This window comes from Lissotriton vulgaris, chromosome 3_1, assembly GCF_964263255.1.
Source record: "Lissotriton vulgaris chromosome 3_1, aLisVul1.2, whole genome shotgun sequence".
NCBI classification, from domain to species: Eukaryota; Metazoa; Chordata; class Amphibia; order Caudata; family Salamandridae; genus Lissotriton; species Lissotriton vulgaris.
The window spans coordinates 1,377,826,469-1,378,114,826 of record NC_141689.1 but is presented as its reverse complement, the minus strand read 5'-3'; the positions used below and the strand labels follow the sequence as shown (position 1 = coordinate 1,378,114,826).

Here is a 288,358-nt window from a genome sequence, read left to right as displayed (position 1 = left end):
GGAACAGGGCAAACCAAACTACAAAAGCCAATTCTTACACTGGGAAGGAAACAAGCTACCGGGGACCGGTTTCTGGCATTTCAGCCGTCTTCGGCCCGGCTTGCTTGAATCCTGATGGTGCAATGAGCAAGGGACTCACATCTGAGTATACCCTTCCACGCTTAGGGTGGACAAAAATATTTACAAAAAGGGGTGGTGAGGGACAGAGTCTCTGAATTAAACAGAATACTCTCACCCAGTCAAGAGATCAGGGCTGGATCCAACACCGTTTTTTAGCTCACTGCACCATCCCAGTTTCAGAACCTGGCTGTATGCAAATTAGTCTGTTCCTATCCCAGTTCATGATGGGAACAGGGCAAACCAAACTACAAAAGCCAATTCTTACACTGGGAAGGAAACAAGCTACCGGGGACCGGTTTCTGGCATTTCAGCCGTCTTCGGCCCGGCTTGCTTGAATCCTGATGGTGCAATGAGCAAGGGACTCACATCTGAGTATACCCTTCCACGCTTAGGGTGGACAAAAATATTTACAAAAAGGGGTGGTGAGGGACAGAGTCTCTGAATTAAACAGAATACTCTCACCCAGTCAAGAGATCAGGGCTGGATCCAACACCGTTTTTTAGCTCACTGCACCATCCCAGTTTCAGAACCTGGCTGTATGCAAATTAGTCTGTTCCTGTCCCAGTGCATGATGGGAACAGGGCAAACCAAACTACAAAAGCCAATTCTTACACTGGGAAGGAAACAAGCTACCGGGGACCGGTTTCTGGCATTTCAGCCGTCTTCGGCCCGGCTTGCTTGAATCCTGATGGTGCAATGAGCAAGGGACTCACATCTGAGTATACCCTTCCACGCTTAGGGTGGACAAAAATATTTACAAAAAGCGGTGGTGAGGGACAGAGTCTCTGAATTAAACAGAATACTCTCACCCAGTCAAGAGATCAGGACTGGATCCAACACCGTTTTTTAGCTCACTGCACCATCCCAGTTTCAGAACCTGGCTGTATGCAAATTAGTCTGTTCCTGTCCCAGTGCATGATGGGAACAGGGCAAACCAAACTACAAAAGCCAATTCTTACACTGGGAAGGAAACAAGCTACCGGGGACCGGTTTCTGGCATTTCAGCCGTCTTCGGCCCGGCTTGCTTGAATCCTGATGGTGCAATGAGCAAGGGACTCACATCTGAGTATACCCTTCCACGCTTAGGGTGGACAAAAATATTTACAAAAAGGGGTGGTGAGGGACAGAGTCTCTGAATTAAACAGAATACTCTCACCCAGTCAAGAGATCAGGGCTGGATCCAACACCGTTTTTTAGCTCACTGCACCATCCCAGTTTCAGAACCTGGCTGTATGCAAATTAGTCTGTTCCTGTCCCAGTGCATGATGGGAACAGGGCAAACCAACCTACAAAAACCAATTCTTACACTGGGAAGGAAACAAGCTACCGTTTTTGGCCACTATAGGTGTGGCAGGGTATACTCAGACATGAGTCCCTTTCTCACTGCTCCATCAGGATTCAAGCAAGCCGGGCCGAAGAAGGCTGAAATGCCAGAAACCGGTCCCCGGTAGCTTGTCTCCTTTCTGGTGAAGAATTGGCTTGGTAGTTTAGTCTGCCCTGTTCCCATGATGCACTGGGCCAGGGACAGACTGATTTGCATATAGCCAGGTTCTGAGCTGGGATGGGGCAGTGAGATAAATAACGGTGATGGATCAAGCCCTGATCTTTGGACTGGGTAAGAGTGGTCTGTTTAACTCAGACACTCTGTTCATCATCACCCCCTTTTCTAAATCGTTTTTGGCCACTATAGGTGTGGCAGGGTATACTCAGACATGAGTCCCTTTCTCACTGCTCCATCAGGATTCAAGCAAGCCGGGCCGAAGAAGGCTGAAATGCCAGAAACCGGTCCCCGGTAGCTTGTCTCCTTTCTGGTGAAGAATTGGCTTGGTAGTTTAGTCTGCCCTGTTCCCATGATGCACTGGGCCAGGGACAGACTGATTTGCATATAGCCAGGTTCTGAGCTGGGATGGGGCAGTGAGATAAATAACGGTGATGGATCAATCCCTGATCTTTGGACTGGGTAAGAGTGGTCTGTTTAACTCAGACACTCTGTTCATCATCACCCCCTTTTCTAAATCGTTTTTGGCCACTATAGGTGTGGCAGGGTATACTACGACATGAGTCCCTTTCTCACTGCTCCATCAGGATTCAAGCAAGCCGGGCCGAAGAAGGCTGAAATGCCAGAAACCGGTCCCCGGTAGCTTGTCTCCTTTCTGGTGAAGAATTGGCTTGGTAGTTTAGTCTGCCCTGTTCCCATGATGCACTGGGCCAGGGACAGACTGATTTGCATATAGCCAGGTTCTGAGCTGGGATGGGGGCAGTGAGAAAAATAACGGTGATGGATCAAGCCCTGATCTTTGGACTGGGTAAGAGTGGTCTGTTTAACTCAGACACTCTGTTCATCATCACCCCCTTTTCTAAATCGTTTTTGGCCACTATAGGTGTGGCAGGGTATACTCAGACATGAGTCCCTTTCTCACTGCTCCATCAGGATTCAAGCAAGCCGGGCCGAAGAAGGCTGAAATGCCAGAAACCGGTCCCCGGTAGCTTGTCTCCTTTCTGGTGAAGAATTGGCTTGGTAGTTTAGTCTGCCCTGTTTCCATGATGCACTGGGCCAGGGACAGACTGATTTGCATATAGCCAGGTTCTGAGCTGGGATGGGGCAGTGAGATAAATAACGGTGATGGATCAAGCCCTGATCTTTGGACTGGGTAAGAGTGGTCTGTTTAACTCAGACACTCTGTTCATCATCACCCCCTTTTCTAAATCGTTTTTGGCCACTATAGGTGTGGCAGGGTATACTCAGACATGAGTCCCTTTCTCACTGCTCCATCAGGATTCAAGCAAGCCGGGCCGAAGAAGGCTGAAATGCCAGAAACCGGTCCCCGGTAGCTTGTCTCCTTTCTGGTGAAGAATTGGCTTGGTAGTTTAGTCTGCCCTGTTCCCATGATGCACTGGGCCAGGGACAGACTGATTTGCATATAGCCAGGTTCTGAGCTGGGATGGGGCAGTGAGATAAATAACGGTGATGGATCAAGCCCTGATCTTTGGACTGGGTAAGAGTGGTCTGTTTAACTCAGACACTCCGTTCATCATCACCCCCTTTTCTAAATCGTATTTTGTCAGCAAGCACCTAGTAGGTGTTCATGAAGCCCTCACCCACCAACCTAGTTGGTGGCATGCTTCATCATCGGGCCCACACAGTGACACCTAGCGTGTCCCGGGTGTGCTACAACGCCTGATTACAGCGGAGCAGGTATGTTACTGAGAGTGCAGTGTGGTGAGTGAAGAAGTGAAAATTAAAACGGCCTAGGGTGATCCCAGTACCCGAGGGTAAATTACATATTAATGACTGGGTCTCCGTGGGCGGTTAAAAACAAGGCAGTGGGACGTTATGGTGGTGAAGTTAAGACCACCTACGTCCAGTGTAGGTCGAAATGTTTCAGCCAGTGCCTCAATTATGCTGGCTTTCCTCAGGACCATAGGATAGTGAGTGCAATGATTAAAAGATATTCTTAAGTGAGTGTGAACAACTAAGTGTCGCACTCGCTAAGGTGCTCCTAGTGTATGAGGGGATTCCCTCATCAAGCATACGCTGGCGATTTGCCTGGTATGCCCCCTGGAGTGATTCGGAAAGGGGATTGACTGAGATTGTCAGTCAAAGCCTGCGGGGTACCTGTTGTGCCCTCGTCAGCCTCCGGAGGTAGGGGACCTGAATTTCCACCTTGACAACAACAACGCCAACTCCGCCACCCTGACCAACAACCTCGCCAACCTCGGCCTCAGACAACTCGTCACTGCACCCCCGCACGCCGCTGGCCACATACTGGACCCCATCTTCTCCACAGGCACCCACGTCACCTTCGACCACACCACCGAACTCCACTGGACCGACCACCGCTGCATCCATTTCACCTTCAACAAACCAACCACGCACCACCGCACCCAACAGCTGCCTTGCCACTGCTGGAGCAAAGTCACTGAAGACCAGCTCATCACCACCCTCGCCCAAACCCACCCACTGACCCCACCAACCCAGACGCCGCAGCCCGCAACCTCAGACAGTGGATCGACGAGTGCGCCAACACCCTCGCCCCACTCAAGAAACCCTCCAACAACAACGCCAGCAAGAGAGCCACCTTGTTCACAGATGAGCTGCAGACCTCCAAATGCGCCTGCCAGAAACAGGAGAAGATATGGCTCCACGAACGCACTCCGGACAACCACGCAGCCCACAAGGACGCCACTCGCGGACATCACCACTTCATCAGAATAGCCAAGAGATCCTCCTTCAAAGACCGCCTTGATAACAACGCACACAACAGCAAAGAGCTCTTCAGCATCGTAGAGGAACTCTCCAACCCCAGCGCCAACGACATACCGCCCTCACAAGAACTGTGCAACTCACTAGCCATCTTCTTCCACCGCAAGATCGCTGACATCCATGACTGCTTCAACAACATGACCGCCCGACTATTCCAGACCCCACCTCCCCTGTGAACACCACCAGCGCCAACCGCCTGACCTCCTGGTCCAACGTCAACGACGACAGTGGCGTAGGAGCGACCTTTGACCCTGCTCGCAGGCAGGTCGCTCCCCACACCACCTCACAACCGCCAGCTGCCTCGTTTCCTCCTGCTGCCTCGTTTCCTCCTGCTGCCTGCCACCGTCTCCCTGCTACCAGCCGCCATATCTCGCACCTTCCTTCCCGCTGCTGTGTCCCTGCGGCCCCGTCCCCTTGATCCCCATTGTCCACCCGCTCCCGCCTCCCAGTTGCTCCTCCCTCCTTTCCACCTCTTAAGGGGGCTGCGCAGGTCATGAACTCCATCCACTCAGGATCTCCGTCAGACCCGTGCCCACACCACGTATTCAACAAAGCAGACGCTGCCATCGCACCCCAACTACGGAAGGTCATCAACAGCTCCTTCGAAACAGCAACATTCCTGGAAAGCTGGAAACACGCAGAAATCAATGCCCTCCTCAAGAAGCCCAAGGCGGACCCCAAGGACCTCAAGAACTTCCGGTTCATCTCCCTGCTCCCGTTCCCGGCGAAGGTCATCTAAAAAATCGTCAACATGCAACTGGCCCGCCACCTGGAAGACAACATCTTGGACCCGTCCCAGTCCGTGTTTAGACAAAACCACAGCACAGAGACAGCCCTCATCGCCGCCACAGACTAAATCAGGCGCCAACTAGACAACGGCGAAACATCAGCCCTCATCCTCCTGGACCTGTCCGCTGCCTTAGACGCGGTCTGCCATCGCACCCTAACGACACGCCTCCTAGAAGCCGGAATCCAAGAGAAGGCCATTGACTGGACCAAATACTTCCTGTCCGGCAGAACCCAGAGGGTCCGCCTCCCGCCCTTCCGATCCGAGGTCACCGACATCATCTGCGGCGTCCCCCAGGGCTCAGCCCGACGCTGTTCAACGTCTACATGGACCCCCAAGTGGCCCGGCAACACGACCCCAACATCATCTCCTACGCCGACGACACCCAGCTCATCCTCTCCCTCACCAAGGACCCGCACACCGCCAAAACCAACCTCCATGAGGGAATGAAGGCTGTCGCCGACTGGATGAAGAACAGTCATCTGAAGCTGAACTCAGACAAGACGGAGGTACTCATCCTCGGACCCACCCCCTCTGCCTGGGACGACTCCTGGTGGCCGACCACACTGGGAACAGCACCGACACCCACCAACCATACACGCAACCTAAGATTCATCCTAGACTCCTCCCTCTCCAGGTCCAAACAGGTCAACGCAGTCTCCTCCTCCTGCTACAATACCCTCCACATGCTCCGCAGGATCTACAAGTGGATCCCGACTGAAACAAGAAGAACGGTGACACAGGCCCTCGTCAGCAGCAGACTGGACTACGGCAATGTACTCTACGCAGGAATCCCAGCCAAACACCTACAACGACTACAACGCATCCAAAACGCCTCCGCCCGACTGATCGTCAACGTCCCCCGCCGCAGCCACATCACCCCCCACCTTTAGATACCTACACTGGCTCCCCGTCGACAAGAGGATCACCTTTAAGCTCCTCACCCACGCACACATAGCTCTCCACAATGCCGGACCAGCCTACCTGAACAGCAGACTCTGCTTCTACACACCCACCCGCCAGCTCCGCTCCGCCAGCCCCGCCCTCGCCCCTGTCCCCTGCATCCAACGAACAACCTCCGGCGGCAGATCCTTCTCCTACCTCGCCGCCAAGACCTGGAACACCCTCCCTACCCACCTACGGCAGACCCAAGACCTACTCGCCTTCAGAAGACTCCTCAAGACCTGGCTCGAGCAGTAGCGGCACCCCCTCCCCTCAGCGCCTTGAGCCTCTCACGAGTAAGTAGCGTGCTTTACAAGTACCCTGATTGGTTGATTGATAGAGTGATGTACCTGTCACCTTTGCTCTATTTAATATTAGGACCATGGTCATGAGGTCAGCTATAGTGCCTTGACCCTGTATAAAACCGGCTTGATTTGGTGAGAGTCTCCTGTTTTTTTTTTTTTTTTGAGTTTTCAAAAACCGTTACTGAAAATGTAGCTCAGCAAAATTACTAGATTGCACTGTGTCAAACCAGCATGCACAATTATACAATAACGTATAGCAAAGGTTACCTTGCACATGTACCACCAAAAATCAATACAAAGAAAAAAAAGCGTGGCAACACTAAAACAATAAAGGGAAACCACAGAGAGGCACCATGAGTGGAGAGGGGAGGCTTAAGGAACTCTGGGGAATAGGAGCAGGGAGGAGGCAATTTGGGCTTTGGGAATTGTGACTCAAAAGGTAGGGCACGAGCGGACCCCATATGTCAATAGGGTGGCATTAGGTCCCAGAATTTGGACAGAAGAGTCTAGCAACGTGATGCGTCCCCCAGACAGAGGGCTACCTTAGGTGCAGGCCTGTGACCCCAACACATGGACGTGTTGGCTGTGTTCATGAAATCTACTGTGAAAACCTTTATGAAGTAATAAAGAAGAAGAGTGAAATACACGGATTTCAGATTTACTTTTTGGACTTTTGAATTACATTAGAGTGCTTGGTGGTAATGTGCATTGTTTTGTAGCCTGTTGGCTATATATAAGGGTCTTGGTAACAGACTCTTGCCCGCTTTGAGCACCATCCAGACTTTTGCAAAAAAGACTGCTTCACACGCTGTGCGCTCCTGTATAACCGTTACCATTGTTTTCTTGAAGGTTTTATAGGGGGCAGTGACATGTGAGTATAGTCTAGCATAGAGACGGAGTTGCCCCCAACTCTTGTCCAGGCAGGGACAATGTCGCCTGGCATCCGACCATTCAGGACCAGGATGCCAGTTAATTCACCGGTCTTTATTAGATCTCCTATTTTATCCTTCCGGTTATTGGGTGGCATTGTTTGCACAGGAAGGATTCCAACTGCATCAGTGTGTTCCTCACTTGGCTGATGGAACAAGTCAAGATTGAGGTCTCCTGTGACTAGCCAGTGCGACTTGTGATACGTATCTGTTAGTTGGAATAGGTATGCTGCTTGCTGTCGCTGGTTTTTTCTTTGGGTTAATGTATAGATTAACAAGAGTGATGGCTTCTTCAGTGTTGTTAGCTCAGCCATCCATTTTCAGTGTCAGCATACCTGGGTCATCCATGTGCAGCTCTGCAGCCTTGACTGATAGATTAGTCCTGATGTATATTGCCAGGCCACCTTTCTTTCTTCCAAATGTACTACTTCTTTTGGCCAGTTTTGTATATTCGTCATAGCCAATTAGGGGAATACTATCTTGAGCTCAGGTTTCATGGAACATTAATATGTTGAATGATCCCAGGTATTGTACAACGCTGGGTCAGCAATTTCTGCCTGCAAGCCGCTCACGATCCAGGAGCAGATTGTCAGACCGCCCTGGTCACTTGCAGGTGGCCACCCCGCCATTCAGACATTACTATTTCCAGCTCGTGAAAGGGCTGTAGGTAACCAACTCCAGTTGTTTTGGTGCTCATCGTTTGTTACCGTTCGCTGCATGCTGGGTTCATCTTTTTAGGTTACCTTGATTATGACCTTTGTATAATCGAGCCACCTTTATGGTGAGAACCCTACGTTTACTCCTCTTAAAACTGATGATGTGGTCACTGTGTACTCGTCTGGGAGTCACCCTGCTGATAGCAGGTTGGGGTATATGTTCCCCTGATATTCTATTACTTCAATCCCCCAGGCTTTTAAATACTTTCTCTTCTCAAGGACCTGAGCTGGAAAGTCCAACGTAGTATAGGTAGCCAAGGTTGGATCTGTGTGCTGTCACCCTCTTGCTAAAAACACAGTTGATGGACAGAATGTAGAACAATGTCATACATTCACCCCAGTACAAGGATCTGGGCCTAAATCCATCGTTTTTTTGCACTCCACACCACCCTGGGTTAGACACTGGCTATATGCAAATCAGCTCTGACCCTGTGCCCCATGGGAACAGTCCAGTCCGAACTACCAAGCCATGTCTTTCCCAGACCGGAATCAAGCATCCAAGGACCGGTTTCTGGCTATCAGCCTTCATTCAGCCTGGATAGCTTGACTCCAGTGGTGTGGAGAGCCTGGGACTCACGTCTGAGTATACCCAGCACACCTGGGGTGAAAATTGCAAAAAACACAGTTGATGGACAGAATGTAGAACAATGTCATACATTCACCCCAGTACAAGGATCTGGGCCTAAATCCATCGTTTTTTTGCACTCCACACCACCCTGGGTTAGACACTGGCTGGAGTCTAACTGGCTGGAGTCAAGCTATCCAGGCTGAATGAAGGCTGATAGCCAGAAACCGGTCCTTGGATGCTTGATTCCGGTCTGGGAAAGACATGGCTTGGTAGTTCGGACTGGACTGTTCCCATGGGGCACAGGGTCAGAGCTGATTTGCATATAGCCAGTGTCTAACCCAGGGTGGTGTGGAGTGCAAAAAAACGATGGATTTAGGCCCAGATCCTTGTACTGGGGTGAATGTATGACATTGTTCTACATTCTGTCCATCAACTGTGTTTTTTGCAATTTTCACCCCGAGTGTGCTGGGTATACTCAGACGTGAGTCCCAGGCTCTCCACACCACTGGAGTCAAGCTATCCAGGCTGAATGAAGGCTGATAGCCAGAAACCGGTCCTTGGATGCTTGATTCCGGTCTGGGAAAGACATGGCTTGGTAGTTCGGACTGGACTGTTCCCATGGGGCACAGGGTCAGAGGTGATTTGCATATGGCCAGTGTCTAACCCAGGGTGGTTTGGAGTGCAAAAAAACGATGGATTTAGGCCCAGATCCTTGTACTGGGGTGAATGTATGACCTTGTTCTACATTCTGTCCATCAACTGTGTTTTTTGCAATTTTCACCCCGAGTGTGCTGAATATACTCAGACGTGAGTCCCAGGCTCTCCACACCACTGGAGTCAAGCTATCCAGGCTGAATGAAGGCTGATAGCCAGAAACCGGTCCTTGGATGCTTGATTCCGGTCTGGGAAAGACATGGCTTGGTAGTTAAGACTGGACTGTTCCCATGGGGCACAGGGTCAGAGCTGATTTGCATATAGCCAGTGTCTAACCCAGGGTGGTGCGGAGTGCAAAAAAACGATGGATTTAGGCCCAGATCCTTGTACTGGGGTGAATGTATGACATTGTTCTACATTCTGTCAATCAACTGTGTTTTTAGCAATTTTCACCCCGAGTGTGCTGGGTATACTCAGACGTGAGTCCCAGGCTCTCCACACCACTGGAGTCAAGCTATCCAGGCTGAATGAAGGCTGATAGCCAGAAACCGGTCCTTGGATGCTTGATTCCGGTCTGGGAAAGACATGGCTTGGTAGTTCGGACTGGACTGTTCCCATGGGGCACAGGGTCAGAGCTGATTTGCATATAGCCAGTGTCTAACCCAGGGTGGTGTGGAGTGCAAAAAAACGATGGATTTAGGCCCAGATCCTTGTACTGGGGTGAATGTATGACATTGTTCTACATTCTGTCCATCAACTGTGTTTTTTGCAATTGTCACCCTCTTGCTGGCAAAAACTTGATCGCTAAAATTTCCTCTGACTTGACATGATCTAGGCCTGGTAGGGCCTTTATCAGCTTTAAGACACTTGAACGATTTAAAACATCCTACTGACCTCTGATGGAGCAGATTCCATCTGGAGTCAGGCATTGTGTTTATTTTTGTGCTTCAGACAGACTGCATTTAAAATTGGTACACACATTTTGGTGCAAGTTAAAAACATGGCACATGAAAATATGAAAATGAGGCCTAGTCAGTCTGAAATGCTTGTGCTGAATTAACATGTGTTTTTGCAGTGTAGAGAAAAGTGGCCTTTTTAGTTGTGAAGAATAACCATACAATGTGTTCTCTTTTCCCAGCCTTTTTCCTTATAATGAACACCCATGTCCCTGTCTTAAAGGAATTTGGCTTGTTGCATATTTGAAAAAAAAATATATATACTTCAGTTTATGACACTTCTTTTATAATGTGTGTGAATTAATAATGCACCAAACACTACACATGGGGCTTAACGCTTTTTTGCATGAAAAGCTGTCTAAAACATTAATAAAGCTTGTATGTATTAACTGAGTGCGCTTTTTAAATTTACACTAAAGCATAAAAATACTATGTTGTACATTGCACATTTTTGCATTTTGTACATAACCAATAATAAAAGCTGCTTTAAACAAATAGCTTGGCTAGGTAAAAATAATACAAGGATATTAGTATGGAGTTGGGAAAAATAATGGCTGATTTACATGAAATTAATACTCTCTTTTGTGTTTGTTTTATTTTTTGGGCCTAAGAAAACATGGCTGCCTGTGAATCCAGCAAGGCTATGACTTGAATTAAAATAAGAGAGCATGCACAGATTGTGCCAGCTTTCCTCTTGACAAGGAGTCAAGGTCCCTGTGAACTGTACATTCTTGTGATTGTGCCAATGTACCAATGTTAGTTAAAGTAAAGGAAGGAAGGAAATTAGAATGAAACATTTTTCCTAGCAAATGTTGCAAAACATATAAAATGTATTAATCATTTTCGCTTCTTTTGTTAAAACTGGTATGCTCTAGAATTTGTCAGGATAGTGAGAGATCATGCCATCGTTAGCTAACCAATCAAGTACAAGCGTTTCAGAATATGAAACATTTTTGTGTAGTCTGCCAAGAATTATAGTATAAATAATGCCCTCTTTGGAGGTGTAGTTGGCTTTTAGCTCACTTTTGGCTTTTGGGCTCTTTTGACTTAGGCTCTGCTTCATTCATATGGGTTAGGTACGCGAAGCGTCGCGGGAGATAGCTGAGGGTGGAGATTGCTTCCGAGGAGAAGGGAGGTTTCCTTGCACCTCATACTTTTGGCACGACCGGGGACATTCCTTTAAGGTCTTGTGAAGGGCGGGCTGTTTGCTCTTTTAGACACAGAGATGCAGAGAGTGCAGCTGATGAGGATAGAATTTGATGCTAAACGTTAAGTTTATTCTTTGACTAATTAATTAGGTTTGAAAAGATGTATTTGTCTTATGCATTTATTTCTCTTAATGGGAGATTTTTGCAAGCTATTGAATTATTGATTAGCTTTGCAAGACTATATTTCTTAGAAACTCTAAGAGTTTTGACTGATATTTTGTGCCACATTTTCTTTCCTACATGTAATGCATATATTCCGACTGTAATATGTTCTGTATTAATGCTAATTTTCCTGTTTTCCAAATTCTGTAACCTGATTGATATTTTACTAATGAATAAAGGGTCAGAGAAAAACTTAACTTTTGACTAGAAAATAAAACCCTTTAAAATACTCAACAACTCTCTTCATTGGCTTAAATAGTAACTGCATTTTTGACTGTTCATGTTTATTTAAAGTATCCTGAAGGTAATACATGGTGTCAAGGGCCCAACACCTTTTCAGCTGTAAACCGAGGTAGCATGAGGGTTTTGCATTGAGAAATTACCAGATGAAATTACCGCTGCATCAGTTTCTGGTAATCAGAGGATGGTCATTATTGATTAGTTTGGTGATTAAGGATTATTGATTTCACCATTAACTATTCAACTAATGGATCATTGACCTTAAGAGGGAAGTAAAATAATTGCCCAGGTTAGATAAATGTCCAAGTCCTGATTCCTGACTCCAATGCTCAGAACCTGAAGACTGGCAAAGCAGTACAGGAAGGTGATGCAAGAATGTGATTGCTGGAGTGGTGTGAGTATCAATAGGGTTGTGAAATGTTGTTAATGTGCTAGGATGTATTTTTTGAAGTGTTGAAAATATTAAGAGTTTTTGACTGTTGGTGAAATTTTGCTCATTTTGAATTGATGGTGTTATTGATGATATTGGTAATTTCATAGGACAGAATTTTTTTATTATTTATTTCATGTTTTAACTCTTCATGTTAAGTAAGTTAGTGTCTTGTTCCATGTTGTCTGGACACGCAGGCATGCACACCTGTGGAATCCCGGGAAGGAATAGCGGGTGGTAAATGGACGCCACACTGCTCTGAGGTTACTCGTCTGTTGGAATAACACTGACAAGCTAGGTAGGGCTGGCAGTATTAAATTAGGGACTATTTTCTGTGTAAAAGTGTGAGTGAGTGATAGCAAAGAGTTTTCTGGTGAAACTTTGGTGTGATATCACTGAGAAAGGGTAACACTGAAGGAGTAGCAGGTTCTTCTGAGCTTAATTGACAACAAAAGAGTTCGCTGGTGAAACTTTCGTGTTACATCACCTAGGAAGGGTAACACTGAAGGTTCTTCTGAGCTTGAGTGAAAGGTAAGCGGAAGGGATTACCTGTAGTGTTTGAAGAGTAAACGGAAGTTCTTACTTTGTGAAGAGTGAGCGGAATGTGTTACTCGCAGTGAAAGAAATCTATCCTTTATTTAGTACAACAGACAGAGTAGTAAATGTTTTTATGTTGTTACTAACAGAATTATTGATTAAGAAAAACTCAGAAAATATTGCAGTAAGATTTTGAGGAGGGTCAGTGGTAGGAGTAAAACTGACTGAAATTGAGACTGACAGTTTTGGAGAAAAGAAATTGCATTGAACTATTGCAAAAATGAAAATGTTTGAAGGTTTAAAGAAACTGTTGGGAGGTAAAGTGAAAAATTAGTTTTTTATTGTTGATTCTCCTGAAGGAACACCCTTGCATTTTATGTCAACCAATGTGGGACAAAATTCATGTATGTGGGTTCACCAATGGGGCAAGATTACTGAAACAGAGGGTGCTTTGAGGTCTCCAAAAGGTGGTACTTTTGAATTGCAAATTATTGACAAATTAAGGGAAGTGTTGTGTGAAATAAAGACACCATCTAAAGCTGCACAATTTGAGGCCTTAAGCATGTGTGGAAAAGCAGCAAGAGACAAAGCAAGTGAGGATAAAAAGGTAAAGCGCCAAATGCAGGAGAAGGGAATTAGTGATGATAAAGAGCTTCAAATAAATAATGATTCAGGGGGTGAAATAATGGATGCATTGTTAACTGAGTGTCCACCACTTTATGTGGTTCCCATGAAAAATACTGAAAATAGTGTACCAGTAAGTACTACAGGGGCTACTGCTTCTGTTGAACAGAGAGAAAAACAGATTGAGAGAACTGTGCAGACATTTTATATTGACCCACTACCTGTTGATGCAGCACTGACAGTGATACCTCCAGGTGTTACTGCTTCAAATGTGACTGATTCAGTCCAATAATTACAAACTGCAGATGCACAGATAATGCCTAGAAACATTGACTGTCCCAATTAATATGGTCCCTACTGAAAAGGTTCAAAGAGCTGCAGAGGGAGTGATTATTATTTACAAAAAGGGGGGTGGTGATGAACAGAGTGTCTGAGTTAAACAGACCACTCTTACCCAGTCCAAAGATCAGGGCTTGATCCATCACCGTTATTTATCTCACTGCCCCATCCCAGCTCAGAACCTGGCTATATGCAAATCAGTCTGTCCCTGGCCCAGTGCATCATGGGAACAGGGCAGACTAAACTACCAAGCCAATTCTTCACCAGAAAGGAGACAAGCTACCGGGGACCGGTTTCTGGCATTTCAGCCTTCTTCGGCCCGGCTTGCTTGAATCCTGATGGAGCAGTGAGAAAGGGACTCATGTCTGAGTATACCCTGCCACACCTATAGTGGCCAAAAACGATTTACAAAAAGGGGGTGGTGATGAACAGAGTGTCTGAGTTAAACAGACCACTCTTACCCAGTCCAAAGATCAGGGCTTGATCCATCACCGTTATTTATCTCACTGCCCCATCCCAGCTCAGAACCTGGCTATATGCAAATCAGTCTGTCCCTGGCCCAGTGCATCATGGGAACAGGGCAGACTAAACTACCAAGCCAATTCTTCACCAGAAAGGAGACAAGCTACCGGGGACCGGTTTCTGGCATTTCAGCCTTCTTCGGCCCGGCTTGCTTGAATCCTGATGGAGCAGTGAGAAAGGGACTCATGTCTGAGTATACCCTGCCACACCTATAGTGGCCAAAAACGATTTACAAAAAGGGGGGTGGTGATGAACAGAGTGTCTGAGTTAAACAGACCACTCTTACCCAGTCCAAAGATCAGGGCTTGATCCATCACCGTTATTTATCTCACTGCCCCATCCCAGCTCAGAACCTGGCTATATGCAAATCAGTCTATCCCTGGCCCAGTGCATCATGGGAACAGGGCAGACTAAACTACCAAGCCAATTCTTCACCAGAAAGGAGACAAGCTACCGGGGACCGGTTTCTGGCATTTCAGCCTTCTTCGGCCCGGCTTGCTTGAATCCTGATGGAGCAGTGAGAAAGGGACTCATGTCTGAGTATACCCTGCCACACCTATAGGAGTGATTATGGCAGGGTTTATTTCAGAAACTCCGAAAACACAGATTGAACAGAAATTACCCCAAGCACTGAAAGGTGAGGGAAAATGGCATTTACAACATCTGCAGCCCAGGATAAAATAAATATATTTGAAAATGGGATTTTTCAAACCTGCTTAGAGGAAGCAGCAGTGATTAAAAAGATATAGAACATGGGGAAACATATTAACACAGACCATGAAAAAGAGAGACAGCTTGGTGTTTTAAATTCAGCATGCGAACATGAAGAACTTAACAGTCCCTGCCTGTTTAAATAATGAAAATGTGAACCAGTGTCAGGAAAAATAATTAATTACCCTGAGTAAGGAAACAGCTGCATGTGTATTAACTACACATAATGGACTGACCGATTTGGCTCAAAAATATTAAACTGATGTTTCAGAAAGTTTTCCATTTCAGAAAGGTTTTAAGGTACATATGGATGATAAAGCAATGAGAAAATGTGTTCTTCAGGACTACAATGGCACATTGCAGAAATAATAAAATATAGTTTTTAATGCAATGGGTTTGAGAAATTAGGAGACAAGTGGGCAAGTAAAAATGAGAAGAAAAAGAAACCACCAGACCTAGCAAGGAAACTGAATAAGGAAAAGAAGCCACCAGATCTAGGTGAGAAAAATAATAAGCAGAATGAGGGAGAAGCTTTTGCTTACTCGTTTGAGAGAAAAGGTGGGAGAAATGTATGTGGATATGCCACAGAATAAAAGTGAACTTGCAGCATTTCCGAACATAATCCCACAATTGAGAGACAAACGTATGCTGTGGTACCCACAAGTTAATGGATTTGATGACATTTTAGAAGAGTTGTGCATTAATTTGGAAATGTTCTTTTACATTACCATGCAGAATAAATTGTGGTTTGAATCTAAAGTTGTTGTTCAAAGGACAGGTGAGAAGACAGTGAAAGGGGTTTGCATGAATGCACCATCATTTTCTGTTGTGATGGAGAAAAACATAGCAGTGATTACTTTCCTGAAGGGCAATGTGCCAGCAAAGGATGTTGATTGGGTACAGATTAAAAGAACACAGGATGGAAGTAAAGGTGTTTTAGTATGTGCAAATTCAGGTATGGATGGTGTACTGCTGGAAAATGTGTCCTTTTGCCATCTTTAAAACAGATTTGAGCATTGGAAGAAGAAATATCAATTTAAACAGGATGCACAAAAACATAGAGAAATGCAGATGCAAAATATGCCAGTTAAGCAAATGCAAATGTCAGTTCAGAAACAGGAACCAATGGCATGAATCTTTCAAGCACAGATGGTCCCACAAAATATGTAAAATGCTCAAACTAATTTAAATAAGTTGTCCAGAGCAAATGTGAATTATTTCCAGACACAAAACCAGAACCCAGTCCAACAGGTTGCTGTGTTTGCAAATGAGAGTTTTAACCCTCACAATTCTGAATTTATCAAGTCCATTGTGAAGGCAGTGGAATACCCAGATTTAGTTACAGGAGCTTTAAACAAAGAAATTACAAACCCAGTTTTAGAAGAATTTGCACCAAAATTAGGCCCATTTGAGGCAAATTGCCAAGTTGTTGTTTGTGATTCAGGCATAGCAGGAAAACAATTGTTTTGCAAATTAAACAGCACAGATTACTGTACACCAGATAATGTTAATTTTCAGATTCCTGATGAGGATGTACATTTTAAAATGGCCCAACAAGAGACAGCTGTAGCATTATTTTCAGAAAAGACAGTTGAAAAATTACCTTCTGCTTTGGAAAAAATAATAAACACAGAAATAAGAGAGTTCACAGAGAAGGATGCCAGATTAATAAAATGTGCAGAACATTTCTTATTAAAATTAGAACCAGGTGACATGTATTCAGGAACACCATCACTTGCAGGAATTTTACCAATAAAAGGATTTTTGATGGAATTGATTGGAAGTTTATGTAACTTTCTGATCACAGGTTCACAGAAAATAAATGAAAAGAAGAGAATAGTGCAGGAGATTAAAAGCATATTTTTTTCATGTTGTCCTGTGGTACCTAATCCAGCCAATATCTTTTTTCACATTCCATGTGCTGAAGAATGGCTTACTTTTATTGATTTTTGCAAAGTTCATGTCACAGTGCCATTGGATGAGAATAGTCAGGAGTACTGTCAAAAAGAAGATGAATACCTGGGACACACAATTAGAAAGGGAGATAGAAAGGTGTCACCAGAGAGATTAGAAATAATTCACAAGAAGAATACACCTCAAATTCAGAAATAAGTCAAGAAATGTTTGGGAATGGTTGGCTGCTGTAGAGAGTGGTTACTAAACCTTTCCCTAGTGGCTAAGCCTTTACTGAAGTTGACACATAAGGATGTGTCTGATCCGCTTCCATTGGACAACAATTGCACAAAAGCATTCCTAGAGTTGCCCCAGCACTATGAATGAAAATGTATTTGAAAGACAATACTCCAATTTGCAGTGAAAGGGAGGGCTGCGCTCTCTCATTGCCAATTTAAAAAGATGAATGTGTTCTAAGGTCTGTGATGTATTGCCCCATGACCTTTGACCCTAACTTCACAGAAATGTCAGCAAATGAATTGGTTTGTGATAAAACTGAATACGAGTGTCTATATGTCATGAAAATATGCATAAAGCCAAAATCAGACTTTAAGGATGAACGTCGGAGTCAGCCCAACAGTGTCCATTTTGTAGATCACCCATATTTGAAAGGTAACATTGACGCATTAAAAGTAGCACATGCTGTGCTCCTTATGCATTATGTTGTCAAAGCTTTATGGCTTTATGTAATTACCTCAGCCCAAAATTCGAAATAGATTGCTCTACCATAACATGCAGTATATCTGCTCAATTGGGAGTCACTGTTGTAATGGGAGAGACAAATGCTAATTCAGTTGCACAAAATTGTGTTCTGTTAGCATATACATTCAATGGAATCTTCACGGTTGAATTAAAAGAGGCTCAAAAAAAGGTTTCAGAAGTAGAACAACAGGATTGTATCAGAAGTGTTTTTGAGAAAAATGACAACTGCAAAGGGGCAAATATGTTCTTGCAAAAACTGATGCCCAGGTATAGATTGCCAGTTTCTTTGAAATCAGATCATAATTAGGTCTCAAAGATAATGAGTGCAGAGCAGATTGGGCAAGGAATGGATTGTAGCTATCTGCCTGAAGTGTCAAGCATAATAAAGTAACACAATGGCAGCACTGAGTTACCTTTTGCAAAAGACTGTTTTTCAGCATCACCAAAGTGGCTTGAAAATGCATATGCAAATGCACTTGTGAAAAACACTGATGAGAACGCTAGCCATTGCTGTGTAGGTCTGGTTGATGTACAGTGTGCAATTTCTCACAAGATTGCAGCTGCTACACAAGATCTGCCTGATGGATGGTGCAACGACTTTGATCTGAAAGATGCTGTGGTGAATCATCTGAATCTGATCAAAGTGAAAATAAGAGTGAAAGGCCTAGGGTGAAAAAGTGCAAAGGATTGATGGTGCTCTGTCAGAGTTTCTCACCACCTAAGTAGTCTAATTTGCATGGAAAAAGGTACAGAATGCCACACTGTATGAGCCATACTGATGGCAAGCTGATGACAAAGAGCAAAGAAATGCTGAAACTGTCCTGTTGAATTCTCCTTTTATTATTTTAGTTACTTATTTTAAAGAAGAATAACTGTTCCAAGAAGCTACTTACAGAACTCTGCACTAAAACATTTGAGCTAGGCTATATATGATCTGATTACAGACTAAATTTGTGTTTGCCTTAAAAATAGAAGTAACATTGTTATATGCTCTGCTTTTGCAATAAAAATGTCACATGTGAAATTAAATAAGTGTGATGATGTATAAATCATTTCATTATGATTTGATATCAGAAGGGTGGATTGATGGAGCAGAACCATCTGGAGTCAGGCATTGTTTTTATTTTTGTGCTTCAGACAGACTGCATTAAAAATTGGCACACACATTTTGGTGCAAGTTAAAAACATGTCTGAAATGCGTGTGCTGAATTAACGTGTTTTTGCAGTGTAGAGAAAAGTGGCCTTTTTAGTTGTGAAGAATAACCATACAATGTGTTCTCTTTTCCCAGCCTTTTTCCTTATAATGTACACCCCTGTCCCTGTCTTAAAGGACTTTGGCTTGTTGCATATTTGAAAAAAATATATATATACTTCAGTTTATAGCACATCTTTTATAATGTGTGTGAATTAATAATGCACCAAACACTACACATGGGGCTTAACGCTTTTTTGCATGAAAAGCTGTCTAAAACATTAAAGCATGTATGTATTAACTGTGTGCGCTTTTAAAATTTACACTAAAGCATAAAAATGCTATGTTGTACATTGCAAATTTTTGCATGTTATAGATAACCAATAATAAAAGCTGCTTTAAACTAATAGCTTGGCTAGGTAAACATAATACCAAGGGTATTAGTATGGAGTTGGGAAACATAATGGCTGATTTACATGAAATGAATACTCTCTTTTGTGTTTGTTTTATTTTTTGGGCCTAAGAAAACATGGCTGCCTGTGAATCCAGCAAGGCTGTGACTTGCATTAAAAGAAGAGAGCATGCGCAGATTGTGCCAGCTTTCCTCATGACAAGGAGTCAAGGCCATTGTGAACTGTACATTCTTGTGATTGTGCCAATGTACCAATGTTAGTTAAAGAATCCTCCCAGCCTGCGCTGTGGAAGGAAGGAAGGAAATTAGAATTAAACATTTTTCCTAGCAAATGCTGCAAAACATATCAAATGTATTAACCATTTAAGCTTCTTTTGTTAAAACTGGTATGCTCTAGAATTTAGAATGAGTCAGGATAGTGAGAGATCATGCCGTCATTGGCTAACCAATCAAGTACAAGCTTTTCAGAATATGAAACATTTTTGTGTAGTCTGCCAAGAATTAGAATATAAATAATGACCTCTTTGGAGGTGTGGTTGGCTTTTAGCTCACTTTTGGCTTTCAGGCTCATTTGGCTTTTGGGCTCTTTTGACTTAGGCTCTGCTTCATTCATATGGGTTAGGTACGAGAAACGTCGCAGGGGATAGCTGAGGGTGGAGATTGCTTCCGAGGAGAAGGGAGGTTCCCTTGCTCATGTTTTTTAGAGAGTCCTTGCACGTCATATTTTTGGCACGGCAGGCCACATTCCTTTAAGCTCTTGTGAAGGGCAGGCTGTTTGCTCTTTTAGACACAGAAATGCAGAGAGTGCAGCTGATTAGGATAGAATTAGATGCTAAACTTTAAGTTTATGCTTTGACTAATTAGGTCTGAAAAGATTTATTTGTCTTATGCATGTATTTCTCTTAATGGGAGATTTTTGCAAACTATTTAATTATTGATTAGCTTTGCAAGACTATTTTTCTTAGAAACCCTTTAAGAGTTTTGACTGATATTTTGCGCCACATTTTCTTTCCTACATGTAATGCTTATATGCAGACTGTAATATGTTCTATTTTAATGCTAAGTTTCCTGTTTTCCAAATTCTGTAACCTGATTGATATTTTACTAATGAATAAAAGTTCAGAGAAAAACTTAACTTTTGACTAGAAAATAAAACCCTTTAAAATACTCAACAACTCTCTTCATTGGCTTAAATAGTAATTGCATTTTTGACTGTTCATGTTTATTTAAAGTCTCCTGAAGGTAATACATGGTGTCAAGGGCCCAACACCTTTTCAGCAGTAAATAGAGGTAGCATGAGGGTTTTGCATTGAGAAATTACCACATGAAAATACCGCTGCATCACCTCTCAACTTAAACTCAGGGATCCATAGTAGCCTCTGCACAGAATTGCTTTGGCGTCCGGTGAGTTTGCTGGATTCAAAATGATTAATTTGTGTTGTTTGGTTCTGGTCGCTGGTTGTGTCTTTTCCCCGCAATGAATGGACTTCCTGTAGGCCCTAGCCTTCTATAGACTGAGTTTGAGTTGCTTCTTCCTTGAGTTGTTTGGCTTGTCGCTACTTCGGCCCCATTATATGATCTTGTCAGGGTCCACCTTCTATTTCTACTATTACCCCGTCTGAAGGGCTGCATATTGCCGGATGCACACTGTTAGTAGTGGAGATTGACCTCACATATTTGCGGAAGTTGCAGTTTTGTCGAATGCATTTTCACATACTGGGCCCGGCTTGGTCCTTGCTGCATGTGACTCAAAAACGACCTTTTACGAGTGATCTGAATCTTCATGTTGTAATGTTAACCCCTTCACTGCGGCGGCTATTCCGCTGCAGTGCTAAGGGGGCGGGGCAGCCGCGCGGCGGCCGCATGCTGGTGACGGAACCGCTCCGTCACCAGCGTCGGTTGCGCTGTGCTTATGACTGAGCGGTTCCATCATGGCCCGCCCCGCTCAATGGAACGCTCAGCGCAGGCGCGGAATTCGCGCCACGCAGGAGCGCTGAGCGGGCCATGACGGAACCGCTCCGTCATCAGCACAGCGCACCCGCAGCTGATGATGGAGCGGTTCCGTCATCAGCATCCAAAGGGTTAATAAGGTGGAAAAATTTACAGCTTGGCCAGAACAGGTTTGATTCATTCCCTTCTTTGCACGGTTCCTATCCCTTTTAGTGAGTTGGGGGTAGTACATGAAATGTATCCTGTGTCACATTTCTATCTTCATTTTTTTGGTGCCTAGCTGAGGTTTCTTTATTTTTCTCCCTTACTTCTATACGCTCTTGTTTCGCCATCCTTTGAGGGAGTTCTTCCTGTACACCCCCCTCCCCCCGGACCCATCCCAGTGACATTTGATTCCCTATCTAATGTCATGGAAAGAGGTGTCATGGAAAGAGGTATCCTGGGCCAGGCCTCTGTTGCAAGACTATTTTTAACTTTTCCCAGAATTCCTTCCATGATTACCGGTAGTTGCACTAATCTTTCTACCACCTCCTTACATGAACAGGCAGTAAAATTATTAAGGTGGCTTGTTTGAACCCTCGTAATCAATGAGTTTAGTTTCTCAAGTTTCTTGTCATTCCCTGACCCAAAGATTGCCATAGTATTAAGCAGATTATCCATTTTGTTAGAGTGATGTCTCAGAGCCAGAACTGTTGCTTCCATCGAGTTTAATATGGTTGGCCACAAGGTAGAGGTATTGTCACTGGATTGCGGTGTACTCTGGTATTCTTCCATCTGTGATCTCTGTTTTGGCTCCCTCTCTGGGCCACGTCCTTGTGTTTCCTTGTTAATCCGCTCCGAGTCCTGCAATTTATGGTATTCATTGTTGCAACCATAAATTCAGGAAATGAGCAGAGCTTGGAATCGGAGGGGCAGATTTACAACAAAGTAACGCAGCATGGTGCAGCAAGTCATTTTGCTGCGCCGTGCTGCTTTAGTTTGGAAAGCACAGAGATGCAACATATTTACAAGAATATGTCGCATCTCTGTGCTTACCCTGCGCTGGCGCACAAACTGCAGCCATGCGCCGGCGCAGGCATCCTTGCACCATGTTGCAAGGATGCCTACGTCGTGGGGAGATTGTTTTTGTGCAGGAAGGGACACCTTCCTGCACAAAACCAATCACAAGAGGCTTTTTCTTCCTTCAATGCGTGCTGTAGATTGGAGCATGCATTGATAGAGTAACAAACCAGGAGAAATTAAATCATTTCTCCACATTGCGCCTCGCTACGCCACCTCTAGGGTGGCGTAGCATTCACACGCAGCTCCAGATTTACGATTTCACAACAACACCCATGGAATGCCCCTTCCACGCACAGTGCTGCGTGTGAAGGGGCCATATTTACAAGGAGAGGAAAAGTCATGCAGGGTGGCTTTTCCTCTCCTTGTAAATATGGAGGAGCCCCCTGTGCCACCAGTACATCACAAAAAGTGACGTAGTGGTGGCGCAGGGGGCTTGTAAATCTGCCCCCTTGTTTGCCAGCACATCCAAGTGAATCGTTTGACGACTAGACCCACCTAATGTCATGCTGTGTTGACTCCCAGAATCTGTTTGGTATGCTCAGCCCTTCGGTATCCTGTTGGCATGCCCTACTCAATCTATGGCGCCCTCGGCTGACCAACTGTGTCGTGGGTTTTGTACAATCAGAATCGTTGGTGACAGGGAGATGTGGGAGCAACTCCCACCCTTCAAGTTAGTAGTCAGGTCCTTTCTCGGGCTGCTCGATGCTAGCAGAACGCGATAGGGGCGTGCCAGCTTGTTTGCTTATCATCTGAAATAAATCAGTTATCTTTGATGTTTTAAACTGATCCGAAGGCTCATTCCCCTGTCTATGGGCTGACGCATTCCCAGGCTGCCGTTGTATGGGGTCTGACTGCTATCATAAGACTAGAGTCCAGGTCCAAAGACTGATTTGGGGCTGGTATTTGCCAAGATGAAAGGGTAGCCTTCTCTGTCTCACTTGTTTTGTTTTTCGGCCTCCTTTTTGCTGCCCTTTCTCCTGATGTAAGCTCCCGCTTTCTTTTACTGGTGGCTTGTGTCTTGCCTCATACTTAGCCGGATGTCATCCTTACTGGCTGTTTGTTGTGACAAATGCTACTGCAAACAGTACTACTCACTTTGTTGGTATGCCAGCCAGTGTTGAATGCTGGCTAGTGCTTTTCCGTTAAGTACGCTTGCCTCCTTGCACATATTGAATACACTGACTCGAGAGGCGCTGAGTTTCTAGAATAGTATGATGCCGCATAATTCAGCCCCTCTATCTGCTGCATATGTACGATTATGCGTCGCTGCCCTTCTCAAGTTTGTAGGATACAAGTAGATGGCAGACTGTAATAAACTATGACAATAATTATATAATAGCGGAGGCCTGGGGCTATAAGATAGCTAAGGCCCAATCGACCCGAGCGTCAGCAGGAGAGGCAGTAAGAAAACATAGGATGCATGGCTACTGCAATGGCTATGGCTGGGGCTAAGACCGAGCAGGAGCACACCGAGCCAGTCCTAGCTGTGCCGCCTTCGCACTCTGCGTGCTGTAGCTGCTACCGCCTCGCTCGGATTCTGCGTCTTCTTACCACATGCTCAGCTTCAATCCCCCGCATGGAGGATTGTTATGTTGTACTTCCTTGTATCTAATCAATGTATGACTTGTAAATGGAATTGGAATGTTTAATTGTGTATTCTGATTCTGTCCTGCTTCAGTCAGTACTTCTACTGCTGCTGAAGAGGACGGATCTGTTTCCTGTATAAGAGATTAAACAATTTAGCTTATTCTTACTACAATCGTTTTCCTGGAATATATATACAACAAGGATCCTTGAGGTGCCTAAGATTGTCCTTGATGGGTCTGTTGACCCATCCAGCCTGAGACCTCGGGCTAAGAGCACGCTCACACCCGCACAACACGTAGCGATGCACAACTCGCAGGCTGTGGGCTTCAGGTGGGTTATGGCTTGCACTGACCCTGACCTCACCCCTCCCGATGCTCCAACTCCTCCGGTTCAGCTTCTGCGGCCCAGGGCTCTTTGTTTCGGCATTAGCGTCTGATGTCACTTCCGCTTCCTTCAGAGGAAATAGTCTTGGTCAGACAGGGGCAGAAATGTGCTTACAGTAGTCAGTTATCAGCTGTATGACTTTAAAACCTGCACTATCTTCATGCCCTTAACAACATCAATGTCAAAAAACATGGATTGATTTACAAACAATGAGTTAAAAACGTTAAGACAATGTCTTGCATTCCAAACTTGACTAGGGCGCCTGCACAATGGGACGTTAGGACGTACGCATCATTAATGTCCCCCTATACTGCAGCTCTCTAGATATTCTAATCTTAATGGGTGGCATCCCAATAACCACGAATAGTCTGCTATGCCTTACAATGCTGTTTGAACGTGTGTAAGGAGGCAGCAAATTGGCACTCTTTAGAACCAGCACACATAAGTGGTTGATACTAGATGTGGTCATTTCCAGTAAGCTTGTTTTTACTGATTTGCTTTGCATTTTAACACATTTTCATGCGGTGAGCCATTATAAGCCCGTTTAGCTGCTACAGCTACTGCTATTATTTTAATCGATACATATTTTTGGTTTTATTGTTAGCTGCATCTTATTCCAATGGTGTTCAATAACTATGCAAATAAAAATAAACTTGAAATTCACTTATGCGAGGAGCTGACGTAATAGCAATGAGCAAGATGGTCTTTAAAGTCAGACGCAGCTATGCATCGGCTTGATGGGCATACCCGTGAGAAATGTTGAGACCAAATCAAGGTCCCATTGTGGCATCAAAAACGGGTGGGGAGGGAACATGTGTCAAACCTTTCACAAATCTTATTACAAAAGATGATCCAGGTAAGGCTGGCTTGTCAGGCAAACCCAGAAATGCAGATAGGGCACAAACAACTTTTTATTTTACCCACCACAATGCCTTGCTGGGCCAAAAATAAAAACAAACAAAAAGACGTGAGACAATTTTGCTGGTAAAGGGCCAGTTCCTAAAAACCCACATCAGATCACACATTTTTCCCAACAGCAGCCATGAATGTATTTCGTGGAGGGGCGCCTGGGGGCAAGGATAATCTCCACTACTTCAAGTGCCAGTTTAAACTACCTTTGTTGCTGCCACTCAAGCTCCACATATGTAGTTTAGACAGCGCAAATTTGGGTGGAGGGCCTAGCCCTGTTACTGAGATAGAAAGTCCTCATGAAGTGGTAGCCTGATCCTAGAACACCTTCTTATGCCCAGAGAGTCCAGGTACCACACACACTCCAGGCCTGAGTGGGAGCCACTAGGATGATTTGGGCCCGGTTATTCAGGATCTTCTAAAGAATTCGGGGCAGGAGGGGAGAGAAGGTGTTCAAGAATCCCGTTTTCCATTCCAACCAGAACGCATCTCCTTAGGAGTATTTTTAGAGTAATTCCTCCCCATTGTTGAAAGCGCACCTGCACCACTTCGGGATGTGGACACAATTCATGATCCACCAGATGCCACCTGCGCAGTTCGTCCTCTCTGACATTCGGGGACCCTCCTAGAGGCTTCACGATTAGGAAAATACCCTAGTGCTCCAAACACCTCTGAAGGTAAAGAGCTTCCTGACATTGGACAGCACACAGCCCTGCTTTTTAGGTCGAGCTGACCTAGCATTCAATGCAACAACTAATGTTGCCCGTATTTGGGAATGTGGACAGCAATGTGCCACGCGCTTTTCCTTTCCAGATTTCACCGCGGGAGCGCGCCTCTCAGACGCGCTTGATCAGACACGTACACACAGCCCCTGCTTTCGCTTGGCTTGCATGCAAACACGGCGCACACACAGGCAGCCCCCAACCCCTGCACTCACACAGGCGCGCGCGCACATACACACGCTGCCGCCCCCCCTGCACACACCCATACAGACACGCACACAAGCACCCATGCACGCACCCATACATACAGAGAACCCACCCCCGCCGTCGCATACACACACGCGCCCCCGCCCCCGCATACAGTCCCACTTACCGGCAATCCGGTGTTCTGTAGCCTCCTCGGGGCTCTCCCTCGGGCATGGGAGCCCCGCGTCACCACTGGTACTCGGGCAAGGAACTCCGTGGGCGCTGATTCGCGCACAAGACGGAAGTCCCGACCCCACGCTTAGTTTCGTTTTTAAGAGTGCGTGCGCACATCTTGTTTTACAAGCACCCCGTTCGGTGCTAGCGCGCGCATCGCGCACTTTCACTTTCCCCACGGAGCAAGCTTGTTTTGGTTGGTGTGCTGTCGATTATCACATTGACCAGGATACTACAGCCTGAAATGCGATGGCCATGGTTACGGGTACTTTGACATGAGGTAGTTTCTAAAGAACTTGTTCTACTTTGTTGTAATAAGTGCGGCACCCGCTTCAGGGACACCGCACTCGGATTCATTTTTTATGTTTTTTACTTTGTTAATGAGCGCAGCTCCCGCTTCAGAGACACTGTGCTGTGAGGTCACATGCCATTAACAAGCAAGTAATGCACACCCTAGGCCAGCACTGTCTTGGGCTTGTAATGTCTGCAATTCCGAAATGAATGTCTAAATGTCATTTTCTGCCTAACAAGACTTTCCCTATACTAGTACGGAGTGTGCTGGCATGAGAATAATTTCCTCATCCACCATCCTGTGAGTGAAAGGGGCTTTCGTGCATGTGACTAAAAACGGTGTACCGGGCTTTGTGCAACCCCACAGCAGAGCATGGATTGTAATCGTTCTATGGGCCAGCTCATGTAAAAGGCACCAACAGCGGCGGCCATTTCGTACAGGTTGCAGCATTTGTTTTCTACGGGTGCTTGGCAAATTTTCACACAATGAACCGACACCTCGACCAGAGTTAGCACAAAATATCTTTTTTGCACTAACAACATCTTCACTCTTTTCATTAGTGCAAATATAAAAGCACTAAGACTTGCTGTGCTTAAAAATTACTCAGAAATAGCGCAACATTTCACAGCAGTTGGGCAATTTCCTTGATCTGGTGCCAAGATGTTTTAATCTAGAGTTTTATATAGCACTAACTGAACCCATAGGTATCAGAGCGCTTCACATAAATGACAGTTGCGTTACAGATGGACACATTCCTTTTTAGTAGGCATGGGGAGAATACGTGATTTTGCCCAGAATTACAGGTTGTTAAGCGTCCCTGCCTAGACTCAATTCTGGTGCCCCAGCTTTGAGGTCGACCGATGTAGCTGTTAGGCCACATCCCGGGCAACCGTTGGCTGACATTATTTCATAAATTATTCTCAGTGGCAGCTGCATAGCTTCAATGTAAAGAAATGAAGACCTCATCTCCCAGAATGCACTGGTCTTTTGAATGAAAATCTCGGAACAGGACTATGGTACCCGGCCAGCCTGGAGGACGCTTGCTCTGTTCAATCATGCTTGAAAGTACCTAACGGGAGCCTGAAGTATTTTGATATAGGTAAATGCAGCAATACACGTGACATGGGGGTAGGTTTGTTGGCAATATGAAACAAGCATTTGCAATGTAGTACGTCTCGCATTTATGCGAGTTTGAGCTAATGGCATTGTAAATGACAACGCTTTTTGTTTGTTTTAAAAACCAAAACATAAATAAAAGGCATTGTCATTTACAATGTCAATAGCTCAAACTCGTACTTTTCTGTGCTTCAGCTCCTGTTGCTGTCATTAAAGTTCCCTGTGCCATCCACAATCCCCACGAACACTACCTCCCACCCACTGCTGCCTGCTAATTTTAGAGGTTCAGCACAATTGCCGCTGTTTCCCGTTTATGTTAAAAACACGTTCCATTGGCAGTATGGATCGGCAGTTGTAATTTTGTTTTGGAGGGACCCTTACCGAATATCCGCAGCAGTTGCTTCCCTGAAGCAGCAGTATCTTAATTTTCATGTTCGGGTTTGTCAAAGCAGTAATCTGTTCGAAATGTGTTGCAGATATAATTTCCGGAGTGGCTGCAGCTGCTGGCTTACGTTTTCGTTTTAAAATTGCAGAAGAAAAGTTTATGATTCCACAGCTGTATGGTGTCATGCTGCTGGGAGTTGTCAGACTCAGCTTGCTAGGTCTGTCGCGTTAGTGGGTAGGTGACGGACATAAAGTAGTAGTAAAATGTTGCAGCTAAGCTGCATTTACCAGTGCTTTTCTCATAGGATCCTATCTAATGACCATAGTGCTATTCTGTACGGGTTGGAGTCTATAATATTTGAAAATCCTTGCATGCATGTGCGGACTCGAGATTTCCGATCCCCAACACAAAATCCATGCACAAATAAAAAGCATTAACAAGCATTTGCAATGCAATAGGGCTCGTTATTTTTATGTCTTTTCATTCCCTTTTACAACTTCTCTTCAGCCCCCTCATGCTCCATTTTTATTCCTCCTTCCTTCTTTCTGCCTTGCTGTCCCCTCCCTTCTTCTCCAACTAACACCTCATATTTCTCTATTTTCTCTCCTCCTCTCAACATTCTGCCTTACACTCACTTCTGTTGTTTTCTGTCTCTCTTACTAACATCACTTTACACACATTTACATGCTCCCCTCTCTCATTCGTTTGCCGTGTCATTGCATTTTCTTCTTTATCCCTTCGTCTCATTCTATCTATCGTCCTCACTATATCTATCGCCCTCACTTTATCTATTGCCCTCCTTCTATCTATCTATCGCCTGCCCTCTATCTATCTATCGCCCTCCCTCTATCGCGCTCACTTTATCTATCGCACTCACTCTATCACACTTGCTCTGTCTATCTATCTATCTATCGCCCTCCCTCTATCTATCACCCTCCCTCTATCTATCGCACTCACTCTATCTATCGCACTCACTCTATCAATCTATCGCACTATCTATCTATCGCACTCACTCTATCTATCCATCGCACTCACTATCTATCGCACCACCACAGCAATACTCAGCACCACCACAGCATCACTCAGGGGCACCACAACATCACTATGCGCTACCACAGGATCACTGAATGCCACAGCATCACTCAGTGCCACCACAGCATCAATCTGTGCAACCATTCAAAAACAACTGCTTCAAATATGTTCTCTCAATGTTTCAAGCTTTATTACCGATTTCACAAAAAGATATTAATATTTCACTTCTGTTCTTGGATTTTAGTCACAAAAAAATACAATTAACATAATCTTCACAAAAGTAATTTACAAAAGTTTAAGCTATTGCCACTATAAATTACAATAACTTTTATTTAAGTATTCATTATTGAAAAAAATTAAAAGCCATTGTTATTTGTAATATCAATACATTTAAGTCACGTAAATACAAAACATGTTGCATTGCAAATAGTATAGGTGTCACATTTGCAAGAGTTAAAAGTATTGGCATTGTAAATGACAAAGCTATTAATTTCGCTATTTTCAAAACCAACACATAAATAAAAAATTGGTCATCTACAATACCAATAGCTCAAACTTTCCTAATGCGAGACCTAATGCATTGCAAATGCTTGTTTTAGTACCATGTGAAAGTGATGTTACCTGTGTGAAGCTGCACCAGGCTCTCCTTGATGGATGACAGTAGGCCTTCACAGCTAGATGAATGGCGCACAATTCAATAGGAGACCAGAGACCTTTGATCTCCACATCCCCAGCCCAGGATGAATGTACAAGTTACTTACCTCCAGTAACTAGGTATCTGGTAGAGACGATTCTAGCCGCAGATTCCTCAATGTAGAATTATCCCCAGGCATGAGACTGGATCCGGAAAACGTTTTGCCACAGCATCCCTGCGCACCGGAGGAATGGCACCACATGACTCCGCCCTGACATCGTCCGAATCCATGAAATTAGCGAGGATACAGAAGTCCCGCCCCGCCGTCCCCACGTCAGTTTTATTCGGAGAACTTTTCCGCGCCACAACGCAGAGCCATCACTAACAAAACTGTGAGAATACTGGAACAGTGCGCGAAAAAACACTGCTAAACAGAAGGGAAGAAACAATGGTGAGGAACAGCACCATCCAGAATAGAGCCAGGTACTGGGGAACCAAGAGTTAGAATGAAAGAACAGGGCACCGCTACTGGAAAGCAACCCTGCAAACAAATACAACAGCCTCCCAAGGACAGAAGCAAGTGAAAAATACACAGCAGACCAAGAAGTCTGCAGCTACCTCCCAGAACAGAAAGGGACACCAAGGTCAGAACGGAGAGCAATGACCATTCAACTTCAGGAAATACCAGCAGGGAGAAAGACTCCCGAAAGCTAAGGTCGAGACCAGCCAAGTCACCTCAACCCAAAGGACTGCCAAAGACAGAGGTGCAGGTAACAAAGGGACGACGAGAAGCACAAGCGAACCCCACACTGGAGACCAGGGTGCAGGGGCGCAAAAGTGCCTTTAAAAGTCAAGAATGGAGCATTCCCTCATAGGAGGGAGGAAGGCACTCACAAAAGACAACCACCTGGAGGCAGACGAGTGCAGAAGCCCAAGAGGGCCCTCACAGAACGGGGAGGAAGGGCCGGTCGTGAAGGAATCTGTGGCTAGAATCGTCTCTACCAGATACATTATTACCGGAGGTAAGTAACTCGTACATCTGATAGAGACTACTAGCCCCTGATTCTTTAGCGTATAATAGATACTCTAGCCATACCCAAGGGGAAGGAGGGTCTGCGAGAGGACCTTCCCAGCTCAGGCAAACCCAAGGCCACGACAGGGGACCAATTGCTGGAACAGGGAAACAACCCAGTCCTCTCCAACAGGGGGTGAGCCACAGGGAAAAGAGCCCTGCCCCCCCTCCACAAGCAGACAAGAACCTCAGTGTTGCAGAGAACACCCCCCTCCGGGGATGTGATACAGCAACAAGCAGCAGCCCCGCCCTCACCAGACAGGAGAAGGAAGGGCAATGTGAAAGGAGGTCATCAGCCAATGTACCAGGGACCTCCACCGGAAGCCCCAGGTACAGGCCATACGAAAGGAGACCAGCAGTCAATGAACCAGGGACCTCCACCGGAAGCCCCAGATACAGGCAACAGGAAAGGAGGTCAGCAGCCAATGTACCAGGGACCTCCACCGGAATCGCCAGGTAGAGGCAATGCAAAAGGAGGCCAGCAGCCAATGTACCAGGGACCTCCACCGAAAGCCCCCATTACAGGCAACACAGGGGAGTACCGAGGAAGAAGAGTAACCCAGAGACTCCAAGGAGAAGAGAAGAGCAGAAACGAGAGCAAGAGCCCTCCATCGGGAACACACCCAGTGAAAAGGGCGGCCAAACTCATCACAGCTGGACATCAACAGGCCAGACAGAACAGCGCCTCAGTAATAAGGTAGGTAGAAGAAAATGGAGGGGCGGAGCTAGCCGGCAAGCGTGATGGCTGCTTAATCCTGCAGCTCCGCCGTGCACGAACCTAATAATCCTTCTATATCCTTTCCCAGCAACGTCCGAGGACCGGCCCGGCTCTCGCGACCTGCCCGGGGAGTGGTGAACAGGCGGACGACCCGGCAGCGGCAAGAGAGCAAGAACGAGGCAGCACGAGAGATTGCTGCGCCTCGGTGGAGCAAGGCCGCGCAGCCGCGGACTAGATTACGGAGAGCACCCGGGTGGCGTGACGAGACGTGCGGCTGCGGTCGCAGCGAGGTACCGGTCCAGCGGCTCCTCCCCCCTCCCAAGGGCGGAGAGTTCACCGACGGTGTGCCTGGGGCTGGCGGCCCCCCCCTCACACCCCACCCGTAGCTCTGCCCACCGGAGTGAGTCCTGGGGAATTTGCCCCCCCCCCTCCGCCAAGAACATTGCTAAGGGGCGAAGGAGAGATACGGCCCCCCCCCCCAGGGGGTCATGCTGAAGAGAGTCTGACTTTGGACGACCCCGGGGCTTCATAATGGCGCACACTTGGGGGTGGGAGAGCATGGGTGCTCCTACCCTACACACCTACAGCGGGCGCAGAACTGCCCCTTGGAAGATCTTCGCGCCCTTTCTGCACTTGGCGCCTGCTGAGCTGGAGGTGCGGGGCGCCTTTGAGGAGGCTACTGACGTTGCACCTGAGGGGTGCGGTGTCTCCGGGCCCCCACGAGGTCGGCCTCTTGACTGATGGAGCCCCCGGTCCACCCAACTCCCCCTACAGAATCGAATCTGGCCCGATCCTTTCTCCGGAGGTCTACGCCCTGGTACCGACGGCCCGCAATACTGCAGAACCCCAGTCGGAGGGTAGTTAGAGGTGAGGAGCGGCCCGCAGGTGCCAAAGCCTTGTGAAAATCCGCCCTGAGGCCTACCTCGGCGGTCCTGCGTTTTTGCGTGGCATCTAGAAGCGTGTGGTGGCATAATGGGCAAGGGGGACAGGACTCAGAGTAAACTCCCCTTCCCGCAGAAGCGTTTATTACAACAGAGCCCGGCTGCGGAGGGCGCCTCGACGGAGCGCTCGGTGGAGGCTCCGAGCGTGGACTCGGACCTAGACTATGCTACTCTCCATGGAGCAGGGCATCCAGGCCAGCATCTCAGGCCTGGGGTCTAAGATAGATGCGATGTCCTACAGAATGGATCGAATGGCGGAGAGGCTGGACAAGCATGCTGAGAGGCACGATATGGCCGAACGCAGAATGACGGAGGTGGAGGAGGCGCAAACCGATTTGGACACGGCGCAGAAAAAGATGGAACGGATGATGCGGACATTGCAAGACAAAACCGAGGATTTGGAAGCGCGTTCTCGGCGCTGTAACTTACGCATCACGGGCCTGCCAGAGTCCACGGAGACGGGCCCAATGGAGCGCTTCGTGGAACAGCTTCTAGTGAAACTTCTGGGTGACGGAGTATTCTCCAATATGTTCACAGTGGAGAGAGCACATAGATCGCTGGCACCCAAACCGCAGCCGGGCGCGCCTTAACGCCCTGTCATAGCGAAACTTCTCAACTACAGGGACAGAGACACTGCACTCCGCTTGGCACGCACGAAACAGAACCGGCAATATGAGGGGTCGGCTATATCCCTGTACCCAGACTTTACTGCTAAGGTACAAGAGGAGCGGAAGCAGTTCATACCGCACAAAAAACTCTAAGGGAAATGGGTCTGGACTACGCGCTGTTGTATCCGGCCAAGCTGCGTGTTAACAAAGGAGGCCACTCTCATATTTTCACGGATCCCAAAGCGCTGCAACAGGCGATGAAGCGATGGTCGAGGGACGCGAAAGGGGGCTCGGACAAGAACCGCGAGGACGGCGAAAGCGACAGCCGACTGGACGACCAGGATTGACTTTTTCTTGTTTGTGTCGCCCCGCGGTTCGCTGGGTGGATGCACAGAGGGATCCCGGACTATTCTCGTTGCGGCCTACTCCAGGTGGGGTAAAGGACCACATGATGCACTCTCTGAAGACTGCAAGCCGCACAGATAAGTGATGCGGGGGGGGGAGGGTGGTGAGCTGCCCTGGTTTCGCGCTCTGCGCGCCCCTAGTCCGGACACCTGCTGGGGCACACCACATGGTACGTTTCCGTAGTTATCAAGGGCTGAAGGAACTGGACCTGGGACAATTTGCCGGTCAAGGTCATGGGCATGCCCCACACGGGGGCGATGTGACACTGATTACTGGTATTTTGTAGAACGTTGCACTAACTGGGGTTCCTGTGCATGGCGGGAGCGGGTGGAAAGGCTGACAAGAGTTCTGAGACATAGGTTGAGACTATGACATTTGGCTACCTAGGCCCCCGCGCGTTAAGCATATTGTTCTGTTGGTTGACTTCAGTTGGGGTGGGAGCTCTGGGGAGTGGGGTGGGTAGAACACTGCCGGACCGGGTTGGGGTGGGTCTGCTGTGGGTGGGGGGTTGGAGAATAATGCTTGGGGAGTTGCTGTTCCTGGGGGGGCAGGGTGGGAGGTTGGGGGGGAAGGGGGCTATTTTCGGACTGTTCGCTGTACCTTCTGGAGGAGTTGAGTAATGTTGGTGTCATGGTGACATTGTACTATTGTATGACCTCAATTGGCTCCGATGGCTAGTGCCCGAGTGACGAACTTGGATGATCCTCCTGATACCTTAAGGGTGCTGACCTGGAATGTTAGGGGTCTCAATGACCACAGGAAGCTGAGGAAAGTACTCCATTATCTACAGAGACACCATATAGATCTGGCGCTCATTCAGGAAACCCATTTACCGCTCACGAGCAAAATGCTGCAGCACAGGGGTCTATTAGGCAATTCCACAGCAGCGGGCTACACTACACATTCTAGGGGTGTCTTGACATGGGTGAATCCACGCTCTAACTTGGTCCTACGACTGCTTAAGGCAGATCCCGAAGGCCGTTACCTGATTTCGAGGTGCGAGGGTAAGGGCCATGACTTAATTGTAGTGAATGTGTATGGCCCGAACTATGACTCCCCTGATTTCTATTCCCGGTTGGCTCTCTGTTGTAGAACTTATGCTTCAGCACACATGCTCTGGGGGGGAGATTTTAACCTAGTGCTAGACCCCGGGTTGGATAGGTCTTCTGGCCCCGCGCGTAAACCAGCTGCCGCGGCGGTAACCCTACAAGCAGAGTTGCTAACATTAGATCTAGTGGATGTGTGGAGAAGCAGGAATGCGGGCAGGGGTGGGTTTACACACTACTCTTCCTTTCATGACATACATACCAGGATTGACTACTGGTTGGCCTCTCATTCCATCACTAGCCAGATTGTAACGTGCACTGTACTCACGCGAACACTGTCTGACCACTCGCCAATACTGTTGGTCCTGGTGACACCGAACCGCAGGATCCCCCCGTTTACCTGGCGCTTCCCGCCATATCCCCTATTGGATGATGCCTTTAGAGGGGAACTGGCGGAGGAAATAGACCTCTTCTTTGAGAAGAACCTGGGCTCAGTGGATAACTTCCACACGGTCTGGGAGGCGTTCAAGGTCTTTATTCGCGGGATAGCCATGACCAAACACTCAAGTGTACTGAAGGCCATACGTCAGCGTCTCCGCACCTTAGAGTCTCAACTGGCGGACCTAGAGTCGCAACTCTTGACTGACCCGGACCCCACGTTGGCTGACAGGCTGAGATCCCTAATCTCAGAATTCAACGAAGAGGCGGACAGGGAGGTCTGTTACATGGGGAAATACGCCTCAGCAAGGACCTACGGGGAGAGCGAGCGCCCGAGCTCGCTGCTAGCCAGACTATTGCGGGAAGATAAAAGAACCCCCAGACTGACCGAACTTGAAACCTCGGGAGGGACCACAGTCACGACAGACGGGGACATTCTCTCCACCTTTCGTGACTACTATTCTGACTTGTACACTACCAAAACACACGATCTGGAGGAGGACATGGACGATTACCTAGAACATATACAACTACCATTCTTAGCTCAGTCGGACAGGGAATTCCTCATGTCCCCTATACAGGCGGACAAGCTCTCGGAGGCCCTGGCTACCATGCGTGCACACAGCGCTCCCGGGATAGACGGTCTGACAGTCGGCTTCTATAAAGCCTTCAAGGACAAACTCATCCCACACCTGTTGACCCTGTTTGACGAGATATGTGAGGAAGGTAGCATGCCCTGCACAATGAGAGAGGCCCTCTTGGTTACCATACTGAAGCCGGGTAAACCCCCTGGTGTCTGCAGTTCATACAGACCGATATCACTCTTAAATGTCGACGCTAAACTTTATGCCAAGGTCCTAGCCGCCCGACTGTCCCTTATCGCGCCGGATGTGGTTGCCCCAGAACAGTCCGGTTTTGTGCCGGGACGGAACTTGTCCTATAACATACGCACGGTGTTGGGTACTATGCAACATGTGCGCCAGGATGCGAAGGCTGTCGCCATCTTCCTGGACATGGAGGCGTTCGATTCTGTCGAATGGCCATTCATGCTAAAGGTATTGCGCCGTATGGGTTTGGGGGAACAGTTTTTGCAAATGATTGGCGCGCTGTACTGGGGACCGATGGCTAGGGTTCGAATAGGAGATCGGGTCTCAGACCACTTCCCGATCAGCAGAGGCACGAGGCAGGGCTGCCCCTTGTCCCCGTTGTTATACGCCCTAGTGGCAGAACCACTCGCGTGCGCGCTGCGAGAGTATCACTGGCATAGGGGGGTCAGCTTTCCGTCCTACAAAATAGTCATTTCCACATATGCGGATGACACGCTACTCTATGTTCGAAATCCGGAGTCCAACCTTTCACCGGTTCTCCGGGAGGTTGTGCGCTTCGGCGCACTCTCGGGCCTAAAAGTTAACTGGGAGAAATCGGTGGCGTTCCCACTGATGGATCGCTTTGACATGGAATATCCGTTACGCTGGTCAGTAGACCCGGTACGGTACCTTGGCATAATGATTCACACTGATCCAGAGGTACTTTTCAATGAAAACTATGGGGTGGCCTTCAGTAAGTGTGAAGAAGACGTAGAACATTGGTGTAAGCTCCCGCTTTCCTTGATGGGCCGCGTAGCCATCATGAAGATGGTGATTCTCCCGAGATTTTTATTCCTGTTCAACACCCTGCCCATAATTCTGTCGAGAGCCTTCTTTCGCAACCTAACGAAACTCATGACCCGTTTGGCTTGGGGGGGCAGGCAACCGCGTGTCCGATGCAGCATTCTTACACTCCCGTGTGAATTGGGTGGACTAGGCGCGCCTGATCTGGAGAGATATTATAGAGTGGCCCAGGCCGCGCACCTGCACACCTGGATTCATGGTGACAAAAACATCCCACACGTCCGAATGGAGCGGCTTTTTGGTGAACCGCTTCCACTCCCGGCCACGATCTGTACTCCGGTTAATCGTAGGGGGGGTGTTTTGGACTCGATAACGGCTACTAACCATGCCTGGAATGCCTTACGGCGGGCTAGGGGAGAAGTGCTGCTATACTCCCCTGCGATGGTGGTGGAGTGGCTGCAGTGGCTGGCACCTGTTGAGGACGGGAACGTACTCCGGGCGATGCATGAGCTGGGGCTTGAGACTGCGGGGGATCTGTTTGAGGATGGTAAGGTCAAAACGTGGGATCAGGTTACCCAGGGCGCTGAGGGCCCGACTCTGCTACAGCGGTTCCAGTTCCACAGACTTAGGAGTGCCCTGAGGGACGTCCTGGGCCCAGACCTGGCTGAGCCACCGGATATTCCGGAACTCTCGTACGTCATAGCTACGGAGTCCCCACGGCATTTGACGACACATCTATACAAGAGCAGTGTCTCCTACAGAGCGCAGGAGCCTTCCAAGGCCCGCACGGCTTGGCAAACTGACCTCGAGATAGAAATAGATGATTCGATGTGGGCGTATTGTTGTGCCAACACTAGGAAAGTATCTCTGAACGGACGCCACAGATTGGTACACTTTAAATTCCTGCAGAGAGTTTATTATACTCCTGAACGCTTGCATCGCTATGGCCTCAGACACACCCTTGAATGTGAGCGCTGCCACGCTCCGGTGGCGGACTTCCTCCACATGGCGTGGGGCTGCCGCAAGATATATGAGTTCTGGGTGGCGGTCATTACGGAATTAAGCGAGATACTCGATCATGAGCTGCCGGTAGATCCGGCTTTGGCGTTGTTGGGCTATTCGAAGCCCCTGCCGGTGGCGTGTAGAAGGTTGGCGGATATGGGACTACTGTTGGCGAGACGTACAGTGGCGCAGTGCTGGATGAGGGGGGCCGACCCCGACCAAAAAACAATCGGTCAGGGACATGGTATACTGCTGCACACAGGCGGAACACTACAGCGAGCTCCTTCCTCCCACCAGCAGACCTAAGAACTTCTGGGGCTTATATAACATCTTCAGGAATGCTAGGGAGGACACAGTGGACACGCAGCGGGCGGAGAGGGAGGATACACAATAGATGACACACACACGTTACATTCATAAGACCTTAGTCGAGGACGGGGATACGTGGATTAGGGAGGCATGGGGACGGCTGGGTGGAGTATTGAAGCCTGGCTGTCCTGGGGCAAGAGGCAGACATTGATGCAAAGGGGTGGTTACACAGGGGAAGGTCGACAAACACCCGGCCCACTCAGTGGGTGCCACGCTAGGGGCGAGAGAGAGGTAGACACCAACACAAAGACTAAAACATAGTACATCCAATAGCAGTCGGGTCAGCGAACGGGTAGGATAACGTGAGGGAGGGGGGGGGTTGGGAGTTCTATGGGAGTTCTATATTTGTTTGAATGTGGGGGGGTAGGGCAGTTCACTGTAGGAGGTGGGGGGAGGATAAAATACACCTACATTTCTAGTTTCACAGCACACAACCTACATATCATACCTTATATGAGTGTGGAGGTACTCCCGGATTCATCTTCATAGCACCGACAGAAGCTCACGGGTGGACTGCCCACTGTAAGGAAATGTAGCGCCGCCGTACCCCCGGGTTGACGGCATCGGGCTGTATACTTTGCATGCACTGTTTCTGGTCTATATGCATTATTACATCTTTATTGCATCGCCGGCCCGGAGGGTTGTAGGCGTAATGCTGTGTATGATCTGGTCCATTTTAATAAAGGTGTTTAAAAAAAAAAAAAAAAGGGTAGGTAGAAGAAAAAAATAAACAGTCCCATAAGGCTTCCGAAAGACCAGAAGCAGGGGCGCCAGGCCTCACTCCAAGGCACCTGGCCGTGGACCAGAAGAACCGATGGGCGCAGCTGGATGCCGACAAGCACCACTAACGAAACGTCCACACCACAACGTCCAGGCGGGCGCAGCTGGGTGCCAACAAGCAACCAGCTGGAAAACAAGTAGGACGAAAACAAGTCCGCAACACAGGAAAATACCCCTTCTGGAACCAGACAGAGGACCAGGCCAAGCGTCAGACAAAGGGCAAAAAACACAGCAGCACAACGCTGAGCTGCCCAAGAAAACGCACCCGCGGCAAACAGCAACACCAGGAAATGCAAGGAACCCGCAAGAGGAAGTCCACACCTTCCCAGTGTAAGACAGGGCTATCCAATACCTATAAATACCCCACATAGGGTAGGAAACGGCCCAAAATATATGGGAACCACTCTTCAGGGAAAAAATCCCGCATCAGAGAACAAATTCGAAAACCTACGGCAGAAACGCCAGAAGGCTTAGTAAGCAGCCAAACAGAACACTCTTTGCCAAGAGGAACCAACTGAAGAGGTAGGCCAACCTAGGACCCCAAGGGTATAGTGTCCCTCACAGAAAGTGTAACGATCACCCTAACAACAGATTCCAGGAACAGTGGGATAACACCTCCCACTAAGACCCGGAGGATCAACAAAACCACCTACTGAGGAGGAGGAGGAGGAGGAGGTGGACGGAGCCCCGCAAGAAGACACTAAATGGCAGAGTCTGTGTTAAACAGAAAGACCCCGTCAAAGGGTAGATCAACCAAGCGTTCCCTGACATTTTCAGGAAAAACAGCATCACGTACCCAGGCATGGCGACGGAGAGCCACAGAAGTGACCATAGTATGGCCGAGAGCATCGGCAACATCCAACCCGCACGAAGAATAAACGCGGCCAACTCACTACCATCCAACGCATGGCCCCGCAGATCAGCACGGGCACCCTCATGGGAGATATGCGAAAGAAGAGGCTCAAAAGAGTCCCACAGACTGGAAGTAGTCCTGGTCAACACACACAAAGTGTTAAGCGCCCGGAAAGCAGCGCTGGAAGAAGCGAAGATATTACAACCCCATGAATTCAACCACCGGGCCTCCAGAGACGGAGGAAACAACACTATAGGCAAACACGGAAAGGCATTCCACAGAAGAGAGCCTTGAGTAGAAGGGTGGAAGGAAAGACAGACCGGGTCATGCAGAGCAGGGCGGTGGCAATGCAAAATCATCTGAGGCATCGGATCACCTGTGGCAGGGCGCCCCCAAGCCTCCATAAGAGAAGTGTGGAGTGACGCTTCAAAGGGAGGGAACAATTCCCGTCCACCAGAGCCCTGGTGGAGAACTTCCAAAAGATTGTCCACAGGAAACGGAGTGCTAGGTTCACCCATCCGCAGAATACCAGTGGCTGTGGAAATGGCCGAACAAAAGCAACACTAGCCTCCGTAGGGCGCCGCGGAGGAGAAAGTAGTTCCTCCGTGGACAACTGCTGCAGACTGGGACGTCCGTCCCTATGACTAGGGGGAAGCGGTCATCCCTGGAATAGTGGGGCGTCCACAGATGAATGGGGAACCTGAGGAGCCCCGGGAGGTGGAGAGGCCGGGGGGAAAACCATCCGCAAGCCACGTGAAGAAGAGTTTGAGGATTCAGGCTGTGGGGGGCGGTGAGGAGCTCTCCCTGGAAGATGCCGGTGACAAGGCAACAATACGGCGCCCTGTCTCCGGGGAGGAACACACCAACAGATGGCCAACCTCTGGAGAAGAAGGGACCTCAAGGGAAAACTCTATAACCCGATGCCGGCGCTGCTCCGTGGATTCCGGCGCCAGATCGACTGGAGGGAACACTAGTGGCGTCGGGGCGACTCCTGCCACCACGACACCGCCCCACGACGGTGGGGCGGGGTCGACGCCAGAACAACGAGGGAACGGCGCCGGCCCTGCCTCAGACGGGGCAGCTGCCCACGCTGAGGACCGAGGGGGACCCAGGAAAGCACCTCAGGTCCCTGCCTCCACTCGCGACTCCACCGAAGCCGGGGAGGTAGGCTCCTGGCACCGACACGTCGCCGGCTTGGCCTCTGGTGAGGCAGCTGCCTGCTCAGAGGACTGAGCGGGACTCGGGGGCAAGCCCGGAGTCACGGTGGTCTCCTGCGATGCCATAGGCAGCCCCATAGGGGTTTGCGGTGATGCAGGGACACCAGATGCCGAAGAGGGGAGCCCTGAAGGACCGCACCTCGACTGCGCCACCCTCCTACGACCTGGAGTCAGAAATTCCGGCACCGGAGCCGCCAGTGACTCAGCAGAAAGCTCCAACGAGGCAAGGGTTCCGCGGACATCTCAGGAGGTGGAGGAAGGGCCAAAGAAGCCTGCAGCGCCGCAGCGTAGGCTGTCATTTGGGCCCTAGTCACCTCTGTGCTGGGAAATGTCGGGTAGGAAGGCGACAGGCAGGGGCGCATGTCATGGGGAGAGCAGGTGCCCACTGCAAAAAGAGGACAAGGCCTCGGAGACAAACGAAAGGACCTACCAGCCGGCGAGCAACGCCCTTGGGGCTGCGGCAAAAGATTATGTTGCAGACAGAACCGGCGGCACCTTGCTTCCGAGGAAGGGGACGGATGCTGGGATGACACCGACCTGGACAAGTGCGCAGACAGCAACTTCATCCGGCGCTCCCGCCATAACTTAGGCTTAAGGTGCTGGCAGGCGTGGCAGCTCCCCAAGTCGTGGTGTTCACCCAGACACCACATGCAAATTGGATTAGGGTCCGTCGCCGACATGGGTCGGGCACAGGAAGCACACGTCTTAAAGCCCGAAGGCATTCCCACACTGTTCCACTTAACGCCAAAGCGTGTAAAAGCATAGAAGGCACGAAAACAGGCCAGGACACAATCCGGATCCTTGTTGCACAAGAAAATAGAAAAAACTGACGTGGGCGCACCGGGGTGGGACTTATGTATCCTCGCTAGCGTCATGGACGCGGAATACGTCAGGGCAGAGTCACAGGTGCCGTCCCCCGGTGCGCAGGGATGCTGTGGCAAAAAGTTTTCCAGATCCAGTCTCACGCCTGGGGATAATTCTACGTTTAGGAATCTGCGGCTAGTAGTCTCTATCAGATGCATCAATTAACATTGTCCGCTCTTGTTGTGGAAAGGAGAGGTGCCTGCTGTGGGATCAATTGCTTTCAAGCTGCCACCACTGCATATCTTGAGGGGTCCCTTCTGCAACTTAGGGTAGCATTGTTCAGCTTGCATTGGTGCTGGGCCCACAGGAACTTCAAATTTCATTATAAAGGCTATATGTGACACATTGCATAGCTAGTTTATGTAGAGGGTGGCTACAAGGGATTTTGTTTTTTAGTTTATTCAAAACAATTTCAGTGTATTCAAATCATTGGCTCATCATTAAATAATTAAGCCCAATGTATCCACAGGATTACTTAAACATTAGTTAAACAGTTGTTTTAGAAGGAATATATTTAATCTATTAAAAGTAAAGCAAAAAGAGAGAAAAAGCACACAGCCAAAAGAAGTTATGTTTAAAATAAATTGTATTCGAGTAAATCACAGAGAACAAATCATGGGGACAAACAATAGAACAAAACTTTGGATAAAAGTCATGAAAAGCAGTATATCTATGTTTACAAATCAGTTCATAACATTTCATCAGCTCCTAAAACATTTGTGATGAAGAAGACCAAAATCAAAGATGTATAAAGGTGTCCTTCAATGCGTGAAAGCTGAGGAGTTGAATAAACTAAAAAACAAAATCCCTTGTAGCCACACTCTACATAAACTAGCCATTGCCCAAGCCTACAAGGGTTTATTGGGTTCCCCACGTCCGTAAGACATTGCATAGCTGACAAGGAGAATACAGGAGCTTAGGAGGCCAAGAAGCCTCTGACCTGTTCTCACTATGATCCAGGACTGAGTCTTAAATATTAGGATTATTGCCTGAAAGTCTGGACTCGTTGAGATGGAGGAAAGGCCCTAAACTCTACTGTGGCCAAGAATGTTCCAATGAATGGAAGCATCTGTGAAAAAGTCAGGTGGGATTTTAGCTTGTTGACTGTGCATCCAAACAATGTCAGGAGGTGGTCCACAACTGACTGGAGCAACCTCACCTACAACGGCCAGTCACTGAGGTATGAGAATACCTGCAGCTCCAACCTCTGAAGATGAGCAATGACCACCGTCGAATGTATGACGTTACAACGTGTGCGGTTACTACGCGGTAGGTAACAACGCGGTCATTACAATGACCATATTGTTATCACGCGTGGCATTACATCGCAAGTCGTTTTAATAACTTGCGCAAGGTGGCGCGCTGGATTTATGAATAGAATAAATTACTATTCCTACTCCAGTTAGCGCAACAGCAGGGAAGGTGTTGGATTTAAAATCCAACACATTCCTTGGCGTTGCACGTCACCTAGCACAAGTCGTTGAAACGACTTGCAAGGTAATGCCACGTGTGGTAACAACACAGTAGTTGTAAAAACAGTGTTGTCATCAACCCGCGTGGTATTGCTAGCATTGTAAACGGTGTCTCCCACCACGGTCATCACATACGGGCACCAGGGATGAAAGGGAGAAAGGCAAAGTGAAAATACTTCTGGTCTACCTTAAACTGCAGATAACGTCCCTGACACAGAGGCCTATTGGTTGTATGTATTGAAAAAGTGGAATTCTCCACTTGCCACCAACCCCTCCTTCCCACCGGCTTTGCCTTTCACAAAGCGTAAACCAGCATGAGCATTTTTAACTTGTTCTTCTTCAGGAAATCATTCAGACTTTGATGGTCCAGAAAAAAACCCCGAGATCTTTCTTCCGAGCGAGGAAATAAAAAGAGTAACAACTCTCCCCTCATTGTGAGCAAAGACTCTACTAGATAGCACCCCTGGAGTGCAGCAACTGCACCTACTGTAAGAGAATGAGCAGGTACTAATATGAAATTTGCTCGAGTTGGAGGTGCCATGGGTTAAGCAGAAGAAAAAGGTAGGGATTAGCCATTTTGAAAAATCTTGAGACCCAGGTGTCAGGCATGATGCATCGCCAAAATGAGAGGAAATGTCAAATCCCCCCTTCCCATGATTACGCATGTGCTACTAAAGGCAAACTAGAATGATTTAATGGCTGTTGTAACAGGGGACTCTTCCCCTAGGAGGACTGATGAACCATCTGCCCTGTACACTGTTTGCCAGTACCACAGACTCGAAAGGATTGGAGGATCTGGTATATCGGTTGGAAATGCTGTCTCGGTTTACATGCCAGCCCCTCAGGAATAGCCACAAAACATTCAGAACAGATGTGAATACTGTTTAGTAGGGGGCAAACAGTCACAAAGAGCAGTCACAATCCAGAGTCTGCCTACTCACCAAAAAGATGAGACCGGTCAGAAGCCACACCCCTGACAGAGGCCTGCACATTATCAGAGAATCGGGTGGAATGCATACATGCTTGTTGACGAAGTGCAACCTAGTGCAGACTGCTATGCCCTAGCAATCTGCAGTATCAAGACCTGCGCAGAGAACATAATTTGCTGCGCCTTGGCCATTATGAATCCTTTGGGCCAATGAGGACCAAAAATACCCTAGAGTCTTTTGGGACTACCAGGAAGATCTCGTTGGCCATGTGCCATGGGTGTTAACAGCCCAATAAACAAGCAATATTTATGAATTGCAATGCTAGGCAGACAGAAGGAAACATGCATTTGCCAAAAGCTTCAATTCTCTCAGATTCTCTATCCAGATAGGAAGTTGGAAAGAAGTTGTGTTTCAGCTTACAGTTTGAGGCTTTACAAAAAGACTTTCTGGAGTGGGGCCCTTTTGGTGAGAACATCTGGGTCAGCAGGCACTTGTCTGTGACCCTTGGCCACACGTTTATTCACAGGCAGGTAAGTACTGTATTTGAACCAGGTGGCCATGAAAATATCAGTGAGGACATTGTTAAAGGGAGCAAAGGCTCAGCAGTACCAGGCTCAGGCTTTAAAATGTAATAAACGTTTGTTTTAGTCTTCACTGAGGGTAGCTGCAATTACAGCCTCTGAGCTGCCCTCTAGACCACCACTGCAAATGACACAATCTCTTCTATTGGTAGCCCATGTGTTGAGTCAAGCTCTATCTCAGGGGAAGTTCAAGGCAACAGGTATTCTGGAAATTCAGGTAGAAGGCATCATTGAATAGCAGGGGGAAGAGGCAGCAGTCACAATCAACAGCCGGGGATGTCTCCCGCTTGGACACTGGATCAGAATCAGAACTATAAAGATAATGGAGTCTCTGCCAATGTTACCACACAGAAGCACTAGGTTAGTCTCAGAGTGAAGTGATTTTGTAGTGCGACATCAGCCGGACCTAAGCCAAAGTCGGGTAGGGGTCGGATATTGCCATCAGCACTGGATCCACCTCTGGCGCCTGTGACATTAGTACAGGCCACAGTGCAAAAGGGACCAGCATGGATCTCAGAGCTGAAGTAGAATGTGGCACCTGCATCTGCACAGCCCCAGTAATAGGTCCCAAGTAATTAGATGGCGTCGGGGATAGACTAACCGACAAATACCAGATGTTCTCTAGGGTCAACGGGGACCTGAGAAACTCCGGCATGTCGGAACCACTGAAAAATCAGCTAGGAGGCAGGAGACCTTGAAGGGTTGTGACTGACACTGTGACACCCTTGTGCCTTTTTGGAATCAGTGGCAGGATGGGTTCAATTCAATTCAATTTTATTGAGTATATGATTTGGAACTCCTTAGAGATCCACATATAATAAAGTAACAAAAGAGCAGTATGAGAATAAAACAACTTATTAAAAAAGATTTGTTGTTAACATCATTTTACAAATTTTCGTGTAAATTATTTAATACAATTCTAAAAAGCATTAAAAAAAATTAAAAATTCTATTGCAGAAAATTTCATTGGGAGGACAGAAAATAGCATCAATGAGAGATCTTGCCGATAAAATACCCAATTGCATACAAACTGGTCTCACCCACAAACGACGATAGGCCATTAGGGCAGGACAAACTAACAAAACATGTACGGTATCTTGGACTGAATTATTGCAGAACCTGCATATGTTGGGTATACCGTACCATTTGGCCAACAACTTATTCAAAGGAAGGAGATCCTGCCTTAAAAGTAGCCAAAAACGGCGCAAACCATAGGGCATATTCCAGGAGACATATGGTTGTAATTGTCTAAACAGGTAAGAATTAACAACTTGAGTGACCCCCTTCTTAAGTATAGTAGAGTTGTAGTCCCTTTCGTAGCTGAACTTCCATGTTGCCTGTTTTAATGTAGATTTTAGCTGATGTACAGAAAGGTCAAAGAGGGTTGCTTCCTCCAGATCCAAGAGTGTAATAGCCTTCCTAAAGTTCTTTATGAGTAGCGAATACTCTTTTAGGGGGCCCATTAGCTCTTTTTTAATGAGAGATCTTAATGTAGCTGGATTTCCTTTAATCAAGCAGGCGACCCAGCGAATAACTCCTGCCAAACCCTGTGCCCAGCTACTTCTTAATCCAAATTCTAATCGAAGGGATGCTGCAGTGCAACTGTTATTGACAGAAATTAGGTTTCTCAAGAGGGAACCCTCAATGGTGTCCAAAAAGCCCCATTCACCTAAATCGATAAGTTCTATGCCGTAGAGCAAAGTTGCAGGGATTTTTGCCCGGAATGCCTCAAAAAGATGCATAAAGTGTCTTTTACCGGTTGATTTATATAAGGCTCTCAGCCCATTTCCCTGCGACTTTGCTTTGCGGGAACTGTTATCTATATGGGGTTTATTACTCAAGTTGCTACTAACTATTTTTCCTAAAAAAACATATGATTTTACACTTTCCAATTTTTGACCTCCCAGCTCCCAACTAATGTGACCTAATTTCAGTTTTTTCTTCCCCTCCAAACACATTACCTTGCTCTTAGAAATGTTTATTTTCAGATAGTGAGCTTCGGAGAATAAGTGTAGGGCATGCAGACGGTTATTAAGGCCTTTCGGGGTAAGGTCTAGAACTAGTATGTCATCTGCATATATTAAACAAGAAATGTAAGTGTCTCCCAAGCACGGAGCAATTCCTTCACTGAGGGATATAGTGCGGGGGAGGTCACTAACATAAAGGGAAAACAGAAGGGGAGCTAATAGGCAGCCCTGTTTGAGACCATTGGCAGAGGGGATGGGCTGGGATAAACCCCTTTCTCCCCCCAATAGTACTCTACACCATGTATTATCATGCAAGTCCTGTACCAAGTGTAGGAGCCTAGGTGGCATTCCGAGAGCAGATAGTTTTTTCCACAGCAATTGACGATCGACCTTATCGAATGCTGTGGAAAAGTCTATAAATGCCACATAGACTCTCCCTTTTCTGGCTCTAATATATTTATCGGTTATTACCTGGAGGGCTGTTAAATTATCCATAGTACCATGGTTCTTCCTAAAACCGGTCTGCTCAAGTGGGAGTATGTTTGCATGATCCACCCAGTCATTTATACGCTTCAGCAAACATCTTGTAAAGACCTTGCCGATTGCATCCAACAATGCAATCTGGCTGTAGTTTTGAGGGGACAAGCGATCACCCTTTTTAAACAATGGAACTAGGATGCTGCCCTTCCAGGAAGGTAGAACCTTGCCTCCCAATAGGCAAATGTTGAATACAGGACAAAGTAATTTACTCCATTTGGCACCACTTTGCTTTAGTATAGAAATGGGCAATTCATCGGGGCCCATTGCCCCAGAGCGCCGCATTTCTCTAATGGCTAGGTCTATGTCTTTTTCTAAGAATGGTACCAGGGGCAGACTAGTCTCCTTTGGCCATGCTTGTGGGGCCACAGAGCTGTTACTTGCATAAAGATTAGAAACAAATTCAATCCATATTTGTTCCTCAATTGGGATGGGTAAAGGTCTTGTTCTCAATCCACACCCCTCGCCTATAAGGGACCAGAACTGCCTCATTTCCCCATTAATAGAGGCTTCTCTTATTTTTATCCAAATGGCATCCTCTTTTTCTTTACGTATTGTGGATGATAACCTTCTCCTTTTCCTTTTTAACAATGATATTTTTCGTGCTGTGTCAACAGATCTAGCTAAATATTGAGCCCTTACTAATTTGTTAATTTCTATATTAAGCAGTCTCAGGGGGCTTGGGAATATTCTAGCAGTCTTTTTCTTATTGGAGTTTTTAGCCATCGCTATTACTGCCTTCATGAACAAAGAAAAATTTTCAGTTTCCAAACCGTGCCAGGAAGGAAGATCATTTATTGCTGCATCGAGCATTCCCTCCAAGTTTCGTTGAGCTCTTGCATTCCAATGACACCTTCCTGATTTAACGCCAAAATTTACCCATTCACTATTTAGAGACCACTTATCGCATTTAGGGGGCTTTACATTCGCAAATATAGAAAGTATTTTATGATCACTAAACGGCGTATCAATAATACTGAGATCCTTCAGTAGCTCAAATGAGTGAGTCCCCACTATTACATAGTCCAATATCGATTCACCCTGATAGGATTTATGCGTGAAGTTGGCAGGGGAATCCGAGGGGAGTCTCCCATTTACAATAATCCCATCCATATCTGCCAACTCATTTAGAAGTAACTTTCCTCGTTTATTTGTTTTAATATTTTCAGGGAGTAATGCCGGAGGTATATGGAGAGTTTCTTCTTTGAATTTATCGCGAAATAAATTCATGCTTAGATTGGAAATTTTGCAATTTAAGTCCCCAACTATGACTATGGCAATCATCGGATCTTTCTCCCTGATACTCTGAACGTAAGAAAAAACCTTTTTCAAAGTTACATTAAAGCCAGCTTCCGGTGGAATGTAGGCATTGATCAGAACTAAGGGTTTACCAACTTCATTGTTGCTAGACCTAAATAGAGTTACTGCTTGAAAAAGGTTAGAGGGGTCCATATAGTGGGCATAATTCCAATTTAGATGATTCGATAAAAGACAAGCTATACCCCCTCTGGCATGTCCTCTCTTGTTAATGGTGGCACTGCCTTCCAACACAAAATAATCTTTCCCTACCTGAATTTTATCTGGGCACCATGTTTCCTGGAGGCATATTATATTTGCCTCCAGAGACAAGAGGAATTGCATTTTTTCCGGGCTATTTTTTAGACCAGCTGCATTCCAAGATATTATAGATATCTTGTCGCTAAAGATGCGGATTAGACGTTTGATTGTTTAGGGGTTTTCCTGCTAGAATTCCAGGTAGCCAGTTCCATTGATCTCTTTCATCCCCGGAATCAGGTTGGCGAGACAACAAAGACGGATTAACATAGGACACTAAATGGAGGTCCTTAGACTTACATATTTTTAAATCCGCAAGATCACCTGCCTGTTTTGTACTACCTGTTGCTGCTTGCAACAAAGAAAAGGGGGACCTTGAAGGGATTAAAGGTTTAAAGACTCTATTTTGTCCAGTATACCCTAGCAAAGGGATTACGTCTATCCCTCTGCTCTGAAGGTCTTCAGAGCATTGCAGGATTAAATTTGCTACTAGCTTAGACTGGAACTTCACCCTAGTTATCATCCCTATCTCGGACTTTAATATTAATACCCTGTCTAGATCAGCAGATGGTATTAATGTCAAGTTAGCCGATTCTTGAAAGTACTTCAGTAAAAGAGATCTATTCAGAGTGCATTCAGCGTCAAAAAGGGGGGAGAATTCTAACCACATGGTGTCTATTATTATTATTATTATTTGAAAGTTTTATATAGCGCGAACAAGATCTTTGCAGAAATCAGAGCGCTTTACAAAGCAGGGAATATAAACAAGAGAGTGAATAACAGGCCATTAGGTATAGCGTAGTTGTAGGTAATAAGTGGGGTGGGGTAGGTACATGAGGGAGCATAGTAGAACAGGTACATCAATAATGCAAATAATACAAATAAGTGTGAGCATAGATAGTCAGGTAAGTCAATAATACAGGTAAAACAAATAATCGAAGGGATCGAACAGATAATACAGATCGGTCCAGAGTCTTTAAAAATCCACGTTAATAGGTCAAGTGTATTTAGCCATGAGGATAGCTTTTACTTCTTTCTTAAACAGTGTGATGGAGGAGATGAGCCTGGTTTCCGGAGGGAGTGAGTTCCAGATCCTGGGTGCCATTCCTGAGAAGGAGCGTTTATACGTTTTTTCCTTCCTGAATCTTCGAGGTTTTAGCAGGAGATTGTTTGTGCCTCTAGTTTTTCTAGAGCCACCAGAGATTGACAGCTTCTGGGTGAGGAATCCGGGAGAGCTCAGGTGTACAGCCTTGTGTGTCATGCAGGCGATTTTCAGATGTATTCTGGCTTCAAAAGGCAGCCAGTTCAGGGATTTCAAGTCAGGGGAGATATGCGAGTGTTTTTTTGACCCAGTGATGAGTCTCGCTGCAGCGTTTAGAGAGGCTCTTAGGGGTGTAGTAGTAGTTAGAGGGAGACCGCAGAGGGCGATGCTGCCGTATTCAATTCGAGGGATGACTAGTGCTTGTACTGCAGTTCGGAAGTCTTTGGCTGGTAGGAAGGGTTTAAGTTTCCTCAGGGTATTGATTTGGAAGTTCGCTCCCTTAGTTGCCTTGTTGATATGGTGCTGCATGTTGAGATTGGTGTCGAGAGTTATGCCTAAAGATTTTGCTGAGTCCACGATGGTGGGTTGGACATTGAGTGCAGTTAGCTGTTTAAGCCAAGTTTGAGTGGTAGAGATCTTCGCGGGAGGTGAGATCAGAAGGAACTCTGTTTTCAGGGCATTGAGTTTGAGATGATTATCGGCAAGCCAGGATTGGGTGCTTCTGATCGTTGAGTTCAGGAGTAAAATGTCTTTAGGAGATTGTAACTTGAGATATAGTTGGGTGTCATCTGCGTACATGTGAAAGAGTACATTGGATGCTTGTAACAAGGTGGTGAGAGGTTCCATAACTAGGTTGAACAAAGTTGGGGATAGGGAGGATCCTTGGGGAACGCCTAACGATACAGGTATTGGCGAGGACATCAGGTTGTTGCTCTTGAATTTCTGTGACCTGTGGTGTAAAAAGGAAGTGAACCACTTGAGAACAGTCCCAGATACCGTATTGGTATTGTAAATGGCAAAGTTTTTATTTATGTGTTGTTTTTGAAAATAGCGAAATTAATAGCTTTGTCATTTACAATGCCAATAGTTATAACTTTTGCAAATGTGATACCTATAGCATTTGTAATGCAATATGTTTTGTATTTACATGACTTAGATGTATTGATATTACAAATAACAATGGCGTTTAATTTTTTTAAATAACTAATACTTAAATAAAAGTTATTGTAATTTATAATGGCAATAGCTTAAACTTTTCTAAAGAACTGTTGCGAAATTATGTTCAGTGTAATTTATTGTGACGAAAATCCAAGAACAGAAGTGAAATATTAACATCTTTTTGTGACATTTGCAATAAAGCTTGAAACATTGATAGTGTATATTTGAACCAGTTGTTGAATGGTTGCACAGATTGATTCTGTGGTGGGACTGAGTGATGCAACGGTCTCGCCTTTGCAAAAGTTAGAGCTATTGGCATTGTAAATGACACATTTTGTATTTATGTGTTGGTTTTGAAAACAGATAAATAAATGGCATTGTCGTTTACAATGCCAATAGCTTAATCTCTCGCAAATGCGAGACCTATTGCATTTGCACCCACACTGACAGAGAGCCACACACACAGAATCACACACACACACAGAGCTACACACACACAGCCACACACACAGTCACACACACAGTCACACACACACAGAGCCACACACACACACACACACACACACAGAGCCACACACACACAGAGCCACACACACACACACAGAGCCACACACAGAGCCACACACACAGAGCCACACACACAGAGCCACACACACAGATCCACACACACAGAGCCACACACACACATGGTGGTGGTGGATGTGGTGGTGGTGGATGTGGAGGTGGATGTGGTGGTGGTGGATGTGGCGGTGGTTGATGTGGTGGATGTGGAGGTGGATGTGGTGGTGGATGTGGAGGTGGATGTGGTGGTGGATGTGGTGGTGGTGGATGTGGTGGTGGTGGATGTGGTGGTGGATGTGATCGTGGTGAATGTGGTGGATGTGGTGGTGGTGGTGGATGTGGTGGTGGTGGATGTGGTGGTGGATGAGGTGGTGGTGGTGGATGAGGTGGTGGTGGATGAGGGTGGTGGATGAGGTGGTGGTGGGTGTGGTGGATGTGGTTAATGTGGTGGTGGTTAATGTGGTGGTGGTGGATGTGGTGGTGGTGGATGTGGTGGTGGTGGATGTGGTGGCGGTGGATGTGGTGGCGGTGGATGTGGTGGCGGTGGATGTGGTGGCGGTGGATGAGGTGGCGGTGGATGAGGTGGCGGTGGATGAGGTGGCGGTGGATGAGGTGGCGGTGGATGAGGTGGCGGTGGATGTGGTGGTGGTGGATGTGGTGGTGGTGGATGTGGTGGTGGTGGATGTGGTGGTGGCGGCGGTGATTGAGGTGGTGGCGGATGTGGTGGTGGATGTGGTGGATGTGGATGTGGATGTGGTGGTGGATGTGGTGGTGGTGGATGTGGGGGTGGTGGATGTGGGGGTGGTGGATGTGGGGGTGGTGGATGTGGGGGTGGTGGATGTGGGGGTGGTGGATGTGGGGGTGGTGGATGACGTGGTGGTGGAGGACGTGGTGGTGGAGGACGTGGTGGTGGATGACGTGGTGGTGGATGACGTGGTGGTGGATGACGTGGTGGTGGATGACGTGGTGGTGGATGACGTGGTGGTGGATGTGGTGGTGGTGGATGTGGTGGTGGTGGATGTGGTGGTGGTGGTGGTGGTGGATGTGGTGGATGTGGTGGATGTGGTGGTGGATGTGGTGGTGGTAGTGGATGTGGTTGTGGTGGATGTGGTGGTGGTGAATGTGGTTGTGGTGGATGTGGTGGTGGATGTGGTGGTGGATGAGGTAGTGGTGGATGTGATGGTGGTGGATGTGGTGGTTGTTGGTGGTGGATGTGGTGGTGGATGTGGTGGTGGATGTGGTGGTGGTGGTGGTGGTGGTGGTGGTGGTGGTGGTGGATGTGGTGGTGGTGGATGTGGTGGTGGTGGTGGATGTGGTGGTTGTGGATGTGGTGGGTGTGGATGTGGTGGGTGTGGATGTGGTGGGTGTGGATGTGGTGGTGCTGGGTGCGGTGGTGGTGGATCTGGTAGTGGTGGATGTGGATGTGGTGGTGTGGTGGATGTGGTGGTGTGGTGGTTGTGGATGTGGTGGTGGATGTGGATGTGGTGGTGTGGTGGTTGTGGATGTGGTGGTGGATGTGGATGTGGTGGTGGATGTGGTGGATGTGGTGGTGGTGGTGGTGGATGTGGTGGTGGATGTAGTGGTGGATGTGTTGGTGGATTAAAATATATATTTTTCAATAAATGATACTCAATTCGGGGATACATTCGTACATACTTAATCAAAACACTGAAATATGTTGAAAAATAAAGGTTTCCATTGTAAAGTCTTTATCACTTGTTTTCAAAACATTTACTGCCGGATTTGCATATGGCTCGGCACATACTCTGCTCTAAGAGCCAATCCAGATCTCTGCTTTTGCCACTGAACTAATACCGTATCTTGGACTTCCTCCAAATTGCATGATAACCTTACGCATTGAATTCGCTGGGTAAGCAGGATAAAACATGAACAACCTGCGTAGAAATGCAAACTAAAAATATGTTTGCATTTGTTGGAGCAAATGTTACCCAAAACTGTCAGAGTATCCTGACATAGACACTAAGAGGGCAGAATGTATTAATGAAGCACATTTGTTAGGAAACAATGATGAGCAAACACTCGCAGTTTGGATGTGGTTCACTGAGATTTTAAGCACAAGTCCTCAAGAGCCATCAAATCAATTAGACTGGAAGTGCTGATAAACTAGCTATGCTTGGAGTTCGTTTTACATATGCCCGGTGGAAAAAATAAATTAGCGGCGGTTCTGTTCTAGCTTTTGTCATATTGCTGTACAGCAAACTACGCCATAGAAAATATTATTGTGTGGGTGTTTTTTTTCTCCAAATCACACCATAAGAAATAATAATTATCATAATGCGACAATCCCAGCTCCGTAACAATACTCCCACCCCCATAGCTGAAGAAATACTTCGCCATGGCGTCAAGACTTTCGTCCTAACCCGTCCTCACACTCACATTTGTCGCAGACAATGACTGGTGTTGGAGAACTACTTCTGCTCCCCAGCCCGATAGATGCCCACAATAGAAGCACTAGATCGGTACCGAACGACAAGAACGGGCCAAAACGTAAACAGGAAGTGACCACTATCCAAAAACGACAACTTCCGCTATCAATTTAACTCGCCAACCAACGGCGCCCTTATGAACTTCCACCAATCACAACGAAGCTCTGCGTGACTGTTATTTCCCCCACGTTCTGCCTATCATCACTTTATTGATGCATTTGAAACAATTATTGCAACACGAAGTGAGCGTTTATATTGAACTATTATCATATAAAAATCCTCTAATCCAGCTGCAGAGACCAATAAAAATTCACCGCCGCAGCCTGGCTTGAACAGGAAGCCAGGCAACCTGTGTTGGGACGGGAGCGGGGCCGCAAAAAGAAAGGAAGCAGACGGGAGACTACCCCGCGCTCCTGTGCTGAAGCGCTCCTGTGCCCGTCAGCCGGAAGATTTGCGTGTCAGCTAGCGGGGCTCCCGTGCTCGTGGAGAGCCCCGCCTGCTGCTGAGGATGACCCGCTGTCTGCCGAGGGACACACGAAAAGAACTCGGTGAGTAGGGTGTGAGGGGGGGGGAGGAGGAGGATGTGTGTGTGTGTGTGTGTGTGTGTGTGTGTGTGTGTGTGTGTGTGTGTGTGTGTGTGTGTGTGTGTGTGTGTGTGTGTGTGTGTGTGTGTGTGTGTGTGTGTGTGTGTGTGTGTGTGTGTGTGTGTGTGTGTGTGTGTGTGTGTGTGTGTGTGTGTGTGTGTGTGTGTGTGTGTGTGTGTGTGTGTGTGTGTGTGTGTGTGTGTGTGTGTGTGTGTGTGTGTGTGTGTGTGTGTGTGTGTGTGTGTGTGTGTGTGTGTGTGTGTGTGTGTGTGTGTGTGTGTGTGTGTGTGTGTGTGTGTGTGTCTGTGTGTCTGTGTGTGTCTGTGTGTGTATGTATGCATGCATGCATGCGTGTGTGTGTAAAAAGAGCCGATGACTGGTGGGGGGATGGAAAGTGAAAGTAACCAGCGCGCGTGTTTCAGTCTGTGTGGTGGCTGGCTGTGTGTGCACGCATGTTGCTCAGAATGTTGACGGAGCCGACGTGCACGTGCGCCGTCGCGCACCCAAATCCGGCTTTCAAGCTCGTAACACCCTCTTGTCCTTCATTCCCCCGAGACAGGCAGCTATAAGTCTCCAGCCTGGACGCATCCTTCGGATGCTAATTCCAGGCGAATCCAGCTGGTTGTGGGCTTCAGTACTTAAAAAATAAATCTGTCTGCGCCTCCTCACTTTACACTCACCGGTTCCCCTACATTTCACACATCAAATTCCAAACCATGCAACATGACGTCAATTAAAGTGCATCACGCATGTAAAAGATAGGTGAACAACTATGAGGGAACTGGACCATGCTTTAAAGCAGGGGTGTACACTGTAGGTCTGCAAGGGCTGGATGTAGGCCAGATTTTCAGAATAGCCGCAAACATACAATGCTATTTTCCTTAATTTCTTTTAACAAAATGCCTCGTGAGACTGCTCCAGCAAAAGATGTTGCTAAGGGATTGAGAATTGGAATTACATGTCCGGGAGGGTTATGCTCCTGTCCCAGAGGTATCGAGCTTATAAATCCAATTAATTGTATCCCTATTAGCATTAACTGGTTGGAGAAGACTATTTGTGTCAGTTGTTATGGGAGGAAAGGGAGTAACTGTTAAAGGTACAGCCGAGGGCGGAGAAATGATATTTTCCGTTATGTTCTTATTTTCAGAATTGTTATCTTTTTCAACTGCCACCTCGGGTGTTTGGCGTACTTCTTTGTTCGTAGAGGAGTTAAGGTGTTTTCCAAAAAGGATTTTCCTCCGCCTATTTTTCTCTATTCGTCTTATTAATTTCCTCTTGTTCTTCCCATTCTTTTTAGATTTCACTAGATTCCCTTTATTACTATTCTCCTCTAGAACAACTACCTCCCTCTCTCCCTCTCCTTGTTGCCTCTTGAAGATCGGGAAGAGATCATTCTCCGTTTTTGGTGGGGACTCCCCCGAGACCTTTATTTCTGAATCAATATCTATTGAGCAATTTAAGGTAGGGATTGGATGGATAGGACTTGAGTTAGCTTCCTCTTTTACCATTTTTAAGTCATCTTTGGCTATAGGGAACAGGTCCTTTATTACTACCTCATCTCGTGCTGTAGGGGACTGCTCCTTTTGGACTACGTCCTGGACAATGTCCTTCCCATGACGATTGCCCAACAGAACTTTCAGAATTTGGGTCACTGTGTCTAATACACAATCGGAGCCACCCACAAATTTTTCTAGTAGTTGCAAAATAGACGACAATAGGTGTTCTAATGCGGAGAGAGAGGCAGAAATAGGTTTGTCCATCCCGTGGAATTGAAGTGCATTTATCCCAGTTAGATTTAGGTTGGGACTCATTGAAAAATTAGAGTGTGAGGTCTTGGAGGGGGTACTACTGTAAAGATGGAGGCCTGCATGTGTTGATGTTGCCGGTGTTTTTAGGTCAATCTGAACCTTGTCTAGATCTGTATCTATGTATCTTTGACATAAATCCTTATCTAGGACCATAGGAGACAGGCCATTACTGAAAGAGTCTCTTGATGGTGAGACAATCAATGAAGGGTGGTTATCATCATGGGGGATTTTCACATTCTGTAAAATATCTTGTGCTATCTCTTTCCTTGTTTTTATAATTACTTCTGGTACAAGATCAATATTGTTTTTCATTGTGGAGAACAGAGGAGGCGAAAAGCTATGTACCGGGGGTGTAGGTTCTACTCTTGCTGCTACAGAACAATTATCCACGTTTACCTTTCTGTTTACAGACCCCACTCCCAGTGTGTTAGATAGCATATCTGAATGATTTGCTCCAAGAGCCTTGGTATCCTCAGATATGGTATCCACCATTGTAGCTTTATTCTTACCCCTTTCCCAAAGGTTAAAGAGCTGGCAGGTGCCTTTCAAGTGGGCTGCTTGGATAGTCTTATTTCGAAGGGGGTTCGATTTGGTTTTAGAGCATGATCTTCCTACTAAAATTCTCCCAGACCTTAATTTTTTTTTGTCGTCATCTCACTCAATGAAAACAGTTGAAAAAACAATTACGGAAACGTATTGTTCAACGTACATAAAATACAATACTACCCCTTTGCTTGAAAATGAAAACAGACGAAAGAAAACAATCGATCTATATCAACACAACACTTAGTGGGATCGCAAACCCCCTTATTCTTTGCCCGATAGGGGTATAGAAGTGGAAAAAGAAAGCTGGTCCCTTCCCAACGTCTGTAGAAACTAAAGTCTGAAACAACCTTAATTCCCCCTAAAAAACATCGTAGGGATATACAACAGTATAAAAACCCTCTCAAAGTCACTACTCCCTTCCCAGGTACCTGGGCGATTCAGCGGCGGCTCGTATATCCCCGCCAGCTGACCCCCGTCTGGATACCGGGAAAGGGGAGGGGTAGGAGGGCTATGAGCAAATAATTTATAACTACCATAAGAACCGCTGTACGAGATGGATATGTTATGTTGGGATGTTAGGGGACTGGCCTAGCCTGGCCTTCTCGTGCCTCTGAGGGCCTCAGAGGGCCCGCCCTTGTCCCGGGCTTCTCCCGGGACGCTCCCGCGCTGCGGAGGGGAGTACTACTTTTATACGGGAGTAGAGGGAGGTGGGCGTGGCGACCAGGGAGAGCGTCCCAGGTGACTCGGGTGAGCAGCAGGGACTCCTGGGAATCGGAGTCTGTGCACCGCCTAGCTCGCAGCCCTGCTTCAGCCAACGCCCGCAGCAACAGTGTCCAAAGCACTCCTCAAACTCACAGGGAGCAAGCGCCGCAAAGCGGGAGCCGCGGAGCGGGTTCGGCGAGGTGTATCGCTGTGCAGATGAAAAGGCGCTCAAAGTTCCAAATTGGCCACTCCAACAGCGAAGGTCCTGGTCAGGCAGGTAGGCGCTGAGAGAATGCGCCGAGGGATTGCAGACCAGTGAATTTAGCAGTCAGTAGGGGGGCGTGGCGACCAGGGAGAGCGTCCCAGGTGACTCGGGTGAGCAGCAGGGACTCCTGGGAATCGGAGTCCGTGCACCGCCTTGCTCCCAGCCCTGCTTCAGCCAACGCCCGCAGCAACAGTGTCCAAAGCACTCCTCAAACTCACAGGGAGCAAGCACCGCGAAGAGGGACCCGCGGAGCGGGTCCGGCGAGGTGTAGCGCTGTGCAGATGAAAAGGCGCTCAAAGTTCCAAATTGGCCACTCCAACAGCGAAGGTCCTGGTCAGGCAGGTAGGCGCTGAGAGAATACGCCGAGGGATTGCAGACCGGTGAATTTAGCAGTCAGTAGGGGGGCGTGGCGACCAGGGAGAGCGTCCCAGGTGACTCGGGTGAGCAGCAGGGACTCCTGGGAATCGGAGTCCGTGCACCGCCTTGCTCGCAGCCCTGCTTCAGCCAACGCCCGCAGCAACAGTGTCCAAAGCACTCCTCAAACTCACAGGGAGCAAGCGCCGCGAAGCGGGATCCGCGGAGCGGGTCCGGCGAGGTGTAGCGCTGTGCAGATGAAAAGGCGCTCAAAGTTCCAAATTGGCCACTCCAACAGCGAAGGTCCTGGTCAGGCAGGTAGGCGCTGAGAGAATACGCCGAGGGATTGCAGACCGGTGAATTTAGCAGTCAGAGGGGGGCGTGGCGACCAGGGAGAGCGTCCCAGGTGACTCTGGTGAGCAGCAGGGACTCCTGGGAATCGGAGTCCGTGCACCGCCTTGCTCGCAGCCCTGCTTCAGCCAACGCCCGCAGCAACAGTGTCCAAAGCACTCCTCAAACTCACAGGGAGCAAGCGCCGCGGAGCGGGTCCGGCGAGGTGTAGCGCTGTGCAGATGAAAAGGCGCTCAAAGTTCCAAATTGGCCACTCCAACAGCAAAGGTCCTGGTCAGGCAGGTAGGCGCTGAGAGAATACGCCGAGGGATTGCAGACCGGTGAATTTAGCAGTCAGTAGGGGGGCGTGGCGACCAGGGAGAGCGTTCCAGGTGACTCGGGTGAGCAGCAGGGACTCCTGGGAATCGGAGTCCGTGCACTGCCTTGCTCGCAGCCCTGCTTCAGCCAATGCCCGCAGCAACAGTGTCCAAAGCACTCCTCAAACTCACAGGGAGCAAGCGCCGCGAAGCCGCAGTTGACAGTCCCTTACCTATCTTTTCCCCAAGAACCATCTGATTTTACACCTTTTACATCCTCATTTAAGTCAGTAATATTTTTGATGTAACTCTCAAAGTCTCTTCTCTTGTCTGGTATGTAGGTGCAACAATTTTGGACCTTTACTAACCAACGGACTCCACCCTCCATCGCAAGAAGGTTTTCAAGGGCAAGTTGATTTTGAATCACCATTGATCCTATTAAAATAATTTCTACATCTACAACTAAAAATCTCCCTGTTGTACTAGTGGCTAATTTATCAACTGTAGTAGAAAGTTGTCTAATTCTGTGTGTATTTAATACTCCTACAGAAGGTATTAAAACTCCAAAAAAATAACCTACTATATCACTTGCACCTCTCTTCATTCACCTGTTCTCATTTTTGAGTTTCTTTCAAAATCTTTAGCATGATACATTTTTTGAAAAACTATTTGCATAGTACAACTTCCATACCAACCTCTCGGCAATCTATAAAAAGCCTTCTTTCCACAAATAAAATGCATTCCGGGAAAGATGGGAGCAACAAGCTTTAAGTATCTTCACCAGTCCTCACTCATTTTCAAAGTACTTGAACCCATCTCTCAGCGCCTACCTACCTGCCTGACCAGGACCTTCGCTGTTGGAGTGGCCAATTTGGAACTTTGAACGCGAGGTGTAGCGCTGTGCAGATGAAAAGGCGCTCAAAGTTCCAAATTGGCCACTCCAACAGCGAAGGTCCTGGTCAGGCAGGTAGGTAGGCGCTGAGAGATGGGTTCAAGTACTTTGGAAATGAGTGAGGGGCTTTTTATAGATTGCCGAGAGGTTGGTATGGAAGTTGTACTATGCAAATAGTTTTTCAAAAAATGTATCATGCTAAAGATTTTGAAAGAAACTCAAAAATGAGAACAGGTGAATGAAGAGAGTTGCAAGTGATATAGTAGGTTATTTTTTGGAGTTTTAATACCTTCTGTAGGAGTATTAAATACACACAGAATTAGACAACTTTCTACTACAGTTGATAAATTAGCCACTAGTACAACAGGGAGATTTTTAGTTGTAGATGTAGAAATTATTTTAATAGGATCAATGGTGATTCAAAATCAACTTGCCCTTGAAAACCTTCTTGCGATGGAGGGTGGAGTCCGTTGGTTAGTAAAGGTCCAAAATTGTTGCACCTACATACCAGACAAGAGAAGAGACTTCGAGAGTTACATCAAAAATATTACTGACTTAAATGAGGATGTAAAAGGTGTAAAATCAGATGGTTCTTGGGGAAAAGATAGGTAAGGGACTGTCAACTGTTAGCAACTGGTTAGGTAAATTAAGAAATGGATTAATAATTTCCATCTTCAAACCTTTTGTGGCAATTTCTTTTTACATAATTCTGATAACTATCAAAGTATGCAAATACATAAAGGACAAGTGAGGAGTGTAGGAAGGTGGATATCTGACTATGGTTGCCCCCAACTTTTTGCCTGGTGTTTTGCTGGTTTTTCGACTTAGTTGACCTGGGACCCTGCTATTCAGAGCCCCAGGCCCACTGCTCTCTCTGTAAAATGGATTCCATGTACCTTAGGTGCATTTACCAATTGGTACTGGGCCACCTTATCAGTCCCTGTACAGCATACCTTAGGTATCCAGGGCATAGGTGTACCCAGGGCCTACCAGGGGCTGCAGCATGTATTATGCCACCCCTGGCTGGCCACCCAAATCTGACACAACTGGCTGCATGACAGCTGGGGCAAGGTGGTGTAATCACCCTTTGCTTTAGATATAGTATCCCTATATCTAACCCTAAAATGGACACATGTATTCCTATCAGTCACTCCTATGGCAGGCCTTATCAATCCTGAAGGCAGAGTGCTTGGAATTATGTGAGATGGTGCTCTGGCATGAGCTGAGCCCATTTGCAGCTTGTGGAACCAAGTCCTAATAGCTGTTCCATGATAACGCGTACCATATACTCTTGAGTGCATTATAATCCTCGCGGTTATTTGCTAACTTTGGTATCGCTTTATCAAAACATGTCGAGTAAGGTGTCATACGAATTGGAATACTAACCCCTCGCCAATTCTGGCGACGGGGTTAGCATTCCACCCTTCTAGAAGGACACGACATGTATGTAACTGTGAACCCCGGTTAAAGTTTACTCGAGCCTCAGCATCACAAAATGGATGCTGCCACCACAGACACAAGTCTGACCTCCTGCTGCTGGGAGTCCTTCCAGCGAGGAGAGCTCAGACAAAGGGTTTCCTGTCAGGGGCGGTGCTAGCACCATCCCAGACAGGGTTTTGTGTATCCCAGGTAGGCAGGGCTGAGAGGAAGGTGACTGCAAGTGGCACCCCGGTGCTCACTGTGCATATGCCGGCTCAAACCAGTTCCAGGGGCACCCCAGCCCCTGAGCTGGGGAGAGACCGGACAAAGGAGAGGGGTGTAACCACCCCCCTCCTGGTCCCACCCATGGGCTGGACCTAGTCGCGTGCCAGCCCCTTTTCTTAGGATAAAGGTAGGAGCGGGCCCCCTTCCCAAATTGGATAATCTTGAATCTTGAACTACTTTCCACGAAAGGAACTCTTGACATTCTCTGAAGACTCTCCCTTGTGGCTAAGGAATAGCCACCCTGCACCCACAGGCACCACCTAAGCATCTGCGGTTTGCTGCACGTCCATCCTCCGGATCAAGACCGACCAGCTCGACGAGACCCGGATTCCCTGGCATCTCTGACCTCTACCTGCATCATCAGCCCAGCTGAGATTCGTGGGTGCGACGAGACCTGAGGGACCGGCCATCTTCAAAACCTGCACAACGCTTAACGAGCATGACCGCCGAGGGATCCTCGAGTGAGTGCACTGGGGTTTGAGAAGCCCCAATCCAGAGCAGCTCCAGCACCGAAGTCCAGCCCCCCAGCATCCACGAGATCTGCGTGGGGCCCTTCTGCTCTTTGCTGCTTGCCACGTTGTCCGGTCACTTGCCCGTTGGCCAGTGACCCTCCTGATGACGTACCACAATGTTTTCACTGCTGGTCTGGTTGCTCCCGACTGGTCCTTGCTCCCTTCCAAGAGAGGAGCACCCCGGACCCTCCTGGTCCACTCCAGACGCCATCTTGACTCCACCGCGTGGGCTTGCCTTTGCCAAGGCTTGTTGCTCCAATCCTGGTTCCAGCATCGCCGACAGCAGACACCCTCGTGGGACAGCTCGCACCTCCAGCCTGGTCGCCGACAACGCCTCCTTGCCCGTGTGACTGCAGAGTCCAGCGTCGCCCACTCACCTGATCCCGGTGACCTCATCCGGTGCCATCCTGGTGCCCACACAATCACTGGCTAGTGATTAATAACTAAGTCCCCTCTGCTTTCAGGTTGTCTCCATCACCGATCCAGGCTTGGATCACACCAAACATCTTCACTGGTCGCCTGCCAACAACTTCTTCTTTTAGGCTCCATAGACTACACCGAGGATTCCAGACGTCTTTTGAGCCCTATGCAGCCGCAGCCCCTGGGCTAGGTAACCCGAGCATTTCGGTGCTCCAACGCAGGTTCACTATCCAAGTGTCCAGATCCTTTCTCGTTTTAAGTCTACCTAGTCGGATGCGTCCGGAAAGAGTGACTTTGGAAATACTAGCCTCCATAGACTTTGTCCCGCATCCCGCGTGAGTGCACACTCTGCACCCGATGTCCCTAGGCCTCCTAACCTTAGGGTCCAGTAGTGTAGTCCTAGCGATCCTGAAGCCTCTGGATCTTGTTACTTACCTGCTAGTATTTCGCATTCCACTTTTAGTGTATATGGTTTTTCGTGCCCCTCGGGCATTTGTGTAAATTGTGCAACTTGAAGTATTTTCTTAAGAGTTTTGTATTGTGCTTAGCTCCCTGACTCATAAAGAGTTCAGGGTAGACTTGTTATTAATAAATATCCTTTATTTTTATAACAACTTGTGTGGTGTCCTTTCACTTGGTGTTCAAGGGGTATATGTGATGGTAAAACAGCTGGCTTAACACGCCCTCTAGAGTTTAGCCTGAAGACTGCTTTTGTCCACGCTACTAGGATAGCTGGTCTATAAGGTTGACTTACAACCAATCATCAATAAGGGTTGTTTGGTATGATACACAGTGATCACTAGAATAGTGAGCACTATATATCAGGCCAACTTCTCACATTGGTGTGCAGCGGTTGGGATTTGAGCTTGCTGTTTTACCACACACGTATCCTAAGAATATCATTTGAAAGATCACATAAGTACCAAGGTACATATAACTTAGCTTAGAATACTCTGAGTTCTACTGAACCAGCTGTTGTAGTGCAACAGGGCCTAGCACACCCTGACTACAACTCTTAGCAAGGGATCAGTAGGTAAACAAATAGTGTAGGTAAGTGCACCACTTACACCTCATTAGAAGCATGTCTACCCATGGAGAGTCTTCTGAGACTCCCCTTGTGGTTGTTGACCCTCCACAGATCACTTCCAGATATGCAGCTCTTAGCTTCCAGGAGATGAAACAATTGTGTACCTCCAGGAAACTAAAACAGGGTTCTACCCCTACCACTCCCTTTCTGATAGGTCTCTTGGAGACATATGATGCCAGAAGAGCTTCTAACACAGGCCCTTCTAATCCAGATGGGAGCATGCCCCCTTAGAGGGAACCCGTGGGGACCCTGATCTCAACCTCCATGGAACAGAGAGTGAAGAGGAGGAAGAGGAACAGGAGTTGTCAGGGGATGAGGCAGAAAAAGGTCCAGTAGTAGTCAGTAGGCTCACCAGGACCAACTTAAGCATGCATGAGAATGGAACTAGGGGACCCCCAGGCCCACTCTCAGGTAGGCTTAACATTGGGGATAGACGAGTTAGGTCTCGCTCCAGAGGCTCTAACAGATCTATTCGTATCAATGGCTCTCAGGCATCTTCTCGCAGAGGGATGACATCCCCTCAGAGAAGAGAGCATGAAGCTAAGATGAGGGAAGTCAATCTGAGGATTGAGAGGGAAGAACTTGCCCTTGCTAAGGAAAGACTTGCCTTTGCCAGAGAGCAGAAATTGAGTGGGGCAGACCCCACTGGTGGCAGCATTATCCCTAGAGATAAGGACAGGAGTTTTGATACTAGACACCTGAGTAAAATAGTGCCCCCCTTTAAACAAGGGGATGATATCCACAAATGGATGACTGCTTTGGAGAGGGCCTGCACTGTCCAGTGCATCCCCCAGAGTCAGTGGGCAGCTATACTGTGGCTCTCCTGTGAAGGTAAAGGTAGAGATAAGCTCCTCACTACTAGAGCTGAGGATGCTAACAAGTACCAAGTCCTGAAGAATACACTGGTTGATGGGTTTGGCTTAACAACTGAGCAGTACAGGTTGCTGTTCAGAGACACCCAGAAAACTCAGTCTCAGGATTGGGCTGACTTTGTTGATTGTGCCACTAAGGCTCTAGAAGGCTGGCTATTGGGTAGTAAAGTTACTGACTTCACAGGATTGTATAATCTTATTATGAGAGAGCAAGTCTTAAATAATTGTCAGAACCAGTTATTACACCAGCACCTGGTAGACTCTGATGTAACCTCTCCACAAGAATTGGGTAAGAGGGCAGACAAATGGGTCAGAACCAGGATTAGGCCTAAGAACCAGGGTGGTGACCAAAAGAAAGAATCAACCAAGCCTCAAGAGAAGGGTGGGAATAAATCTTCTGATCAAACCACAGGGCCCCAAAAATCCTTTGAAAAGGGTGGGTCCCAAAATCTTTCCAATACCCAAAAGAAACCTTATTGTCATACCTGCAAACCGGTAGGCCATTACAAAACTGAAAGCAGTTGCCCAAAGGCCAACAACAATAAGGAGAACATACCCCCAAGTAACACTTCCAAACCTCCTGTTACTACTAGTAGTAATTCCCCAGGTGGTGGGAGTGCCCCCAAGAATTTGGGTGCATTTACTTTGGGAGTTCCTGGGGACTCTGGCCTAACCAAGTCCCCTGACTTAGATACTCTTGTCTGTGAGACTGGCATGGGGTTTGCCAACTTCACAGCTTGTCCCAACACTTTGGACAAGTACAGACAGGAGCTCCTCATCAATGGTTCAAAAGTTGAGGCCTATAGAGATACAGGGGCTAGCATCACCATGGTGACTGAGAGCCTAGTCCCCTCAAGGCAACTTATACCTGGAGCCACATACCAGGTGACCAACATTGATGGAGTGCAGAGAGATCATCCCATAGCAGTGGTCAATCTCAGCTGGGGAGTTGTCACTGGCCCCAAGAGAGTGGCAGTGTCATCAAACTTGCCTGTAGATTGCCTACTGGGGAATGATTTAGAGATCTCAGCCTGGGCTGAGTTAGAGCAAGAACCCCATTTTAAAATGGTAAACCTCCATGGTAAGGTTAGTGGGGCAGTGATAGCGACAGCACCAGTCCAAGATGTCCTCCCTGAACAGGTCAGGAGGGCTGTGCCAGTCACAGCCCAATCTCAGACAGATTCCTTCCCTGAACAGGTTGGCAAGGCTGTGATGGTCACAGCCCATACCCAAACTGAGTCCCTTCCTGAAAAGGTTGGTGGAGTTGTGATGGCCACAGCTCAAACTCAGACAGATAATAGTGTTGTGAAGCCTGAAACTATGGATCACTCCACTCAGACAGAGAGCATTGAGGAGGAAGAGAAATCTCCCTCTCACCAGACTTTAGGAAAGGATCAGCCTCCTCAGGGAACTGATCTGACCCCTTGTGAAGAAACTGCCCCAGAGGTAGTCAGGCCTAGCCTGGCAGAACCCCTGATGTCAGTGGACCCTTCCAAGGTGGGACCCAGTCTGGAGCAGGTAACCTGCCCCTCTCTACCCTGCCTCAGTCAGCCCAGGGCTGTAGAGGTCAGGGAGGCCAGTGGTGGACCCCAAAGGGCCCCCTGTCCAAAAGAACTCCCCAATCAGAAGATTAAGGGCACTGAAGCTAGTAGTCCTAGCCAAGTGAAAATAAAACAAACTCCTGAGGGATCCCCCTTAAAATTAGCTCAGGACCTCCCACAGATGGACACTGTTGGGCACAGCCAAACATGGAGCCTAAAAACCCCAAACCTGACCTCTCCATCCAGTAAGCCAAACAGAGGGACTCAGCCTCCAGCTTTAGGTAGCCAGAGGTTGACCCTGAGAGCTCACAGCAACTCAGTCCTGGAAAGAAAGGCGCATATGGAGGATAGTGATTGCAGGAAGTTGAGCCCAACATTAGTGGAGACTCACTTCAGTACTCCATCTCAGCACCAGCCTTTTACTTTGCCAAACCACACCACAGGTAGAGATTCCCTATGGTGGAGACCCTCAGATACCCTTAGGGTGAGGGATTGCTTAGTGGACCATGATATAGGGGGTAACCATGCCGGTGCATATACCACCTCATATGGCCACTCAGGCAATATAGGCTTACCTGGTCAAGGATAGCCTTATCTCCTTTAGTTTGGGGGGGGGGTTATGTAGGAAGGTGGATATCTGACTATGGTTGCCCCTAACTTTTTGCCTGGTGTTTTGCTGGTTTTTCGACTTAGTTGACCTGGGACCCTGCTATTCAGGGCCCCAGGCCCACTGCTCTCTCTGTAAAATGGATTCCATGTACCTTAGGTGCATTTACCAATTGGTACTGGGCCACCTTATCAGTCCCTGTACAGCATACCTTAGGTATCCAGGGCATAGGTGTACCCAGGGCCTACCAGGGGCTGCAGCATGTATTATGCCACCCCTGGCTGGCCACCCAAATCTGACACAACTGGCTGCACGACAGCTGGGGCAAGGTGGTGTAATCACCCTTTGCTTTAGATATAGTATCCCTATATCTAACCCTAAAATGGACACATGTATTCCTATCAGTCACTCCTATGGCAGGCCTTATCAATCCTGAAGGCAGAGTGCTTGGAGTTATGTGAGATGGTGCTCTGGCATGAGCTGAGCCCATTTGCAGCTTGCGGAACCAAGTCCTAATAGCTGTTCCATGTACCTGAGTAAAGTCCCCCTCGCTCTAGAACCCCCTTCCACCCTCGACACACCCCGTCTCAAATGCACTCTCCTCAACTGCAGATCAGCCGCAAAACACTCCTTCGCTATCGCCGATCTCATCCTAAAACTGGATCTTGACTTAATCATCATGACTGAAACATGGCTAACAGAATCTTCTACACCTATAATGGACATTCTGGTTCCCCCCAACTACCACATCACTAGACTTGACAGGACTGGCAATAAAAAAGGTGGCGGAATCGCATGTATACACAGGCGCAACCTCTCTGTCCTGAAAGTAACTTCCCCCTCCCTACCCTCCCCAACCTCCTGTGAATACATCTGCCTCGATATTATCAGTGAGGGCAAACCGATTTGCACTCTTCACGGCGTTTATCACCCACCCGGCGACAACCTTACCTTCTCCCAGCAAATCATGGATATGATATCAACCAACTCCGGGCGACAACTCACACAAATATACCTTGGTGACTTCAACCTCCACTGGAACGATCATAATGATGCGGTGGTAAAAGGTCTGAAGAATTTCCTTAACGCCCTTGACCTCACTCAAATCTGCAATAGTCCAACTCACAAGAAAGGCTCTATCCTCGACCTTATCATCTCCAAAGAAGCCTCTATCCAACTCGAATCTATCCAACCCTGTGACTGGTCAGACCATCATATTATCACATTCTTCATCAATGAAAAAGTTAAATTTAACCCTGTTCAATCCGCCAGGCCCAAAATCTGGAAAAGAGACATGAAAAAACTAAGCTCAAACTCACTGCCCCCCAACAGCTGCAACTCACTACTTCCTCCTACTGGCGTTAAGGACGTCCAATCCTTGACTGATCACTATCTTAATACTATGTTCTCAATAATTAATGAAGTCGCACCCTTGCAGCTAAAAAAAGCCTCCGCAAAAATCTCCAATCCCTGGTACGACGGGAGTCTCAATGACGACAGACGCGCCATGCGAATGGCAGAGCGCACCTGGAGATCAGCTCCCTCTGCACTGAACCTAAAAACCCTGAAGAAAAAGAGAAATGCCTACTTCAGGAAAATAAAACGCTCAAAATCAGTCTTCTTCAGCCGTCAGCTTGACCTAGCCAAAAATCGTCCGAGAAAGCTGTTTGAGCTTATCCGAACGCAATCCAAAGAACACCCCCAACCTCTCAACACTATGGGTGAAGCTCCCTCCTGCGAAGACTTCGCCTCTTTCTTTATCCAAAAAACTGACAACATAAAGAATGATCTACTCATGGATGCAAGCCGCTACCCCAAACCCCACTGCATAGCACCAACTAAACCAAAAAACAATGCCACCTGGTCAACCTTTGTCACCTACACGGAAGAAGAAACTGGCAAACTGCTCAGCACTCTGAAACCTTCCAATCACCTCACGGACCCCCTTCCTGCTAACGCTGTCAAAGTCCTTACCCCGTCGCTCCTTCCACTCTGGACTAAAATCATTAACAGCTCACTTCAACAAGGGTCCATTCCCGACTCCCTCAAAGTTGGACAAGTCACACCCTTGTTAAAGAAACCTACAGCCGACCCCTCAGACCTCAACAACTACCGCCCCATCACCAACATTCCGACTCTTGCCAAACTGCTAGAAAAATGCGTACAAATACAATTGTCTAAACACATTACTCAGTTTGATCTTCTCAACTCTCATCAATCAGGCTTCAGAGCAAATCACAGTACTGAAACTGCTATGACTCACATAATCGATGACGCCCTCCAAATCCTAGATCATAACGATACTTGCCTCCTCATCCTCCTTGATCTCTCCTCCGCATTTGACACCGTCAAACATGAGAATTTACTCGAACTATTAAACACAAGAATGGGCCTATCTGGAACTGTGCTCAAATGGTTCACGTCCTTTCTGCATAACAGGTCGCAGAAATTCAAGAGCAACAACCTGATGTCCGCGCCAAGACCTGTATCGCTAGGCGTACCACAAGGATCCTCCCTATCCCCAACTTTGTTCAACCTAGTTATGGAACCTCTCACCACCTTGCTACAAGAATCCAATGTACACTTCCACATGTATGCTGATGACACCCAACTTTATCTCAAACTTCAATCACCCAATGACATCACGCTCTTGAACTCAACGATCAGTAGCACCCAATCCTGGCTGGCCGCTAATCATCTCAAACTTAATGCCCTCAAAACAGAGTTCCTTTTGATCTCACCTCCCGCGAAGATCACTACCGCACAAATGTGGCTTAAACACCTAACGGCACTCAATGTTCAACCCACCATCGTGGACTCAGCGAAATCCTTGGGCATAACACTCGACACCAATCTCAGCATGCAGGAACACATCAACAAAGCAACTAAGGGAGCAAATTACCAAATCAACACCCTTAGGAAACTTAAACCCTTCCTTCCAGCCAAAGACTTCCAAACTGCGGTACAATCACTTGTCATACCTCGAATAGAATACGGCAGCACCGCCCTCTGCGGTCTCCCCCTAGCTACTACGGCACCCATAAGAGCCTCTTTAAACGCCGCAGCGAGACTAATCACTGGATCAAAAAAACACTCACACATTTCCCCTGACTTCAAATCCCTGAACTGGCTGCCTTTTGAAGCCAGGATACACCTGAAAATCGCTTGTTTGACGCACAAGGCTGTCCACCTTAGCTCACCTAGATACCTCGCTCAGAAGCGGACGATTTCTGGAGGATCCAGAAACACTAGAGGCACAAACAATCTTTTGCTAAAGCCTAAAAGATTCCGCAAAGAAAAAACCTACAAACGCTCTTTCTCAGGAATGGCTCCCAGGATTTGGAACTCACTCCCCCCTGAAATCAGACTCATCCCATCTACCATACTTTTCAAGAAAGAAGTAAAACCGATCCTCATGGCTAAATGCACTTGAACCACTACTGGGGATCAACTTCAAAGACTCAGTGCTCATCTGTACTACTTGTTCGAACCCTTTGCTTTTGTTTGACCTTGAAATTGACTACTTGATTGTTTATGATATCATTTCACTGTACTTTTAACACTATAGATGTATCTGTGTATATCTGCACCTCTCCTATGTAAAGCGCTCTGATATCTGCGAAGATCTTGTTCGCGCTACATAAAACTTTCAAAATAAATAAATAAATAAATAACGCGTACCATATACTCTTAAGTGCATTATAATCCTCGCGGTTATTTGCTAACTTTGGTATCGCTTTATCAAAACATGTCGAGTAAGGTGTCATACGAATTGGAATACTAACCCCTCGCCAATTCTGGCGACGGGGTTAGCATTCCACCCTTCTAGAGGGACACGACATGTATGTAACTGTGAACCCCGGTTAAAGTTTACTCGAGCCTCAGCATCACAAAATGGATGCTGCCACCACAGACACAAGTCTGACCTCCTGCTGCTGGGAGTCCTTCCAGCGAGGAGAGCTCGGACAAAGGGTTTCCTGTCAGGGGCGGTGCTAGCATCATCCCAGACAGGGTTTTGTGTATCCCAGGTAGGCAGAGCTGAGAGGAAGGTGACTGCAAGTGGCACCCCGGTGCTCACTGTGCATATGCTGGCTCAAACCAGTTCCAGGGGCACCCCAGCCCCTGAGCTGGGGAGAGACCGGACAAAGGAGAGGGGTGTAACCACCCCCCTCCTGGACCCACCCATGGGCAGGACCTAGACGCGTGCCAGCCCCTTTTCTTAGGATAAAGGTAGGAGCGGGCCCCCTTCCCAAATTGGATAATTTTGAACTACTTTCCACGAAAGGAACTCTTGATATTCTCTGAAGACTCTCCCTTGTGGCTAAGGAGTAGCCACCCTGCACCCGCAGGCACCACCTAAGCATCTGCGGTTTGCTGCACGTCCATCCTCCGGATCAAGACCGACCAGCTCGACGAGACCCGGATTCCCTGGCATCTCTGACCTCTACCTGCATCATCAGCCCAGCTGAGATTCGTGGGTGCGACGAGACCGGAGGGACCGGCCATCTTCAAAACCTGCACGACGCTTAACCAGCACGACCGCCGAGGGATCCTCGAGTGAGTGCACTGGGGTTTGAGAAGCCCCAATCCAGAGCAGCTCCAGCACCGAAGTCCAGCCCCCCAGCATCCACGAGATCTGCGTGGGGCCCTTCTGCTCTTTGCTGCTTGCCACGTTGTCCGGTCACTTGCCCGTTGGCCAGTGACCCTCCTGACGACGTACCATGACGTTTTCACCACTGGTCTGGTTGCTCCAGACTGGCCCTTTCTCCCTTCCAAGAGAGGAGCACCCCGGACCCTCCTGGTCCACTCCAGACGCCATCTTGACTCCACCGCGTGGGCTTGCCTTTGCCAAGGCTTGTTGCTCCAATCCTGGTTCCAGCATCGCCGACAGCAGACACCCTCGTGGGACAGCTCGCACCTCCAGCCTGGTCACCGACAACGCCTCCTTGCCAGTGTGACTGCAGAGTCCAGCGTCGCCCACTCACCTGATCGCGGTGACCTCATCCTGGTGCCCACACAATCACTGGCTAGTGATTAAGAACTAAGTCCCCTCTGCTTTCAGGTCGTCTCCATCATCGATCCAGGCTTGGATCACACCGAACATCTTCACTGGTCGCCTGCCACCAACTTCTTCTTTCAGGCTCCATAGACTACACCGAGGATTTCAGACGTCTTTTGAACCCTATGCAGCCGCAGCCCCTGGGCTAGGTAACCCGAGCATTTCGGTGCTCCAACGCAGGTTCACTATCCAAGTGTCCAGATCCTTTTTCGTTTTAAGTCTACCTAGTCGGATTCGTCCGGAAACAGTGACTTTAGAAATACTAGCCTCCATAGACTTTGTCCCGCATCCCGCGTGAGAGTGCACACTCTGCACCCGATCTCCCTAGGCCTCCTGCTCCTAACCTTAGGGTCCAGTAGTGTAGTCCTAGCGATCCTGAAGCCTCTGGATCTTGTTACTTACCTGCTAGTATTTCGCATTCCACTTTTAGTGTATATGGTTTTTCGTGCCCCTCGGGCATTTGTGTAAATTGTGCAACTTGAAGTATTTTCTTAAGAGTTTTGTATTGTGCTTAGCTCCCTGACTCATAAAGAGTTCAGGGTAGACTTGTTATTAATAAATATCCTTTATTTTTATAACAACTTGTGTGGTGTCCTTTCACTTGGTGTTCAAGGGGTATATGTGATGGTAAAACAGCTGGCTTAACACGCCCTCTTGAGTTTAGCCTGAAGACTGCTTTTGTCCATGCTACTAGGATAGCTGGTCTATAAAGTTGACTTACAACCAATCATCAATAAGGGTCGTTTGGTATGATACACAGTGATCACTAGAATAGTGAGCACTATATATCAGGCCAACTTCTCACAAGGAGTGAAAAGAACAATAACTGATATTGAAATTGAGGATGAAAAATGTAAATATTATGACAAAATGCCAATCTTAGAAGAGATTAAAGAACATACCCGTAATCTCTAATGAGATCTGGTGTAGTAGATTTGGGATGGCTTGTTTCGCCATCAGAGGGGGGGAGGGGGGGCTGATGATACTGAAATATTTGAAAATGGACAAGTTACTTACCTTCAGAAGCGCCTTATCTGGAAGAGACATGATCTAGCTGCAGATTCCTTACCTGTGAACTTCTAGACATCAGGCTGGGTCCGGAAGATATCAGTACCCCTGCGCCCTGATAGGTGGTGTCAGTCGACTCCTCGTGACGTCGTGGGTGTTTTGTTAGTCGTCGTGACGTCCGCATCGTCTATATAGTTGCGACCCCATAGGGCAGACGTCAGTACTTTTCACAATTTTCCATGCCAGAACCACAGAGCCATGAAGTAACTGACCATGGTGTCTTAAAAACAACTAGGGCCCTGAAGTGGACAAGCCCTGACACTAAAAACTGATCCCCAGTGCGGGGAGGAAGGGTGGGTCGGTAAGGAATCTGCAGTTAGATCATGTCTCAGGCAGATAAGGCGTTATAGAAGGTAAGTAACTTGTCCATCTGACAGAGCCATCTAGACGCAGATTCCTTACCTGTGAACAGATATCCAAGCAATCCCATCTCCGGAGGAGGGACTGCAGTAAAGTTTTAAACCAATACCTCCTGTAGGACAGAACAGCCAAAGAGGCCCTCCCAGCAGACTGCATTGTCCAGGCAATAATGCTTGGCAAATGTGTGCAGGGATGCCCACAAGGCCACCTGGCAGTTGTCATAAACCAGGACACAGGACTAGTCTGAGTGTGATCCTACTAATCAGGACCCCAGTCACTGTGCCTCCCTCCCAAATTGACCATGGTAAGTACTGTTTTACATCCACAATTGGCTACTGGTGTACTCTTGCTTGTAAGTCCCTAGTACATGGTACTAAGGTACCCAAGGCATAGGTACACCAGAGGGTCTCCCATGGCTATAGCATGTACTGTGCCACCCATGAGAGATGACTAACTGAGCCCACCTTCAACGACCAGTCGTTGAGACTGGAACCCCTGATCTCTGCAGGTGGTCAGCGACCACCGCAATCAGCTTGGTGTACACCAGAAGGGAGCACAGTAAACTGAAAGTGCTTGTGTCCCACCATAAATCGGAGGAAGTGGCAATGGGCAGACAGGATGGGAATATGGAAATAGGCTTTCTGAAAGTCCAATGCTACCATCCAGGCTCCTGGGTCCAGGGCAGGCAGGACCTGAACAAGAGTGAGCAGCTTGAACTTTTCTTTTTTGAGGAAGTAGTTGAGGGCTCTGAGGTGGAGGATAGGAGAAAGGCTTCTGTCCTTCTTCAGACAAGAAAATAGTGGGAATAGCAACCACAGCTTATTTTGGCCCGGAAACCATTTCTATAGCTCCCTTGACCAAGAGAGTTTTGACTTCCTCGCAATGTAAGGCAAGGTGATCCTCCATCAGCGGATCATAAGTTGGAGGCATGGAGGGAGGGGTAGTCTCAAAGGGGAGGGAGTAGCCCCTTCGGACTATTTGCAAAACCCATCTCTCCGAGGTGATATCCCACCAGTGGTGGAGGTGATGGCATATACTTTCACCAAGTGGACGTCCATGATCTGGGAGGATCGGACTAGGAAGGTTTGGAGGCAGAGGGGCAAGGGGTTGCAGACTGTCCGGACTTCTGGCCTTCTGACCCCGGGGTCGAGCTGAACCATGCTCACGGCCATGCAGAGGTTGCAGAACTTGCGTGGTACTCTGGCTGGGGTAGGGCTGACACAGTTGGAAGCTCCTTCCGTAGTCACGAAAGGAGCAAAAGGCAGACGCAGGCCAGAATTACATTGAGAGGCCCCAGGACTTGGCCACAGTCAGCGACTCCTCAAAGCACTTTAGCGCTGTGTCCGCCGACTCCAAAGAGACGAGAGCCATCAAAGGGCATGTCTATAAGGTTGGCTTGGACAGCCCCTGAAAAGCCAGAAGTTCTCAGCCAGGTGTGGTGCCTAACGGCTACTGTCAATGAAATTGCTCTGCGCAGCGAGGCTGTCGTGTCTAGGACACGACGTATGGCTAACTTTGCAGCATCTCTCCCATCAGCAACAGCCTCGGAAAGGACATCCGGGCCTCCTCCGGGACTTGTGGCAACACTTGTGCAACTGTCTCCCATGGTGAATGGGAATATCGGCCCAAGAGGCATGAGGTGTTTACCGACCACAATGCTAGGCTGGTGGAAGAGAAGAATTTCTTACCAAATCTGTCCAGCCTTTTGGATTCCCTATCCGGGGGTGCGGAAGGAAATGAGTCACAAGAAGAAGAGGCTTGAACCACCAAGCTGTCTGGGGTGGGGTGATAGGAGAGGAAAACTGTGTCGCCTGGTGCAGGGTGATGGCGGCGGGCGATAGTTCTGTTCACAGTAGCCCCTGTGCTGGGCTTGGACCAGAAGAACATCTGTCAAGGCTTTGTTAAATGGCAGCAATGGTTCCGAGGTGGAAACACCAGGCTGAAGGATCTCCGTCAAGACACTGGTCCTGACCACCACTCTAAGAAGCTGCAGGTTCAAGACCTACGCAGCCCTACGCACCATAATTGCAAAGGAAGCCCCCTCTTCTTAGCCAGGTTAGGAGGAAACAGCATGCCAAACTCTGAGGAAGTTTCCAAGCAGCTGGCATTACCCAGGTCCTCATACCAGTCCATTTACTTGTTAAAAAGCGGGATTTCGGTGGTGGCTAAGATGGCGGCCAGGACGGACGTGTAGCCGCGGAGCTCCTCGCCCTGATCCCGTGTAACCCCCACAAAAGCCCCTGATACACAGCGCATCTGGCCCCCCACGCGCTACTACCCACGCGGCACGCTGCGGGGTGGACCCGGAGCCCCGGAGAGTGAACCTTGAGGGCGGCCGCTGCACGTCTCTGCCGCCACCGCAACACAAGGCGGGAAGGTACCAGGAACCAGGCCCCGCGCTGAGTAGATCTGCCGCGGCCTTGGGGTGGCTGGACGCTGCTGCGGATCGGCGCGGGTGGGTCGGAGGCCGCTCCCTGACAGCGAGACCCCCCCAGAGCACAGAAGACCTAAACTACAGTCGCTGGCGTGGTCAGGAAACCCCGGGGCTGGCCCGCGTTGTTGCCCGGGAGATCATCTACTTTAGTACCCGGCTTGGGCCTGTGCGAACCCCGGACCTGCCGACGGGGGTGAGTGAATCCTGCGCTGCCCTGGCTGTGCGGCCGCCAGCGGACCGGACAAGGCTTCAGCATACCACATCTGAGACCTCTGGGTCTCTGCTCCGCAGCGGACGGCGAGACGCCCGAGGCGGACTGTGACTGAAGGACGCTGCACGCTAGGCCCCGGCTTGGGCCCACACGGCGGTGGAAGACGGTGGGCGCGCACGAACTGGCAGCCCGCCTGACCCCCCCCTAACACCGCACAACGCCCTGTATAGGGCCCTGCACACCTGCTGACATCTGCCCCGGCCGGACCCCCCGGACCCCACACGCAGCAGAAGGGACCCCTAGCGATCTGAAGCTCATCGAGGTGAGGAGTTTGGGGAATTCGGGGGGCCTGTGGTCGCGCCCCCGGCGGGAGGAGAGTTGGTGCGATCCCGGGACCCGCCCTACGTTGGGCCCTGAGACACCTGCCTGTAGCGCTCGGGGGGTTGAGGGCTGTGCCGGAACTGCGCCCTGAGACCGCACTGAGAGCCCGGCAGACCGACTGCCCCCTATCTGCATTGCCATCTTCTTCCCGAGGGGTGGGCGCAAGGCCCCCGGCGGAGGTAGGCCGCACGCCATACTCCCCAGCGTTCCAAGCCACACCATCGGGACGCGCAGGAGCCTAGATCCGTGGGCCTCCCTAACACTGCACTTCCACTCCGCTGGGGCGTAGACTGCCCGATTTCTCGCCCCACAATGTCGAACACTACCCACAGAGGGGGCTGTCCGATTAACAAACTCCTACTGAAGTCCTCCTCTAAATCAGAGAAATCCCAGACGCCCACAATGCCGGCGGCTCAGACTGTCACCCCGACCAAGGAGTCTGCGGAGGCCCCTATCACGAAATCGTTCCTAGAGTCCCTCTTCAACACGCTACGTGAGGACTTCCAGACTCTGAAGCAGGACATGGTGAGCGAGCAGAGAGAGCTGCACTGGGACCTGGAGGGTCTAGGGGAGAGAATGATGGCTGTGGAAGAATCGAATCATGCACGCTGTGACGACCTGGTGCTCCTCCAGCAGGAAGTCATCCGTCTTCAGGAGCAGCAGGTAGGCCTACAGGCCCACACGGAGGACCTTGAAAACCGCTCTCGGCGGAACAATATACGGGTTCGGGGAGTGCCATTGAAAGCGGAGGGGAACAGCGTCACGGAATATCTCCAAGACCTCTTCCGAGAGGTTCTCAACGAAGCGGCCGACTTCCCCATTCGCATTGACCAAGCACATCGGGTGGGATTGCCTCGCCGAGCTCCAGCCCCTCCACCGGACATTTTAGCGTTCCTCCCGGACTTTCCCCTGAAAGAGAGGATACTAAGAGACGCACGTAAAGCACAACCCATCCGCTTCCGAGGCCATCCCATTGAACTATATCAAGATCTCTCGGCTATTACTCTTCAGAAACGCAAAGACTTCAGGGTTGTCACCACGTTCCTGAGAGACAAGGGGGTGCCCTACTCATGGGGTCACCCATTCCGTCTGGTCTTCAAATGGGAAGGAACCTTGCACCAACTCCGCTCACTCCAGGACACCTGCGCCCTGTTGGGTATTGAGCTTCCCGACGAACATTCAGACGGGGCTTCCTCTCCGGGGTTATCGCAAGCAACCCGAACCCACTCGACTGAGGGAGCCTGGCAACAAGTGAGGAGACGTCGAGGCCCTAAACACAACCTCCGCCCGGACCCAGGAACGATTGCGAAGGACAGAGCCGCGGCCATTGAAGAGGTCGTTAAGGACACCACCGCTAAATCCTAAAATGTGCACTGGTGGGGGGCCACGCTCACATTGCTATTCCTAAGTGGGGGGGGGAGGGGGATGGGGGCGGGGGGGCCACAAAGGCTGCCACTGCCACAGTCTACTTCACCTTTTTTACCTAGAGGCCTGATTTGGCTTCGGATAGGCCTGGGACTATGACTTTGGGTTGGGAGCCACAAGTTGGGGTTAGGGTGGGTAGGGGCGGGAAGGGGAGTTGGGCATGGGGGCAAGGGGGATTCGGGGGGAGAGGGAGGTCGAGGGATGGGGGGGCCGGGGTCTGGGGTGGGTGGGGAAGAAGGTACTGGATCCCTCCCGGTGTGGTACATTTAAGTCGACGCAGACCGGCATGGGGACCTGGCAGACCCTGGGCAAGCCGTACACGCTGCACTGCCTACACACTTACTGTAAATGGCTATTCCTCCGCTGAAGATCCTCACCTTAAATGTGAAGGGGCCCAACAACCCCATTAAGCGCAGAGCTGTCCTATCCTTTTTAGAAAACTCAGGGGCCGAAATCTGTCTGCTCCAAGAAACTCACTTACTCTCCAAGGACTGGCACAGGATGCGCTCAAGGGCATTCCCGACTCAACATTATTCCTCGACCCTTGAGAAGAAAGCGGGGGTGGCCTTACTAGTGGCACGTCACTTTAAGGGGACAATGGGAGACAAAGTGGCTGAAATTAGGGGGAGATTCCTAGCCTACACACTTCACATAGGAGGGTTAGACATGGTTGTAGGATCTCTGTACGCTCCAAATTCCAGGCAAGAACCATTCCTCAAGGGGGCACTAGCAGACGCACTGCAACCCAATGTTAAGGCGGTACTGGTGGGTGGAGACTCAAACCTGGTAATGAATCCCGACATGGACAGGTCCGGCCACCGACAGGGGTTTGCCGGGGCGATCACACGGGAGGGGAGCCGCTGGCTGTCGGAGGAGGGGTTCACGGACTTGTGGCGCGAGCACCATCCCGCCTCCCCGGGGTACACCTTCTATTCCCACGTACACCGCACATACGCACGCATTGATAATTTTTTTGGCAGCGCAGACATGTCTTCCTTGACAGACTATGTAGAGGTGCTCCCGGCGGCGTTGTCGGACCACGACGCGCTTTTACTGCGCATGCAAACCCCTATGCTCAAGAGGATAGATGGCGACTCAATGACGCCCTCCTGCAACACGAAGGGGTGACTCAGCGACTCCAAGACCGCATCACAGACTATCTACAGACTAATGACACCCCGGAGGTTTCCCTAACTGCGGTGTGGTGGGCACTCAAGGCGGTGGTGAGGGGAGAGCTGATTTCGGTGGCCGCGGCGGAAGCAGAGACTCGGAAGGAAATGAGGCTTTCCTTGTCAGCACAGGTGCTTGACCTCGAGCAAGCTCATAGTCGGACCGGAGCTCCCAGGATATGGAAACAGCTCAAAGCGGTCAGGGCTCAGCTTGCCAGTTTAGATCTGGACAGAGCAGAGTACGCAGCCCTGAGACTGTGCCACACGTACTATGTGGGGGGGAACAAGACGGGACGCCTACTTGCGAGTTGCCTCAAGGCTAAGACCCGGAGGGCGAAAATATCCTCCGTCCACGCCCAGGATGGGATGATCGCCCAGGACGATGTCCAAATAGCAGAAGCCTTCTGCGGGTTCTATGCCTCGTTGTATACGGCGGAACCGCCAAACGAGCAGATACTCACTGACACTTACCTCCGCGACACGGAGATAACGCCTCTGAACGAACCTACCAGGGCCTACCTCGAAGTTCCCATCAGAACCGAGGAGGTCATCTCCGCGATCGCGCGTCTCAAGCCTCTGAAAGCCCCGGGCCCGGATGGCTTTTCGGCCAGCTTCTACAAGGCTTTCTGCCCCCAAATCGCTCCGTTGTTAACCAGACTGTTCAATTCCTTCCAGGGCAGAGGTTCTTTCCCCCAGGACATGCTGGACGCGGACATCGTGGTCATCCCTAAGCCGGGCAAAGACCCGTCCCAGTGCAAAGCATACAGGCCCATCTCCCTTCTTAACCTCGATCTAAAATTATTCACAAGCGTGCTGGCTGCTAGATTGGGCCCGTGCCTACCGGGGATTATTGAGCCGGACCAAGCGGGATTTGTTCCCAATAGACAGTGTGCGGACAACACTAAACTACTGCTTCATGTCATTGATAAAAACTCATTACAATGACTCCGACGCGGTCCTCCTGTCGGTGGATGCCGAGAAGGTGTTCAACGGTGAATTGGGGATATTTGGATGCCGTCCTGATGCGCTACGGATTCGGAGACCGGTTCCGCACGTGGGTTGCTAGCTGTTATGCCACCCCAAAGGCCAGGATCTCGGTTAACGGGGTACGCTCGAGACCCTTAGACATCCGACGGGGAACCAGGCAGGGGTGCCCTAAACTCGCCCCTGCTTTTTGCTCTGTACATCGAGCCCTTAGCCCAACGGATCCGAGACAACAGGTCCATAACGGGCGTCCATTTTGGCGGGGAACAACAGACCATAAGCCTGTATGCTGACGACATCCTGGCAGCCCTAGAGGACCCCTCAACGTCGGTACTGGCTTTCCTTTCGGAGGTGGAGCGCTTCGGGAAGGTGTCGGGGTTCAAGATGAACATGGAGAAATCCCTAGTCTTGCCTTTGGGTCGGAACGCGAAAGCGGCACGACATGGCCACCAAACATATGGAGACTTAACAGTTCAGATGTCCATACCCTACTTGGGCATTTCTCTGACCTCGAGCACCACCCAGACGGTTGAGGAGAACTATACGACGTTAATAACTGCCCTCAAAGGGGACCTTGCGAGATGGCGTTGTCAGCCGCTCTCCTGGCTGGGACGAGTAGCAGCGGTAAAAATGACCCTGCTCCCCAAGATCTTATACCCATTTCAGACCATTCCAGTAACGCCCCCGATCGGAGTACTCAAACAACTGCAGGACTCCATCACACACTTTGTGTGGGCAGGTAAGCGTCCTCGTCTACGCAGAGACCTAAACACGCGAGCCATGGCAGACGGCGGTCTCGGAGTACCTGATTTACTTCGCTATTTTCAAGCGACACAACTCCGCTACCTCCTAGAATGGAGCAGGCCCGAATCCGAAAAACTGTGGTTATTTCAAGATCGAGCCATGGGTCAGATGTCCCTATGGAAAATCCCATTCCTGAGACGCACGGACAGGCCCTCATACCTCAAGAAATCCCCCATTACGAGGACGGTAATGCAGGTTTGGGACAAAGTAGCGGTATCGAAAGGCCTTACCACATTCCCATCCCCGATGTCCCCCCTGTTTGAAAACCCTGCGTTCCCTCCGGGAGTGGCCCCCGGGTCATTCCCGCAGTGGCGGGACTCGGAATGCAAAGCAGCTGGCGATCTCTTCAACCCCGAGGGCTTTATGCCAATCCGCACTCTGCAAGACTACTACACACTCCCGCAGATACAACGCTTCCAATACTTCCAGATTAGACACTGGCTCACGGAGAAAGATGTGCAACCTCACGTAGGCAGACCCCTGACAGTCTATGAACGATGGCTTCACACAAAAAACGATAGACACGCAATCACTGACCTGTACATGATGCTTGGCCCACCTCCCCCTGCTGCAAGTTCGGCGGGACAGAACAGATGGGAACACGAACTAGGACGCTCCTTCACAGATAGGGAGTGGCAAGACATATACTTCTTGCTCACCACACCGCCCGCAATGTAGCCAGTAAGGAAGCGGCGGTGAAAATAGCGTACTACTGGCACCTCACGCCGGCCCGGCTTCATCAGGGCAACCCACGCAGAGACCCCGGGGGCTGGAGGGGCTGCGGGCAACTAGGGACACTCACTCACATCCTATGGGAATGCACAGAGGTTCAGGGGTACTGGGAGGAAGTGCTCCACAGTTTTGACAAACACTTTGACACCGAAATTCCCCCATTCCCAGCATACACGCTCCTTGGCCTTCCCAACGCCATCACGTTCCCCCTGAAATCGATCAGGGGCAAGCAGATGGGGCTGGCGATGGGGGCGGCCACCCAACATATCCTGTCTCTCTGGGGCACCTCCAGGAAGCCTACTCACACAGGGTGGCTCCATCGCCTGTGGTATATTATGGGCACGGAGAAAATACAGGCCTCCCTTACCCAAACACGGGACACATTTCTAGATACATGGCAGACCCTCGTCTCCCTCCTCTCTGAGGAGTTTAATGAAATCACTTGCCCAAAATACCTGAGTGCTCAGACTTCCAAGCGACTTCCAGGGGGAACCTCGCTCACCTACCTAAGTGCCGCCTGTCATGCCAGCAACGAAAGAACTGATACCATCGCACTTACTACACCGGGGAGGGGGAACTGTGGGTGGGAGAAGGGAGGGAGTGGGGGGGGGGGGGGGGTGGGGGGCAAGTTGGATGTTTGTTGGACTCAACTTCGATTGCAGGGCCTCCCCAGCTCTAAAAGACATGTACTACGTAGCCTCAATGGGCCCAGCCGATGGGGAGAAGAGGGGTAACAGATCTTGGCAAGGCGACCGCATGCTGGCCCGAGTTGTTGATGTGTCCTATGTCTATTGTGTTAAAACTTCAATAAAAGATTTAAACCAAAAACAAGCACTTACAATGCAATGGTCTCGGCATCATTAAAGGTGGAGCTATTGTCATTGCTCATGACATTTCTTTTTTTCTTTAAATCATAAATAAATGGCATTGTCATTTACATTGCCAATACACACCACTCTGCACCTGCACTCACTACTCTGCATTCCGCACTCACTACTCTGCACTCACTACTCTGCAGTCTGCACTCACTACTCTGCACTCACTACTCTGCACTCACTACTCTGCACTCTGCACGCACTACTCTGCACTCACTACTCTGCAGTCTGCACTCACTACTCTGCACTCACTACTCTGCACTCTGCACTCACTACTCTGCACTCACTACTCTGCACTCTGCACTCACTACTCTGCACTCACTACACTGCACTCACTACTCTGCACTCACAACTCACTCTGCACTCACTACTCTGCACTCACTACTCTGCACTCACTACTCTGCACTCACTACTCTGCACACTCACTCTGCACTCACTACTTCACACTCTGCACTCTGCGCACTCTGAACTGTGCGCACTCTGCACTCACACTATAATAATCCTTCTGCAAAATTCCTCTAAAGTATAAGCAGCTTGGGTTTTTCCTATAAGCGCCAAAGAGTCAATGATAGGAAAAGAGGGCAGAGAGTGCTAACCCCATCTCCCCACCCACAGACAACCAAAAATTATCTTCTGCGTTGCTTTGTTCTAATAAATAATGAATAAGGAATTTGAAGTATATGTATGGGCGAGTGGAAGGTGATCTATCGTATTCAATATATTTTAACACAATTGGAGTTCATGGTTACCTTTACAAAGGTGAGATGAAGATGATGCTCAGTTTTTAGTTATATAAAGATATTTTGTCGAGTACATTCAAGTCCAACCCACTGGCTGTAAGCAACAAGCTGAGGATCAACGGGCGCGAAACAGCGTGGTGGGCGCGCACGAGATGCAGCGTGGGCGTGCACATCAGCTGAAGATCGCCGGAGAAGACACTGAGTCTGCCTGCTGCCATGACTGACCCGATGCGAGGGAAAGAGCCTGGTGAGTGGGGGTAGAGGGGGGGGGGCGGCAGAGAGGGAGTGTGTGTGTATGTGTGTGTGTGTGCGTGTGTCTGCGTGTGTCTGTCTCTGAGTGTGTCTGTGTGTGTGGGGCTCGTGACTGCCTGCCTGTGTGTGTGCGCGTTCACAGACCCTGGTCGGCTCGTGCACCCCTCTATCTCCCTTGAGGAGCAACTTGGCTGCAATAGGTCTCGAAGCCGAGACCTAAAAAGCGGGATTTCTAAAGTGGTCCTGCTGTCCCTCCCAATCTTCATCCAGTCTTAGCTCTTCAGAATAAGGCACAGGACACGACATAGAGCCCAATGGCTCCGGTCTCGGCGTTGGTGGACACCCAGCCGGCTCTGTGTTGTCTGGAATGATGATGGGGGAAATACCAGCGACATCGAGGGTCTCAGCATCAGATTTGGCACAGGAGAAGGTCAAAGTGGTAGGACCGGCTCCGGTCCGGATCTAGGAACGGATTCAAGAGCCTGTTGCACCGGAAGCACGGACCCCAAGGGATCTCCTTGCGCTGAGCCTGTGGGGAATGAAGGCGTGCCGGCAGGGTTAGGCCACCCAAATATGGCACAAATGGCATCGGACGGGAAAAGTTGAAGCATGCTTCGACTTCTTGTGCTTTTTAAGGTTCTTATAACCTGACCTCGATGACTTCAAGTGGGAGGAAGAAGACTTCGATCCCCTGGAGCGGTGCTCAGACTTTCCTCTCGACCGAGGCCGGAAGCGAGATCTCCGTGGCACTGGATGCCTGGCCACAAGCAGCTTTAGGGACTGCTCCCTCAAAGCTTTCGGCGCTATGGCCCGGCAGTTGGAGCTCCCCTTCGGGTTGTGGTAGCACTCCAGACACCAAAGACATACTAGATGGGGGGTCTGTGAGCAACATGGCGCGGTGACAGACACCACACAGTTTAAACTCCGAGGTCTTCTTGCTGGACATCCAACACACCAAAACGTTTGACAAAGAGTTGTTAAAAAATCTGTTAAAAAGTGACAGGGGGTAGCTCTCTTCGACGGATCAGCGATGGCTGGTGTGGGAAAAAAAGTACAGAGGTCAGCGTGCCGTGGTGGAGCATATATAGACGATGAACCCGATGCCTACGATTGCACGTGGAGTTGACCAACACCACCTATCGGCGCACAAGGTTCCTGCTATCAAAAATCTTCTGTATCCAGCCTGACACCTGGAAGTTCAGAGGCAAGGAATCTGCGGCTAGATCACTCTATCAGATACATTATACAACACATTTACTGAATTTAGACACAGAAACCTTAGTGTGCACATTGCTGAATGAAGTAACACAGCAGTGGAGAGTGAAGAAACAGCACCGTAAAAGCATGCTAGAGTGTTAGAAAAGAGAAATTTGTTGCAAATTGGTTAGAATACTTATTAATAGGTTTTCATAATGGGATCGCTTATAAAAATGATGTTTTATTATTCACTTATTGATTAAACTAATGATCTAGCGATGTGACTTAGCATTTCTACATTATAAATAGATTGTGGTGCAATTATGCGAAACAATTTGTTAGGAAACTGAAACCCGAAGCCATAGACTGTTAGATTGTATACTTCTTACCGTTGGCAAACCTGCGAGGACCGGAATGCCTGCTCTTTCTCATGATCAGCATGGGAAAGCATACAGGAGAAACTAAAATGTATTTGACGATTTTCATCAAAAACTATTCATGTGATGGACTGACTAGTGGAGTGATACTACATCACCTAAACATCATAAAGACTGTCAAAGAAGAAACCCCAAAGGAGGAGCTGGAGTGGCCATGCTTTTTCTTTTCTTTGGGAGAGAACTGAACTATTTTCCTATGATTTTATAAATCATCCTTTGATATTTTATTTTGGTCTGCCTTTGCCGATACTGCTGCCTTAAGCAGCTGGTCGGCAGAAAGTACTTGATTCGACCTTATTTCCCCTTTTTTACCATGCTTATGGACCAGCCCTTAATGGACTTTAACTTGGCTCCTTTTACCCCTTTTTACTTTAGAATCTTTGGATGTTGAGAGAGAAACAAACCATCCTTTTGCCTTTAATGTTGGTAGGAATCTGTAACCTTGTATCTGATGTCTGTTTTAAACTACCTTCTTGGGACTTGAATCTGTGAGTAAATATGTAGTCTTGTACTACATGCTATAATATTCCTGACTTAAATGTTTAAAATATTGCTCAACTGTAGTCATTTCAGATCACTAATACAATCATTATCTAAATTGTCTTTGACTGTTTTTGTGTCCTGGTTTTCTTTCATTGATCTGTGCTAATTTTCACTTTAAACCTAAATGCGTTGTAGGGCGAATCAGCAAATCTTTTCAGAGTATCAAGTTCTACTTCTATTATTCTGTGTTGCTGTAGCACAACTCCTAGTTTGCATAATTTTAGTAAGACTTAACTTCTTCATGAGAGTGGGTCTTCCCATTGCGATACTTTATTTTTATAGTGTGGTCCTGAGAGTGGTGTTTTTCAACCTTATTTCAAACTTGTGAGTTAGTCACCAACTATTGGTCCTCAATGGGTGCCTAACTTTGTGTTTTGGGCATCCTAATTCCCAACCCTCCTATCTGTGGCAAAAGATCCATCAGAGGACCATTCGCCTCTGTGGTAAGGGCGATGCTGTGATCCGTCTAACTATAGAGGGCCCTGTACAGTTAGAGGGATAAATGAGGGAGTGGTGGAAGTAAGAGATAGACATCTAAATTATTATTACGCTTCCGCTGGATCACTACCTTATTGCTGACTGATGCAATGTGTGACGACACCAATTGAAGAGTGGTTACTTGAGCTTCTACTTTTGCAGATTGCCAATTAAGTCTACCTAATATGGCACAAATGGTCCAGCACTTCAAGCCTACCAGTGATTAAATCGGAGAGCTAGGAAACCTTTTGTTATCTCCTGAGGATAGTGCAGTGGCCTTATTTTCTAGTTAATGGCAAGCAGCAATTGGACAAAAGCAAAGAGGAGTAATTTAGTAAATCAAAATGCAGGTCATTCAACTTTATATTATCATTTATATGTTGCTTTAAATACATACACTAACACTTATCAGTAGGTAGATACAGAAAACCCTGGATAGAAACCACTGTGCTATCAGAGCCATGAAGCCAAAACAGAACATTTAGATGTCAGATGTACTTTCATCAACATTTTTCCATAGGATGAAATGCCTTGATGTTTTACTTTGCTTGGGACTGGTCTTGTCATAACACAACCTGCCATTAGCATTTGTGTAGTACTTTCTATCATTGTTAAAATCATGTGGGTGCTAATTTGGGTCGATCTGGGAAGGCATGAATTGGACTAAAAGAACTATCAATTGACAGTATGTTGTTTTGTTGGGGTTTGATTGTACAAGTTAGTGCAGTTGGAAAGTAAAGGAAGATTGATCCAAGAAAAGGTTTGTGGTGTTTTGTATCGTGCAGAAGCACTTTCTGTTCTTCTTTTGACTGGAAAATGGAAACAACTATTGACCTCAAAGCAAGAGTAGAAGGCTTTTTTCTTTTTTTTTTTTAAATATGAAGATCATAACACAAGTCGGTACTCAGCAATCTGATTTTTGATGGTGTGTTAAGTTTTTTAGATGTAACTGCTTCTTTTTAGGGCAGTTGTATTGGCAGCTCTTTGCCAACTATATTTTGCTACCATGGTTACGTGAATGATGGTGACGACGTTCTGTTTAGTGTGTGTTGTCTACGCGTGACCATTTGTAGGTAAGAATGAATAATGTAATGCGCTGTTATTGTTCGTTGTAGAAGGAATTTGGGATGTCCGTTGGAAAACCATATATTCATTAATAATGTGTTAAATTAAATGTGTTGACTACACGTGGTAAGGGCTTTCTACGATGTACTATTTATGCTCTTGTAAGTCAGTTTTTTGGTTCTGATAAACAGAGCAGTTAGACAAAAACAATTTTCTAAAACCGGAGTAGAATGTCAGTGTGATGCTGGCCGACACTTTATGATGGTGGATGGTTAGCACTGCTTCTTTGCTTCCCTGCAAATGAGGCTCTGCCTACCACATAGCATGAGATCTACAAAGCAGACCATGGTACAACATATCAGCCTGACAACAAAATCTGTTCACTTGAGCCAGACACCTGTTGGCCAGTCCACACGTGCATACGGCTTCCAACAAACATCTTGGGGTTTTTAGTGGCATCCACCCACCATTCACCACAAGTACACATGTGGCAACCCGTGCTATCTAGGAGTCCCAGTTACTACAACTGGTAGGCCACATCATGGATATATGCATTTGATTTTCACGTCTCTTAACCTGTTCGCTCTCTGACGAGAATATGTCAACTGTGTTTGCCGGATACTGATCACATCAGAGAGGTTTAATTTTGAGGAGAGTAAAGAATGTTTTTTTTTTGCGTGAAAATGTGATCCCATTTAGTTCAACGGATTAGCCAGACTTGTAGAAACACTGATTAGGATTCCAAGAACAGTGAGAACCTCCAAATGAGGATGGACTGAGCAGTATCTCATGGTGAATTGTTGCATCTGTAAATATTTCTTACCCAAGTCTGCCTACTGCTCAGACCCCTGACAGAGAGGTACAGGTGCTCCACCTGGTTTTAAAAGCCCATCACTCACCTCTCTCCTATCACAATTGTCCTCTCATACCCCCCTTATTCACAGACCTTCACTTTCTCTCCATTTTTGTGACATGTGTCACTCTCAATGCAATAGACCAGCACTAACTAACTTTATGGGAATTTGCCAGAGAGGACGACAACAAAGAATAAAAGTAAACTTACAGCTACAATAAAATAGTGACAATATGAATAACAGCAAATTAATTAAGGCACTTCCAAATACTGCGTATCCCTAGAAAATAAGGTTTGGATACCAATGCACTAGACTCTCACACTACCTTCTGGAATTACCTCTTTAAACACTTTCCTTTGAACTATTCGGCTGCTACCATTACCATTGTTCCTTTCCGTCCACTTCTCTATTGTTACTTGACCTTTTTAGGTCGAGCCCTGAGCCAGGATGCAAGCGCAGTTCTGGGGTTGATCTGTGGTCTCTCACTACGTGAGGGAAGCCCGGCCCATCTTTTTAATTGACTTTTGTCTTTCCTAAATGCTGTCTTTCGATTGGTTTATAGGCTGGTTAGTCCCTCCTTATGACGGCCATGTCGTCATTTGTATCCTTCCATGGTTACTGGCCCCTTTACTTTGAGTGTTCCACAGTATGTGTTATTTAGATTTTGAGCACTATTTTCTTTAATAAGGAGTTGTTAATGCCCGGGTCCCCGCAGTCTGTGCCTTCTTGCCCAACCCCCGCCCGCACTCCCATTGTTCATGCCTTCTCACCCCGCCTGCACTCCTGTTTGAAATGCAATAGGTCTCAGGTAAATGAGAGTCCTATTGCATTGCAAATGCTTGGTTTTGTTGGTCAAGGTGCAAGAAGATGAACGAATGCGTAGTACACCGGTGTTGTAACTTCGTGAACTATTAACAAGTAATGCTGAATACTAGGGTTTTGGTGCAGTTTGCAGAAAGATAAACGCAGACTGCCATTGCAAGGATCAGGTTGCATGGATCAGAATGACTGGCATTAAAGGTGTGTTGTTAAACGCAGAAAGCCAGCGGAGCTTACATTTCATCCTTACTATATCAATGAATGGTGGAGGCAAGTTCTAAACACAATTCAATGTGTCGTCCCTTTTCTAGGTCTACTCCCCACGGGGAGTCGTTTTGTAAATTGAAACCTGGAAATAATTTCCCCGCATTGGCACAGAAGTAGCAGGGAAAGAAGATACTGTTGTACAACTGATCTTGTGTTTTATCGGATGTTTGGGCAGGTGTTGCCCCTCAGTGACCGTACTGACCTCCCTCCAACATGTCTCTTTACTTGTATATCCTGGGAGCGGTGCTTTATAATGTATATGCTGCTGTCTCCAGGGAAGACGTCACTCTAAAGCACAGTCTACCTGACACTAAACCGGTAAGGCTTTTCGCAGAGGCGGACCTGGCGAGGTACAATGGGCAGGAGGGGAGCACGACGCCTGCTCCTGCAGACAAACTTTGTCCAGGCAGTTCTCTGTGTCCTAATTTGGTGTGTGTCTGCAGCCCCAGATGCACCTATAAAGAAAGTATTTCTTGCATGCCAATTCTTGCGCTGTACAGAGGAGACGATTTTCATAGTGAAAATGACTTTCCTTTCTTACTAATTTACACTCAGATTTTTCTAATTCTCCCTCTTTCCAAATGTTTGAAAAGTGAACAAAAACGTCTATGCTATTATGTATTAAGCTAGCTGGCGGAAATCTTTCTAACAAAAGAGTTTATTTTCATACTTAAATTGTTAGGTTAGTCTCTCTTAATGTAGAGTTGATATACGTTTTATAAAGTGGCCCTTAAATCGGTCTTGAACTGGTCAAAGATCACTGCCGCATATAAGACCTCCAAAACAGTTTAGTGCTCCCTCCCAAAAATCTAAATAATGGGAAACTCAATCTCATTAAAATAGACACATATCACTAACCCCAGTGCAGTGGTCGAAGTGCATAAAAAACAAGCATTTGCAATGCAATAGGTCTCGCATTTAAGCGAATTTAAGCTATAAGGCATTGTAAATGACAATGCGTTTTGTTTAGGTTTCAAAAACCAAAACATAAATAAAAGGCATTGTTATGTACAATGCCAATAGCACAAAAGTGAATAAATGCAAGGCCTGTTGCATTGCAAATGCTTGTTTTGCCTTTTTCTACACAACGTATGAAACTGAATGTTCATAAATACAATATTGGAACTTTTAACCACTGCAGGTATCTGCATTAATTCGCTTAGCCACATTACTGTTTACTATCTCAAAGTCTAGCATGCTCAGTGCCTGTTGTACACACAGCAAGTGGGCCCTTAACTCTCAAATAAGGGTGAACCATTAGGAACAGTATCTTACCATTTAAAAAATGGTGCACATTTTTCATCAGAGGAGATCAAAATCGCTTTTGGTGCTTTACCAGCATAAACAAATTTCAAGTGTAATGTTATATACAGTACTTTCACAAGATGCTCAACTAGATTCAGTTCTTTGCGACACGAACACAATGATATATTGACCGTGTAAGAACTAAAAATGGCAATTTTCGTGCTGTTCATGAATCACAAAAAAAGAAATAAATACTTTATTTTTTTTTTACAAAATTCATTGTTGTTTCTAAAATAACATACAAATGCTTCTTTGCGAACTACATTTTCTCAAATGTTAACTCGTGGTTACATATTGTGCATGATTTCCTGTACATGTCTTCTTCAATGTGTTCTTCTGGTCCATATGTATGTTGATGAGCAGTGGTCTCTTTTTTCCACAGACTGCTCCTAACAGCTCGCCGTAACTCTATTAAAACAGATTGTAACAAAACATGAATATACCAGATTAGTGCAAAAGACAATGTAATATTACAGCAATTATTAGGCCTTCGATATTTCAAGGTGGGTGGAGCATAATGAGAATTACCTAAAAGCTATAATTTGCAAATAAGCGATTCAGTACACATAAACAAGGGGGTCTGGGCAAGTGCTATTCAGATGAACTTCTAGAAATATGTCAGCAACAAATACACTATTGAGGCGATGTTCAGCAATGGCATTTTGTTAAAAGGACGCACTGCCAGAAGAAGGATTATAAGTAAGACTCCCAGTTTTCCGTTTTTTACAAATTTCTACAGATACAGACAGAAAGCTATTTATTTTCCTATCTGTATTTATTTTTAAATGTGGATAAGAACGGAAATTGGGTTGTTTTTGAGTGATTCTAAATGTTGTCAATCAGGACTGCCAGGCCAATAGCTGTGAAGATTGAAAGACAACGGGATTAAACAAATACTGGGATTTTAGCAAAAGTGCCCTAAACAGCAGTAGGTTTGCACAACCTTGATACTAAAATGTACATATTTTCTTACAAGTGCATAGTTTACCATCTGAATGTGTGTATATCATTGAAAACTGTAATGCGTTCTGGTACAAGTGCACATTAACTGGTAAATAAATGCAAAAATATACACATTTCAGCTTAATTTTTTCACAAAACCTAAAATAAATATGGAAAAATACAGGTAAAATTAGCAAAACATAAATATGGATAAATAACAGACGGAAATGACAAAAATATAAATACCATAAAACCAGGAGCCCTAATTATAAGGGCCCTTCCCCACACATCCGGCCCGCTAAACAATACCCAACAGAGGAGTGCTGTTTTACAGGCAGACATTTCTATTCAGTGCACCAGGAATTAGTCGAACAATGCAATTGAACAGAACTTCATTCTTGAATCTACATTGTAGATTACTAGAAAAGTACTTAAAATTAAAATATTCCTAGCTCAGAATAACTTTAAATGAGTTCAATGCATATGCATATGCATAGATTGAATTAAATGCTATACAGTTACGGCACTTCGTGAATCCAAAATACTCAAATATAGCATTGATCTCTACAAACATAATGATTCACAATAATGTTTTTTTAATCTAATCTTGGATCCGTGGAAGGGACACACAAAATGGTTAGAAGGGCATTACTTCACCTCAGCAAACGTGCAGGAATAGTGAACAAGCACTGGCGAAGCCCATAGGTCTGGCTTTTATGTAAAAAAAAAAAAAACATTGAAAACGCAGACATGTAGAAAGTATGTCTCCATCCAATAGAAGCATAAAGCCAAAAGGTATTGAATAGAGGTAGTGGTACTAGTTTCTTTGGTGTTATTGGTAACGGGATGGTGTGTTATAGTTAGTGGTGATGTTTAAAATGACGGTGGTGGTGCTAGAATTGTAGTGGCATTAGTTACGGTATTGCAGGTGCGATAATGGCAGTGGGGTAGGAAATGTGATTTGCCTATCATCGCAGGACGTTAAAAAACATAGTCCCTAGGACACGCTATTAAAGTAGCTTCACATGTATGTGGAAATTAGAGTACACAATATATCAATCCTCTTTGGTTTTCCTTTTCTTTCGATTCTTTATTTCTGTTTCTTTTCGGTGGATACTTAGCCAACACGTGTTTCGTCGCCTGGTGGGCACACTGTCCCGCAACTTTTTCAAGGCTCAATCTTTCAATGAAATCGCTTCTCCTTTAGTGCTAATTCCAGGCCCAAAACAATATTCATACACAAATAACTTCCATGTCTAGTAAATAAATCATCGATAAGTTCTCCTCTGGTCATCTTTATACATAGCCACCTGCCCAGTGTAAGGGTAGTCAAGAAATCTCCAGGGTCAAAACCGAAACGGCTGTCACTTGTGAGCGTAGTGAAGCTCCTGGGGACCCTCCGGCAATAAGCCTTAGCCCGCAACAACCCCCGATCAGAGAAGTATCACAGTCCCGTTTCAGTGAGCAGGGAGACTAAAGTCCCTCTCTGTTTTTTTCCGTGTGCCATCTCAGGATGGCCTGACCCAGAGTTGGCAATTAAATATGATAAAAAGTAATGAGGGGGCCAGAGGCTATGTTAAGATCAGGCTTGCACTCAAGCCATGACAGGATCATAAATATTTAGAAAAAAAAGTAAAAAAATAAAGATATACTTTCTGGACAGAATGCATGTATGAGATCAGACTTAAACGAGACAAGAAATTGTGACAGGTGAGTGTACTTTAGAGCTATAAAATAGTCCCTCATGCATTACAAAACAAGCATTCCATCAGCAGCAGAATGAGACACCAAACAACAAATAACGAAGCCAGAACGTGATTGTTCTTTTTGATAATCTCAGATGGGGTTGACAATGTCCCAAAGCCCACAAGAAATAGAGGCGGATTCAGATAAAATAATGGCTGAAGGGGAATGACCACAATCTCACTATGTATAACAGAAGGTTTTAGAACTTCAGGAGTTGCACTCTCAATCCAGTTCTAAACATTTGGAATGCTGCAAACTAGCTATATATTTGGGACTCTGAATAACCATTTTTAGGTCACTATAAAATAGAGCATTTTTGCAGATTTAAGAGCTCACATAAATTCAGATAAATAAGAGTATGACAGCTTCTGTGGGCTCAAAGAGAGTCGTGGGCTAGAACTGGGCCTACAGCAACAAGGGAGAAGCTTAAAGAAGACACCAGCAAACCAACAACCAAAATGACTGTGTTGTAGAGAAGGCGTTCAGGAATTAATTCTACAACAATGTATCTACAAATGATGAGAACACTCAAAACAGCACTATGGAATCCCTGGAGTTCTGTTGGTCACTTCAGTGTAACCCACTAATGACTCAAAACAGAAAACAGGAGCTGAACATCTCTTTTACACCAGTGAACCTGGGGTGGAGGGGTAGGCACAAGTAGCATGTTCCCATGTGTTTAGAGCACAATGAGTCATACAAACATGGAGGCAGTGTTGAGGACCAAGTGGTGAGGAAAGGGCAAGTTACGGAATGCTAAATGAAGAGATAAATCCGCCATCAGGTGGCACCAGTGGGAGCAGGGGGCCCTAACCTGAGCTGAAGGAATGGCTAGAGTTACATACTAGAAAACACACAGAAGAGCAGACAAGGTCAGGGAACAGTGTGTAACTGCAATGGCGGCCGTGAGGCACGGGTGATGAGTGCATGAGACAATGGTTTGTAAAAATTGAGACTATTAGTCACAAAAAGGCTACTGTGATTCTCATCAGACCACCCATGTGGTGGATTTTACGTCATCTGGGAATCACTGATCTTCCCATCCCAAGAACGACCATATAGTGTCGATATGGGAAGAGTTGACAAGGACATAGTCTCTGTTGTGACATCCTGAAGTGATGTGAATGAAAGAAGTGCAGTGCTCAAAGAATATATAAAGAGTAAAATTGACTACCAGGACTCAGAAAAATGTTCTACTAGAAGTCAAAGTGTCAAAGATTAAAACCACGCCGAGTAGTAAGACTACTCAATGGCGCTATTGCAGTACGGTCGACATGTTTCAGCTTTAAGAGCATTTAGCCCAGCTTTCTTCAGGACCTTTAACCAAAAATAGCTACTGCAACTACATATGATATGTTATGAGTGAAGGATTAATCAAAATATACTAATGTAAAGTTGGGTGAGTATCACAGAGAGGAAATGCCTCTAAGTGATCAAACTAATATGTTTTTTTGTAATGCAGAATGTAAACCATTACTGTAGGTGTGTCTGCATGGTCTATGTGTGTGTGCGGTGAGTGTGTGCATGAGACTTCGTGTTGTCTGACATAATGTTTTTTCTGTCTATAGGAAGAAGATACTCTTCTTTTCCTCCAGTGGACATCTAAGTATATATGGTCCTGGTATTTATGTAACTTTACATTAGTATATTTTGATTAATCCTTCACTCATAACATATCATATGTAGTTGCAGTAGCTATTTTTGGTTAAAGGTCCTGAAGAAAGCTGGGCTAAATGCATCACCCGTGCCTCACGGCCGCCATTGCAGTTACACACTGTTCCCTGACCTTGTCTGCTCTTCTGTGTGTTTTCTACTTTGTTACAGGGGATTGAGCAGAAAGGTCATTAAATATTCCCCTTGACCCTCCACATACCTTTTTGTTTTTTCAGTAGAGTTACATACTGCCTGTAAGACTAAAGAATTTAGATATAATTCACGGAATCATTTCAAGGTCTAATATTAGCCAAGCAAATCAGAAGTTTAAAGTGAATAACATGTTCGGTTCAGCCTCTATCTGCCCGCACCAGACTCTGCTTGCCAATAGATGGCTGTAGCTAAATTGGACACTACATAACTACGACAAGCGACTCTGTTGTGCTTCACCTACCTGGTTATGCACTACAGTGTAAAGGATGAGGCCACTAGGAGGGAGCAGATTCCAAAGGGAGATTTATTTCCTCATATGTGTTGCTCAGGGCCTGGACAGACTGGTCAGCTCAGGATCTCAACAGCAACTGACCAGAGTCACTGCTGAGTCCCTGGCCAACCCTCCGTTCCAGAACAGGAATACATGACACTGAAGGAGCTAGACACGAATACGCGAGCCATCTAACGTCAGTGCTGTAATACGAATATAAGAAAACATGCTTCAGTCTTGGTGCACGTCTCAGTTTAGCTGCCTCTGGAATGAGCTTCAAGTCTCAGCATTTCCTTACTCTCATGTGCATGTACCACCTGCTGCCTGGGCTTGGTGTGTCTCATGGTGAAATCAAGAGGACAAGATAGTAGGAACTTTCCCCTCCCCCTTGCATCATCCACATTACAACATCTCGACCTTACCCCCAGCCCTATTAGTGCAATGTCCACAGCAAAACAACTTGAACTCTGCCCTCTACTGGGCAGGACATTGCTAGTCGCTGGAGCGGCTGAGTGTGACTGGAGGCCCACCGTGGTGGGGATAATTTAGGAGGGAGGAGTGGGTAAACTGCGAGGAAATTAGTTGTGAGTGTGGACAGGAGCTCGGCCATCTGCCTTCACGTTCTGCTTCTGCACATACAGACACGCAGCGTTCATTTAGTTCTTACTGGTAATTATGCCAGTGGTAAAAATATGATAAGTCTTTCTTAAGGTAAACAACCATTACCACAAATCTTTTATCCCGCATACCATCACCCCGCATACCTTGACAACGCAAATACCGTTACTCTGCAATGCCATTACAACGCATGGCATTACATTTTATATGCTTATAGCACGCATGCTTTTACAACGAAATTTGTCGTAAATGGATGGATGGTAAAAGCAAATGTTTTTTAAATGTAAGTATAAGGTAAGTATAGGGTTTGAGTGTAGGGGTATATGTTATGTGGGTTCAGGGGTGATTTTAGGGTTATGTGTAGGTTTGGTTTTTGGGGTGCTGGGGTATTTTTAGGGTGTGTTTAGGTTTTGGGGTGCTGGGGTAATTTTAGGGGTCAGGGTGGGTTAGGGTTTTGGGGTGTAGGGGGTAATTATAGGGTTCAGGGTGCATTTCTTAATAGTTTCTATGTGACCCCCATGTGATGTGCGACACCTTTAATCACTGAAGTTTTATCCAATAGCCTTTTGCATTCTATGACTTTAGTTATCCTTTTACTAAAGAGGTATGGAATTCAAAATATGAGCATGCAGTGATCTAACAGCATTCTTGTAGTGGAATGAATGAGGCCTGTGAATTATCCCAAAACTACAAATATTAGTGATAGAAAACAAACCTAAAGTGTATCATCAGGTCTTTAAGGGATGGTGCTTGGGTGGGAATATGGGGGACAATCAGTGGCGTAGTGGGGGATGGGGGGGGGGTGGAGTATTTGGGGAGGGGGGGAGCCGCCCCAGGCAGCACACACTTTGGGTCCGCTCTTACCTGCCGTCTCTGGCGGCATGCCACCGCCACTCCTCAATGCGGCCGCCGCGGGGCAGCAAACGCAGGGCCGTAACGGGCAGCCAGATTGCTAGCTACGCTACTGGGGACAATCTGTGCGGTAAAACAAAAGTGACAGCATCAGACAATCTCTTTTTAGAAGCCAAGGTGCTTGAACAGTTAGTACTAACAAGAGGGATGTGGTCCCTTGGGAGAAAAAGGTAAAATGTCCTTAATGGAGGAGGGGGTGTTGAGGATTTCACAAACATTAAGTACTGATGAGTGAGATTTCTCGGGCGCTGAGGTGGTTATAGTTTAAGAATTAGCTGTACGGGGCCCAATGCTTCATTGGAAGTGTTTGGGAGGGAGGTAGGTGAAAGAATGCACAATTTGTTCCTTTTACAGATACATAAATAACAAATACCGCAATGTTCCGAGGAGGCCATAAAACAAGCAAGCCGAAGCGTTAAAATACCTATAACCCAAAGTCACAATAAACCATCAGAACAAGCAGGACTTGTGACAAGTTCAAAAGGTGAGATATTGCTTTTAGACCTTTTTCATCATTGCACTATGGTTAAGTTCAGGCACAAATAATATTTGATTTTACAGTTTTGCTGCACTTGCAAATGTATACCACTTTAATTTTCACAAATATGTAGGGGTGGGAAGAATTTTCTGTTCCGCCCACAAATTTTGGTGACTCTGCGTTACTTTTGTAGTGCAGAGTTCCGGCCAAATTACGCCAATCACTTGTGGTGGAATTTGTTCTAGTGTAAGGCTTCAAAATAGTAAATTGATGAGTGCAATCAAGATTTGGCGTACCCTAGCATGATTTCCAGTTGCTAGAACATCCAATGATATTTTTTTAACGCAGGTGGTCGCAAGTGTTTGCAGTCAGAAGGCTGCAAGTGAGCGATAGCAAATTCAACTCGAGTAGGGGCAACCTCTGGCACTGTGAGGTGCTATTCGCACTGATTTTTCAGCGTCGAACATGTTACCGGCATTAAATCACAGCACGAGATGAGCATCCACCAAGCAGAACTCCGTGGAATATTGCTGAATTTTTTTAATGTAACTCTGCGGAATTCCAGAGAGTCAAATTCCATAAGTTCCACCCATCACTACAAATAAGCATGGAAATGTCACACAGACGCACAATGAAAGTATGGAAATGTCACATACAGGTGAAATGAAACAAATGTGGTGGAAAAACTATGGTAGCCATTGTGGTGTATCCTGTGGTCAAGGACCCAAATCAATGGGTTTGAATTCTCAACCCTCGGGTGCAAGGACTTCGTTCAGTGCACCATCACCGAGCAGGAAAGTCAATGTTACTACAGTCCCACACAACCCACTGAGCATTTCCACCAGAGTGCTACTTGTACATTATTGAATAATAACAGCCCCTTAAAGGGTTCAGGGATGAAGTTGTAACTCAAACCCAATTTCGTTCTTAGAATGCACACTCAAGTATAGCACTAAAATAAGACTAAGTATTTAAAAGTGTTTAGCAGTTTCATTCTTTGCTGAGTACATTAATAACCACACGGAATAGATTTAAAACGGCATTTGTGCATGTTGCTATCAGTGAGAATCAAATGAACAGTCCTAACATGTTTCGAATGTTTCTAGCAGCCAACCACCCTAAAGCTTCTTCTATGCTCTACACAATGACAGCATGGCATAGCTAACTTGGCTCTGGAGTATCTTGGGGCCATCTGTATTGTAAAGAGGATCAGCTGTGATTATCAGACTTCACCCGGGAGAGGAGAGGAAAACACACAATCAGCTAGGCTCAGCTCCTCGCATCTCTGGATTGACTCTTGGTATAAGAGTGGATCCTTCGGTAGTCTGGCAGGACCTCTAGTGATAATGTGGTGCAAAAGAGAGTCTCCAATCAATTCAATGGTCAAATTCAGGGGGTTTATATAGGATATTGACCACTGATTTGTAGCCTACTTTGCAAAATCTAGTGAGGATTTTCCAAAATCCAAGATGCAACTGGTCTAAACCAGCAAAATGAAAAACGCGGTCACTCAATTTAAGGGACACTCCACTAAACTAATGATTGGTTTATCAGCAAAACTGAATAATAGCAAGACCGCATTAAAGCACTGCTTCAGAGCGCTTAACTAAATTTTGAATTGCCAGGCAACCTAACGAGTAGCAAATGAGGAGTTAACCAAACCCTCTTTCTGTATGTACATATAAAGTATTATACTCTCTAGACCAGACATAAAAGGAAGTGTTGCATTCCAATGGGGCATAAAGTAAGAGTAGTAGTTCTTTGCAGCCACCCTGTTTCCAATGTAAAATAAAAAGTGCACTTGGAGAATAACGGGTGTCAACTTTTGGCCAGCAAATGCCTTTGTAGATAATCCCTTTGAGCAAAAGATTCATCAAATAATGTATGAACTTTCTTGCATAGAAGGGTGAGAAATTCATAACTGCTTCTGACCCAGACTCACAACAGGCGCTCCTCAATTATACTGGAGAATGTATGTTCAACGTAGCTGCTGACTGGGATCAAAATGCCAAAGGAGGAACCTGACAAATATCAAGGGAGCCTCTTCTTCCTGGGTAATACTGCTATTAAATCTGATACTTGACATCTGAGGTGTAATTCAGATTTTTTTTTTTTTAGATGGTGTGTTTGCTTCTCTGTACTTAGCAACTCGAGATTTACAAGTAGGATAAGTGTTAGTTTGTTTTTGTTGATTTATTAAACATAAAAAAATATTTCAGGGTTGAAAGCACCACAAGTCCGAGCTTTTCTGTTTACATAGTACCATTTTGCCAATTATCATCAAGTTTAGGCAAGCAGTAAAAAACACTGCTTCATAACACAATCAATACATTTCTTACAACCACTTCTCCCTTCATATGCTTATCAGAACAAAGAGGCCATACTTTTAAAATAAAGTGATGACTTATGGAATGTAATGGACAGTTTAAAACAGTTTTAATAGGTGGTAAACCCTTGAAATATATAAGAATAGAAAACTGAAGAATGTTTTGGGGGACCATTTAGTTCTAGAACATGTAAGTGCAGAGATGAGCACGGTTCTTACCTAGATATGTAGCTTCCTGCACAAAGTGAAACATTCTAAAGCTGCCTTGTCCAGCAATGTAACCCTGGGATGGCCCATCCCATGAGCTAATTTAGCAATATATATCTTTTTTGGAACTCTGTCATCTTCATTGGGAGGGAATCGTCTGCTCTCCAGTCAAAGCATTATACTAATAATAAAGCATGTGCTTGATCCATTACAATTATTAGCTGGTCCTTCAAAATTCCTGTAACAAAAGTCAAATTGAAGGAAGGTGAAGAGCACTGTGAACCAAAAGTCAGAGGCTAAATGTATAGAGTTAATTCATAAATGCACACCTGTATCTAAATTTTGGTCTAGACATTGCTAATAAACAGATATTAAACCTCCAAATGAATGTGTTACTTCGATGATGTGATCTAAAACCCAACGGGGTACCCATTTTTGTTTTGTTGGCCCTAGCGTTAAATGAAGAATGCCATCCCTTTGACAGTCCCTTGTCCACTTTCAGCAAGACTGGTTTAACAACTTGAGGGCTGATTACGATGCTGTAGGAAAACCGCATTGTAATATGCCGGTCGGATTCCTTTCCGACCGCCTCATTACAATGGAGGTGGTCGAAAAGGAATCCGAACGGTCATTCAGGCAGGCTTCCGATGGGCTCAGAGAGCCCGTCCGCCAGTCAGAATGCGGCCAGTAATCCCAAGGGTGTCTCTTTCCACCCTTGGGATTACAATGTCATGTTTCTGCAGCCTTTCCGTGCCAGCCTTTGTGACAGAAAGGCTGTCGGAACAATACAATACAAGTTGTAGTGTGATGTAACAATCGCAAGGATATTTTCTAAGTACTTACTACATATACCCTCGCCTTGCATGCTTTAGTATGCGTGCATTACGTAACATGATCCTGAAGAAAGCCACAGTGACCCTCCGGGGCTACCATTAGTGGCTGAAACATGTAAACCACACCCAAGATGACCGCAATAAGGATAATTGGGACCAATCAAACACCCCATTACATCCACCACTTGTTTATAGCATTGACTGGAACCCCTGAACGATTAAATAAAAAATTAGATACTTCAGATCATAGGGATTCCCAAGCCAATTTTAAATCACTACTTCACATGCACAAAAATTACAAAAAACCAACCAGCTCCGCGGTAATTCTAGTGATGCAGCACACCCTGGAAGCATTTGGCAACCAGGTGGGAACCCAAAGATGAAGCATGTCACCTACTAGGTAGCCGAAGGAGGGTTCTACTAAAACACCTTGCGGGTTCCTATGTCCCTGAAATCAATACCTAAAGAGATCAAAGGAGGAAGACTGGAGCAACCATAACAAAAAATAGGTGACTGATCCGTTCATTTGTTTTGCATCATTTGAACTGGAAAGACGAACAGGTCACAACTTCTCCCTCTGTCTACCTTTATGTCATATATAATTTTCCTGTCGCACAAATTGTAGCAGAATTTACCCTTCTTCATTGTGTAATTTTTCTTTTCTTACAGCATATTTAGTAAACAATTCCACATAATTTGGTTCCTCACTGCCACACAATCCAAGTGGCCATACTGCGACAATCTAGAATGAATTTATGAGACCTTTTTCAGAACACTGATGCATCAAAACAAAGTTATACAAAACAATTTAAGCAACCAAAGTCTTGCTCTGTAAATTGAGCTGACACAAACATCTACTTTTTTCACTAATGCTCGCTGTCCCATTTCAGGAAACAGGAATATCTAGTTAAAGATCTCTTACCATAAGCTCCAAACAATCAATAATTTACGCACCACCAGTATTAAAGCTGGGAGCACCAGACCATCTCAGAGAAAATACGAACTGAGAGGAAATCCTATTTTTGAAAAATCTGAATTAGCAACAATTATAAAGTTCTAACTTGCCCTAGCTAAATCGGTGTTATAAGAGTCTTTGATGCCTTCGAAGGGTCTCATTAAAGGTGTTCAAATATTTAATGCAAGGATACTAGTGGTCGAAATCTCAGATTTCAGCCGGTATACCGGGACTAAATAACAGACTTCAAAAGTATTGACTATAGAATGGGGAATAACATGAGTGCATGTGAATACCGGTACATTTATGCATGTCATTCTAGATCATGGGCTATATGCTGCTGCCACTTACCACCCCCTTTAAGCAGGTGGTAAATAGAAGTAGGGATACGAGTCCTGTGCTTCCCACAGCACTCGCCTCCCCCGCATAGACCGCATCAACAACTGGGCAGAGCAATGCTGGGAGATGATTATCTGCAATCCGTATGGTGCATGGAGATTTATAGTTTTGATCTAAGGCATTTGTAAAGATTAGTATTTGGATGCCAACGTCAGTGAATGTTAGCAATAGTTGTAATGCTCTATCGGTTTCTGACTTGTTCAGGGTGAGAGCCCAGGTGAAGAGGTGGTTTCGCATAGTGCTGTATGCAACAGAAACTGGCCAGATGATAGGACATATGGTTAAGGCTATAAAAACAAAGAATATACTTTGTATCCACCTAGCAAGGAAACTCTGCAAATCGACTCCGGCCTCCTCAAAAAGAATATGGGACAACGAGAGGTGGCAAGAGCTTAAAGCAGCTTGTTCTGGCAAAGACTCGGTTAGATTCTGGTCCCTTTAAGTGAGGGCAGAGGTGGTCAAGATCTCCCGTAACATAGGTTGACCATTTTTCACATTTATTTTTCGAGGTGGATGAGCCATATGAACTGGCTGATTTCTGCTCCCCAGTTTCAATAGAGCCGCAATTTGATTTAGCCAATGTTTCTTCTGCCCTAGATGTAGTTACTAGTGGCAGAGTGCCAGGCCCAGATGGCATATGTACTGATCTATTTTTGAGGGACAAAGCACATTGGTCAAGATATACATTGGTCATGGCAAATGTCATAGCTAGCGGAGCCTCGATTCCGGACTCTTGGAGTGGTGCGGAAGTTATCCCTGTATACAAAAAAGTTGACAGATGTCTGCCACGGAACTATAGGCAAATTAGTATGATTGATTGATCGATTCCTTTCAAAGAATCTTGGCACGCCTCATATTGGTCAAAATCCAGAAATGGATCATTGATAACAATATCCTTTTACCCTTCCAAGTAGGCTTTCACAATAGAGTTAGCACTATCAATCAGGTTTTCTGTTTTTTGCTTCTTTACTAGACGGTAGTAGAAATAGGAAAGGGCAGCATGTATGTTGCCTTTGTCGATATCAAGTCAGCTTTTGACTTTGTCTCCTGCAGGAAGCTTTGGCTGGCTCTCCTTGAACTGGGTATGAACTTAGGAATGCTATCCTTAGTAATTTGTTTGCATGAAGGCAATTTTGTCCAAGTGTGATGGGGTGCCCGGTGTAAACTTACAGATTGGTACTTCATCAGTAAAGGTGTACGCCAAGGATGTGTTTTGGCACCCATGCTATTTTCATAATTCCTCAATTACACTGTTCAGTTTCTTTCCCGTTTCCCCACTGACGCCCGGACATTGGCTGGTTCAAACATACCCGGATGCAGAGGAGCAGGGAGGCCGAATAAGTCATATAAGGTAAGCGAGCACGATAGACCCCGTTCTTTTCGTAACATCAAGGCTGTAATAAACCGCTTAACATGCGGTTAGCCCTGAAATCCCCATTAGAAGCAGCACGCGAAAATGTTACCGAGTAACACACCATAACCCGTTTTTTTTTAATAAAAAGTAATTTTTGTAAGTAGCTAAAAGTTCGTTGCAGACAACTTTATTTTCGAAACTCCAAGACCTGATTATATTAAAATAGAAACTAAGGTCGATAACCCCCGCTGCCGAGTTTACATGCAAGCAGCCGGCAAAGGAAATGGATTTAAACGCGAATAGCGAGCAGCCAGCCCAATCTAAGAAAAACGGGACGCATAGGTCTTTTTTAGAAAGCCCAAACTCCCCTAACAATAACTAAGGGCCAGCTAGAAAAATAAGTGAGTATAAATGAAACATAGGACTAATGCTTCCTTTTATAACACATTAATCCAACAGAATATACAGCGCCCATTAAACTACCCTTCGAGTACGGTACCGAAGTGGAAGTGGAAGTAGATAAGAACAAATCGTTTCTTCCCTGGTGAGTATAAATGAACTCCCAACCAAAAGGTATAAATAGTAAATGAAATAATACTCAATAGAAAAATACTAGACTATCTGTATTATTCTTTTCAGTGATCCTAATTTTAAAAAAGGATTCAAAGAAAACTCCAAAAAGTGAATAAACCACTTAAATAAATATCGGTGGCTCCTCTGCACGGTTACAATGAGCAAAGCAACCATAACAAGGTAACGGCAGAAGTAATTATTGAGGTTTTATTAGCATTAATGCACCTTTTAGCCTATAAATATATAGTAAACAATTGCTATTTTTTCCTTCAATTTTAACAGAAGGTTTCGCTCCGATTGATCAGACTCACTACTTTATAAGAGTGGTCTTGCCATCTACAAAGTCTTCAATTTAAAGGTACATGATGGGACTAGGAATTATAGTCTATGACTGCAAATGTTAGAGTCGAGGGTTAATCTACATGAACCTTTTTGTAACAATAAGGGTGGAGATAGGGCTATGCAGTGTAAATATAGGACACAGAAAGTAAAAAAGTATTTATACGCTGTTGCACAGGAAATGGTATCTAAAATATGTCATTTTGTTTACAGATCTTTGTTATTAATTTAGTCAAAACACGTCCTGAAGAAGGTGGAACTATCCTTGCAACCACCGAAACGCTGCGTCGACTTTGTTTTTTGACTTTTTAATGATTTTGTATATTATGTGACTCTGTAGCTTTAGATGGTATTTTTCCAATCATTCAAAATGGTTTTATGGTTTTTTTAACATGTTTTTATAACTTAGAATGTAACCCTGGAAAGGGAGGTACCTAATAAACTGCATTCCTTTTATATACACAAAGTTTCTTTAGTTTCTTCCTGTACTATTTAATTCAATAGATACTGCATAGCAACCTTATTAGCCATATAGCACTCAAACCCACAATATACTGCCGATACAACTTATTGGTCTAGCGAAATTGACCAAGACACACACAGGGTTGTTCCTTTTTCTTTGTATCTGCTCCCCTCCCTGTGACTGAACCAGGGGAACCTTCCAATTTACTTTCTGGTTCAAACATACCCATATTATTGTTTATGGATGACACTCTGCTAATTTAAAAAACACCTAGCAGGTTTCACCTTGTGCTGCTCCGCTTTGACAAGTTTTGCGGAGTGCAAGGTCTTGAGATAAATACAGCAAAGACAAGGTTTATGCCATTCAAGCAGCATAAATATTATAGGGGCAGAGTAATGCTGGCGGATAAACCTCTTAACAGAACAGATGTTTGAACTACCTGGGTGTCACATTGTCTTCGACTATGTCATGGAAATCACAAGTTGAAATTATGTTTATTTTTTTTTTTAAATCAACAGATCTCTGGTGCCCTAATAAAAAAAGGTAGCTCCTTCTCCAAACCAATCGGTCTAGTCTTGCAGAATTATGATACCAGAGCCTTGGGATCAATTTTAAATGGCTCAGAACTTTGGGGGATTGCGGACATCTCTATCCTAATTAAACTGGAGAATACGTTTCTGAGAATGTGGCTTGCCTCTCGTCTAGCACTCTGCTGAAACCTCTGATGCTTGACTTAGGTAGGTAGGTACCAGCTAGTAAAGTCAGACTGTGTCCAATATTATTTTGGTGAAGGCTATGGTCTACACCTGAATTAGTGTATAAAAATCCATCGACAGACACAGGAATGAGGGAACTATGGAAAAATCCAACCTGAAAACCTACTCCATCAGAAGAACTACAGAAAATCATTATTGGTCATGGACTTCACAATGAACAGCATGTGCGGTGGAGAGTGCAACATTGACGGGGAGGTTTTTAGATTTCAAATCTTGTAGTTCCCTGGAAGCTTATTAGGATATTATTTCTGTACCTCTCAACAGAAAGCTATACTTCGAATTCAGGGTTGGAATTCTGTCACTAAAAACTTTTAGAATAAATGGGCCCCAGGGGTGGGCATCATGTGCCCCACTTGTACTGACTCTGTGGAATCGGATGCCCATGTTTTTTAAGCCTGTCCTAGATACGTATGAAAAGGACTAATCCTTTCTATAAGTCTTTGGAGAACAGAAGCAGCACTACTGCACTGAGGATTTTAAGGTCAGATTCCAGGCCATTGTTTGCATGTTCTGTTTTTGGGCCAGATTTGGACATTAGGATCTAGGAAGTTTGCTGTGTGCCCAAGAAGAAAAACTGTTATGTGCCTGGGTTAGGCCCATATAGCGAAGCGGCTCATTTCTTATATTGTCTAATTTTTCACAATAACATTATTTCCCTGCATGGCAATGCTGGATTAGTTTCTCTGAAATTCCTTTGTTTACACATCTAGCTACGCACAGCTTTTTCACAATGCCTTGAACATCATATACAAGGCCCTTCTACGCACTATGTACAACTGTCGTTTTATCTTCATCCACTGGGCTATCTACATATCCATAACATCGCTAAACTATACGCACATCACAAGTCTGCTTTCTATTATAAATAAAGAGCATCCCAAAAGATTAACAGATGAGGCACTTCAGTCAACACCGAGGGTCCTTGCATGCTGAGACTTCACCATGCGGCTTTCTGACATCTCTGTGAGGGGTGTCTAGTCCACTTTGTGACCAAGATGGGGTCCTACATTCTCTCCCATCAGGTAATGGGGTTGGATCGTCCCGTGGGGGGATTCTAGGCTTCACACTTACACACACTCTAAGTACACTCACAGTAGGGTTTGCATAGTAGAAGTATGCCAGATTAGTGCCTTGTTTATATGTCTACATATATACACTGTTTCAGCACCATGGTAGAACTGTATCTACTATTTACTCTTTTGATGCTTCTAATCACTTTCAGCTGCTTCGGTCTACTGATCATCACAGCAAATGTATTGTATACAAGAATAACTTTGGTTCAATAAATATGTTGAAAACGTCCCAGTGTGTATTCTCTGTATATTTCTATGAGCACATGTAAGCACAAGGGACTGGGTGGAAGGTTCTGATCGTTTTCCACGATCGCTGAGGGGTCAGGGTGTTCATGATCAGAGGTTGCAAGAAATCATTCGCTACCTAGTAAGGTTAGGAGGGGGGTGGGGGGGGCTTATGGAGTTACTGCGAGCTAGCTGGTCTCTAGGCCAACATATCCTGCAGGGGTACCCAGAACCAGTCTAGACACCTCACCCAAAGTTTATATTGTACAACAAATGCACAGGTCCTACGGATTAGAGGGAACTAGATGAGAAAAACCCTTGAAGTGTAACTATTCCTTAGCAAATCCGTTGTTTGTTATAACTCACTTCTTAGAACCTTTTTATCATTAATATTTATAAATATTACTTTTATTGTAAAAGCTGAAAATACTGATGTTTTGTGTTCGAAAATCATTTGTCCAATTTGGATGCTGAACTACGTTTTATTCACTCACCAACTTTTTCTGCAAGCTGCGATGCCCAGACTCATAAAAAAAAAAAAAAGAACTTGCATGATTATTGTATGTTTTATAAATTTATAATTATAGAGAACGTATTTATTATAAATTCTACTATGACAACACCTGTTGGAATAAAACTCAACGAAAAGAAATGATAGTACATATGCCTGCCTCATTTCCAGCAATGTTATGCGATAGCCTGAATCATAAAGCTGCCTTAGCTGTGTGATGACAGCATTGTTCCATTCCCTTCTTTGACCAGGTTGAATAACTCAAGGGACCAGAATGGTATTTCCGGGGCATACACATTCAGATGCTAACTCTTTTACATCTATCTATGCCAGCAATGTTTGGCTATAGACAACAAGAGGGTAGCTCTGGAACCGAGAAACTGTGCTAAAATCATTAATTATAAGGTGGACTTTATGTAGCCTATTTCCAGGTTACTGTCTGTTAACCATGAAACCACACACTGGAACGGAGCTGTTATCTATTATGTTTTCAAAGTAATGGGATATTTACAACAAGGGGTGGTGAGGGACAGAGTCTCTGAATTAAGCAGAAAGCTCTCACCCAGTCAAGAGATCAGGGCTAGATCCAACACCGTTTTTTAGCTCACTGCACCATCCCAGTTTCAGAACCTGGCTGTATGCAAATTAGTCTGTTCCTGTCCCAGTGCATGATGGGAACAGGGCAAACCAAACTACAAAAGCCAATTCTTACACTGGGAAGGAAACAAGCTCCCGGGGACCGGTTTCTGGCATTACAGCCGTCTTCGGCCCGGTTTGCTTGAATCCTGATGGTGCAATGAGCAAGGGTCTCACATCTGAGAATACCCTTCCACGCTTAGGGTGGACAAAAATATTTACAACAAGGGGTGGTGAGGGACAGAGTCTCTGAATTAAGCAGAAAGCTCTCACCCAGTCAAGAGATCAGGGCTAGATCCAACACCGTTTTTTAGCTCACTGCACCATCCCAGTTTCAGAACCTGGCTGTATGCAAATTAGTCTGTTCCTGTCCCAGTGCATGATGGGAACAGGGCAAACCAAACTACAAAAGCCAATTCTTACACTGGGAAGGAAACAAGCTCCCGGGGACCGGTTTCTGGCATTACAGCCGTCTTCGGCCCGGTTTGCTTGAATCCTGATGGTGCAATGAGCAAGGGTCTCACATCTGAGAATACCCTTCCACGCTTAGGGTGGACAAAAATATTTACAACAAGGGGTGGTGAGGGACAGAGTCTCTGAATTAAGCAGAAAGCTCTCACCCAGTCAAGAGATCAGGGCTAGATCCAACACCGTTTTTTAGCTCACTGCACCATCCCAGTTTCAGAACCTGGCTGTATGCAAATTAGTCTGTTCCTGTCCCAGTGCATGATGGGAACAGGGCAAACCAAACTACAAAAGCCAATTCTTACACTGGGAAGGAAACAAGCTCCCGGGGACCGGTTTCTGGCATTACAGCCGTCTTCGGCCCGGTTTGCTTGAATCCTGATGGTGCAATGAGCAAGGGTCTCACATCTGAGAATACCCTTCCACGCTTAGGGTGGACAAAAATATTTACAACAAGGGGTGGTGAGGGACAGAGTCTCTGAATTAAGCAGAAAGCTCTCACCCAGTCAAGAGATCAGGGCTAGATCCAACACCGTTTTTTAGCTCACTGCACCATCCCAGTTTCAGAACCTGGCTGTATGCAAATTAGTCTGTTCCTGTCCCAGTGCATGATGGGAACAGGGCAAACCAAACTACAAAAGCCAATTCTTACACTGGGAAGGAAACAAGCTCCCGGGGACCGGTTTCTGGCATTACAGCCGTCTTCGGCCCGGTTTGCTTGAATCCTGATGGTGCAATGAGCAAGGGTCTCACATCTGAGAATACCCTTCCACGCTTAGGGTGGACAAAAATATTTACAACAAGGGGTGGTGAGGGACAGAGTCTCTGAATTAAGCAGAAAGCTCTCACCCAGTCAAGAGATCAGGGCTAGATCCAACACCGTTTTTTAGCTCACTGCACCATCCCAGTTTCAGAACCTGGCTGTATGCAAATTAGTCTGTTCCTGTCCCAGTGCATGATGGGAACAGGGCAAACCAAACTACAAAAGCCAATTCTTACACTGGGAAGGAAACAAGCTCCCGGGGACCGGTTTCTGGCATTACAGCCGTCTTCGGCCCGGTTTGCTTGAATCCTGATGGTGCAATGAGCAAGGGTCTCACATCTGAGAATACCCTTCCACGCTTAGGGTGGACAAAAATATTTACAACAAGGGGTGGTGAGGGACAGAGTCTCTGAATTAAGCAGAAAGCTCTCACCCAGTCAAGAGATCAGGGCTAGATCCAACACCGTTTTTTAGCTCACTGCACCATCCCAGTTTCAGAACCTGGCTGTATGCAAATTAGTCTGTTCCTGTCCCAGTGCATGATGGGAACAGGGCAAACCAAACTACAAAAGCCAATTCTTACACTGGGAAGGAAACAAGCTCCCGGGGACCGGTTTCTGGCATTACAGCCGTCTTCGGCCCGGTTTGCTTGAATCCTGATGGTGCAATGAGCAAGGGTCTCACATCTGAGAATACCCTTCCCCGCTTAGGGTGGACAAAAATATTTACAAAAAGGGGTGGTGAGGGACAGAGTCTCTGAATTAAACAGAATACTCTCACCCAGTCAAGAGATCAGGGCTGGATCCAACACCGTTTTTTAGCTCACTGCACCATCCCAGTTTCAGAACCTGGCTGTATGCAAATTAGTCTGTTCCTATCCCAGTTCATGATGGGAACAGGGCAAACCAAACTACAAAAGCCAATTCTTACACTGGGAAGGAAACAAGCTACCGGGGACCGTTTTCTGGCATTTCAGCCGTCTTCGGCCCGGCTTGCTTGAATCCTGATGGTGCAATGAGCAAGGGACTCACATCTGAGTATACCCTTCCACGCTTAGGGTGGACAAAAATATTTACAAAAAGGGGTGGTGAGGGACAGAGTCTCTGAATTAAACAGAATACTCTCACCCAGTCAAGAGATCAGGGCTGGATCCAACACCGTTTTTTAGCTCACTGCACCATCCCAGTTTCAGAACCTGGCTGTATGCAAATTAGTCTGTTCCTGTCCCAGTGCATGATGGGAACAGGGCAAACCAAACTACAAAAGCCAATTCTTACACTGGGAAGGAAACAAGCTACCGGGGACCGGTTTCTGGCATTTCAGCCGTCTTCGGCCCGGCTTGCTTGAATCCTGATGGTGCAATGAGCAAGGGACTCACATCTGAGTATACCCTTCCACGCTTAGGGTGGACAAAAATATTTACAAAAAGGGGTGGTGAGGGACAGAGTCTCTGAATTAAACAGAATACTCTCACCCAGTCAAGAGATCAGGGCTGGATCCAACACCGTTTTTTAGCTCACTGCACCATCCCAGTTTCAGAACCTGGCTGTATGCAAATTAGTCTGTTCCTGTCCCAGTGCATGATGGGAACAGGGCAAACCAAACTACAAAAGCCAATTCTTACACTGGGAAGGAAACAAGCTCCCGGGGACCGGTTTCTGGCATTACAGCCGTCTTCGGCCCGGTTTGCTTGAATCCTGATGGTGCAATGAGCAAGGGACTCACATCTGAGTATACCCTTCCATGCTTAGGGTGGACAAAAATATTTACAAAAAGGGGTGGTGAGGGACAGTCTCTCTGAATTAAACAGAATACTCTCACCCAGTCAAGAGATCAGGGCTGGATCCAACACCGTTTTTTAGCTCACTGCACCATCCCAGTTTCAGAACCTGGCTGTATGCAAATTAGTCTGTTCCTGTCCCAGTGCATGATGGGAACAGGGCAAACCAAACTATTCAAAGTAATGGGCTCTTAGCCAACCTTCATCTATAGGAAGGAACATTTAGGCAAAGGCCACACTACACCTTTCATTTGCCCAAATTAGTTCTGACAAGACTGTGTTAAGGTCTTAAAACACGGGTTGTATGGACAGTCAGTAACGTAGAGAAGGAGTAGAGCCTCTGGGGCAAGAGAATCATCTTTGTTATGGCTACTTTTCTCAGCAGGGATAAGGGGACTGGTGCCCTTGCATAAGTTAAGGCCCTATTCCTATTACCTAATGTGATGTGGCCTTCTAAACAGGTTCACATCTAAGTACTTGAAAGTGTGCATTTTAGTTTAAGGCCTTGCATGTTTATAAAGAACAGGATTCATACCAACCGGAGTGTTAGGGGAAGATGTGTGACTTGCTTTTAATCAGCTTGAGCCCTGACATCTTTCCAAATTCTTATAAATTCTTCAGGAACATTGGGAGGGGCATGGAAGCATTATGTAATGGCAGCAAGATATAATTTGCAATATATATATATACATGTGATCAAGGCAGGGATCTGCCGAAACGCGTCGTGAGGACTGGTGAAATAAACTGAATGAAAGCACTAAGAAGGGTCTGCCTCGTTTTCTTTTCTGACCCTACGGGAGTTGGTGGTTGAAGCGAGCAATTCCGAGAAAAAAAAAAAAAAAAAAAAAAAAAAATTATATATATATATATATATATATATATATATATATATATATATATATATATATATATATATATATATATATCCCTGCAACAACAATCTGTGAGTCTCCCCTTCTTCACGCAAATAATTTATAAAGGGCTTTAATGCCAGGAAAAATAATAGAGAGAGGCAGCAACTTTGCCTTGTACTCCTTTGTATGGGTACCTTCAATAACTTATTTGTCGCAGTGGGGCACTTATATAAGAGTTTAATCCACAAAAAAATTCCCTCACAAAATCTCAACTCCTTCAAAAAATGGAATAAATTGCTCCATTTGTAATTACTGTGACTTTTCTATGTCTGCATAGGCTAGATCGGGCGGAACTGGATCCAAGGCATAGAATGTGCTGCACAACTTTGATCTGTATTTCATTTTGGTACAAAACCATTTACATCAGGGTGCAGAAGATGTGGGAGGATGCTTTATCGTCATCAGGAGGATATTTTCTCCATTATTTTATTGCCAAGGCTTAGAATAGACTGAGGTTAGAAGGACAGCCAAACGAATGTGCCTGCCTGGGTTTGGAAGCATCGTAATTATCGCTTCATTTGAAGTGGGGACAGGGTCTGAGCCTTCGGCACACCCAGGCCACCAGGGTAGACAGATGCTCAGGAAACAATGAGGTGATGTTTCATCTCACCTTTTATGCTAAAGACTAAGCATGTCATACTTACGGATTTAAAGAGAACACATCTTGCCCCACAGAGATCTATTACGTCTACAAAGTAATGCAGTTCAGTTTGCATCTTATATGGGGAGGAAAGCCATGGTTTACATATTCTTTTTAAAAAAAAAAAAAATTTAAAACCTTTATTTCAAGACAGTACACACAGCTATTCAGCCTTACATCCCTGAGGCGAGGCAGCAAAACGGAGCAAAGTAAAGCAAAGTGCAAGAATCATTACATCAGAACGAATGAAGGTTATTTTTAAAACTTTTTAAACAGATGTGAAAAAGAGAAAAAGGGGGAAATAAGCGCCGAAACTGGCGCAGAGAAGAAGGCAATGGAATTCAAAGTACAGTGAGGCGTAGTGGAGGGCCGGGAAGCACAGTGAACACAGTAATAAGCAGTGTAGTAAGAACACTAGGAATGTAGGGGGAGGGAAACACAGGATAGCAGAATGGTAAATCTCCAGTTGGAGTCATAGGCTACGGTGATAAGTGTTCTTCCTGTCGAGCGGAATCCGGAGGTACGCAAATGTCCCCTCTGTATTCGTTCCAAGCCCCCCATATTTTCTGCCACTTTTTAGGTTTACCCCTGGCAACATACACAGTCTTTTCCCGGAACATACACCAATCCATGTTGGCCTTCCATTGTACAACCTTCGGAGCCGTGGCAGCCCCCCACCTCTGTGCAATGTCCCGTTTCGCGACCATATTACCCAGGGTCACCCATTGGGTCTGGGCCACGGTATGGTCCGTCGGACCCCATATGTTCAGAAGGCATCTCCTGGCTTCGGCATGCGCTTCCACTCCAGTTACCTCGCTCATAATCAAATGTACCCGCCGCCAGTAAGAAGCTATTGCAGAACACTCCCATATAGTGTGCATGAACGTGGCGAGGGCACCACAGCCGCGCCTACAGAGGCCATCAACAAAGTGTTCATCAAAGATTTGCACAAAGTTCCCCAGGGAGTGAGATCTATGCGAGAAAGAGTGGAATGGTTCCCCTTCTCTGAAAGTGTGGTTGTATCTGGAAGGCAGGGGCAATCGTCCCTTGTCGGAATTAGGGAAACCTCACACAACTGGCTGGTCCTGTGACTACTGTCGCATTCCCAACCGGCTGCTTCGTATCATCATCGGCTTCCTGCTCCTGCGTCAAGCCGGCACTGCAATGCCTGACGGGCAGCACTTGGTGCTGCACTTTAACGGAGATCTTTTATTCCAGAGCCGATGTTTGAGTGGGAGTGAGGGGCCCTAATTGTGAAGTTGTGAGCGTGTGAAAGTGGTGATTTTAAAAAAAGTTAGTACAGTCTACTCTGGGTACTTTTATTCCTGTAGCTGCCTACTTTATTAAAAATAAGAGGGGTATGGGATTTTCTACCAGTCGATGTGTGGGAAGCCCGTTTCAACCCTCAATAAGTGCTCTGGTCGACATGTTTCATGCCATCAAGGCAATTCTTCAGGACCAAGAAAGTGCTCATAAACTCAAATCAGCGCCCATAATGGGCTGCGTAGTTAGATAGATACAACCTGGGGGGGTCAGGATCTGGAGCAGGAAGAGTTCCTGTGATATACTCCGCCCCAAGGTCGTTGTAGAGGAGTCTCCCCGGGCTGCCTGGGTAGGACCTACGTGGTCAATAAGTAACCCTCAAAGATGATTGAAGGAGCCGTTACACCTACGTCCATCCGACCGGCAGTCTCAGTCGAGCAGGCAGCCATCAACAAAGTGTCCCATACGCACGAGTCTGGGGCCAGTGACATAGACCCTGTGCAAGATTTTAAGCTGCACCAGCCGAAGACGGGAAGAGATAGCGACCTCCTTAGGAGAAGATACCGCACTCTGCCAATCTTCGTCGTCAATCTCTATCCCGTCTCGCAACCACTGGTCCCTTACTCCCAGGAGGAGGTCTGTACGGACGTTGATAAGTTTCTTATATGCCAATTAAATGGCACTGTCTGGCATGTGGCCATCCAGCACCCTATCCTCCAAGGGAGAACTATCAGGAACAGCCTCATCCTCCGGCATGCCGGACAGTAATGCATGCCTCAGCTGAGCATACCGGAAAAATTCCGTTCCACCCAGCTGATATTCTGCCTGTAACTGGGCAAAGGATTTTACCTCGCCACGCAACAACATGTCCTCCACCCTGGAGATGCCAATAAGGTCCCACTTATCAAAGCCATTGGTATGCCACAGTCTACCCAATATGTCCGAGTCGTAAAGTGGGGTCATCTTCGTTAGCCTATCTTTCCACCCCTGTGCCTTCGTAACCGCCCTCCAAATATGGACAGCGGTTTTCGTTGGACCAGACATCCGCTTGTCAAGAGACCTCGAATAGAGTGCCCTATGGTACTTCCCTCCACCCAGCAACCACCGATCCATGGCATATCCCGGATTGTGCACTGGACCATATAAACCATGATTAATGGCCGCTAGCTGGGAGGCCCAATAGTACCTCCGCACGTCAGACAGAGCTATACCCCCATCGTACCACGGCAGCGTGAGCTTCGTGATAGCGATGCGAGGGCGACCATCCCAAAGCAGGGCGCGTTGTAGGCTTTCGATCTCACCGAAGTATCGGGCTGGGACCTGGTCTTGAGTGTTTTGGAGGGCGTAAAGGAACCTGGGCAAGGACATCATTTTAAACAACGCTGCACGCCCAAGCAGAGAGAGCGGGACTTTACGCCACCCCTCCACGTCTCGCCGAAGGCGGAGAAGAGGGGGAAGCAAGTTATGCTCATAGCGCGCTTTGGGGTTAGTGGAGATATAGATCCCTAGATATTTGAAGCCCTGGCTCGCCACCTGTATGCCGCAACCTCTCGGGAGGCGAGGCGTTCCCCCTTTCAGGACGTACAAATGTGACTTAGACCAGTTAATAACGAAGCCGGAGTACTGACCAAAAAGTCGCAGCACGTCGCAGGCCACAATGAGGGACTTACAGGGGGAAGTGAGGTATAGAAGAATATCATCTGCATACAGTGATACTCGGTCCTCGAAGTCCGGGGACCACCGAATACCATGCAGATCGGGGTGGCCACGTAACCAGGCCGACAACGGCTCGAGTGCAACAGCGAACAGGAGGGGTGACAAAGGACATCCCTGCCTGGTGCCCCTCTGAAGAAGAACGGATGCTGAAACTCGACCGTTGACCGCTACATTAGCCAGCGGGTCAGCGTATAAGAGTTTGACCCACCCTACAAATTCCGGGCCAAAACCGAGCTTCGCCAACACTGCCCACAGGTAACCCCACTCAAGGGAGTCAAATGCCATCGTGGCATCCAACGATGCAAGGACAGCCGGCTCCTCTAGCGTATGGGCCCTAGCCAGGACGCCGTGAAGTCTACGTAGGTTAAGAGCAGTGTTGCGGTGTGGAATAAAGCCCGACTGGTCCGGGTGCACTAAGTCGCCGATGACGCCAATCAAACGGTTGGCGAGCATTTTGGCTAGAATCTTAGGCTCCGCGTTCAACAGAGAAATGGGGCGATATGATCGGCACAAATCTCTTGGCTTCCCTTCCTTGTGGATGACCACAATGGTGGCCAACCTCTGGTCGTAGGGAAGTAAGCCGGTCTCCCGCGCCTCCAGGAACATGTTCCGCAAGTGCGGGGAAACCACATCCGGCTTGATTTTATAAAGCTCTATCGGAATACTGTTAGGGCCAGGCGTCTTGCCAGATCTCAGGGAGCGAATCGCGAGTGCAACCTCGTCTGTGGTTATGTCCCTGTCTAGATCGTCTCGATCCGCTTCCGACAGGCATGGGAGGCCGATATCAGACAGGAGAGCGCCCGAATCAGCCTCAGACCGGTCCGAGACCGAGGAGTAAACGCCCCGAAAGTAATCCGAGAAGGACTCAGCGATAGCGCTCGGGTCAGTAACCAATAAACCGTCGTCCCCCAATATCTCCGGGACGACGCGGCTGGCCCTCTCTTTCTTATCGAGCCAAGCTAGTAGCTTGCCCGCCTTGTCACCAACATTGTAAATCCGACCCTGTTGTTCCCTGCCCATGACAAGAGCAGCGTCGGTGGCCAGGTCTCGATACTCCAATTGCTTAAGGGAGAGGTTATGTAGCAGCTCGGGCTCAGGGCCCTCCTCCAATCGGGAGTCTAACTCCATAATCTCTGCCTCAATGTGCACCATGTCGGCGTCCCTGTTCCTACGAGCTTCCGCTATGAGGGCAAATGCCTCACTACGCAAGACCGTTTTAAACGCCTCCCATAAGGAGGCAGCCGATGCAACCGATCCCACATTCTCGGTAAAATAAAGTTCAATAGCTTTGGCCAAAAGACCACGCATCTTTGGGTTACGAAAGTACCACGGATTGACCACCACCGGTCGCTCCGTTACAACAATATTGAAATCGAATGAGACCCACAACGGGGAATGATCCGATATACCCCTCGCCAAAAAACGGGCATCGGAAATCGCCGGTGCGTGAGCAGCCAAGGCGAGAACGTAATCAATCCTTGAGAGGCTACCATGCGCACCAGAATGAAAGGAGTATTGGCTTTGGGTGGGATGGAGGAGTCTCCAGCAATCGACCAACCCCATGGTATCAAGGAAAGTGGGCAGCCACAGTTGCGAGCCACGAAGGTCTCTAGGCGGATGTCGGTCCAAGGATCCAGAGCAAACAGAATTAAAGTCACCCCCCACAATAAGCAACCCAGCTGGCAGATTCAAAATGGCGCTACCAAGGTCCTGAAAGGTGTTATTTTGCAAACCCGGAGGAACATAAACCGAAACCAGTGTTAGGACACGCCCTTCCCACCGCCCTGCGACGGCTGCGTACCGCCCCCTCTCCTCCACAATAGAGGAATCAATCTCAAAAGGAAGGGACGTGCGCACCATAACTCCCGCCCCCCGGGACCCCGAAGAGAACCTCGAATGAGCCACCATCTTGTAACCCTTTCTATTGAGCGCACGGCACGTGTTCCCCACCAAGTGTGTCTCCTGCAAAAGAACAACATCAGGCATATGTCTTTTAAACAGTTGCAACACCACCCCTCTCTTAATACGATCACCCAAACCATTGACATTCCAACAAAGAACTTTCAATGTCCTACCCCCCATCATCGCATCCCAAGCCGTCACCAGCCCTCAGAGGCCCCACCAGTACATGTAACAAAGCATAGCATACGAACCATTGCCTAAGAGAAAGAAAAAGGGAACAAAGAAAGCACACAAAACCAACCCCAACACCACCCCCCACCCTGCACCCGACTAAAAAGCCCCCCCAACCAGCAGTGTGCCTGTCGCCCCATAAACTAAGCTACAAAAAGACCCTAGAGGAGTAAGGAACCCCCGCAGTCCCCCCCTGCCACCCTCCATGTGCGAAAGGATAGTCCCATTAAAGCGCAACAGCATTGGCTTAATCGGTCATAGTCAACGGGCACACCAACCGACAAGGTAGTGCAAAAAGTACTATTCCTGGGGATCAGGGCCACCAGATGCGCCTTCAGAATGTCCCTCCTGCCCCTCCCGCCGGTGCGGCAAAGTGTCCAGCCAGTCGCTCGCAGACTCAGGCATATCAAAAAACATGGTGCGGCCATCACGTTCAATGCGCAGTTTAGCGGGGAACAACATAGAGTATTTCAGCCCCAGGTCCCTGAGGCGCCGCTTTACCCCCGCAAAACTTTGACGCTGTCTCTGAACAGCCCTGGTGAAGTCCGGGTAAAAGTTCACATCTGCATTTTGAAACTTGAGAGGCCCATGTCGCCTCGATGCCTGAAGGATCGCATCTCGATCTCTGAAGTTGAATAGTCGGGCAATGATGGGCCTAGGTGTGACGCCCGTCTTCGGAGGGCCGCCCGGTATTCTGTGGGCCCGCTCAACCGAGAAGTGACTAAGGCCTGCCGGAGCGAGATGAGTCCTGACCAAGTCCTCGATGAAGAGGTCAACAGCCGCCTCCTCCGCTCCCTCCGGCACACCTATAATGCGAACATTCTGCCGCCTGGCACGTCCTTCGAAGTCCTCCAGCCGCCTCGAAAACTGGTCATTAACCGATCGCAAGTGGCGGACCTCCGCTTGCAGGTCCGAGACATCGGTGGTGAGGCTGGAGGTTTTGATATCGAGAGACTTCACTCGATCATTCGTTTTGCCCAGGTCGGCCCTGATCATATTGAGATCGATAGCCAGGGTGTCCACCTTGTGTGTCAGGACCTCATGTTGTTTATGCATCTCAGTCCTGATGCCTGTGATCGCCCCCATGATATCGCGAAGAGTAGGTTCCGACCCCTCGGGTGAGTCCGCCCGTAGGGAGTCCTTAGCTTGAGCGACCACAGTGGGCGAAGTCCTTTGCTGGGCGTACCGGTCAATTTTGTTGGTCTGAGGTTGGATCGTCTTCCTACTGACCCGGTTCGCCGTCCTGTCGGGATCACCTCTGCCAGCCATGTTGAATCCGGGCAGAACAAAGGGCAGCGGGGCGATGTCGCTGTGAGCCCTCAGATGGGTGCGGAGCGCAGCCACACTGAATGCAAGTCAACAGTTGGCAACTCCGCGGCTACGTTCACTCCGCCAACTGAAGCAGGAGGCGCACACTCAGCATCTCAGTCATGCTACGCGTCGTCGCGACCGTCGGTCATCTCCGGGACAATGGCGCATCCCTGGCACAAAGTTCAGCACGACATAACTCCGCCAAGAAATGTCGGATTTGGAAACGGAAAGCGGGTCCCGTGTCTACGACCACTCGCCAAATGAAATCCACAACAGTGGATCAGGATTTCTTACAGGATATATGCGGAGGGTCGGAGGGTCTGCGGAGCTCCGAGCTTACGCGGCCATCTTGCTTGCCCGCGAAGCTCCTCCCTCGGTTTACATATTCTTACCTAATGCATCCACACTCCTGCTCCATTATGTGCGACATGAGCTATGCACACCAGTCCCCTGAACAGAAGGGAATCTTTTTTTATGATCTGGCTTGAAAGTGCAGCTGTGGCCAGACAAATATGTGAGTATCAGTAGAGTGACTTAGGTTCTGCCAACATGTTGGGAGTCAGGAGTACATGTTTTGATAGGGTAGAACTGTTGTGCATCTACAAAAAAGGGCTTGCTCTCCACACAGCTGTGATCCTTGGGCTTATTTATCCAGCTGCCTGAGCTTGAACTTTTCAGGGACACAAAAATAACACAAAAATAACACTGTAAAGTGTCTTAGATAATGTATTGTTTTTTCTCTGGCAGCTACACCGATGGCAGGAGGGCAGTTATTAACCTACATAGATGTTCAGGTATGATGTAACTTTTCAAACTAAACCAGTATTATTCTACAGTTCTTTGCTTCCACATAAATACATATCCTTTCCGGTGTTATTTAGGTGTATAGATTCACCTTACCATACACCATTCCTTTAAAGCCAGACTTATTCACATTGCCAATGCTTGTTCTCGATAGCTGCTTCTCTGGTGGGATGCTAGCAGGGAATTCCTATATGAAGATCAGGAAGGACTTTGACTGTACATATTCATTTTCTTCGCAGCCACAGGACATGGATGAGCAGAGGCAGTAGTCAAAATAATTTTTGCGGCTCAACCTAACGTTCCCCAATGGTACTCTACCATAGTCACAGTGACATTACGTAGGTTATCAAAAAGAAATCATATCATGTTGAGACAGATTTCACCTGCATGATGAATTTGTTTGCTACCACCTGCATCGAATCACAGTTTTTGGTCAGCAGGTGGCTACTGTCAATCTGGTTCCTCGTTGCTCACAAGGGCAGTGGGGCCATAATCGAACTAACTGTGTTGCACATTGCAATGGTTTTTTTTCACCACAGCATTGCACAGTGTCTAGCTCACAGAGATTCTCCAAGCCTCTATATACTGCAGTTCGTTTTCTAAGAGCTACATCAAACCACTTTCCTCTTTGCTGTCCCTGGGTTTTGATGGTACGTATGATTATGATCTTGGAGATGCATCTGGGTGGCAACTGTCTTGGTTTACATGTGCCTCTAAAGAGTCCTCAACTTGGAAAATAATCTCATCATTCATGAGCAGACCATCATTGTGAACTAAAGCATGTTTGAGAAGGCTCTTTTGAATGGTTGATGTATACCTCAATGTTGGTCTTGAGGAGTCAATGAGGGAGGAATGGTCTCATTCAGAAAAAGATGCTATAACTTAATTGAGCGTACCCTCCAAGTCATACAGTACTTTTGAGACAACTGTGTGCAACTCTTAGTAAATTAGCAAGCTAAACCACACAAATATGACAATTCAAGATGCAAGAGATACAACCACCCTTCACTCACTGACTGAAGGGAAAGATGACCCAGCCATCACAAACTCGTCGCAAACTAAAAGAATTTATATGACCAATGTCCCAAAAAATTAATACCAATAATGGCCATGAGAGCGAAGGCTCATTGATCAACAAGTTGACCTACTGGATCTGGCATGTCAGTGGTAGCCGGTCAGTGATCTTAGGGCACGGAGGTGCGCCTCTCCAACCCATCTACTAGATAACATCGAGATTACTCTAAGGGGAACCGAGAAGGCAGAAAACCTCATTGCGCTACAATTTCGGACTTGCCCCTCTGAAGGGTCTTCCATTCAATTTAGGCACACTCCAATATATGAGCAAGACAGGACTCCTGCTTTACAGCCACTATTACATCTGGCAGACACCTCCTCAGTCGAGGTTAACGACTGACTACAGGATCTGGCTCCTCACCACTTTGACCTACCTATTGTAACACCCAGCCCCAACCACACAGCTAGTCCCTTTGCCACTCTGACTCCTCATAACACCTTAAACCGCACAAGGGTAGTCCCCAGCGCAGGGCCAGCATAAGTAGACCCCCCATCCCTGTAGAAGATGAGTTAGCCCTTGGCCCTCTCATACACCCAGCCTCGCAAACATCAACCTATTAATCAACTAATACCCATATTCCCACACAATGTGTCGCTTTTGGTTCTTCATCTCATCAACAGTTGAAGATTGTGTCATGAAATGTGGCGGGTCTAAGTAGCAAAATCTCACTTCCTCATTGGAGCCAATAAGTGCAAGGCTTCAATGTTTGCATTTTCCAGGAGACGTGGAGTCTGGTCCCATTATATAAAGCTGGTCACACTGGTTTTCACTCACCCGCAACTTCCATAGGGAGAGGACGCCCGTCTGGGGGCTTGATTGTCTGTACAAATATTGCCCTTGCCTGCTGAATCATTCTTCAGACAAGCTCAAGCCCAGATATCCTGTGATTAAGCATTAGGGGGCCAAGGGGTGGACCCATAATTGAACTTTTTAATGGCTACGCAAGAGGGACAAAAGGAGGTAGGTTAATTGCTCACCCCATGCAAGAGTGGTGGTCACAGGAGATTTTAACTGCACCTTCGAACCCCTGGCCATAGAAGATCTAACAGGAATAGAAAAACAAAACATTACATGGGCAGTCCCTCAACGCGACCTCCCCTAGTTAAAAGATGGACACAACAGGTACTCCAACTTAATGCCATCACTATGGATTATGGGTTGAGGGCAGTTAATGGCAGGTCGCCATCAGATAAGCAAGGTGCCAACACCTACAATAGAGCCAGCTGTCTATCTACGATTGACAACATCCTCCTCTATGTGAAATTGTGGGGGAGTCGGCTTGACATGACAGTGGACTTGACCACAATCCCTTATGCCGAACTCTGAAGCCCTTTTTGGGAGGCACCTTTGTAAAGAGCGGAGGGAGGCAATAATTAGGTTTAAACTTATTTATTTAATAAGTAGTAAAGACCCACTGGTGCTAAAGTAAAGGCATCTATTCAGTTCAGCTCCAACCGCTTCTCTGACGTAGAACCTAAACTCACAAACAAACACATTCTAAATTACATGCACAGAAATCTAAATGATGTAAGGAACCACAGAACAAAGAATGATGAAAGGAAAACTACAATAGAAATAGAAAAACATATACGACATGTACCTTTTCCAATGAAATAAAACAGGAAATAAAAAAAAACTTAGTCTAAAACATAATCACAACATTTTTTAGGCAATTTCACATTTCTTTTAAATGAAACTGGATCAGGAACATCCAGATCAGAAGAGCTCTAGAGCCATGATCCTCACGAACAGTGTCAGCCCAGACAGGAGAGGGCAAACATGCATTGTCAGGAACAGAATCAAAACCTTTCCCAGCATTGTCATTGTCATTAGAATGAACAGATTCAGGAACAGAATCACAACACTTCCCAGCATTGTCATTGTCACCAGGATAAACGAAATCATTAAATGAGACACCATCTCCCATTTCCCCCCCCCAAAAAACGCTCCTGACCAGGTTTAAGAGGAATCACAGAACTTTTGCTCCACCAACCCTTGTCCTTAAGCAAAACAGTGGAGTTGGTGACATCTTCAACCAGAAATGGTTCTGAGAACTTTGACAAACCCTTAGGTGTGAAAGATGGTTTGACAATTCTCACCCAATCACCAATAGCTATACTTTTGTTCTTACAATGGTGAGACAAGTCATGATAAGCCTTACCCAAAAACGAGCTGAAACCATATTGTGCCTAGCTTTATTAATTGAATCTTCCAAACTGACTTTTTTACTCTTCTCATTGGAAATTAAAGGCATAAAGACACATCTAGGTGTCCTGCCCCTCATCAAAAAATAAGTAGAAACTCCAGTGGAAGAATTAGGAGTCAAGTGATAACTCCAAATCTTCTCCTTTAAAAACTCAAGAACATCAAGTTTGCTTTCCAAGGCGGCTTGAATGCCCTCTTTAAAAAATCTGTTTGCCCTCTCAACCTGACCATTGGAACGAGGACTATAAAGAGGAGCTGTAATTGCAGAGACACCAAACCTACTCAGAAAAGCTTGCATCTTATTGGAGACAAATTGAACACCATTATCAGACATCAAAGAGACAGGTGCCCCCTCAATCCTAAAAATGTTGTCTAAAAAAAAAAAAAAGAACCTCATCGGTAGTGGGATGTTCTAGTGATCACTATGTATCAGTCCAAACAACCCTTATGGTGATTGGTTGTAAGTCAACCGATAGACCAGCTATCCTAGTAGCATGGACCAGAGCAGTCTTCGGGCTAAACTCTAGAGGGCGTGTTAAGCCAGCTGTTATACCATCACATATATCCCTTGAACACCAAGTGAAAGGACACCACACAAGTGTTATGAAAATAAACAGTGTATTTATTTAGATCACAACAGTCCTGTACTCTTTATGAGGACAGGGTACTAAGCACACAACAAAACTCTTACGAAAATACTTTAAGTTGCACAATTTACACAAATGCCAGAGGGGCACGAAAAACCATATACTATGAAAGTGGAATGCGAAATTACTAGCAGGTAAGTACTGGACTAATAGGCTTTGGAATCGCTAGGACTACGTTACTGAACCTTCAGATTACTAGTAGGAGGCCTAGGGGACTCGGGTGCAGAGTGTGCACTCTCACGCGGGATGCGGGACAAAGTCTATGGGAGCTAGTAAAAGCAAAGTTAGTGTTCTCGGGCGAACCCGATAAGGTAGGTCGAAAACGACAGTGGATCTGGACCCTTGGATAGTGAGGCTATGCTGGGGCACCGAAATGCCGAAGTTACCTAGCCCAGGGGCTGCGGCTGCATAGGTCTGAAAAGACGTCGGGAATCCTCGTTGACGAATCAGGAGCCTGAAAAAAGAGTTGCTGGCAGGCGATCAGTGAAGATTGTTCGAAGTGATCCAAGCCTGGATCGAAGTTGGATGACACCTGAAAGCAGAGGGGAACAAGTTCTTAACCACTAGCCAGTGATCAGATGGCACCAGGAGGGCACCGGATGGTAGTCACCTCGACCAAGTGAGTGGGCGACGCTGGGCTCTGCAGTCTCACGGACCAGGAGGCGTTGTCGGCGACCAGGATGGAGGTGCGAGCTGTCCCACGATGGTTGATGCTGTCGACGTCGCTGGACCCAGGATTGGGGCAACAAGTCTTGGCAAATTCAAGCCCACGCGGTGGACCTAAACTGGCGTCTGGAGTGGACCAGGAGGGTCCGGGGTGCTCCTCTTTTGGAAGGGAGCAAGGGCCAGTCTGGAGCAACCAGACTAGCAGTGGTGATGTCGTCGGTCGTCGTCGGGAAGGCCACAAGCCAGCGGGCTAGTAGCCAGACAACGCGGTGAGCAGCCAAAAAGCAGAAGGGCCCCACGCAGATCTCGTGGATGCTGGGGGGCTGGTCTTCGGTGCTGGAGCTGCTCAGGGTCGGGCCTTCTCGGACCCCAAAGCACTCACCAGAGGATCCCTCGGCGGTCGTGCTGGAAAGTAGTCGTGCAGTTCTGATGATGGTCGGTCCCTCGAGGTCTCGTCGCACCTACGGTTCTCAGCTTAGCTGTAGAGGTAGGTAGAGGTCAGAGGTGCCAGGGAAGCCGGGTCTCGTCGTGCTGGTCGGTCGGATTCCGGAGGAAGGACGTGCAGCAAACCGCAGAGTTCTTAGATGGTGCCTGCGGATGCAGGGTGACTACTCCTTAGCCACAAGGGAGAAATCTTGAGAAGAGTCGAGAGTTCCTTTCGTAGAAAGTAGTTTCTTGATTCAAAGATGATCTAATTTGGAAGGGTCCCCGCTCCTGCCTTTATCCTAAAGAAAGGGGTGGGTACGCGACTAGGTCCTGCCCTAGGGGTGGGACCAGGAAGGGGGGTGGTTACACCCCTCTCCCATGCCGGACTTTCCCCAGGCCAGGGGGCTGGTGTGCCCCTGGAACTGGTTCTAGCCGGCAGATGCGTAGTGAGCACCGGGGTGCCACTTGCAGTCACCTTCCTGTAAAGCCCTGCCTACCCAGGATACACAAAACCCTGTCTGGGATGGTGCTTGCACCGCCCCTGACAGGAAACCCTTTGTCCAAGCTCCCCTCGCTGGAAGGACTCCCAGCTGCAGGGGGTCAGACTCGTGTCTGTGGTGGCAGCATTCATTTTGTGATGCTGAGGCTTGAGTTAACTTTAACCGGGGTTCACAGTTACATACATGTCGTGTCCTTCTAGAAGGGTGGAATGCTAACCCCGTCGCCAGAATTGGCGAGGGGTTAGTATTCCAATTCGTATGACACCTTACTCGACATGTTTTGATAAAGCGATACCAGAGATAGCATTTAACCGCGAGGATTATAATGCACTTAAGAGTATATGGTATGCGTTATCATGGAACAGCTATTAGGACTTGGTTCCGCAAGCTGCAAACAGGCTCAGCTCATGCCAGAGCACCATCTCACACGATTCAAAGCACTCTGCCTTCAGGATTGTCAAGGCCTGCCATAGGAGTGACTGATAGGAATCTGTGTGTCCATTTTAGGGTTAGATATAGGTATACTATATCTACAGCAAAGGGTGATTACACCACCTTGCCCCAGCTGTCGTGCAGCCAGTTGTGTCAGATTTAGATGGCCAGCCAGGGGTGGCATAATACATGCTTCAGCCCCTGGTAGGCCCTGGGTACACCTATGCCCTGAGTTACAGGGTCTGATAAGGTGGCCCAGTACCAATTGGTAAATGCAGCTAAGGTACACGTTGTAATTTAGTGAGAGAACAGCTAGGCTGTGGGTCTGATTAGCAGGCCCACAGCCAGAGAAAGTCGTAAACCAGTGAAACAAAAGCAAAAAATCTGGGTGATCATAGGATTGCAGACCCTACTCTCCTACAGGGGTAACCTGGACAAACAGTCTGCAGTAACATTTTTCTTTCCAGGAATGTGCTGAATCACAAAATTAAATTCCTGTAGTCTGGCAATTAGCCTAACTAATCTAGATGAAGCATTGCCACTTCTCACACCATCCATCATATAGACAAGTGGTTTGTGATCAGTCACCAAAGTAAAAGGTCTTCCCCACAAAAAATTCTTAAACTTTTCAACAGCCCACACACAGGCTAAGGCCTCCTTCTCTATGGTACTATAGTGAACTTCCTCACCTCTAATACCTCTAGAGATGAAAGAAATAACTCGTTGTCTACCTCCAACAATCTGAGTGAACACCGCTTTCAGACCAATTGTACTAGCATCAACAGTCACAAAAGAATCACCTTCAGGGTCAAAAGTATTTAGTCCAGGTGCCTTAGCTATAAGGTTAACAACCTTGACAAAAAGCAGAATCATTAACATCAGTCCAAACAAATTTTGCCCCTTTCTTTAGCAATTGTCTAAGTGGCTCCACAACCAAAGCATATCCCTTCACAAACTTAGCATAATACTAGCTTATACCTAGAAATGAGCGCAAAGTATCCTTGTCTTTAGGTTTACTACAATTCTCCAAGCTAGCAATGATGTCTTTCTTTGGGAAAATGCCTTCCGGAGTGATTTTGTGACCCAAATAGTTGATTTCACTGACCAAAAATTTACATTTGTCTTTACTAACCGTCATACCCTTGTTGTTTAAGGTGCTTAAAACTTTCTCCAAAATAGAATTATGATCACTAATGGTCTTAGCAAATATTAGAATATCGTCCTGAAAGGACTGCACCCCTTTAAGACCATGAAACAAGCTCTCAATCAATTTTTGAAACACGCTGGCAGCCGATGCCAGGTCAAAAGGCATCCTCAGAAACCTATACAGGCCAAACGGAGTGATAAAGGCTGTCAGATCTTTTGAATCCTCCACAAGGGTTACCTGATGATAGGCGGATTTAAGATCAATAATTGAGAAGAACTTTGCACCATTCACAGCCGCCAACATCTCTTGTATTCTAGGCAGGGGATAGGTTTCAATTACAATATTTTTATTTAGTGAACGAAGGTCCACACATAGCCTGATATCCTGATTTTCTTTAAGAGCGATCACTATCGCAGAAACCCACTCAGAACTGTCAGTAGGTTCTATGATGCCTTGAGCGCACAGGTCATCTAAATGTAATTTGAGCTTATCTCTCACTCCCAAAGGTACCATACGAACCTTATGTTGAACAGGCAAAGCACCCTTTTTGAGCTTAATCTTGTGAGAGAATCCTTTTACCTGTCCCACAACATCCTCAAAAACTTTTTCATGCTTTAGAAGAATGGATGACAAAGAATCATCTTCTAAAATATTGTTATTAATAGGCATGTCTCTCAACTGGATTGGATGATCAGAACCTGGACATAAGATTACACCAAGCTTACCAAGGTCAAACCAACCCACAATATTCTTACCATCAATTGCGACATATATTTTAGTGAAAATTTTGCGAGTTTCAAATTTTAAGTAGTCTTCAAAGATGCATCATCATAAACAGTAATGATTAAATTATCCATGTCATTTTCAAAATTAGATACACAACTGCCAGTAGTATTATAATTTACATTCCTTTTAAGAGTCTTACAAAATGGAGTAAGATGACCATTTTTCCCACACTTACTGCATTTCTTTTTGAGTGCAGGGCAATCAGAAGAATTCGCTAAATGTGATTTAGAACCACATCTAAAACAACTTAAACCAGACTCCCTGTTTGTCTTATAAAAATTCTTTCCTCGAGTTTGAACTGAACAAATCGAAGATACATTTGCACTTTTAACAGACTCAGCTTCAATAATTTTGGAAGATTCTATAGATCTTTCAATGCCTTTGGCTAGATCAATTACTTCCCCCAAAGTAGGATTGCGGCACTCCAAAAGTCTTTCTTGTACTTTTTTAGAAAAGCAATTAAATACAAATTGGTCTCCGATAGAAAGATAGAAAGATCAACAAAAGCTCCAAACTCACAATTAGCAGCCAAAACCCTCAAAGCCGCTATGTAGTCTTCAACAGACTCATCACTTAATTGCTTCCTCTTGTGGAAAGCATGTCTCTCAATCATGATGTTAGGTTCGTCTTCAAACTGTTTCTCAAGTCTAGCTACAGCTTCTAAAAAACATTCCAAACATCTCCTTCTCCTCCTGGTGCCGCAATAGGTTCAAGATTCTTAAAGATTTCAATTGCAGCAGTTCCTAAATAACTAAAGAGAATAGCTTTTTTCCTTTCCGCAGAAAACTTTGTTCCATCAATTGCAACAATATAGTTTTGAAAAGTCTCTAACCATTTCTTCCAGCGTAACTTTGGTTTCCCAGGAATTTCTAGAAATACTGAAGGTTGATTACAAATTTGAGAAGAAGCCATGTTAAACAGTAAAGAGTATTTTAAATTTTGAACAAAATGAAAATATGAATGACTGTATAACAATGAAATATAACTTGCACTTAAAATAATAGTGTGCAAATCACTGAATATAATGAAATAAAAATAACTTGCAGTTTAAATAAGAGTGTGCAAGTCACTGAGGTTGAAGAGAAAATATTTGGAATAATATCAACTTGGGTAAAAGTGAGCGAATCACTGTGTTCGCTGTAAATAGTTGGTGCTTTAAATTAAAATAACTTAAATACTCTCGAAGCACTCTCGAAGTGATAATAAATTGTAAAGTGAGCGAATCACTGTGTTCGCTGCCGCTGGTTGGTGCTTTGAATTGAAGTATGACGAGCGCCTCCTTCGTGAAGAGCAGAAACAATGCACATAAAATGGCTGCGACGTTGCGTCTTAACGTGAAGCGAAGCGTTTTAGCAGAGATTGTGCGTTCCAGCAAGGGATCAATCAGGTGACAGCGTGCGGCGTCACAAAGGAGCAGCTCGAGAGAAGAGACGGTCAAGTTTCCAGCGCGTGAACTCAGCGCGAGCAAAGTCCAACGGTTTAGGAAATGAGTAAGGACCGCTTTGAATCCGAAAATAGTATAAAAATCGTAACAGTACCTTTAAATGTCAGAAAGTTTCAGGGATTTCAGTAAAGATGCCCAAATCTTCCTCAAATGGACTGTGGTAGCCGGTACAACCACGCAGAAGGTCCGTATCAAACTTCTTGCAGAACAAAGTTTTTCTTTTAAAATTGAAGAAAAGATACACAGTGGGTCGATAAATAATTAAATAAACCTCGTCACCATTGTAAAGAGCGGAGGGAGGCAATAATTAGGTTTAAACTTATTTATTTAATAAGTAGTAAAGACCCACTGGTGCTAAAGTAAAGGCATCTATTCAGTTCAGCTCCAACCGCTTCTCTGACATAGAACCTAAACTCACAAACTCACACATTCTAAATTACATGCACAGAAATCTAAATGATGTAAGGAACTACAGAACAAAGAATGATGAAAGGAAAACTACAATAGAAATAGAAAACATATACCACAACCTTATTACCAGTTGAGCAACCTACCCTTGACAGTCACTGGTGATATAGTTCCATCAATACTGCAAAAAAAATTTGAAATGGAATAAGGTAGCTTTGAATAACGCAAAGATTGCGGGCATTAAACACAACCTAATTGCAGGCGTATTCAACATATTCGAGCTCCAAGTTGCGGCCCACAGTGTAACAAGACTAGTGGACGTTTTCAGGAGATATATATAAATCCTCGAAAGATGTAGGTTACTGAAGCCGAGACTCAATTGATGGACCCCCCTATTCTATAGGAAAAGTAATTTGTCTGCCATCAAGACAGCGTGGCAGGACCAGAACTTGAAATTAATGGCATTGAGGAGTGCAAAACTAATATCAAATGAAGAATACAGCTTTTTAAAGAATGACCATCCAGTAATACCGACTTTTTACCCGATATACATTAAAACGTGGACAATCCACCCGGACGCCCTATTATATCGGCCATCAATAGCTCCACAGAGAACATTTCAAAATACATAGACTTTTATCTGCAGGACTGGGTTAAAAGTTTGTGGTCATATGTACAGGATACCTCAGATTTTATCAGAAAACGGAATAATGTTGTTTGGAGTTCCAAATGTTTGCTTGTGACACTTGACGTATCCTCGATATATACATCCATTAAACACAGCGATGGGACAAAAGCAGTACAGTATTACCTGAATAAAAGAGCGATTAATTGTTCATCTCACAATAAGATGTTACTGTCTATGATCCAGATCTGCTTGGAGCAAAATTATTTTTTGTTCAACAACCAGATATATCAGCAGGTCAGGGGGGTCGCAATGTGGGCCTGCTTTTCTCCAAGTCTAGCATGTTTGCACATGGGACTTTGGGAGGAGCAGGTCCTCAGGGGACACCTTCTTGCCACCATGAAGGAACATGTATCTTAGATACATAGGTGACCTGTTTTTGATATGGCGGGGATCAATAGAGGAGGCCCAAAGCTTTGTGGAACAACTAAACAACAACAACTTGAACTTAAAATTTACATCCACAATAGATGAAAAAGCAGTTGTGTTTTTGGATACGGAGGTATTCGTTACTGACACAGGTTTGGCTACTAGGCTACATAGAAAGCCAACTGCTGGGAATACAGTTTTACATGCAACCAGCCAACATCCTCACCATCTAATAAGTAGCATTCCCTTTGGAGAAATGTTACGTATTAGAAGGATTTATAGTACAGACCAGGAATGTCAAAGCTCAGGAGGAAAGCAAGAAACGGTTTTTGTCGCGGGGATATTCTGAAAAGTGCGGCTCACTAGTTAGCGCGGCAGACTCTGAAGCAGAGATCAGGCCCAGGACCAGGGTTCAAGTCCGAACGCGGCAGGGTCTTGGGCTCAATGTCTGAGGACTCGATAATTCTCGCCTCGGCGCCTACTCTAATCATGGGTCCCACGCTGCAACTCTGGGCAATAGCTTGCTTAATCTCAGCAACAGCCCCAACAACACTGGGATGCCTGGCTTCACCTTGGGGGTGCTCAGGAGGGGCATCTCACAGGGAGAGCCAGGAAGGGTTCCACAGGGTTATACAGCGCCGGGACGCCCCGTTGCTGGGGCAGCTGTGCGCTTTACAAGTATACTACATTTACATTTACAAAAGACGATCCAAAGGGCAATCAACCGGTCCACTGCAATAACGAGGGAGGAAGCTTTAACTGTCAAAATAAAGTCCACTACTGTGACAGAAAGCAATCCGAAAATTTCCCCTAGAGTGATTACCACCTTCAACAAACATAAGGAAATTAGGAAGATTTTCTACCGAAATTGGAACTTGGTAACAGGGGATCCTGTCATAGGTAGATATATAACAAAAAAAACAGATATCACCTTTAGGAAATCAACCTCCATGGCTGACAGATTAGTAAATAACACTCTTGAAAAACCTATATCGAACACCTGGATGGCTCTGAGTGGTGGTTTAATAAAATGCATGGTTTGCAAAGCTTGCAAACATGGGTGCAATAAAACACATTACACAGTACCGTTCAAAGAGACTGCAGTTCCAATTAGGAAGCGTTTAACCTGCAAGACTGACTATGCAGTCTATGTGTTGCAATGTCCTTGTGGGTTAAGGTATGTGGGGAGTACTCGACTGCCGACACACAAGGGAATATTGCAACACTTAAGGGCCATCGTGGGAAAAGATCAAACTTATCCAGTGGCCCGCCATTTTGAAAGTGTTCATAACAGTGATTCCCTACATTTACAGTTCTATGTCATAGATTGTATTATGCCTTTAAAGAGAGGAAGAAATAGAGAAGCTTTACTGCGCCTTCTGGAAACCAGATACATAATTGAACTAGACAGCAAGACTCCAGGAGGTCTTAACGCAAGTGAAGATCTACACACTTTTGTAAAACTTCATAGGTCATGTATCAAGGTTTCCTACATTTTACTTTCTAGTGTATATTTTCTGACATAATAGCAAGGGGTACGCTGATCTTTTACAGGGTTTTAGCGGTACAGAAGAACAATTGTTTGAATAAGAAATGATAAAATACTGACCTCCTCTTCCCTGTTTCCCATGATTTTAATATTTACACAAATTATTACATAGCGAAATTTTGCACATCACTTGCACTTTGGGATTGGTATACTGATTGAGACAATTTATAAAGAAGCATGTATATTGTTAGATATATACCCATTTGGGTTATAGTGGTACCCAGAATGAAATTGTTACTTGTAAACTGTTTTTTATATTAATGATTTTTACTTAATATAATTAGGTTTTAAATCGTTTATATTGCTTAGTTTGCACATATTTTTGCTGCTATGCTTAAATGCCATAATGAGGTTTATATACATTTTGTACACTTTTATTTTATTTTTTGGACTTCTATAGAAGGAACAAATGTTTATTAATGTAGTATGTTTACAGTTCATATTTCGTGATTTGCACAGCTCCTTGGGGCGTTTTCAAAATTGTTATATTGTAGTTAATTTCAGACACTATGTCTTTTATTACGTTCTCTACAAAATATAACTAAACATGTTTACAGTTTCTTAAGGGGTTAATAGGTAGGATGTTACTATTGAACTCCACCTCTTGTTACATGCTCTATAAGTACCCTCAACAGTTTCAGCAGCACATCATGTGATCAAGTCTCTGGCTAGAGGTGAAACGAGTCATGCAGACTTGCTGGGTGTTGATTTTTTCCAATGGAATAAAGCACTGAATGTTTGCACCAGAACTGGGTTTGGCTTTTTCATCTTTTAAGCAATCCGAGTACAGGGATTGTAGACATGTTGGCGTCGGATGAAGCAATTGGATATGGATATATTATATATATATATATATATATAGATATGGATATAATATATATATAGATATATATATAGATATATATATATATATATTTCAAGCTCCCAACCTTGAAAAAAAAACTAGTAACAATACCAAGTACCTATATTCATGGTACACCAAAGATTGCATGCAAAAAAGATCGATCCTGGCGGCAGGTATTAAAGAGAAAGACCAGCTGCTCATAAAGACGGCTAGAAATTCCTACAACGCAGCCCAGCAGGAGGTAAAGATAGAATGGGATGAATCCTGCTGGCAGCAACTTAAGGAAGCATGCTCATCTAAAGACACCAATATGTTTTGGAAATTGGTCACCTGGGGAACTATATCAGGTGCATGCTCACCCCCAAATGACATCACTGGTCAGACTTAGCATAACCACTTTAAAGGGCTCTATTCAATGCCAGAGGCCATTGTAGCTGAGGAATTAAATGGGTTAAACAGGCCTCCGGGAGAAGCGGAGTGTTTTAACTTATTGGAGATAAAAGCTGTAATAAGCAAAATTGTCCCCTCTAAAGCAGCGGGTCCAGATGGCTTGCCAGGAGATCTTTTCCTGGCTGATCCCCTCCCCATTGGGCATGTTACATCCTATTTTTAGCAAATGCAATAACCTGGGGAGCCCCGGTTCCGGAGTCATGGAGGGCCACTGAAGTGGCCCGATTTATAAAAAGGGTGCTAGGGATGACCCTTCCAATTATAGACCAATCAGCCTGATTGATGCTATGCAGAAGGTCTTTGTTCAGGTGCTTCTGCATAGGATACAGTCATGGACTGAGGACGAAGCCATCCTGCCATCCTTTCCCAGTATAATGCCGGATTTAGGCCAAAGACTGGGACAATGGATCAAGTGTTTAGACGCCTCCTCATTTATTGGAAGGTAGTAGTGCTAGGCAAGGGCAGTCTATATCTCACATTCTTCGATTTGAAGACTGCCTTTGACCTTGTCCCCAGATCAAAGTTGTGGACGACCCTTGGTGGGATGGGCATCCCCCCTTTCATCCTAAAACTACTGATCTGGCTCCATGAGGGAAATTTTGCCCCGGTCAGGAGAGCAGGGGCAACTAACAGAACGCACCCCTGTCAACAGAGGAGTCCTACAGGGTTGTGTTCTGACCCAAACTTTGTTTTCCCAGTACGTAAATGGGGTAGTGGACTTTCTCCAGGAGGTGCCTCAAGACCCGCCCACTCTGGGGGGGCAATAAGATACCAACCTTGTTGTTTGCAGACACACTCTGCGGATATCTAAGACCCCAGTGGCCTTACAACGCCTCATTGACAGATTCCAACTCTTCTGCGACAATCAGGGAATGGTCATAAACAGTTCAAAAACCAAATGTATTGCCTTCAACTGCCGTAAGTCACATAGGAATGGCCCTTTGTGAGGTGAGGTACCCCTTGAAAGGGTGGATACTTTTGATTACCTAGGCGTAACACTCTCCGACAAAATGTCCTGGAGACCCCACTCAGCAAAGATGCTGTTGGGGCATAAGTGAGTGGCTGGAGTAATAGGGAAAGAACACCGCCTTTCACACACTAGGGTGATTTCTCCAGCTCTCCAAGTTTTGAGGCTAAAGCAGTTAGAACTGCTCTCTACGGAGCAGAAGTTTGGGGTTTTGATATGCTTGATGAGCTCTGTAGATCAGAACAGAAATGTTTAAGAGATCTGGTTACAGTACCTAAATATGTTCCCCTTATCCCTTTACTGCTAGACCTGGGCAGGCGGTCGATCGGTGACGTAGCCAGGTTACACCCATTACTCTTTTGGGCTCACATTAGGTGGACCCCATGAGCTTCTTTATTACGCCAAAGCCTTCACTGAGATTATCCGCCTAAACACTGGCTGCAAAATAGGCTGGATTTCCAATATTAAAAAAACTTTAACAGCCATTGGACTCCGAGCCTGTTGGGATAGTTAGGAACCCCCAAGGAGAGAAAAGCTTAAACGCCCATATTGGGAATGGGTTGACCAACGGGAGAATTGCAAACCTAATGTAGGCAAACTAAAAACAGAATTCTATGCTCATAAACAAATTGGACATCTTGAGTCCTCCCTCGACATAATTCAGTTCCTCAGGGACAGAATGTTGTACACACATTTTTGGTTTGGAACTCTCCCTGTTCGCGAGACGACAGTGAAATGGCACACAAGCTATGGTAAAGACTGCCCAAGCTGCAAAGCCCCGACAGAAAGTATTGCCCACGCAATATTTACTTGCCCAGCATATAATTCATCACTGGCTAAATGGCTAAAATTGATTTGACAGCAATTGGGCACACAGAACCACTACACAGCACTGCGTATCCTCAGATCTGATCCTAGGCCACTTTTTGCATGCTGCGTAGCAAAGTTTTTGAACAGGCATGGCTCATAAGGTGGAAAGCTCTCTCAAGAATGGCATAGCTTTAATTCAAATAGGGTAACGATAAACACACGCCGCAACATAAAATCTGTTTTAGCTTTTATGCACAAGCACTTTATCTGCTAAACCTTTGATGCTATGTCAAGTAAAATTCAACATTTCTCAGTATATTAATGATCCATTATTATGATGAAGTACTGACTGTTTTTATTTTGTTTTATGGTAGACTTGTATTGAATTTACCAATTGTGCATTTGTTACTGTTGTATTGCTTTTTAACCATCTGAATGTGATATATGTATTATTACACCAAGGGCTCAATGTATTACTCTGTCGTATTGCCTGCTTATAAAAGCCCGAGATGTATCTTTGTATTCCCTCTTTTAAGAAAAATAATGTAATTTTTTATCTATAGCGTTTATGACAATTTCTGTCGTATAAAGCTTATACAACAACAACAACAACTATTTTGACTATTACATCAGCTGTGGGGACTGAAACCATCATCAAGCATTGATAATGGTTTACCACCAAAATCATAATGGACCCCTGTGCTGTCTTCTGCTAATAATTATGATGTATTTTTTTAAGAATGTATGTAGGGATATTGACCAGTTGATAAGAACTAATGCAAGATTGAAATATAGATCAGTTAGAAATAACTTAACACATCATGAACAAAAAAGCTTTGAAATCCCTTCAGGTGGATAAAAATTTAATTATCAGAGAAGCTTACAAAGGAGGATGTGTAGTTATCATGAAAAAAAGACTACAATATAGAAATGTAGAGTCAACTGAACAACATATCTTGCAACACTTCTCTTGACTCCAACCCCATCTATATTACTATGTCCACATTGAATAAGGAACTTAAGACCTGGTATGACAGTAAACTACTGACTCAAAGTCAAAACTTCCTTTATTTGACATAAGCAATAAAAGAGAAAATAAAAACTAAAAACACCACAATCGCAGAACCACAATACATAAATAAATGTCACAGTATAATAAAAAAATTGAAAGTGCAATCAAACTGACTCACGTAGGATATCATTGTCTAAATATTGACAAAATAAGATACCCGTTCATGTATACTCGTTCATAAATGAATAAAGGGGGTTGCTTTCCCCCTGGAGACCCATTGTATCAGTTATAGGATGGCCCACAGAAAGGATTTCACAAATTGTTGACATGTGTTACCAACCTTTTGCCTTTATTTTGCCATTCTTTATTACAGATACCACACATATACTTAATCTCCAGTGTGATATTTCATGGGAAGATACTCTGCTACTGGGTACTCTAGATGTAGCCTCCCTTTACACTAATATCTGACCGGAGTTTGATATGCTAGCGGATGAACACTTCTTGAATAGGAGACTAATAGAATTACTGTCACATGCAAATATGATCATACAAATGATTAGTCTGATTCTAGACAATGTCTTTTTGTTTGCTGGAATGTGGTGTCACCAGATGTGTGGGAAGGTGATTGGCTCCAGATTTCTCCTTCTTGTGCCAACCCCTTTATGGTGAGGATCGAGGGCAAGTCTGGGGTCCAGGAGGTGCACAGTGGTCAGAATACATTTATTACTGGGGCAGAATCATAGACGACAATTTGATAATTTCAACTGGACTGTCATAGGCATTACTTGATTTTGTAGCCTATCTTAACTCTAATCCTTATAATATCACATTTACACTCAATTTCAGAAAAGAAAGTATTTAGTTCTTAGGTGTTGAGTTATATGTTAATAACAGGCCACTACATAGTCGTATGTACATTAAAAAGGACTTACTGTAATGTGGTATTAGATGCATCTAGTGCACACGCCAAGAATCAACTAACTGCTATTCACTTGGAGAAATGGTTAGAGCAAGAAAGAATTTGAACTGACTTGGAATTTCAACAAAATATTGAAGATATTGTACAGAGGTTTTGGATCAGGATCCTCGCTGAGCCCCACCCTCTTCAACGTCTACATGAGCCCCCGCGCGGCCATCGCAAGCCAACACAACCTCAACATCATCTCCTACGCCGACGACACCCAGCTGATCCTCTCCCTGACCAACGACCCCGCCGCCGCCAGAGCCAACCTTCACGAAGGGATGAAAGATGTAGCCGAGTGGATGACGACCAGCCGCCTGAAACTGAACTCAGACAAGACGGAAGTCCTCATCCTGGGCTCCTCGCCCTCCGCCTGGGACGACTCCTGGTGGCCCCCCGCCCTGGGCACCGCACCCAAACCGACAGACCATGCACGCAACCTGGGCTTCATCCTGGACTCCTCCCTCTCCATGACCAGACAAGTCCACGCCGTCTCCTCGTCGTGCTTCAACATCCTGCGCATGCTACGGAAGATCTTCCGGTGGATCCCCACCGAGACCAGGAAGACGGTCACCCAGGCCCTCGTCACCTGCCGACTGGACTACGGCAACGCCCTCTACGCCGGAACCACCGCCAAGCTCCAGAAGAGACTCCAGCGGATCCAGAACACCTCAGCCAGACTCATCCTCGACATCCCACGAAACAGCCACATCTCCGGACATCTGAGAGACCTGCATTGGCTCCCCGTCAACAAAAGAATCACCTTCCGTCTCCTCACCCACGCACACAAAGCCCTACACGATCAAGGCCCAAGCTACCTCAACAACCGCATCAACTCCTACGCTCCCAAACGCCACCTCTGATCAGCCAGTCACGCCCTCGCCGCCGTCCCCCGCATCCGAAGAACGACAACAGGAGGAAGGTCCTTCTCCTACCTGGCCGCCAAGATCTGGAACTCCCTCCCTCCCGACCTGCGCCTGACCCAAGACCACCTCTCCTTCAGGAAGAAGCTCAAGACCTGGCTGTTCGAGCAGTAGCAGCACCCCCCCCCCCCCCCCCCCCCAAGCGCCTTGAGACCCACCGGGTAAGTAGTGCGCTCTATAAATGTCTTGGATTGATTGATTGATTGATTGATTTGTATGCTGAACAGTTTTTGAGGGGCAACAGTGACCCCACTTAGGCCCCACTCTAGAGCTACCTGGTGGACTCCCAAAAATCTGGAAGAGATTAAGACGTTTTTGGGTTTGACTTTATTGATGGGTTTGCTAAGGAAGACAAACCTGGCTTCATATTGGTCTTCCAGCCCCTTGATGGCAACAGCTGTATTTCCTGCAGTTATGACTTGTGATCGGTAAAATTCTTCTGTTGAGTTATTGATCTCGATTATTAATTCCTCTAATAGCTTAGACAATTCCTCTATTATTAGCAGGATTAGATCTAGAATGCACTTATTCAGGATGGCAAACCAGCGGTCGGTGAAAGGCTTAGAGTTCTTACACAATGATGGCCTCAGGGAAATTCGAAGGCCTCTTGGAATTTGTTGGGCTTTATGGTATTTAACCATGGTACTGGCATGTAGCCGCTGGTTGATTTCTTTTCTTGTTAAATAAAGCAAATGTTTTTTTTGTTGTACCTTATTCTGACAAAGGTGTGTTCAGCTGTTTCTGTATGTATTAACGAATAAATCCTCTCACTGGCTTCTGCAGTGAATGCAAATGTATCGGCTTTAATGGCGGTGCACATCCCAAGACCTTGAGCCAGGAGTAGCACCTGGGCCTGAATAGGGCTGTGCCAGCCTTCCACAATGCTGGCTCCACCTCCTGTGGTGCGCCTGATGACCCTGGACCACACTGACAAAGGAAGAAGTTGTGCACTGGCAGAATGCACCCTGAACTGGTTTGGACTAGGTACAGACACTCACTGCCTTCAGAGACAAAGGATTTGTGTGTATAAAAAGGGGACCCAGACCCCAGAACTTTAGATCACTTCTGGGAATCAAGACGAACCTTTGCTGAGAAGAAGAACCAGGAAACTGAAGGAGGAGACTACCCCTGTGCTGTTTGTTGTTTGGTAATGAGCAAACTTTGCAGGCCAACCCCCAAAGAAAGGAGAACAGGACTGAGTGTGCTTTCATCATCTTCAAGAAGATCTCCAAGGGCTTGAACACTGAACTTGCCTCCTGCCTGAAGTCTCAGGGATACAAGACTTCACTACCAGCTCCCCCCTGCTGGGAATTGAAGTGCCTGCTGTTTTGTTGGGCCTTCTGAGAGACTGCATGTCGCTGGGAGCTGGAAGTGCGCCTCAACGAAGAAGAAGCGTGTTGCTGCTGCAGCAGTTGCTCTCGCATCGGCGAGTAAGCGTGCCGTCGCTGTCACCATCGCATCGCCGAAGCGCGGTGATTCACCAGAGAAGCGTGCCGCCGCTGCATAAGTCGCCCTCGCATCACCAGAGAAGCGTGCCGCAAGGCCTGTCGTGGCACAGAAGTTCACTGAGTCGCCGCACGGCCGTTGGGCGTGCACGCATCACATCTACGTTGTCGCACCGTAACCAAGACGCCATTTTGTCGCAACCTAACGGAGCGTCATCGGATCGCAGTAAGAAACAGGTGCGTCAACTCCCCCACACAGTAAGGAAGCGAGCCTCAACTTCCCTGTGCAGCAGTAAGGAACCAACACATCCACTCCCCTGAGTGTAAGGAACAGCGCATCACCTTCCCCACGACCCTTTTGTTTGTTTTGCGTTTTGCATCCAATGTACTTTGAGAGTAACATGTCGCATTTACAATCTAAAGTGAACTAAGCTATTTCTACCATTCTAAAGTCTTATTTCTGAATACTGTATCCTGGATTTTTGTTGTTTGGGTCTTGTGTTAAGTCTATATAAAGAGTACTTATTTTTCTAACCCTGTGAGGTGTCCATCTGTAGTGTCTTCACTATATTACTATATGTGTTCACAAATAGTTTACCCACTGCTTCTGAGATAAGCCTGCCTGCCTGCTTGTGCCAAGCTACATTTATTTTAGGAGTGTAGCCCCTTATCCTGACTAGACGCAAGGGTCCCTATTTGGACAAAGGTACCTACCTCTGCCAACTAGAGACCCCCAGTTCTAACAAGTACCATTGTTCGCAATCATTTAAATGACTTACCTAACTGGGTTAGGATTATAATGGGGATTGTTTGCTTAAGCATTTCATCTGTATTTCAGTAGCTCTGAAAAAGTGACTGTGTTGCGAAACAAGTATTGGCTCTAATCGCATATCTTATTAAATTCCGCACTTTTGAATTCTGTGATTATGTGTTTCCATAGAAACAGAAGGATTTATAATTTGGTTGAAATTTTGACTAAATCTCTTCATCTAATGACCTCAGGATAAGCTGCGATGAATATTTAATTCTAGGTCAGGTCCGGAGCCTCAGATTATGCTGATCTCTCATTTTATTACTCAGCAGCCTTAACAATAACCATGCAATCAAAGACTACAGACCCCATGAGTCTTTAAAATAAACTTCAACACAATAAGTATAGAGTGAGTCCCATATAAAGGGAATCAACGAATAGCACTTCCTTTTCTTCACTGCTCAGCAGCCAGATAAGTGCCTCTCTTGAATGCCTTTAAACACATGTGGTTTAATTGGTATTGCAACCGTCTGGGGCTAGATTGACCTTCTTCTATTACAAATGTACAGTGGAATTCTTCCTCTGTCGTACGAGCGTGACTCTAGGCTTCCTACTGGGGGCGCTGTTCCCTGTGCGCATTGTGATAAGCAGACGCTGCTAAGGCAACAGCAGCATTTCGCTTAGTTGAACTGTCCCGCTTCATCAAGCGGCGGTTCAAAGAGCATAATCCCTGTCGGGTCCTCTAGGGGACATTTTCTAAGCTGCAGAGCTTCATTGGGATTCCACACATTTCTATCATCAAGCTCGCAACACTGAGGGGAGCACGGTGTGCAGGGAGGTCGCTAGGGGGCGCGGATGGAGAGGCAATCCCCTCCTGCCGTATTTCTTGGTAGGCGGAGGCCTGGTCTTCTCCTTCTGTTCATCAGTGAAGGGAAGACATGTCTCAGCGTGCGTGCACCCGTACACTCATAGCTCTAACTGCCCAATATTGCAGGTTTTTTCTCTGCTCCAGATAAGCAGTGTTTCATCCACCGTAGAGCATATCTCCTAAGTGCAGCCCTGATATCCTTAGAGGGAGAGTCCATGCTACTCAGACAGTAGCTACCCAACAAGCGTTGACTCGTGCAAGTGTTGCATGTGCATGGTTTAGTTGTTTTTTTCTGCCCAAGGAGTCCATGAAGTACAAACAGATGCTCCTTCCTATCCAAGAATTTGTGAAAGCCATTAATGCATCCCTTCAGAGGGCGGTCTTTTCAGATTGAGCTCCCCAGAGTCAGAAGATCATTGAATTAACTGTACAACGCAGTCTTCAACCCCTGTATGGGGAAGGTCTGAGGCTGGTGCCTCCCATTAACACTCAGGAAGGCCCAGACCTCCCACCAGAGTTAGAGACCTCTCCCCCCGATGCCACCCCTGAGGAAGATTCCTGCTCCCATCTGGGAGCAGATGACAGTGTCAGGGTAGATTCGGATACCCTTGAAGGGGATTCCGGTAATGAACCAGGCCAGAGCAGACTGAGGACCAGAAGGCAGCGCTAAAAACCCAGGTTGGAAGATAACGGCTAACAGGATTCCCAGGGGGTACCGGGTGTGCTAAATGCAGAAGACATATACCACCCCTGATCTGCGGACTGCTCACCACTAAAGTAGCGAGATATGTGGCCAGCCGCATTAGGAAGCCTATGGACAGGAGCTACAGGGGTGTCTGAGGGCAGAGTGTCCTGGACCCTCCTTGGCCAATAAGATGGCATGCACCCCTGAGATTGATCCCAAGATGGAGACTTCTTATCCGGTTCATAAAGGACCTCAAGAGTGCCTCAACTGCTCCAGGCGATCCTGCTAGTACTGATGTCCTGGGCCCACTTATGAAAATACTTGATATGGCTAACGTTGCAAAGGATTATGGCGACATGATTGAGCCTACTTTCCTCGCATACTGGTTACAATGAACCTTATGCTTCTAAGGCAATGCTAATTCCACCTTATCAATGGAGCGTTGTCGCTCATTATTGATAAAAATTAAACCTAGCCTAGGTGAGTTAGCCACCAAGGAAGCTGGGACAGTGGCCAATGGGGTACTTCTTCGGGGAACCATTCATTAGTGAGCTCTCACACTTCGTTAATACGTTCTTGTCGCTAGATAAAGAGCAACAGTCCATCTGCAAGGTGTTTAACCAACAGGTTTTTGGAGGGGCCAGAACAGGTAGGGGACACTCCTCCAGAATGGCCTACCCTTCCAACCACCATGAACTCCAAACTCGCTGATCCCTCCAGTGGCAAGACCAGAAGATGTCTGGAGGGTTCTACCCCTCCAGAGGCCATGCCAGAGGTCAAGGAGGTAAAGGAGCCTTCCGCAATGCTAGCTACGGTCCAGGGGGCACCACCGGTAAGCAATATCCCATCTACCCTACAAGGGGTGCGGGGCAGCCTGCAGTGGTTCAAACACAACTGGGTGGGGGTAACAAGAGACACCTGGGTGATCCAAACAGTGGTGGGGTTCCACATAGATTTCTACAGTTCCCCCCATTAGCACTCTGTGCCAGACCTTTGGTGTGCACTCAGGAAGTGATGCAGATTGTCGACTTAGACGTATCGGAGCTCCTAGATAAAGGGGCATTCACCCATTCTTCCCTCCACCCCAGCGGGTTCCTGAGCAACATTTTTCTGATTGAGAAGGACAAGGGCTATAGACCAGTAATAATTCGGAAAGATTTCAACCAGTGGGTGGTGTATCGCCATTTCAAAATGGAGGACAAATACGGTCACAGAGATATTTTGCTACCCCACAATTCATCGGTGAGGTTCGATCTGAAGGGCGCCTACCTCTCTGTTCCGATCTGCACACCACACAACCATTTTCTGCAATTCGAGGGAGAGGACAGGTGTTCCAATTCAAGTGCCTTCCGTTTGGTTTCTCTTTCGCACCTTGGCACTTCACTAAGGTGCTATGGCTGGTCATGGAATGGATGCGAGCACAGGGGGTCAAACTCAATGTATACCTGGACGACATCCTTTTAATGCATCACAACAGATTCAAGCTAATTGCTCAACTCCAGATGACCCTTACCCTCCTTCAGGATCTGGGGTTCATTGTGAACGTTCAGAAATCAGACTTTGTCCCAGCCCAACAAATTCCCTTTGTTGGCTTAGAGATTGATACAGCGCACTAGTCACTCTGTTTACCCCAAAAGAAGATGCTTTTCATATGTAAGGTACTATGCAAGATGCTGGAGAAGGAGACATTCTTCCTGTGTCATGTGGCCAAGACTGTGGGACTGCTGTCCTCATCCATCTAGGTTATGTTTCCAAGTCCATTGCACTACAGTGCACTTTAAAGTCTGAAAGCACAACACTTCAGGAGGGGCCTGACGTAAGCACAAGAGGGTGTTTGATGTTTGGGCACTAGATATCCCAGAGCGGATGTTCACCCCAGATGGGGTATCATTCACCATTTCTAAATAACTTGCAATACCAGGGAAGTTCAATATACAGCTTTTCCTGGTCATCACAAATTGTGCGTGGTGAACTGTGTGATAGCGAATGAGACAATGACTGAAGAATACTGTCCTCATGGGACATGCATTGGTTATATCTCTCAAGAAACCCTTTAAACCAGTTTCGACAACTACAAATCGCCCGATGGGGAGATAAGTGTTACAAGAAGCTGGTGTGGACACATCTTCCTTTGTGGCTAACTCCACCAGGGGAACTATGGCTTTGAAGGCCTTCTCCCTGGGGGCCGCTTAGAAGTTATTTTCCGATCAACAGACTGGTCTTCGGATTCTACATTTTAGACCTTTTACTTTAAGCCCAATACAAGAATGGCTTCCATGGTTGGTAACCAGCTCTAAACCTGCATAATCTGAACAAAAGGTCCTGACATTGAATATAAAAGTTCTTAGCTAACTTGAAGGACATTTCAATTATAATAAGGACGTGGAGGCAAGGGTTATCCCTTTTGCATTGAGTTATTACATCACCCTCCCCTTACCAGACAGACAGTACAGCATTCTGGATGAGTAGATTTACAAGTAATATTGTCATGTCACTGCTGAACAATTGGTAACAATGTTTACCTGGTGATGTATTCATGGAATTGCAAAATGCTTCGCTTCTCTGGAATGATATTGTTGATATTCATTGAATCAGTTCAGTATATAGAAAAAATGATGCTCCATGTTTGTTTTTACCTAGGATCCGATCTAAAGTAAGAATTTTGAAAGAAATGCCTGCATCAGGATGTTTCGCATTAAGAAGAAAGTGCTATTCCTTAATGCCGATTATATGGGACTCACTATATGATTATTGCGTTGATGTTTGTTGCAAATACTCGTGGGATTTGTAGTCTTCGATTTCATGGTTACTGTTAAGGCTGCTGAGTAATAAAATTAAAAAGATGAGCATAATCCTTGCCTCTGCGTCCTTAATAGAATTGAAACTTTCCTTCACGATAGCTAGGGATAGCTAGGGAATTTAACATTCTTTACTCAGATCAATAGGTTTATTACCAGTTACATGCTGGTTGGGTACAGGCTTCTGGGATGTGCGCCGGTCTCATTCTGTACCCAAATCTCTTTACATTTATATTATTTGTCCATGTATTACTTATAAGTAAGATATGTTAGTTTCCCTGAACCATTCTGGGTGTTATCATGCATTTAGCACACGTCTAGATATCTAGTTATAAGTTGTATGCTTCAGTTCCAAAATTCAATAAAGCTTTGTGTGTGGTAAGCTGTGTCCCTCAGGAAAGATATTCTGAGTCAGAAGACACTAGAAGCCGAAGAGTAAACACTGGTATTTCATAAACACAGCTACACTTGTTTGGTTATTAAAGAATTCTTCACAGGCTAGAGATGGGTAAAATATGTGCAATGCACACAAACTGTGACTGGCAGCCCAACCCCACCTGCATTAGAGAAGCTGAGACAATGTCTGCTTGTGTAGTTGTTTAAAACATCTGTAAGAATGTTTAGGGCTGGTATAGCCAGTGTCTCAAAGGCTCTTGAATGTAATAGTTATTTTTACATGAATGCATACATTTTAAATAATTTAATTTAACAGTATTTCCTGTGGGGTTTTATTTTGATTCACTGCCTAACTCCATTATTTCCAGTGGGAAGGTGCTGCAGTACCAATGGTTGGCAATGTGTAGTGCTGGACTTACTACAAAAGTATAAGTTTCAAAGTATAAGTCACTACAAAGTTATTTTACTACACAAGTGCATTTTGTGAATACTGAAAAGTAGTAAACTTATACAAAAGTGTAAGTTACCCTTGTGAATCATGCCCAATAATAATATAAAATAAAGTGTTTTCTGCTTTGAGAAGTTTGACGTTTTGTGTGGAACAACTTAAAAAAACAACTCCTACTTAACATGCCTGTTACTTGCCAGGGCTAATGGAACAAGCAAGGAGTGCCGGATAAATCATGTGGCTGTGGGCATATCTGAAGGGGCTCAGGTGGCCTAAAACTAGCCTAGCTGTACAAATTGATTCACTGATCTAGTAGCACTTTGAAAATAATATTATTAAAAATGATGACCAGAAAGTGTTCACGGTTCCAGCCCCAACAGTTTACAAATCAGGGATACATGCTATGTTGAATAAGTAATTCATGATGCATGGAACTCTACAACCGTAGCGTATTATTCTGGGTTTCTTACCTTTAACTTTTTTATCAAACCTCTTCTGTTTGATTTTGTCTCGGTTTTCTAGCCTTGCTTCTTTTGCTTCCTGCAGTGCTTCTTCACTACCCCACACCTCCAGGGAACGTTTTATAATCTATACCATAAAATAAGACATAACATTCATTATTTGCTGCATATAAATGCATTTGAAATTCATTGCTTAATGCAATTTTACAACAACTGGAAAAGTATGTGGGTGCAAATATGTTGTTCATTATGAGTGTGCACATATAAGATGTAAAAGTAACCCTGGCTAATACATTTCACATGGTTTAAATTATTCTGTTTTGGAGCTGGAGGGGCGTCACCAAGTCAATGATGGTGTCGGACGTCTAAGATCAGCGATCGGCCCTGGCCAAGGGCCTAGCATACCTCCCTTAACAGCTTCTACTGCAATCTTGTGTTTCCACAGATCGAACCGGACCCCGGCAAAAGAGGCGGGGCTAGAAGACCAGAGAGAAGGCCTCACGCAGTCGTTTATGTGTGTGGGCGACCCGGAGCCCAGGCAGAGTGAATGTGACAAAAATGGTGCCAAGCATGAGTTAGGCCTCCCCACCAACCACAGAAGAAACGAAGGAGGACTAGCCTATGGACAAAGCAGTGAGAGGGGCAGATTGCCGCGGTTTGGTGTCCAGAGAGGCGGGTCCAATCCCTACCGACCACTGGGAATGGCACTTCCTGCACCCTACCATCCAGGTTGAGGGGTGGGGCCTTGTGAGGTTGATGAAGGAATAGACCCAAGCCTGTGGGAAGGAGAAGTTTCTGCCGGGGGCACGTGTGCTGGTCCACCCCATGAGACTCGGAGTACCAGGTAATTGCGGGACCCAAGATGGAAACCCCTAGAGTAGCTGATTCACTGATTGGGGAGCCATTCCGAGGTGAGTGAGGGAAGGGCCTTCAGCCCTTCCTGGAAATCTTGTGCCCATTTCTCCATCCACGCTACAAGGACTCCTCAGGAAAACAGCACTATGTGGCAGGAAGAGCTTGTAAACATGCCACAGATTGGGAGAGCTAGCTGAGCATGGAGCCTAATGGTTGAGACAGGTAAGAAGGTGACTACTTGGCTTGCTCAATAATTGTGGGGACCCAAGTCAGTTAAAGACAATAATCCCATGCCCAAAGACAAACCTTTTAAGAAGGACTGGGATGTTGGCCTGATTCCCTTATATAACCAGTCTTCGATGCGTATCTTCCTCGGCGTTAGCAGCTGGGAGCAAGTGAAGAGACTCTAGCCTGCAAGGATCAGAGGGTAGAAGTGCACCCCCATGGCCTGAACAGGCAGAAACAGGATTAGAGTCCATAGATGTCTATTTTAAAGATGTACGAAAAATTCAAACAGAACCCTTTGCCATCAAAGGGGGAAACCTCAAATATGCCTGACACAAGCTTGAAGCAACATTAAAGACCTTCTCCTATCACCCACCACAGGAAAAATATCAAGAAGTGGTAAACCATCTGAAAACCACCAGGAGGAGACCCACTTGGCTCTCAGATGAAGATGAGAAGCTCACTAAAAGGTTTATTATGATGCAAATCTTCAAGACATTAAACTTGAGGGTTATATAATGGGAAGTCCAGATTTTTCAGGACTTCTCTCCAGTGACTCAAATGACATACCTTTAGCCCAGTTACCTACTTTCTCTGAGCTAGCCACATTAAATAAAGGTGGGGACATCCTTTTCGGTTGCTTTTTGAGTGGCAGTACAAGCACTGGCTGGTCAAATCTCTAAAGGAGGCATGCTAGGTCTGGGATCTGTCCCTACCTGAAGGAGATCCTGATCTGCAGTAGAATCTACTGCATCCAAAAAGCCTTGAGTGGAGAAAAGCCTGAAGAAGGGGTGGGCAAAAAGCCCCCACACTGGAAGAAATACTGGAGATAAGCATTATGGCACTGGAACAAGTACAGAGAGCCAGTGGTCCTTAGACATGCCACTGTCTGAGAAACTCAACCCCTGGAGATATATATATACGGTCTCCTGATGCTACATAGAGATACAATGGTGGAAAAAGCTTGGTACACAGGAGAAGCTGGAAGGGGGTTAGGTGGGAGGGGCTCAGACATAATATGTAAGATGAGCTGCAAGCCCGTGCTGAGACGGATGCCTTCGTGGACTGTCGGTGACAAAAGGTTTCTCCTACGACCTATGTACTTGGAATCCTTGCTTCTCTGGGCTTGCATGAATGTCTGGGAGTGCACTAATGTGATCGGTCACCAATATTGGGGACTACTTATTGTTAGAGTACTTTGATAAATAAGAGTTTAATCCAGCACTTATACTTTAGAAGGTCGATGCGATTGGGGAATTGTTGCCTGTTCAAGGTTTTGTTGTTAAAGAATTGGGAGGGGGTGGGTTGTGGACTGATCTGGCGCCAAGCTATCACCCATTACATACAGGGCACAGAGAGGGAATGGTAGCAACAACAACAATCACTCCACACCATCAAGGTTTACTGACTCACTCAACACAACTATCTATAATGTGAGGGACTTCAATAACCCACTCAAAAGACTGTAAATCCAACATGAACTCTTTGCACTGCATACAGATATTGGGCTCCTCCAAGAAACAGATCTCTTTCTACAAGATCAATCGCAACTAAAATCTCCTGATTTTACGGGACAGTAATTTTCCTTGGGAAATAAAACGAGGCGGTGTGGGGAATCAAGTAAAACAGGCATTCAAAGATAAGGTGGCCGGTGGGTAGCCTTGAAGGGATCCTTTGGAGGCAACCTGATAACACATCCTCCGTTTATAGCCCTAATCATGGTCAAGAACATTTCCTGACTGAAACCATGCAAGTTCTGTCCTGGTCGTCTGCACCAATTATATTGCGGGAGGAAGATGTTAATTTAGTTTTGGATGTCGTAGAAGATATAAATCAATCTGGTATTGCAGCGTCTGATTTTGTCACCCACAGGGAAAATAGTATTGGAGGAGTTGCGCTTGATTGATGTCTGGAGAACTAGGGTTGTGATTTTTCTCATTATTCTGGGGCATGTAAAACAAATGCCAGGTTTGATTATGGTTACTCTGGAGCTCTGGGATGATACTCAACACCCAAACACATTTTCAGTCCATGGCCCAGTCTCCTGAACCCCAACTGCGCCACAAACTAGGAAACTGGATAACAAGGGAATGTGAAGTCTTCAAGACTACTTACTCAGAGACTCCATAACGGTCGCAAATATTAAAAAAGTATTGCTGACTATGTCACCCAGAATTATGCAGAGGATATGTCAACATCCCCTCTTCGGGATACACTTAATACAGTTCTTAGGGGGAAATTTCATTACGGGGGCAGCTCGCTTGAAGTTGATGAGGGAGGCAACCATTGGGGACATTACCAAAGACCTGAGAGAACTTGAACAATCCCACAAACGTACCCACTCACAAACAATCTGGAGAAAGGTCTTTATGTTTAAGGTCCAGATCATAACTTTGGAAACAGACAGGAAAGCATACTTACTAGGTAAATTAGAAAATAAATATTATGAACAGTGTAACAAGTAGGGCAAGCTTCTTGTGAATCTCTTAAGAGCGCCTGAAGCTAAGAGCATCATTCCAGAGGTCAAATAGTTTGATGGAGGAATACAAGCACAAGACACAGAAAAAGCAACCTGTTTCCATAAATTCAACACACATCTTTATACAAGAGAGGCTACAGACCCCACACTCTAATGTTGTGAAGACTGAGAAACTGAAAAAGCTCATTAAAAAGGAGGAAATTGTCATGGCAACAGCTGATCTACGCCCTTCCAAAGCACCAGGCCCAGATGGTTGTATGACCTGCAGGAAAATAGCTTTTTGCAGATTTATCTCCACTTTTCGACGATTAGGTACTGGTGTAATGACTCTGTAATGCAGTGGGTCCTGCTGACCAGACCTCCGTGCATGTGCTATGACCCTTAAAAATGTATGGTTAATTGGCTTATACCCAATTGGCATAGATTAACTTATTTGTAAGTCCCTAGTTTATGGTACCAGGAGTACCCAGGGCCTGTATGTTAGAATGTCCCTTGAAGATAGCAGCACTTTTGAAGCCACCACGAGTGGGGAAAAAGTAAACCATGTCTCCCATGCTGCCACTACAGACTGGCAGAGCAGTTTTAAAATGCAAACTTCACTTTGCCAATTAAAGTACTGTCAACGCCTAAACTTTCCGTTTTAATATATATACACGTCTCCCTTAAGGCAGGCCTACGGAGCCCCAAAACACAGAGTTATATATTAAAATGTAGGATATGTGTTTTTTCAGGTCCTAACAGTAAAAATCTCACATTGTTGTTTTTACCATGGAGAGACTAGTAGCCTCATTGGCAAGTACTGGGTTGAACCCTAATCACTCAGCAGTGCAACCTGAATGGGACTATTAATGTTGGTACTTCAAGATATCAAGAAAATCATGCATTAAAGCTGACTTGATGCTCAAGTAAAATTTAATACAACTTGTTAGAAAACTTTAGAAAGTTGCCACCATGCTGCCCAAGTTTTTCAGTGACCGTTTATGGTTGCTGGTCACAAGACGAAATTCTGCCCTCCTTGGAGGGAGGAGGGGGGGGGGGGGGGGTGGGGGGGGGGGGTAGAGAAGAGGTATAACTTCTCCAAAACAGAAGGCCAAGCAGGGTGTAAGCCCAAAAGACGAGCTTTAAAGGGGAAACCTCCTTTGAATGGCAAAGGGTGGACACACAAGAGGGGGCTGCTCTTTTGTTCTGGCAGACTGGTTGGCGTATGGATAGAGTTGCCAAACCAGTTTTCTTGTTGGTAGGCAGCCCTTACGCAGCCACACCTCTGGGATAGAGTAGGTAGCTCCATACACCAAGACAGAGTTACTACCATCTTGGGAGTGGACAAAATAGTGCATTCTGGAATAGCTAGATGCCACACTTCTTAGGACGTTAACATCAGGCAGGAGGGGACCTGGTAGCCCATTTGCTAGTAGTACCATATCCCCTAAGGGCAAGTTCATAAACGAGGAACCCCTAGCACCAAGAGTTCAGATCACGCCTGTACTAGTGAAAGGACCGAAGAAGAAGTGTCCTGCTGTTTCCTGGACCTGGCAAATAGAGGCTGTACCAAACACTGAACTGTGCCTGCTGCTCCTTGTGCTAGCAAAGACAGGACTGTGCTGGTGGTACCTGCTCGAGGAAAAGTCATGCCCTAGACAGAAGAACTTACTCCAAGAGTCAGTTGGCTGACTTCCTGTTAAAGTTATGGGGCCACAAATGCTAAAGAAACCTGCCTTTGGGAGTTGGTAGCCAAAAGTGCTTGCCTGCTGCTGACCATAAAATGCAGTCTGGGAGACCAAGTCCCAACCCTCAAAAGTTGCACCTGAGTCTGCTGTACTCAGGAGAGTTGTCGGAGTGCAGTTTGGTAGCCCAAGACAGACGTTAACCCCAGTTAAAGGGAACCACTGGTTTTGCTGTAACCAGAAACCAGTAGACCAGTGACAACTGTTTTTGGCTAAGTTTTATCCAGACTTAAAGGGACATTATCCCCTGTGGCTAAAGTCACCCCATTGTGACTGCGGAGTAGCTTGAAGAGGACTCAGTCACTAGATCAGTATTTTCAGCATCCTGTATCCCTTGCATCCCGACCGCTCCATTGAAGTCTATTGCGGTTTACCCGTAGAACCTCAAACTTTACTGGAGACTGCCATGACTGAGGCAACTGTCCAAGAAAGCCCCATTGCCCACTGTGACTCGCACCTTGCCTGAGTTGATCGCCTGAAGTGGGCCGGAGTAGGAGTTTATAACGTTGTAAAAGTTTTCCAAAGTTTTCAAAGTGAACAGCAAACAGCAAAACATGACGGTTGCCAATGTTTGCTTGCGTTTCTAGAGAAAAGCAGTGATTTATTATTGGGTTAATAATTTATATCTCCGGAACCCTCCTGTGGATTTTGTTCATTTTGGTGTCTAAAATTCATAAAAATACAACCAATTTTTATAAATTGGTGTTAGATTTTGTGTTTGCGTTTCTTTCTTATTTAACTGTTCTGGTACTTCAAAATCTTTTGCACTTCTTTTCATAAAGCCTGGCTGCTTAAAGCCTCAGCTAGCCACCCCAGATTGAGCTAAGGTTTTTCAAATGTGTCAGACTGGACCAAAGACAGATTTGTGAGTTTATCACATGGTGAGGTCTCACAACCACAGCATATAGTTAACAGCTTTACTCACACTACCCCTTTTTAGGTCGAGGACCTAAAGGCTGCGCTTGCGCAGTCTGGGGTCGGAGATTTAATGTCTCTTAGTGTGCTGTTTAACCCACCTCCCTTCCCAGTCTCTCCTCCATTGGCTTGCTTCGTAAACGGAGGCCAGCTATTGGAGGAGAGATGCGTCACTCCAATTTAGCCCCGTCTTTTTCGGATTCGGGGGCGTAAGTTTTGCTGTTCTTTAGACAGTGACGTCATGCGTCACTCAAAACAGCAAAACAATGCCCCCGATTCCGAAAAATTCGGAAGCCTGCGGCCGCCATTTTACTTTTCCCCACAGTGAAGGTGAGCCTCGAGCCTCTGCCTCTGCCCCCGTTTGTGCCGTTTTTATGCCACACGTCTCCACAGCTTCGCTGCTCCCACAGTCACACCACCCCAGTAAGCAGCAGGTAATGATGCGGCTTCACAAAATCGGCAGACAAACAGCGGGACCAAAGGAGACCTTGTGAAGAAGCTCCCGCAGCCTCACGATTCCCACAGCTCTGCGACCCTCAGCTGGGAAGTGAGTAGTGGGGCCAGACGAGCAGGCAGGCAGACAGCGAAGTGGCTTCCCAGTGGCTGAAGAGTCAGAAGCAGGCAGCGTCTTCTCGGCTCCAGCGGCTCCGCGGCACCAGCAGACGCGCAGGTAGGCTGTGAAATCAGCGGGGTCGACCCTACTCCGTGGCCCTTGGATAGCACTTGAAAAGTTATGTTTTAAGCTTAGCAGCAAGCTATCTGTTGGGAGCGCAAAATGCTGTTTGTAGGGAGCATAGGTGGAGGATCACTGCAGCGCTAGCGGTGGAGCCTGTTTGCTTTACTTCTCGGGGCTCGTGAGGGTACAGGGTGTGGAGAGGGGCAGTGCTCTCAGCGTCTGTCAGACGCTTTCCTTTGTTACTTTGTTTCTTCTGGTACTCGCTGAGCCCGACGGAGATATGGAGCCGGGTGCTGCAGGATGGATGAAGGAGGAGTTACTGGGCTGCAGGTAAAAACTCCTACCACATTATAGCGGAAATTGAAAGTGCTCCCTGCTACAAACTAATGTTTCCTGGGCGAAACAATGTCTCACGTCGCTGACCTTATGCCTCGGTTCTGTAGCGAACTACACCGACCTCTGCTGATAAGGAGTCCAGTTCATGCATCCCCTTTCACTCCATACATAATGCACCAGCATGTAACGGAACTTTTGAGTAATGGTCCACCATGTGTGTAACGCGTCCCCCATTCACGTGCCGCCCCCCATCTCGTGTTGCCTCCTACACCCCCTCCCCCCCATCTCGTGCCCCCCCCCCACCACCTAAGCATCACTGAAGTGCTCGTACTCCTCACTGCTGGTTACCGCAACTCCAATATTTTTTCACCCCTTCACAGATGAGCGATTTAGTTACAGCTTCCTGGGGAGTCATTCTCATAGAGGGTGCTGACAGAGGAATGGGGTGTTAAAACACTCTGTAGCCACATTACAAGGAAATGTTTACAGTTTACCGTTACACAAGCATCCCCTCGGGAACCTGGGTCAGCGAGCCATGCTTTTACGAGGGCCTAATAAGTGAGCACGAAAAACTGCATAGCAAACAACTGGATGCATTACATTTGTTTCAAGAAGTGTTTTCTTTGCACCCAGACATATCATGGGGCAGTGCCTCGTTTACCACAAAAAACTAGTCCGCAATGCACACTGGGTCTTTCTTTTAGTCGTGCCTTTTGATACCTCAAAGGAGCAATCTGCTTGCGCATTTAATTGGCTTTAACTGTGTGTGGACGTAACGTCATGCTCTTAGGCATATATATTTTAGTAGCCATCATTGCCGTAGGCATGCATGTAATGTGATACTCGCCTTCGGAATGATATCTGGTACACTGCAATTCACTTGAAATGAATTGCTCCTGTCTGTTCTTTGTACTTTCTTACGCCGTTTATGTCGGTAGCTGGCTGGGTGCTTTGATTCCTATGTTATTTTTTTCTTTGTATTTTCCCATCAGAACTTTCATCTTGTGTTGCTTTAGTCCCAGCCGTAGTCACACTGCTGTCTGGTCCCACTTTCAGATTTGCCCTTCTGGGTGGGAATCTTTTCCAACGGTGAAGAGCTGGGGTCCACAAAATCTGCATGTAACTCCGTGTGTGTGTGTGTGTTTTTCAAATTTGTCTGCTTGCATGCTTGCCCTGAGTCCCCATGACTCTGACCTCTTTAAACTGAGGAGGGAGTTTCCTGCCGAACAGGCCTGACATCCCTGGAAGAACACTCAGCTTGCGAGACTGTTGTGTTAAGAAGCTCTGGCGTGCCCTGAGCCCCTCGCCAGGGCCCCTACAGACACTTCTATTGCAAGTTGCCAAGGGCAACTCGTCAAGAGGGCGTCAAGTGAATTGTGCCACTGTAAGCAGGATGGCAACCTTGACTGTATTAAAGTAGTTGGGTCAATTGAAGCAAACAAGACTACTACACCCATAATGCATTAGGTTGTCACACAAAAGCACAATGCTGGAAGCGATAACATGGAATGGCCTTTACATCTGATTACAATTAGATGATGTAATAGCAAGTCGCAACTTACAGAGCTTATAAACAGCATGTGTGATATGAATCGGTATATAAACAAACATTGGCAAATCCAACAGGTGTCATCTTTTGTTTCTATCTCACTACCAAAGAACATCCCTCTCCCTCACTACCTCACTCTTTCACTACCTCACTCTCTGTCTCTCACTACCTCACTCTCTATCTACCTCACTCTCTCTCACTACATCACTCTCTCTATCTCCCTACTCCACTCTATCTATCTCACTATCTCATGACTTCTCTCTCTCAAAACCTCTCACTGTCTCACTACCTCACTCTCTATCTCACTACATCACAACTTCACTCTCTCTAACTCACTACCTCACTCGCTCTCTTTCTATCTCACCAACCCCACTTTCACTCTCTCTTTCACTACCTCACTCTCTCTCTATCTCACTACCTCACAACATCCCTCTCCCTCACTAACTCACTCATTCACTACCTCACTCTCTCTCTGCTAATGCAATAGGTCTCACATATGCAAACAATTCAGCTATTGCCAATAGAAATGACAATGCATTTATTTATGGATAAAAAAAAATACAACAATTATGAGCAATGCCAATAGCTCTACCTATAATATTGCCGAGACCATTGCATTGTAAATGCTTGTTATAAATTCTTCACTCAGGCACTGATACCACCGCTCCAGAGAGGATTTCAAGAGATGGCGCTGGAGGGAAGGGTAACCCCTACCATGTCTGAGTCCGTTTCCTTTATTCACAAGCCCAGCAAAGAGCAGAGTGACTGCAGTTCTTAATGACCAATCTCCTTCTTCAAAGTTGAGACAAAGGTTTTTACTGAAGGGGCTACCTTAAGATTGCGGATATTGCTAAAAGAGCTGATAGACTCCAATCAGTTAGGAATTATCCATGAACACCAGGTAAGGGATAACATGAAAAAGGCTCTACATCACTTAAATATGGCTGCCACAGGGTCCAAGCAGTAGATCCAGGTCACCCTAATCACCGAAAAAAGCTTTCAACCAAGTTGACTTTATCTTGTACATGAAGCGGGTGATAGGCCTAGGAGACAGTCTCGGGAATGGACTTCTCATGGTTTACCACAACCCCAGAGCTAGGATAAACATCAATGGGCTCAATTCCCAATGCCTATATAATACACAGAGGCACGATACAGGGGTGTGCTTTTTCGCCTCTTTTCTTCCAGCTGACTATGGAAACTCCTTGCACAACACGCTTGAGATAACCCTTGAATACAAGGCATAAAATTTGGCACCCGAAATATCAAACTTACTATGTTCGCGGATTACCTTTTATTGCAATAAAAGATCAGATTTAATCACTCCCCAAGAAAATCTAAAGATGTACCAGTTCTCTAAATTAAAAATTAACATCACTAAGTTGGAGTTCTCAACATTTCAACCCCCTAAGATCTAGTAGGAACACTGAAGGGGCTGAGCTGGGAAGTTTCTGTTCTCTCTCTTTTGGGCTTGACTCTGGCTCCTACCCTAGCAAGGACTAAAAAAATAAACCTCTAGCAATGAAGGAGAGGAGTGAAGAAGGAATTCAAAAACTGCCTCTCTGGGGTCAAATAGCGGCTTACAAGATCTTAAAGGTTTTTCAAACCCCTAACCTTCAGATCCCATGAGATTACATACACAGCCTCCAGACAATGTGTTTTCTTATATTTGGCAAGGGAGTGCAGAAAGACTGGTCAGTCATCAATGCTTGCTAAGACCACAATAGGTAAAGATAGGAGTCCATAACCTATTGTATTACTATGTATGGCTTCTGATCCAAAGAACGAAGAGGAGACCGAAAAAGATCAGTGTATGATTGATTAAACTCCACGGCAGGGCCACTACGGGAGATTCCATGGAGTTTCAAAGCACAAGAACTCTATAAATCCGGTCTCCAAGGTCAACCTGGACCTCTGGGACAAAATAACAGTTAGAAAGGGGTTAAACTCATTCCTACCTCCTTCCACACCACTTTAAGGAAACACAGATTTTACTCTAGGGGTAAATAGAACCAATTTACCAACAATGGTTGTAAGGCAGATGCAAAACACTTTGTTCTGGGAGCTTGTAGTCATCCTTCACCAGTTTAAAGGATTTTAGAGAGTGTCATGATCCCAAATTCAAATTTTAAGCACAAGTTAAGCTGCTATGTATCAAAAATATAAACTATTTAGAGCACCAAGTGCAAAATTAATTTTGCAATCACTGAATTCAGGATTATCAAAAGCAAAGACAAACATATGGGTTACGATGTAGCTCATCTTTCTGGTCTCAATTATTTGTAAAGGCAGGACTATCCTAAATTGCTTGTAGCGATGATACCATTTGACTCAGCTGAACCTCACATAGGCTTCGGTTTGCCCAACATGCAGAATGTTGTTTATCGTAAGATGCATAGAAGGAAATACGTTTGTTTACACTGTAGATGCCTCCAACGAAAACCACCTACTTCCAGGTCTTACTCTATACAACTAAAATATGCTAGGACTCTGGAAGAAGAACAGAATTTTTCTTGGAAAACATATTGCGTGCAACAATAGCAAAGAAATCTGAGAAGCTGAAAGAAATTTGACATCTAGATTTCTCTCACCTGAATCTTGACACATTAGTCAGGAAGTAAGTGTTGACAGAGGCTAAGAAAGAATTGGCTCTAAGAGGTTTATTGTGAATCTGTTAGCAGCCCCATATGACAATGGTTTCTCTAAAGTCGAACCAGCAAGAATCTTTTTGGAAGGGCTCATTACTGAAATGGGGTGAGCTTTGTACTATGCTAGTATTGTATAGCCATGGGTTGAGGTCTTTAGACAAGGATAGATATTGGTGTTCTGGGTCAGATGCGCCGTGGGTGGAACTCCTCTGGAGGAAAAATGTGATGGGCTTTGGGGGAATAGTGTTCCCACATTATTTGATGGTGTTGTTTTGGTCCTTTGCCTCTGCTTCATTCTTTCTTTCTTTCTTTCACGGGCCCAATGTTGCCTCTGTGCTGATAATCACACATTTTTTCCATTGGTGAATTTTCTAAATAGTCATCATTTTGAGCTCTGCTAACTGCAATGCTTTTAGTTTTATCCGCTTGTACACTAAGATTTTTTTTTAACTTTCAACACAACTTAAAACAACAAAGTGGATGTTAGCGTAATCCCGCAAGACAATGTTGGGGAGATGGTATAGTGGCACAAGAAAAAGCAAAATAAAATCATTCTCCATCCAGTTGTAAATCAACACACAAAATCAACCAATAAAGGCTGAATGCCACTCGATGAAAACAACCTTGATTAACAGATGTAGCAGTTTATTGCCCTCAAACAGCTTACCTGTCACCCTCTGCAAAGAATTTACTGATTTACTGGATAAAGGAGGTTGGATACAGATCTGAATATGTGGGATGGCTAATTATCTGTTTCTTAATAAACTGGAAAACAACTATATAGTCTACAACCTAAACTACTATCCTGGAGAGAGAGCTATTAAATAAAGAATGAACTTTTAAGATCTGTAGTGGCTCTGAGTTAATAGGGTCTCCAAGGTAAATGGCTCTAGTTAACGAAGAAACAAAACTACTCATGGGAAAAAAGTACGTACCACACACCCCAGAATGAGGGTGATGGTGGAGTTATAAATGAAATATCTGGAAATTCAAGGGAAACTACAATTAGACCACACCTGCTTACTAGAATATTAATTTAAATACAGCATATATTGTCCGTTAACGTTGTTTTCAGACCCTGTTTTGATACCTCACATCTGTTTCCTAACCAGGAGAAAGGTTAAAGAGATTAAGTCGTAGTTTTTGGAATCTTTGTGGCATAAGTAGATCCAGAGTTCAAATTCTAGCACGATCAACTCACCCTTTAACCTCTCTTGTCAAATACATTGAGTATCACTACATTTGGTGATAGTAACACTGGTTACTTAAAACACATGTTAATAGAAACAAGCAGCGGTATTAAACCCTAAAAATATTTTTTCTACAATTCTCCAGAATAGGTCCACACAAAGACAAATTTTTCTATTTGACCTCTCTCAGGAATTTGGCTGTGGTGAAATATCTGCCATGTGGGGACACATGGGTTCAGCAAGCAATAACAGCAATGGGATCCAAGCACAGCTACCACTAAAAGGTATTCCAGTTGGAATACAAGACATAATGCCTTTGTATGACAAGAAAAACAGAACATGGACATTCTTAATATTTTATGGGAGCATTCTAAAGACGGGGAATAGCCACACATTTAGGACTCACCTTAAGCAGATGAAAAAAGTGGAGTTGTCAATCCAGTGAGCAAGGTTCAGCATTGCTGCCAAGAGAAGACGCCAATAACATGCGCGCTGTGAAAACCCAAAGAAATAAAATGTGCTGCAGCACTTGCCATACATGTCCTAATGGCCATATTCTAAAAAAAAAAGGTTTCCTGTGAAAGATGGTGCTTTGGGAACAGAGGCATTAAAAGGATGCCAATGCAGTACACGGGAGTCCATTAATAATTAATTAATTTGAAGCAAAACATGTGCACCTACATTAACTTCCATGCTGTGAATGTGCCAGGAGCAGGTTAAGACAAGTCTTCTAGAAAAAATATACAGACCGTGCCCAAGGCCTTAAAAAGTATCTAATTTGAACTGCAAATGACATCCCAAATCTCTGGGAGCATGCATCCAAGCCATTTTTGGGAATTTGGTTCATAGTTTTCTCAAAATCTCCAGAAATGCTGAAGCAGATTTCTATTGGTGCTAGTAATCCATATTCCCAAGGGACACTGCAACAGTGGCCTAAAAAGGACCAAATTAAGACTACTTTCTTCTGCAATGACAATTGTGACTGCTCACAGCAAATAAAACTGAATATCTTAGGTCACAGGCTGTCAACATTTAAATTTCTTCCAACTTGGAAGCAACACAAACTGATGGGCTTCATCAAATTCTCATATTCTTGCTAGCAAATGTTATAAAATAACACTGCAAATCCTAAAATGTCCACTCGGCTTTCCCAGAAGTCTGTTCTTAAGATTTATCAACTGTCCTGGCCGAAAAAAAACATATTTCAAATCATAGTGAAGTCAGCAAAGGGCTGAAGTAGCCCATTAATGCTTGCTGGAGCTGGCAGAAGAAAAATGTGAATGACCCCAACCACAGACTAATGGTGGATGTCTCGCTGGACCCCTGTAAGTAACTATGTTATACCCCCAAAATAATTACAAAATCTAAAGGTCTTGGCTAACACAGACCTAGAAAGTCAATCAGTCTGGCAATGGCTGCAAGCCTCTTGCCTTTTAAAAAGAAAGAAAAGAAAAAGGGGAGGAAAAAGGCAGGTGAAAAAAAAGGCAAACAAGAAAGAAGGCAAGAAATAGAAGAAGAAAGAAAGAAAAAAGAAACAAACAAAGACGCAAAGATCACAAGAAGGTAAGAAGGCAAGAGAAAGAAAGAACGAACGAGAAGGGAAAAAGAAATGAAACAAAGAAAGAGAAAGGATAAAAGGAAAGAAAGAGGGCAAGAAAGAAAGAAGTTCAAGAGAAAGAAAGACGGTCAAGAGAAAGAAGCGATACGAGTAGGAAATAGAAAAATAATGAGAGAAAAGAAAGCTAAAGAAAGAAGAAAAGAGAATAAATGAACAACAGAAAGAAAACGTTTTTTAAAAAGTATAACTTGATACAGAACGGTTTGAAATGGACACAGTCTGGTATGCTGTGAAATAGAAGTAGTCAGTCAAGCAAAACACTCCAGAAGGAATTTACAATAGCTTTGGCAGGAGATGGGACCTGATAAAGATGAAATGGGCATCAGAAGAGTCCCTCTACCACATCTGGCTCCAAACACAAAGACAACTCTAAAGTAGTATAAAGTAAAAACAACAAAAACACTGGTACTGAAGGAAATAGGCTGTGTGCAGATGTACTCCTCGTGAGAAAATAAAATACAGTTATTCAAAGTGAAGTTAACCAGTGGTTTAAGTAGGCTGATCAATTTCCCCATGCTGTATCCAGTGGTGGGTGGAAGCAAAATCTGAATGACAACAGACCAATGAATGAAAAGAGGCAGCTAAAAGCCCCTACATGTAAGTATAGTATACATATTTTAGTTTAAAAAAAGGTATTGGCTAATGAGAGACCTTATACAATGGATGCTCAGCTTAACTATTCACAGGAAAATCATGTGCATATACTGTTGGCTGTCCAAATGCTAAAAGCATTCAGAAATCCTGTTCTAAGGTGTCTTTCTATCATACTAATAAAAAGAATAGCATGAAAGAGATTCAAAATCAAATCTGTATATAGATTACTGGTTACCAGATTAATTCAACTTTGAACGGCTTGTGAAACCAAACAAGAATGAAACCTTGACATTTTTCAATTTTACTAAAAAAGGCCCATTCACAGTTTCATTTACATATTTTAAATCTTTCAACACACCTGTGCTTTTAAATAAAGCTTCATATCACCCCACTGGGAATTATGGGGGTTCTTTTTCAGAACAAACTTGAGCACGGGTTCCCGCCGGTCAAAATCGCAGTCTTTGAGCAAGTACTCTTGCTTTGCCTCCGTCTTCGTTATAAGTTTGTGAGCACCTTCTGGATCTCTGCAATAAATTGCACACAGTCAACATTAGCCATAGGCAACCACTGTGCACCAAGAGTGAGCAAGCTAATGTGAGTTGACCTTGTTGGATACCTTAATCACATTACTGATACTCTTGAAGATGCCCATCAAATAAAACATAAGGAAATTAGTGGTAAAAGTGTGTAGTGAAAGTGACGTAACAAAGGAAAGCAGAATGGCTATACACACCCTGAAAGAAACTAAATATTACAACAACTGTTTTTAAATTGCATGTGCCCTGCACCCTGGGCTGTCTGCACAGAGACTGTGTGTCCCGCTAACTGGCTAATAAGCTAATGTAATTTTGCTTTCCATTACTCCCAGAAGCATCCATTAATTTATAATTTAGACCACACAACAAACGTAAGAAAAGTCTGAGCCTTTGGGAGATTTTCTCTCTTTCTCATGAAACAGACAGGGAGAGGCAATAAGTATTGACTCTTAAAACGGCTCTGTTCTGCAAAGAATCAATCCAAAGTAAAAAAACAAGTTCCTTACCTGTACACTGTTGTTCTCCAGTATTGATATCTTTTATAGATTCATATGCTTGAATCTACCCTGTTGTCATGGTGGAAGTCCCATGGTAACAGTGTAATAATAATATTAAACCTTTAAACTCAATTCCCATTGAAATTCAATAGCCTTCAGCAACCTATTATCATAGTTTTAAAACATCCAAACTTCAGCCAATTAGAGCATAGACATAGTCTCCATCCCCTGCAGGTTCACCATACCTCAGATTTAATAGAAGAACAATAGAGGTAAGGAAGGTGAACCTGAAAGGGGAGGAGGTTGGGATGCGTGTGAATCTATCAATACTCGAGAAACACAGTGTACAGGTAAGTAACTTGTTTTTTCCCCAGTATTGTATCTTTTATAGATTCACATACTTGAATCAGAATAGCAGTTATAGAAATAGGGTAAACCCAAACAAAGTCACTGGGACCTGGGTATAACGCAATACAATAGGGAAGCTGGTCTCAGTGGAACAATTCTAAATAGCACATTTATCAAAAAATAAATAGAAACTTGATGCTTTTTGTTCGTAAGTCAAAGTTCACAGTTATTTAATCACACTGAACGCAGGTTCATATATCAATGGAAAAGATACAACGATGTACAAGAAAAGTGCCCCACAGAAAAGGGGAAGAAGGGGTAAAGGAATTGTGCATCAAGTGAGGATAGAAGGAGTGAAAAGGGAAGGATGGGGACATTAAATCCATCACACCATTATTTACAGTAAAAAAAGGCTTTTCTTAGCCTCACAGTTAAACAAATAATGAATACAAGGTCATTTGTTTGTAGTAGCACAGTCGAGCAAATCACTGTTGCCTAAAATGGCACACAAAGGAATGTATGCCGACTTGTCGACCCCCAAATCAAGTAGGCTGTGTAAATTCTTCCACCGGGGTCTTCCACAGGACGGAGTGTGGGGTACATGAGAATATTACCAAAGGAGGCTCTTAGTTTCTAGTATGTAGAGATATTTACAAGAGTGTAGCATAAATCAAAAACTTAAAATTACCATGTACCACCCACAAATAGATGGTGTGAAAATGGTAGGCGGCTCACTAGCTCCAAGGTCAGAGAACGAAAGGATGGCACCAGTAAGATAAGTTGAGGGCCATCAGGACAGGATCACGTATATCATAGGCGGATGTACAATCCCCTCAAAGAAGAGGTAATCAATCTGACTTACTGGATATAATTCTTGAAGGTTCCACACTGCTGAAAATCATTCCATAATGCAGGGAAATCAATCAAATATTGAAAACAATGAAAGGGCCCAGATAAATTCAGAAGTTCTGACAATAGCTGTGTTGAAAGATTGAGAGAAGAAGAGAAAGGGACCAACAGTCAGCCACCACTATCTTTAACAAGGCAATCCTAAAAATGTAACAAAGTCGAAACACAAAAAGTGAAGAAAGAAAAGCGTTTCTGTAGGCTAGAATACCTGTAACGGTTTGTAAATGCAGAGAAACCCTGACCAGGCAGGGAGATTTGCACTTGGCATCGTTCTGTTTGATGCGGTGGGGCAGCGAAAGTCCAGACGTGGAAGTGTTGATTCCCAGCCTCTCCACAGGTAAGTATGTCTGTAAAATACTTCTGGGGAACCATGTGATCGGCAGACGGCTGAATGGTCTATATGCAGGAGAGGGTGGATAATGAAATAAACTGCGTCTTCGTTCACCTACAAGGTTATTAGCCATAAAATTAAGAGATGCCAATAACCAGCTAACAATACCACCAACCACTTAGTCAGGCCTTTCTTCCGTGCTATTTTCAGTGTGTATTCTGTGACATCTTTCCTACAATGTTTATTCTTATTCTACCTGTGATTAATTACTAAGGGAGAAATACTTTGACAGCACCTTTTACTCACTTAACTGTTTTCGATAATGACCTTGTTGTGTATTGAGTGGCTGATAATTGTTCCACCTCTTGCAGACCGGTTTTGCGAGGAGTCTTTCTAGGAGGGCTAATACTGTTGTGGCCATAGGCAATGCAAGTAAAGGGCATAGCTTAAAATATCTAAGCTTAACATCTGTTTTTACAATGTTTGTTAGCTCTCCCTAACTTGACAGAGGAGGAACTGATGAGCATAGTGATTTGCCCCAAGATCACACAGTTTGTTCAAGAATGGCATTTGCGGTTAGGCGTAGTACCAAGTGCTCCTCATCCCTGCAAGCACGTCTGTTTCACATCTGCTTTCACTTTTCACCTGCATCAGCATGAATCCTGGAGGGAAGGCAGAGGGGAAAAAAATCAAAGCCTTGCGGGTCGTGATCAGTCGGAGATCTCTACCAGAAAATAAACACGAACATACATAAATCTAATTTGAAATAAGTTTTGAGGCCCCAGACTGGTGCTGCAGCAGGGTGGTCAGAGGGATGAATCCTTGGTGGCTGTCATAAGGCGTCAGGAAGGTGCCCCTGGGATGGCTAAGGACAGGTTTTGCAGCAGCAAGGACAGAGCTGGCTCTGCAACAACAGTATGTCAGTCCGAGCTCTGGCTCTCCAGGCAGCAGCAGTGTGGTGAGCTAGTGCACTATGGGCAGAGGTCTGAGGGGGCGTGCTGCCTCCTCCTCCAGCAGAAGGTTGGGCTCGCCTCTTCCATCCACAGCTGTGGCTGCCAATGTCCGACCCTGGGGGCTGCAGAGTTGTTTGGGCAGCTTCGTCTCTGCAGCCCCAGGCCCGCTGATGTGCGTGTTTCCAAACTCAGTGACTCGATCTATCTCTGCTAATTAGCCTGAAACTGCAGAGGGAGAACCAGGAGCGGGCATAGGGCTGGGATGAAGGTGCTCTGGGTGGCGCGTCGCCGGGTCCTAGCGCCCGTCCCCACCTGGTACTGCAGGCCAGAAGAGAGAGAACCCAGCTCACCTTCTGCACTCTGCGTCAAAGCGGGTCACCAGTCACCTCAGAAGAGGAGGGGATGTGAGCCGATGAGGATGGCTGACTCGGCAGCTGGAAATAAGCTCAGCAAAGCAACAGAATGCACGTGAAGGGGTAGGCAGACCATTAAAAAGTATGTTATCACGTATAAAACTTCGTAAGTTATATATTCACCGGAATGAATACGCCGGCAAAAAGGACAGCAATATGTAGAATGGTCTATTTTGATTTCCGCTCGAAGTTATCAGCAAAGAACGTGTACACTGTTAAATCACAGCAAACCAATATAAAACATACTCACTACCGATGCCGGACTGTTAAAAACTGAACTATGGGAAGGCGTGGACTCATCATGGGGGCACCTCGGCTGTGGACCCGGACCGGACACTGCTGCCGGGACGGTTGTGGACTGCGGGTGTATTGAGCGGGAGAGGAGGACATCGAATCTGGCTAAACGGAGCAACATAGGCGGGCCACGAGTGGGGCTCTATGTGGTGTGTGCGTAGCTCGTGTGTTCTGAGGGAGCGGACCGGACACCGGTACCGTACTTGGGGTGTGTGCGAACCCAGTATATCACTGCAGGAAGCAGTGTGAATCCAGCAGACCGGACCAATATAATTTGCATCAAACTCTTAATGGGGAGATGGGGGCGGTGCGAGGGAGTGAGAGCAGTGGAAACCAGCCAAGCAGGGGTACTGGAAGCGGGGTAAAGATGGTGTGTGAGGTGGCCAGGCCAATCACAGGTACGGATGACAGAGGTCACAGGACGCTTGATAAACAAGGAATTAGTGGGGGCGGGTAGGGGGGAGTCCGGGACTGCGTGGCGCCCGGGATGCGGGCCCATGTTAATGCACACTATTTTAAACTAAACACAATTACGCTGTGTGAGCTAGGATACTGAAGTTAGGCTGTGCTGCTTCCGGAATGAACGTAAGTTACGTCTGGCATGAAGAGCCAATAATGAGGCCGATAACACAAAAAAAGCACAAGGTAACAAATCGCAAGCCACGAGAAAGATAGCAAGCAATGGGCGGAGTTTCAACACCCATATGGATTACCAGATGCCTCAGAGAGACAGCGCTTGAGCTGCCTAGCCGAGACCTAAAAAGGACTGCCTTCAATGAAAGGTATTTTAAGTTACATTTGTGTACTGGCTCACAGGGAGACTGCAACAGGACAAGGTTTAGCTGCCAAAGTACTGGAGGAGGCCTTATCGTTGGGTTGGCCCTGAAGAGACCTTTCATAAATTCCTTCACCAGTCCGTTAGACAACAATGACAAGTGACCAGGACATTGTACCTGGATTTTGCTGCCAGGTGTACCCTAATGGACGAATGTGCAAGACCAGACATGACGAGATAAAATAGATAGGGTAAAATGTGTCCAAGAGGAGATGAGAGAGGATGACAAGAGTGCTTGACACTTGAGAATGCGCTGTTCTCTGGAAAAGAGGGGCGTCTCCCACATGCATTCAAGGAGTTATGTGTAATCCTTAATCTGCTTTTGATAAAGATTTTTCACAAAACATTTTCTCAAATCAGTTCTTTATTTTTCATTCATGTTTTAATGGAATCATGAAGTATCCACCACAATTTGTTATTATTACTTCATAATAACTATTGATGTTGACCAAACAATTGTTTATGCCCGATGCATTTCGGGCATGAATTATTCAAGGCTGTACACTAGAATGTAGAAAAAACAGGGTTTCAATACAAGACATGAGGGTAAATAACCTTTAGAACATTAATGTAGGTGATATTTCTCAGCTTGATAAGTGAACCTCCAGTGGTGTGAAAGTTAATAGTGCCGTCCTGTTAGAAGAGTTGTCACGTGATACGTCAATTAGGCAGGTTGGTGTGTCGAAATGGCGCCTAACATACAACTGAAACTAATACTGTGTAAATCAAAGAAAAACCATGCTGTTAGTGAGGTAACAGAATAGTGATATCGGGCGACACCCGTGGTGCATACACATTCGGAAATGTCTTAATAGGACTCACATGAACTTCGCTCAGTCTTGAGTTGGCCGGAGACCCGCTGTAAAATTAGCGCGGTAAACAAACTGTCACATGACTGGAAAAACTAGATTACAGGAGCAATACTTCTCCTGGCACAATGCACTTACCAGACTATCGAGGTGCTGGTGCATTAGACAATTTCAAACGAACGTGGACGCGAGGTGCGCCAGTGTGTGTAGTCAGTTTGCAGTCTTCCGGAAGTGTGTATTCATAGTAACAGCGTGATCCTAAAAATAAACCAAGGACTCTGATACACCCAGTACCGGCAGTGCAAACCTTCAAAGCACAGGGGGCTAACTGACCTGCTGAAACCGTAACATGTGTGGTGATTAAGATAATGAATCTGAAAAACGGTGTCAGGAAAGTGAATACATGCAGTGAATGTGAATGATGATGGGTGCGAAAATAAACACGTTCCTATTGATTGGCATATAAACTACACAGGGGCTTGAGGTAGAAAACAGACTTGCAGTTAGTTCTAGATGAAAATTCCAACAATGTTAAAGCAAATCCAACTAAATTAAATGCAAATCACTAGGGGGAAAAAGTCAAAGTATACAAACTACCTGTAGAAAACATAAGAGTAATTCCCATATTAAAAACGGCTGAGATTAACTGCATTCTTACATGCATGTAAAAATGTACAAGTGGAGTCATAGCACTGCTCTCGCATGAAAAGGCTAATAATACCGTGGATGAATCATACATAACCAACGTCAGTACTACATAAAGGAAAACGTGTAAACATGTGAGGTCTGAGATACAGTGAGTAACTGGTTACAAGTCTTGTGATCATGCATCTCATTACAAAAAACTGCTGAAATCATAATGTTCAATTAACCCCTTGGGGTTGACGGTATACATGAGGTTGATCCAATAAACTCCCCTTTGTAACAAGGTTTGTGTGTTTTTGCTTCCTTTTTGGATTGGTACCAGTTCCAGAATCAAGAAACGCAGTTGTGGTTCATGGTATTAAAATGAACGGCAACTGTAGATTTGAGGTTTCATGTACGAATATTGCTTTTGTGTTCGCTCAATCGAATTCGGATTTTTCGTTCGGACATGCCGACATAGGCCAATCCGCAAGGGCCTTTAAGCATATAGATGACATTTTGACTGTTGCAAGTGGCGTTTACTTTGAGTTTGATGGCGGTTCCTCTATTTGGGCGTTTTCAAAAATGAGATTATGCTGTTCCTCTGGGAAAGGTGCTGGTTAACATTTACCAAAGGGATTTCCCCCGCTACGGCTGTAGCGAAGTACGTCCTGAGCCCATCTGGCCGCATTCCAATCATTTTACTGGCAGTTTTTCTTCATATTGAGGTAAGATCCTTAATTTAAAACATCACATCCGATTGAGTCTAACTGTATTTTGAGTGCCTGAAGGCAGAAGATGAAATGTCCAGTGCCACATCAATAATCTCAGAAGGGTCTCTCTCACCCTCCAATAGAACGCCCTTCGCCGCCTCCTTGTCCTTGGGAAGATATTCCAACAAGGAAGAGATGTCGGACCACATTTGTCGGTCATATCTCCTGAGGATAGCCATGGCGTTGAACGCTCTGACAGAAGTGTCTGCCAATGCAGAGAACCTTTTGCCAATATTGTCCAAACTTCGTCCTTCCTTGTCCGGTGGAGCTGCACATGGCGAGGAAGGATTTTTAGATCTTCTTTGAGTGGCCATCATCCAGTATATGAGTGAGGTACGTTAGCACCGTGCTGTCCTTTGTCCTTATCGCTAGTTTCTCATGGTCCTTGCACCAGTAGGTGTATCTGACCCACCTAGCCATATAGCACTTGTGTGTTCCATCTTCTTTTCTCCCTGAGGATTTCTATTGTCCTGGGGGGAGTTTGGAGGTGGATGAATTCTAGGTATTCAGGAGCCAAACTGCTAGGATGAGTGTGGCTGGTTCCGGGTGACAGATCTTGTGAAGTCTTTATGGGTATGAGCTGCCCTCTGGATGTTGCTAGTAGATCTGAGTACCACATATGTCTGGCCCACAGGGGGGCGATGAGTATGAGGGACATACTTGACAGTTTGAAACTGTACAGTACTCTTGGGACCAGGGTAAATCTGTGGAAAGTCATATGCAAATATCCCTGACCAGTTTATCAATAGGGCATTTCCCTTGGACTTGTGGTGTGGGTATATGGATGCACCGTCTTGGCATTTTGCGTTTTCTGGGGTTGCAAATAAGTTTATGCTTGGTGTGCCCCATTTCTTGAAAACATCGTCATCTCTTGAAAACGTCATCCAGCACCTCATGTTCTGTCTCCCATTCGGGGAAAGTGTTTTCTTGTCTGCTTAGGTAGTCTGTTCTCCTGGGAGGTGTAGTGCCAACAGTCAATTTGTTGGGGTGTCAATTTCCATATTTCTTGTGCTAATTGGGAGAGTTTGAAACCACTTTGTTTCACCTTAATTGTTGAGGTAGAACATTGTTGTTGTGTTGTCCATCTGGCTCTGCACTTTGTATCCCCTTCCATGAGCCTGGTAGGCTTCAAATGCTAGGAAGACTGTATTGTACTGCAGCAGATTTATGTGTTTCACTGTGTCCACAGGACTCCAGAAACCTTGGACGTTTAGATTGTGCATGTGAGCTCTCCACCCGTTGTGGTATGCGCCCGCTGTTAAGATTACCATGGGAATTGGTACCTTCAGGGTCTCTCTATTGTTAAGTTGCTTGTGTTCCAGCATTTTTCTTCTTTTGAAACCTTTGCAGTGACAACTGCAAGATCCTCAGAGCTCCCTTTGGCTTGTGACCATGTGTTGCAGAGCCATAACTGTATGGATTGCATGTGTAGTCTTTCCTGGGGTATGAATGGGATGAGAAATGCCATCTTGCCTATTTGTTTAATAACTATCCTTACTATTAGAGACTGACCCTCCTTCTGGTAGAAGTGAGCTTGCTCTGTTATTGCCTTCGCCCTCATGGGTACTGGGTAGGCATGTGCTGTCTTTGAGTTCAGTGTCTGTCCTGGGAATAGTTTCTCCTGCTTTAGAAGCAGAGAGGATTTCTTGTGGTTTATAGTGAATCCCATGGAGTTGACCTTCTGTATGTCCTGTTGGTGCTTCTATGTCAAACTTGCTTTTAGTAGTCAGTCGTCTAGGTATGGGTAGATGTGCATGCCTCGTCTCCTCAGGCCTGCGGCTACTGCCGGCAGGTACTGTGTGAACACCCTTGGTGACGATTTTATGCTAAAGAGTAGCAAAATTGAACTGGTAGTGTAACTTGTCTAAGACGAATCTAAGATGCTGCTTGTGTTTTTGGTATGTGTAGGTAGGCATCCTTCAGGTCTATTATGGGCATACAGTCTCTCTTCATTAGGAGTGGGATTACTCCTTGCTGTTTTGTCATTTTAAGTGTTGTGCTCCTATGAATTTTTTTAAATATCTGAGAGCTAGGTTTGGTCTTGGTGTTTGGTCTTGCTATGGTACTAGGAAGTATGCAGAGTAGATGACTTTCTATGGCCAATGAAAAGCCCCAGTTTACAAAGGACGGTGACAGGAGCCAATTAAAAAGATGGGTGGAAAATAGGCAGACGGTTCGACCTAAAAATCGACCCCACACAAAAACATACATCTCACCGTTTAGTAATTGTAAAAATCTTAGTGCTGCTCTACAGTGGCAAATGTATATGTAATCAAAAACTGAATTAAAATGTTTTACTAAGAAGGATATAAAATACAACTTCTCAATATACATATGTTTTGAGGAGGTTTTTCCTAACTTCACAATTTCCTGAGAGAGGCACAGACTTTATAAGAATCTGTGTTGAAACTTCTATCTTCTACACAAACAAGCGTGGGGTTATCAAACAGAGAAGATTGCCAAGGTCCAACAAGAATTTATCAGGCATTCGCAAGCCAGGGTATTCTAAGGCTGTGTCGCATGACAAAGTCTTTAATAACCAGCTGATTCAGGCTAGCTTCAGAATTGAGTCAAATCGAAACCTACCAGATGATTGGGCCCAATTTGATGCGATCCTCAACATATGGAAGCCCTAGTTCATCTTGGAATATAAAATGGGATGACTAGGAAGATTCAAAAGGAATCAACTGCAAAAGGGATTCCCCTCGATCTGGATAGCTGTAAAGTTGGCAAACCCCAGCTGCAGTTAAATCCCTTCTTAATGGAAGACTCTGAATGCCTGATTGGGAGCAAAATTTCAGAAAAGAAAACTTAGCCTCTCCCTATGAGTGACCGGTTCATGCATGTGGGCATAGCAACACAAGTTCAAGGGCCAACCAGAATTATGCGGTCTGCAAAAGCCATACATACCGGTCTGGTTTCCTACAGAGACTTCAGCCGCTCAAAACAGCTGTAAATTTCAGGAAAAACTAGAGGGGAATGAGGACCTGAAATTACAGATTCACCCTGTAAATTCTTAATTTCCGAGTGCATCAGCAGTGCCCCACACAACATACCTCCACCTTTTCAGGCCTGGTCCTCTAGCACTGTTAATTCCAGGGGTGCAAACTTACAGGATGCCCGGGGTTCAGCTGCAGGTGCGGGGAACTCATAATGAGGACCCAACCCTTTACTTGAGCTGCTGTCAGTCCATATGCATGGTAATAGTAATCTCTAGAGATCGCTGTTGATTCTTACTCACTGTGTTGGTCACTCGGACTTTTCCTCTGCCTAATGAGAGTCCTAAATGTGTGGCGATGCCTAGAGTTAAGAATACTCATATAAAATATTTTAAAGTACTCTATCCTGATGGTTTTATCTCTCTCAGTTTTATTTATTCATGCATTTGGACAGCACAACTAATACCTGGCACTGAGGTGAGACAGCAAAGACAGGAACTGAAAGAGGAATTGTGGTACTTGCAATAATCAGGATTTAAGGTATTTTCTCAAGGAGTGCCAGATGGCCTGTGAAGTAAGGTATAAAGGCAGACCATTGCAGTTATCTGTTCACAGGTATGAAAAGGAACAACAGCCAACTTTAGCTTACTTAATATGAAGCACCATCACTAGGTGCAGTTCCAAAGAATGCGAAGAGAAGGAAAGAGGAATAAGGAAGTAAATGCTTAGAAATATAATCTGGGCCACAATTATGCAGAGCTCGACGACTGAGGCATAGAGCTTTCAAAAGCATCTGCTTAGGGACCAGGAGTCAATGCAGAGCCTTAAGATGACCCGAAATATAAATCTGGGTGGATAAGTTATGAATTGGGAACTGCTGAATTTTTAAACAGATGAAGACGATAGTATGAAATGGCCAGATAAAAGACAATACAGTAATGCAGGCGTGAAGTAATTGTTTCATGACAATTCTGTTTTTTCTGACCTGAGGTGAAATCCATGTAAAGCATTTTCAAAACGTGAAAGCATGTGGCAACGATTCTGATGGTTTGGAAAGTCATGGCGAGATTATGGTTGAGGATGACTTTAACATGTTCGCTGAAAGATGAGTGCCACCAGGGTCCATGGGCCACCAAGCACAACACCAGAATGAAGATGTTTTAGTAATCATTATCATCTCAGTCTGGTCTCTGTCCAGTCGTTAAGAAACATCCAAGAGGTAACCCCTACATGCTTGGAACTTCACCAGTGTCTTATAGAAATTGTGAGAAATGGAGATGCTATTTTAGTATTGTCCGATTATAACAGAATCTAAAACCAGACACTAATGGAGAAACATACAAAACTAAATATTGTAGAAGTGAGGCTGGATCCTGCAAGTAGCAATAACAGGGTCAGCTTTGAAAGGGGAAAGGCCATTTAAGAGTGAGAGAAGTCAAATGAGGAGAACCAACACAGTGCATTAAAACAAATGCCAGACTGGTGAGGAATCTACAGACAAAAAGAAAATGAGTGTGTCAGCTGCATAGAGGTCTAGGGGCTTGTTAGATTCAAGATAGTAGACGAGTTGTCAATTTACAAACTTCTCTGTAAATTTAGTAGGCAGTGATAAAACAGATACAGGTAAGTAATTCACTGGCCTAGTGATAAGCATTAGGTTTCTTCAGTGGAAGACCTACCTATGAATCTTTACTGGAGCTGCAAATTCAAGCTGACTCTAAAGACAGATTAACAAGATGCATGAGATATGGGACGATAAAGTCCGGACATAAAAGAAGGGTGTGGCGTGGGCATGGATCATCAAGTGAGCACTACCTTATGGCAGTAAGGGCTTTCAGGGTGTCTTCCAGAGTGGCCAAAGTAAGAGTATTCAGAAAAAGCTCCAAGAGGGGCTATCGAAGGAGTGTTTAGAAATCAAGAGTGGCAATGGGTGGTTGAGAAGGGATATAGAGTTGATTTTGTTGGTGAAGTGCAAAGAAAGAGCTGCACATAGCAAATATGTAGGGATGTGAGAGTTGTTGCATGTGGCTGGCTGCAGAATACTTTGGGCTAGGCGAAATATGGTCCAGGAAGATATTAAAGGACCTATCCAGGATGTTCAGAACATGAGCTCAGCTAGCAGCTTGAATGAGGTGTTTATAGTTCTGGGTGGCGGCTTTATAATTTCTTTTTATCTTCTAGCATAGCTGAGTATCCAGATTCTTTCTAAGTCTCTGCAGACTTGCCTCTTGTCCTATAGTGCCTGGGAGAACCATAAGGTAGATGAAGTAGTACATTGTGACATAAAATATTTACTAGGAGCTAGGATGTTGAAGGATGAATTCAAACCAATTATTAAAGCAAGATGCAGCATCCTTTGGGGAGAGGATGTGGCTTAACGGCTAGGGCGGTCGACCACAAATCTGGGGAACCGGGTTCGAGTCTCGCAAAGGGCGCCAACATCCTGTGATTCTAGGCAAATGACTTTATCTCCCCATGCCTAATAAAAATGAATGTGTAATAACGAAAGCTGGTTGTAGTGTTTCCCTTAGTGGGAAAGGAACCGCACAATAAAACAATCAGACGTCTTTTTCTGTCTCTGCATCAAAAATATTGCATTGTAAAATAATAAACACAATTATTTTCCATTTTTCGCTGGGGGTGTAAATTCTGCTCAAATGCACCTACTACATAGAGATACAATGTACTCAACAGAAACCTGTTGGGTAAACGCACATGAAGAGAGAAGGAGCAGCTCATGTACACCTTCCACTATTCCTATGTCCCACAAACAATTTCCAGTCTGAATGATTTGTTTCTGACCAAAAATAGAAATCTATTTCTTAATCAATTTGGCCACTTAATGAAGATTGTTCCAATTTTCAAGTTCTCACGAGATAAACTGAGTCCACTATACGAGGTTTCTTCAAATTAATTCCTTTTATTTCCTTGTTGCTGTTACATCCATCATAAATGGTTGCCAACACGTGTTTCGTCTCCACTGAGACTTTATCAAGGCTGTAACACAAGATTATAAAACACTTCTAGAAAAACAGTTCAGCCTGGTGCCTGATTAAATTCAAACAGTCTACACCACATTTTAAATATCCAAAGTCATATGTTTTATAGTATTTCTTAAACATTTCTAATCATTAATATAATCAAATCAAAAACTGAAGAAGTCAAGTTGTGACCAAAATCTATCATTTGTATGACACCAACTGGTATCTAAAGTCAACAACATTCCCCATGTTCTCATCATAGTTCCACATAGATTATCAAGCATGACTCTTGTTTGTATCTTAAAAGAAAGTAAAATGATCCAATAACCAGAGGACAGAGCTAGAAAATGTTATTATTCAAGATTAGGACTAGAGGTAGAGTCACCCAGTGTGTATAGAATGATCACCCGAAGTTCACATGAGGACCTCGAAAGAAACAACCAGCTCAACAAACACCTAAAACCCACCGATGGACAAGAAGCTCTTTTTCCTATTATTCATCAAGTTCCAGAGATTCTTTGTACTTTGGGTGGTGTGGGATCCACAACTGTATAAGCAAAAAGCATTAATTAGACACTAGTCCCATTTATAACCCCACAGGCTTGGCACACGAAACTTAGGTGAAATGTTCAATCAATTGAAGTTCATATATGGGAACAAGCTATCTCACCCGTTATTCTCCAGACTATTCTTCAAAGTCTTTCAGAACACCCGCAATTATTACCAACGATAAACAGTCCTACGATCAAGAGGTAAATACAAATAATCATAGAGCAAAAAGTGTAAAATTCAAGGTCCAGAATGGAAACCATCCCTACCATAGTCATATATGTTGTATAAAAAAATCTACTATATATCCATGCACCTACTCACATGTTACTGGGAACATCTTCCTAATAAAAGTGTATATGTAGTATACTTGTTCCTACACGGAGTCTCACCAACCGATGAGTGGTCCATGGTACTCTTCGAATGATGGTTCATTATGAAACGTATACAAATAAACACAATACCGCTTGCCTTTAAAAGCAACCCATACAGCGTATTTGATCTACGGCCAACTAAAGGTAAAATATGACCAACGCTATCGACCTTAAACGTGATACCAAATATATCCGTTCTCGCTTGTGTAAAAGAACAACATTCTTGTTAACATTCATCATCACACCTTTACCTTAAATTAGTGTTCGTCACTTCTGCTGAAAACAACCAATACGGAGTATGGTAGGGCACCCCACACTAGCTAAAAACAACGAAAGTTCTACGGACAAAGAACAAACAGAAAAGTACACATTTGTACCTGTTCCTTGTTACCATTGCCCCACAACCGTAATAAACAATTAACCGCCATCCACTTGAAGTATCAAACCTGCCATCTACCGTCTTACCTCCTAAATAAAAGGAGAGACATGTGTGCTCTCTCTGTTCGATAGTATGTACCCGATAGTGTAAATTGTATCACCGGTAAGGAACCTTGCTAAGATGCAACTACAAATGCAGCGGTGTGCGTCCTCCGCCGACTTCACATTCCTCTGGCTGCGACTGGAAAGTAGATGCCCCGGCTACTAGTCGGATATAAAGCAGATGACCTGCGTAAGCGTATTTTTGTCTCTTACTCACAGGACAAAAATAGAAAGAGGACTATCTTCCCATCACCCCAGCACCATATTGGAAGTCCATGATTGAATGCTCATTAGTGGGTAATCAATGTCACGCAAACTCTAGGTTAGAAAGCAGACACCATGATTATGTGCCCTTCTCCTGCGTCATTTCCGCATTTAAATTGTATTTATTAGGGTGAAATAACCAGTCAGTCTCAGTTCACATCAAATATTATGAACCTCTAGCCCACAATAACATATGTATGGAGAAATCCCTATGGTAATGAACAAGGATCTTTGCTTAAGGTCTCCTATAGGTCAAAATAGTATCATTAACTCTCTATCCTAATCCTAGTATTAGTATACTTCACTCTAGACATGTTACTATTACTTAACTGCACACTTTACCTTCAAAATCACTCTAGTCAACAGTTAGTACCCTCAGGTTCAGCACACACCTGTATGTTATACTTTCAACATATTATTGTTTATGCATTGATCAAATTACCTACAGACAACCTCTAGTACACAGTTGGTACATATTGTTTGCGATTCTTCCCAAACAGTCTTCACTGCATTTAAAATCTTATGAAGGATTTAAGACATGTTCATAGCATTTTATTCCACTGTATGCCATTGCACTTCCTTATGTGGCTCCCCATAATATCATTGACAGTTCATGCTCAACGTTATTTGGGTAGGAACAAAACAGGGTCTTGGCTCCTCAACAGTAAGGCTAAGCCTAATTAAACTTAAACAACAACACTAGTGCCAATACTGGATAGAGTTTTTACGGGGATTATAACCTCACAGAAGGCTGCTATGAATAAAACATGGCAGTCTCATACAACTTTTAATTCCTGATTTATTATCATAATTTTTCCTTTTTATCGTCAGAAAGCTTTATCATTTTTTCAAAGACATTTCTGTGCAAGTATAAATATACAAAATATACATTTATATACACAATAAATAATATATACACAATAAGTGCAAAAAACACAAATAAAGGACAACTTCTTATTATATTGACAACACACCCATAACAAACCTTTCTCACTACAGTCGCTCTTTTCCCATACACACTATATAACAAAACAACGAAAATAATTTTTGAATCATACCACTGAGGTATCGGTCAGTGACAACACAAATTGTTTGAAATACGAACTGTTAGCAAAATGAAATGAATTTCAGATTTGCAAAAATATTCTACAGAGTTAGACCCAATGTAATCAGTTTGAATCCAGTCTTTACAGTGTATTCATGTTGTTGACACTTGACCCTAAAGATCGACCCGTTTCGAACACCCTCATTAGCGGGGTTCTCCTCAGGATCAATATAATTTCTAAAAAAACAAAGAAACAATGGACAAAATTAGGCTCCATACTCTAACACCTTTGAACTCACTATCCAAAGTAGCCACCAGCCGGCTTAATGATAAAGCTTTGTGACGATAAAAAGAAAAAATGATGATAATAAATCAGGAATTAAAAGTTGTATGAGACTGCCATGTTTTATTCATAGCAGCCTTCTGTGAGGTTATAAACCCCGTAAAAACTCTATCCAGTATTGGCACTAGCAAAGTTATTTGGGAACATCATTATTGAATGACAAATAGTTACAGCCACACTGGTTTAATTCCTATTATCATATCCTATCAGTAATCCTGTTTACTGCTGTGATTGACTCCACATCGACCTAAGCTTGTCAGTCTTGTAAAAAGACATGTAGTTCCCTATCAGTGTTTAGTCCTAGGTCTACAGACCTGAGTCTGATCAGCCACCTGGTTTCCAATTTCCTCAGGGCTAAAGTTCGATTACCTCCCCTAGGACTCGCTTCTGCTATTGCAATGCCATGAAATCTGATATTCAATATTTCAGAGGTCCTGCGTGTAGTATTGTAGTGTGCCACTAGTGGGTAGTTTTTATTATTGTTGCGGATTGCCCTGATGTGTTCTTGCACACGTTCCTTGAGGGGTCGGATTTTACTGCCAATATATATCAAGCCACACTGGCATACAATGCAGTATAATTTCGTATTGCAGTTAATGAATTGACAGATTTGGTGTGTCTGTCCAGTATTGTAGCTAAAGCTTACTGTTTTGTCCATAGCAAACGGACAAATGTTGCACATAGTACACCTAAAAAAACAGCCAGTTTTTAGGGTAGCCAACTGTGTATCTGCCGGTCGTCACTGATTTTAACAATAGAGGGACTTAGTATGTTTCTCAAGGTTCTACCTCTGCTATAGGTGACTTGTGGTTTCTTACTTGTATATAAATGAAGACTATGGTCCAATCTGAAAAGGTACCAATGTATGTGTATTACCTTATAAATGTCCTGACTATGTGCATTCAATGGTGTAATAAGAGATCTTTTCTCTCTTTTTGTGTCTGTTATTTCTTATCTTCAGGAGGTCTGTAAGCTTCATTCCATTGATTCTCTTGTGTGCTGTAGCCCCTAATAAGAAAACGCTTCTTCATATCAGTCAATTCTTCTTGAAAGGTCACATCATTGCTACAATTTCGTCTTCATCTTGTCATCTCACCATATGGAATGACTCAACTGCATGGCTGGATGTGCACTGCTCGCATGCAATATTGCATTACATGCAGTAGGTTTGTGATAGAGTTTACATTACAACTTGTCATTCTGTACATAAAGAGTTGTATCCAAAAAATCTATTTGTTTTCGGTCACTGGTGTGTGTGAAAGTCAAATTGAATTAATTGTCATTCAAGTGCCTGATGAAATCCCCAAGGGTGTTGTTGTTTCCTCCCCATATCATGAAGAGGTCATCTATGAAGCGTACCCAATATATAATAGAGCCTGTCATAGTGTCTGGACATCCTTTCCATATATGTTGTTCCTCAAAGAAAACCATATATATATATATATATATATATATGTTTGCGAAGGACGGCGAAAATGTTGCCCCCATAGCCACACCGGATGATTGTCTGAACCACTTTCCATTGAAGAGAAAGTAATTGTTATTCAAGGTCAGTCGGTGAGATCTAAAACCATGTGTGTATTCTCGTATAAAGTGGCATCTCCTTTGGACAGGAAGTATGTCAAAGCTTCCATACCTTTCCCCTGGGAAATGCAGGTGTATAATGCAGACACATCTAATGTCACCAGGGTGAACTCTCCAACCACAATAGGTCCTCTAATTTGTTCAACAGATCTTTTGTGTCTTCTATGAACGAAAGTACATTTCGTACAATCGGTTTCAGATAGATATCTATGTACTCAGAAATTCTTTCAGTTGGGGACCCTATCCCTGAAATGATTGGTCTACCAGGAGGTGTGGTCAGATTTTTATGTATCTTTGGCAAGATGTATATGCATGCCGCCTGTGGTGTCATATTTAACATGTATTTAAACTCCATATCTGAGAGTAAACCCTAATGGAGATAAACACGAAGTGTTTTCTCAGTGAGTGAAGTAAGCTCTTTCGATGGATTGGTGGGTATGGTAATATATGTGTCAGTATTCGTTAGTTGTTTTTCAATCTCTTCATTATAAGAATCCAAATCCACCAGGACAATATTTCCCCCTTTGTCTGCCTCTTTTATTGCTAGATTCGAATATCCAGTGAGTTTTAAAAGGGCTGCTCTTTCACCTTTGTTCAAATTGTCTTTAAAACTTTTTTGTTTACTGTGAAGTTTGTCTTCTAGTTTGTATAGGTCCTGGGTGATTGCTTTGTAAAAGTTATCAATCATGTTATCTGATGGTTTATGGGTACAAATTTAGATTTGGTCCTAAGACCACTGTCAATATTTAAGTCCATGTCTATCTCTAAATCTTCTAAAATGTCCCCCATGCTTGGCGCTGGTCTCATACTTTCATCAAGTGATAATAATAACTGAAAATCTTGTATGTCTTTAATCGTCTCGTCACTTGTACTAGCTGTAAATATCGGTATTTGCATCAAAGTATTTTTTAAATTTTAGTTTCCGACAATATTTGAAGAGGTCTATATAAAATTGTACAAAGTTTGGTTTGGACATTTGACAAGGGACAGAAACTAAGACCTTTTTGTAATAATGACATCTCAGCACACATTAATTCATGTTAAGACAATTTCACAATATATACATTGTCTGTAGCATTAGCGGAGACCTGTAAACCCTTCCCCAGCATTGAAGAGTTAACCCCTCCTCCAACATTCATACAAATGATAGATTTTGGTCACAACTTGACTTCTTCAGTTTTTGATTGATTATATTGATGATTAGAAATGTTTAAGAAATACTATAAAACATATGACTTTTGGATATTTAAAATGTGGTGTAGACTGTTTGAATTTAATCAGGCACCAAACTGAACTGTTTTTATATAAGTGTTTTATAATCTTGTGTTACAGCATTGATAAAGTCTCAGTGGAAACTAAACACTTGTTGGCAACCATTTATGATGGATGTAACAGCAACAAGGAAACAAGCATTTGCAATGCAATAGGTCTTGCATTAGGAAAGTTTGAGCTATTGGTATTGTAAATGACAAATATTTTATTTATGTGTTGGTCTTGAAAATAGCAAAATTAATAGCTTTGTCATTTACAATGCCAATAGTTGTAAGTTTCGCAAATGTGACACCTATAGCATTTGTAAGGCCCAGGGCCGTCTGTTAACTCCTGCCTTTCAAGATCTAGTGCAAGCCCTGAGAAAATAATACGAAAATCTTGAACGCATTCTGTGCACCATTAACATCAAGGAGATATAATGTGATGCATTAAATGCAAGGAAATTAACTGTACTTTTGATAAAATGGGGGCCAGGCACGCATAACCACCTGTTACTTAGAAACTTATCCATTGACATGATACAATACCAGATATTGGGCAGCTCGTCCCCCCCTCCTGAAACAAGATGGCCATGAGAAGAGTATCATAACAAAGTACCATCCAAATGAGCATATTAGATCTTGAGCAAAACATTTCCTTTCATTGAAGCAGGCTGCGGGAAGATTTTGAAATTAAATCATATTGGGTACATATCAAGCCCAAAGAGCACTATGTGCCATTGTAATAAAACTGAATGAGTCCGGCTTGATCTGGACACATGGGAACAAACAGTGATCAGGAACCGCCCCTCAAACCATCAGACGCTTCCACACTACATTACCCTGTGTCCAAATATCACTATTAACACACTAAAAACATAAGTCTTCCTCGAGGCCCACAAAAGTAGCTCCAGGCAGATAAAACGCACACAACCAACATTAACGCACACAACAGACAGGAGCGACAAGGACAGAACTCAGCAAGACCCACTGCCATCTAAACGCATCATGTATAAGACAGAGGCACAAGCCACCTGGACTCAACCCAAATGGCCAATGTTGAGCCAGCCTAATGTTTCTCCGATCCCCAAACATGATGAACCTGTAGTTTCTGGTGTTTTTTTCATGGCAAGACTCGGCCTCCATACCAGCTGCTTCCCCAGCGGGAAGTTCCTCTGGGCTTGTAAATTTGCTTTATCAGTTTTCTGGCAGTTTAGATAAATACAACGTAACCGTTTGCACCCCGATCATTAACATGAAAAGGTGGCACAACGATACAAGACTTTTTCCCTAAAGGGCAACACACCTTCTCTGCAAAGAAGTCGCGCATCAAATTTAGTTTGGGGGCTTCGGAGGGGTAGAAATACATTGCAATTAGCATCGTCGAACTTTTCTTTTAAAGGTTTTTGCGCAAGTTAGGGAGAGCTGCAACTTAACCATTTTGAACCCCCACCCCCCATCACCAGCTCGAATGATTAACAGGCAGAACGATGTAAAACATTTATCTAAAATACAACATCTTCGACTTCAAAAGACCACCTCACATTAGTCCCCGACAACGCCGCCCCCCCACCACCCCACAAAAAAAATACCCTGCCAAATGCAGCATGCTGGTACTTGTAGGCACATAGTTATAAGGTGCAATGAAAAACAGCATTTTCCACATGTCATGTAAAGCAGCGCCACATCTGTTGGCTGCTCCTATATCTTTAAGGACATAACGCCAACACAACAGTTTCTCACATAGCGAACATTACCAAGGAACTAAACACGTGACATACATACATATATATATATATATATATATATATATATATATATATATATATATATAAAAGCAGCAGTTCGGCTTAAGGCTCAGACGATGCATAGTTCCACCAACGCTCCTAATGCCTCACTACATTCGCTTAATAGTCTTTGTTTGAAATTGTTTTATTCCATTTGTTTTGTCTTGTCCTGTCTAGTTAGTCCTGATTTCATACTTGTATACTGAATTGCCAACGAATTAACTTCATTCAGGCTAATTGAGTTACCTGACACAATAGCTATAAATTATCAACTCAGGTTCTTTAACAAACTCCTTTGGAGGCAACTTTACCCATTCTCACTACATTCGCACCACCACCCCAACTCCAATTTTCCTACTTACCTCTCACAGACACATTGAAGGAGACGTTGGTCGCAGGCGGCGGAAGCACAAACTGCAGTCCGCGGGGGCTGCAGGTCAACGAGGAAGACTGTTCCTCGAGCACCACTTCCCGCGCCTCTACCTCAGCACCAGAAACCGGTCTGAAACTGCATAACACCAGCAACAACACCGCGCATGCAATAAGCTGTAGTCAGCTGTAGGGCGGGGGCTGCCCACGCATGCGCGGGATTTCTAACTTTTATTCTGAAGAGCCCCGGTTAGAAATGCCGCGCATGCGCGTGCAGCCCCCGCCCTACCAGGTCCGGCAGCTGAAGTCCAGTCGTGAAGAACATCGGAAAGGGGCGAACATGCCTAAGAGTAGAGGAGCCCGGTGAGTGGGGGTGTGGGTGGGGGTGTACACGCGTGTGTCTGTTCGAGTGTGTCTGTGCGTGCGTGCGTATGTCTGTGTGCGCGTGTGTCTGTTTAAGGGGGTTGCGTGTGTGTATGCAGTGTGTGTGTGTGTGCCTGTGTATGGCTGCGTATGTGCGCATGCGTGAGTGTGGCTGTAGGAGGCACGAGAGGGGCACGGCGCCGTGCGCACACACGAGGTGAAATCTCCGGCAGGAGAAGCGCGTGTCAGTCTGCTGTCCACATCCCCCCCAGAGTGATAACATAAGTTGTCGACCTAGACAGCAAAAGCTTCGCTTTTGCTTTCGTCTAGGCTCGACCTAATAAAAGGAATTCATTTGAAGAAACCGCGTATAGTGGACTCTGTTCATCTCGTGAGAACTTGAAAATTGGAACGATCCTAATTAAGTGGCCAAATTGATTAAGAAATAGATTTCTTTTTTGGGTCAGAAACAAATCACTCAGACTGAAATTTTTTTGTGGGACATAGGAATAGTGGAGGGTGTGCATGAGTTGCTCCTTCTCTCTTCAAAAATGAATGTGTGCTCATGTAATGCAACTGGTGCTTGTGTAAAGCGCTCCGATACTAGATACCGTCGGGTCAAGTTTGCGCTATATAAAACTACGTAAATAAATAAAAAATAAATCCATGATATTCTCACTGATGGTCCAGAGTGAGTTTGTTAAAGCTCACTGCAGTTTATGAGAGGTGACCCTAGACTTGGGCTAGAGCATGGTTGAGATTGCTTTGTGATAACTGGTCAAATAAAATTATCATTGCAGTATGATAAGACAAGGTAAGGGAAATAGAATCCTGCACGAGGTTAGATAGAACAACGGAGAACAGAGTCAAAAGATAGCACACTGTGTATATAGGGTCAGAGACCAGATGACAGACCCAGGGTCTCCATATCTTTAAGAAGAGCACATGTGTCAGGGTCTGTGGGATTGTCAAGATGGACACAGAGGTCTCCAATAATAGAGAAATTGGGACACTGGCAGATTTTAGAACGTGGGGCACATGATTGTGAGGTAGCTTGGAACTAAAATCTAACACGGTCCAGGTCCAGAAGGACAGCAGACGAGGGCGCTGTAGAAAGATAACGTATGGATTGAAAAACATGCATTCCAACCAAGGGGGAGAAATGAACAGAAAAATGAAGCAGCACAGCAATAACTGGTGGGTGATAGCAATACCCTTGTCAGGTCTGTTAGGATGAACTATATGCTGCGTTGAGTAGCGACCCAGAACAGCAGAAAAGATATCAGGATTATACTCTGGTCGCAACCTGGGTAAAAAGAACCCGCATGATGGGTTTGTGGGTGGAGATAAAGTCCCACACATTTATTTAGTGCTTGGGTAAAGAGCACATGTTGACATGAACAATTAACTTTTCTTTGGTGGGGCTTGTCTTGAGATGAAGGTTAATGCGTAGGTGAGGGAGAAAAGATAGCTTCAACATGATAGCAGCTGAATCCACCAAACAAGGAGTGAGTGGGATGGCGGGGCAGGTAGCTGGTTTACCTGGATTTAAGCCGTGGAGCAAAGCAGGGGGATAAAAATGAGCGGATGATTTTCCAATAGAGCAGGACCAGGGTACTAGTGCAAGGTGCTATTTGGGCGAGGGCGGGCTTGCCTTTGGCGTGGTTGGTCAGCAGTGCTGAATTCCAAGCCCTCCATGCATCCAATAGAAAACAGTAGGGGAAAAAGCCAAATTGGAGCTTGGTGGAATAAAGAAGTCAGGCTTCTATGTCATGGAGCATGTGGAGCAAAGCGCCAATATGCAGAGGAGCCATCCAAAGCCAACAGGTAAATCGCCCAAGAACAATTTGATAAAGCCGTACGCAGTGGTTTATTACTTGTGAAAGACACTCGGACAGGCATGCATACACTGCAAACAAATAATTACACACAACGGCCAGCCCCATTCCCATACCTCCGGGTCTAGCCAGCGCTATATAAAACCTTTCAAATAAAATAAAATAAAATAAATACACAAATATCTGTTGTGCTTATTCAGAATAAACAAGGCAGCCAACACTAGAAGTTGGCAAGGAGTAGAGTAGAAGTGGGGCAGGTGTGAGAGGTTCGGTTTAGTTATACAAAAATTAAACTTAGCTGAGGAAACCAGGATGGGATAATCAAAAGCGAGGTGTATTCATTAGAAAGACTGATAGGGGTTACTGTCTCTTGCTATGAAGGAGGAATTCCATATAGATATTTGAAATAGCATGGTTATCAGTGTGTTCTCAATTGGTTCTAGACATGTTTCAGCCACAGGAAGAGTAGTAGACCTTCTTGGAGCTGTATTTTCATGTTCCTTTCCACGTGGATAATACCGCCTGTGCTAAAGCTAGTCCGCTTTTGGATACAATGAATGGCCTTAACCTGACACAGCAGGTTAGTGGCCCCACACATATGGCTGGCCACACCTTGGATTTATTGTTCACTAACTATCCTAATTTTGAAACCTCCTCCCCTCTTCACTTGGACAGATCATTTCCTTATTCCTTTCAGTGTGCCCCCCCCTGTGCACTGTTATTCCAGTTAAAGCCAGGGCCTCTGGTAGGAAGTGGTGTAAAATCACCTGTGCCTCAATGGCCCCTGCTCTTGCCCATGGTCCGAGGCAGTCAGGAGGGGATTTAGACTCTGACGTCTCAAAGTTGAATGGCTGGCTCTCCTCTGCCTTAGACGCCGTTGCCCCTCTCCGACCAATAAATTCTTTTAGATCCAAACCCTTGGCCCCTTGGTTCTCTTCTGCCCTGCGCTCTGAGAAGAGCCTCGGCAAAAAACTTGAGAGATCCTGGAGGCTCTCTTATGGTCCTGAGGCAAAAGCTATTTATAGAGCTGCCATTAAGAATTTCCACAAAAATGTAAACAGTCCGTAATGAAATAATTTTTTATTGGAAAATTCCGCCCAGCCAACAATTCTTCCAAAACACTTTTTAACATAGTGAAAGAATTTTCTAAACCAGCCGTACTCCGATTGCCCCCAGCCAAGTACTTTGTGATGGTCTCTCTAATTTCTTTCATGACAAAATATTAGATATTTTCTCGCAGTTTAAGAGTTCTGGGGATTCCCCTGCTCCAGTCTTAAGGGCAACCAAGGAGGAGGTTTTTAGCTCCTTTAAGGCTGTCCCCGTGGAGACTTTTGCTCAACTAATGCTGACATATGAATCAGGCTCCCCTCTTGATACCTGTCCGGCTCAAGTGCTCAACACTCTTGCTCCTCTCGTCTTGCCCCCACTGAACCTGATATGGAACACTTCCTTACAAACGAGATATTACCCCGTATACTTCTGGAAGTCTCAGAGACCATTTGCAAATCCGTGGACGCAGGCGAGGCAGCAATGCTAGTGCTGCTTGACCTATCCAAGGCATTCGAAACGGTCTCCCACAATATATTGATCGGGAGACTGTATGATATCGGAATTCAGGGCACCCCTCTGGCCTGGAATAGATCTTTTTTAAATGACCGGACGCAACAGATTTTCCTCCAACCATTTGTTTCGGAGAGGAAACCGCTTAGTTGTGGGGCACCACAGGACTCTGCCCTGAGCCTGCTGTTTTTTAATGTTTATGTCTCACCTTTGGCGGCAGTTGCAGAATCTTGTGTGGTCAGCGTGATCTCCTATGCGGATGACACAAATTGTGTTCTCATTTCGAGATTACTCTGATGCCAGCTTTCTGAACTTCCGCCGCTGTCTGTGACATCGCAGCCTGGATGTCACGCAATACCCTCAAGCTTAACTCAGAAAAAACTGAGGTGCTGTTTTTCAACCATAACCCCCCCTTCATCCATACTTTGGTGGCCTCCTGTACTGAATCTCCCTCCTCTTCCGTTTGCTTCGGCCAGGAATCTGGGATTCATATTTGATAAAGAGCTATACTGCAAGACTCAAATAAAAAAAGGTCACTTTGGCTTGTTTTGGCAAACTCCGCATGATCCGGAAAATTCTCCCATTTCTCCCCGTGGATGCCTGACGTACTGTCATACAGGCCCTCATTACTTCTCATCTGGATTGTGAAAACAGCCTGTATGCTGGAGCCCCAGCATATCAGATTAAACAACTACAGATAGTGCAGAATGCTGCTGCAAGCTTGATTTATAATATCCCATATCGCCACTCAATCTCACTGCACCTAAAAAAAATTACACTGGTTGCCCACGAGTAGCCGCATTTGCTTTAAATCCTTAGTATTGTTATACAGAGCTTTGCGGGGTCTGGGGCCGGCTTACCTTAAAGCTAGACTCAAACATGCTCAGGCTTCCCGCTCCCTTAGATCCAACCATCTTCTTCTTATACGTACGCCCCGGTTCAGCCGCGCAAGAATAGGGGGAAGAGCGTTCATAACAGCCCAAGTTAGGAACAACTTGCCACTATCTGTCGTTTTGACAGAAACGGAATGCATTTTTCAAAGCACTTTAAAAACCTGGCTGTTCACCTTCCTTTAGTTGCTGAGTGTCTTGTATGAATCTATGCTGCTTGCAGCGCCGGGACACCCCCGTTGGGGGTAGCTGTGCGCTTTATAAGATTCTAAATAAATAAAGTGAAGGTTTGCTATGATTCTTAGACTGTGTAAATTAGAGAAGGTATTTGGCCACATTTTAAATTTGATGGACCAATTCACAAGTGCAGCAAAGGTCTTGACCAATTTGAAAGGTAATGAATCCTGGTGTAGATAATGTTTTAAGATTGATAACATTTTTGTATGACAAGGTAGGTTTATTCTGGGAATAAGGATCAATGTGAAGTCTCTTATGGGAGAGGAAGACAGGTGTTCAGGGCTAGACTCTTACCCATAATCCAGATCAAGGTCTTCCACTGTCCGAAGCAAATGATACCATGATGTCACCATACACTAGAATATGTATGTGGAAGTCAAGTGCCCTTGAAAGCTGGTATTTTCTCAGGAGGAAAAAGATAAGGTGTAAAAAGACATCTTCTGGATGAAGTTTAATGCTAGTTGCTCTCTCTATACCCTGCTTGTTCCTTCCCATTGAACATTCGATTTTTCAGAATGAATTATAAGATTTCTATATCTTGCATATTGCAAATCTAAATGCTCTGACCGAGCACTAGGATATTGACATTGTAAAGGGCAAATTGCATAACATCAGTACATGCATAATTTATCTCTTTACCAATACCACATGCATCATTATCTTTTGTGAGCATTAAGTCTGATAGGTCTTTAAAATGACGTTTGGAGATAACCTGGCTGCACCTAACTGCACATGTTGTAAGCAGTGACGCAGGATTTCTAAAGAGTAAACCATATTCCATTACAATAATCAACTCAGCACCTGTGATACGAAGTGGTAAACCTTAAAAAGTAGCTTCACTCCGGTTTTCTTTTAAAACCCCTTTATTCAATTTAACACCTCCAATACAGAGAGAAACGTCCTCTTCTCCTCATCCTCCAGTAACTACCTCCCACAATATTCTTTCCATCTCAGTATTCCATCAGTTATCCCGGCAACATTACTAATGACATCTTCACACAAAACTTATGGAAGAAAGGTAAGAAGTGGCACAAGATCCTAAACTAAAAATGACAGAAGCAAGTTACTCATTCTGTTTGGGAGATGAGGGAATGGCTTATTTTATTCTAGAAAGAACACTGCCCTTCCAGAGCCTGGTTAACTGTGGACATCAACCTAGGATTCGGCTATGCACCTCGCAAGTTTAGAAATCACCTTCCAAAATCAAAAGTTTGACTTTATAATTAGATTTGTTCTAGTAGGTTAAAAGGTAAAAAAGAGAAGCATGTGTAGGCTGGGAAAAGACGTTCAATAACAGAATAAAGTTATTTTAAATCAATGGATATGTGAGACTGGCTTACTAGCCCATTGTCCGCACAACATAAAACGTACAAGTCATCTGATTCAAGTTAGGGATTACCGTCTTGGGTTAGTAGAGTATCAATATTGTAACAAGACATACCTGCAAGTATCACACACTGCCATGTCAAAGTAGTTGCTGAGGTAGGAGTCCATGAACTCTTTCTCACAATCTTCACAGATTAAATAATCAAACTCTAGCACTGGTCCTGTTGAAAATTGCAGATGTGATTCAGACCAATAAACTACAATAGATTTGTTTGTTAATTGTAAACGAATATGTATCACACTTACCTGGTTGATGCACAACTTTGCCCACTTGATGTTCTTCTTCATCCTCCTCCTCCTCCAAAAAGAACCCACCTCCTGAATCTATTATCTTTGGCAGGGGTTTTGAAATTCCTTCAGGGAGTAAATAAAACTGGAATCAGCTAGTGCATTCAAATGTGACAAGTGTAGACATAAGAAGGGTAGACACAGTTAACTGTAAACTTCCAGCAATACAAACTAATATTTGACTGGAAGAGAGGCAGGAGATATAAATGTACTTCCACTTCATTTAAAAAAAGAAATTGAATTGGTTGAACTAATTAATGCAAAAAAACAATGCGTAGTACTGCAACCTTAACTTAGTCACTGTAACCATCCAAGGGGAATAAATAATATATCTATTTATTAATATCTGGAATGTTTCCAGCTACAATGAATAATCTTTCATAGGACAGATCAACTAGGAGGACTGCTAGTAATTAGAAAGTATAAATAAAGTCCACAACCCAATCAATGTCACCAATGCTAGACAAGTTATCCAGGTGAGCAATACACAAACACCTAGTTGAAGAAAAGGTCAGAAGCTCTGAGAAGAATTATTTGAAAACAGATTTTATTTGATAGATTGCACATATATTGCAACCCCCCGCATGTCGGAGGCAGCCGCCAAGCAATACAAAGCATCATTGTCATAGCAATCTGTGCATCATTTTATATGGCTACAATATCAAACTGAACACAGTGAAATTCCCCCCTTCCCCCCCTCCCCCCCCCCAACCCCCCCCCCCTTTCCTGGAACCCCCCCCCCCCTGGTCACACAACCCCGTCCCCCTTGGTCAGCTCTTGGTGACTCAGGCCAGTATCATCTATACATCCGCAAATATGGCTCAGTACACATTCCCCACTGTAACCTCTCGCTTTACTGGAGGGTCCAGCCACAAGCCCCTGTAGTCGGCCCACCTCTTCCAAATCCGATAGTGTTTGTTATTGTTATTGTTATAGTCAGCTTATATAGAGCCAAATCACCTGCAGGTCTCAGGGCGCTTTTGAACTGTCAGACACAACAACCTAGACGATGGCACAACGGTGGGGGAGCTAGACCTGATTTACTGCTGCTCTAAATAAGATGGTTTTAAGGGATTTTCTGAAGCGGAGCAGGTTTCCTTCTTTACATAAGGCTTCGGGTAGTTCATTCCAGATCTTTGGCAGCAAGGTCGAGAAAGATCTCCCACCTTTTGTTGCTAATCTAAATCGGGGGCATACCAATAATTGGGCCTCCGAGGATCTCAGGTTTCTTTCAGGTCGGTAGATCTCTAGTTTTTTCTTAATGTAGGCTGGGGCTTGTCCATAGATGGCCTTGTGGGCTATGCAGAGGCTTTTAAATATGGATCTCTGCGATACTGGCAGCCAGTGGAGGCTCTGCAGCAATGGGGATGCACGTGATCTTCTTGGAAGTTTAAAAATAAGTTGTGCCGCATCGTTTAATACCACTTGCAGTCGGTTCGTTAGTACCTTTGGTAGACCTAGGTAAAGTGCGTTTCCGTAGTCCAGCCTTGACAGTATGGTGGCCGAAATTACAGTGCGGAGCATGGACTGGGAAAGAAGCGGCACTAGTTTGCGCAGTTGTCTTATGAGCCCATTGCAAGTTCCCACCACTGCGGAAACCTGGCTCACCATTGAAAGAGCACTATCTACCTTAATGCCCAGGCTTTTTACCGTGTTGACGGGGTTGGGGGTGGGGCCAAGTTCCTGGGGCCAGTATAGGTCGCTCCAGGGGGAGCAGGTATGTGACACTATTAGCACTTCAGTTTTCTCCGGGTTGATCTTCAGGAGATTCCTGGACATCCAGTTGACAGTATACCCAAGTACTTTCTGCGCCTGTAGCTGGGCCTGTGCAGTGTCATCTATGCTCAACAGCAGTTGGGTGTCATCAGCGTAGTTGAACACGCTACAACCCATCTCTGCCAAGGCGCTTATAAGTGGTTGTAGGTAGAGGTTGAACAGGAGGGGTGACAGGGCAGAGCCCTGCGGTACCCCACATGTGAGTTCCCCCACTCCTGACACCCCATCTCCCAGCTGGATTCTCTGCGTTTTCCCGGACAAGAATGATTCTAGCCAGAGGTAAGCTGAATCCCGAAACCCCAGTCCTGTCAGCCTTTCCAGGAGTAGGGTATGGCTGACGGTATCAAACGCCACTGACAGGTCTAAAAGTATCAGGGCGCTTGGATGTTTCCCGTCAGCCATACCTCTGAGGTCGTCCAGTACTGAGAGCATAACCAGCTCAGTACTGTGGTGAGCACGGAACCCCGCTTGCATTTCGTGAAGCAGCTGGTTAGATTCCAGGAAAACCGATAGGGATTTCAGGACGTGCTGCTCCAGGACTTTGGACAGGAATGGCAGCTGGGATATCGGTCGGTAGTTCTTTAGCACTTTGGGGTCTGACCCCACTTTCTTTATGAGTGGCCTAACACGGGCTTCTTTGAAGCTAGCTGGTAGTTGCCCCATGTCCAGGGATTTATTTAATAGGGACAGGATGTGATCTTCTAAAATGGGGCGAGCTAAGCGAAACACACTTGGAGGGCAAGGGTCCGCAGGCAGCCACGGGCCTCAAAAATAGGCTGCTCCAAACCCATGCAGAAGTCCAACCCCTTCTTCCACACCGAAACAGAAGGCGCTCGGGATCCTTCCATGCTTTTGCAATATCCCTCTTAGCGAGGGTCAAGCCTAAGACCAATAAATGCCTCTTGTACCTATTCCCCTAACCCCCTCCATCACATGTAGGAAGCCCAGTCGTGCCGTACGCGGGAGTTCCCACCCCAGAACCTCTGCCAGACAACCCCACACTCCTCTCCAGAATCTGGCCAGTGAGGTGCAGTCCCAAACAGTGTGAAGCAGTGTCTACACCTCCCCACCACATCTCAGACAGTTCGGGCTACCAATAAGACCCGCCTTCCACAACCGCTCCCTAGTATAGTAAATTCTGTGGGGATATTTAAATTGAATAAGCCTCAATCTCATTGCTATCGCCGCACCTCTAGGGGCCTCCAGTGCCTCTCGCCAATCCTCCTCCTCTAGTGCCCCATCATCCCCTTCCCATGACTCCCTAAGCTTCTGTAGTGTCGAGGAGCAATGTGTGGTGAGAGTCTGATAGATGTGTGATATCTTTTTTTCACCTAAATCTCCCATGAAGACCTTGGCCTCCATGGGACTAAACTCTGGGAGGGGATCCAAACCCACCAGACTCTGTGTAATAGCGTGGCCGAATTGCAAATATTGGAAAAACTGGGACCGGGGCATACCGTATTCCGTTTGGAGGTCCTGAAAGGATTTAAGCGTAGTACCTGACATGACATTCCCTAATCTCGAGATCCCGATGTCGTCCCAACTCCTGAACCCCCGAAGGGACTCCAGAGCCGGAAAGCTTCCATTCTCCCACAAGGGGGTTTCCGCAGTCAGTTTGCCCCACCATCCCATACGACACAATGTCTGCCTGCAAATCTGGAATACCTGCTGAGTTGCCGGCGGCAGCCCCCTGCGAAGGTGTGCCGCATATAGTATCTGATGTAAAGAGTTGTTCCCCATCAGATGGCATTCCAGGGCGTATGCTGGGTTACCCCTGTCCCCGTACCACCAGTCATTTAGAACAAGGAGATGAGAGGACTGATAGTGCGACAGGACATCCGTGGACGCTAGACCACCACAATACATTGAAAGAAAACAGGTCCGCAACCCAACCCGCACCACACCTCCCTCAGGAATTGTCCCAGCGCTGAATTAACTTGGCGAAACCACTGGGGAGATATAGGATAGGGATGATTCTGTAGTTGGTAGAGTAATCGGGGGAGTGCAACCATTTTAAAAATTGCAAAAAACACAGTTGATGGACAGAATGCAGAACAATGTCTTACATTCACCCCAGTACAAAGATCTGGGCCTAAATCCATCGTTTTTTTGCACTCCACACCACCCTAGGTCAGACACTGGCTATATGCAAATCAGCCTTGACCTTGTGCCTCAAGGGAACAGTCCAGCCCGAACTACCAAGCCATGTCTTTCCTAGACCGGAATCAAGCATCCAAGGCCCGGTTTCTGGCTATCAGCCTTCTTCAGCCTGGATAGCTTGACTCCAGTGATGTGGAGAGCCTGGGACTCACGTCTGAGCATACCCAGCCCACTCGGGGTGAAAATTGCAAAAAACACAGTTGATGGACAGAATGCAGAACAATGTCCTACATTCACCCCAGTACAAAGATCTGGGCCTAAATCCATTGTTTTTTTGCACTCCACACCACCCTAGGTCACACACTGGCTATATGCAAATCAGCCTTGACGCTGTGCCTCAAGGGAACAGTCCAGCCCGAACTACCAAGCCATGTCTTTCCTAGACCGGAATCAAGCATCCAAGGACCGGTTTCTGGCTATCAGCCTTCTTCAGCCTGGATAGCTTGACTCCAGTGATGTGGAGAGCCTGGGACTCACGTCTGAGCATACCCAGCCCACTCGGGGTGAAAATTGCAAAAAACACAGTTGATGGACAGAATGCAGAACAATGTCATACATTCACCCCAGTACAAAGATCTGGGCCTAAATCCATCGTTTTTTTGCACTCCTCAAGGCTGATTTGCATATGGCCATGTCTGAACTGGGGTGGTGTGGAGTGCAAAAAACGATGGATTTAGGCCCAGAACTCTGTACTGGGGTGAATGTATGACATTGTTCTACATTCTGTCCATCAACTGTTGGTTTTGCATTTGTCACCCCGAGTGGGAAGGGTATGCTCAGACGTGAGTCCCGTGCTCTCCACACCACTGGAGTCAAGCTATCCTGGCTGAAGACGGCTGATAGCCAGAAACCGGTCCTAGGATGCTTGATTCCAGTCCAGTAAAGACATGGCTTGGTAGTTCGGGCTGGACTGTTCCCATGAGGCACAGGGTCAAGGCTGATTTGCATATGGCCATGTCTGAACTGGGGTGGTGTGGAGTGCAAAAAAACGATGGATTTAGGCCCAAATCTCTGTACTGGGGTGAATGTATGACATTGTTCTACATTCTGTCCATCAACTGTTGGTTTTGCATTTGTCACCCCGAGTGGGAAGGGTACGCTCAGACGTGAGTCCCGTGCTTTCCACACCACTGGAGTCAAGCTATCCTGGCTGAAGACGGCTGATAGCCAGAAACCGGTCCTAGGATGCTTGATTCCAGTCCAGTAAAGACATGGCTTGGTAGTTCGGGCTGGACTGTTCCCATGAGGCACAGGGTCAAGGCTGATTTGCATATGGCCATGTCTGAACTGGGGTGGTGTGGAGTGCAAAAAAACGATGGATTTAGGCCCAAATCTCTGTACTGGGATGAATGTATGACATTGTTCTACATTCTGTCCATCAACTGTTGGTTTTACCATTTTAAAAATGGCAGACCTGCCGTATATAGTGAGAGGCATACGGGACCAAGTCTTCATGTCAGTCCGGACCCTATCCCAGACTGGTACCATATTGCGCTCCCAGGAGACAGCAGGGAACTCGGAGAGAAACACTCCCAGAGATTTGATACCTCCAACCGCCACCTGCAACGCCGAAGCCCAGTCGCCCACTCCAGCCCGGTCCCCCAGCACCACAGCGTCGATTTACGAGGATTTAGGTACAGGCCAGAGGTCTCACCGAAGATTTGTATTATTTCAAGAATACGAGGCCCCGACCAATTTAGGTTAGTAAGAAAGAACAAGACGTCATCTGTATATAGGGCTATTCGGTCAGCTGGACCCAACTCCCACTCAAAGCCGCTAAGCTGTGCGTCCATGCGGACCCAGGCCGCCAGTGGCTCCATTGCCAAAGCAAATAGATACGGCGAGAGGGGACAGCCCTGCCTGGTTCCCCGCCCGATAGCAAATTTAGTAGAAATGGCACCCGCCACTCTCCCTGAGGCCGTCAGGTCTGTGTATAAAAATCGTATGTAGGACAGGAAACGAGGCCCCAAGTTTAGCCTGGGCAGCAGCACAAATAAATAGACCCAACTTAGGGAGTCGAAGGCCCTATCAATATCGGCTATGAGAAGAGCCGCCTGCACCCTGAGGCCCTGGACCGCCGCCACCGCCACATGCGCCCTACGGATGTTATGCCTAGGGCCCTATGAGGCATGAACCCAGCCTGATGGACAAGGCCCGCAATATGGGGCAAAAGACAATTGGCCAAAATGTTGGCCTCAACATTTAATAGGGAGATCAGCCTATACGAAGCATGCTGGTCCGGCGGCTTGCCCGGTTTCTGGAACACCACTATTTCTGCATGCCTCCAATCTGCAGGGAGACAGCCAAGGTCCCGTGCCTCCTCCAACGGTACCTTGTAATGCACGCCCAATAGAGTGTGGTATTTCTTGAAGAACTCACTGGGAAACCCATTTGGTCCTGGAGCTTTCCCGGTATTCAGTTCACCTAAGGCCTTCCCCAGCTACTCCATCGTCAGTGGAAGCTCGAGATCCTCCCTGACCTCGTCCGTCACCACCCAGGGCGGCCTGAGAAGAGTTATTAATGGAATGTTAAACAAAATAGGATCAAGTTACGTTCATGCGGACTCTGTAATCCAGTCTATAGGCTACATTCAATTATCAATTTGTGCTTACCATGCCACCCATAGGTGGGACCATCAGTGCTTTACATGCAGGTACCACAGGCATGCATGAGCTGTATGTGGCACACCTCTTCCTTGCTTACATGAGCACCCCTGCCTGGTCCTTGGGAAATAATTTGTTTTAAAGACAAAGGCCAATGGAGCTGCAGCACAGACATAATAGGGACAAGATTCAGCAGCAATTGAGAATAAAGGGAACAGGACAAGACAAGATCCGCAAAAAGATAAGAGCTTACAAGTTACACTCTACATAACACAAGGATCAAGATCTTAGTTTTGGGAGAAAGACCAACCAGCATATGTCTCAATCAGAAGCCTGGGGAATTCCTTCCCTTCCGACTTATCCCTGGTGTAGTGTGTGCAGACACTGGATGGAGGCTGGAATTTTTTTGAAGTGTAACTAGGGATAGTCATGAAGTTATCCATGGGGTAATGGTGGCTTCAGCAGAAGCTTAGAGGACATCACTTCCTCGACAACTCACAAAATATTGGTCAGACGCCAGCAGGTCCAAGGTTCGTTCCAAGTAAAAACACAAGGCCTGCCTAATGTTTTTACTTGTGTAAGGTATTTCCACACAAGGAACAAAATGTGTGGTGACAAATCTCCAACAGCCCATTAAGGAAAAAGCCCTAGGAACCAACCAGTACCAAGGAAACCATGACAAACTGAAATGAGTAAAGGGTGTACTGCTCACTTACATGCCTGGCCAGTGTCATGCTACTAAGGAACAAGGTGTTTCATGACATAAGCTGGAGTTCATCAGCTCCAAAGGTTTGTACATCTACATTGCCAGGACAAGGTTTAAGTCCGAGGAGGCAGGAAATAGATGCATTTGGCCCCTCAGATGTATTTATAACCTAGATGTTTGTGCGGAGGACTCCCTAGTCCTCTACCGGCTCGTGCCGAAGCTTATTTTACCAGAGCCCCACCACCATCTCAGTTATTTGATGTGAAACAGCTATGACATCAACTAAGAAGATGGGGATTTTTATGTACTTTGCTAATATTGAGTGGCAAAATTTCAACCACTTAATTTTGTGCTCGGTTCCAGAGGAGAATTTCCTGGCAGGGTTCCAAACCTAAGAGTGGTCAGAAGATAGCCCAGGGTGTGAAAACAGTAGCTCCTACTGAACTGTGTCCCCAGCCTGAGCTACACTAGAGAGGGATGTAATATTTTCCATCTCTCCAAGACAGGAGCGCCTTTAGAGAAGCTAAAGTGGTCATTCTGAAGTAAATGGAGCAGATCCGAGTACCAGATCAACTTATATTAGGCATCCCATAGCACTGGCTGCAGATCATCGCTGAAGACCTACAGCTCTCTTTTTCTGAGGAATACATTGTGAATTAAGCTCATTTGGAACCTTCTCTATCACAGTCTGGCCATGGTAGTACAAGTATGGGATACTTGCTGAATCTTGCACCAGTATCATTTGAAAGTACTGCATTTTGCACCATCCTAGTTTGAAAACGGTGCAATTGCACAACTCTTGATATGAACAATTAACAGTTACATCTTTCCGTTGGTGAATTATGCACGCCTGTGATTGACTTGTTACTTCCTGTTGTTACCTCTTTTTACAACTGAGACACAGTATACTGTGCATTCATAAGACCTACATATATGGAACTACATATACTGCAACAAAGATGCACAAAGAATAAAAATTCCTGAAATCTTTGGCAGCAGGAATAACTATTTAAGTCAATATCAGAACTACTGTGGTAATCGTGGTGTGGTAGTTTTCTGTATTATTGGAAATTCCAGGAAGGAGAATTAAAAGTAATACCAAATAAACTGTCATTCATCCCCTTCCCACTAAGGAAGTTCCCTTCCTTTCTTTGGGATGCTGAGTCGTGAAGTCTTTCAATAGCGAAAAGGTAAGGTTTACATCTACAACGATACTGCTGCACCATGATATCCAAAAACCCTTTTATGTTGAAAATGACACTTCAAGAGGCACAACACCGCAGCCAATTACCTCCTATGCCCGCCTTCTTTCGCACACGGTCTTCCGGAGATAAAAAAAATATACCATACTTGATAAAGAACCGTTAGCCATGAACGCCATCTCTCAGAAATAGAAGCGCTATCTTATGGGTATCCTATGATTACTGTCTAAACCGGGTCACAGGAACCTACCATTCCTCGAAGTGGCTAAAGCTCCAACACCCCAGCGGCTGAGATGGTAATTTTTTTTGTTGTTGTGCATATCACTTTTGGGATAACGCTTAAACCAGGATGAGAAAATTGTCACAGACGATACTTAGGCTCTGTCAACTGCTTAAAAAAAGTGCAGCATGGTCCACAACCCAAATGGATACATGTAAACACACCTCAGTCATGGCAGTTTATCAAGGAATTAAGAAGAAGTATGACCTACTCCAACAACAAATTTAGTGGGAACTCCTGCTCTCTGACTAGCAAACATGCTTAACCTGCCACACGTGTTTGTGATCCAAAGCAGACAACTGCACGCTTTTTTGCAAATGCTGTCTAGTATACTTTGTGCAATTGGACCGGTTCTGGTACAGCCATTGCCCGTGCAACCCTGCTTATTTTGTTGGTTTGCGCTGCTTGTGAGGTGTGCACTGAACGACCCCCAAAATAGGGGGAATACCAGTTTTGTCTCAGACAAACTGGCTGCTGTGAAGTCCCTATCTACTGCACCATGCCAATATCTGAGGAGCAGAGGCAGCGAGTAGAATGCAACGCTCACACCTCAGTGGAAATTGCAGCTTTGAAATCTGCTTCGAGTCCCAACAAAAATCCACCAGTCAAATAGGTATGTGCCCACCTGAGGTGAGCACGTAGAGACTCATGAGTGCCTCTCCATTACAGCACTTATGTTTATCTTCAGTGTAGACCATGGACAGTTGCCTGTTCTTTTGCAGTATCTCATGACTTTACAAACTTTGGTTTCTAGCAGCATTTTGTAGTGCTTGGTATTTGTAGGAAACTTGCACCAACTTAAGTCCCGAGGTACCACATGTCTTCTGAGGAATGCAGTCAACATCTCAGGAACTAGCAGATTGGAGAAAAATTCTCCCTAATGTACAGTAGACTTTTTCAGATGGTACAACCTCAGGTCCTTCACGGCCTCACTTCGTCTGGTCAGTGTCTCATTCATGCAAGGACATCGCTCATGTCCTTCATGAGAGACTGGTCAGCTTTTCTTTTTCAAAGCAGAATCCAGGCAGCTCCTCCTAGCAGTCCAAAGTGAAGTTAGCCAGGTTGCTAACCCTGAACCTAGCATAGGCAGATGATGGTGGATTCATCAACCATGGAACACAGGGAGTCTCTTGTCGTCACTGGTGTGGAGAACCTTGTTGGAAATGACCCTTTCTGCGGGGTCATTGCCAAATTCCCCCCCCCCCCCCCTCCCCTCCTTTTGCTGAATTTGTTTTTCTTGGTTTTAGGACTCTGTGCACTTTACCACAGCTAAACAGTCCTAACATGCTTGTGCTCGCTCTCCTTAAACATGGCAGAATTGGCTCATACCCAATTGGCATCTTTAATTTATTTATAAGTCCCTAGTAAAGTGGTAATACATGTACCACGGCCTGTAAATTAACTGCTACTAGTGGGCCTGCAGCAATGATTGTGCCACCCACCTAAGTAGCCCTTTAACCATGTTTCAGATCTGCCATTGCAGAGCTTGTGTGTGCAGTTTGCACTTCCATATCAACCTGGCAAAATACCTTATGCCAAGCCCAAACTTTTTCTTTTTATACATACATGTCACCCCCAACGTTGGTCCCGGACAGTTCAAAGGGCAGATTGCAATGTGCCTAAAAGACAGGGCATGTACTATTAAGCATTACATGCCCAGGGAGTCAAAAACTCTCAAATTCCTTTTTTACAGGTGCAAGGCCTCTCTCTCCCATAGGATAACATTGGGATTACCTTTTTACATTTTATAAGTGCAATTTCCAATTGGGAAGAGATAGACCCTTCAAGTTGGAACTGGCAATTCAGAACACAGGAGAGGCCAGTAGGTGGTATTTAAAAAGGTCTATATACTCCTAAAATCATATCACTGCCAGACCGGTCAGTTCTCTACAGCCCAGCGAGCTGACAATAGTCGTGCCCGAGAAAGGAGGGGCATATGGTGGGCCTGTCTGAGCTATTGAGCTCTGCTCTTGGGTCTCAACCAATGTCACAAAATCACCTTTAGCACTCATGGTATGTGTGCCCAGAGGTAGCAGATAACTTATAGCTGGATACAGTGACTACCAAGCAGGGCTGCATACTCTTAGCAGCCATGCAGGGAAACAAAAACATTCTCATCCCATCATCCACAGATGGCCAACTCACCCAATCCATTTTATATGATCTCATTTAATCATTACTGGTGACAGTCAGGATCAAATCAGAGTGACCTTAGGTTAAAGGTTCCTAACAGAATTACTATTTGTCTTACACAACCAGAAACGCAGGCTTGAAAGCCTGGCATTAATAATCATAGGCTAGATAGAAAGTTGCACAAATTGTGTTAGAAGTGCATAATATAAATGATAAATTGATGATTAAAGGAGCTATGTGATTAAAAGAGATAGGTTTCTGTGACAAGTTTGCAGCCCCCAATATTTGCTATTGGAAAAGACAAAACTTGCCATGTCAGAGTGCGTTGCTGCTCGTTACAGTAGAAATACCAAGACGTGCACAACCAATATGCGAAATAAGGCTTTTTGGTGTCTGGATGTGACAATCACCAACAACTAGGAAGCTTCACCTGGCTCCTGCTAGTGCGATGAATAGTCATTCAATCATTCTTCTAAATGATGGCTCTTATAGGAATTCCACCTTTACTGCACATAAGCACTTTCTGGCTAAACAAAAGGCAAGGTTTCTGTGGAGACCGTGATAAACTCTTAACCTTTTACTGTATTTATTTATTATTACATAGTGTAGCATTCTGTAAATCAATCAATCGACACTTGATAAAGCGCACAGCTGCTTCAAACCGAAGCATCCCGGTGCTCAGGCAAATAGTACACACCAAGGGAGAACCAAGAAGCTAAACATTATCGAATACCAGGTTTTAAATTGTTTTTTGAAGGCTGTCAAAGACTCTACCCGATGCAGGTTGGGTGGGAGACTGTTCCAAAAGTTAGCAGTAAGAACAGTAAAGGAGCTGCTTCCACATCTGGAAAATTAGGGATCCAAAGGAATTGGCTATTGTTGGATCGGAGTACCCTTTCTTGGGAATATGGACAGTTTATTTAACAAGTAGTGAGGGGCCTCTCTGTGAAAAGCTCTGAAGGCTAGTGTTGGAGATTTAAATTTAATGCATTGTATAACTGGGAGCCAGTGCAGGAATATAAAATGAGGGGAAATGTGATGGGGGACTCTCTGTAGGAGGCGGTGTATCAGATATCCCAGGAGACTGAGGTAAAGACAATTCAAGTAGTACAGATGAGAATTGACTAATGCATGGATTACTGTTTTTCTCATCTCTTCAAGAACCAGATGAGGCAAAGAAGAGAGGAATCAAAAATGATGCAAAGATTTCTTGCCAAAGAGGTTGGATTAGGAGTGCTAAATTCAGCAGGTCCCCAAAGGGATGGCAGAGGGGGACCACTTTGGCTCCATCCACGTCGTGACTCCTCTGAAACAGTCTTTAAAGTTGTGGAAGGAAAGCTGCCTCAGTGTTGTCTTGAACGGAAAGAAACAGCTGGGTGTCTTCAGCATAAGATACAACCTTAACACACCAGGATTCGAGAAGATCTGCCAAGCCAGAGAGGTAAAGATTAAACAAGAGGGGACTCAGGGCAGATTCTTGCGGTACACCACATGCCAATGGTTTAGGTGAAGAAAATGAGGGTGTTGATACACCCGTTGGAATCTGCCCTCCAAGAGTGGAGTTATAAACTGAGGTGGTATACCCCTTTATAAAGACCTAAGCTCAAGAGAAATGTTATGGAGACTGTGTTTAAAGAAAAGCGCATTGGAGACAGTGCTGTGGTATCAGTGAGAAGAGGCAGGACACCTCCTTTACTGTAAGCATAATTGACATGACCCATGAAGGTACAGGCAGTAATCCACTCAACTGTGATAGTCAAAAGGAAAAGCACCGATGAGTGTGCCGTATGGTTTCTCATTTAAGGTTACAGTGGAAGTGGACGGTCCATGCCTTTAGAGGGTCCTGTGTGCTTGGCAGGTGTTTCTGTACTATGATGATTGCTCATTGCTCCATCTAAATTCAAGTATCACCTGTGGTGGGCCCATACATCACTAACAAGCCCTGTTGCAGCTCTGTTGAGAGGCACAAGCCCTGTGCCAAGTGATAGGCAAGAACCTTGAGCCCATGAGGCCTGACCAAGGTTGAGGAGGACAGCGTGCTGTCTCTAAGGGACTTGGTTAAAGGCATTAGGCTTATTTTAGGGTGACCTGCATGGAATGACCAGAAAAGAAGGCACAGCTCCAGTTGGTACTTTAGTTAAGAAGGATAGAGGTCGTGTGGCAATGTGCAGCACTTGGTAAATGGGGAATTTCCTCCCTAGACCGAGATGTTTATTTCTGGTAGAAGAGGGTGTGGTGTTTGGAGCATAGCAGCTCAACTTGCTTGTGAGTGAGATGTCCACTGTCTTGAATTCCAGACCTGGGAATCAGAGTGGAAGTACTGGTTATTTTTTTAGGAGAATACATATTACTTGAATGGCTCTACACTCTTGTATGTAGGCCCTGTACTCAGACTTCAACAAGCCGAATCCGCTGATGGACAATATTTTTCATAAGTATTAGAGATGGGGTCTCTAGTTGGGAGTGATGTGCACCCTGGCCAATAGGGACCCTCAATCTAGTCAGGGTAAGGGAGTCACACAACTTCGATAACCTCTGCTCACCCCTTGGTACCTCGGCACGAGCAGTTAGGTTTATCTCAGAGGCAATGCATAAAGTATTTGTTCATACACACAGTGACATAGGGGCTCAATGTAATTGCGGTCGATGCGTCATACTCTTAATGAACGGGGACCATGGCTTCAGTGCAGGCAGCGGCATCAGGGACTGTGTTGGGTTTGCTTTTCTGGAGGTTACAGCACAACCACTCAGTTCCTAGGGCCCAGGGCTGGTTTTGGCAATGCAGGGCACACAGCATAAGAGTCCCAGTGCTGGTAACAAGATGTGGATGAAGTCTCTCATATCATGGGGACTTCCAACAGGAGGCAAGCTCAATTCAAGCCCTTAGAGAAACTTGTAAAGCAGGATATAGACAGTAAAGACCAGTCCTTTCCCTGCCCAAGACAGAAGCAGCAATCAGCAGGCTAACACAGCAAAGTGAACAGGAAAGTGGCAGTCCCTCTTGACAGCAACATAGCTCTTCTTCCTGGCAGAAAGTCCTCAGTCCAGAAGTGTTCTGATTTGAGAGTGTCAGAGGTTCAAAACTTATACCCCTTTCTGATTTTGAAGTAGTCAAACTTTAAAGGAAAGTCTTTGTAGAGCACAAGTCCCTGCCTTTCACTGAACTGGCTCCAGATATACGACAGAGGGGTGGAGACAGCTTTGTGCGAGGACAGGCACATCCCTCTTCTTCCTCCTACCACTGTAGCTCAGGAAAGCCCATCTGCCTTGTCATCTTAACCCAGAAGTGGATTCCACAGACAGGCAGAGGCACAGAATGGCTACGCAAGAAAATGCCCACTTCTAAAAGTGCCATTTTCAAACATGCAATTTAAAAACCAACTTCACCAAAAGATATACTTTTAAATTGTGAGTTTAAAGAACACAAACTTCAAATCTCTATCAGCTCCCAATGGGAAATTACACTTAAAAGATATTTCGAGTCAATCCCCATGTTACCCTATGGGAGAGACAGTCCTTGTAACAGAGGGAACCAAAATTAGCAGTATTTCACTATTAGGATATGTAAAACACACCTGCACATGTCCTACCATTTAAATACACTGCACCCTGCCCATGGGGCTGCCTTGGGCCTACCTTAGGGATGTCTTGCATGTACTAAAAGGGACGGTGCGGGCCTGGCAAGTGGGGAAACTGCACTCACAGACACTGCAATGGCAGGTCTGAGCGATGTTCATAGGGCTATTCATTTGGGTGGCACACTCAGTGCTGTAGGCCCTCTAGTAGCATTTCATTTACAGGCCAGGGCTAGCTGGTGTACTTTACTAGGGACTTACTAGTAAATCAAATAGGCCAATCATAAATAAATCAATCACCAATACAATTCAGACAGACAGCATTTGCACTTTCACACTGATTAACAGTGGTAATGTGCCCAGAGTCCTAAAACTAACAAAAACAGGAGGAAGGAGGCAAAAAGTTTGGGGATTACCCAGCAAATAAGTGTAGTACATAACATTGTATTTCATGCCTTTATGATGGGTTGTTGTTCAAAGGTAGCTTGTGATTGCAGTTTGGAAAGGCCTGGCAAGGATTCCAGCTGCAACAGTTAGTTGATGCAGGGATCCGAGAAGGCCGGTCGCTGCACATCGTGGGCGTTTTGTAGACTTGTAATAAACCCTGTACAGATACAGCAACATTTACAGTCTACTTACTATATCTTGGTGATGAGCTGATTACTACTCCCCCACAGACATGGCTTTAAGTTTTTAGCACCTTTGCAGAGTTCTCAGTTCTTCGCTGGCACCTAATCAGACTTACTTCGCTCTCCACCAGTGTATGGTGATTTCCACCGCACGCGTTATTGAAGGTCCGATGTTTGTGGCTCCCCAGGGTAAATTTGGGGATTACTTGGTGCACGTGTCCATTGCAAACCCCAGCCCTCATCATGCAGCACACACGGGCGCATCTTGCATCATGCTTAAAGCTGCGTTGCTGTGATATGGCGCCTCATCGTGCGCCCACTTCAGAACATTCTGCAATGCGTTTTCTGCACTCTACGGCATGCCGCAGCTGCGTGTGACATAACACATAGCAGCTATCTTGGTTTTGGGCACGGACCATACTAGACAATCCAGCCTGCAGCAACAAGTCTGTACCACGTATAATTTAACCCCAGGCTCATAGCTTGCTATTGAGGGCTCTGCGAACATGGTTTTGGGTGGTTTCTGGTGCATTATCTCCTTTTGAAGGTGGTTTGAGGTTTAGTGGCTTCAAGTCGCTCAGCATCCTGTAACATCCAGCCAACAGCGAGGTGATTTTATTCCTTTTGTTTTCTACCCTGACTGAGACTGTGGGGATTTCCCTGACTTTATTTGTAGGTTTGGTTCATTGGTTGGTCATACACATTGTGGTTTCACGTATTCCTGAAGCTGGCTTCTGGCTACTATGACAACAAATCACACAACTACCTCCATTTTTGTCATGTCCTGGCATACCAGCCATCAAATGGTTTCAATGGTTCAGATTACAAACAAAAAAAAAATCGTATAGCAATCGATGCAGGTAAATATAGCTCTGAACGTAAATTTGCGCTGCTGTTGGTCTGTCTAGGTCAAACTGCTCAACAGATTCTGATAATTAGCCAACAACTTCAGTCCACCGAGGTCAGTCTAAAAAGGATTGTTGGCATATCTATGTGAAAGCAGTAGAGAGGCTGAGAAAACACTTCTCGCATGAGTCTAGCATCATGCTGGAGAGACTTTTTTTTTTAAATGCAGGCAGCTCACTGAGGAAGGGGTGGAAGAATGTGTATCTATGTACGCAGAATATTAGCCGCTACCTACGAATTTGGCCCAAATTTGGCTATGTATATTTGGGACCAATTTATGTTTAATTGTGCCCCTAAGAAAATTCAGGAGAGGTTACCGTGTTGCAGGAACCCTACCCTCACAGAGGTCTTCGACTTAACAAAAAGCATTGTGAGGTCGTTAATTTCATAAAAGCTTTTGAACACAAACTTCGGTCAACAACATTTCGGAGACAGATCTGGATGAGCATATGGATTCTGTGAGTGTAGTGCACACCAAGGAAAGAGTGCAAAAAGGAGGCACCAAAATATCTGACAGCTTGCTATAGATGAGTTTGCAAAAACCACTTTAGCGATATTGTGGGGTGACCAGCTGTCAGCAAATGTTGATCATACCAAAAAAATAGGACACTTCCATATATTGTGCAAGAGTGGAAAACATACTGTAAGACTCAGTAACTGTAGAGCCAGTTACTGTAGGGTGTAATTCTGTCAGCACTCCAATCAAAGATCCCACTTGTGGAGCACAGCTTGATAACATTCATTTTCATTTGCAGGTTATGGCGGACTGTGTGTCACCTAGCACCATTCTCAGGGATATCAATTTTTACAACAAATGGAGTAGGAACAAATCACTCACTCCATCAGACATGCGTCTCAAGGTGTCTGGTTAGAAAGATATTGAGCTGTAGGGTGATGTAGGGATATTTTGCACCTTAAAGGGGTTATTTGGGCAGGTAAATTCATACCAGGGTGAATGTTGCTGTCAAACGTAAAGACATTATTAGTTGGCAAGACTTTGCAAAAATGGGTTTGTATCTAAACCAGGCTCAGACAATCCAGTGGCTGTAAGTGACTTACAGTGGGCTATGTTTGCAATCTGTAGGAACTGCTTGAAGCAATTTTGTCCAAATTCAGTGATCTGTTCTCCAAACAGGCTGGCACAGTTAAAGGATGTGTGCATTGCATCAGAGTGAAGCCTCAAGCGCAACCATTTGTTCACAAAGTTTGGCAGGTTCCATTCAGCATCGGGGAAGAGATTAAACAAATATTAAAAGATTTAATTGCCCTAGGTATCATAGAAGCACTCGAATCCTCTCAGTGTGTGGGGCCAATTGTAGTTGCATGGAAAAAAAAAAAAATCTGGATAGATTACGTTATGCGCTGATCTACATAAGCTTAACACCAATATCTTGGTAGACTGCCATTCCCAACCCAAGATTCAGGAAATGACAGCCAATCTGGGTGGAGCAAGATGTTTTTCCATTATTGATTTAACGGTGGGCCATCATCAGCTTGTGTTGGACAAGGATTCACAGGAGTTGACAACTTTTGTTGCGCTGTTCGGGCCTATAAATATCGGAGGTCACTGTTTGACTTTGCATCAGCCGCTACTGTGTTTCAAAAGTTTATGAATATCCTGTTTAATGACCTCAAAGGGGTACAAGCGTAGCAGGACAATATTCTGGTCTTTATTGAGTCACTAGAGGAACACAATAAAAAAGGTCTTAACAGTTTTGTTGCACAGAGGGATAACAATCAGATGGGACAAATGTAAATTTGCCACCAATGAGTTAAGAGTACTGTGGCACATTATATCTGCATCTGGCATAAAACCAACGTTTTCATTGATTAAAGCCATTAAAGAGGCAAGCGCGCCTACAAATAGAGATGCTTTGCGCTCCTTCTTAGGTCTGGAAAAGTACTATACATGCTTTGTGTAAGGACATGCTCAGGAAGTTGAGCCATTTGAGAACTCAACTAAGAAAGGGATAGACGTTTCTATGGTCCGAGGAGATGTTTACTGCATTTGACAAGGTGAACGGTCTAATAGAAGAAGAGGCACCTGTCCTAATTGCATATCGAGAAGTGTGCACTTCTGCGATTACAGTAGATGCCAGTTTACAAGGACTGGTGGCGGTGAGAAGTCAGGTTGTTGGACACAAGAAACAGATGGTAGCTTTTGCTTTCAGGTAGTTGAAGCAATTTGAAAGGCAGTACAGTACATCTGAACGCGAGGCACTGGCATGCATATGGGCAGCTCAAAATGTATGTTTGGGGGCATAGATTAGAACTGCACATGGATCAAAAGCCACTGTGTATATTTTCACTGGGGGTATTCATAATAATGAGTCAGCCAGATTGACCAGGTTGGTCTAACATTTGCATAAATACAGTTTTGTCATAAAGCATGTAGCAGGCGGGAAAACATTCTGGGCAGATTGCTTTTTACACATGCCATTACCCGAAACGGATGAAGATATTGGCGTGGATGACATTGTGTGCGTGGCGTCAAGAGATTCTGTGCATGAGTGCGTTTCAATGTTTAGTTGGAATGAGTAGTTGGAAGCACGCCAAAGTGATGACGTTTTGAATAAAGTCAGAGAAAATATCGTGCAAGGTTGGCCAGAGAATAGGTGTTTGGAGGGCGAGTTGAAAACATATGCTCAAGTTGCAGGTGAACTATCAGTTATCAATGGATTGGTTTTGAGAGGTGATTTCATGTTCCACCGTCTAAAATGCGTGATGGTATCATTTCTAAAGCACACCAGGGTCATTTGGAGACAACAAAGACATGCATATACAAAAAACAGTACTATTGGTGGCCCGCTCTAGAGAATTGCAAAAACCACAGTTGATGGACAGAATGCAGAACAATGTCATACATTCACCCCAGTACAGAGATCTGGGCCTAAATCCATCGTTTTTTTGCACTCCACACCACCCCAGTTCAGACATGGCCATATGCGAATCAGTCTGACCCTGTGCCTCATGGGAACAGTCCAGCCCGAACTGCCAAGCCAGGCCGTCCCTGGACCGGAAACAAGCTTCCGAGGACTGGTTTCTGGCATTTCAGCCGTCTTCAGCCCGGCTTGCTTGAATCCAGTGGTGTAGAGAGCATGGGACTCACGTCTGAGCATACCCATCCCACTCGGGGTGACAATTGCAAAAACCAGTTGATGGACAGAATGCCCGCTCTAGATACTCATGTTAATTGATGTGTCCAGAATGTTTGTCAGATAAGCACTGGAAAGTAAGCCAAATGCCACTGCATCTTTTTCCATATCCCGATGCGGCATGCGAAAAACTAGGTCTTGATTTTTCAGGTCCATACATCTCCTTACCGGAGGATATGAAGTATGCCTTCTCCTGGTTTATTATTTTTCTAAAGGGATGTACTTCTACTTTGTTGAATCATCCAGTACAAGTGTTGCAGTAAATTTTCTGGAGCAAGAATTCTTTATAAAAGGGTCACCTAGGTGTGTACCGACTGACAACGGCTCGCATTTTGATTCAGAACAAATGTGTGAATTTTGCTCAGTCGCAATGTTAAGCGTTTGCGCATTGCCCTTAACTTGCCATCTTCAAATGGTTTAGTTGAAAGAGGTAACAAAATAAGTAAAGAGGGTATATAAACGGCTCTTGTATCAGGCCAGGATATCAAACAATTTCTCAAACGTAAAGATAGGGATTATAACACCATACCACACTGCACCACTTGGGTCACCACTTTTTAATTGCTGAGAAACAGAAAGGACCATTCTGCTTTGTTGCCTACTTGGTTGAAGGAAGAAGTTGTTCTAGAAGAGGAGGTTGGCAAGAAAACGAAAGCCACAAAGGGGGGTAACTTCAAGGGTATTGTCAAAACAAGTCAAAATTAAACATTATTTTGGCATAGGTCATAAGGGCCTATGTTTTGATCAAAAGACCCATTAAGGTCAGATAGGGTGGGTCAATGTTTTAGTCTCCAACAAAGGTCTGGATAGTTGGTAAAGGAGCAGCTTTGTTAGAAAACAAGGGTTGGTGGAACAAGAGGTAATTGGTGAAACTGACGTCACAGCAAATACAACCAGTAATTGAACCTCAAGTACAAGCAGGTAGTGTTGATACGGTAACTGAGGGTGCTGCTAGAGATGTTTGTATTTAGCGAGCCACATGTCTCTAGCAGGAAATGTCGGGTCACAGGAAGTTAAAGTTCCTCATAAATTCAGAGATTTTGTTACATATTAATATTTTAAAGTTTTTCTTACAGGTGCAAAGACTTTAACATACATGAGTTCTACTTCAGAAATGTTTACATTTTGTGTTTGAGTCTTTAGGTGGTGGATCAGTTTCCACACAGTTTTATTTTATTTTTATGTTTATTTTATTTTGGGCAGGTGATGTAGTAGGTTGCATTGTATGCAATGCCTGTATGATGTATATGTGGTTTTGTTCAAAGGTCACTGCATGTCGTGGGCATTGTTGTGGACTTGTAATAAACTCACTTTTAACAAACCAATGTTTACAGTCTACTTAATACGTTAACAGTCACAGAATTATCTTGAATCACTACTTTTGAGACAGCGAGGCGCTGAATAAAATAATGTTGACCACTGAGACTTTGTAGCTAGAAATTAGGAGCTATGTGTCCTTGTGACAGAAAAAGCCCCCCTTTCTTCATCTGAACTAATGGGGCCTATGACAGCAATTCCCAAGATCCTGATGAGAGAAAATAAGCCCTCTGGAAGACTTGGTCAAAGGATGCCCTCCCATCTTACAATAAATTCACACTAATAACACATGAATGACTCTAGGCATCCTCATTTAATCAATGTCTGAAACTAGAAAATGACAAACTCAACGGTCATCCAAAGCAAGAGGGGTATGTTAATTTGTATGCAGACAATATATCTATTTGTAGTTACCTGATGAGCACATACTACAACAGATGCAGAAGAAGAAAACCACTAAACTCACCCTGTTTTGGCCGGTGTCACGAGCCCTGGGGAAGGGGTTCACACTAACCCACCATTCTCCCTTCTTCATCCACTTGGGCCATCTTACTACCGTGTTCTTGTTGTAGTACTCCTTAGAAATAATTATTCAGGATTCACATTGTGTTCACAAGTTTAAGCTTATTCCAGTAAGAGACACACAATCTCTCTTGTAAATCTCGAGCTTTGTAAGCCAGAGTACCAAGATGACAACAATCTCCTCTAATCAATCCATAACCGTCCAACATCATTTTGTCTCTTATGTTTGCTTGCTAGTCACTTAGTTTAACAAACACACGTTTATTCCACCACCCCTTATTCTCAACCATTACTGCCATTTTGGACACCTTCAATACTTTTATTGGCTTTGAAAATGTTGTCTCTCCTTTCACCACTCTCATTGGCTTTTTAACTAATGTTCATGTATTTCACGATTTTCTTCCTAATCCAACACACTATTGCAGAGGTCTATTTTATCACCCAGCCAGGTACAATACAAAACAGAGAGTCGTTTTCTAACTTTCAATAAAATGAAGAAACACCTGTGGTGCTGTCAGGACTGATAATGTAACAACACTTTCTGCTGCTAATAATCAGCCACATTTAATCTGTCAGCAATGGCCGTTTGCACACCTTCCTTCAACATGCAGTTAGCCCTCCCAACAAGACCGTTAGAAGAAGGACTATACAATGGTACTTTAACATGTTTCGCCACATGCTTTCTGAGGAATGCCACCATTTCATCAGAGACAAAGTGCGTGCCATTATCCATCACTATTTCCTTGGCTCAGTGGCGGCTGGTGACATTTGAAAGTGGTAGGGCGTAACGGTTCGTCACTAAAACATTGACACCTGAATTCATCTGTCTTTGTCACTTAATATTACTGACGCTCACTCACTACAGCTCGCTGTCCACACTAACCATGCTCTCCAACATTGCAGCCCACCGATGGAATACGAATGAATGCTCCTGCAGTCCGTAAAACGTAATTAACTAATTAATAAACTGCAGTCCGTGTAGCTTGTAAAATATGAGAAATAGAGAGGAATTAAAAGAAAGGGAAGATTAGACAGACCCACGAGTCTTAAACACTGAACGCGGATCAGAGCAAACTCATCTTGCAAACGAACGTGAGGCGACCGAAATATTAAAGACTCAACCCGGGCAAAGCTCCACCTCGTCGGCTCCAGGTTCTCATTAGAACAATTCTGCCTTCACTTATCTAGCTAGCACTCTGCTCATCAAAGGCAAACTTGCTACCAATACTGAATACACGGCTCGCTCACAGTGGGGGCCAGGGGGGTGGGGATAAATAAAATAAAAAACTTACCTTGTCTTCACTTGACCGGGTCCGCACCATCTCTGCTCTGGGGTCCCGTTGGCGCCTAGACTAATTAGTAATGGCTGCCAACTTGCCGAGACACAGTAGTAGCCAATCCTGATGCTGCTCTCTTTAGAGGAGAGCTGCTCTCTAAAGAGAGTAGCATCAGGATTGGGCTGAGCATTAAAAAAACGTCGTTCGTTTTTTCAGCAATGGGGTACGTTGCATTAGGCAGGCAAACCCCTAATCGGTTGTTTTTTTTAAATCCACATAGTTTGCTAGTTAAAAAAGCCCTGTCGGGCAAACACCACATGCGCAGTGAGTGCGCACTGTGCCGGCACAGTCAGTCCAGCGCCACCCAGTGTCAGACAGTGCATACTGTCCATGTCCATGACACACACCACGGCCGCAGGGCAATAATTATCGGGCAATTTATTCGAGCGGCGCGTTAATTTATAAAACTTTTATTAACGCGCCGCTCAAATAAAATGCCTGATAATTATAGGTGGGGCAACGCCCATTCGCCCTAATGGTAAAACCGCCACTGCCTTGGCTGCACCCTCTACTACTTGAAACAACCTCTCCAAAAACTTCACAACTGCTTGTATGTCAGCCATTTTAACAAAAGCAAAATATAACCATTTGGAAAAGTAATCAACTTCTAGAATAAGATACTTCTTTTCATTACTTAAGACATTGAAAGGTCCAGCAAAATCAATTCCAATTTTCTCCCAAGACCCCTTAGGCCACACGACAGGATACAAAGAGGATTGGTTCACTTTCCAATATTTGTCTGAATGCAAACACTAGGTGCGTTTCTCAGTCCAATTACATACTCAAATTTCTGACACAAGGCTAACCACTTACCAAAAACTTCTTGATTCTGCACAAAATGTCCTCATTAGCAGTTTTCCTTCCATTCGTTCTCCGTGACATTAACATGTTCTGTAACATCCGTGACAGTCATAACACACTTTGTCATAGTATCTACTGTACTCCTCACCCTCCTCAACCGGCAACTAAAGGCAGTCCGTTCTTACCTCCTCGTACATATTTTTTATCAAAGTTAAACTCCTGCAATCTTGTTAACAGCCTAATCAGTCTTGATGAAGCCTTATTGGAGCAACTATCTCCTAACATATAATTCAAAGGCTTGTGATTAGTTTACAAGTCAAATCTTGTCCCCAATATACAGCTTACATTTACCTGCTGCCCAAGAACATGCAAGTGCCTCCCTCTCTATTGAGCTGTAATTTCTTTTCGCTGTATTCAGCACCCTAGAAGCAAATGCAACAGTACACTCCTCCCCATCAACAAACTGGCTTAACACAGCACCCAGACCTTGTGAACTTGCATCCACAGTAATCACACTTTTCTCCCCATGTGTAAATGGCCTAATGAAGAAGCATTAATATTCAACATTTTGATCTTTTCAAATACTTGTTGCACTTCATTCGACCACTCAAATTTTACATTATTTGTCAACAATCTGCTCAGTGTCTGTAAACCTAAAGCATACCCTTGCACAAATCTGGCATAATATTTACTCAGAACAAGGAACGCTCTGAGAGAATCTTTATCTTTTCGAACTGGTACATCATTTATTGCTTTCACCAATGACAACTCGGGTTTGATGTCTTGATCTGAAATGTTGTGTTGTGTAATCAACTTGACTTACTAAAATGTACATTTTTCTTTGTTAATAGTAACTTCATGTTTCTTTAACTTGTTCATCACCAGTTCCAATTGCGGTTCAAGATTTGCAGTATGAATCAGAATATCATCTTGGAATGCTTTGAATTCCAACCTCACCACCAAACACTTCATCCATCACCTCTAAAAAAATAACTTGCAGCGGATGCCAGACTAAATGGCAACCGCAGATACATATACACCCCAAACGGGGTTATAAAAAGTTGTTAATAGCTGTAAATCTTTTGCCAACGGAATCTGGTGATATGCTGACCATAAATCTATTGTAGAAAAATACTTACTACTTCCTAAGCTTGCCAACATATCATGAATCCTGGTAAGAGGGTGGCAGTCAGCCACTATATGACAATGCAGCACCCACAGATCAGCACACAAACGTATGTTCCGAGATTTTTTCATAGTAATCACTGCCGCAGAAATCCACTCAGATGACTCTACAGCCAGGTGTGATGATCCTTTGTTCACACATTTTTGTCAAACACATTTTAAAAATATTTCTTGGCTGATATGGGAACTGGCCTAACTTATTGAGCAATAGGTGTAGCATCAACCTTAAATTTAATTTTGTGCTCAAAGCCCTTCACCAAATCTACACTGTCCTTGAACACATTTTCATATTGCCTGCCTACTGTTTCCATCTTGCAATGAACACCATGTGCATGTGAATAATCTACAGACAAAATAGGGGAGTCACCCAACACCACTGGTTCATCACGACCTGGTTGAAGTACAAATCCTAATTTGACCTGATCTAGCCAACCCATAATATCGCTTACATTCTTTGCAAAATTCACTTTGGTAAAAAACTATCTAGCTTTAAATTTTGAAATATCTGTAAGAAATGTTTTCATAATGACGTCATATTCATCAAACGCTATGGGATTTCCATCAGTTTGTTTCAAAAGCTTTTCTGCCCACAACTTCCCAAATGTAACATCTAACAGAATTGTGATGGGTGAACCCAAATTGACCATTACTCCCAGCTCGACTGTGCCTATCTCCACTGCACATATAGGTTCTTTACATATCTTACGAGATGCATCCACCATTCCAAAATCCACTGTTCGCAAAACACTGTTAAAACTTTCTCAAAAATGTTCGTCATCCGTGCTTATCTGGCTGACTTTAGGCTTTGTTTTAGCTGACCTGCACATACCTCAGAAATGCTCCACTTTCTTACAGTTGTTACTTACCCTGAACAAAAGTGGAACAGTGCGCTCCCAGAAAGTCTTTTCCAATAAAAAAACTGACCAATTCCTTTGTGTAAGGCAATCCTTTATTTCAAACGTCATCAAACAACATGAGCTCCAGCCAACGTGTTACGTTCAATAAAGATTGAAGTTCATGAGGGCGTATAGTCGTTGAAAGCTAATGGAGATCAGCGGTAGAAGAGGGGGGGGAACGGAAGGGCACGGAGTGCCTCTACTTTAAAAAAATACTCCAGTCCGTTCCCCTACTTCTGTCTTTCAAAAAAGCATCCCAGGACGGCAAGAATAGTTCTACTTTGAAACAATAACTTTTTAATTTAGCTTCCTGCTGCGGCTCGCACTTGTCTTGAACTCCAGAGGCTGCAGCAGCCCCTCACTGAGCTCGCACAGGCTGTGGGCTGGGCCATTGTCATTCCGATTGAGACTGATTACCCCCTTTCGAATGACAATGCGCCCGCCCTGCCTTTAGCGTATCATGTGCCAGTGAAATCGTAGTTAGTGATTTCCGAGAAGCTTTCCCTATATTCGATTTTTTGGGAGGAGGTGAGGATCTTGCAAACTTTTACTACTGGTAGCTGAAGAGCCTTGCTTGTAACTTTGTATGTAGTATATTGCTACACTCTGCAAACAAATCAAGTTTTAGTAAAATACAAAATTACATTTTTTTCCCCCCCAATAAAACATTGGAAAAACAAACGCCTCGGTTTGCCCCCGGTTTAAATAAAGGAGCAGCTTCAGGTGAAAATGAGTGAGTTTCCCGGATCTGAATTTGGGGACAAGGGCTTCGAGTCCAAGTCTCCTGGCTCGACCGTCTGCAGATGAACAACTGTAGTATTCCCTTCATTTCCTTAGGCTTGTTTATTCATATATTCTGGAATGTTATCCATGTCATTGTTATTAACATTCCACTTGTTGAAGTGGTTTTGAAATTGTTGTCAGTTGTTGCCAGCCTGGACTAGATGATGCTGCTGCCGCGCAGCACCTGCTAAAGATTATAAATTATATATTCAAAAAACGTTTATTGTAGTTACGTACTTACTACAACAACTTTATAAGCCTTTTCAACAAGTTGATTTGCTGCCTCTTCCTGCATTAATAATACTACTTTACACAGCACAAATAACTCTTGTTCACTATATTACTTAAAAAATATCTTTGTACCTGCCAGCCGCTTTTCTCAAAAAGAGGTTTAAGAGGTGATCCGATTACGTTTCCCGGGGAATTCAACACTTTTTTGGAGGGTGATTTGGGTTTGAAAAGTTGGGGATTGCATTAATGTTTATAGAGGCCCCTTTGCTTGCCAAGTGGATGAACATAATTAAAAAGCGGGTGAGTTGAGGTGCATGGTCCCTCTCGTGGCCCTCACATTTCTCGAATGGAAAAGTGTAAATAATAAAAACACGTAATGTTAGACGAGTGGGAAGAGGGTGATAGACAGAGGGTGACAGACAGAGGGTGACAGACAGAGGGTGACAGATAGAGGGAGACAGATAGAGGGAGACAGATAGAGGGAGACAGATAGAGGGAGACAGATAGAGGGAGACAGATAGAGGGAGACAGACAGAGGGGGGAGTGAGCCAGAGAGAGGGGGGAGGGAGACAGAGAGAGGGGGGAGGGAGACAGAGAGAGGGAGGAAGGAGACAAAGAGAGGGAGGAAGGAGACAAAGAGAGGGAGACAGAGGAAGGGAGGGGGAGACAGAGGAAGGGAGGGGGAGACAGAGGAAGGGAGGGGGAGACAGAGGAAGGGAGGGGGAGACAGAGGAAGGGAGGGGGAGACAGAGGAAGGGAGGGGGAGACAGAGAAAGGGAAGGGGAGACAGAGGAAGGGAGGGTACAGGAGACAGAGGAGTCCGGGGGCGACAGGAGACAGAGGAAGTCAGGAGGCGACAGGAGACAGAGGAAGTCAGGACGAGGGAGGGAGACAGAGGGAGAGAGAGAAGGAGAGGGAGTGAGACAGTCAGTGTGAGTGAGACAAAGGGAGACAGAGAGGGAGAGAGGGAGTGAGACAGTCAGAGTGAGTGAGACAGGGAGGGAGGGGGAGAGAGAGCTACAGAGAGGGAGGGAGACCGAGATAGAGATAGAGAAAGAGAGAGAGATGTGTGTCTGGTGGCTCAGTGGACAAAGGCGTCCGCTGCAGGGACCTGTGATCAACCTCATGGCCACAGTTTTTTTTGTTGTTCTAGCCCCGCCCCCTCCCCCACTGACACCGCCCCCACCGGTGCGGCCCTCAGACACAAACCACACTGTAAATTTGACCCCGAGAGAAAGTTTGTGAGTACCCATGCCGTAACCAGAGTACTGTGGGGACCTGCCCCCTTGTGTAATTTGTCAATGTTGTACACAGAGTGAACAGGGCAGGAGCAGTGACGGGACAAAAGAGGCAACAGGAAAGGAGAGGTGATGGGGCAGGAAAGGTGACTGGGCAGGAGAAGTAACAGGCAGGAGAAGTGACGGGGCAGGAGAAGTGATAGGGCAGGAGAAGTGATAGGGCAGGAGCAGAGACGGGAAAGGAGAGGCGACAGGAAAGGAGAAGTGATGGGGCAGGAGAAGTGACGGGGCAGGAGAAGTGATGGGCAGGAGCAATGACGGGACAGGAGCAGTGATGGGGCAGATGAGTCGACAGGAAAGGAGAGATGATGGGGCTGGAGAGGTGACCGGGCAAGAGAAGTAACAGGCAGGAGATGTGATGGGGCATGAAAAGTGAGCGGGTCGGAGAGATGATGGGGCAGGAGAGGTGACTGGGCAGGAGCAGTGACGGGACATGAGAGGCAACAAGAAAGGAGAGGTGATGGGGCAGTAGAGGTGATGAGGCAGGAGAAGTAACAGGAAGTAACGGCAGGAGAAGTGACGGGACAGGAGAGGCAACAGGAAAGTTGAGGTGACGGGGCAGGCGAAGTGACTGGGCAGGAGTGGTGACGGGACAGGAGCAGTGATTCGGCATGAGCAGGAGCGGTAACCGGGCAGGTGCAGTGAACGGATAGGTACAGTGAACGGATAGGAGCAGTGAACGGGCAGGAGCTGTGAATGGGCAGGAGCGGTGATGGCGCAGGAAAAGTGACGGGCAGGAGAGGCAACAGGAAAGGAGAGGTGACTGGGCAGGAGAGGTGACTGGGCACGAGAGGTGACTGGGCAGGAGAGGTGACTGGGCAGGAGAAGGGACGGGGCAGGAGAAGGGACGGGGCAGGAGAAGGGACGGGGCAGGAGAAGGGACGGGGCAGGAGAAGGGACGGGGCAGGAGAAGGGATGGGGCAGGAGAAGTGACAGGCAGGAGCGGTAGACCGACAGGAGCAGTGAACGGAAAGCAGCGGTGAACGGATAGGAGAGGTGAACGGACAGGAGCGGTGAACAAAAAAACGATGGATTTAGGGCCAGATCTCTGTACTGGGGTGAATGTATGACATTGTTTTGCATTCTGTCCATCAGTATTTCTTTAAGCTTTTGTCACCCCTAGTTGGACAGGTATGCCCAGACGTGGGCCCCGTGCTCTTCATGCCACTGAAATCAAGCTATCCTGGCTGATGAAGGGTGAAACCCCATAACCGGTCCTAGGATGCTTGTTTCCAGTCCAGGGAGGACCTGGCTTGGCAGTTCGGGCTGGACTGTTTCCATTGGGCGCAGGATCAAGACTGATTTGCATATGGCTGGGTACAAACTGGAATGACATGGTGAGCAAAAGAACGATTGATTTAGGCCCATATCTCTGTACTGGGGTGAATGTATGACATTGTTCTGCATTCTGTCCACCAGTTATTCTTTGTGCTATATTACGATTGAGCATCTAGTTGGCTGACACGAATATGAAGGAGCCTTGGTGGGTTTCCGTGAGTGTAGATTCTCCTGAAGTGTCCCTTTCTCTTCTAAGCCCTGCTTAACACATGTGTACAGAAGGAGCCCTGTATTCATGTCCTCAATGTTTGAGAATAAAAATACTCATGGATTTCTGAACAATGAGAGTAAAAGCATTAAGGTAACATGTTGTTCCTGCTTATATTTTGCACGCTTTACATAAACCTGTATTCCCTATGAGTGTTTGCTTTTTTCTGAATTAAACCTCAAATAAACATGTTTATCCATTGTTTGAATTAAATAATGTTATAAGCTGTAACTGGTCAGTGAAATGCTAAACATACTTAAAATTGGTATGTTTTGCTATTTCTAGCCACGCCCCTGACTCCGCCCACTGATCCAATCTTCGGTTATTCCCGACCCCCGATTCCCCACCCACAGTTCCCCTACTTTTCTTCCCCCCACTTCGACCACTGATGGAGATCCACTATTGTTAGTACCCCAAAGTGTAGGCTGAACGGTAAGGTGCGCGATGCGTCAGTGATGTCATCCGCGGGGCACGTGACTGCTAACCAAATAGCACTGCATCCCACGAGGACCTCCTTGATAAGGGCCTGGTTTATGAACCTGAAGCACCGTAAGTTGGGAATACTCCTTCATGGATCCAAGGTTACTTACCCTGTGCTGGGCATTATATACGGTTTCCTATATGATACTTTGAACCACATCTGTAGCAAGTACCTGATATTTTCTTAAACAAGCTTTTTCTAAATGTATTACTGTTGGATACAGCACACTCTTCAGTATCCTCCAGCTCACACACCACAGCTACCTGCATATTATTTTTGAGATCTTGCATCTTACTTTTGCGATCATCTGTTACCATTTTGGATATCAAAGAACGTTCTATGATTCTTGCAATGTCAATAACTTCACTTAATGAAGGATTTTTACATGTTAAGATATGCTCTTGGATTTTCTTGTTGGAATAATTTTTAAAAAACTGATCACGAAAGTACACCTCTAGATTTGTTCCAAATTCATATTTTGACACCAGCAGGTACATCACTGTTTCAAATATTAAAAGTGACGCACCAGCGGCGCAAGGGGCTTGTAAATAAGCCCCTGAATGTTTACAGTCACGATCAAAAATGGGCCACACAGGAGTAAGTCAATCAATCAAGGGTTGGTAAAGCGCAACTACTCATTTGTGAGGGTCTCAGGGCGCAGGGGGGAAATGGGGAGCAGATCCGTCTAAGTGCTGGGGTCAGAGCAATGCTACTTTGAAAAAAAAGATGCCTTAACTACAGTTGATGTTTATTCATTGCTCCACATCATCAAAAACAACCCAACACTAACAGTAAAACATATTTATCAAAGCCCACTATGCTGTAAACATAGGGCAAAACGTCATTTCAGATACAAAATGATTGCATTCTCGAGACCATTCACAGAGGTAGGTTATGTACTATGTTCGTTAGAGTGCATTTTATTATCACTACAGCAACTTCAGCTGACAAGTGTTACTGCGGATTTTGTCAATGCTTATTTTAATCCGTTGTTTCTTGATTCATAACTATGCTAGTGCGTAGCCCTAGCAGTACATAAAACAACAAGGAGTGACTTGTAACTATTTAGAGCGCACGCAAGTCTCCCTTTTCCCCGCTGCCAGCCAAGAAAACTATGCTCCTTGACAATCGTAGACCCTTGCTTTCACGGCGGAGCTCTCACCTTCTGAAGACCCAGGGTATGGACGGCTGGAGAGCCGGGCCTGGCGCAGAATGAGCGCTCGCTGCCGATTCCGTTCTATTTTCGCACGTAACGCGGCCGGCAGCGGTGCGGCTTCTTGTTCCTGCTGCTCCATGTTAGCATCCACACTCCCGGCTATTTCTAACCGAACCTCCATGTTTACGGAAATTAGATAACCTAGTCAATCCTAGTGCGCATGCGTCGAATTGGCGCAAGCGCATTAGAGGCGAATGAATAAAATCGAGCAGCATTTTAGTTTGCATAAAAAGCGTTGGTCATGCGGCTTCCGAGGGCTAATTAACATTTAAAATTGATTGATAGTACGCTATCGCTATTTTGTTTTCTTTTGCAGCTTTGTACAGCGCGAACTCGATTCGATTACGTAGCTGCTAGCTTTTCACATTACTTACGTGTGACATTTTGTTGGTTTTCAGTTAAATCATTCAGTCCTGTCAAGTATCACGCATCAGGAGTGATACTAACGCATTTCAGTGTGGTAATCCGCATTACCGCACTGAAATGCTTTGTCACGCATATCTGCATAGTGTCTCAGATGTCACTGCAAACTTTTAAGTGGGGCAGGAATCAGCCCGCCAGCAGCGGCGTGCCCACGCAGCTCTCTTAGGCTCGGGACCCGGGCTCAGTTCGCAGAGAGCTACGGCTAGTACTCAGCAAGCAGGCTCACACTCCCTGCTACAATGTTTCATAATTGGATTTCCTCGAGGTAAGCCTCTGGCTGTCAGCCTGATGCCACGGGGCCCAGTCAGGTTGCGTGCTAGTATGTGCCTGTGCCGCGGGACGTCGTCACATCGTGCTTTCTGAGCGGCGGGGAGTTCAGTTTTTGGAGTCGGAGGGTGAGGGCTGCTTGCTGAATTAACCGCGCCGCCCGCAAACCATTCATGCCTCTCGCAGATTTCTGCTGCAGCTCACAACGGCCCGAGGCAGGCCGCAGTGTGCTCTCAGATGCTGCAACCGGCCAAATGCAAGTCTTGCCGCAGCTGAGGGAAGGAGTCAGTCATCCGCGATGCAGCGGCCACCAGGACAGTGATTGATTTGATTGATTTGATTTGATTTTGGGTTTTCTAGAGCGCACAGCTACCCTAGGGCATCCCGGCGCTAAAAAAGACCACGGTACTGAGGGAAGGAAGGGACAGGGAGACGAGCTCAGGGGAAAAGAAGGATTTTTAGGCGTTTCCTAAACCTGAGGTGGTTGTGTTCTTGCCTCAGGGAAAGAGGAAGGGCGTTCCAAAGTCTGGGAGCATTATAGGAGAACAGGCGACCGCCTGTTCTAGCCTTCCTAATTCTAGGGACATTTGCAAGGGAAAGAGAATTGGATCTTAATTGTCTACTTGAATGTTGTTGAGTCACAAGTGTCCTGAGTATGGGAGGGCCTTCGTTGTGCATAATTCTATGGGCAATGCACAGGGTCTTAAAATTGACCCTCTCCTTTACTGGCAGCCAGTGCAGGCTTCTAAGGGCTGGTTTGGCCGAGTTCCTCGCTGTGGTTCCTGTGAGGATTCCTGCCGCCGCATTTTGTGCACATTGAAGTCTATGGACTACCGAGGCTGGGGCCCCCAGATACAGGACATTTCCATAGTCCAATCTGGAGTTCACAAGCCCCTGCATCAGGAGTTTCCTGGACTGGAGCGGGAGTAGATGTAGAATCTTTCGTGCCATCTTTATAAGGCCGAAACAGGTTCCCGCCGTTTTTCTCGCCTGAGTTTTGAAACTTAGATCCTGTCTGTCACTGACTGAACGGTCCCGCTCGGTACGCACAGAACATCCCTGTCTGGCGAATGATGCAGTGGCAGGATGTCCTGCATGCCGGCCGGGCCCCCAGGAGTAAGTTCTCATTCACTTTTCGATGCACTCTAGGAGAGAGCATGCGTCTGCTGTCTGTCTCCTGTTGTGTCCTGCTGGACACATTCTAGTTGTGCGAGTGTAATCCTACACTAACCCACCACTGATGTCACGAGTGCACGTGACACAGTCAAAAAAAGGAGCCGAGCGCACGTGCTCGAGGCTCATTAACCCACCAGCTAGTGTGTGCCTCGTCCAGTCATTTACGACCATGTGGGCCTAGGGCCCCCAACACAACAATAGGCGACGAGGAGTGGCTGTTGTGTCCCACGGCGGAGTGCGGGCTCGAACACTGCCGTGAGACATGTCTTTTGTTGAATTACTACATTTCCCAGGCTCCTAAGCTGAGGCGCGCGGCGGAAGAGGCAGGTGACGTCATCGCGCAAAACTTCATCTGAAGCCGGGAACTGCTGAGCGCCGCCGTTGATTCTGCTTTTCACTGAGGAAGATTACGGTAGGGGTGTTTTCACCGACACTAACTTATTTCCTGAGCTGATCGAGTGTCATGTGCCATTCTGCTTCCAAGATCCTTGGGGTTTTTCGTGTCTATGGCAATTCCGAAGGGGCTTTAGCCTGAAGTCTGTTTGTTTCCTCCTGCTCCGTGAGGGGGAGTTCCGATCTTCCACCTTGGGAGATTTGTTTCCTCATTGGCTTCAGGATTGCCTCTTGCATTTTGGAACGTTTTGGTGTCTTTATTGGCTGCGCTCATCTCCAGGCGCAGCAGTGTACATTACAAGTAAACTTGTACTTGTTTGCTGGGCTCACCTCCGGCAAGGAATGGGGAACAGTGGTTAACTCTCTGAGTTAAGAGAGTATAGGTGTCTTTGGAACTGCACTCACCTTCAGAATAGTAGGAGGTGACGTTTGAGCAACTCTCTGAGGGAAGAGAGCACTCGTGACTTTGATCTACTGTACTGGCCTTCGGGCACTGATGGAGTATCTTTTTTGGTGCTCCCTGAGTTTCATTGGAAACTAATTCATGTTATGTTTGTAAGGGTGAGTTTAACCTGCAGCGCAATCCTGTGTCTTGGATATTTGAGTGACTCATTGCGCAATTTATGTCTCTTTACAACAGGGGTACTTGAGCTTCGCCTGGCAGGCTGCTTTTCCCAAGCCCCCCCTGTTGAAGTCTTTGCGTTTATACTTTTGGTATGTACTGACAATGCCTTTTCTTTACAGGGACATGTCATTGATATGTTGATATTATTATAATCTTGAGTTCTTTGCATTTATAGAATTGAACGTTCTTTGCATCTCCAGATTGCCAGGCAAAGCTCCATTACTTCCCTTTACAGGTATTACATCTTATTTGTGCATGTACAAAAAGATAGCCTGTAGCCATTGTCAATCTACATATAGGAGATCGCATTGTGTGGGCTTGACTCATAGTGCCTTGTTCTCGTTTCAGCTCTCTCCCTGCTGTCCCCATCCTGCCCTTCCCTGTTTTTTGTCCCTCACTTGACCACTCCTTTGAGTCTGTGGTAATTCAGACCTAGGGGCTGTCTAGTGGTGGAACCCATTGAGCATCGTACGATCCTGAGGACACCCGGACCTGACAGTGGCTGAGCCCCGGCATGCTACAGCCATTGGTGAAGGAAGAGAAAAGCCTGATCGCCGAGAGAGCACCCCCTGACAACGAGCGGCGCTGGCCGCCGAGAGGCCCGCAGGGCGTGTGCCTTGCCCCAGGCCTAATCATCGATGAGGAGGTGACCGGGAGCCCACCCCGCATCTCTCCTACCCCCACCCGGTCCTGCCATGCTGAGGGAGGTGTAAGAGGATAAAGCGGTCCGTGCGGTGCCCACACGCATCGGGCCCGACTGACCCTCGGCGAGGAGCCCACCCGCCACGGCCGCAGCTGACTACAAGGCCCGTAGGCGGAAGGTGAGCCTGGGTGCTGTGAATGGCCCCGGGGGGTCACGCATGCCAGGAGCGACCCCCCTTTATGACTGTATATCCGCAGAGCCCACCCGCATGGTCAACGCCCGGTCGGGCGCGATGTGGCTGAAAATAAACTTATAGTGAAGCAGGACCAGTGGAGCCCACCCCCGGCCTGCCTGCCTGCAGCGTCCCCCGCCGCGCAGCGTGTGGGGTGTGAGGCTGCGGCGGCGGAGGTGAAGAACCGTCGAAAGGGAGCGCCTGCAGCGTGTGAAGCGCTGCCGGGCACCGTGAAGTAAAGTGGAGCCCACCCGCAGTAGATGTTGCCCCGCCTGTACCAGCGAGCCACCAATAAAGCAAAGCAGACACGGAGCCCACCCGCGGCTGCCTGCATAGCGACGACACTGTCCCTAAGGAGAGTGCCTGCCCCGGCGACCGGACATGGCCTCCAGCCCCCCCCTGCCCGCGCGCGAAGGGACTGAGGCTGCCGCAGGCAGGGAGCGGGGAAAAGTGACAAGAAATGCAGCGGAATGGGGCCGCTCTGACCGTTGAAGCACCGCAGTGCTGACAGCCACAAAACAGCCCCAGCATTCCTCCCTTGCCCGCGCGAGGACTGAGAGAAGCCGCCGCGGGCAGGGAGGACACAAAACAAACAAAAACAAAAAAAACAGTGCCGCCAGCGTAGCCAAACCCCCCCGTCCCTGCAGCGAGTGTGCAGAGGATGGATGAGTGACGGCCGGTAGCTCCCAGCTCCACGTGGAAGGGAGAGGAGCTGCACGACCGCCGAGCAGCGTGGGCCCTGACTCCCCCCCCCTTCGCACCACAAGTACTGAAATACTGGTGCCCCACTGCCCACATGCTCACAAAACAAAAACAAAAAAATCTACACTTACCTGTGAAGAGGTGATGTGATAACCTGCTCATGATGCCTGGAGTCAGCAGTGGCTCCAGCCCCCTCCTGCACAGTCCACGGGAAGCATGCCCTGCAAGCTGGGACAGGAAAGCACAAAAAACACGGTGGAATAGTAAACGGAGAAGAAGCCTGCCAAAGAAAAGCCTAATCCGACACTGCCATCCAGTGGACACTGGATGGTACTGCACCACAAGAACCAAACAAGCACAAGACAAGCCAAGGGAAAGACTACAGAGGCAAAGCAAGCCTGCAGCGACGCGGACGAAGACTGAGACCCATCATCACTGCTGAGGTGACGCCTAGTGGCCACAGGTGATCACCGCAACCGCAGAAGAAGACAGCATTACCCAGGACAGTAAGGGAGAGTCAAAAGTCTACCGCAAGCAGCAAGATTCAAAGGCAACCGATGGAAGAGCGCAAGTGTACCCCGGACGCGGACGGTACAGGACAGCGCCTGACAGTAAGGAAGCCACACCTCAAGTACTAGAAGAAGTACGCAGCAAGAAGTACCCAAGTGTTTGAAGAAGCAGAAGTGCAGCACGCACGTGGAGTAGAGCGACGATGCCAGAGAGCCTAAGCAATAGCAAGGAACAAAGCGACACTGAAGATGTACCACGACGGTACGAAGTGAAGCACAAACTTGCAACTGCCATGCACAATGACGTGCAATGAAAGAGTGACGCAAGATCACCACGCCAAGAAGCTAAAGAGCCTCACCGGCAGCGCGCAGGAGAAGTGCACCCACCGGAGAAGGTCCAAAGAGCGGTAAAGTAACCCTCCGGAAACAGCAGAGCACAAGAAGAGCGCAGACGAAAATGCGCCGACGCAAAAGCCCTGCAGCAGAAGAAATGGCAATCCCAACGATCGCGGACAGCAAGAAGACTCACGAAGAGGAAGCTGTCTACCCAGTTCAAGTCACAAGGAAGGTGAAGTTGCATGGCAGACAAAGCCAGATTCTCGCCAGCGATGAGAGACCTGTCAGGAGGTCTGTTCAGAAGAAAGAAGATGTCCGTGAACTGAGAGATCAGGATAATGTTCGGAAGAAGACCCGGAGAGACGGACGCAATTTCTTGGGGGCAACACCTACAAGAATTGGAAGCAATAGGAGGCAAGAGAAAAGATCGTAACGACCGGTCCAGTCACAGAAGAGTGGAGAGAAGACAGAGTCCTAAAGCCAGGACAAGACCAGAGGGAAACAGACGGAGTGCACGCTTCTTGAAGAAGCCCGGTCAGAAAGACTAAGATAGAAAGGTGACCGCACCGTGTCGTGAAAAGAAAGAATGAAGAAAGAAGTCATGTGGCACGACGCCAAGAACAACATCTGGAAAAGGTGAGGAGAGGTGTGATAAGTCTACACACTTACAAGAAGAGGTGACACACACCACAACATCGTGTACAGTGACCCACACGTCCAGGAGAACACTGATAGCACCAGGAACAGATCAGGCATCTACTTACAAGACCCGTCGACGGCAGGAGAGCACAGACCGGACCATTGGCAACACCCACCTTTGGGATCGAGCGGGAGCACGAGTTAGGTGCTCGCACTGCTGTGTAACTTTTTAACTTTAATATTAGCAGTGTACTCTTGTCCTTGAATTCTGACGCTGCTGTGAGAGAGCAGGGGGCACGATTTTAGGTGCTTGCACTGCGCTCCGTTTTTAACTTACTGTGTGTGCCTCACACTCCCCGTTCCACCCCGAGCCTAGCTCGTGGTTGTGGAGGTAGTTCCTTCCTATCACTTTGCTCGACTTTCATACACTTCCGGCGGAAGGGGGGAGCGGTCTAGTTGCGATACCGCCGACTCCCTTCATAACCGATGTGCTGGCCGACGCGCAGCGGAAGCGCGCAGCGGGCGCGACGATTGCGCGCCAAAGTCACACCTAAGTCCAGCCCGTCTGCGCCCGTCTGTGACCGGACGTGGCCTGGGGCCATTCCCCCTGTCACCACAACCCCTATAGAAATCCGCACATACTCCAGGGATGCTTTTCTTAACCTCAGGTCTACTCAATGCTCACAGACCGCGCCCCTGAGCTGTCATCATGCTCCATCCAAATGTTTAGGCTGTAATCGCTCCCTTCTATCCCTCCCCTCTACACTCAACATGGCAAACTCCGATTTTCCACCTTCCCTGCCCAGGCAAAAACACATTGAATCCTCTCACAAGCTTAACTTTATTAGCTTAAACTGCATATTATGCATTTATTACCTAAGCACAATTGAGATGTTTTTGACCTACTTACCTCTTCTCAATCAGCTGCTCTATTCCTCACTGAGACTTGGTTAAATGACAGCTCCGGCCCTGACATAGCGGCTGCCCTCCCCGATAATTACACCTATATCGGAAGAAACAGAGTTAGAAGAGACGGAGGAGGGATAGCAATTATTTTCAAAAAAATCTACCCCGGTAAATGGGAGGATCTGGATATACAGAATTGTGAAGCTGGCCTTTTCAAGCTCCTGCTATCACCTAACTTCACTCTCTCCGGCGCCTCATCTATCGCCCCCCAGGCCCATCCAGCCCGTGGGCTATCTCCCTTCCTGAACACATTTCAACGCTTCTGCTGGATGCCACTTACTTTCCTCTCATTGGAGATCTCAACATTCACTTGCACAACACATCCTGTCCCATCAGTACTAGCAGCACTAAACATCACTCTACATAACTCGGGCGCCACTCACAAGGCAGGGAACTTACTTGACCCTATTTTTTCTAACCTGGACACCATAACATGTAAGCCTTCCCTCCCCATCCCCTGGTCAGATCATTGCATGGTGAATTTTCTATAACAATAGATCGGTCCCCCAAGATCCCAGCTATTCCCACAGGACCCAGGGTGACCAGAAACTGGAATAATCTGGATTCCAATAAACTTAATTCTTGTCTTGAAAACACCAGACCCCTTGTTACCATTACGAATATTGAGGAGGAATCGGCCATTCATGGCTGGCTCACCTCTGCCATCAATGAGTCCCTCCCTCAAATTAAGAAGAAGCATAATCTGCACCACCCACCTGCCCCGTGGTTTACAGACTCATTAAAAAGGGAAAAAACCATTTGCAAAAACCTTGAGAGGAGATGGCACATCCACTACGACCCCTGAATTAAGCAATTGTATAAAACTGCCTTAAACAAATATCACTCACTCTGCACCTTAGCCAGGGCAGAATGCGTCAACCGGACAATTCTAAATGCCCAAAATCCCCCCAAAGCACTTTTTAAAGTCATACAGGAACTCTCGGGCGCTTCATGCAAGCCGAAAGCTCCTTGTCTAGACACCATTCAATGCAATACTCTGGCAGACTTTTTTATCTCCAAAATTGATAGCATCTATTCCGACTTTGGAAACCCTACCCCTACCCATCTTCCTTCTGAACGGCCCACACTGGTTATCCCCAGTGAAACCGTGGCACTGGACCAAACACCTAGCAGTCCCGCTCTGCAGTTAACAACCTGGGACCCTCTCACTATCGCTACATTGTATGATATTATTGGGAACATCAAATCAGGCTCCCCTAGGGATACCATACCCCGACAAATTCTACGTGTCCTGGAACCCTCGGCCCTTAACCTTATTCTAGAACTACTCAATACATCCCTTGAAGAAGCTAAGGTCCCCAAAGCTTGGAAATATGCAATGATTGTACCTTTGCTGAAGAAGGTGAATGCAGACCCAAATAATCCATCTAATTTCCGTCCCATCTCACTCCTTCCGGTCTTCTCAAACATTCTTGAAAAACACATCAACACGCAACTCACCAAATACACTGAATCTAGGAATATCCTTCATCAATCTCAGTCTGGTTTTAGATCAGGTTTTTCCACAGAATCAACACTCCTTGGTGTCTCTGAGACCATTCGATGCCAGGTTCACAAAGGGGAAACCGTGACACTTATTTTACTTGACCTAAGTGCCGCATTTGACACGGTTTCCCATTCCATCCTTCTTAACACTCTGCAGTCATATGGCATCACTGTCTCAGCTCTGAAGTGGCTTGCTAGCTTTCTTTCGGATCGAACTTTTCAAGTCTTTTCCACCACATCTGCTTCCAATATTCACAAATCTAAATATGGTGTCCCTCAGGGCTCCATCTTGAGTCCCCTACTTTTTAATCTCTATGTGATCGTCCGCCCGTATGGTATTAAGATCGTTACCTACGCGGACGATACCCAGCTGGTGGTCTCCTTGGCACAGGCAGGCGGACCTTCGGCGAATATAGATCTCGCTGGTTGCCTGGAGATGGTCAAGAGCTGGATGACCAAGTCTTGTCTCAAACTTAATGGAGACAAGACCGAGCTCATGCTCCTGGGTCATACCGTACCATCTACCATAGACACTCTCTGGCCTTACAGTTTAGGTCCTGCTCCTGTTCCCAAAGACGCCATTAAGAGCCTTGGTGTCTGGCTCGACAGGTCCCTGTCTTTCGATCAACAGGCAACAAAACTTTCTGCCACTTGCTTCGGCATCCTGAGAGTCATCAGGAAGATCTTGCCTCTACTCCCCTTTGAAGCAAGAAAAACCGTGGTTCTGGGCCTGATCCAATCGCGGCTGGACTATGGAAATGCATTGTATCTCGGAGCCCCTGACTTCACCCTACGCAAACTGCAACTAATACAGAACTGCGCAGCCAGAACGCTTTTACAAATCCCCCGCAGATCCTCAGTAAAGCCCGGACTGAGGAAACTGCACTGGCTCCCCGTAAAGGAAAGAGTAAACTTCAAATCACTCTGCATTGCACACCAGACCTTCTGGTCTCTAGGCCCGGCAATTAATCTCCCTCTCATCACACCCTATCTCCCCACAAGACAGCTGCGCTCCACCTCTGCAAATCTAGCCATTGTGCCGCAAATAAAGAAATCAAGGTCCGGAGGCCGCTCCTTCTCTTACAATGTAGCCAAGAGGTGGAACGCCCTGCCTCAGCATCTAAGATCTAATCCCGATATTCTCTCCTTCCGCAAACAGCTGAAAACGCTCCTGTTTACTACATAACTGTGGAGCTGAATATGCCTTTTCCTAACTCGAACTTCAGTTGGTATGCTTAGCGCTTGGACGCCTCAGGGCAGCTACGTGCGCTCTATAAATCTGAATTCATTCATTCATTCATTAGACCTTTGGCCAATATTGTGGAACTAGCTAAACTTACCATTTATTCTTACGCTGATAACACTCAGATCATCTATTCACTCTCCGCAAACGCTCACTCTACTCCATCTTCCCTATGATTAGGACTTAACAACATTGCCAAATGGATGCATGAAAACAAATTAAAACTTAACGGGGGGAAGACAGAACTCCTTCTGTTTGGCAACAACATACCTTTGTGGGGATCCCATCACTGGCCGCCTCAAATGGGCCCTCTTCCCGCCCCTTCTAAAACTGCCCGCAACCTTGGCATTATCTTCGATGACCAGATGTCTATAAAGCAACATGCAGTCAGAGTTGCCTCCACTTGTGTAACCATCCTCAAGTGGCTCAAGAAGATAATATGGATGCTTCTTCAGGACACTCAAAAAACTGTTGTCCAGACCCTAATAACATCCAGACTGGACTATGGAAATATTATTTACAAAGGTGCCTGTAAAGAAGTAACTCGTAAATCACAGACGGTGCAGAACATAGCGGTCAGGTTACTCTGCAAACTCCCTAAGAAATACTCTACATCCATCCCTTTACGCAACCTTCATTGGCTCCGTATTGAGAGTCGCATAAAGTTCAAGGCCCTATGCTTTATGCACAGAATTAAAACAGGCAGGGCCCCACTGTATCTTCAAAAATTAGTCCAACAATATTGCCCCTCTCTCGTCCTCCGCTCTTCTAACCAGCACAAGTTTCAGGTACCCAGGATTAAAAAAGCCAGAATGGGCGGATGGTCCTTTGTGTACCTGACTCCTTCCCTTTGTAACTCTCTTCCCCTTCACCTGCGCACAGAACCTAGCTATCTCAATTCCCACAAGAATGTAAAGACATGGTTATTTAATCAATAGGCTGTCTTCTCAGTCCTTAGTCTCAAACTTGTTCGGTCCTCTGCCCTCATCCTGTTCCTAGCGCTGGGAAACCTTCGGGTAGCTGTGCGCTCTACAAATTTAAATATAATAATAATAATAATAATAAACCTGGATGCGGAGGGAGCTCAGACGGCCTGAACAAGGAGAACTGACCAATCCACACCAGCCCGTGGAGATCCAAGGGGCAAAGGCCTCAGGGACACCGGTGGCAGAGGGTCCTGACAAGAGAGATGGATCCATCGCCGTCTAACCTGCACGTCCCAGGAAGAAGAGGAACTTGTGCGCGAAGGCAGGAGTCAACAACAACCCTTCAGGTGGATCTACGGACTCTGTGAGGTAGTACTCTCATTGTCTCCTCCATTCACACGCAGACTGTGGAGTTGGAGCAACGCTGTGGAGAACACCTGGCCCCGTGGAAACCTGATGAAAAGGGCCTCCGGGACATCTCGTGGCAGGAGAACACCCGAGAGAGGGGCGTCCTAGTGAGAAGAATGTCCTTCAAACACTCCATCCTTTGTAATGTAAAGCCAAGCTGCCTACAGTGAAGAAACCGACGGACCAGTAGAAGACAACATCCTTCAAGTCTAACATCTGGTCATCCTGTTTGGCGTCACCCTCAAAAGGAAGATCTCAGTGGACTGACCACCACACTTCCAGGGCGCAAGTCCAGAAGAGCACGCCCACCGAGAACCAGGACGTCGAGCCCAAGAGAACTAACGTTTCAGCAGCAATTTACACCGTCGTCATCAAGCAAGCGGCTGAAAACTCATTGTAAATTTGTAATTATTGTATATTCATGTATTTCCTCCCACAGGTTCGGATTTTTGTCTTTCCTTAATTTTTATCAAATTTTGGGAGGAATGTTGTGTCCTGCTGGACACATTCTAGTTGTGCGAGTGTAATCCTACACTAAACACCCACCCACCACTGATGTCACGAGTGCACGTGACACAGTCAATAAAAGGAGCCGATCGAACATGCTTGAGGCTCATTAACCCACCAGCTAGTGTGTGCCTGCGTCCAGTCATTTACAACAATGTGGGCCTAGGGGCTCCAACACAACAGTCTCCCTCCGCTGCTCTGCTTGTTCCCCTCTCACCCTCCTCCCACTGTCCATTGTGGTGCTCCCTGTCTTGTGTTGTTTATGTACCTGCTAACCCACCATCAGTTGTTCCTCTGGTGCTATCTCTCAGTGCGTATCTTTTGAAGTTGCAGAGGACTACTTGTCCAAAGGCTCTCAGATATAGACACCAGAAGTGATGCCGCAGAAAGGGCATGGATACACAACTGTGCCCAAATATGGCACATGGCTTACTATAACATTCTGTGATGTTCCCCCAACTCCAAAGAAAGCTGCCCGAGTCACGACTTGTTACTCTCAGTGCCCACTTGCCAGGTCTGCAGGAGACCCTGCCAGGGTGTATGTGCTCTCGCAGTGCATGCCTCCTGGGGCTGCCTACTTGTCTGAGGCACACTTGGCATGCGCAACATGGACCCTCGAGCTGTAACAGCGTTGTGAGGAAGACTGCTATGAGGAGGGTCTTGGATCCGCTCTTAAGTCGCTCACTCTCCCTCCTTCCTGCACGGACCTCTTCTAGGGTGCCTGCTCTCCGCATTCATCTGTGCTCAGACCACAGGTCCGCACAGCACCACCAGGACCTATATAGCAAAGCAGAGAGCACTGAGCACAGCACAACCTAATCTGCAAGTGCGGGCACCAGGCCAGTAGTGTCTAGGGCAGGCTTCTCCAATGAGTAGCTGATGAGCTACCAGTAGCTCTCCAGCTACCTGTAAGTAGATCTCCTGTATGCAGCCATGTGAACTAAATTAGAAGATTTTGCTTGGTTAAATCAATATATGTATACTAAAACTGAAAAGTGCGTATTTTCAGAACCCATAAGTTCATGTTTAGGGAAAAATGGTTGAATTTCCAGGATATATTTAAAGAGGATATTTGAGTGATAAAAATCAAACTGTGTTGGGGAGCACTTATTACTAATAATATTAACTTGGTGCTAGTGACTTTGCAGCTACGTCTGATATGTATTACCCATGTAAAGGCATTCCACTTTGACAATGCATTTTTTACATTACTGCTGGCAATCCTGCCTGAGGCAGAGGTGATCACTGCTAGTGATCTTGCATTTGGTTGTAACAAATGTAACCTTTTCTTATGTGATTACTAATATATCTCCAATAATATAAGTAGCTCAGGAGGATTTTCATTGAACATAAGTAGTTCTTATTCCAGAAAAGGTTGGAGACTCCTGAGGGCATAGCACAGGTATATCGGAAGCAGTACCAAGCTCACTGCTTCCCTTTCAGCTCTCTCTCTCTCTCTCTCTGGATATTTCTGGGAAGCATTGCAAGGACATGAGAAACGGCTTAGTGTGTCTGTAGTGTGCTGGCAGAACCAGTGCAGTATTGAACTTACCACTCTGGCACTGCACTGCCCATTCATGTATTTGAGGGCACTGTGTGCATTGTGGTAATTCTAGGTAATTGTACAGAGTGCAGTACCAAGCACAGTGGTGCAGAAGTACTAGGGGCTAGATGTAGGTAGAATAGATTTACCGATTTTTAATTACCGAATTTTACCGATTCGGTAATTAAAAATCGGTAAATCTAAGGGGTGGATATGTAGGTATTTCCAGATGCGGAAATACCGAATCTGTAACATTCGGTATTTACCGATTCTGTAAATACAGAATCGGTATTTCCCATTGATTCCTATGGGCTTTGAAGCCCATAGGAATCAATGGGAAATACCGATTCTGTATTTACAGAATCGGTAAATACCGAATTTTGCAAGGGTGCAGGGGGTGTCACTTTGACACCCTCTGGCAACCCACAAATAGGCATGTGCGCCATGTGGCACAAAGACATGCCCTAAGGGCATGTCTGTCTGTCACATGGCTAGGTGTGCATGCACACCTGAATTCAGTATTTTACCACACAATAGGATTGTGTGGTAAAATACAGATTTTGTAGGGCCTTTGGGACTCAGAAGAGTCCCACCTACATCTGAGATTTACTGAATCGGTAAAAATACCGATTCGGTATTTTACAGAATCGGTAAATTTACCGATTCGGTAAAGTTACCGATTCTGTAAAATTGTGCCCCTACATGCCAATTCTTGAATACCGGTCGGTAACGGCCGAAAATACCGATTTTCGGCCGTTACCGACCGACCTACATCTGGCCCTAGATGTCCTGAATGATGACAGCTCTGTGTACTGGTTTGCTAAAATGTTGCAGTTCTGCAGTAATGAGCTGTAAGGGAATGGCGCCTGCCCGACACCATGTTTATTATTGATTGCTCCAACCCTATCGGTCTTTCATATTTACTTGCCTGTCTGGATCCTCTGCCCACCCCCTTAACATCCACTCTCTGCTCTTTCCCTACAGGACAGCAGTCTGCACTTGAATCGCCTATGTGTGCTTGTAGAGCTTGTGGGCAGAGCAGGTATTACCACGATCATTATGTGCAGGGACTTCTGGCATATTGGGAGAGACGAAGGAAGTGGAATTAAAAACAAGAACTGAATGAACTGTATGTGTGATTGCAAGGTTGTATCTACTCTTAAGTGTACCTAAGAGCTATAAGGGCTCAACATGAGATGTGTGTATTTAGCAAATGCTGAAAAATGACTCTAATTTGTTTTGTCAGTCTAGTTTGATATGTAGCTCTTGGATGCTCCTTTTGAGTCTATGGAGCTACATCTGCTTACTGCTGATGGTGTATGTACTCCATTCCTGCCTGTATGAAATGCTGTATGTACCAGTGCAAAAGACCAAACTTATGTGTATGGCTGTACACCTTTATTTAAGTGCATGCCTCTTCGTGAGATCGCTTGTGTTGTTGATGTCCACTGGATGTTGCTGGATATGCTGTAAAGTGAGCCAGATGCCACCAATCTAAGCCTCTCTTTCTTTATGGGAGACTGCATTTGCCATACACAGGTGCTTGGATCACTCACACACACACACACACACACACACTGAGTGAGGGTGGGATTGATCAACTCTCACTGAGGTCATTTCTCCATACTTGAAAATGACAAGTTTGCTGGAAAAACATGTATCATCTATGCCATCTGCAACATGTTCACTAAAGCACCATGTCATCCTCCGCCTCTGGCTGTCTGTTGTTGCTGCTCCCATTGCCTCAACTCCCTCGTGTTACCCTCCCTCCAGCTCCCCACTTTTGTTGCTCTCAACCTCAGCCCCCGCACTTCCCTCATGTGGCTTGCCCTGTTGCCCTTAGTTTTTTTCACATACAATACAGAAGTGGGGACTGCTGTGCAACATGGCTTAAAGATTAAGAGAATGTTATGACGCGGTCAAAACTGGGTGAATAGCACATTTTTCTTTACTTTAAAGCATGTTACCCTGCAGCCCACACTGCTGTGCAACATATATATAAAACATTGACAGAGCCAACATATCTTCCATAGGCGAAACCTATTGGCTTCGTCAATGCTTGTTTTCATCAGCAGCAGGGTGCAAAAGTGCCTCTTTTGACAGTTAGACCCCCACTTTTTGTCTGGTATATGATATGATTTCAAATTGAAAGTGGACTGGGTCTTTGCGAACCAGGTTCCCAGCCCCAGGTCTCCTTCCTAAAACTGTACCACAGTTGGCACAACTTCAGCAACCCCTATAAGTGCCTAGCAAATGGTACCCCTGGAACCTAGGGTATGGGGACATAAGAGGGTCCACTAGGGCTGCAGCACAAATTATTCTACCCCAAAGCCCCTCATCAAGACCATTGCAGGCTTCATGTCTTGGTGCAGAGAAAACTGAAGAGTCGAGGCACACAGCCCTGTTGGCATGCCCACAGACACTGCTTGAGGTTTAGGTACCCCTATGCAGGCCTTACTGCCCTAAGGTAGGGAGCACTACATCCCATGTTTGGACATATCTGCATGAGCAGATATGACCATTCAATATCTAAGTTCATTCTTGGATATTGTAAGTGCCCAGGAAAACTATATAGAGTACATGGGCTGGATACTTGTCCATATGAATTTCCTAGCTTCATGATAGCTTAAAACTGTATCCTAAGATGTTTGGTACCAGACATCTTGTCTTAATAAATCCACAATGATGCCAGTGCTGGATTTATTAATAATGAAGTCAGGGTACTCCTTAGAGGGTCCAATGAAAGCCTACCAAACACTGGTGTGGTCTCTGACTAGTCTTAGCCAGCCTGCCACCACCAGATCTGTTTCTGACCACATGGGGTGAGAGCCAGCACTCTCAGAGCCCAGGGACAAAAGCCTGCTCTGGGAGGAGGTGCTTCACGCCTTCCCCAAGCTGGAATTGTATTCCAGGGTGAGAAGCTTCAAAGGTGATGCTGCCTTTGAACAGTAACCTGAGCATATGCAGGAAGGACAAAAATGGATACTCCCAGTATGCCGAATTTTAGGGGTTAAAGAACATGTTGAAGCTCTTTGCATTTTAAGATACGACACAAGACAAATCATTGGTTTTGCTATCTCTTGTTACCTTTTGATGATGTAGAGGACTAGGTGCATGATGTCCAAGCTTAATGCGGGACCTGATATCACAACAGCAAAAGGGTGCTCCCAGTGTCTCAGCTCCCGCTCATGCACTAGCACTTTGAGATGTTGCACATTAATAAAGTATAGGGTGTCCTTAGAGATTTTAATTTCACCTATGCACCAGCACCTTGAGAATGTATGGACCAAGATTGTATTTGTTTACTATTGTGACCCATTTAACTGAGTTTTGAATTGTTTTGGCTGGATCGATTTTATCAAACATTTTTGTGATGTATGTCTGATTTAAACAGGTTTTATCACTCCTTTTTATGCATGCTTATTTGATCTTAATGTTTAATGCTAATTTTGATTGTATTTTTATGGCTTATAGCCGGGAAAAAAACAAGAAATTAATAAACCTATCAGGGGGATAGGTTTGTGCCCCTTCCCACAGGAAGTGGCCACATAAAGGGTGTAGGCATCCTAAAGGTAAGTAGCCAATTGGCTACTACCTGTCCCTCCCTTTAACACCCCTATATGTAGCATTTTGGTGGCATCCCTGGGCCCAGAACTCAGATTCAATGAATACAAAGAAGACAAGGACAAAGAAGAGCTGCTGACCCGAGAAACCGAAGACCTGCTGCAGAATTTTGGCATGAAACCCTGCCTGCTGCTTCCAGGACTCAACTATCGTGGTGTGCTGTCTCGTCCTGCAACTGTGAGGTCTCAAAGAACCGTGGATCATCTCCAGTCCATTGCCAATTGTAAGAGAACTCCTTTGGGGTAAAGGAGCTACTCCACTGCACTCTGCAGGCACCGAACCCGCAGAGTTCCGTTTACTGACTTGCTCCCCGGAAACTCAGATGTAGCATCCAGCATAAAGAGGTACTTCAGCTCTGGAGGGTCAGATCTGTCTCCCCACCGAGTTTGGAGACACCAGGGCCTAGCAGAGCCATGCACACCAATACCCAAGGTACCGTATCCCTTGCAACCTACACCAACGTGAAGAGTTAAATCCAGACTCCAACTGCCCAGGAAGAAAGCACTCATCAAGGGATGTTGAGAACCCTGAGACCCAATTTATGAGTGGCCCACTGTCCCAGAATTGTCCCTGCAACCTGCTTACCTCTGATAGCAAAGACATCTTGACGCATGCCACCCAGCTGACCTATCTGCTCTGTCCCCAGTTCGCCCAGCCTGGGTAACAAGAAACAAGCTGTGCTCCCGTGATCCTGAGGCCCTTCCAACCTGCTCCTTCAAGTGGGACCCCTCAGACTTAGATTTGAGTCCCCTTCTGCAGAGTGTTTTCTGGTGGCCCCCATCTCCGTGGCACACCTGCTATCAAAGACCTCAGGACCCTGCTACCGGCTTTTCTACTTTAATACATCCAGAATCTTGAGATCCAATTATATGATTTTATATGCATTTTCCTATTTTCTCCCATAGACTTCTGTGGTGCGTAATTGGGCACAAGTGTGTGTAATTTTCGAACTTTGAAAATTAATTTCTTAAAAAGTACTTACCTTAGAATGAAGTTCTTGGTCTGAAAAATTATAGAAATATTGATGCTATTCTTGAAATTTGGTCTCGGATTTATTCTTTTTTTTTAAAAACTTTATTTTTGTGCCGAGCAAATATACGTATATTTCCAGCCCCGGAAATCAGAAAAAGATATCATTTGCGCCCCCCTCCCCCCAAGACGTCAGATACGTGTTCATACCCAGCATCACAGCCATTTTGCCCACATCCCGGAGGCCGGGCGGCGCCCAATCCTTCATACACTGAGTGTATCTGGGCCAAAGTCCATTTGGGCTGTCCATCGTATGATAAATCTCTGCTTTTACTTTGCTCCCACTCCCTCCCCCCCCTCTTCCCAACTGTAGAAATAGAAAAGGATAACTAATATAACGTATACCCTCTGGAAGAACAACAGTCATCACATATCCTTCTATTACAAATAGTAGCAATTCACCGACTCCAGGTACGGAGTCTCACGCAACTCTACCTCCCCCCACCCGCCACCCACCCACAGAACCACTGATTTCTGCTCCCTTCGGTATCTGATTGACTCTCCTCCCTCTCCAGGCAGTATCCCTGCTAACTCGTCTATCCTTTCTGACCCTTTTTTTGCCCTTGCCTGTCGTTCTGTTCTACCCTACTGCCCCCCTTCCAGACCATGATATTGTCTCCATTTCTTCCACACTTTCCGAAACTTTTTAGGGCAGCCTCTAGCTTTATAGGTTACTCTTTCCGCCACAATGTACAGATATAGGCCCCTCCTCCATTCCTCTATCTCTGGTGCCTCTGCAACTCCCCAGTATTTTGCGATGTCTCTCTTCGCCACTACTAAGGCTAATACCAAAAAGATAAGTTGTGGGCGTGGCAGGTCCACCTCATTTGTCATGCCCAGCAGTGCCAGTTTCGGGTCTCGTGTCAATTCTATACCCAGAACCTCTCCCAATTCCGTGAAGATGTGTGCCAAATATGTTTGAATGTTTTCGCAAGACCATATAGTGTGGCAAAAGTCCCCTTGGTGGTATCCGCATCTAAGACATGAGGGGTCGGTTATCCTTCCCATCTTGAGGAGACGCCTCCTGTCAAAGTAGGTCCTATGGAGTACATTATACTGTATTAGCCTCAACCTCGACTTGATTGCTACTTCCCGAGGGTGCATCAGGACTATTTCCCAGTCTAGGTCTTCCAATTCCCCTACATCTGCCTCCCAGACGCCTCTAAGTTTAGCTAAATCGCCAAGCATGTTATTCGTTAGTGTCTTGTATGTGAGGGAAACCGCCTGATGCACTATCTGCTCTTGAAGAAGTCTGCCCTCTAATGGTGCATATTCCGGTATGTCTGTGAGTGCGATGTTCTGGGCTCTCCATGCATGCGCCAACTGTGTGTGTTTAAATATTTGCGAACGATGCAGCCCATAGTCCGCCTGTAGCATGCTAAATGATTTTAGTTCACCCTTCCTGATCACATCTCCTATGGTTGATATACCAATGTCATCCCACCTTTGGAAGCCCTTTAATTTTTTAATTTCCGTTAACCATTGGCAGTGCCATAGTGGCGTCTGTCGGGTCGGTCTCTCCTCCCAACCCATGCGTTTCGTAGCCTGTGTCCATGCCCGCAGGGTAATAACCGTGGCCGGCAGAAGCGATCTCCCCGCCTTCCCCCCGTACAGGTAGTAGAGTACATTGTGTGGAGACAGTTTGCTTCGTTCCAGTGCATAAGCCGGGTGGTCCGCCGGTGCATGAATCCAGTCATTTATTGGGGTCAGGTGTTCCGCCCAGTAATACGCCTCTATGTTTGGCAATGAGATCCCCCCACTATACTGGTGCCGTTGGAGTGTCTGAAGGGCTATGCGCGGTTGCTTCCCCAGCCACAGGAAAGAACGCAGCTCAGCATGTATTCTAGATATAGCGGTTGTCGTGAGTGGGTAGTACTCATTTTGGAGTGCGTATAGGAATTTTGGGAGAGTGATCATTTTATACATAGCAGCTCTGCCTCGTAGGGTTAGGGGTAGTAATCTCCATCTCGCCGTGTCCTCCACTGCCTCTCACATAATGCGCTCCACGTTTCTGCTAAACGAAAGTGTCTTGTTGAGGGTAATATAAACTCCCAAGTATTGAAACCCCTCCGTGGTGATGAGTAGTTGACCCGGCAAATTTTCCCACCCTTCGGCACCTCGTGGTGCATACAGGACTGACTTGTGCCAGTTGATAGTGTGGCCCGCCCTTGCTCCAAAACCGTCAAACTCCTTGAACAACTCCGGCACCGAGGTCTCGGGATCTGTTATGTATAGCAGTACGTCGTCAGCATATAGCAATATTTTTTCCTGTGTTCCCCCTTCACCGTCCCACGAGAATCCGTGGATGTCTGGGTTCTGTCGGATTCTAGCCGCCAGGATTTCGATCGTGAGCGTAAATAGGAGAGGGGATAGTGGGCACCCTTGTCTCGTGCCCCTGCCGACTTGGAATTCGCGTGATAGGTGGCCATTTACCCGTATGCGCGCTTTTGGGGCCGTATACAGCAGCTTTATCCAGCCCTGAAATTTCGGACCTAGGCCGAACCGTTGTAGCGCGGCCATAAGAAAGGGCCAGTGGACTGCATCAAATGCTTTTTCCGCGTCTAGGGAGAGGAACCAGTGTGGTTCCTTCCTGTCCTTAACTTCTTGGAGCCAGTTGTGTGTGCGTCGGAGGTTGAGCTTAGTCGCTCTATCCGGCAGGAACCCGGATTGGTCCGAGTGGATGAGATCTGGAATCACCGATCTCAGACGTACCGCCAGGACTGTTGCCAGTACCTTCACCTCAATGTTAAGGAGCAAGATGGGGCGATATGAGGCACATTCTTCCTTGGGTTTACCCTGTTTGTGGATCGGGACAATGGTGGCCAGTGCAAGGTCTGGTGGGAGGCACCCTTCCTTGTATGATGCTGTGTAAAGGGCTTGGAGGTGGTGAGTTATCAGGTCCGACGTACGTTTAAAGAATTCCGCCGGGAAGCCGTTCGGCCCCGGTGTTTTCCCTGTTTTTAGTTTATTTATTGCTTCTGAAATCTCATCGCTTGTAATGTCCGCCTCCAGCGTCGTGCTGGTTTCGACATCCAATATTGGTATGTCCACCCCCTCAAAATATCGGTGTGCCTCAATGTCCGTCCCGAGGTCTCTTGCCTTGTAGAAGGTTTCGTAGTGGGACGCAAAAGCCTCTGCTATCCCCTGCTCGGTGTTCACCATATCTCCATCCCCCTGTCTGATTTGCTCCACCCATCTCGCTGCTCTTTCTTTCCTGCTCAGCCATGCCAAGAGTTTACCTGACTTGTCACCTACGTCGTATAGACGGTGTAGGGTAGCTAGCGATTGTGTCCGGGCCTCGTTAGAGACTAATTCTCTATATTCCCGTTGTTTGTCTAGTAATTGCCTCAAGGTTCCCTCCTCTTTACGTGTCTGGTATTCCCTTTCTAGGGTCAAAATTGTGGTTTCTAGTGCTGCTGCCTCCGTATGTTGTTTTTTTCGCTCATCCCTCAGTCTGCCCTTTATTCTGTCCCGCAGAACAGGTTTCATTGCCTCCCAGAATGTGATCTCAGAGTCGACCGACCCTTCGTTCTCGGCCACATATAGGTCTCGGATTTATTCTTGAATGTATTTCTCATTTATTCCCTGTGAGTACAACAAATACTTAGCACTACCCTCTGATAAGCCTAACTGCTTACCCATAGTACCACACATAGAATGTTAGCATTAGCTACTTTTGACTCTGTATACTAATAAGGGAGCCACTGGACTCTCTGCACACTGTACTTTAGTTAGTGCACTGTATAGAGAGCCAGCTTCCAGACAGGCTCCAGAAAAAGATCTGAAAACTAATAAGAGGTAAACCTCATAGAAATATTTGGCAACAATAGCCGAGGCAAGGGGTGGTGAAACTAATAATCTGAGGTGGCCACATACACCCCAGTGGATGTAATACTGCAACAAGTTGATGAGGATTCAAATTTCAATTGGTCCAATATTGTACAACTTCAGGTAGTGGCTCTCAATGCAGGTCAAGTACAGATCCTGATTCAATGTTGAATGCAGATAGATTAGAGGCTGTACTCTAAAATAATCATACTACATTAGTAATCAGTCTAAAGTGAGAACAAGTACAGGGAGAAGACACATTACAAGCCAGTCTACTCATGCGGGGTGTTAAGAATTAATCTCGAGCCATGAGTTGTGAGGGTAACAAATATGTATGAAGGGCCGCACAAGCTTTGTGGTAGCAGATCTAAGAGTTTCATTTTAGATGTATTAGTAGCCTATCTTCTTTACAATCTGGGTACTTATGGTTCTAAATTGATAATAATGGAAACAAGGCTATACATTCTAAAATGCAAAGAAGAAACCTTGACTGGATGAGCTACACACAGATGGACCTGGGACACTTGAGAGCTCTGTTAGATCCTTGAACTTTACCTAATGGATGGCCAAATAAGCATAAGTAGGTCTTCCAACTAGTGAATCGTGAGGTGTCAAACAGCTAGTTAGTTGTACCCTTCTATGTGGAGGATTAATTTATGGTTAAATAGGTAAAGTACCCAAATGATTGCCACCTAAGAGCAATGTGACTACCTCTGATTGTTATTCATTACGCTGGCAGATCTACACTGATGCTAGTCTTATTCAGATGGTTCTGAAGACGAGCCCGTTCTAGACTAAAAGTAGATTTTGAGGTTAAGTCATTTGAACTAATAGGTTTATATTGAGGGTTTGCCAGAAGCCATTCCACCAGTGGGAGTAGACTGGATCTTTGAGAACTCTCCACGTTGGAAGCATTTCGCATTACAGTGAGTGGTGATAAAAAGTTATCATAGTATTAGAAACACTTGTTGGAGAGAGCATTTTCACATCCAGTGTCACACCTTTTTTTCCATTAAAATATTTTTTTTGTTACTTTTCAACTTTACAGATAATGATAGAAGTCTTAGCTTGTAATCAATAGATACTTATAATGGACACTAGTCAACAATCAATGGCAGTAGTGCATCTCCAGGCTAAATGGTGTGCTTTTCATGTCATATACTCTATTCCATGTTTTCCTTTTTATTGGGGGGAAGGGGGTAGGTACATAGTCAGTGTTACACTTTTCATTTACAAGAGCTGGAGCATATCATATATAAATGGTGTCCTCCATTTTCTCTCTATCGGGCAGATATCTGTACAAGGGGACCCATCTATCCCAGGTTCACTTTGTCTGTGGTAGCAATGTTAAAAACATGTCTACTGTTTCAATGCAGTATGTCCATGTCATGCAGCCAGTTTTGGATTGTCTGCATTGAGACACTAGCCCACCAGGTCTCTACACTGCGCTTGGCCATTAATAATGCCAGGTCCGCAAATTTCCTGTACATTGACATACCTTAGCAATTCTATCAATGGGAATTGTACATCTTCAATCACTATAACTTTCAATAACATTTCAGAGATGCCAGACCTGAATGTTTGAAGCCTAGGACAGGTTCATGCCAGGTAGAAAAATCTGCCTCCCGATGTTTATGATTAGTACATCTTTCATCAACATTATAGCCGAAGGATTTTAATTTAGTGGTTGAGTCTATGCAGGTAAATATAGTGTTTCAATCGCTATTTGTGTATGATACCTTTCTGGTTTACTGATCCACCAACTTACAGGCAGGAACTGCAACGAAGAAGAAGCTGCAACACCCGGAAGGCATCACCACCTGTGAGTGTCTCAGTGTGCCGCCCACCAACTGCAGGAGGATATTGTGTCAGCTGCTGTTCCTCACTGTGCAGGCAGAGGGCCAAAATCTTTTGAAGACTGCCATTGGGTAAGACAAGAGAAGGGCCACAGGGCCTTTGGAAGTCTTACATGAGTACTGTGGATTAGCACCCTAAGAATTGAAGCTCTTGAGGCCAAAGAGAGATTTGATGTGCATCGCGGGTGCCAGCAGCGCCTGTGAGGTCATCTCCAAAGATCTGCCAGAAACACGTTGGTTAGCATGGAGGAGGAGAGGATCCGCAGTGGCTAACAGACCTTACCAGCGCTACGGCACTAGCATTGAGAGGCAATCTGTGTGATTTATTTAGTGTTGACTGGGGTGTGAGCCCTGATTAAGCAGCAACCACAATCCGTGTCAGGATGAGGCACAAACCACCCCTAAATTAAACTGCGCTCTGATAGCTTGGCACAGAGCAGTCAGCTTAGCAGCAGTGTGTAAGGTATTTGCGCAACACTTCAAACATCAATTAAGTGAAAATACCACACAAAAAGGATCCCACATCAAGGTAGAAAAAATTGAATTTTCTTTATTAAATAAAACAAGACCAAAAGTTGAACACACTGAACAGAGTACCTTAAATCCTGGTTTGCATAGTGTTGCGAGGATCCACGGCAAATATGCTTTGCGCAGCCGAGGCAATGCGTCAGTTCTGAGATACAGTGAGTCTGCAATGCGAGGACCTGTGTCATCGTCAAGGATCCGTATAACCGGCCTTGTTATGCAATGTCCGGCGTAAAGGATGCGTCGCGCAGTAGGGATGAGGCTTTAGTTCCAAAAAGCTGTGAGGCTGCAATGCGGGGTCAGACATCGTCATCGAGGCTGTCGTTGATGAGGGATGTGAGGGCCTGCACTGAGGATGTGTCACTGTCACACAGTGACGGTTCGGAAGGGCTGCAGCAGAGATGTGGGTCTTTCTGCTGGACTCAATCCAAGCAGCAGTGGAGTTGTGTCAGTTCTGGTCTGGGTTTTGCCGTGCAGCAGAGGAGATGCATTGGTTCCATTGGATTCACAGAAGGTGGCAGAGCATCTTAAGCCCACTTTTAAGGGTCCAGGACTGGGGTGGAATCACTCAGGCAGGGTAGACTCACAGATGGCAGAGTCCAGGTGCAGGTGCAAGGTTGTTGGAAGGCTTTTGTGTCCCTGAGGCTTAAGATCAGGAGGCCAGCCAGCTAACTCTTGGAGTCTCTCTGGGTACTTGGTTCAAGAGCTGTAGGTCCAGTCCTCCTCACCCAGGCAAGAGGGTAGGAAGTGGCAGGTCAGCACAGCAGGGCAGCAGGTCCTTCGCAGCAGCAATCCAGCAGAGTGGCAGTAATTTCAGCAGCACAGCAAACCTTCTTCATGACAGAGTATTCACAAGTCCAGAAGTGTACTGAAGTAGTGGTGTCTGAGGTCCAGTATTTCTACCCAGTGGTGCCTTTGAAGTAGGGAGAAGCTTCGGGAGGCATGTCTTTGAAGTGCACAAGTACTCTGTCTTCCTGGCCCTGGTTCTAAACTAACTCCACGGAGTATGCAGCCTTTAGTGTGGAGACAGGATGCAGCCTATTCAGGTGTAAGCTAGGCTGGGTCCAGCTCCTTCTTCTCATGCTGCCAGTGATGGCCCAAGCAGTCACACCTAAGCTCCCCACTGTGTGTGGCTGTCTAGAATGAATACAATAAACCCAACTGCCAACTATAAACAGTCATGTCACCCAGAGTGGGTCTGCAGGCACCAAATGACTAAGGCAAGAAAATGGCAGCTATCTACAAGTGGCATTTTCTGCATTGTAACTTAAAATCTGACTTTACCATAAGTTAGGATTTCAAATTGCAATTCCAGAGACACCAAACCTGAAGGGGTTATCTGTTACCATTTGACAATTATACTACTAGGGTAATTCTAATGCTATACTATGGGAGATGTAGGCCTCTCAGTTGTGAAACATTACTTTAGGATGTTCTCACTACGAGGGCACGTACAACTTAAAAGAACATGTCCTATATTTTGAATACATTGCACACTGCTTTCTGGACTGTTCAGGGCCCACCTCAGGAGTGACTTAAATGTATTAAATAGAAAGGTTAGGGCCTTGCAAAAGGTTGTATTTTGCCAGGTCAAGATGGGAGTTTAAAACTGCACATACAAGTGGATGGCACAATCAGTGCTGCAGACCCACTAGAAACATTTAATTTACAGGCCTTGGGCACAGTTAGTGCCACTTTCCTAGGGACTTCAAAGTAAATTAAATATGGCAATTGGTTACATGGCAATCTAACATGTTTAAGGAGAGAACCCACACACCTTTTGCACTGGTTAGCAGTGGTAAGGTGGGCAAAGTCCTAAAGCCAGCAAAAACATAGTCACCAAAAACAGGAGGGGCCTGATTCACAAAGGCAATCTGAGACAAAATTCTAACTTGTCGACTTTTGTTATTCACAGAGGTCATTTACAAGTCGTATTTTTACGTCTGCAGTCGGGCTGGAACCTCCTGCTTGGGCCGTACTTTCTGCACTAGGCCGTACTATTTGGCTGAGGCAGTACTCTCCAGCTTGGGCTGGATGAAGAGTAATCATTGACCCGATATACAATTTTTCAGAAAGGAACATTAGGAGCATGTGATAAATGGTAGAGGAGGTCATGAAAATCAGTTTGGGCAGGGAAAAGGGTGTGACCGGACACTGCATCATATCCCAGAAAACGTTTGTGACGATTGACGTTTTGCCGGATAATTAAATGTTTTAAAGTTATACGAGATTTGTTGAGTGGAGATGTGACAATACCTGCTAGAGAGGAAGAAGAGGCGCCAGCCGAAGATACTTCAAATCATTATATGGTGATAAATGTAGGGCTTCACACATGTATTTGGCTTAAACAATAGCACAAGATCACAGAGACAGAAGGTGCACTTTTGTTTCCCTACTATGGTACATTTAATGTGAGAATCATTGGAAATTGGAGGAGGATATTATAGGAGATGAGACCATAGCCTAGACCTACATAGTTTGAAGTGCTCAATGCTTGGGAGCGTGTGGCTCACGCCAGCAGAAGGAAAGGTATCAAGGAAGAGTAAGCAAGGCAGTGCGTACTTACACTGATGCAAGGAGGGATGCAGAACAAAGGAAGCGGAGGACGGACATGATAGAGGGAGCCAAATAATAATCCACATTAACAAGTGAAGAATTTGAGACAGGGAAAGAGAGGAAAGGAAAGGAGAAAGAAAAGAGAGGTGAAAGCAATGACAGGGATTCTAGCAATAGTTTCCTAAATGTGTTGTTGTCAGAATGCCCACCCCCATATAATGAGACCCAATTAATAGGAGAGGAAAGTGTTAATGTGACTGGAAATTCTGGAGTATCTACTGCACCAGTAAATGTGGGCCCTAATGCAATGGGAGCCACCCCTGTGAACATTAATCAAAAATCGATGGGAAGGAATTTAGGGACTTGTGCCCCCGGTACCTTCACAGCTCTTAATGATCCAGATGCTCTCACTGTCACTGTTACCATTGGTTATGTGGTTCCTATATACAACACTAGTTCTACAATGTATGCGAGTTCCCTCTGTGGTGAGAGTACAGACCCCACGATGAACCAGACAGGATTTGGGCTTTTGGGCTGGGATTGACAGATATAGGTACGCTCACCCAGGAGCCACCCCTAAACGCACATAGTAGCACACCCAAAGAGAGGGCAGTACCTAAAGTCCCCGGAGTGCAGGTGGACCTAGCTAAATTTAAACTAGAATTAGATGAAATGATAAATGGAACCTTGAATTGACTCAATTAGATACTTATTAAGAAAATGAACTTTTGTTTATGAGTGAGGATGTAACCAGGTGGGTGAGGCAAGTCTATGATAAATTATCTGAAACAGCTCAGAAATATAAGGTAGATCTGCATTGGACTAAGTGGCAAGGCAAATGGATGGAAAAGAAAAGTCGAAAGAGATCCTTGGGGGAACCGCCTTCTCCAGTGAAAGAGGGAGCGGGTGCTACAAGTTAACCCTTGCAAGAAGTGCCCTGCGAAGATTATGTCCATGTGCCTTGGAGTAGAAGTGATCTTGCGTTATTCACATATGACGTGGTTGAAATTTAAGGCATCGCCCCAAGATATTGAATGGTTCATGATTAACAGGATGATCCAAGAACCCAAAGAGTTGATTCATCAATATTATGAGATATTACTACTAATATTCAAGAAGTACAGTGGAATGGAGACTCTAGAGCCTAAGGATATGAGACATTTTGTGTCCAGGTTTGTGATGGGATTTAGGTCTGAAGTTAGAATGATGATTCAGCAGATTTCGTTTTGTTGACAGAATAAGTCAGTTGATGAGATTTTTGAGACATGGAAAGTAGAGTAATGACGAAATAGAAATGAAGCAGAAGAAATTGAAGGAGAAATTGATGGTGGCACAACTGAAGGCTACTCAGAGAGGAGGTCAGAGTCAGCCTTTCACAGATAATGTTCCTCCTATGCAAAGAGTGTATCAGCAAGGAGCTCCTGTGATGCAAGGTGGAGGTGGATTCCAGCCTCAAGGTAGAAGTCGGGGTGTACTAATTTACCTGAGTACTGGGATTGATATAGCTATTTTGAAGAAGTTTAACACCTGTCATTATTGCATTAAGCTGGGGTATTGGAAACACAAAAGTCCCAGTGCAGTCATAAAATGTGCAGAAACCAAGATTTCTAAATTCCAATGTGTCACAACCTCCAGTGATGGAAGTTCCACAACGCCTGATGCCATAAAAAGCTGCTAAAGGCCCTAGATTCACTTCAAATCAAGTTCCAAATATGAATCAGAATACTTTCCAAAACAACTCTGCTTTTCAGCATTTTCCCATGTTTGATACGTTTGACATTTATGGCTCACACCAGTCTGCCTGACGGGGCCTGAGAGGTGAGGAAGATTGCGTGCTTGGCGCAGTCTTGGAGGTAGACCAGAGGGGTTAATTCCTAGATGGTGATGTAAATGGCCACACATATCATTTCTGATTGATACTGATTCAAGTGTTAGGAGTTGCAAACAAACAGATGACAAACCCCATAACCAAGGATGTAGCTGTAAAAATAAGGAATTTCGCGGAGAATGAAAAATTTCCTAGCTTTTGCAATGGAATGTTTCAATTCTATTGAGGACACAGCAGCGAGGATTAGGCTATTCTTTCTTCATTTATTTTCACAACAGCCATTTTAAAACCGATAACAATCAAAACAAAGACTTTATTTCCCAATAAGCCTGAAGAAAAACATCAAGTTCTTACAGACTCTCTTTAACCAATCAGGCATCTCCTGGCTCCATAACTGTTGATGACCCCTGATGTACTTCCTCTTTCTTCCTGCGACAAAGCCAACTGTGGAAGTTTTTTACTCTTGTTTCAAGGTCCCCAAACCTATGGATAGAGTTGTAATACCCTGTGTGCAGAAATGCTATCGTGCACAGTATTAGAGCAAAACATGAAAACCAGGAAAACGCTTTACTTACCTTCTGACGTAGTCTCATAACCCAGGTGGGTTCAGATTCATCTTGTGGTGGGCTAATCCTCTCTTCCGTGTCCTTAATAGAATTGAAAATTTATATTACGAAAGCTAGGACATTTTTTATTCTATGTCAAGACACGGATGCAAGAATTAGGCTAGTTTAAAGCTTATCCACCACTAGGGCCGCAATGGAGGAGACTGGTTTAAAAAAAAAATCTTGAAGGTTGAGTCTGACAACCAGTCAGCTGCATTCAGAATGTCCTCCAGATGGGCTCCTAGCATGAAAGGTTTTAAGGCCATCTAGTAGAGTGTGCTACGAAGACCTTCGTATCAATGCCTGCCTCAAGCATCGCCCAGCGGACTCATCTCACAATGGTTGTGGAAGAGACCTCCTTAAATGGTTTCGACAGGGCAATAAGAAGTTGTCTCTCCCCCTGTGGGTGCAACTCTTCCATCAGGGCCTCATAGTCTTTTATATATCTCACCACACAAAGTTTCAGAAACCCTGGGAAGGCTGGGTAAGAAATGATTTGCGATTGGCACTTGGTCCGTCAAGACACATGGAAGGTAACCACCTCAGGAGTAAATGATCTTCCTGAAATATCAAGGGCTCTGATGTTTGAGACACGCCGGCAAGACACCAAACACAACATAGCCAGTTTGGCCGATAGCTGTTTGCGTGACAAATATTTGCTGTTAGACCATCCGGAAAGCTGGTTCAGGAACTTGCTGACGTCCCAGAGGACTGAGTATGTTGGTTCAGGAGGCAAGGAAAGCCGGATGCACCCAGCAGCTTCTTCACTATAGGGTGTTCTCCCACAGGTTGATCAGCTACGGTGGCGTGACCGGCTGAGATTGCAGACCGGAAAGTATTAACTGTCCTATAAGCTAGGCCCTCCGAGGCTAGATGGGCCTGAAAGTTCAGGACGTGGACAATGTCAGCCCCCACAGGATTGAGACTCCATTGCAGACACCAACACATCCACTAAAACCAGGCCGATTGGTACAGTTTAATGGTGCCATCTGCCCCAGTCCGGGAGAAGAGCTCATAGCCTCTCTCGAAAGTCCCGGGACCTTCCATCGAGTTCGGTAATCCTCCAGGCCATGAGCAGGAGGGAGTTGCTCATTACCAGAGGGTGAAGATTAGAATGAAAGATCAACAGAGAAAACCCTGCCGGGGCACAATAACAAAGGTCCTAGAAAGGATCCAAAGGTTCAAAGGGGGCACCACTGGGTACCGTCTAAGCCATACATCATAATAAACTCCTAGAGTCAGTGATTTATTAATTATTGCTCGTTTTATTCGCATTTTTTAGGTTTTATGATTTTTCAAATATAAAACATTTCATTACAAACTTTAAAATTTAAACACATTTAAGGAAATTTAGTATTCACAATAGAAAGAGTAGTGCCACACTCACCACTCAAGTTATACATTCATCTCCACTTTCATGGCGATACCACTATCATTCCTCAAAACAATCATTCATTCATACATCCATATCAACAGTAATACATCGCTGCTTTAACATAGACTCAAGATGGTAATTGGTTCATAGACAAAGGGGGATGCGGGCATAATGTATTTATCTTCCTGTCAACAGTGAAATTCACGACAACGCGCGTTTCGGTGTTCAGGCCAGTGTAGGCCACACCTTCGTCAGGGCGATGGGGGGTGGTGGGGTGGGGTACACAAGGAGCTGAAAATAGAAAAAATATATAAATACACTTATATACTGCAGATATGTCACTTTTTTGTTAAATATTAAAACGTTTTTAACAGTGCATGTCTGGCTTAGGGTACCCGGGTCACTCCTAGGGATACAATTCTTAGATTTCTAGAGCATATCAAACTCACTGGAGGAACCAATTTCACAGCGTATGGTCTCTAACTCATTCATCAACATTTAAACCATTCATTCATCCTGTCAGATTATCGTCTGAGCAATTACTAATGGCAAAGGTCATGTGGGGTTCAATGTACAGGGGGGTTTAAAATTGCTTTCCAGGTGGAAGGAATAGAGGTTTCTCTTAGGTCATCCCTTAGGGGGAAGGTCTAAGCTCGTGATGTCCAACAAAAGAGCAGGGAGAATTAATAGCCCCCAGGCGACTAAACAAAAGACTTACAAGCTTGCATGATAATTCTTCAGAGGGCGCCTGTAGATTCGGGGAAGGCGCAAACCCGGACCAGGTTTCTTCGGATAACTGTCCGTAGGACACGCATTAATAAAGTGCCTTCCCAGGATCAGAATGCAGGTATGAAAATTGCAAAAAACACAATTGATGGACAGAATGTAGAACAATATCATACATTCACCCCAGTACAAGGATCTGGGCCTAAATCAGTCGTTTTTTTGCACTCCACACCACCCTGGGTTAGACACTGGCTATATGCAAATCAGCTCTGACCCTGTGCCTCATGGGAACAGTCCAGTCCGAACTACCAAGCCATGTCTTTCCCAGACCGGAATCAAGCATCCAAGGACCAGGTTTCTGGCCATCACCACCCCCTTTTGTACCGCTTTTGGCCGCCATAAGTGTGGCAGGGTATACTCAGACGTGAGTCCCTTGCTCACTTTGCCACTGGATTCAAGCAAGCCGGGCTGAAGACGGCTGGAATGCCAGAAACCGGTCCTCGGAAGCTTGTTTCCGGTCCAGGGAAGACATGGCTTGGCAGTTCGGGCTGCACTGTTCCCATGAAGCACAGGGTCAGACTGATTTGCATATAGCCATGTCTGAACTGGGGTGGCAGAGAGGGCTAAAGAACGGTGATGGATTAAACCCAGATCTTTTGACTGGGTGTGAGTGTTTGATTGATTCAGATGCTCCGTCCATCACCACCCCCTTTTGTACCGCAGAATGCAGGTATGGCGCTTTCTGTCAAACTGAATAAAAGACAAAAGCAGTAGGATAAATGATCATGTAGAGTACCGGGGGGCTGTCAGGGGGGGGAGTTTTTACTCAGGAGCAAAGTGTCTGGCCTGCCACTAGGGGTTCCACGAGACATCCACAGGCAGGTTAACATACCTAAGTGGTGTCGGCCCGACGTGGTTCAAAGGCGTTTTCTTTGCGGAGGGTTATCCAAGACAGCACAGGAACCGCAATTTCTTTTGTTACATAACAGTCACCTTTCTGCAATTTAACAAAAGGAGGGGATATACACAGTTAAGTCCGCCCCAGATGCGCCGTCCGAACTCGCAGGTCTGGTCATAAGGGGGCTGTTTTGGGGATGAAACACGCTTGGGCAATCTGCCCTTCTTAATATTATCAAGGTCCACAGCTAGGGAAACATACCTTGCTGATGTTATCACAAGGGCCCGATTCAGCATCACTTTTTAATGGGCTGGTGAGTCGGCGGCCGGGCCAATCAGTCGCTTCTGGTTTCTATATTTTCAACGAAAGTTTCTGAGAGGGATTATAGAAATCAACAAAAATCCATTAGGCTGCTTATAAAGTTCCAGAATCTTCTTGAGCTGGGCAGTGGGATTTACGTGTCTGGACACATGTATAGGGGGTCGGTGTCACTTTTAACCCTGGGTAATAGTTAAAATAAACCCGTTTTTAATGAGGAGCTGCTCGGCACCCGTGCAGTCAGACGAATTATTCCGAAACAGATCTCTCAGGCGGGGACGGACAGGCATGCTGGGGTCGCCGCGGGCTATAGATCGCGAGAGGGGGCTGGGGTTTAATTACGGCTCTGTGGAGAGAAAATCGTCCCCTGCAGATAGCGCTCAGAGGGCACTCGTACTTACATCTTAGAGGCGGAGGGAAATCGTCGATCCGGGAGTCAGGAGCACAGACTCTCCCTGTTCCGAGAGACCTAAGGTAGAAGGTGAGTCTCCTGTCGTTTTTAAATCTGAGATAATTGGATACCGCCCTTCAATTAATGCCTCGAATGGGGTGGGAGAGATCAAGGACGGCGGGAGGGCGGGCAGTAACACCACATGGAGCGAGATAAGCGCGTCGGCCATCTCAGAGTGGAGAATAATATAGGTTGTCGGCGACTATAGAATTGACTGGATAATCAAAGCTGGATGCTGAGTAAAATGATAATGAGGGTTTTGGTGGTCTCCTGGCACATAGATAGAAAGCCCTACTGAAGAAATGTTTTCCTCCCCTCCCCCCCTATTTTTTAGAAAAGCTTAACACTCGGGCCGTAAGGCGCTATGCGAATTTTGATTCCCCGTGGTAACACCGAAGGGATGACAGAGGAAGCGTGCATCACTCACGGATTTCAAAACTGAACTTTAGGCAGTTGGAAACTAAGGGGGTTTATGCTCTCTCATAGTGGCACCTAGAAGTTAGAAGGCGGGGCATGATTTGGGAACGAACTAGGCAGCACATCTCTCTGGGGGGGTTCAGGAGGTGAGTTCGATGGGGGTCGATGGTGGATGAACACACCCATAAGTCCCTCAGTCCCCACGGGCCATGGATGAGCAGAAGACGGAGATGAAGTTCTTTCTGATTTCTCGGGACAGAGGTAGTGTCCCCAGTTGGAAAATACGGAGACATCACTAAATTTGATAATAGTGTACAGGATCAATCCCTAAGGACAGTTTATGCGATGGCATTGGGCAAAGGACATTCTTCATTTAGGCCTTTTTTGACTGCATCTAACAGGAAGATCCAAAAAACATCTCTCTTCTTTCGGAGAATGGTGGGGTCTACTCCTGGTTTAGCCAGGATTTTTTCTAGTATAAACCACCTGAGGTCCTTTTCCGAGTGTTTTTTGTCCAGCCAGTGGGACATAATGGGGGCAGTCCTTTTCTCATTTCTGATGTTGGACTTATGCTCGCCAATTCTCATGCGGCATTCCCGTCCTGTTTCTCCCACGTATGGCAACTTTCACGGGTATAGAATAACATATATTACATTGGCCGTGCGACAGTTGGTTAACCTTTTGTTGCGTGCCACCGAGATGGTACGTTCAGTCATGGTGACGGTGTCACCAATCATTGCCTGTGGGCAGGCCTGACAGGTACCACATCTGTGGTTTCCATAGATAGGATTGGAGTTGTCAATGGTAGCCTGTTGGTTGGTGGGGTTAACTGGAATCTTGCCTTTTACGAGATGGTTTTTGAGGTTCTTGTTTCTTTTAAAGGCAAAGATGGGTCTGGGTAACGGAATTTTGTCTACTTCCAGGTTGAGGAGGTGCCAGTTGGAATTGATGATTTGCCTCAGTTTTATGATCCAACTTAGAATGTCGCGTGATGCACACCAGTTGGTCCAAGCTTTCCTTGTTTTTGGGTTGGAACATGCTCTCTCGATCCGAGTATCGTGCTCGTTTGAATGAGTCTTTGATCAATTTAGAAGTGTACCCTCGGTATTTCAGTTTTTCCTTCAGTATGTCAGATTGGGTCAGAAAATACCTGGTGTCACTACAGTTTCTCCGAATCCGGAGAAACTGACTGTATGGGATGCTGTCCCGTTGACAGCGCGGGTGGAAGCTATCGTATTGCAGCAGCGTGTTTCTCGCTGTGGGTTTTGTATCTAGGGATACCCTAAGATCCTGATCTTTGTGTTCCACCCAGATGTCGGGGAATTCTATTTTAACATTGCTCACATGGGAGGTGAATTTGAGATTTTCATCGGCACATTCAGCCACATTAGAAATTTATTCAATAGCTCCTGGTCCCCCTTCCATATAAAGAAAACATCCCCCAGCATTGCTTGCCTGTATGTGGGAGAGTTTGAGAAAACCCACATCTACAACGAGATGGCCCCCTTCCATGAAAACATTAAAGCATGGTCAAGATTTATTAACAATGTTTTCTTTATATGAAAGGGGGACCAGGAGCTATTGGATGAATTTCTAATGTGGCTGGAACTCTATAAGCAGCCTAATGGATTTCATTACAAGACCGGAGGCTACATTATGCATTATCCTTTAATAGCAACTCACAACAGCCGCACTACATCATAAAGGATAAAGTTCTAGAGTTAACAACAGTGAACAAAGGATGTATCCAGGAGATGATCTGCCTCTTTTAAAAGCGGCTCACCAGCAGATAAGTCACTACTACTTGCTTCTCCTTCATTTTTAGCTTTAGGCTTGTATTTTTATTTATTATGTAGCTATGTTGTGCTGATTTTAATGTTTTATGCAGCTTATATTAGCTTGTGCCGTATTGCCAATATTGTGCTGATTTTAATCGTTCTATGCCCTTTTTTGATCATATCTTGTGGCTTTATGCCGCTTCAGCCCCTAACATTGTGCTTTGTCCTATTGCTGTAACATTTCCCTTAGTTCTTTGCCCGTGGGTGGCGCTGGCTTCCCCATTCCGCCCCCCCCCATGGACTTCCAATTTATGGTCGTCCCCCCTCTCACCCTCTCTAGGAGCCCCTTTTTTTCTCCATTTCACTCGTTCGCGCGTTCGCGCTGCTCCTTTCGCAAATTTTGCCATTTGTCCGAACTGCCTTTTCCTTTTCTTCACGGAGGAGCGCTTCTGATTAAAGGAAGGGGCATTGGCAACACCCGCGTTGCGTACCTCCTTTCCCAAGCGACTTTCCTCTTCTCCGGCGGCTGGGCTCGAGCGTTCGCTTTTTAACCTTTCAGTTGCTCTGCCTCAGCCGCCGGAGATACCTTGCCTCACTCGTTTGTCTACCTTTCTTTAGATTCTAGCCTTAAAAAATGAATCCCGGCTGGGAAATGTTTGTACTTTCTTCATTAACTTCGTACTTTGTTCATTAGCTTACACTATAGGCTAGGGAAATATATTAATTCTAGGGAAATATATTAATTCTTCCCTACACTTTGCTGGACCTACCTTTCATATAAAAAAAAAAGAGGAGCTCTTGGATTAGTTTTTTAAAATTGGATATTTAATATAAAAAGAAAAGAGGACAGTGAGGAGTGGTTTTAATACTTACCCTTTATTATTAACTTTGTTCATCTCTTCGATTTAAATCGCTTTATACCCCCTGGGATATTTTATACACCATGTCCAACATGGATTCGGATGTCGCTACCGCAAGCTCTCCTGCCCCTATTGGCAATTCACTTAAGAAATTCCTTCAACAGGAGATTAAATCCTGTATGATGTCGTCCCTGAAGGAAGTCATGTCCTCTAAGAGATCCTCTGATTCACAAGACCCCCCTCTATTCACACTAAGAGGTCCAAAAAGACAAAACATTGTGAAAGCACTACAGGCCCTAGTCCCTCTCACAGTTCTGGAGGTCCTAGTAACTCACTTTGGATGGGAGGCCACTGCGCCTTACTTGAACGTGATGTCCCTCGGGACACTCCCTTGATCGGTGTCCATGGCGGCACAAATATGAACGGTGTCCTCCGCGGCACGCTTTGCAGTAGTGCTAACCAAAAAAAGAATGTTGGTTTAGACTCCTCTTCCTCCTCCTATGATGGCGACTCCTCCAGGGATCCCTCAGACGAATTGGTCTTTGACCTAGACGAGGTCCAGCATGACTTTAATTCTCAACCTGATTCGGAGCCCGCCTCTAAAAATACCATCCTTAACCCTATAGGAGAAGAGATGTTCTCTCCCCTGAATAACTCTCGCCCTAATAGCTCGAAGTGGTTCCCACAGGAACATGTTTCTCAGTTTGTCACGCGTTGGTTAAGGAACCTACTAGATAGAGATACTAGAAACACAATGAGATCTGAATCTCCCAGACCTTCTATTGATGAGAAGGTCTGTCATACTCCAAACTTAGCTCCAGACTTTATTAAATTCCTATTTAAATTAGGGAGAGACCCTAGAAAGGGCCTGGAGAGAGCTCTTAAGGGCTGTCAAGACCGACTTTTAGATGTCTTAGGATCACTTGTTAGAATATTGGACATGGCGGAACAGTCCCACCTCTCCTCTACCCCTTTGGATGTCGATCTCATTCGAGGGTGGAGCCAAAGAGCCGTTGTTCTACTTAGCAATGCTAACTCCAGTTTAAACGTTGAAAGGGGGAGATCCATTTTGAATAAAATTAACCCCAAATTAGGAGACATAGCAGAGAGAGAACCCTCTCAAAACCCTAAGGGCCTCCTTTTCGGGGAAGATATTATCAAGGAGATTGGTAAATATGTGTCTACCTTCACTGCTCTCGATAGGGCTCAAAATAACCTAAGACGGGTATTTAACACCAACCTTTTTGGTCAGGCCGGTAGAAGGGGTCGCTCTTCCGGCCGAGGCAACCAACGACCCTGTTCGTTATTCAGAGGAACTGGAAGGGGCTTCTACCCCCCTAGACAACCCTTCTTTCCCCAAAGTAGAAGGGGTCCAAGAAACCGTGGTTCGAGAGGTCGTGGTACTCCCAACACCTCCAATTGTACAAGTAAGTACTACTCCTTCTTCTTCTTTCCCTCCCATAGTAGGGGGCAGACTAAAACAGTTTTATCATGTTTGGGATTCAATCACCCAAGATCCATGGGTTCTAGAAACCGTTATGGGCTTCAAGATAGACTTTTTACAGATCCCCTTCCAATCACGTTTACCCCAACCCTTTGTCCTTTCAGAGGATCAGGAAAAGATCGTGGAGGAAGAAATTATTTCTATGCTCAAAAAGGGCGCAATAGTGGAGGATCCCTGGTCCGATGCAAGATTCATAAGCACACTTTTTCTTGTTCAGAAAAAGGACAAAGGGTGGAGACCCGTATTAAACCTTTGAGAAGTCAACAAATTTCTGGTTTATCGTCATTTCAAAATGGAGGGTATCCACCTTCTAAGGGATCTCCTTCTCGAAGGAGATTGTATGGTCAAGTTAGACCTGAAGGATGCCTACTTCACCATCCCTATGTACAAGGAACACCAAGCTTTCTTTCAATTTGCTTGGAAAGAACGTCTTTACCAGTTTGAAGCTCTTCCCTTCGGCCTCTCTTCTGCCCCTTGGTGTTTTACCAAGATCATGAAGTGTATCATTACAATTCTGAGAGAAAGGGGTATCTGTCTCATCATCTACCTGGACGATATTCTTATCATGTCCCAATCCCATTCAGACCTCCTAAGAGATCTAAAAACTTCCATGAACTTAATAGAGAGTCTAGGATTCATCATTAACAGAGAGAAGTCCATTCTCTCTCCCTGCAAGAGCATAGAATTCCTTGGCTTCACTCTAGACACTGTGAAATGTCTTCTCCTTCTTCCTGCCAAGAAGATTGCAAAGATCCGGAAGGAGATCAGGTCCGTCTTGAAAACAAGAGTCTTTAACACTCCGAGAACTAGCCAGACTTCTTGGGCTTCTTTCTTCTTCCATCCAGGCCAGTTTCCCCGGTCCTCTGAATTACTGTGCGCTTCAGAGAATAAAGAGAAAAGCGCTCAATTCAGGTCTATGGTATGGGGATCTTGTCTCTCTGGACCCAGATGCCAGAGCAGAGCTCTTTTGGTGGCTGGAGAACTTAGACGCCTGCAACGGCAAAGCTATCTTCGGCTCATCCCCGGATTTTGTCCTAGAATCAGATGCCAGTCTTCATGGCTGGGGTGCACGTTTGGAAGACCAGAACACAGGTGGGGTTTGGACCCTGACGGAATCTTCTCAACACATAAATTTCCTGGAATTGACAGCTGGTTTATACGCTCTTATGAGCTTCAAACTCTCTATTCAAGGGAGGTCTGTTGTTCTGAAAATGGACAACATTTCTGCTGTGGCCTATATCAATCGTCTTGGAGGAACGAGATCTGTAGATCTCTCCAATCTTGCCAGGAAACTTTGGATGTTCTGTCTGGAACACAAAATTTCCCTCAGGGCGGAATATCTTCCCGGGAAATCGAACATTTCTGCAGATTGGAATTCAAGATTCCTTCTAGACTTCTCAGACTGGAAACTCAATGTGAACGTCTTCAATACCCTCTTCCACTTTTGGGGTCCCATAGACGTGGACTTATTTGCCAGCAGGCTTACCTTCCAGCTTCCCAACTACTTCAGTTGGATGCCAGACCCGGGCGCTCTTGCTGTGAATGCCTTTCTCCAACCATGGTCTCACTTCCTGGTTTATGCCTTCCCTCCTTTCGCCAGGATTCAGAGGGTCCTTCAGAAAGTCAGATCAGAACAATGCCTTCTGATCCTAATAACTCCTTTTTGGCCGTCCCAAGCTTGGTTCCCGACAGCCCTGGAACTAGCATGCGACATTCCCTTTCTGATCCCAGCGTCTCCAGGCCTGGTCTCAAACGCAGACGGGGAAGATCATCATCTTATTCTTGAGGGGAATTTGAACCTTCTTGCCTGGAAAGTGTCAGGCAATCTAAAGAGTTGTCTGGACTCTCTCTCTTCTCGGAGAATCTTGGGCACCCGGAACACACCTTAGGTATAACAACATTTGGACAAAATGGTTTCATGGGTGCCTGGAAAGGAGTCTGGATCCCGTGGAGGCTCCTGTCGTCAATATCGTAAATTTTCTGGTCGAACAATTTGACAGAGGCCTATCCTATCGTTCTATTAATTGCTTTAGATATGCAATTTCCGCGGGCCATTCCCCTATCAACGGTAAATCAGTAGGTTAGATATTTTAAATAGATGTTATGATATTTTTGGTGTCAAGTTTGAATTACTAAGAAGAACTAAATCCATGTCAGATTTTATCTTTTATCCTCGTTTTGACAGTTTCCCTAAACTTTGCGTGGTTGCTTGTATGAAAGAGTATGACGCTAGGATGTCTCTCCTACGCCCTAACGATGCAAATCAACTTTTAGTTTCTTTTGTGAAACCTTTTAAACCTGTTTCATCCACCTCCATAGCTAGATGGGTTAAGTCTACCATGAGCCTTGCTGGTATCGACCTCTCTAAGTTTTAAGCACATTCTATCTGAGGAAATATAAATTTTATGGTCAAGATGTGTTCCCTAGCGTGTACCCCACCGTCTCCATGTACCAGCTTAGAGTGCATGTAACTTCCCTCCTGTGCCAGCTATGAAGGCGCAAATACATTTGCGTCCAACGTTAACATGTCCTCTTTCAGACCCACCCTGAATGGGTTGAATAGTCCGTTCCTAAGTATGCTATGCCAACGTCTTTTTGTAGTGTACTTTACACGTTTTTCAGCTCTGGCGAAGTAGGCCCTGAAATCTGCCATCGAGCCTTTTTCTTGGCTTCTGACTCTGAAAGCCTCAGCCCAGGCTGTCTCTGTACCCGTGACCTCTGACTTACTTCCAGCGCGGCCCACGGCGCTTAGCTCAGCCTGCTGCCTGCCAAGACTGACTTCAACCTTCGAATTATCTGTTCCGCTCCTCGAAAATACATTCCTGCCTACTAGTTTAAGTAAACATCCCCCCAGCTGCAGAGCAAAAGGGTCCGGCCTCACTGTCTCCGTGCAAGTAATTCATAGCCTCTGTTACCATGCTCCCATGGAAGGCCCATGCCCCCACGCTTCTCATGCAGACACTTAGGCGCTTATACACGTACTCACAGTCAGTATAGAATAGCTTCTGCCCCAGAGACCTTTTCCGTTCAGATAATATGGTTCCCAAACATCAGATATCAGATATGATAGAAGTACGAGTTGATCTGACATGCCAGACTTCTGTCTCTTTCCGCCAGTGTAAATGTCAAGTCCCCTGCACCCTCCAGTTTCCACGTCAATCACACGTCATGCAGCTGCGCGCGCATCCAGGCCTCAGATTTCTGCTGACATTACAAGATTCTGCTTTGTTGCCACCCACTTATGACACCTATCTGTGACGTTTCTAGCACACACCTCTATGTTCACGCCTAGTTCACGCCTTCTGATTACGTATTACTAACACGTGGATGCTGTTATCTTGTCTCCTCTCAGCTGTTACGCCTACTATATTGGTTTCTATGATGCGATTTAAGTATATAAGCTATGTATTGTCAATAAAATATTGCTCTATCCCTTCCTGAACCCTCGAGGTTGCAGGAACATGATATCCAGTTCTAGAACGATTCCTTTTTAAGGAATAAAACCCCTAAGAACTCTAACACCACGGACTCTGCCTTTTTTCTTTCCGATTGAGTTATTATTGATTAAGTACTTACCTGCATAGAAATTAAGACGGTAAATCAAATATTTACCACAATATTTTGGCGCCCGAACAGGGACCCCTCCCCCACCCCACGCGCCGGTTGGTGCGTTGCAAACTCTGTCCCCTGCCATCAGTTAGACGGAAACTACGCGTACTGGCAGGATTTCCTGTATCTCCCTCTGGCCCACGGAGGTGACGAAGACTGCAATCAGCACCCAGACGAGGCGGTGAGGAGTGCGGAGGATCCCGACCAGAGCCTAGCCGAAAGAAGCAAGGTCCGAGGTGTCAAGAGGCCCACCAGTTTCCGAAGTATCCACGTGTCGAGTCGAGTCGAGTCGAGTCCGGTCCAGTCGAGTTTTCCGAGGCCTTCTGTTTCCGTGCTTCCCGGTGAGTACCATTGCTGGGACGTATCAAGACGGGGTTGGGTACACAAGTCCGGTCTGCACTGTTTTTAGACAGTGTATCTGTACTGTTTAGCAGTACATCAGTTATTCAAGTTTTTGCATTGTCTCTGACAGTGTATCTGTGCTGTTTAGCAGTACATCCAGTATAGGGGGTAGTCATATATGTCTCAAATGTCTTTCATGTGATTAATGTCGTGGTATGAGTGTGACTGTTTTAATGTGCATTATTGTGTTCTTGTGTAACTAGCTGTATTCAGTATTAAGTAGCAAGGATTGAGCATTCAGTACTAGTAAACAAGATGCCGTTTTTCAACAAGTTAAAGCAGATAGGAACTAGGAAAGGGATACTAGAGGAAGAAATTCCTATCCCCCCTAGGGACACTCCTGGAAACTTTATGTATCACAAGCATGGCTTAGATGCCATATTGTATCTAGATTTATGGGCCGATTATACTAAGCATCTAGACGAAAGACGCAGGTGGCCTGTTACCGGAACATGGGATGCCGAGTGCATCATGAAGGTAGAGGAAGCATTATGGAAAAAGAAAGCCAGACAATCTCAGAAAGACTCCATAGAGTTTTGGCGTAAGGAATCACATAAGCGTGCTGAAAAAGCAGTAGAGAAGACAGACTTAAAGAATCAGATAAAGCCCAAGAAAATGAATTAGTTACTGAAGGGATCCGAGTAAAATCAGAACAAATAGACCGCGCACGAAACAATCTCGTAAATGGCATGTATCTCGTGGCCGAGGGTTCGCCTGAGGCCACTTCAGAAATACCGAAAAATCTGCCGCCACCATTGGTTCCAACTAAAGTAACTCACAGGACCACTAAAGACATATTCCTGAATTCCTATCTAGAGGATGTAGCACCCGCTTACACCAGTCTGCCTGTCCGTGTCCCGCCTACTGACGGTGACGGGGGTGTCAATCCGCCTCCAGACCAAGTTCCGCCACAACTGCAACCAGGTTTCCCCGTTCGACAGCCCATCATTCCTCCACCTCCACCACTTCCCGCACCTAAAATTGATCTACCGAAACCGCTTCTACCTGATCCGACTAAAAGACAAATTCAAGTACAGATACAGACTCCGCAGAGAGGTAATGTCCATGCTTCCGCCTCAGGAGGTGCGACCGGGGGTCACCAGACCCCGCCCCCAACACACAGATTACAGCTTAGGGATATGCAGAATCCTTTTTCGTTCCAATCACCCCGTCTCGACATACTCAAAGAACCGCTTCAAGTTTGCAGATACGATCCAGTACCCGGTAAAGACGATAGGATGTTCTTAGCATCACTACGCTTACGACATGCTGCAGATTACCTACTGTTATTCTCAGGAATGAAAGAGCACCTAGATAGAATATATCACTTTGTCCAGACTGGGCAAGACCCTGAAAGTATTAAGGATGCCATGGCGCATCAGAAAGTTGACACCCAAGCATATATATTACGTTTTTTAATAAATTGCCTAATAAGAGAACGAGACAGGCCTGGGACAGAACAGGATGAAATGGAGGCACTAAACAAGTGGGGCCAAAATATATCCGAAGGAAAACATGATAAAGGGGGTTGCATAGCCAGTATGTACAAGAGAATAAGAAAAGCAGTGATAGAAATACACGAAAAAGAGAAAGAAAAAGCTTCCTCCGAGGAGGAGGAAGAACCTGAAGATCCAGAAAAGACTACAGATACGATAGCGTATGTAGGTAAGGGAACTTACCTTAGGAAAGGCATTCGTCCAGAAAGCAAGAGAGTTTTTCTCTCTGGCATAACCAAACCGAATTCTCCTGAACATCAGTTCCAAGAGACTGATAAAAGGCTTCGAGACCGAATAGGGTACCACGTACTAAATTCTATGGATGAACAAGAACTAGCCCGGTCAGCAGTATTATGGGCTGACAATCCGAACATATACAATGATGACACAGTAGCGCAGACATTTCTGAACCTTTCCCCAGACGAGCAGAAATTAGCAGGTGTATACATGATTCAGCACCTCCTCACGTTATACAGAAACCAACATTCTGATCCAGGTCCCTTACACGATACATTAGAAGCACTACTCATGGATAGATGGAGAGGTCTAAGTACCAAGTTAATACAAATAATTCTAGAACAACGACATAGATATAACACTTTCGTAAGCTCCGAATATGTTCCCGCTCCGCCCCCAGAAAGAAAAATGTATCATATGGAGCGTCTGCATGGCATTGAAAGTCAGAACCCCTTACGAGAAGTACATCCAGTTATGGGTGCCGATCATAACTTGAAACGTGTGTATGTACACACGCCTCTGACTAAGTTAGAACTGTTAGAAATGAAGAAACTAGTACCGTCTCATGATAAAGACCCTGCAGGTTTTCACAGAGAACTTAAAGACATGTTACTGATGGGGGATTACACGTATGAAGATATCATGAAAATGTTAAAGGTATTGCTGCCCACGGGCATCTACGAGAAACTCAAGGAAAAAGAATGGGAGGTGGGAGAGAAAAAGATTGTATGGGCAGAAATAGAAGACGAGGAGGAAAAACGTATCCCAGGGCTAGGCCTTGGGGAGAAAACTAAAGCATTACCAGGTTTGATAGTACAGGTTCTGCCAAGATTACTGACAACTAGAAAGGAAGATTGGGACGCAATCTCAGCATGTAAACAGAAACCCGATGAAGATACTAGTGACTTCTATTCAAGATTCGAGAAATGTTTTATTATTAATAGTGGTCTTAAACCAAGTAGCGAGTCGTACCCGCATCTTTTTGTATCGAAGTTAGTGGAGAATTCCCTGTTAGCAGTTAAAAACCGTGTATACAAGGTTGAGAGTACATGGCAAGCAAATACGCCATCACAGATGTTGCAAATGTTACAATACAATCAGAACAGAATTAGAGAAGAACAGGATCATGAACAGAAACGCATGAAAGAGACGAAAATGAAAATGTTAGTGGCCCAATCAGTTCCAGCCGACAGCCAGAGAAAGGGTACGACCCAGACAGGCCACGCCGCAGCTCCCGTTAAAGGGACATGCAATTATTGCAAGCAGCCAGGTCACTATGTACATGAATGTCCAGTTCTGAAACATAACATAGCAACAGGTAAAACTAAAGAGAGACCGCATCCACCAAGACAAGACCAGGCCCAGCAACAGACTTCACAGAATGTACAGCCTATGCATGCTTCATCTCATACAGCACAGACGGTAGCGGTGCCACAGCCACAGCCCATTGCCGCGACTCAGCAAGTTTCACAACAGTTGTACCAGTATGCCCAATCTGCTTACCCCGATTACCAACGATACACATGAAACAGCCTAGAGAGGGAGTTGGGCTTGCCTCTTATTGAAATTCCTGTAGATCAAGAGGGTCCTTATGTACATAGTCAAGTATTGGGAAAAGACAGAAAGTTTTTAATTGACACAGGGGCAAGCCGCACAACAATAAGCCATGACGAAGTCCCAGGGGCACCCCTCTCAGGCTCACAGAATGTTTCCCTTGGTTTTTCAGGACAGCCTATTGTAAATGAGGTATCAGAACCAGTCCCCCTGGCTGTGGGTCCATTATCACGATTTACAGACCTGTTACTGACGAAATCATGTCCAGAAAATCTGTTAGGAATAAAGACATTGAAGGCTCTAGGAGCCGTAATATGTTGTTCTCCGGAGGGAGTTAGACTCTTTCTGCGGGATTTCAAGGGTCACTATGTATTACGAGAGTTTGATGTCAGATTGAAAAATGTACCAGATCACTTGTGGGCACAAGGCCCAACTGATGTAGGCTGTATGCATATCACACCATACCGTGTTACACTCAAGCCAGGAGTTGTTTTACCCCGAATCAGACAATACAAGTTACCACCTGATGCTGTAGTGGCTTTACTGCAAATCATTGAAGAGCTCATTGCCCAAGGAGTAGTCGTAGAGACCGACTCCAATATCTGTAATTCACCCATCATTCCGATTCTTAAACGTACTGATCCCAATGCACCGCCAGTATATCGGCTGGTGATTGATTTAAGAGAATTAAATAAATGCATCGTACCACAGTACCCTGTGGTCCCCGATATCTCTTCCCTATTGACTGCTATTGATTCTGAAGCAACGTTCTTTACCGTAATTGACCTCAAGAACGCCTTCTTTAGTGTACCGATTGATCCAGAGAGCCAATACCTCTTCGGATTCAGTTTAAATGGACGAAGTTTCAAATTTTCCCGCGCACCTCAAGGATTCACAGAAAGCCCCAGCATCTATAGTCAAGCACTGAAAAGACAACTAGATTGTATTCAAATGCCAGTTAACACCGCTTTACTGCAATACGTCGATGATCTGCTGATCACCGCACGAAGTGAGCCCGAATGTGAACAAGCATCACTGACAGTGTTACATTTTCTGGCCGACAAGGGACACAAGGTGTCTCCTTCGAAGCTACAATTCTGTGTTCAGCAAGTTGTGTACTTGGGTCACTTGCTGTCCAAAGTGGGGAGACAGCTCACTCCAGATCGCATTCAGTTAATTGTAAATATGCCACAACCCCAGACACAAAAGGAAGTGCGGGCCTTTATAGGCCTCACCTCGTACTGCAGACAATGGATCCCTCAATATGCATTTCTAGCTAAACCACTCATTCAGTTAACAACACAGGAGGCAGCGACTTCGACTGTCCTCCCTTGGACTCAGGAACACACACAAGCTTTTGAAGAATTAAAGAAAGCATTATGCCAAGCACCAGTTTTAGCGACACCATGTTACAGCAAACCTTTTACACTTTTTGTTACAGAACGTGATGGTACAGCGTTGTCTGTCCTCACCCAAGATCAAGCAGGTTCACATAAGCCTTGCGCTTATTTTTCAAGTACATTAGATTCAGTAGCCCAGGCACTCCCTGCGTGCTTGAAGTCAGTAGCAGCGACAGCTTTAGCAATCAGACAGAGCGACTCAATTGTTTTAGGACATCAATTAACAGTTCAAGTTCCACATTCTGTAGAGGTTCTTTTAAACAGAACCCAGACTCAGCACTTGACTATAGCACGACTGACAGGTTATGAATTAACACTATTCCAGCCACACATAGAAATCAGACGCTGCAGCATTCTGAACCCCGCAACATTGCTACCTACAATTATGACAGATCCAGTCCCGCATGATTGTATAGAAATCATTAATGCAGTAACAAAGCCCCGACGAGACTTAACCGATGTTCCACTGAAAAATCCAGACCTGACACTTTACGTGGATGGTTCATGTATGAGAACAAGTACAGGAGAATTAGTGGCCGCGTATGCAGTGACCACTGAAACTGAAGTTAAAGAAACACATCGTATTGACACACTGTCCGCTCAAGCGGCAGAGCTTATTGCTCTGACCCGAGCCTGTATACTAGCCAAGAACAGAAATGTCAACATATACACTGATTCCCGTTATGCGTTCGGAGTTGTACACGACTTCGGAATGTTATGGCAAGAACGAGGTTTCTTGACCTCTCACGGTGCCAAGATCCAACACGGTCCCCTCATTCAAGCACTGTTAGAAGCAATACATCTGCCTTCAGGCATATCCGTCATGAAGTGTAAAGCACATACTAAAGTTACAGATTCTGTTTCCCAGGGTAACGACCTGGCAGACCAGACAGCAAAACATACAGCACTGACTCATACCCAGACAACTGACGTGACAAAGACAATAGTACCGACACATTGTATGACAGTCAGGGATCCCACACTAGATGTAATCGATATTCAGACACATGCTACTCCAGATGAAATAAAGAAATGGACTGAACTAGGAGGGATCCAGACAGATCAAGGTTGGATGACGAAGGGAAAATCTACATGGTTTCTCCCTGACTCTATGGTTCAAGTCATAATCAATACAGCACATAGTCCAGCACATCTAGGAGAGAAAGCGATGTTAGACAGTTTACAGAATCTCTGGTGCAATAAACACTTACGAGCAGCAGCAAAACAGAAAGTGCGTACTTGCATGATCTGTTGTCAGTTCAATCCAGGTAAAAGTGTCCCTGTAGAGCAAGGTGGATTTCATCCTCCCGATCACCCTTTTGAAGTCCTCCAGATGGATTATATCCAGATGGACCGTTGTCGAGGATTCAAATATGTCCTTGTAATTGTTTGTGCACTTTCCCATTGGACCGAAGCATATCCAGTCCCAGATTACACTGCCCCGACCACTGCCAGGCAGCTGGTTCGAGAATTCTTCCCACAATACGGTTTGCCTCGTGTCGTGTACTCAGATAACGGACAGCCATTCTCATCCGAATTAATGAAACAAGTTTCCTTGCTGCTAGGATATCAGTGGAAATTCCATTGTGTCCGACATCCCGAAGCCGCAGGCCTTGTAGAAAGGCATAACCAGACACTAAAGACACGCCTTGCCAAAGTTTGTAAAGAGAAAGGGGTCGACTGGATAGTCGCCCTGCCAGTTGCATTATTCTACATGAGAATGGTTGCCCACTCGAGATCAGGACTATCCCCGTATGAAGTGGTTTTTGGCAGACCACCGAATATGTGGGGGACGCCCATACCTAAGAAAATTACCGATGTCGATTGTAATATGCTGACAGATTACCTTGCCTCCTTGATGTCTGCACTCCAATCATGTCGTTCACAGGTTGCTGCAGCCTTCCCTGACAACACTGATGTAAAGCCGCATGATGTCCGTCCCGGAGATCTGGTCCTGATAAGGAACTTCGACAGGAAAAGTCCGCTGGAGCCCCGCTGGAAAGAGCCGAAGACCGTCCTTCTTACTACGAGGACCGCGATAAAGGTGGAAGGCAGAAAGGGGTGGATACATACGAGTCATATTAAAAAATGCAACGAACTGAAACCAGACCCAGACTCGTCCACCCCCTCCAAAGACTGTATTGAGCCTAGTGACTTTAAAGTTCCCGAACGAGAGAAAACTCCCCAAGAGGAGTATAAACTGAAACTCCGATCTAGCAAGTCAGACAGTTTAATTGTTTAAGTCCTCCCCTAGGTGAATCGGTTAAATAGTTTCTGACATGTATCCCCTAGATCGAGATAGAGAGAGAGAGAGACAACTCAAGAAACGTACATATTGCAAATCACTTCGCAGTCACTGTATAGTGACATTATTGATCATGTTTTTTCTAAGTCTTCTGATTATTGTTGCCAGTATACTGCTTCCTATCTATTACCCTATTTCCAAGCGTGAACAATCTGCTTACAATGTTTCTGCTGAACATTCTTTTAGTGAATTACCTCCACACGAACTTTCTTACAGACTCGCGCTGCGCAACAACACATTCATTAGTATGTTACATCACTCCCATCAGACTAACAATGCTACAAACTGCTGGATATGTGGCCGACTCCCCCCCTACCAGAAATACAAGGGAGCTCTGCCCCTCTTTCCGTACCCGTTCACTCACAATGGCTCCTGTGGTGCATGGTTTAGAATAATTAATTCCTTAGATCCTGATATTGCTGTTTTCAAAGGGAGCTGGGTTTGGGGAAACTTGAACTTAGTTCTGCTTAATGTCTGTTACCCTGACAAGAAGGGACTCCCCACTAGAATAGGAACTGATCTAGAAAATGAAGTATATGGATTAGGTAATTATACAATTAACCTTATGATTCTTACTGTTGAATCCGAAGCTGCACCAGTTCTCCCCGCTATGTCAGTATTACCAGTCACTGGTGATTTATGTGTCAGTAAGAAAGGGTCAGTACACTTAGGTCATAGCAAATGTACTACTGTGGTCGAATTCAGTGATCAAGGCAAATCTTCCTTTAGAGCTACCCGTCATTCCTACTTTGTTTGTGGTCATACCGCATACATACGCTTACCTCCAGACTGGGATGGTACCTGTTATATTGCATTCCTTCTGCCACCTGTTTTTCTAGCTCCTCCTGATTATCACAGAAATACAAATCTAGTAAAGAATAGACTCCGAAGAGATCTCCCGATTGTCGACTACACTGAAACGGCATGGGAACAGTACACAGATTTCAATAAAGGATTCTTTTTCTTCTTAGGCCCCGTTCAAAATAGTAAACTAATACGCAGATTAACTAGAACACTTGAAGCAGTAGTAAATGAAACTGCCTCCGCTTTAGGTAACTTAACAGAAGAGCAGTCCGCCATGCGGGTTGTTGTTCTTCAGAATCGTCTTGTTATTGATGTCATCTTGGCAGATAGAGGCGGAGCCTGTAAGGTCATCGGGTCAAGTTGCTGTGTTTTCATTCCAGAAAACGCGCCATCTGTATACAAAGCTATTACACGTCTTCATAAAATTGCAAGTTTGATACATCAGAATCCAGGCACCTGGACTTGGTCCGGTTGGTTCTGGACAACGTTAACCGCTTGGGGATGGAAGATCCTATCCTTCCTGGGCATTGCCCTTGTCATAGTATTCAGTTGCTGCCTGTGCCTACAGTGTGGGCCAGCGATTTGTGGACTGTGTGCCACATCGTGCATTGAACATTCCAGTTTTCTCTCAAAACGTCAAAGAAAGAAAGATGAACAAATGATGTTACAAGAACAGACTGATCGATTTATGAGGATCGATATATCATGAAGGGTCCGTAGGGAACAAGGAGGGAATGAGGAAATATAAATGTTATGGTCAAGATGTGTTCCCTAGCGTGTACCCCACCGTCTCCATGTACCAGCTTAGAGTGCATGTAACTTCCCTCCTGTGCCAGCTATGAAGGCGCAAATACATTTGCGTCCAACGTTAACATGTCCTCTTTCAGACCCACCCTGAATGGGTTGAATAGTCCGTTCCTAAGTATGCTATGCCAACGTCTTTTTGTAGTGTACTTTACACGTTTTTCAGCTCTGGCGAAGTAGGCCCTGAATTCTGCCATCGAGCCTTTTTCTTGGCTTCTGACTCTGAAAGCCTCAGCCCAGGCTGTCTCTGTACCCGTGACCTCTGACTTACTTCCAGCGCGGCCCACGGCGCTTAGCTCAGCCTGCTGCCTGCCAAGACTGACTTCAACCTTCGAATTATCTGTTCCGCTCCTCGAAAATACATTCCTGCCTACTAGTTTAAGTAAACATCCCCCCAGCTGCAGAGCAAAAGGGTCCGGCCTCACTGTCTCCGTGCAAGTAATTCATAGCCTCTGTTACCATGCTCCCATGGAAGGCCCATGCCCCCACGCTTCTCATGCAGACACTTAGGCGCTTATACACGCACTCACAGTCAGTATAGAATAGCTTCTGCCCCAGAGACCTTTTCCGTTCAGATAATATGGTTCCCAAACATCAGATATCAGATATGATAGAAGTACGAGTTGATCTGACATGCCAGACTTCTGTCTCTTTCCGCCAGTGTAAATGTCAAGTCCCCTGCACCCTCCAGTTTCCACGTCAATCACACGTCATGCAGCTGCGCGCGCATCCAGGCCTCAGATTTCTGCTGACATTACAAGATTCTGCTTTGTTGCCACCCACTTATGACACCTATCTGTGACGTTTCTAGCACACACCTCTATGTTCACGCCTAGTTCACGCCTTCTGATTACGTATTACTAACACGTGGATGCTGTTATCTTGTCTCCTCTCAGCTGTTACGCCTACTATATTGGTTTCTATGATGCGATTTAAGTATATAAGCTATGTATTGTCAATAAAATATTGCTCTATCCCTTCCTGAACCCTCGAGGTTGCAGGAACATGATATCCAGTTCTAGAACGATTCCTTTTTAAGGAATAAAACCCCTAAGAACTCTAACACCACGGACTCTGCCTTTTTTCTTTCCGATTGAGTTATTATTGATTAAGTACTTACCTGCATAGAAATTAAGACGGTAAATCAAATATTTACCACATATCAGAGGAGCTATGGCCAGTAAATCCTTCTGGTCAGGTGGTACGTTGGATGATATCCTGTAAGCTGCTGACTGGTCAAATGCTAACACCTTTGCTCGTCATTATTGCAAGCCTATCGAGCATATGTCTGATGTTGTCCTTCGGGGATACGAACATGCATAATGTAGCCTCCGGTCTTGTAATGAAATTGCGATTTTCCTATTAACATGACCAGAGAATCTGGATTTCATTAAAGACACGGAGGCTGACATTATCCCTCCCTCCTCCCTTTTACAACTTTTGATATGTCTTTTATGAACTTATTACATCTTTTGATATGTCTTTTATGAACTTATTTATTGCTTCAATTTTTGTTACTCTTTTATTATGCCTATGCTTCTGTTATCTGATGAGGTCTTTAGCTCTCTAGGCTCTTGGTTCTTAATCATTTCTTTATTTCAGGCAATTCCGTTTAACCGGCTGTCCATTGAGATACTGAAGTTTGTTCCATGATGTTTTTCAAGCTCTATTTGGATCTCTCCGTTTATGAAGTTCTTTCCTGCTGCGATTCTTTTAAAAGAGGCAGATCATCTCCTGGATACATCCTTTGTTCACTGTTGTTAACTCTAGAACTTTATCCTTTATGATGTAGTGCGGCTGCTGTGAGTTGCTATTAAAGGATAATGCATAATGTCAGCCTCCGTGTCTTTAATGAAATCCAGATTCTCTGGTCATGTTAATAGGAGAATCGCAATTTTTGTCGATTTCTATAATCCCTCAAACCTTCATTGAAAATATAGAAACCAGAAGCGACTGATTGGCCTAGCCGCCGACTCACCAGCCCATTAAAAAGTGATGCTGAATTGGGCCCTTGTGATAACATCAGAAGGTATGTTTTTCTAGCTGTGGACCTTGATAATATTAAGAAGGGCAGATTGCCCAAGCGCGTTTCATCCCCAAAACAGCCCCCTTATGAACAGACCTGCGACTTCGGACGGCGCATCTGGGGCGGACTTAACTGTGTATATCCCCTCCTTTTGTTAAATTGCAGAAAGGTGACTGTTATGTAACGAAAGAAATTGCGGTTCCTGTGCTGTCTTGGATAACTCTCCTTGGTTTCTCTTGACGCCACTATGGCCTTTGATACAGTGGAATGGCCATACCTGTGGGCGGCCCTTACGAAGTTTGGCTTTGGGCCAGTGTTCCTTAGCTGGGTCAGGCTTCTCTATGAGGAACCTCTGGCTCAGGTTGTTGTTAATGGTAGGGTCTCAGATCCATTCGTTCTTGGGAGAGGTACGCGACAAGGTTGCCCCCTGTCCCCGCTGCTGTTTGCTTTGACTTTGGAACCCCTGCCCGCATGGTTGCGTTGGGAACCATCGCTCAAGGCTATCAGGTGGACCCCTGACTTTGAAGACCGCATATCATTATATGCGGACGACATTCTCCTTTACCCCACTTCCCCTCGGAAATCGCTGGGGGTACTGTTTGATGTCCTCAGCTCCTTTGGTAAGAAGTCGGGTCTGGTGATCAACTGGAGTAAGTCCTGTGTCTACTCGCTCACTGATGATACACCACTCGTGCCACGTAATTGCCCGATACAAATTTCACACTCCGGCTTCAAGTATTTGGGAATATATATCTTGCTTGACCCTGCAGTTAGGTACCAGTGTAATTTTCTCCCTCTGCTCCTTCGGTTGAAAGCCGATGTGAAAGATTGGTGTAGGCTGCCGCTGTCTCTTGTGGGCAGGGCAGCTCTATTCAAAATGATATCCCTGCCTAGATTTTTGTATGCACTCCAAAACACTCTTGACCTTGTGCCCACCAGCTATTTCCATGAGATCAAAAACCTTCAGAGACAGTTACTGTGGCTCGGACGACCCCGTATTGCCTTGGCTAAGCTAACACTGCCTTGGTTCGATGGAGGCATTGCGTTGCCTGACATCAGACGTTACTACTGGGCCTCCCAACTAAGCGCGATTAATCACGCTATGTATGGCTCGGTGTCCAACCTGGCCTTCGCCATGGACAAATGGCTACTCCCGGGTGGGAACTATCACAGGGCACTGTATTCCAAGCAGTCAGATAGGACGTTAACGGGACCCACCAAGGTGGCGGTGCAGATTTGGTATAGTGCAAACGCAGCTATGGGCTGGTCGGATATTGTCACTCGAGCGGCTCCACTATATGTTACCGAGAAGCTAGGCAATTTATGGACCTCCAAGGGCTTTGAGAAGTGGGACCTCATCGGTATTAGCAAGGTGGGGGATCTTTGGATTAAGGATAGGATAAAGACCTTCGATGAGTTAAAAACTGATTATGGGCTTAGCGATAGGTAATACTTCCGATACCTGCAGGTCCAACACGCGATTGGCTCAGTCTTCCCGACCGATACCCTCATTCCGGAATCCTCACCCCTGGAAGATAGAGTGCTCGATGGTCACGTCCCGGACAGTACCATCTCTCTCATATATAGAAAACTGATAAACGACCGGACAGACCTTCTTCTACAGCTGCGTGAGGCCTGGACCAGCGATGGACTGGAGCTGGATGATGAGGATTGGCAGGCAGCGATATCCTCTCCTAAAGAGGTGGCTATCCCGGCCCGTCTTCGACTGGTGCAACAAAATTTTTTACACCGCGTGTATGTGACAGGCCCCCGATTGTTACGTATGGGATACTCTGTGGATGGACTGTGTAAGCGTGGGTGTGGAATGATGGGTACCTTCCTTCATATTCTATGGGAATGCCCTGAGATAGTATCCTTTTGGAATCGTATGCATGACGTCATGAAAGAGGTGACTGGAGTTTCGATATTGCCTGAGGCCCTTAGGTGTCTGCTGAATGTGTGGGAACCCAACGATTATAACATGGCTCAGAAACAATGGGCCACTTTAGGGAATATGGCCGCCAAACGAGACATTGCACAGCTGTGGGGGTCCTCGAGGGCACCCAGTCTATCCACCTGGTCAAAGAACATGGATTGGTGCATGTTTCGGGAAAAAACGGTGTATGTTGCACGGGGTAGACTTAAGAAGTGGGGGAGGATATGGAACCAGTGGAATCAGTATCGCAGAGAGATTTGTGCTCCCCCTTTTGTAAATCCACCGGAGGTGCTGCAATCCCCTTAGCCTGGTGTTCCTTCTGTTGTCTTGATTTTAGTTGATACACTGATTGCTCGCTCTCTTCCCCCTTCCCCCTCTCCCCTTTATTACTGCTTATAGCTTTATCCGCTGATACTGAAGAATCTTTTAGGTGCGGTTCTCCCCCTCCCGGAGGATTCACTCATGTATATGATGCCTGTCTTGCCTCATCAGTTGTATATATTTTTTCTTGTTTTATTTATTTTGTTGGTTTCCTTTTTACAAAACAAAAAAAAGAAAAACCTTATTTCTCCTGTGTCTCAATATTTATAGATTTGACATGTAAGCCTAATCGCCGCCGGACCCCCGGGTTACCGGCTGAAGCGCTGTGTAACTGAATTATCCTAAGCATTTGTCTATACCAGAGACAGCCGGCCCTGGCGGTTGTATGCTTGTTGCTGTATTATTATAACTGTCAATAAAGGTTTTTAAAAAAACAAATAAATAAATAAAATAAAATGGTGCAACCGTTTCACTCCACCATGTGGGAGAGCCACCAATGCAGCTCCTCCTTTGCCTCCTCGGAAACAGGAACCTGCTGGCCATAAGTTAAACCCCTCCGTAGGTGAGACGCGTTGAGTCTCTGAAGAGCCTGAAAATGAAGAGGACCAGGAAAATGGCCTGGATGGAGGCCAAGAACAGAACGACCACTGTGGCGATGCAGAGAGGTCTGAGGCCTCCGTTAAATCTGTCATATCTCGTGACGGATCCTCACCATTTTCCTGGACAGGAGGCTCAAGGTCGCCTCCACATAGCTGATCACAATACCAAGAATGGTGATTGATTGAGAGGGCAGAAGACAGGACTAACATGTCGTCCAGGTATACAATAATTCTGACCCCCTGCGATCTCAATCTTTCTACCACTGGGTGTGAGAACTTGGTGAAATACCACGGTGCTGAAGACAGGCCAAAGGGAAGCGAGGTGAACTCGAAAGTTTGTCCCTGCCATTGAAATTGAAGGAAGCGCCGGTGAGGAAGAAAAATTGGGACTGTCAGGTAGGCATCCTTGAGGTCCAAATGGACCATTCAATCATTGGGGCTCAAGAGGTCGCGGAGCAGGTGAATACCCTCCATCTTGAATTGGTGGTAGACCAACCACATGTTGATCTCTCAGAGATTTATTGCCGGCCGTTGACCCCCGTCAAGGAGGTTGCTCAGTAAGCCTCTTCGATTACGTGAAATAGGGCGGATTGCCCGTTTGTCCAGGAGATCCTGAACCTCCTGCTGAACCAACTCGGATTCCCCGCTGGAAAATTGTTTTGGAGCTGGGGGTGAAACCTGAACTGGGAAGACGTAAAACTCCATGTGAAAACCCTGTACCGTCTGTAGCACCCAGGTGTCAGTTGTAAGGGTCTGCCAGTTGCTAGACAAGAGATAAGACAAGAACTTACCATGGGAGGGGTAGCTTCGCCACCGGGACTCTGTCGCGCTGACTTCTGCAATGGGAATGGCACCTGGTGGGATGGAATCCTCCAAAGCACGAGAAATCCTGCAACTGTCCCCTCTGCGACTGTTGGCCTCTGCCGGAGGCTGTCTGTGAAGATTGGCCAGCTGAGCGCCCCCTACCACGGCCGGCCACGCCGAAACCCTGAGCATCGAAAATGTTTTTGGCTGTGGACTGGGCCTTTTCCAAGGAGTTGAAGGTGTAAACGAACTTGCTGAGCTCCTTTACAAACTGGTCACTAAAGAGTCCACCCTGGGCCACCTGGCCAGCTTCAGATGTGGCCAGCTCGCCCAACTTGGGATCCAATTGAATGAGTAGTGACCTGCGTCTCTCCGTGGTGATGGCTCAATTAGCGTTGCCAAGGAAAATGAAAGCTGGTTGAGGCCAAATGGGATGGACGTCTGGCGGGATTAGGGTCCCATACACCTTAGCGTCCTCCTCCATATTAAAGATCTTCACCAAAGGACCCGTGACATTCAAGAGTTTGTCCTGGCATGATCCTGCCAGGACCTATCAATGCCCTTTTTAGGGTCCTTGATATATTTGGCCAGGAACGTCGCCATCTGGGCATCAATCTCCGGGGTCACTGCTACCAGGCTGTCGAGGGAAGGGTGCAGGCATTCCACACTGAGGCAGGAGCGGACCTCCTGATCTAGGGGTTTCCGTTGCCGGCTCACCACTTATTTGGCTACCTTTTCACAAGGTACTCACTCTGATGATTGGGGTGGAGGAGCTCCTTCGGTTCCAGGAGATCCAACTGGGTATCAGCTGGGGCTTCCATGGCCTGCTGCGTGCCTCGCGATAGGTGAGGAGTGGGACGTCAGGACCTAACATGGTCAGAATCCCTGTCAGAACTGCTTTGAGACTCAAATGAGTGCTGTGGTGAGGCATTTGCTGCTTGACCCCCTGGGGTGGGAAGTACGGTGGGTCAGTGTCCAATGGCTTGAAAGGGGTTTTGGTGTCCAAGAAAGCCTGCTTCTGTCTGGCAAAAGCATCCAGGTCCACCCCTTCCAGGTGTGGGCGTTTGCACAGTTTCTCAGAGGGGGGATGGCGGCCTGCTCTGGAGGTAGAGGGTCGGAGGCCCCTGGAAGCTCTTATCCCAGGGGGAGGGGTTGCAGGCACCTTTGCGCCAGATCCATCAATTTCTTCTCTAGAGGGGCCACTGCCTCTGAGACCGCACTGACAATGGAGGTATCCACCGCGTCACTAAACTCATTGGTGACCGGGAAGTATTGTGTCTCCTCCTCGGTCGTCAAAGTCCTCCATGATGTAAAACATGGGAGGAATTGAGGACCAGAGATAGGTGCCAGGTAAGTTGAATGGTGGTCAACCACTGGGTAAGAGGGCTAATGTGAATGAGAGGTACCCATGGATAACAATCTCTTAAGAGGAAGCCCACAAGGCAGGGGGAGGGGGGTTGAGGCCATGGAGACCCCACACCTACCACAAGTTACCAGGATAGAAAGAACCCCACACACCTGCACTTGCTATTGGGCCGGACGGTGAACCAGTCAAAAGTATTGAGGCCCAAGAATGCAGCCAAATACCCTTCAGATACACTGGCGGGAAATGAACTGGGCCAGTCTGCAAACGCAAATCAGGTCAAAGGAACCTGCGATCCTACCCCAAAGGGGTTTTTAAGCTCCAGGCTGACAACACAGCAAACACAGCCAGAGGCACTCAGCGAAGGTCATGACTGACGTGACCTCTGTCCCCAGTAAGTTGAGAGGGAACCGTCCCGAATGACAAGGGAGGCCTGCCCTCTGGCTGCCAGCAGACCACCGCAAACTCCCGCCGGCACTGAGAGAAAATAATCGGAGCCAGGAGAAGCCTGATCGGTTAAAGAGACTCTGTTAGAACTTGATGTTTTTCTTCAGGCTTCATGGGAAATGAAGTCTTTTATTTTGATTGTTATCGGTTTTAAAAATGGCCGCTGTGAAAATAAAGGAAAAAAGAATAGCCTAATCCTGACCTCCGTGTCCTGGCATAGAATCATCAATTTGTGGTATGTGATTCGAGTCCTTTCAGTTTGTTGGGACAGGTTTGTTGTACAAGCTGCATTGCATCATGTATTGCACCCCAAAGGGTGTGGAATTCCATATTCATGATGTAGATGTTGCTTTTAAATTTGCTAACCAAGCCAAGTTAAGAGTTACCCCTGGATCTCAAAGATGCAGTAAAGTCAGACGTTTGGGATTTTTCAGGGAAGGACATTGGACTCATTAAAGGAGTTGAGGCTGTTCGTATACAGATAAAGCCTAATGTTGAGTACCCTAGATCCCAGCAATACAATCTAGCCCCTGAAACAATTGCTGGAATTACTCCAGTATTCGAGACAATGATCCAACAAGGTATTTTGAAGGAGATTATAGGGAGATCATGTAATTCACCCATTATGGGCTTACAGAAACCTGGCAGTAAGTACTGCATAGTTCAGAAAGATAAACAATATTGTAGTTCTTTGTTGTCCAGTGGAACCAAATCCTGCTGTGATTTTGTTTCAGAGTCCATGTACAGATGAGGGGTTTACTGTAATTGATCTTTGTCAAGCCTTCTCCTCTATATCATTGCATGAGGACAGCCAGTTCATCTTTGGATTTCGGTTTGGTAATATGGGTATATGGAGAGTTCTATTTTCAACAAGATTCATAACAGGAACCTGGAGTCCTTAGTTATAACCTGTAACTCTCTCCTGATGCAGTACATTGATAACGTGTTGGTTTCGTCAAATACTCAAGAGGTCTGTAACACTGACACTATTGCTCTGCTGAACTACTTGGCAGAGAATGGACATAAGGTGTTCCTCAATAAATTGAAATACTGTTTGAGAGAAGTCCTGTATCTAGGAAATGAAACCTTCAACCACATCGAAAGAAGTCAGAATATTCTAGAGAATAGTGGGCTACTGTCACCAATGGATAACCAATTTTTCCCTAGTGGGCAAGCTTTTACAGAGGCTGACACACAAGGGTGTGTCAAATTCGGTAACTGAGATAAAAATTGTTTGGTTGCCTTGCTAGAGTTAAGAGAAAGTCTCTGCTGGTCCCGGCATTTGGAATGCCTGATTACAACAAAACATTTTCGCTTTCCCGCAGGGAGAAGGAAGGCTGCGCTCTCTCGTTGCTAACAGAGATGCACAGAAATGCCAATAGACCTGTAGATTACTTTTCTGCTACCCTTGATCCAGTGTCTGCAGTGTTTCCCGGGTGTCTCAGTACCGTAGCTGCTGCTGGTGTCAGCACTGAAAGGTGGGAAGGCTTTGTTATGGGTGATCCTCTAACTGTGTATGTGCCCCATTCTGTGAAAATATTGTTGATGAGTACTTGCACTCAACACTTGAAAAACAGCTGCTTGATCTGGTATGAGCAGATCATACTTGAGGCTGAGTATTTCACTTTCAAAAGATGGTATGTTTTAAACCCTAAAAGCAAAAGGAACAAATGATGGATGGAATGCTGAACAAAGTAAACATTCACCCCCAGTCACAGTGATCTGGGTTTAATCTATTGTCCTTTTACTGAACACGCCACCCCAGTTTGGAACCAGTCATATGAAATTCAGTCTTGACCATGTTCCTCATGGGAACAGTCCAGCCCGAACTGCCAAACCAGGTCCTCTCTGGACCGGAAACAGGCATCACCCCTCATGAGCCAGGCTAACTTGAATCCAGTGGAGCAGTGAGTATGAAACCCACGTCTAGGCATTCCCTTCCACTTAGGGCCTGAGTACGATCTCGTTGGGAAAGCCCTCGGTACGACTCAGATCCGGAGGGCTTTCCTAGCGAATTGTGCTCTGAGAGTCCGAGCGACCAAGTACAATGCACCTGAAAGGTGACGGACTCGGTTCGCTCGGACTCTCATTGAACTCTATGGGAGTCTGTATCCTGAACGCATACACAGGCTCCCATAGCAAAAAGGGGTGGGTGGGGGAAAGCCTGCACCCTGTGGAGGACACCTCATGGTGGCTTCCACACTGTGCATGCATGGAAAGGGGGGAACCGTGGGTCCCCCTACGGGACAGATTCGGAGGGCCCGGGTGACAGGGGGGCCAGCTACAGCCCCCCGAAGTTCGATTCCCACAACCATTTCATCTAGATGAGACTGAGGCGATACGGCTGTCCAAGTTGTGCATCGTACTCGCCTGTCAAATTGTGCATCAAACTTGCTTGTTCGGAATCCAGCTCCATTGCGTGGCACGATTCGGCTGTGAACGTGTCGGACTGACAGGATCGGGTTTGGAAACGATTCGGTCGATGCGGACGAGATCTTCACATCAAACTTGGTCGTTCCGAACAGGGGACGATTTGGTCGGAAACATAGGCTCCGAGACGATGGAGGAAATTTTAGAGCTGCCTATGTACAGTTTCAGGAGTAGTTGAAGCTTCATTGCTCCAAAGAGTATTTTCTGTACAAATGGCTAAATTGGTTGCTCTTTAAGGAGCATGCTGTGTCTCAGACTAGCAGAGAGGGACCATTTTCACTTATAGTCAGTATGGCTTTGGTGCTGTTAAGGATTTTGGACAGTTATGGTCCCAGAGGGTCTCATTAAGCTACAGCAGCACCTGCCTAGTGGGACACAACAGTGACTGCTGCTCCCCCTCCACCTGCTCCTTACCATGGATACCCCGTACTTCCTGCTCTAAACCTGCTCCCCTCGGGAGCCAGTGCCACCATCTACGCCATCTACGCTAAGGAACTACAGTTCCCATCAGCCCACAGGAGGTGTGTCTAGCCCATTTTGTGCCTGCTGGTACGGATTTAAACCTACAGCTGCTCCTGTCTCAAAAGAAACACCGAAGGGACTGCTGCCACTCTCCAGCTGCTCCTTATCCCGGATGCTCCAGACTCCTGCTTGCTCTGAACCTGCTCCATTCAGGAGCCAGTGCAGCCATCTCCTCTAGGGGACTACATCCGCGCCCGTCAGAGCCCAGAGGAGGCTGGGCTTGTCCACCTCTCTTTTGACCACAGTTCAGGTACAGTGCCCCGCTGCTGTGTGCCCCTGGACACCACGCACAGCACTCTCGCCTCGGCTTGACCTGCAAGTGCAGTTTGACCTCTTCTCTTTCCCTCTCTCCATGCCTGCCCTGCATGCTAGAGCCCCCCTGACCTGTCCATGGTCCTGCTTCTGAGATGGGGCCTCCCTTCTGCTTTCCACAGGCTTGCTGCTTCACAGCACCTCGCCTCCTGTGCCCTCCTTGTAACACTTGGTGTTGTCACCTGCAGAGACAACTGCCAACCTCCTCCCAGAGACCCCACCCGCCCCCTGGCATGGAGACCACGGCGCACCCATGCAGCGGATGCACACAGAGGGCACTCCGTGAGCATTCAAGGACCTCGCTCTGAACCAGTACTCGACCACCACGGACCACCTTGGCATCACTTCAGACGAACTTCAAGCCCGGACGCCAGATCAACAGCTGAGCCCAGGTCTCCCCCTCGACCATCAATGGCCCTTTCTTCTGGAACTGTCGCTTTACCTGCTCACAAGGGAAACAACTGGTGCCACATCCAATGTTCCCTCTAATTTTTTTCCTCTGTGTGCGGCAGTGTAGGGTCTCTGTGCGCTGCAGCCATGGCTATGTGCACCAGGAACCAGACCGTGGGTGTGTGCAGCGCCAAATATCCCTCCAAACGTTTGCTTAAAAACTGAAAAGACTGCATTTCCACACATATTAGTCAGTTATTTGGAGTGAGAAAGATAGCGGAGGGATAGAAGGGGAAGAAAGGTTTGCATTCATATAGCACCTGTTACCCCTAAAGGATGTTGAAGCGCTTTTCTGGCAAGTAGCACGCTACTCCAGAACCCATAAAGTACTAGTGTTGAAAATTAGCATAGTGAAATATGAAGTAATTCGAGTGGTGGATATGTTATTCAGTTATTTGGATTGAAAAGGGTAAAAGGGAAAGAGGTTTGTATTAAAGCGCTACTCTGGAACCCATAAGGATTAATTTTGAATTAGTATAGTGAAATAGGAACGTAATTTGAGTGGTTCTATGTTAGTCAGTTATTTGGATTGATAAATCTATTATATTTAATAACTGCTGGGGGGGGTACAGTGATGAGATGTCTGTGCTGAAAATTCTGCTTCACAGAGCCGGCGCTGTAGCCAAGCAGTCTGTCCCTTCCCTTCTTTGTACATTTTGGGGTTAGGGTCTCTGTGGAGAAGTGTGACTCAATGGTTAGAGCGGCAGACCCTGATGCGGAGGTCTAGCTCCGGGACCAGGGTTCAATGCCCTGCCTCTGCGGTTCTTGGGCTCAAAATTCCACGGACCTGATGATTCTCGCCTCGGTGCCTATTCCAATCATGGAGTCCCACTCTGCAACTCTGGGCAATAGCTTGCTTAATCTCCACAACGGCCCCCACAACAGTAAGGATGCCTGGCCTCCACCTTGGAGGTGCCCAGGAGTGGACGCCTCACAGGGAAAGCCAGGATGGGTTCCACAGCGATATTTGAACAAGTGCCTTGAGACCCTTGCGGGTGAGTAGTGCGCTATACAAGTATCAATTTACAGGCATTTACCTTGCATGGATGGAGTGTGTGCTTGTTCACTTATTTGTGGATCCTTTTTGACTTTAGTAAGTGCGGCATATAGATGGGGGCATCACTCACTTTCTGTAATAACATCCATCCCCGCCTTTGTTGCGAGGGGCGCTTTTTATTTAGCACAACCACTCCATTGATATTACATTAGGCATGCTGCGCATGCCTAGTGTAGTGCAGGAGTCTGCAGATAGGCTCCTGCTCGGTGCGTGACATACAGTTGCCCCATGCCCTGTCAAATGGCAGGATATCGCCCCCAGTCGCATCCAGTCCTACGATTTGTCACTTGGACTCAGAGACGTGATGCGATGCGGGACCGGTGGATGAGATGCCTCATCCTGGTAAGTTTAGTTTTAGTTTATTTGTTTTTATTGTATTTAATTACCCCCGGCCCCCCCGGGTGTACCCCCGGAGTCATGCAGGCCGCGAGAGGGACCTGTAAATTTGATTCCACCTCACGCACTTAGATGAATGGACTTTTTAAACTACTTTACTTTGGCCCTTTGGGATAATAATAATGTATTAAAAGTACACACCTGCAAGATTGTGTTAAGATTTTAGGCATATTGGTGCCGATTCACTAGGGAGTATGGGAAGTGCTACTACGCAAAAACTTTTTGAGGAACTGTTACATGCGTTTGTGACTCTGCCCTGAAACGTTTAAATCCCTTCCCTCCAAAGTAGAAAACAGGGACAGCCTTTTCTATTCTTCCTAAATGCATATGAACACGGTTCAAATATTCTCGTATTTTAGATTGGGCCAGTTCACAGAAGCTCGCAAGAGTACCCCTGCACTTTTACTCAAATGCTTTTGTGAGTCGCCCCCATAGATGAAATGCTGATTTTAAAATGATGGTGAAATTGCTCTGAGGTGTGTCTAGTCGGAAAAAAATGCAGCATTTAAGTAACTAGTCATCTTTGTTCAAGAATATAAATATCACATAAACAAAAGCTGTCCTGAAAACGGGCCTTGCACTGTCATGACTGTCCTCCACCCTTTCCATTCACTGCATTAACGCCCTGTTTCCTGCCTGCCATTAAAACAATGTTTAGAACTGGCAGGAAAGCGCAGACAAGGTGTATTTAATAACCACAGTGGAAACATGTGACCTCTGCATATCTACAATGATGTATACACTGCTCATTGGGACCTCATTAAAATCATTTTAGAGTTTGCACACCATCACCTTTCACATCTTTTACATGGATAACAGCGATCTTTTCTATACTCTTTTTTTCACCTGCTCTTCAGACTCTCGGTTGCTTACTGCCCTGTAGCTCACAGATGCCAATTTCACAGGAAAGCATGACTATTATTTTTTTATGGAGTAGGGTGTAAAGAGAAGGAACGGGCCTGGACAAAAAACTAATTTTTCTAAACCTTTTGTATCTATATGGAAATATTAACAAATAAAAGTGAAAACAAGCATTCCAGTGGGAAAATCGTGTATGTGCACAAAAAGAAATACATGGACGGTTGACCACTTCGCTAAGCGCATTATCAACAGTAAAACACTTTCTAGAAGTCGCAGCGCAGGGGCCAGGGATTGAATGAGAGTGTAATCAGTAGCTTCCTTTCAGCCGCAACACAATCCCTCCTCTAGAAGACACGCAGAGAAGAAGTATGCTCCACAGCCTTCATTGTGACTGATTCATGGAGCACAGAGGCACGTATTCCTGTGAAAAAAGTTATGTGCAGGATCATCAGCAAACTTAGCCTCCCCACCCCCGCCGCTCACCTTTGTTCCAATGCTGCCAGCAGAGCGTGTTTCCAGAAAGGCTGAACAAACACGCATTGAGATAGGGAAAAGCTACAAGCAAAGCCAGAGGAAGGGAACCTGTAGGGAATTGAGAGGGATGGGAGGGGAGAGGGTAACACAGGGAAAAGAATGTTTTTGCCCCAAAGAAATGACCCGCTGGAGTTACGTGCGGAGTGCAGGAAACTTTACCTCCACACCCCCCTCAGCTATTTTCCTAATGCTGACAACAGAGCATGTTTCTTGAAAGGCCGACCAAGCAAGCAATTAGAGGGGGTGGGAGGGGAGCTAATTTTTCCAGCAGTAGGAGGTGTCGAGCTGCAGGGGCCCTAAGGAGGAGTGAAACTCATCAAAGCATCATTAACGTGCAAATGGTCTTTCAAAGACCCATGAAGTGCTCAGGTGCGGCTGGGAAGCTGTCTCAGCCGGGGGTCAACACACGACGGGGGTGAGGTGGGAGGGATGATTGAAGCAGAAGCCCTTTGACCACAAAGGGCTTTGCGCGCCTGCAACATCATGTTCTTCCTCTGCCTCCAGCATGGATTTCGCGCCGCTCGCGTTTTAAAAGCAGCGGCGCGAATGGTCTCGTAGGGTTTCATAGAGTGCGCGCTGAATTCAGGTCACTGCGCGCTCTAGGAGACCATCGTGCGCGCGCGCCCACGCGCGCGGCTTGGTGGGAACAGTGGCCACATCCAAGAGCCACACCACATCACTCACACCCAGCAGCAGGGTGGTATCCATCACCGCCAAAGAGATAAACTGCCAGCTGATCAATGCACAGTCACTTTAAAAACACACCACAGAAATCTGGGACACCATCACCGCTCAAACCCCCGATGCCATCTTCATCACAGAGACTTCGCTGAACCCCGCATCAGCACCCAACATCGCCACAACCATCCCAGCCGGATGCAAGATCACATACCGAGACTACACCAAAAGAAACAGTGGCGGCAAAGCCATAATCTTAAAGGAGACCCTCAAATGCGCAACCACCACAGGCAACACCACCCTCATCATGGAGCACCTCAACTTCCAGCTCCAAATGAACACCAAAACTACAATCTGAGGCCCCCTCGCCTACTGACCTTTGGGACCCACACTCCCTTCTGTAACGCCATTCTCAACTTCATCGCTGCTATCACCATCAACTCTAATCTGTACATCTTCATAGGAGACTTCAACTTTCACCTTGAGAAAACCGATGACACCAACAAAGTTGACCTCCTTGAAAGTATGGCCAACCTTGGACTCAAGCAAATGGTCATCAACACCACCCACGTCACAGGACACATGCTCGATCCTATCCTCGCAGCCAGCAACAGAGTAAATTACAACCACACTGAAAAGCTCACCTGGACTGACCACAACTGCATCCACTTCGAAATCTCGGAACCCCTCAACACCCCCAACTCCACCACACGCGAAACGCAGTGTAGCCAGACCAAGGTATCAGAAGGACGCTGGACCAACCCCCTCAACTCCCACCTACCCACCACCACGAGGGCACACAAAAAAGCAGTGGACAACTTCACAAACTGGATCACAGCTAGCGCTGATGAAGTCACTCCAAGGAAACCTACCAACCCCAAGAAATGAATATGAAACCCCTACTGGTTCATGAAAGAACTCAAAACCCAGAAATGCAACTGCAGACAGACTGAAAGGAGATGTCATGCCAGTAAGGCCCTCGAGGAATGAATACGCTTCAAAGCTGCCAACAACTGCTACCACCATCTTCTGAAAAACACCAAGAAGACCACCCTAGCCACCGCATTAATTATAGTTCCAACTCCAAGCAACTCTTCAGCATAGCCATGGAATTCACAACCCCTTCAGCAACAAAAAACAACTTCACACCCTCACAAGATCTCTGCGACGCCCTGGTGGACTTTTTAAACAAAACAAAATTAACACCATCTACTAAGACGTCACACCTCAACCCCATGCTCCCGACAGCATCAACTTCCTCACACTGACTAATGCCAGCTCACCTCATGGAACCTCCCCTCACCAGGAAGGAAATGGCAACCATCCTGAGATCCATGCACTCCGGAGCCCCTGCAGACCCCTGCCCCCACCATGCTTTGAACCTCAGCAATCAACTCATCAGCAAAGAACTCACCAAGGTCCTCATTTCCTCAATCCCCACAGCCCACAGCCCACTTCCCTCAAAACTGCGAACATGCCAACATGAAGCCTTTTCTGAAGAAGCCACCTGTGGACCCAGTAGAACTCAGGAACTACCGTCTCTTTGCTCCCTTTCAAAGCTAAGGTCATCCAGAAGGCAATCAACATCCAGCTCACCAGACATCAGGAGAACCACGCCCTCCAGGATACCTCCCAATGTGGCTTCGGAAGAAACCACAGCACTGAGTTGCGGCCACAAATGACATCCTAATGCTGCTAGACCAGGAATAAACAGTGGCCCTAATTGTCCTCAACCTCTCAGCAGCTTTTGACACCGTATGCCACCACACACTGATCAACAGGCTCCACTAAATCAGAATCCAAGGAGCAGCCATCAAGTGGATCGGATCTTACCTCACAGGAAGAATGCAGAAAATCATCGGCCCTCCCTACTCCTCCTTACCTAAGAACATAACCTGCTGGGTACCTCAAGGCTCATCCCTCAGCCCAACCCTCTTCAACACATACATGACCTCCCGGGCCAACATCGTCAAAAGTCACAGTCTCAATATCATCTTCTACACTGATGACACCCAACTCATCCTCTCTCAGACTAACAATTCAAGAACCATCAAAGACAAGCTCCAAAGTAGCATGAACGATGTTGCCGACTGGATGAATAACAACTGTCTCAAACTCAACAGTGACATGACAGAAGTATTCATCTTTGGGAAAAGGCAAGGACACACACTAGAACAATGAATGGTGGCGCCATGAGCTTGGCCCAACGCTGATACCCACCGAACATGCCCGCAACCTTGGCATCTTCCCTGACAACAGCTATCTATGAAGAAGCAAGTCAGCCCCTGCTTCCTCACACTTCTATGGTCAGGAAGATTTTTAGGTGTCTCCCAACTAACACCAGGAGTACTGTCATGCAGGCTCTCATCACCAGCAGACTCAACAACATCAATTCTCTCTACTTAGGAATAACAGCCCAACTCCTGAAGAAGCTCTAGAAAATACAGAACATTGCAGCCCGGCTCATCCATGACCTCCCCGTATGGACGTACATAACCCCTCACCTGAGGAACCTCCACTGGCTACCAGTCATGAAGAGATGCAAAATCAAGCTCCTCACCCATGCATACAAGGCATTACACAACAGAGGACCTACATACCTCAATTAACTCTTGACCTTTTACCAGCCCCACCTGGGTACCCAGATCTGTATCCCTTGCCCTAGCTGCCACCGGTCACATCCACTGGACAAACAGTGGAGGCCGCTCCTTTTCCCATCTGGCGGCCAAGACCTGGTATGCCCTTTCCCTGATTCTCTGAGCCTCACCATCGCTCCAGTAATTCAGGAGGGACCTTAAGACATGGATGTTCAACCGATAGGTACAACTATCAGACAGTGACTCAAGACACTGGTGAAGCAGGCACGTCTTACAAATCCTGATTGATTGATTGATTGAGAGGGGGTTTATGAACTTTTCAGGGTCTCCTATCTGAAACAGAGGTCGGGTGAGAAAGCTTCTTGAAGGATTGCAAAAGTCAGCTCAAGTTGGAGTCATGTAATGTGCTGCTCATTGTAAGGGGGATAATTAGGCAACCATCTGCAACAGAAATGCTGATAAGGTCACAAAGTAGTATGCTCATAGTTCTTGCACCTTTAATGGTGAGTACATAAATGAAGGAACCGATGAGATCAGCTACAACATTTTGTTAACAACTGCTGATATGTGGGAGGAGGTCAAGAGGTTTCAGGAAGAAGTAGTCAGAGACAGAACAGCAAAGTTGTATTAAGGCAAGTTGTGTCATGAAAGATGAGGATGATATTTGGGTTTCAAGAGATGTAAGACCTGTGTTGCCTAATAGTATACATCCACCGATGACCAGGTATTATCATGGTCCTACTTATGTAGGGAGAGATGCCATGGCCAGATTGTTTCGACAGACCTGGTTTAATCCTAGGTTTAGATTGTTGACTGAAGCATTGTGTCACAGATGTGTTGTGTGTCAACAGAACAATATAGGGAGAAGAACTGTAGGAACATTAAGTCACTTAGGAAGATCAGGTGGTCCCTTCAAAACTATGCAGTTGGATTTCATTGAAATGCCTGTGTGCAATGGTTTGAGATATGTCTTGGTTATGGTGTGCATCTTTTCACACTGGGTTGAGTCATATCCTACCAGGAGGAATGACAGTCTAACGGTAGCAAAGTTGCATTTAAGGGAGTTATTGCCTAGTTTTAGCTTTCCAACTTCTCTGTAATCAGACAGGGTAACACATTTCCAGAATGAAATATTGAGAAGGTTGTGTGCAGCTTTACAAGTTGAACAGGGACAGCATTGTAGCTATAGATCTGGGGCTTCAGGTCAAGTGGAACAGATCAATGGTACATTGAAACCAAGGCTTGCAAAAGTGTGTTCTACGTCTCTGAAGTGGCCTGATGTATTGCCCCTTGAGTCGATGAGTCTTTGATCGGAGGACAAGATTGTTCTCCCATGAAATCATTATGGGAAAAGCTATGCGACTGCCAGCTGTACCTGAAAACATGCTTGTGAACATTACTGATGAGATAATACTTGATTACTGCAAAGGATTGACTGGCGTGGTACATTATGTGTCTCATCAGGTTGAAGCTGCCACAGCCCCGCTTCATCAGGAGCAGTGCCATGATCTTAGTCCAGGAGACTGAGTCTTGGTGAAGAAACATGTTGAAAGAGTTGACTGGAGTCTGATGGTGTGGTTCTTTCTAGGTGATTCTGGTCATAACAAATGCTATGATGTGCAGAGGTCGCCCTAACTGGGTGCCTGCTGCCCTCACTTGCTGAGTTCTGCATCCCCTTTATGATGTAATAGCACCTCTCCCAGAAGTGCCAGTGGTGGTCAAGAGATCATGGGAGCAGGTTAGTCAAGCTGTGGGGGACCTGCAAGAGCCTCGAGAAGCACTTGTTCAGCCTGAGGGTGGTCTTGAGGAGTCACTAGCTGGAGCTGAAACAGGAGTATCTTGTCACACAGTGATGACTAAATTAGACTCAGACTCTGATGAAGGGCCTAGGGCTATAGAACCGCGAGTAGAGCCAGGAGAGGAGGAGACTGAATCTGCTAGGAGAAAGTTATCTCCAGACTATTCCGGAGGACAATGAAGATTCTGATTTAAGTTACGAAGAAGGTAAAGAGATTGCTGTCAGAAAATAAAAGCAAGCTAGCGTAACCTGTCGGAGGTACTCGTCCCTTAAGTGGAGTTTCTTTGCCACTAGTGACAGAGAGAGAGAGAGGTAGAGTTCTGAAAATACTGGGATAACAGTGCAGATTCAGTTGAACCACCTTGAACTGAACATTTTGTCTGAATCACAATTTGGATTTATTTTATCATCAAACAGACGGAGACATTTTATTTTGGATGTGACTAGCAGTGACTTTGAACTGTACATTTATTAGGGACATTTATATAGATTGGTAGGAGAAGAAAAAGTGTACAGAGGCCCGTGACAGCTGAAGCAGCTTTGGGTGTACTTTAGAAGAATACAAAGTAGTGTTAAGGAAGGCTCACAAAGACCTTGCACATAATCTTA

At 45.8% G+C, this 288,358-nt stretch overlaps 1 protein-coding gene across 1 annotated transcript; it reads right to left on the bottom strand.

The window, feature by feature from the left end:
• Positions 1 to 90,101: 90,101 nt before the first annotated feature.
• XPA (XPA, DNA damage recognition and repair factor) lies at positions 90,102 to 218,943 on the bottom strand. The gene is made up of 6 exons (XM_086963202.1): positions 218,732 to 218,943; positions 188,006 to 188,113; positions 187,815 to 187,920; positions 160,557 to 160,722; positions 145,399 to 145,516; positions 90,102 to 90,344 (listed from the first exon to the last, which is right to left on the bottom strand). Exons 1-6 carry the CDS (start codon positions 218,904 to 218,906, stop codon positions 90,196 to 90,198), a joined length of 822 nt encoding a protein of 273 aa, XP_086819328.1. The 5' UTR covers positions 218,907 to 218,943; the 3' UTR covers positions 90,102 to 90,195.
• Positions 218,944 to 288,358: the final 69,415 nt, after the last annotated feature.

What these genes read in the sequence shown, in the direction of transcription:
- XPA (XM_086963202.1), bottom strand. Translation starts at nt 218,906, where the DNA reads ATGGAGGTTCGGTTAGAAATAGCCGGGAGTGTGGATGCTAACATGGAG. An exon ending in ATACCCTGGGTCTTCAGAAG is followed by an intron (nt 188,114 to 218,731) that starts GTGAGAGCTCCG and finishes TACTCCCTGAAG; the next exon opens with GAATTTCAAAACCCCTGCCA. An exon ending in AGCTTTATTTAAAAGCACAG is followed by an intron (nt 145,517 to 160,556) that starts GTGTGTTGAAAG and finishes TTTATGGTATAG; the next exon opens with ATTATAAAACGTTCCCTGGA.